The sequence below is a fragment of the Fundulus heteroclitus genome, chromosome 9 (assembly GCF_011125445.2).
Source record: "Fundulus heteroclitus isolate FHET01 chromosome 9, MU-UCD_Fhet_4.1, whole genome shotgun sequence".
Lineage (NCBI taxonomy): Eukaryota > Metazoa > Chordata > Actinopteri > Cyprinodontiformes > Fundulidae > Fundulus > Fundulus heteroclitus.
The window spans coordinates 28040246-28293657 of record NC_046369.1 but is presented as its reverse complement, the minus strand read 5'-3'; the positions used below and the strand labels follow the sequence as shown (position 1 = coordinate 28293657).

Sequence of the window (253412 nt, the reverse complement as noted above, 5' to 3'; positions counted from 1 at the left end):
CTCAGTGTTTTTCTTTTTGTTAGCAAGAACTACAATTTTTAGGTAAAAAGAATTCAGAACAATTCATATTTTATTATAGCATATATAGAGTCATATTCAATAAATTAGATTATTGTCAAAAAGTCTTCATTTCAGTAACCCAATTAACTAAAGTAAACATTATATAGATTAGTTAGGTGTTTTAAAGCCCTTATTTCTGTTCACAACAATGTTTTTTTATTACATATAATGAAAACATTTAAGATTGGAACATTACATCAAACCAATAAAAATACATTTAATTTAGAAATGTGGGCTTTAAAGAAAAGAATGTTTATTTCTGGCTTGAAGGTTGTTATTTAACAGGTAATTTTAATCTGACAAATGAGCCTCATTGGAACCCATATTCTACTTGATTGAATATTACTATAGTTTGCTTATACTTACAATTAAACATTTCTTTTTTTTTTCTCTTTAAGGAAAGCAAAGTTACCAGGACAGAGTACAAAAACATCTATCTGATCATATTTGATGTAAAACACTGCAACAGGTTAGTTGAATGCTGGCGAGAGCAGTTTGTGAATCTGGTTTTTAAAGGCAGCCTATAAGTTTCCCTGCACAGCGAGAATTTGTCAAAACAAAAAAAAAAAAGAATTTTTGGCTGTAAAGTGGGAACTGGAAAACAAAGAGCGGTAAAAACACAATTCAGAGGTCTGTCCCTTGCTGAGCAAGCAAAAGGATGTTTAGAAAATGTGATCTTACAGTGCCTCACAAAAGGATTCCTTAGAAAAATATACTAAACAAAGCTGTTCCACTTTTTTTTTCTCTAAAATCCAGGCCTCAGAGGCCTGTGAGAGGACAAACGCCATGAAGAAACCAAGAAGACAGGTCAGAGGAAACCGTCCATTTTACCCATGCTGGGAACTCAGCTAACACACGATGCTCTGGGCAGATGAGAGACCAAAGCTGAACTAGTCTGCCAACATGTAAAATGTGTGTCAGAAACAGAGTGGTGACAGCATCATGGTGTGAGAAAATGTTCCTTTAACAGGTACAAACAATGTTGGCCAGCGATGATGTTGACGTAGGTAATATAATCTGAAAGCTTGAACTGCTTTGCCAATATGGGATAACGCACACTGCTGCCGATCCCTTTGGTTCTGAGAAAGCCAACCATGAAGACGTGCAGCTGTAACTGCAGTGACAGGGGGCTCTGCAGTAAGGTGGCTGAATATAACACACTCCGCACTTTTCAGATTTATCTGAGAATCATTATGGTGAACTGAAGAAAGAAACAGGTGTTTAGCTTTGTTATCATTTGTGTTATTGGTTTCCTATGAGACTGAAGTTTCTCCTGTTTCAGCTGTTGTCACTACAGTTTGGTTCATAATGGAAACCTCTTTAATCTCTCTCTTCACTGAGTGATGCTGGGGGACTGTGGCCTCAGCCAGGTAGTTCAATTTGCCCTCTCTCTGGAGTGAAATTCTCAGCAAATATCTACAATGTCTTGCAAACATACCCCCCACCCCCCACCCCAACTTTTGACCTTTTGTTATATTTTAACCTGTGTTTAAATTTTTTTTTACATCTTATTTTATGAGATGCATCTGCACAAAATAGTCTATGTAAAAGACTATTATTAAGAAAGACTTATGTTAAAGATGATGTGTTTTATATAAATGATACGTATATATATACATTCAAACCCTGTGCTATGAAGCCCCTAAAAGATTGTGGTGCAACCATTACCTTCAAAAGTCCTTTAATTAGTTAAATGAAGTCAACCTGTATGCAACCTAAGAGTCACATGACCTTTTATTAAAAACATAATTTTAAAAGGCCTCAGACGCTGCAGCACTATTTAACAAGAGGTGTCACACCATGAAGACTTAAGATTAAACATTTCTTTTTTCCTCTTTAAGAAAGCAAAGTTATCAGAATAGACTACAAAACATGTATCTGATCATATTTGATGTAAAATACTGCAATAGGTTAGTTAAATGCTGGCTCGAGCAGTTTTGTGAATCTGGTTTTTAAAGGCAGCCTATAAGTTTCCTTGCACAGCGAAAATTGTAAAAAAAAAAAGCGAGATTTTTGGCTGTAAAGTGGGAACTGGAAAACAAAGAGCGGTAAAAACACAATTTAGAGGTCTCTCCCTTGCTGAGCAAGCAAAAGGATGTTTAGAAACCTAAGAGTCACATGACCTTTTATTAAAAACATAATTTAAAAGGCCTCGACGCTGCAGCACTATTTAACAAGAGGTGTCACACCATGAAGACTCAGGAGGTCTCCAAACAAGTCAGGGACAAAGTTGTTGAGAAGTACAAGTCAGAGTGGGGTGGTAAACATATCTAAATCTTAGATGCACCACCAAATCCATCATCTTCAAATAGAAAGGACATGGTACCATAGCAAACCTGCCAAACAAGCGCCTCCCCCAGAACTCCCAGACCTGGCATTAAGCAGAGAGGCAGCACAGAGACAGAAAAGGCAACTATGAAGGAGCTGCAGAGCTCTACAGCAGAGACTGGAGGATCTGTCCATAGAAACATAATAAGCGGTACACTCCATAGACTTGGGCTTTATGAAAGACTAGCCAGAAAAAGCTATTAATTAGTACTAAAAATAAGAAGGCACATATTGGGTTTGCAAAAAGACAGATGGGCTGGCTCCGTAAATGTAGGAGGAAGGTGATCTGGTCAGATGAGACTAAATTTTGCTTTCTGGCCACCAAGGAGAACACTGTCTTGTGAAAATCCCAACACGTCCCATCACCTTAAGAACACCATCCCCACAGTGAAACATGGTGGTGGCAGCATCATGCTGTGGGGGATGTTTTTTAGCAGCAGCGGCTGGGAAACTGGTCCGGGTCGAGGGAAAGATGATGGTAATAAATACGGGATATTCAGGAGCAGAACCGGGGACAGACTGTCTGTGATGTGAGATCGGGACGAAGGTTCACTTTCCAGCAGGACAATGACCTGAAGCAGACTGCTAAAGCAACACCGGAGAGGTTTAAATGGAGCTTTAAAATGTGTTGGAAAGTCCTAGTCAAAGTCCGGACCTCAATCCAATTGAGAATCTGTGGTAAGACTTGAAGATCGTTGTTCACAAATGAAAACTATCCAACCTGAAGGAGGAGCAGTTTAGACTTGAGGAATGGGCAGAAATCCCAGAGGCAAGACGTGCCGAGCTCAAAGCCACTTGCAGCTGGAATCGCTGTAAAACGTGGCTCTTAAAAGTAACTCTAGAGCCACATTTATGTTATACACATCTGAAGTTTTGTAATATTTTTCCCTTATCTTGTTTGCTTCACAGTAAAAAAAGAATCCATCTTCAAGGGTGTATCCATCTCCTCTAAACGAAACAGTGTAATCTCTCAAACAATCCATTTCAATTCCAATACCTTTTTGTAGGCGTTAAATGGATGGGTCAAAATAAGTTTCAATTTCTAAGATTTTCTTAAGGTAACTCTCTCCTAATTCCCAAAAATACAAAATGTTGAAATCTGCACTGTGCATCACTGTATCATACAACTCCAATAAAAGTTGGATGTTTGTGTTTTTAAAGGGAGAAATAAGGAAAGGTTAAATAGGATTGAATACATGCATTTTAAGTTTTAGATTGTAATTTTTTCCACAAGATGAGCCACTTTCTCACATACTAGAAATTTTGCTCACACGTTAAGCCCCAGTTTAACTAAACTAACTTTGAGCTTTCCTATAAATACCATTTACTAATAACATATCACGATGTGCCAAGTCGCACAAATATTCTAGGAATTTGGGGAAAACAAGCCCAAACACGGTTTCTAGGCCGTAGAAATGTTTTCTCCTTGTGTGATTTTTTTGTTTTCTACCTCCTAGCAAGATCCGACCATCAACAACAGATCAACTCATGTTTCTCCAGCTAAGCTGCTTATGCGGAGGACTGGATCAGGAGATGGCACTGATTTGGCAGCAAAACTTTTGAGATTAGCAGTTTGTTTTCCATCAGGATTAGTGAGGCTGTTGACCAAAACAGGAGGAGCCCCGTCCTTCGCCGCTGTCTGCCAAGGCCAAAGGACGGGATGTAAACAAGCGTCAAAACCATCAGAAGAACCACAATAAAGTCGGGTAATGATCACAGGCCACGCCTTCTCCATTAATGCTCGCTAAGAATTTATTATGACATTTTAGCAAACAGTTCTTGGCTGATTTGAAGGTACCAGGATTGGAGAGAGATCCTGTAGCGTATCAGAAAACAGAGCAATATTAAAAACAAAAAGAACAGCAACTCAGCCTATGAAATATAAACAATCCTGCCTCTTAAAAGAAAAAAAGATGGCAAAAGACATTTCCATGTTGATGAACGTACATAAGAAAAACATTATTTACAATCTTTCTCCTGGATGGCATTTCGGAGAGGTAAATGCATCGATAGACTCTGGATGATTTCCACCTCTCCATGGTGACGCCGCAGCCAAACCGGGGGCAGTTTTGCATAATTTTTACTCGCCATGAACAGACATTCAACACTAAAAATCAACCCACAAATGCGTTCAGTTCATGTTGCTCAACAGAGTCGTTGGTGTTTATGATGAGTGGGGAAATCCCAGCGATGATCCGGCACGATGGAAGAGGTACAGTCTGAGGGTGGATCTTAAATGGGTTTTTCTTTCTTTCCCAAAAAGCATCTCTGATAAATGCGATCAAATATCTGCCTGGAGCAGTGGGGCAAACTACCAGAAGGTAGCAGAATAATAAAATGATCAGATCCAACCATCTGGCCCTTAGAGAATCCTTCTCATTCAAAGAGGTGTAAAAAAAAAAAAAAGGTTGATTTCTTTGTTTCATCTGCCTAATTACTGTCCATTGGGAGTTTATGTCCAAGCTTTCCTCCCTGAAAGAGTCTACACAAAGTGTGTCTGGAGAAATGAATCCATGTAAAATGCAAACACAGATGGCATAAGATAAGAGCAAACTGCAAAGTCTGATCTCGGCATGGTTTTTGGTGATAAAGACAGACTTTAAATTTCAAGCTCCGCCATCTGGCAGCAGGGTTGAGATTTTCCCTTTTTCTTTGGAATTTCGGTTCCCTGGGAACTAATATAATTTCGACACGTTGGTTCCCACGGAACCAAAATTGCAAAATGTCAACATATTCACATGAAATAGGGTGTAAAATACCAACAGTGGTACTGAAGTTGCCCGTGTAACAAACTTTTATTTTCAAGGCATTCATTGTGTTTATGAGGCTTTGACCCCCAAACACAGGGGATTGTTTATTATATGGCCAAAAAGACTGATACAGTAAAAAAAAATGTTTTAATTATTATTGAATTAAACACAAAATATTGTATTAAAATTTTAGGTCTACATCGCCCGCCATCAGTTCGGTCTGATCGTCACCAAAAGCGATCAAGAAATGAATGGAGCAGGGCATGTGTAATGAGGCATTCCTCTAAATGGAGTGGGAAGGGCCGTTTTCTCTGGGTGCCTCCCTCAGTCTATACTAATACATGTTAGGTAAACTTAATTATTAACCAATCAATGCATGCTTATTTCCCTTTCCATGGTCCCATGGTGGACTGGCCAGCCGCCCGGAGCGTACCCCGCCTCTCACCACATGCCCTCTAGGCACCCCCCCAGTGACCCTGCAAGGATTATCTGGGCTTAGAAAAATGGATGGAATGAGGTCAAAAAACAAAAACGTGTCATGACACATTAGTCTTTCTACGTTTTTCTGTCACCTTCTACATCCCACTGTGCTGAAAAAAAAAGAAGAAAAAAAAAGAACTTACTCCCACTTACTGCGGTGGTAAAAAAAAAAATAATGACACAAAATATGAAGATAGCTGGAAGAAAACGCAGAATTCCTACAAACACACTCAGAACAAGAATGTTGAGAATGTGTGAATGTCAACCAAGAGAAAAACAAAACTGGGAAAACCTTTTAAAAAGCAGTTTGGTATTCTGTTTAAGTGCTGCTGACGATACAAAAACCTCAATGAGGGCGCTGTTAAAAGCCTGCTTTCGTTGGAAAACAGTAAATCCAACCAGTCTACAGTGATTATAAAAATAACCCCCCAAAAGAAAGAAGTAAAATGACTTATTGTGCGTATGCATGCGTAAGTGTGCATGGTAGTCTCGTTGTGCACAGTAAAAACCTTCATTTCCACAGTGTTCCTATTGCACATCTCATGGTACACAGTCATCCCTAAAAAAAAAAAAAAAAAAAAAAAAAAAAAAAAAAAAAAAAAAAAACACAAACTGCTGCAGCGCAAAATCTGAGTTGCAGGTTAAACTCAAGCTGTAAGTAGAAACCAAAGAGCCAAAGGTTTTTCCGGCCGTCCGTCGCAGCGAGACCAGAAAAGACGGTGAAAGCGGTTCCACCTCAAGCTTAAGTTGTGTTTTTGTGGCGGTAACCCGCCAGAACGTATAAAACCTCAGGGGCGTGAATACCTCTGCAAGACAGAGCGTGTTAAAACCATCCACTGCAAAGTCATCCACTGAAACTATAGGGGACAACCAGTAGAAATCACAGCCCTGGTAACTTTTCCCCCCCCCCCCCCCCCCCCACCGCCTCATTATTCATCACGATGAGTCAGAAAACATGTTTCTGAACAAAACACACACTTTTTTGTTGTTGTTGCATATACTTGATCAAAACACCCAGCGATGACAAACAGGACTCGGTTAAAACGTGCACATTACTATGACCTGCAGAGCACATTTGGGAGATGCAAAGTAAAAAAGTAAATAAAAATTAGGCAAAAGGGAAGAAAGCAAATAATAATAATAATAAAAAAAGAGCCCATAAGTGCTTCTCATGAAGTCCAACCAGCAAACACGATGCAAGCTCCCACACGTCTCCATCTGCTCTCATACTATACTCTCGCTGGCAGACTTCTTGACTTTGCTGGAGAGCAAGGAATGCTGGGAAGAGTTAGACTCCTTCGCTTCGGGCACGAGAAGGCGGACTTTCTGATTGGTCCGTCGCCACTCGGAGTAGAGCTGACAGTGGTAGCGGAACGACACCTGCGAACGGAAAACACAGGTGAGAGACGGTCGGCGCGGCGACGGGGCCGAGCCAAACAGCTGCGCCCGCGCTCCTGTTTACCAGAGTCCAGAGGACGTAGATGGTGAAGAGGGCGATGGTGAGCGCTATGAGGCCCACGGCCTGCAGCCAGCTCCCCATGTGGAGGTGGTCCTGAGCCCCCTTCAGGCACAGCCAGCCGGAGATGGCGGCGAGGGGCGTGATGAAGAGGAAGCACACCATGTCGCAGAACAGCGTCCTCTTCTCATTACGAGGGCCGGGGTCCTGCAGCCACTGTGGGGAACAGGAGAGGAAGGCCAGCGAGACATTAACAGAAGAAGCGAGCAGATAGTTAAAAATCGCAGACGGTTAAGCATACAGAGCCCCGCAAAAGTATTCACACCCCTTGGAACTGCTCTCGTCGTGCGACATGTCGCCAACGGCAACGCACTTCATCAGGATCCGTGATCGACCAGCGCATATTTGTAAAGAGGAAGAAAGTTTTATACGTTTCTGTCCTGGTGTACAACGTATAAAATACAATATGAAAAAAGTTGTGTCCATTCTGGTCACCCCGCACTGCAAAAATACAACTAAAAATAAGAATTTTTTTCTTGAAATTAGTGTTTTTTCATTGATTTGAGCAGGTAAGACTATTTGCCAATGCAATAAGTCTTTTGCACTTGAAATAAGCTGATGGAGATGAATCGTTCCCATTTTAAGTGCAGTATAATCTAATTATTTTATTTTGGGGTAAAAATACTCATTCCATTGGCAAATAATCTTATTTACCTGCTCAAATCAAGGGCAAATACATTCATTTCAAGAAAATTTGACTTATTTTTAGTTCTCTTTTTGAAGTGCGGCACCTCCGAATAACGTCTACAGCAGGCAGCCAACACAGAAAGCTTCGATCGTGCCGCGGAGAGCAGCGCTCAGTCCGTTACCTGAAGATACCAAGAGGACGGCCCAGCTGGAAGCCTACCGATACAAGGCGGCCCAGCTTTACTGACAGGCCAGGCAGAGAGAGCGTCGATCGGAGAAGCAGCCAGGAGGTCCGTGGCAGCTCTGGGGGAGCTGCAGAGGCCCGCAGCTTGGCTACCAAACTGTGCTGACAGAACACGCGTGTGTCACACACGTCACAGAGGACCTGTTCGCAGTTGGTTCACGGTTTAGATCCGAACACATTCAGGGGGTTAAGAGCGGTCCAGTCAAAGCCCACAGCTAAATCCAACTGACAGTAAAATAATTGATGTTTAATCACAGTGACAGTCTTGGACCAACCGGACTAAACCTGCGCCACCGTGCTGAATAGCAATGTGGACATTTCTGGCAGTGAGAGTCAATCCTTAAAGGTGGTTCTCCAAAGTTCACGCTAAACCTTTCTCACTTATATATGAGCTGGAGGATGAAAAGAAAAAAAAAAAAGAGCAGAAAAATAGTTCCAGCAGCAGTAAAACCTTTGCAGGGCTCTGTAGCAGAGAATCAAGATGCTGAGAAGGAGACGGCGGATGCAGACGAGGCTCAGCGCATCGACCTTTGTTACCTCTGTGACGGGCCTGGGTCGCCTCTCGATGCTGAAGTCGGTGTGGCAGAGCTCGCAGGAGTTGGTGTTGGACGAGGACAGCCACCTCTCCAGGCAGCTCTTGTGCACCGTGCCCAGCGTGCCGTTGCAGTCACACGGCGACAGGAGGCCCTCGCCGCTGGCGCCCTCGTGGCAAATACGGCAGATGGGGCCATCGCTGGTGCAACGTCAAAACATTCAGTCAACAAAAAGGATTGCTCCTGAACCCGCGGGGAGCAGTTGCGCCGCGCTGCGGAGGACCAACACTGACGTTTGTGAGCGTCCTACCTTTGCGCGCTCACGGGTTTGAGCACGGAGGACAGCAGCCGCCCGTCCAGGGCCGTGACCTGGGCCACGTAGAGCGCCTGGCACGCGTCGCCGCCCGCTTCCTCCACAAACTTCCAGGGACCCGCCGTGCCGGCACAGTCGCACAGGGAGCCGGGCAGGTGGCAGCAGCCGCCTGTCGTCATGGTCGCCGCGCCGCGCCCGCCTCGTCCGGAGGACCGGCGCCGTAGGTGACCCGGGGTGGCGGACACGACCGGGGGCGAGCTCCTCCTGCTTTCCCACCAGAGGACGACGTCTCTACGGAGAAGCAGACAGTGCTGGGAATGAAGTCGCTCCAAAGATAAAACGCTGGATAAAGACGAGGAGCTAAACTCCCCCAGAAGACTAAAGAGCAACACGGGAGTGACTCTGGAGTGATTACGTCTGAAATGAACCAGAGAAAAATCCTTTAACTCTTTCAAATGTAGCTAGGGGTCGAGCCCTGTTTGTACTCATTGGGCTGTTAACTGTGTTTTAAAAACTGTTGTGTAATTTTTCATCCGAATTTTATTTAGTAAAATGTGCATTTATTTATTTATTTATTTACACACATTCCTACATCTGCAGAGTCAGCTGTATGACAACGGCTCATCTGTGTAGCTCCTCCTTACACTTCTGTTCTTTAAGCTTTTAGAAATCCCCTCGATTCTCCTCTCATTCTCTGATTTATTTTCGCATCATAAAACGTGCTCTTATGCTCTGCAGCTTTCTCTCTGCGCAAACGAAGGGACTTTCATTCAGAGTGTGTCATAGCCGTGGCCTTTTATTTTTTTTTGGTAGTTGCTTGTTAGCTGTTAAAGCGGAAACCTGAACGTCATCAGCCTGGCGAGCTGCGTCTGCAAACCAAATATTTCTATTTGTTTTGATCGCTTTTGAAAAGACACAAAATTCATTATTGAGCAACACATCCAGCACGAGTCCCCCCCCAGAGACATGTGGCACACCAACAATAAAGAAAGGCTTCGGTTTTTACAGCTATTGTTTAACATTTTCAGTCCTTTGCCTCTACCCTTCAGAGGATTGCACCGCATCACACTCCCCGCCTCAAACCTTACTTAGGTTCAACACAGTTATGGAGTCGGCTCCTTTTCAGAAAGACTCGAATCGGCCAGCAAAACACCTGATTTCCCGGGTGACTGGATGAGGGATGATGTTCTGATCAGAAAGCGCGTGAAAACAAATACTAAACTAACTGGCTTTTCACTCCGGGTTTTAGTCATATAATAAAACCCAAATAATGGATGAAGGCTCTGCCTAACACGCTGACCATCATAAAAAAAAAAAAAGCTGCTCATGTTATTCTGGCACCAAAACAAATACGACGTGCTTGAATGAAAAGCAACTGGTGCAAAATAAATTATATATATATATATATATATATATATATATATATATATATATATATATATATATATATATATATATATATATATATATATATATATATATATATATATATATATATATATATATATATGAAACGGGGTCACTCAACGTCCTGAGTCGGTCTGTTGGGAATTATGAATCCATTTCCTGCCACGTCAGCAGAAACGAATTTCTAGTTAAAAAATATGGACTGTATCATCTATGGGAAAGCTGCTCATTTGGACATGGACATGGACAAGTCCCCCCCCCCCCCCTAAGCAGTTATTAATCCCTCCTAAAGGCCGGAGTAATGTCAGTGCCGGTGAATGAGATGCCTGGCCCTCTGATAACCAGCTGTTTGCCTCCAGATAACCACCAGTGCATAGTTTTGGCCCCCGTTAGCCTCACAGCGAGACAACTGAAGAGGTCTTTATATTAATGTGGGTTACAGATTAATTTATCTGACAGAATAAATGTGTATTTACTGGGCCTGTGTGTGTGTGGGTACGTTCAGGAAACGACACGGCCTGGGTGCCTCCATGTGACCCACTCATTGCCCTGTGCAGGTAAGAGTCAGTTAATTAACGCAACACGTAACGTCAGCAGAGACTATAGAGAAAGGACTCCTGGCTCAATGGGTTAAACAAAAAAATGAGTTACGCTTCAGGGCCTAATTTGTAAACTTACTTCCTGATCTGCTGAAAAGATGACAATCTGACACTTTGTTGTTCACGCAGGCTGAAAACATGGGGCCACGATTAGGAGTGTGTCCCAATCCTTGACCCAGATAAACAAAGAGCCCCCCCCCCCCCCCCCCAGACACAACAGCTAAACCCCATCAGCTGATTTTTGTTTCTACATGAGGGTCAGCTAGACATGGATGCTTTTATTCTCCAGGGAAACGCGTGAGTTTACAGACAGTCGTGTTGTAAATGGGTAAAAACAACCCAGCGGTGATGGTGGACGGCAGTGATCGGGGGCATATGCCGTGTCTGCTCTGTCCAGCTGCTGCTGCAGCTGCAGACAGATGTGGAGCTGTGACGCGGACTATTGTCTGGATCAGCGGCGGCGCTGCGACCAGCAGACTGGACACGGTCCAGCCAGCCCAGCTCATCCTGACCGCTGCTTTGTTTTTGCACCACTCGTTTTTATTTACGCTCTCCGGTTAAAAAAAAACGAAGAAGAAGTAGAAGAAAAACAGCCACCATGTTCCAGACAGAGCCTCGCAGCGTTAGCTAGCTGTCAGAGCGGCTACAGCAGGAGGAAGGCGGACCACTCACCTCCTCCCGTCCTCCGTGGGGGTTCGTGGCGGCTTGTCTGTCAGCCTCGCTTTGTCGCCTCACTTCATGTTCACAGCGGGAGGAGAGGAGCGACAACACGGTCCACACCACGGAGCTGGAGCCGCTGTCTGCGCTGCTAGCCGACTAGCAGCTTCCTCTCTTTCTCTCTCTCTTCTCCGCCGTCCTGTCAGCTGATGCAGCGGCGCAGGCCAGGCTTCCGCTTTCCGCGAGCTTTAAATCCACCATGAGTTCTCAGCGTCTGCGGTCAGGAGCCAGCGTGCGCGCGCCCAGCCTGCTGGTAAATGACAGCAGCGTGGCAGAGGGGGGGGGGGGGGGGGGGGGCCTCCAGCTGTCACGAACATTAGCCTCGCCTTATAAACACCCAGAGCCGCCAGGACAAAGCCAGCGCCTTTTACGACAACACGCGTAGTAAGGAACTGGGAATTCTGGTTAATATTACAGATTGACGTAAATAAAGCAAAATAAATAAATACTGGGATCCCCCCCCCCTCTCCTACCCACACACGCCCAGTCAAGTAGCAGAGTTGTAAAGTGGAGGGAAACCACTTCCTGGTTTTATTAAGTCTGAAAATGTGTCCCAGTCTCCTCCAGATACCAGATTAAACCGAGTCAGAGTTGACAGGAAAACACCAGTGTTCATTGCCATTGATTGGATTTTAGGTCTGGACTTTGACTAGGCCACCCATAAATAGGCTTTTGATCTAAACAGGTCCATGTTTAGGCTTTTTCTAAGGAAGAAAAACATGTCGCACAGTGGGTGAATGGCGTCCGGAGTGACGTTAAGTTTGGCACCACACACAGGATTTTAGACACAAAAAAAAAAAGTTCCCTTTAGGTCTCGTCTGACCAGAGTGCCTCCTACATGTTGGGAACCACAAACAGCACTTCCTAGTTTTTATTTTTGTTGCCACTCCTTGAATAAAGGCTCATTTTTTGTGTGGTGCAGAACCAAGCGTGGCTCCTCCAAGTCTCCAACCGGACTTGTTGATCCCTGCACATGCCAGCCTGCCAGTCTAAGTGGGCCGGTGCATCTTGGTGAGTTTATAGATCAGCCCGTTCTATGTCTTAGGATGTTGGTTTGAAAAGTAAGATGTTCCTTTCTGATGTACCCTCAAGCAAACCTCTGAGTCCTTGGCAGAACAGCTGTGAAGAAATTGCCCACAACACTCTGTAAGAACTGCTTACCATTCAGTCCAGTGGTTCACACACACGTCTTTATTTCAGGTTCTCATGAGCAATGGAAAAGTAGGATTGCTCAATTCACACATTAATTTAAGGAAGTGTCAACGATCTGATTAGATAAGTTGTAGACGGGCTTCTTTAAAAAAAGAAAGAAAAAAAAGCCCTTTTATCCATTCATTGAAATTAAGATTTTAATGCTTTCAGATGTTTTTTCTCAGCAAAGTGTACAAAGTTAAAAGGTTGACTAAACCCTTTCATGACTGAAATGTCCTCAGATCAAACAGATTTTAAATCCAGTCCAGTTTGACATTTAACACATTCGACTAGACAGCACAAGCTGAACCAAAACAAAAAGAAATCTCCAAGACAAAAGCAGCAGTCATGGTCTTTTTTCTTTTCTTTTTTTTGAAATGATGATGGAACGTGTTTCGCTGAAATCGTTGGACATTAGTGCAAAAACTTTGATTTGGAGACAGCCAACGTTTGATCTTAGCCAAATTAAAACAAGAATCAGAATAATCCGATTACGCGCATGATCAAGCGGACACGATAACGAAACAGCTCGTCCATGGAGCGTTACCCATTTCTATTTTTCTTTTTGCAAACAGCCTAGAAAGCGCATCATGATTGCAACAGTTTCCTTTGGTATCTTTGTGCTCTGTGGTCGGCACACGTACAGAGACACACGCACACGCACACGCACACGCAGTTAAATCACAGCATTCGTTTCACGCCTGCCCACGTTACATCAGTCAGCCACGGCCAGTCTTGCCTCTGGCTCGTGCCGATTTCATTCCAGAATGGGCAAAGGGCTGCAAGTAGCAGGCAAGAAATGTCACACCCCGACTCGTAGCAGAGCTTCTTTCTCCTCGGGGCTTGGAAGAGGAGGCGATGAGCAGCCCTGCTGATCCCTCACCGGTCCCTCAGCAGGAGCGGGTCAATGGGATCGGCATCTCGCCACACATAAAGAGACTGTAGTTTACTACAGGTTGCGCCTGCTTCAAGCGCCTTTCACCTGGCTACGCCGAGGCAGGCGAATATTTAAGATGCTTTCCTTAGAAATCAAAAGGAAGATCAAGAGGGGGAAAAAAAAAAAAAGAGCAAAAGTGACAAGTCGAGTGAAAAGTTTTGATGTCCCAGCCCTTTTGGAAACAAGAGAACGCACTGAGAGCCGCATGACAGTGAAAAGGGAATCAGAAAGAACGGAAGAGGCAGACAAAAAAACAAAAACACACATAAGGGTCACAGGCTTTGGCAGCACGGGAGTTTGTTGCCCCGCTGCCCATCCATGGTCGGGGGGACGCTGATGTCCACCACGTTGTTGCCCGGAGAGTCGTCGTGTGCTGATCTGTCTGATATTTGCCTCTGAGACACAATTCGGTAGATTTCTGGAGGGGGGAGGAGAGACACCAACAAGGAGTTGATAAAGTTCAACGGTGCGTATCAGGCTGAATGACTTGTGAATCCCTTTTCCCACCTGAGAGAATGTTCTTGAATGCTTCTTCGACGTTAGTGGAGTCCAGGGCTGACGTTTCAATGAACGACAGAGTGTTCTTCTCTGGAAATGAAAAAAAAAATGAAAAAATTGAAATGTTTAACTCTGTGGTTTAAACAGGGATGGATGGATGGATGGATGGATGGATGGACAAGAGGATACAGGTACTAAACGGAGAAGCAGATAAAGGGATGGAAAGACAGATATGCTGTTACAGATGGTTTTATGGATGAACTGGTGGAAGAAGAGATGAATAGATGGAACAATGACAGATGCGATGGACAGATAGTTGCTGGACGGAAAATGGAAGATGCTTAACGGACAGATAGACAAAAGGATGAATGGATAATGGGTGGACTATGGCTAACGAGATGCCTTTAAGTCACAGTTGACATTGACTACATAATTCTTCGAACATCATGTATTTGTTTTCTTAAAGTTCTGACCAAAGTTACAACACTTTTCCTCCAAAGTGTTACGTGTGCAGTGAGTAAATCTGTTTCTTTAAAGCAGAGTCCGGACGGCTCTGTCTGCATTACCAAGTCAAAACAAACATGGCAGATAGAGCGTCTGGCTGCTCCCCGGTGAGCTGGGCTCTGAATGGTAGTCGACCTTTATAAACGCTGCAGTGGAAGAAGGGATAAACGGAGGTCTGGATGCTCGGTAGGTTTTGTTAGAACTAATACTGAAACAATGCTGGTTAGGATTCTGTCCTCCCAGGCCAAAAACGAGGTCTGAGCTGCCTCTTTAGTCACAGCTTTTAACGCAGCCAAGCGTTCTCTGTGCTAATTGAACAACTTATGGAATAATGCAGTAGTTTGTGACCAAGTTAATAATCAGTAATAATAATATATAATTAAGAGAAATGTAGTATTTTACCATTTGTTTCTTTTCTATACAATGCTCTTTGAAGCAGAAAGGTTTTAGTGTTTTACATGTGTTCTTTTCTTTCTGTGTAAAGAACTTTGAGTTGGGTTTGAATGATGCTATATAATGTTTTTTGAATACTGTAAAATATAATTACAGCTAATATAGATAACCGAGACAAGATGGATGTAAATACTGTAAAAAAGATTTAGTAACAGAACTGATGCACAATTATTGTAAGTTAAGGGGCAGATATAAGATTGCTCTTCTCTCTGCTCCTTTTCATTCAAGATCCATCGATTTGCTAGTGTTGTGTGTATGAATTTTAAAGTTACTTTTGAATGAAATAAATAAAAATAAACTAAACTAAAACTTACCGGCGAAGGCTCGGGCCTCGTCGGTGGGCACGGCCCTGAGGTGGCGCAGGTCGCTCTTGTTGCCCACCAGCATGATGACGATGTTGTTGTCGGCGTGGTCCCTCAGCTCCTTCAGCCAGCGCTCCACGTTCTCGTACGTCAGGTGCTTGGCGATGTCGTAGACCAGGAGCGCTCCCACCGCTCCCCGGTAATACCTGGTCAGGGCGTAACGTGGGGAAAGTAAGCTGCTGGCAGTTCAGTCCTGCCGTGCTGAAAAAAAACATCTCTAACTCAGGAAGCACTCACGCTGAGGTGATGGCTCTGTAGCGCTCCTGTCCCGCCGTGTCCCAGATCTGCGCCTTTATCGTCTTTCCGTCCACCTGGATGCTGCGGGTGGCGAACTCCACCCCTATGGTGCTCTTGCTCTCCAGGTTGAACTCGTTCCGGGTGAATCGGGACAGCAGGTTACTCTTCCCCACCCCCGAGTCTCCGATAAGGACGACTGCAAACCAAGCAGACGCGTTCAACAACACAAATGCCGCGACGTCACACAAACAGCAGAGTTTGTCAAAGTGCGACGACAGCCTCGGGTTTCTAACATGGATCTGCATGGATCACAGAACAAAAAGCGTTTAAATTGTTAAATTAACACGCTGCGACCTTAGATGCACCAATCAATCGAGCAGAGGTTGGATTCGGTAAATTTTTTCTTTATTGGCTCTGATAAGCAAAACCAAATACTGAAAAATCTGATTTTATTTATACCTACTATGCTTGAAAACTAAGATCTCCCTCCATGTTTGGTCCATAAACAAATCAACTAACAGCATGCGGTGATTAAATATGGTTCCTCTTGTAATTCATTGTATGGTTGGCTTCAAAAGAACAACCTCTGTCAAAGAACCTGCAGCTTAGTTTCCTCTTTTATGCCTCATTATCAGACAAAATCAGAACCTGCGGGTCAGATTCCACAGACAACCGGAAACTGGTGCAGGCCAAGAAAATCCTGACTTGTGCAACTTGTTACTATACAAAAAATCATGTCTCATCTCCGGTTTCCTCGGTTGTGAAAATAGAAATGTATACAGTGATTTTATCTTCTTTTTTTAAGATCATGACTATGACCCGTCCATTAATTGTGGTGCTTTGTTTTAAACACATGTATGACTTATAAGTAACTCAGAAATGACAAGTTTGACCTCTTGAAAGACATAAATGGACATCTAAAAGGTACCAAAAATAAAGTATTTGCAGTTTTTGGTCTCCTGAAAACCAGAGCCGGGAGGAGGAAATCTGGCCAATTAACTGTTGCACCTCTTATTGGGAAAAATAGCTGGGAAAACTTTTTAAGTGAATTTTCTCTACAGGACTTTTCTTAATTTTGTGTTTTAAATATGGTAAATGGACTGAACTTATATGGCGCCTGTTCCAGTCATACTGACCACTTAAAGCACTGTACACTAGAGCCCAATTCACCCAATCGCTTTCACTAATGCACACACATTTATACACCGATACGCAGCTTGGTACGAAACTTGGGGTTAAGTGGCTTGCCCAGGGGCACATCAACATGTGACAAGAAGAAGCTGGAATCGAACCCACATCCTTCAGATTGCAAGACGACTACTCAAACCATCAAGTCACAGTCGCCCAGCCACAGTTATAACAAGATATCTACGCTGTATAAAAGGCTTTTTTCTCCTAACTATCTGACATTAAATGAGACCAAAGTTGTTGTTTTATCAGGTCAGCTGTGGTTACCGATTTTCACATATTTCCATCTATTTTTGTGGAGTTTAACAGGCCCTCTTAGAGCAAAATACACATATAACTTCACAGTTATATAGTATTCTCAGATTCACAAGCTTCACCATTTTTCTTCAAACTGTAATGACTGTCATTATACTCAAAAACGTATTTTAGTTTCATCAGACTACAAGAAATATCATCAGAAATTAGTTTTTGTCCTTGAGAGCATTCATACATTGTTTCTGGACTAATGGCCTCTTCTTCGCTGAATGGCAATTCGGGCCACAATGAACTTGTTTTACAAACAGTTTAAAGTCATAGAAAAAACTAATCTGAGAGTGTATATACTGCTGGGTTTAAAGAAAGTAACAACTATCTCATTTTTCTCATATATAGCAATTAATATATATATATATTTAAACCAAACCGGCCTAAAATGGAAAACATGTAATATGATTAAATGTCAGTGTCATAAAATGTAATGTTTTTTATACGGTGTGTGTATATATCTAGCTTCAACTGTACATATAATAAAAATTCAACATGCAGCAACGTTTTAATACGGACTTAGGTTTGGCTACTAAGGCTTATTAAAGATGTAGGCGTAGACCAGGTATTTAAATGACTGTTTTAAGAGAGAGGAGCAGCTAGAAGCAGCTAGCATGTTAGCAAACAGCTTTTCATGTAACCAAATCAGGACCAAACACCGGACTTCCTTATCCGAGATTATAGACTAGAGCTAAACACCGCAAAGATAACGCGATTTCCATCAGAAAACGCTATAAACAGAATAATTCCGTTGTTTTTTTCCACTTCTGTCACTTTCTGTCTAAAAGCTAAGTTTAGCATCTCTGCAGCTGACTTCCTCAGTCTGCTACAATAACGGAATCCCAACAAACACGGTATTTCCGCTGTCATTCACCCACTTTCCGGTGACTTATTACCTTTAAACAAATAGTCGTATTCATCATCGCGTGTTCCCATGTTCGGCGAATATTTTTCAGCTTTGTATTTTCCAACTAATAACAACGCTTTCCGACTACCGGGGTAGCTAGCAAGCTGGCGCCGCCCTCAAGACAAGCTAAAAGCACGTGAGTTTGGAATCCTTCGACTTGACCAATAGGAAAGCCGATCTTGTTGACTGACGAATCTTTCAGCCAATCAAAGAAGTGAGTTGGAGATGACAATCAAACGACGCGCAACAGGGGGGAAGGCGACGAGATATTCCTGCCTTTGTTCTCAGAATAACCTGAACGTACCTAAAGAGTCCGTTGAGTAAAAAAAAAAAAAAATTCAAGATTTAAGAAAACACCAGTATTAATATTTAGACAGTTTTCTTTAATATACAATTTAATTTTTTGTTTTGCATGAATAAAACACTAGTAACCCAGTCCTCTTATTATAAATCAAACCTTTGGACTTTTATTTTATATTTAATAATAGTATTGCAGTGTGTGGAAATATATTCATACTGTTTAAACTTCTTCCCATTTTGTGATGTTTTACCACAAGCTAGAAGCTGTGAGGGTCGAGCTGCGGCGAGTCAAAGCTGGGCGAGCTGATGGCGTCCCAGGATGAGTCCCCCGGGCAAGTGCAGACCAGCTAGCAGAACCTCAGCCTGGACTCCACCACCTGCCTCTGGATCCTGGACTTTCCCGACTCACCACCCCCAAGTTGTTCGAATGGGAAGCTACACGTCGTCCACCACCACCTTGAACACTGGCGTGCCCCCTGGGGTGTGTACTGAGGCCCCTGTTGTTCACCCTATTCACTCATGACTGTCAGCCAGCCCACATGATTAAATATCTAGTTGGTGTGTCTCCTGTAAGATGAGACAGCCTACAGGTGGCAGGTGGGTATCTTGAAAACCTAGAACTCCACCACCATCAATATCATCCTGAACAGCAGAATAAAACAAGTAGCTTGTGGTGGATTTCAGGAAGTCAAGAAGATCGTCTCTCGTACCGATTACCATGGAGAAGCAGTGGAGAAGGTCCGACCTTCCAGGCGTCAGCCACATCTTTTAGGTTTAGATGTACAAGCAGGGCCAGGAGAATCATCCAAGGCACAAGAAATCTTTGACCCATCACCTCTTCAAGATCATGTCTTTTACTCTTAATACATTTTATTACACTTTACCCTTCATTTGTTACAGTTCATAGCTTTCTCTACAGGTCACCTTTCTCTCCTACAACTTGTTTATGACTGTCCATACCACATAGATGCAGACTCTTCAATAACTTTAAAACTGCTTTATTATTAGTTTATTGTTGTTTAACCTATGACTTCTTTTACTAACTTTGTAATTATTTTGTCTTGTTTTTTACAACTGTGTGTAGTGACAATAAACTGCTTATCTTTATTTTTGTTTTATACCTCAGGGTATGTTATAACACTTTTATGTGACAGAGCAACATAATGTAGGACATACATTTATTAATATAAGGACATTGCTACATGTTTTTTTTTTTTTTTTCGGCAAATAAGCCTGAGAGCATGGTGGGGATCGTTAGCTTCCGTTTAATGTGACACACCAAAATAAAACTCAGTACCACTAAAACCGCTTTCAGCCCATCTGTGTGTAATTTAATCTAATCATATATAAAGCTGTCCTGTTGCAGTGGAAGAATCAGCCTGGACCCAATTTAACTTTCTGCTCGACATTAAAACCAAAACGTGCAAAGCAATACTATCTCTGCACGTCCTCTGAACACCCTGACCCAATCCCCGCTCTTAAATTTGGTCACAGGTTCATGCAGGGACGGTTTTCTTCAGCAGCTGCAGGGGACTCCAGTCAGTGTTGATGGGAAGATAGATGGAGCTACATACAGGTCTAACCATGAAGAAAACCTGTCTGAGGCTGCAAAAGACTTGAAACCTTTGACAAATGTTCACTTTCCAGACCATAAAAAAATACAGCGACAGCTGCAAGCCAATGGTTTGGATCAAATCATATCCATGTTTTAGAACCGGCCCAGTCGTGGTCCAGACACAAGTCAATTTTAGCATCTGTGGCAAGACTAGAAAACCATGGTAACAGACAAACACCACCTAATCTGACTGATTTGAGGCTATTTTCTAAAAAAAGATGATTTCTATTTCTAGATGTACAAAGCTGGTAGAGGCCCACCACAACTTGCAAGGTTTATTTTTAGCAGAAAGGTTGTTCCAAAGGGCTGCACAGTGGCCCAGTGGTGCAGCAAGAAGGTCCTGGGTTCAAGTCCTAGCCTTGTCCTGGGTCTTTCTGCATGGAGTTTGCATGTTCTCCCTGTGCATGCGTGGGTTCTCTCCGGGTACTCCGGCTTCCTCCCACAGTCCAAAAACATGACTGTTAGGTTAATTGGTCTCTCCTAATTGTCCTTAGATGTAAGTGTGTGTGTGAATGGTTGTTTGTCCTGTTTGTCTCTGTGTTGCCCTGCGATAGACTGGCGACCTGTCCAGGGTGTACCCCGCCTCTCACCCAGTGAACGCTGGAGATCGGCACCAGCAACCCCTCGCAACCCCACAAGGGATAGCCATGTGTTAGAAAATGGGTGGATGGATGGATGTAGTAAGGGTATTGACTCTTGGGATATTTTTTGGCTCAATATAAATGCACATAATACTTTGTAGAAATGTATTTAAAGTTCTTCTCTAGTGCATAAAATCCCAGTAAACGAAGTTCAGGTAATGTAAAAAAGTATTTTTTTTTTATTTGTAAATAGTGCCACTAATTCTCACACAATTATTTAAAATGTTGCACTGCTGTATAAATGTTCTCTGATTAAAAGTTGTACTCAAATTCGGATATTCTGTTTTTTTAACTGAAATTACATTTTTTTATATGTATTTTTAGGCTTTTTCACACAATCACGAGTGCCAATGATTGTTAAAGGGACCTCAATCATTTGTCTGTCAGAGTAATATCATGTATCCACTACTGAACACGTTTACCTTTGTGGTTACCTTCTGGCTTTCTGCACCCTTTACATATATATTTGCATCCCTCTTTAACACTTCTGCTAACAGCCATTTAGCCTTTGGCGCTGACAAAACTCCACTAGTAAGCAATCATAGCTGTAAACAAACTACCTGACGTGGCTCAAGGCAGATTACTTCACCCAGGAATGAATGCACAACATTGTGTCCAAGGACAACAATTCATAGAACTGCTTTATTTCGTTGTCATTCTGATCGAGTCCAAACACACGCGCACACACGGCCATCTATTTATTCCAGTAAATAAATAGATGAATGTACACAGATATACACAAAATACACATTTTCTGATATGCATATTCATTTGTGAAATCATGCTATGTCTCTGGAACGGACTCTCCCTATTGGACGAGGGCACGCTGCAATTTGAAAACACCAACACAACACAGCTGAACGGTTGGAAGAATCCCTATTCGATTTGCATGTCGGGTAAAAAAAACCCACGAGTCTTGCAGTTTCCGAAATCACACAGAGGAACCGCTGTGGGTTTTACACACCATAAATATACAGCAGCTGCATCTTGACAGACACACTGAAGAATGGGGGTTTAGATCATGTAGATTGCAGTCATGCAATCACTTCTTACCCAGCAGCAAAAAAAGAAAACCAAACAAAAAAAAATAAGATTCTCCGATTCAAATGGAAAATATATTTGTATATCTTTATATATGTATTTATAGATTTATGTACATATGCTAAAGGAAACAGCAATGAGGAAAAAAATAAATACAAGAATACAGGTGAAAAAAAAATATGTATATAAACAGTAGACTTACGTGTAAAACTTCCCAATAAGGCGAGAAAAACAACAACACCCAAAAATCAAACAATAGACTGTACAAAAACATTGCTGCTATGGTCTTCATGTGACAAACAACAGCAAACTGGTAATACCTGGCCACTGCACGTCGTGAGAACAAGCCGATTATCTATTTTACATCGCAGACATCCCTTACCCCTCGCAGGCGGGCGTGGAGACGCGCCGGCCGACTGCCGGGAGTCGCTCTGAAGCTTCTACAAAGGTTTTAGTTTGAAACCCAAAGACGTGAGCCACACACACACACGACCTTAGACACTAACTCTAACATTTATTATGACGAACACACACACACACACACACACGCACGCACTCACAAAATAAAGGTCAGCATGTGTGAGAGACAAAAAGAAAAGAACATCTCCAGGTGCATCTAAGTAAATCGGAACATCATCAATCATTCATTTCAGTAATTCGATTCAAACTGTGAACGTCCTGTAGTAAACAGGTTCTTTCCACACGGTGTGGTGCTTTTCAGGGGGTCGTTTCTGGTATTTTTGGCGCATTTTGACTCACAGCTAATGAAAACTCAAAGTGCACCTTTTAAGAAAGCTAGAAAATTGCCAAAGACCAGAACATAAAGCATTTGTTTGCCAACTGAACAGCTTCTTCTTCATGTACAGTACAGTATAGGCACGCAATACTCGGTCGGGGCTCCTTTTGCTTGAATTAGAGTAGAAAACAGTGGAAAGATCATTTACCGTCCAGCTACGGTGGGGGAAATTCAGGTGTAGCAGCGGCAAAGAGCCGCTTTACAACACAAGAAAAAAACAACCTCCTGTACAGTTTTTAAAAGTAGCACACACAAGAAATGAAAGAACAGCACAACTGAGTGGGGGGATTTTGAGAAATGTGCAAAACATGTATTTATATTTACTGGAAAAAGACTGTTGTTGTTGGGAGCAGCGATGGTTGTAAGGGATTTTCATAGAAGCTGAATTTTAGGTTTTTCATTATCTGTAAGCCATGAACATCTAACTTCACAGAAATAAGTGCTTGACACACATCCCTCTATATGTAAAAATGTACAAAAATGTAACTTTTTTGATGACGTTCGAATCTACTGAGATGCACCGGCGTGACCTCTGCATAATGCGGTGCGCGTTTTATTTGGCCTCTATAACTGGTTGATCACTCAGGTCCTCGTATTATAAGTGCAAACAACGTTCAGCTCATTTACAAACTGCGTCAACACGGCGATGCGGTGTGTCCATTCAAATGCACAGATACCGGCTACAACATCGACTGCAAATACTAAAACTGATAGTCTACAACAAGAAACGTCGGAACCGTTCACTCGGTGGATTTCTGGTGTAAGGAGTGGATTGCCGAGAGGAAAAGCGCTGCTGATTTATACCCTCTTATTCACCGTTGAAACTCTGAATCTCTGTGCATCTGTCCAAAAAGTTGGGCCCCTCACTGGAAGACGCTGCGATGGAGTAAAAAAAAAAAATCAAAAATCTGTAGCCTCCATGTTGTGATTGATGTCTGTCTGAGCGCACGGCACAATGAGAAACGCAGTAACGCTGCACTTAGATGACTAAAACCAAACGTCTTTGGGTGCATTAAGAAAGATTTTCATAGTGGGGGGAAAAAAAAAACCCATTGTGGGCGAATCCTACAGTGAAACACACTGAATGTTGCCAAGAAAAATATGGAAAAGCTAGACGTTATAAATTAAGCATAAATTATAGCCATCATGTAAATTGAACAAGATGTACGTTTTCACTAAAGCTCCTGTTTGCTGTCTTCCTTTATGAACTAAAGCTGCATATTTTTTCTCTAGGATTATGTGGATGACAGATGGGTGCCGGTGTGTTGCTGATGCCTTTTAATGCAGAGCCCTGCAGGTTTTCTCACTGAATTCTGTTTCCGGTTTGTTTCACTTTTTTTTACGCCACTGGAGCACTCGGATACGCTGTGGTTCACGTAACAGTCCCCCCCCCCTCCCCCAGAAACATCCACGCATTAACTTTGCGTCACGTGACCATTCACTCACGCAGTTCGCCGTTGGGAGACGGCCGTACCTGTGTTTGATCTAACGAGGACTGTTTTACAGTGCCTTGCAAAAGTCTGTACACTGAGATGAAGTTACGTGCATATTCTATAGACACCTGATTGAACTGTTTTACTTTCCCTCAATTTACTTTCCACTACAATTTATGCACCACCTTCTGTGGGTCTGTCACATATGCTCATATGTTTTCAACGTTTCAAGACAAACTGTGAATAAACTATGAGGAGAAAGAGTACTCTTGCAAGGCATTGGTTGTGTGCACAGATTAATATGGGCAACGAGGTCAAACTGTGCTCTTACACTGACATCTACCCTGCACACTAATGGTGAAACATGTTTATTATAATTATTATTATTCCTTTATTTAACCAGGAAAACATGTTTCTACTCATTGTTCAGTTCCCATCCCTGAAACAAGCTCTAACCCGGTCACATCAGAATCTGCAGCAGCATGGTTGGGTGGGTAACAGGCATAGGCTTTTCATTATTAAGAAAGAAACAACAGTATGAACATCCTTTCTACTAAGTTGTGGTCCTGATCTTTCTGTGAGCCAATTCACTCTTATTTCATATCACAGATTTGATGCCCTGCTTAAACCAAAATTATCCTAAGTGACCTTCTCCTGGTGAGTGTTATTTATTGGACTCACACGATCACTTTTCCTTACAGAGGGGCCAAAGCTTATCCAACCTGCGGTGGCTCTGTGGGTCCTCCAAAGTGGCTCTTATTAACTTTGGCCAAGATGTAATGAATTAACTGAGCCAAGTTTTAAATTATAAAGGTAAAAAAAAACAACAACAAGGATCCTTTAAGCAGGTTTCCTGTGTGTATCGATGCGACAGATGCAAGGAAATAGACACAGAATGGCAGTAATAGCACAAGGAATGCTTTTTTTAGAAATTGGTTTTGCCAATTTTTTTTTAATCATTTGGTCTCAAGCTGCTTTTCTTCCTCATCTTTTTCATTATTATCAAATATTGCATTCAAGAAAATTAATTGTTTCCATCTTTTTAAAAACATTTCATAACAAGCAAAACAGGAGATAAAATCCTGGTTGCTTGATCATAAAACAAATGTAACATTGCAGGTGTAAAACCTGATTGGCAGCCTTTTTAGCCAAAGGGTCAGGTAGGTTTTCCAGCATGAAGCAAATGTAATCTAGGACTGGCTCTTTAGATTGAAGAGGTTGCCAAACCTTGCAACAGACTATCAGCAGATTACAGAAAATGTACCTTTAATCATCGGTTCTGAAACGTCGCCTGGCGGGAGCAAATGAACCCCTGGTCCGTACTAAATGTCCCCAGGCAGACGGCTTCAAAACTACAGAGGTTCAAAGCGGTGAAATGAGCCGAGACCCCCTGACATAAAATCGATGTGACGTCGCGCTGAATCTGTTAAAGACCCAACGATATCGACTCGAATGCGAAACCGGTGCAGAGGGGACAAAATGAGCCACTTTTGACAGGAAATGATTGACTCTGTGACTCAAACGACCGAGATAATCAGAGACCCTAACGAATGAAGGCGTTGAGCATAAGGTGTAGCTCTCACATTTATCACCCACTTGTTCACACTTCCCTTTACAAAAACTGTAACTGACCTATAGCTACATATATTGTTGCCCTAACGCTTCCGCACTGCAAAAACAGAATTAGAAATAAGTAAAACGTTCTTAAAATGAGTGTATTTGTCCTTGATTTGAGCAGGTAAATAAGACTATTTGCTAATGGAATAAGATTTTGCACTTAAAATAGGAACAATTCATCTCCATCATCTTATTTCAAGTGCAGGATGTCTAATTATCTTATTTTAGGGGTCAAAGTACTCATTCCATTTGGCAGATAATCCATTTTACCTACTCAAATCAAGCATAAATACACTAACTTTAAGAACATTTTACTTATTTTTAGATCCATTTTTGCAGCGGCGAATGAACCCGTGAAAGCCAGAGAAGGAGGGAGCAAGCTGACGCTCAAGACATGAAAACAAGGTAGGTTCCCAAAACGCTGTTTTGCGAAGGTTTTCACATCGGAGAGCTTTTGTCTGACGGGCGATCAGTAAGGATACACTCTGATGAAGTGATGAATACAAACTGAAATGAAAGGGGCAGTCCTTTTACACCCCCAGCTCCGCAGATTCAGTGAGAAAACCAGCTTTCAGTCTGCTAAGAGGGCAGTCTTGGTGTCGCGTGTATGTCAGACATATACTACTACAGCCGTTCACAGACTATCTCACACATATACATAGATAAACTCTTAAATTGATATAATAAATTTCATCTGTCGAGGGTGAAAGGCAGGGATGGTTGGATATCAGTGAAGACATCACTGTCAGGTTTTTTTTTTTTTTTTTTTCTCTCTCTCCGCTCCTTAGGTGTTCGTTTCACTTATTCCTCTCAGTATGTTTACAACCCTGCTGCACGCAGAGATCGTGCTTCTCCTGTTGCGGCCTGGACTCCTGACCGATGAGTCCGCTCTTCTGAGATGTTCACTCCTCGCTCTCTTTCTCTCCGCCGGGGAAACCGTGTTTTACTGCAGGAGACAGAAAAAGACATTTGGCGTACTTAAATGAGTGCAGACATTAAAACACAGGAGCATAATCAGGTCGGGGGGGGGGGGGGATGAGGAAAGAAGGCAAACAGTGCGTTTAGAAAACCTCAAAGGAAGCGGGAAGACGGGGTAGGTGAGCACAGGGGCGGAGTTTTAACAAGGCGTGCAGTTTGTGGTTCTTGCTGGAAAAGTCGGTTTTAGAAACCTTCCTGTGTCAACCCTCTGACGCAAACGTATCCTTCAGCTTTTTGGAGCAGCTCACAATGTAAAGGATAAATTCTCAATACTCATAGGCTCATAACTCGGTGATTATTTAGGTTATTCATCCATCTCAGTGAGAAATCAGCTGGCGGCCAGATTGAGTCTGAATGGTTTCGGATCAATGATTAGCTGGTCAGAAACTCAAAGATTCGCACGTTTTATGTTCCCAGAGCTGGGTGCTAAGAGGTGGCTCTGACAGCAACACTCTTCAGTGTGGAAGTTGTTACTGATGGAAGAAGACTCAACAGTAGGTAAATTATGCTTATTGTAATTAAATTGCATGCCCAGAATTATTTATATTACTTTCAGTAATAAATAAAAAAATATATTTGTTAGCATTTTAGCATTTAAATCCTTCTTATATTTGCTGAGCAGTTGTTTTTTTTTGCACCTTTCCACTAATGGTTTATCTTAGATGACGAGCACCATGGTTTTGAGGTTGGAAGACCTCCTTGCCGTCACCAAACCTTTAGCCTCTGCCATCAGATTCAAGCTGAGAATCTGTCTAGGCATCTTTATATAATATGATAGTCAGAGGAAACATGCTGGAACAAAAACTTAAACCTGAAAAGCAAGAAGGCCACCTAACCTCAAAGACCTGGAGCTCACTGCAAAAAAAAACCCATGATTGGCCTAAAATAGCAACAGAAACAGAAATAAAATGAACTTTAATCATAAATTTGCCAGGAGAATTAATCATTTTGAGCCTAGCTGTATATTTTATTCTAATCTTTGATTAAAATATTGACTTTGTCTACCGTAAATATATAATGAATGTAATAATGTAATAACATCAATACGTTTGCGTCAAACAGTTACATTTCTAATGTGTACATTTCTGAATATGATCTCTTTCAGGCTTTGTAGAGAGCAAGACCTCTGAGGAGAACAGGAAGGCTGAACTCATTACAGCTATACGTGTTAGCAGTCTGTTACAGAACAGGCTGGATTTGTTGGGATAAGGATCAACATTTTTAAGGAAATACGATCATTTTACAGTACAGCTTACCGAGCACTGCTAATAGTTGAAAACGTTAACACAGTTATCATTTGGTCCTTATTATAAAACATTAAAGTGGGTTTTAGTAAAACCGTGTCGTAGAGCGACTCCTCCCTCCCACGTGGTGTGACGTCGCCTCTGCGCTCACAGAAGGAGGGCTTGAAAAAATGTTTTTCAATACTGTTTTTGTATCTTATTGTAAGTTTTTTTTAAATAAAAATCAGCTAGCATTGGGATCAGCAGATCAAACCTGTTAAAAAAAAACAACAACAAACAAAAAGTTCGGGATTCAGCCACAAAACTCTGATCGGTGCATCTTCATTAACAGAGACTATTGTTACTGTTGGTTACTGTGAATGTATTTTAAGCTAACAAACAGAAAGGAAAACTTAATGTTATCTTCATAAAAGGTGCTGGAAACGCCTCTTATGCGACATGTTTAGGAAAAGAAGGTGATAAACAATGTTAGGAGACACGCATGATGGCTGACCACGGACTAAATGATCAGGCAGGCAAACTGTGACCACTTCCACCCATTTATTAATGCAAAATGAAAGCTGCAAAGTAGCGACTACATACATCAAGGCTACCCGTGAAATATTAATGGACTTAGGGACCTGTTACAACTCTTTATGACTCATCCTATCCATCACTTCAGTGCCAGGTGAGCAATCGCCTCACTTCCGATCTCAGGGAATTCCCTGTGCTTTGATAATTTTTTTTTTTTGAAGTCTGATGCTTCTCACTTACTGTCTCTCTTTCCCAATCCCCATCTGGCAGGGCCTTAGACTCTGAGCCATAGTGTAGCGGAGAGTACACCCAGGTCCTGTCCTCTGGAGGCTGTTTTTACACGCCCACCACAGCAGAGGGGGCCAGAGGGACAGAGGAAAAGGCCACAGGCACAGAGACAAGCAGCGGGGGCAGGCAGGAGAGAAAGACACCGGAGATCACAGGAGAAAAGACAAGACAGGAAATGAAAAAATTAGGGATGCATAAAGGAGGAAATGTCTGAGACAAATCAGAGTGTGAATCTGACATGCTGAAAGAGCTTCAGAGGACGCGCTAATCCTAAAAAAAAAACATGTTGATGTCAATTAGAGCTTGTCGGAGAGCAGGAGAGAGAGAGAAAGAGAGGGAGAGAGAGATGCAGTAAATGTGTGAATATTAACGAAGCGTGTTTAAAACACATGTCTTTGTGACATTTGCCCTATTGGTGGCACACCAGGTTTAGGATGAGCTTCTGCATCGTGCAAGCAGGCGGTATGAGGAGAGAGGAGGAGATGGGAGGAGCCAGGATGCCAGGACAGTCAGACACAGAAAGCATCCTCAGACAGAGCAAAGCACATAAACCGGTTTGTTCCGCGCCTTCCAAAAGTATTCACACCCAGTGACCCTGTCACGTCCAGAGGCGTTGCATCCACACGTTTTCCGGGATTTTTTGCTTGGATTTTACCGATAACGAAGCAACACGATGTTGTGCGTGATGGTGAGGAGGACCGAAAGTGATAACACAGTTTTCAACATTTTCTCTTAACAGTCTGAAAGGTGCGGCATGCAGACGTAGGACCACCTTTCACGTCAGTGTTTTTGAGAATATGCCTCCTCTAGCCGTGTACATCTAGAAATCTGCTTGTCTACTTTCATTTTCTCAAACGTGCTCAAGCTCAGTCGGATTAGATAGAAATGATCAGTGAGGATCTGTTTTGCCACAGATTTTTTTTAACTGTGACTGGACCGTTGATCTAAATCCTCTCCTGGAGGGGAGTGTGCCTCCATCCCAGTTTCACATGTTTTGCTGTCTAACCGGTTGATTTGCAGGATTGCCCAGTTTTTAGCTCGATCCATCTGTCCGTCATCTCTGACCAGCTTTTCTGTGCCCGGTGCAGAACACTATCCCCACGGCATGACGCTGCCACCACCACGTACCACGATGCGGAGGATCTGTTCAGCCTGGTGGGCAGTTTTAGTCTCCCGCCACGTATAACTTTTCGGATTAGACCAGAAAGTTGCATTGATGTCTCCTCTACAGGGTTCCCACACCTTGGTGAACATCAAATTCAAGGACCTTTCAAGGACTTTCCAGGACCAATTTCCTCAAATTCAAGGACCACACGTGGCGGCATTTACCTACTGTGACCGCTGAATAGGTTATCATATTTTAATACAATGCAAATTCAATAAAAGACTAAACGGCACAGAAGTTGTTGGGTCAGAAGCAATGCAAGAAAGTGGATAATTTATTATTATTAATTTATAGCCTATATTGATATTGATCATATTCATAGCCTACATTGATATCCACAGTACATGGCTATGCCATGTTACATTACATATAAGATGTACATTAGCCTACCGTTTCATGGAATTTTATGGAAAAAAGTGCAGCATTGAGATGTTCAGAATTATATCAATTTGTTTCACTTACTTTCATCTTTGATTAAGCTAGTTTTTGACTTTGACTCTGAAAAGTTGCTAAATATAGCGCCAAGGTCGCTGAGTTGGCAACACTGTGTGAATGTAACCTATTGGACGCACGTAGGCCTAAACCGTAGCCTACCAACTAACGAGGAAGAGCGAACGTACTTTTGCAAAATAAAAGTCTGCGGAATCAACATAATTTTAAAAGATCGTGTGGTAGTAAAATAATGACACGAGACGTCATCCGTGTAAACTTTCAACCCCAAAAAAAATTCAAGGACTTTCAAGGACAAGGTGTTTTTTTGGCTGTTTTCAAGAACTTTCAAGGGCCTTGAATTTATTTTTACAGATTCACAAACTTTCAAGGATTTCAAGGACCCGTGGGAACCCTGCCTCTAGCCAGGACTGCCTCAAAAGGCAGAAAGAAACCCTTTCTTTCCACTATCACAGAAACTCTCGGGTTCTCAATTTCACTGTGAGAAAATCTTAAAAGGTCAAAGGTGCGTCAATGCTTTAGCAAAGAGCTGCACATGTGCCGTTTCCAGCATGGAAGGTTACACTGAGTTAGATCTTGTTGTCAGGGGGTCTGTAATAAAAGGCTGCAGAGAGGAGGTCAGCTGCTACACTGTAAGGCTGTACTTGAAGGAGTCAAATCCACGCACGAATCCTAGCGGACTGGAAACTGAGATGCAAAGAAGGAGGAGCTGTCAACGAGGGGGGAAAACAAAGACATTCAAAAGATGAGACTAGAAAAGCCTGTCTTCTGTTTACCCACCTCCTACACTTCACCGTGAGGGGAGATGCTATTGTTTTCCTGTCAACACAATTACAAAACCCCCAGCAGTGTTAAAAAAAAGAAAAAGAAATGACAGGCAAGGGCTCCAGATGATCTTGTTTCCTCTCAACACGTTGTGCATGTTTTGTATGGAGTACACAAGAAAGCACGTAGGGTCAGTCCGAGCTCAGATCTGTGCAGCGACGCTGATCTGAGCTCACACACCGGCCAACGCCACTGGCATTTCCTCCCCTGTCTGCAGGGAGAGACCACCCAGGCCCTCCCCGTCTGGAGACCGAGAAACATGGCGCACAGATAAAACAAACAGCATGGCGGGATGGGGGGGGGGGGGCAAAAAGAATAATAATAAAAAATCAGGTGAAACAGAAAATGATGCCTACTGAGGTGAAAATGGAGGATAGATGTGATGCTGTGTGTGGTCCCCGCAGGGATCCACGGGATGAGTCAGTGGTGGGGGAGAGGTTCACAACTTCAGCATCTTTTTATATCTGCTACATCATCACCATCTCACTCCTTTTAGTGTGACTCACGAGGAAGACCGCATGACTGAGACAGTGAAGGGAAAGATGGAGCGAGGTGCTTATTAAGAACAGAAAAAAAAATAATCTGGGGTTAAATGGACGCAAGATAAGAGTGGACAGAAACAATAATGGATCTGGTGATGGCAAGGGAAAAAAAAAAAAGAAACCTCTAACACTTTTTGTCCTAGCTAACACTTTTTGGTCACTTTCTGTCTCACCCACGAATTGTAGCCAAATGTTCTTTTTACCTGTACGACCTAAAGAATCCACGTTTGCACCCTGCTATAGCAGATGTTTAACCAGTCGACTGTGCATTTGGAGGTGGAGTTGTTTTTGGCCTTAGTCTTTTAGAAAGGTGAGCTCCAACACCTCTTGGGACATTTTGCAGAAATCTGAAGGTATTGCAGGGGGGCACAACAACATCTTTGCCTTTTTTTGTCCAGAAAACACAGGATTAATTAATCATTCTAAATGTGACAACAGCACCCCCTGCTGTTTGGCCTGTACCTGCAATCAGTTGTATGATAAATACGATTAATAAACTCCTAAAAAAGTACAAAACTTAATATAACTAAAGTTTATTGTTAATATCAATGGCTTGTATTATTTTTTTGCCACAAGAGGTTCATAGCTAGTTGACTGCAGGTACGAGTCGGGCTAAAAGACATTTATATTGTTATTATATAGTTCAAAAAGTGTGACAACGTTGAAACATTCTAGTTGTTAGAAACCACTTTTTGGATTATAAATTAACTCATAAATATGTTATACATTTTAAAAGCAAAATACTGCTCTCCACCCTGAATACAGAACCCCCGTGATGAAGCATAGTGGTGGCGACGTCATGCTCTGGGGATGTTTTCCTTCAACAGGGACTGGAAAGCTGGTCAGAGTTGACGGGAAGATGTACAGGGCAATCCCAGAATAAAACTGATGTTTTCCTTGCAGCAGAATGACAACAAACCTGCAGCCAGAGCTACATTAGATTGGTTTGTGTTAGAATGGCCAGAAGTCCAGAACTAACATTGAGTGATAATAATGCATATCACAAAACAAAAAAAACAAAAAAAATATTGCCTCTACATGCGCACATTCTGACACATTCTGACACATTCTGACTTGGGCTGAACATATATGCACACCCCAGATTTCAGATTTCAATGTGTAAATTTGCTCATTTAGCAACAATGTATCCTATTTCTTTCACTGCACAGTTAAAAATCACTGTTATCTATCACAAAAACCTCAGAAATTAAGCATTTAAGTTTGGGGTTGAAAGATGACAAAATGTGGAAAAGGTCATCATTGCTGATGAATCATTTTTCGAAGCACTGCAAACTAAAACATCAAAATATCTAACTCTGTAGTTAATGTGCTGCGTCAATTGATCACAATTTAAATACTGGCCAGGACTCAGCTCAGATTACAGAGAGCTGACGAACTGATGCCCTTCACGCAGTTAACGTGGCGGCCGAACTGTGTGTAAACAGGGAAAAAGACGGTTCTTTGTAATAAATCGGCTATTCCTCCTGAAAGGAGACCAGCTGGACACACGGGGTTCTAGTATCCACTGTGTTTTCACAACACCGCTGTTGTGATAATGAATGCGATACGCTGAGAAAACAGACAAACTAGTCTCTTTATGTGCTTAAAATAAACCAAATGCGTTTTTAACATAGAAAAAAAAAACCTCAAACATCCAAAAAGGCAGTTTACAAAGCAAGAAGTTGGATTAGCGTGGGACATCTGAGAAGAAAAGGCATTTTCATGATGGCGGGAGCTGGTGCCCAGAGTGAGCGCTAAGGTTGAGAGGATTATTTCCAAAACTGAGTGAAGTGATGCATCAAGGTTAAATGTATAGCACCGTACATGGGACAGGCTTTCCTATGAAACTGCGGCTTCTCCTCGTCGCTCCCCAGAGGCCCTTCTTGAGAGCCGTCTGCTGGCAGCATGCTTCTGTGTGCTTACACTTCGCTGTGGGTGTCACTTTGCCTGGTGCAGAAAACAAACTCCTCACCGCCGTGTGCAGAGGGAGCTTCTCATCTCTCCTCCTTCTGAACGCGCGAGCCGGGCCTCAGCCAGAGCCCGTCACACGACAGCGCTGCTCAATAACCCAGGAGCTCACTGACTAACCTGTTGGTCATTAAGGCTTTCTCATCACACATCAGGGGGTGTTTGATTCCTGACAGGGGACACCCTGAGAGGGGCGCGTCCAGGTGGGAACGCTTCGCCCTGTGGTTTGATTTATACTCAGCCTAGTGAGTCTCACAAATATTGTTCAGTTACAAGAACGGACTTCAATATGTCTTCTTATAATTCCCAAACACTTATTTGGGAGTAATCAGACTGAAGGGGGGCAGATTTGTTGCTGAGGAGAAGCGTTTTTTACGGTGATGTGAGGCTGTGTTTTGTTTTTCCTGCCACACATATGGCTTCACCTGTCGGTCAAAAACGTAAAACCCTTTCATTTTGTGTCTCACCTGTGCGCCTACATCCACATTTCTGCTTCCCACACGCTTTGTGGTAAAATGCAAGAGGAGACTCTTTTAGCTTTCTTATGACGACTCAACAGACTCTCCCACCTGAGCTGTGGATCTCTGCAGCTCCTCCAGTGTTAAGCTGGACCTCCTGGCTGCTTCCTGGACTCATGCTCTGCTTGAACAGCCTGTCCGTTTAGGCATATGGCCATTTGTGCGCATCAATCCTTTCACACACAGATGATGTAATAATATAGTAATAATAATAATAATAGTAACCAGGAGGTGTTCACCCCTTGGATATTGTTTAATAGCTACTTTAAATTTCTTCTCAAATATTCTCCCTGACCTTTCTGCTGCGTTCCTTGGTCTTCATGATGCTGTTTGTTCTCTGATGCACAGGCGGACTCTAGAAACTAATGAAGTGATTTTTAAGAGAAAACTGGTTCCCCTGGATTTTATTTATGGGCATCACAGTAAAAAGGGCTGAATATGCACTACACTATTTATTTCTAAAGACTATTTTGAAAACTTAGTATCCAATGAAATCCCAACAAACTAAAGGCAATATTTTAAACCGTAACACGGCAACATTCAGAGGCTGTGAATACTTTTGCAAAGGCCCTGCAGCTGAGCTTTTGGGTGCGCTACGGCCTGCCGGTACAACACCGTCAGCCCGTCGCTTTGGAAGGAGCAATCATGACGGCTGAACGCGTCCAGGAAGCCGTGATCTGCTGAATGCGCTGCTGCAGCCTTGTTGAAAATCACTTTAGGGAGGGACAGGAAAGTAGAGGTTCACATCACGATCTAAGACGGCGCTAGGATGATGGTACCGTACAGCTTGTTCAAAGACAATCTGGGAAAAATGCTTTGCGGCTTAGAGGAGGATGAAGAAACTGATCCCACACTCAAATCTGAAGCTAATAAACGAAGAAGCTACTAAAACTGGACCCTTGGTGGGTTTTCTAATACTTCTTTTAGCATAGAAAATAAATCAGGGCAATTAAAAAAACAAGCTTCTTTTTTTAAAAAGCCCCAAAAACACAGCAGCCAGGAGCTCCGCACACTTTTATTCCCATACCAGCCTGAGCTTTCACCGCTCCTCTCAGTGCCTCTGCAGGATGGATCAGCAGTAGAAATACGTCACACACGCGATAACAGGCTAGCTGATTAAATAACGGAAATCAAAGCAGTCAAAGCCGATGTTTTGCGGGCGACTGCGTTCCACTTACGAAGTAGATATCGGATGCTGGCACGTCGTCGTCGTCGTCGACCGAAGCCTGGCTGGTGCAGCCTGAGCCGGACATCTGGCTGGCCCCGTCGGGCTCCACCACCACCACCACCTCGGGTCTGGGGGGGGCCTCCTCGGCCGGCCCCGGGGAAGAGGGAGCAGCGGCCGGGGCGGAGGAGGACGAGGAGGAGGCCGCCTCAGGGGCTGCCGCGGAGCTTGGGGGTGCCGCGGCCTCTTCTGTGTCGGCCGCTGCCTGAGGCTCACTGGGGAACGCAAGACGTGGTTAGAAGATCTGAACAAACACAGCGACTCAATGAGAATGTCAAATCTCATCAAAAACTTTGTTTACCTAATTAATTCAATTTAAAAACTTTCATATTATATAGATAGATATAAAAGTGCTGCGTTCAAGCATGAAATCAGAAAGTTAAGTGGAAGGAAAAAGTGTGGTAGAAAAAGGACAGCAGAGAGCACTGAGCTGAAGCCCATTTCAGGACGTTCACGAGACATGGACTGCGGCTGGAGTCGCTTGGATTCTACCTCAAGCTACAAAATCCAAGTAGCGTGAGGGTCCAGTACAAACATTTCACAGTCAGGGATGATTCTCTGCTGGTGTTGGTCCGCTGTGTTCTATCAAGTCCAAAGCTGTCAACCAGGACCTATCAGAGCACTTAATGCTTCCCTCTGCTGGCAAGCGTTGAGGAGATGCTGATCTCATGTTCCAACAGGGACCTGCCCACGCTGACTAATGAATCATTAATGTCTGCTTTAAAGACCTTGGTTTTACTGTGCTCAGTTGGCCAGCAGACTGGCCTGACCTAAATCCCCTCAGAGAATCTATTGATCAATGCCGAGGGAAGGACGATTCAGATACACACCAGCGGCAACAACGCAGACGAGACGCAGGCCGGCGATGGAGCGACCTGGACCGCCTGGACACCTCAGCAGAGCCACAAGCTGTTCGCCTACACGCCATACGCTGCACTGAGGCAGTAATTCATCCAAAAATGAGCCCCGAACCGAGCACTGAGTGCATATACTGTATGTGGACATACTTTTTGTAGGATGACATTTCTGTGATAAAATTCCTTCTTTTATTAGTCTAATTTTACACTGCAAAAACGGAACTAGAAATAAGTAAAATGTTCTTAAAATTTGTCTATTTGTCCTTGATTTGAGCAGGTAAATAAGATGATTTGCCAATGGAATAAGAATTTTGCACTTAAAATAGGAACAATTCATCTCAATCATCTTATTTCAAGTGAAGGAAATCTAATTATCTTAGTTTAGGGATCAAAATACTCATTCCATTGGCAGATAATCTTATTTACCTGCTCAAATCAAGGATAAATACACTAACTTTTTTTTACTTATATTTAAATTTAGTTTTTGCAGTGTAATATTGTAACTTACTGAGAAACTGCATTTTGGGCTTCCTTAGCTATATGGCATGATGACTAAAATTAACAGAATGCATACCTGAAATATATCCTTTTGTGTAAGCAGTTTTATTTTTTTAATCAAACTACTTTCTAAAGCTGTTCTGATTTTCTTAAAACGTTTGTATTTTTGCACTATGTCTGACAGTTAAGATTTGCCAGTATTAGGACTTATAAAATTGACCATTTAGGGCGCTTCAGATTTTTTTTTTATGCCACTTCAGAAGCGATTTGATCCAGGCTGACCCTTTTCTCCTTCCCTCCGCACCTTATTCCACGTCTCTGTGTCTGCAACCCACAGACAGACAGCAGTTGCTGACATCAAGGGCCACCATTTGCTTTGCAGGCCTTGAGACACGTCTCTTTCAAAAGATCAGCAGAACGGCGCCGAGTCGTTAAGAGGGAAGCCGCCGCTGACTAAAATTCAGCAGCTGCGTGTGTGGGCGTTTGCACCGTAGACGTGTGAGCTAATAGAACCGCCAGCTGGCTGGCAGCGTGCTGCCTGCCACCATCCTCCATTCTTCCCAGCCAGATCATCAACTATTAGGGAGGATTTAGGAGGTTCCACACTGGTTGCTCGGTCCTGTGTTTCCGTTTAGCTTCGTCAAGGAAAAAAACGCCGGCGGCTGGCCAGAAAAGCAAAATAAATATATAAAAAAAACAAAGACTAGGAATCTCAAAGAGAGAGATGATTGGCTGAATCAGTGGCTGAGACAGGATGATGGTTGCCACGCAGAGAGAAGACTCCCTAAACCCTGTTTTATCCCACTTTATTTTGCTGTTTTCTCTTCTCCTCTTTTCTTGGATTCTTCCTCTTTCAGTCAGTCACCCCGTTCCGTTCGCTTCACCTCATCTGGCATCCATCCATCTCCTCTCCTCTCCGTCTTCCTCACCAGCCCCCATCCAGACCTCCAGGCCATGTGTCTAGCCGCTGCTTTCTCGGCGTCAAACCTGATTATTCAGCTGGTTTCACTTGAGAACAACACTTTTACCTTTCCTGACCTAACTGAAATAAATCTGAAACCTGTACAAATAGCTGACTCTGCTTTCATTTTTCCTTTTAATCTTATTAACTTCTTCCGTGTGAGTGTTTTTTTTTTATTGCACTGCAAAAAGAGAGCTAAAATTAAGTAAAATTTTCTTGAAATGAATCTATTTACCCTTGATTTGAGCAGGTAAATAAGATTATTTTCCAATGGAATGAGTATTTTTACCCCTAAAATAAGATAATTAGATATACTGCACTTGAAATAAGATGATGGAGATGAATTGTTCCTATTTTAAGTACTAAAATCTTAATCCATTGGCAAATAGTCTTATTTACCTGCTCAAATCAAGGGCAAATACATACATTTCAAGAAGGTTTTACTTGTTTTTAGTTCTATTTTTTGCAGTGTGCAAGAGTGTGCACCAATCAACCAATCAGCACTAGACGGGAATCAGTTAATTTTCCATTGATCGGTTCTGATCGGTGATCAGCGGGTCAAATACTGAGAAACCAGGTTCCTCTTTTTCCCATTTACTGAATGCATCAATACCAAGAGCTCCCGCTGCTTTGACCAGTCGACAAACACACAAATCAACAAGATTAAATTTTAGAAATGTAGTAAAATAACTCACATAAAAGGTTAGGGACACATCCCTTGATGCATAAATGACCTTGTCAGTCCTTTATTTTCTGCTCTATCAAAGAACGTGCAGCACATTTATCATCATGCGCATGTTACAGCACTTAGCATTAAAAAAATTAAAAAGTCAAAATTGGAAGTGGTAGGTCAGACCTCAGAGAGATCTGGAAATCCAGGAAAAGCCTTATCGGTGCATTGCGACTAAAATCCCAAATTAAAATTGACACAATTAAAAAAAACACATTAAGGATGCAAAGTTTCAGGTCATCTCGGCTACATGGAAGCAGCTTGCCTCAGGCCTCCTGGCCCACTGCCCTGTTTCTACAGCCCGCTGGAAATAGGGCACATACCCCCCCCATAAACCCCCCTCGACTAGATATCAGGGCCTCCTTTAGTCAATGTCTGACCCAAATAAAACAAACGCACGCCGACACAAATCTACACGCATGTGTGCTCTTCCCTCATAACCAAAGTGCGGCGGGAGCCCCACGCGGCACCTGCAGCAGGCGTCTGCTCAGAACAATGGGCCGCTCACTCCAATAAACAAACGGGCTAAGCAGCTTAGCGATGGCGCTCGTGTGTTTGTGAGACAGGTGTGTTAATCCAGCAGCTTGTGTACGGTACTGGGTCACGCTGAGTCATGAAGGGACAGGAGCTGTGCTCATGACGTCTCTATAGAGTTACTATCGGGTATCAGGGTCACACATTAAAGGGTCTGCTTTTTTTTTATTCATCATCATTTACCAATTTCCAGAGCCGTGAGTGAATTTTCCTTTTATTTAGGTGTAGGTTCTGCGATAGACTGGCGACCTGTCCAGGGTGTACCCCGCCTCTCGCCCAGTGAACGCTGGAGATAGGCACCAAATGAAGCTGAAGCGCAAGTTCAATTGAAGAAACTCATCGCCTGCCTCCATTCAGAGTCCGATCCGCCTCTGATGTGAGCCAATCAGCTACGAACCGCACCTCCATGAAGCCAATCAGCATCCCTCGCTCATCTTAAAAGCAACTTCAAATCCACGTCTCAGCCTGCTAACCAGCAAGCGCAAACGGATTGCATGTCGGATTTCGAATCAGATGTCCGATTCAACCCACCCCCAACCCCTTCTCCACCATCGTAGCTGAGTTCATCTAGCTTCCAAGACGTTCCTCCATCCTCAACCCATCAGAGTGTTTTCTCCCTTCAGTCTTCAGCACTCCCTATCACCCCGTTATCGGTCCGGCAGAAGACCACCATGTTGAGCCCGGTTCTGCCTGAGGTTTCTTCCCAAAGGGGAGTTTTTCCTCTCCACAGTCGCTTCATGCTTGCTCATCATGGACAGTTCATGCAAACCTGTGTTTATCAAGTTGGACATTTATCGATCATCATATGGACTGAACAAACTTCTTCTATCTCCACTCCACCACCAGTTTCAGACCTGGGGGGAACATCCCTGTTCTCATACATCTACTTATGCATATTAAAGTATAATTCAGCATTAATGTTCCTGCCGAGGTCTGAGCGCCAAAGACTTAAAATATTGTGTCAATAAAATCCTTCTAATTGCCATTTCTTTCTCTGTGAGTTTTTCAGATTGAACACCCCTCGCGACCCCATGAGGGATAAACGTGACGGAAAATGAACGGATGGATGGATGGCTGTAGGTTTACATGCAGCATCAGCAGAAGAGACAGGCCACAGGGGGTGCATACGTAAACATTTTACTTTAAGTGTATTTTCCAAAGATGAACTAAATCGGTGAAGATGGTTAATGGCTCTTAAAAGAATTTCCAGCCTGAACGTCTTTTATTGCATCGCAAAGGTTACGTTGACCGAACTGCTTGACCAAAAAGGGGGAAGCGTGTTTCTGCACCGATATCACCGCCTTTAACTCAGCACGTCATCAGATGGGACTACTCTCCACTAACCAAGGACGACGAGGCTTCCTGACCGACAGCCATTCGGTTTTGCATCTATCTGGGTCTTGTGTCTGTCTCAACTTCCTCTGCGTGCTCATCTGTGACATCAGAAGGTTGAGATTTCAAACAAAGGCCCCTCATACCCGGCCATGGTGAAGGACCTGTGCCGCTGTGGGCTTGTTTCTGTGGGAACCTTGTTGGAGGTCAGTAGAAATCTGAAAGTCTGCTGGCTTCTGCTAACCACACTGAAAATGGGTTGTCCCTGAATCTTTCAAAGGGACAATGATCCTTGACTTTGCCGGAGTTCAACAGGGACAGAATCAAGTTATTTTCCACTAGGAATGGTCAAAGATCTCTTTTGGTCAAAGGAAGGATTGTTCCGAGACGTAAATGTTTGTAATTGAATCAATTTACTCAAAATAAAGGATTTTTTTGTCTCTAAAATTACCAGTGTAGGTTTTAACCAAAGGGTTTTTGTCTTTTTGCCCAAAGAAGCGTTTTAATATTTGTTTTTACCCAGGAGTGCCAATGAGTGAGCAGGGAGCTGTGACTAAAAATGGCAACAGGTGGCGCTATTCTTTACTGACCAAGGACAAGATGGCAATGTTCACACTGGGTTGTAATCCCAGAGTGGAGGGCAAAACAATCTGTTTTTGTTTACTTTTCTGTAAATGGGTGTTGGATTAAAACATGATTAAAACGATTAAGGAAAAAGAACTAAGGATTAAGGAATTACGGTGATCCTATTTGCCTGAAAGCCGCCCTGTTCCGCCACGAATCCAGTTGATAACTCACTGAAGGTAATGCAATATGTCCCAGGTGCTGGATTCATTTGACTCTTTCTGATATTTAACGCATCATCCATCATCTACCAGGTAAACTGGCCTCTTTCGTCGCTGGCGTACCTGGTCTCAGGCGAGGACTGCGGGACAGAGATGGTTGGCTCGCTGTCGTGTCTCTTCAGCTCCACCTCCACGGTGATGGTCTGCTGTTCCTCCTCGCGCACACGCAGCTCCTCCTGGGTCCTGGCACACGTGGAGGGAAAACGCAGGAAATGAAACGCCAAAAACAAACAGAAATACACACGCACAGCCACATCTTAGCGACGGGAAGAAAGAGCTCCCTCGTAAACACGCAGGCGTCGCATTTCCTCTGCCTTCCACCCACCACACCCGGACGCGTTTCAACGCTGTGAAAAAAACACGGCGCTACAGAGTAGAAGCTCACCTTCCGTCGTGGCTGAGAGACTGGGTGTGCCTCCTGAGGACAGAGAAAACACTATAAGTACAAGATGTAAATGAAAAGCACTTTACCAAGCTGATTTGTTCCCTGTTTGCTTTTTATGATCAAACCTAAATGCTTCGGTCCATCAAATAAAGATAACCTGAGCAAATACGAAAGACAGTTTTCAAATTATGACAAATTAAGAAGGAAAAAAAAGCTATCCAAAACAACGCGGCCCTATGCGGTAAGGTAATTGCCTCCTAAATCTAACGACTGGTAGTTCCAGCCTATTTAGCGCTGTCTTCTTTCGGGGTTTTTAGCACAAAAAGACCCGTTTCAGGTCAGGCCGCCACATCAGATTGAAGCCTGGACTCCCCGCCGGTGTCGGCTTGGTGTCACCGATTCGTACCTGTAGCGCGGATGCTCTGCCGTGTCAGACGGAGATCTTTCTGGGATGGACAAAGACGTGGTGGACGAGAGTGTCGTGGCAATGGACGCCGTGGTGGCCTCCTCAAACGACGGGGGAGTACACGGAAGGAGATCCTGGCGACCTGGCAGGAAGAGGACAGAGCGGACTATTTCTCTTTTCGATCCTTTGGTGTACCGCGTTTTACGAAACGTCTGTTCGCCCAAAATCACAACTAGAAAACTGTGTTTTTGCTGGTGACACCGAAGTGGCAGAAGTTATCGAAAAGGGAGAAAAACTCACACCTGACAAGGCATTCATCAAAACGTAAAGTTCCACGTCTACAGGAACCTCGTCAGGATCCATTTTCTAAGTCAGTAAGTAACGCTGTAGTCAGTAAGAGACTGCATCATTTGGAGATTTCTTCACTTTACATCCTTTTAATTCCACAAAAATTACCCATTTTTAGAGGACACAATTACAGCGTTTCACTAAATAAAAGGGGATCTTAAAACTTTCCTTTTTGACAAAGCTTATAGTTAGAGTGGCTCATGTTACCCTGAGCTACCTCTATAGTTATGCTGCTATAGGCTTAGGCTGCTGGAGGACATCAGGGCCTATTTCTCTCACTCTGCAGAGTTCTCCTACTGCTCTCCAGTTTTGCATTGCTTGTCGTCATTCCAGCTTTTAACTTTTTGCTCTCTCTTTTTTTCTTCATAGAAGGTACACCTGGTCTGGCGTTCTGTTAACTGTGACATCATCCAAGGAAGACTGATCACCCGCTACTACCATCTAATGTAGAACAGATTACTGGATCAATGTGTGCTTCTGTGCTTTTTTGTCTCTCTTGTTGTGTCTCTGTTCTGTCTTCTGTAACCCCAGTCGGTCGAGGCAGATGACCGTTCATACTGTCGCTTCATGCTTGCTTAGTATGAGGGATTGCTGCAAAGCCATGAACAATGCAGACGACTCTTCCTGTGGCTCTACGGTTCCCCAGGAGTGAATGCTGCTTGTGAAGACTTGATGCAATCAATTGGTTCCCTTATATAGGACATTTTTGACCAATCTGTATAATCTTATTAAATTTGACTTTGTAAAGTGCCTCGAGATGACATGTTTCATGAATTGGCGCTATATAAATAAAGTTGAATTAAATTGAATCTTTTATTTCTGTTGCCTCAGTCTGCCTTGTCTAAGTTGTGCGACGCAGGCAGATCTTTGTTCTATGGTTATATTGCTTTACTAACCTCTCCATCTGTTTAAAGGGCTCCACAGTCAAGAGGCGTTATGGATTTATAAAAGCGCCATTATTTTCAACAAAGGTTTTGAAAAGATATTTCATTAACACGATTATTGGCAAAATATCCGGCATATCTATCTGGAATGGGCGATGGGCTTTGGGCTGTAACCTCCTACGACATTCCTGACCTGTTTTATTTAGCAACGCCATCACAGAAGCAGTTTTTTGCACTTTCTCTTCCTGCACCAAACTTTCCACCTGCTTTCAGCAGAAGTTTTTTTCTTTTTCTTTCAAATCAGCCTGCTTGACGTTAACAACCCTGGTCTTTGAGAATGCGACTCTTTTTTGTTCCCACTTTAACACAAATGAGGAGGGACCAGCCTTAAAGTGCATGTGTGCTCCATACGGACAGGGAGAGGATGTTCAGTAGAGTTATTTTAGGAGCCCATCTGCCTTTGGGTGTAGTTTTACAAATAAAAAGGACATGCTAACCAAGATTCACACACTTTTAGCTCTCCAAAAAACAACGAGCGCAATGTTCACCTTCGTCCTCCAGCGTCGGGAAGCTGTGGGCTCCTCTCAGGTCGTAGATGTTCTCGTCCCTCTCAGAGGCCAGCTGGCTGGCGGACCACGCTGCGCCCGGTCCGGCGCATTTGGGCACCGACAACGACACGCGGCCCTTCTTGGACGGGGAGGACTTCAGCGCTGTGAGGTGCGACGCACACAGACACGGCGTCAGGAAGCATCAACCCGTAGGTGTGTGCGACATAACATCAGCACTGAGGTCTACGTTGGATTAAGACGGCGTGAAAAACCAGCCCAGATCTTTACGCTAATATGCACGACAATTCAAACGTCAACCCAAGGTTCTCAAAAAGACAAATAAAAGGTGAGTTCACACACATCACAGAAAGTCATCCTCGCTATAATGTGAGATGAAATCTGACAGCAAAAGCAACACCAAGCAGCAGAGGGACCAGAGGGACAGCACCTCTCAAGGCTTCTAGCATCTGCCTCAGACGTTCATATTTAGGCTGAAAAACAGACGGCTCTGTCTGACATCTGGGTCTTTTTGTGGCTCTTCCCACACGGCTCCATGTGACTATTTAAGGAAGTGTCTGGGTGTTAAAAAGAAACTCACATGAGCTCTTCTTGAATACCGTGCTGCTCATGAACTTGAAGAACCTGTCGGCATAGAAACCTGGTCGGTGGACCGATACGGTGTCCTGGGGGGGGAGACAGACAGACAGAGATAGACTTATAAGACAAACGGTGAAGTGAGCAGGATTAAACTGTCCGTTTGTCCTTTTCGTGTCCCGTCTCAGTAACTCTGGGTAAAGCTGCTCTCCCGGGCTTCACGTACAAGTGTCTCCCACAGACACTCAGAGACACCGCCGGGCGAGGCAACAGACACCCCGCCTCATTATTTATGTATCAGACCAGTGGGATAACGCCGCCAACAGACGGACAGATGACACTTAGTGTTTGGTTCGGAGCGACAGAGCACAGAAGGAGGCTGAGGGAGGGAGGGAGGGGAGGGAGGGGAGAGAGCATCAACGTTACTGGGTTTCTGCTTCAGCGTCGTCTTTACACACTTTGAGCTCCATCTTTTCGCACATTTGTCGGCTGCGTGTAACATGAAGAAAGCGTGGCGTGTTCATCATAGCCAGTGACGCAGAGCACGCCGCCCGCACTCCTACACGCATCTCGTGAATGAGCGTGGTTCGGAGCGGGAGAGAGCAGCGAGGGAGGAGAGAGTGGGAGCAAGACCGATGAGTCCGAGTCTATCTTGAGCGCGGACTTGGGATGATGAAGAGCCTAATCCCCCAGGGCTGATTCTCCCCTGATGGGAGGGAAGGAAGCGCTGCAGGGAGCGGGCCGTGTTCGCGCGTGTGTGTGTGTGTGTGTGTGTGTGCGCCCGAGGCCTTCGTTGTCGGTGAAAGAGTCTTGAACTCACCCCGTCGTGAACCAAAGCCTTCCACGTGTGCTCCAGTTTCTTTATTAGCCTGGAGACACAAAGAGGAGCAGAGTTGAAACCATGTTAAGCAGGGCTCCTATGAGACGCGCACAAGCAAACTCTCAATATACAAATGAACGCTGCAAATGTGTGGTCTGAGGGGAAAGCCAGCGCGCAGCAGCAACAGCAGGATTTATGATCTCATATCCATCATCGGTTCATTCTCGAGGAGGATCACCTGTAGGATTGTAAGATGTCGATGATCCCGATGTAGAGAAGAAGTCTTTCCCCTTTGCCGTTAACCGCTGGAATGCCACCCATCCTGGAATGAGACAGGAAGTAAAAGTGAAAGGAAGCATCTGTGATGAAATGCAGGAAAGCAGATCTTGGACGGTTAATGTACGGCGGACAGGTTTGAGAAAGGAGCAAGAGGATTTATTTGTTGATAGTTAAGTAGTTTAATCTACAAAGTTTGATTTGATCTAATCCAACAGTTTTGGTTTGAGATAAATTCCTGCTAATAAGTGTTATTCCTAAACTCGGATTAGGGATATAAATCTAAATGCAGCAGAATATGCATCACACTTTTAACAAAAAAAATCCCCAATCCCACTTCCACGCAGGACATCACTGCTCCAGCTCCACTTTATCTTTTCCAGTAATAACACGAAATAAGACCAGTAGAAGATTTTATTTTTTCTATCAGATTTAAAAGTTTTGTTTCTCGAGATTTTATGATACTTAAATGTATGGTCTTCGTAAAATCGTTTAACATGACTGAGCTCTGATATACACAGAATTAGATATATAAATCTGTTTTGCAACAATTTCTGCAAAGGTTCCTGTTTTTCCCCCCAGATATACAGCATTGTCAACATTTATTGATAATCCAAGCAAAATCTTAAAATTATTACATTTTTATTGGTGTAGCAGCCTAGTAACAGCGTGTGGCGGCAACATACAGTGATCCACATCTGTGCTTGTTTTCCACAGCTGGAGTTGTTTTAACGTTTGAAATGAGTGTTGATATGAACACATGTAAGAGAGAGGCTATTTCCTACTATTCATCCCTCGATTTATGGAGATTAATATGCATATGCATCACATATGTATAACCCAAAGACACATAAAGTCATGGATTACTAACTAAACATTTGTTTACTTTGTAGAAAAAGCTATAGGTGAAATAAATGCAGTGCTCGAGATTTTATTCAAAACAATAAATTTTTCTAATATAGATTTTAGAAGTTTTTGTTCTGGTGTGAGATTAGGTAAACTGAAACTACAAATATATATGTATTAAATATGATCATATCTGGTTGAAAATGTTTGGTTGAATTTATTGGAAAAAACAGTTGACAGAGCATAATAATAATAAATGTTCTTATTTCAGCTGATTGTCCTTTTTTTATGAGAATGGAAAGCTAAGACTCTCTTTTGAAAATAGAAGCGCCCCCCTTCATCGCCCTGCCGGTGGCCCCCTGTCTCCCGTGTTAAACTCACGTGTCGTCAGTGTCGATGGACCCTCCGCAGGCGGCTCCCCCCTGGATGGACTCCATGGCGGTGGAGTAGAGGGCCTTCTGCTGGGCCACGGGCCTCTTCTCGTCGTCGTCGCCCTGAGACCCCTCCATCTGCCTCTCCCTCTCCGCTTGGTCCATGTTGTGGACCCCGAGCAGCAGGCTGTAGTCCATAATCTTGAAGCTTTCCAGGACCTGAACCCAGAACAAATACAGACACCTTTAAGTCCGCATGAAAGAATAATGACACAGGCGTTCCTGGTTAAGCTGGGTGAACAACAGCACAGAATACTATTGAAGAATCAAACCAATCAGTCGATTCGAAAATCCACAAACTGGGGGAAAAAATACCATGCAGAAATAATTGTTTTGGAGCCACAATTATTGCCACAACAATCTGTTTAAAATAAATGTAATAAATGCCTTTTCTATTTCCTCTGTTATCCCTATTTATAAATATACCAAAACACAGATGCCCATATGTTTCAGAGTCAGACCCTTAAGCTGGTGATGATCCATATTTACCTTATCTTCCCACCATTCACAGTGGTAAGGGAGGTAAACGATTACTAAAACTCACGTTTAGAGAAATGCAGCAAACGGGTCACCAGGTTTCATAATAACATGTGTGCAAATTAGTTGTTAGGCATCCATGCCAGGTAGAGCATCTTCTGTCCTGCTGTCACAAACCCATACATGGTGGGGGGATTTTATACTGAAATTCACTGGAACTTTATCCTGTTTAGCGCCCAACATTTCCTGTTTGGCTCACGAACCGCTGCGGTCAAACTTCCTTCTAGAGGAATTTTTACAGCACACATTGATTTTTAATCATTTGAGTTCCCTGCAGCGCCGCAACCATATCTGCACCGTATTCGGTGTGAGCCTGGTGACTTTGTTTCACACAAATATTTCCTCACATGGGATTAGTTCCCATTGCGTTCGATGAATCCCAATCCAAGGATAGATTTTCTTCAATAAAATTCAGAATGAGTTTGTGTTACAGTAATAAAAGATTGGTTTGTGTTCTCACACTATTACCAGGGCTGCTAACACACATGCCCTGCATCTGAATATGAAAACCAAGCTTGCACATGCACTCTTCTCCAAACACAGAGCCAATAAATGTAGACCTGAGGTTGTGATTTACAAGATAAGGGCAGGGCTGCTGCCCAGGCGAACACTTTGTAAAAGTCTTGCTCTAATTTATAAAGCGGGATCCGGGCAATGCCAAAAGCTGTCTTAAGAAAAAAGTATTTTCGTCTGTCTTACCATTGATAAAGGAACTTACCTTTTCTACAGAACACTTCCTGTCCTGTATTTTAGACTCAATCATCACTAAAGGTCTAAACATTTCCAGTCAATGTAACTGATGTTGCCCTATCTGATCACTTTTCTGTTACCTTTGAAAGCATAATTACCAGTGACTCATTTAGCCAAAGGGACATCATAAGAAAATGCACCTTTAAGGACAATGCAACGGAAACTTTTATCCAAGCTTACTCTGATACTTCAACCTGATGCTGTAATTCAGTAGATGAGCTAGTAGATAACTTTCACTCTAAAGTCTCAGATATCATTGACTGCATTGCTCCAGTTAAAGTGAAAGTTGTTTCCGGGAAGAAAAAATCTCCTTGGAGAAATGCTTCAGCAGTTAGAGGTGAAAAAAGGGAGTGTCGAAAAGCTGAACGCAGGTGGAGAAAGAATAGACTCCAGGTTCACTATGACATCTATAAAGAGAGACTTTACAGATATAACTCACAACTGAAAAATGCAAGAGAATCTTTCTTCTCTGAGATCATCAAGAAAAACATTAATATCGTGCCTTATTTACTACAGTCGACAGGTTAACAAACCCTCAAATGTCTGTTACTTCTGAACTTCATTCCAACAGGACCAGCAATGAATTTGCTAAATTAAATCCTAAAAATTAGAGGATCAGTTTGTACTTCCATATCAAACTCAGTACCAAAGTTGTCTCCAACTGGAACTTATCCTGACCAAATGTCCCAATTCAGCCAAACTCCAAAAGCTTAGAGCAGATCATTCAGCAGCTAAGTTCCTCTTCATGCTGTCTTGATATTTTACCCACAGCTTTCTTTAAGAAAGTTTTGCCTGTCATAGCGGCTGATTTGACTCAGATAATAAACACGTCCCTTCTGTCAGGTGTTTTCCCCCAGTCCCTAAAAACAGCAATTATCAAACCACTGCTAAAAAATAATAATTTAGACAAACTACTACTCCAGAACTACAGGCCCATCTCAAACCTCCCCTTTATCAGTAAGATCATTGAAAAAGTTGTATTTCAACAATTAAACACCTTCTTAACTACGACCAGCCGCTTTGACGTTTTCCAGTCTGGTTTCCTCACCACAGTACAGAGACCGCCCTTATCAAGGTGTTTAATGATATCCATATAAATACAGACTGTGGAAGAACCACCGTGCTGGTACTATTGGACCTCAGTGCAGCATTTGATACTGTCGATCACTACATCCTGTTAGAACGCCTGGAAAACTGGGTCGGCCTTTCTGGTACAGCTCTCCACTGGTTTAAATCCTACTTAAAGGACAGGGACTTTTTTGTATCAGTAGGTAACTTTACATCAGAGATTACAAAAGTCACATGCGGGGTTCCCCAAGGGTCCATCCTGGGTTCCCTCCTCTTCAATATCTACATGCTCCCCCTAGCTCAGACACTGTTGCCAACTCCTCAGTCCTAAAAGTCACTAGAAGTTGCTATATGACGTCATCAAGTAATTAGCATTTTTGTTAATGTACTTGTGATTCAGGCTGTAGGAAAGATAAGCTCTTGGCAAGACAAAAATGTGATTAAAAACACTGTAAATATGTTTGGAACAACAAATGAACTTTGTGCAAAATTTTGTACATTGCCTGAATCCACACTGCATAAAACAAATTTTACTAAAAAGACAGATATGAGAGGCACACAGTGAGCGAGGTGAATAAGGGATTTAAGCTGTCCGTGAATCAAATACAGGTAATTATTTTAGTGGAACAGTTTCAGAGGGGAAAAAAAACTAGATTAAAAAGTATATTTACGTTATATTTACATCCCGCTTTGTAATCCAAAGCGGAATCACCGGCAGCTTTGTGCGCACTATACATTTTCAGAAAACGGAGCGAAGTGGATCTCTCTCCCCTCTACTCTCTGCTCTACTGCAAGCGTGGGGCATTCAGGAAGAGGCAGCTGCAGTGTGTGTGTGTGTGTGTGTGTGTGTGTGACAGACAGGGCTCACTCAAGACAGTAACTGCAGATTGAATTGGTGCTTTCATGTGAAGTCGCTAGTTGTCAATGACAGAAAAAAGTCACTAGATTTGTCGCTAGTCGCTTTTTTGAACAAAAAAAAAGTCGCTAAATATTGTGACAAAGTGGCTAAGTTGGCAGGATCTGGAAAAACTAATCCATGCGTTTATCTTTAGTAGAATAGATTACTGCAACGGTGTTTTCACAGGTCTGCCTAAAAAGTGGATCAGACAGCTGCAGCTGATCCAGAACGCTGCTGCCCGCGTCCTCACTAAGACTAAGAAAGTAGAGCACATAACCCCCAGTTCTAAAGTCCTTACACTGGCTCCCTGTAGCTCAGAGAATAGACTTTAAAATACTTCTGTTAGTCTATAAATCCCTAAATGGCTTAGCACTTAAATACATCACAGACTTGTTATCAGTGTATCAACCATCCAGACCACTCAGGTCTTCTGGCTCCAGCCTACTCTGCAGAACTAGAACTAAACAAGGAGAAGCAGCATTTAGTTCCTATGCTCCACTTATCTGGAACAAACTTCCAGAAAACTGTAAAAGTGCTGAAAACCTGAGTTCCTTTAAATCAAGATTAAAAACACATTTGTTTAGGATTGCCTTCAACTGTTCTAGTTTAACTGTTTTACTGAAACATCATTCGTTCCACTTTGTAGTCCAACTGTTTTTAAAATCATTAATATTTGCATTTAGTTTCCATTCTCCCGTGTTTTCTTTTGTTTCAGATTTTCTACATTTTATTCCAACTTGCTTTTATTCTGTTTTTATCTCCCTATGTTTTAATCATGTAAAGCATTTTGTGTTGTCCTTGTACTGAAATGTGCTATACAAATAAATTTGCCTTGTACTGTTGCTGTACTGTAGTGTGTTTTGGTGTGGCTCTCTGGAAACACAACAACGATGTTTCTCACCAGACAGTCTCTCTGTAGAGTTTTAACCATGGCGCTGTAGGTGTCCTGGTCCAGCATCAGTCCATCCGGCATGTCCTGCATGAAGTCCAGGTCTTTGAACGTGGGTTTGGCCTTCTCCCTCTCCTTCTTGGACGCTCGCCTCTTGTAGGTGGAGCCCTTCAGGTCGAACTTGAGGTGCATGCGAACCACGCGGGGCAGCACGTTGTTCATCACCACCACGCGGATGTTCTTCCCGCCCGACTGGACGCAGTAGAGGCCGAAAAACTTGGGCAGCAGCGTACGAGGGTTCTGATTCAAGTTCTGGAGGAGAGGAGATCGGATGGGGAGGAGAGAGAGAAAGAAAGGTTTACACGTCGTTTTAGAGGACCAGCGATGAAGAGGTGTTTGTTACCAGAAGGACGGGTGAAAAAATGAAGTGTATTACGAACAAAAGTATTTATGCCATCTATTTAGTGTGAGAAAAAGAGAGTTTATGTCTTTTTTTAAATAAAATATATGTATATACCTGGTTTCAACTCTTTATTGCCAAAAAACACCAAAGTACTGCTGGTAATATACAGTTGTTGAAAATTAAATGAGCGTAAAAGTCATCATAAAAAGATCCCCCCGAACACTTTAGTTTTAGTTGAGCTTCTTTTTAAAGAGGCAAAATGTGTCCCTGCCTGCACTGCAGCATCCTTTGGCAACAATGTAGGAAGAAGACAGCTCTCTTTGCTTTTTTAGAATGACTTTCAGTTCAACTCACCAGGTTCAGCTTGTTGAGTTTGCTCACTTACGGATCTCTGATTTTATGCTTGTGAGTTCTTACGCATTTTTTATGGCAATATTTTAATATTTTTCCAATAAAAATTTGGCCAGAGTCCTCATGTCTGTCAGCATGTGAATAAAAAGATAAGTGGAAAAGTTCAATAGAGCGTCTGTGGCAAAAATAACAGAGTGGAAGGAAGGAAGGAAGGAAGGAAGGAAGGAAGGAAGGAAGGAATGGAAGGAAGGAAGGACTCAAGGAAGGAAGGAAGGAAGGACTCAAGGAAGGAAGGAAGGAAGGACTCAAGGAAGGACTCAAGGAAGGAAGGAAGGAAGGAAGGAAGAAATCAAGGAGAGAATAAACCTAAATCCAACTTTACCCTCTGCTGGACTTTTCCAGACTAGAAACAAACTGGGTTTATGGCGTGACTTGAAACAAAATCACTAACAGGAACAGATACAATAAAAGAAGAACTGTAACAGAACATCAGTTAGGATGGGACAGTGTTTGCAGATCAGCTTTGGGTTGACCAAATATTTAAAACTTAATCAGTAACTTTAGATTTATTCTCCCCTCCTTTCCCACGCGTCAGCCTTTTTTTTTTCTCCACCGCAGAGCTGCCGTCTCCTGTCTCCAATCTGTGCTGAATATTTCAGTAGTCCATCCACACAAATGAGGCTAGTTGGACTGGGCGCTCTGAGAAAAAAAAAAAAAAAACCTGCTTTGACCTTGGGAGCTAGGCCAGATCTGTCCCATTAGAGAAATGAGAGCTGGGAAAGAAAGCGAGAGCGCTGGTCCATAAAGGGGTGATGATGCACGGCATCAAGGAGCGCAGAAGGAGACAGAAAAGAGGAGCAGAGAATAGAAAGATGATGAGAGGGTTCGGTTAAATCCCGAATGACCTTCATCTCGTGGTAGGAACCCGGTCGAAGAGGCGTCACAATGAAGGAGGGGCGAGAACACGCAGGGAGAGAAGAGCGCCCTCCGCCCTCAGCAGCACACGACCCTTCTGTCAATGTTAGGAGGGCAGAGTGGTGACAAGCCATCGGCAGAGACACGTGAGGCAGAGGAGAGGGAGAAGAGGGGCGGAGAACAGAGAGAAGCACAAGAAACAGCGTGAAAAAGGCAGAGAGACACACGGACAGCTATGGCAGGAGAGAGCGGTACGACTCCTAACCAGGAGGCAGGATGGGGGGGAGGCGTGTAAAATGAACCCAGAGAAGTGGCAGCGGGGAGTCGGTTACATCACTGTCATCAGCAGGCCGGCCAGAGCCAAGCTCCTCAGCCAGTCAGCTGTGGAAGAAGCCTCCAGCTCCACCAATGACTGCGTTCCACATTAAGTCCCCCCCTTTTTTTTTTTTTTACGAGAACAGCAGTTTGCAGTTTCAGCTGAGATGTTTTTTTTTTTCCTCCCCCCCCTGAAAGTCTGTAGCGTGTGTAAAACACTTGTTCTGAGTCCGCCTGCTCTCGCCTCCGGCTGCCCTCCTTCCATGTGAGGGAAGTCATTAAGCCACCTCCTTACAGCCTATTAGAGCCGTGAAAGTGCTCCAGAGCATGACCAACATCATGGAAAAGGTCCCAGTGAACGTGCTGAGCCTCCAACGTCTCTGACTGGTTGAATCTCAGTGTGGTTTCTTCCAAAAAGGGAAAAAAAAAAAAAAAAAAAAAAAAAAACGTCTGATGGAAACCATTATCAATGTGGGGGGGGAAATAATCTATATATTGATTGATTTCTACTCCTTCAATTACAGTTAGGACCAAAATATTGATGCCTTTGGCAGAGTTGGATTTATTTTTAATTCTGCCAAAAAGAACTGCGGTAAAGGACCTTTGGTTGGAATCCAACCTGGACAAAGGCCTCCGTATTTGGCTCATGCTCACTGCCCCTGCGCCATCGGAGCACACCCCCGGCATGAACTTTTTTAATAAAATCTAAATAAAAAACGGATCACAGATCTTCAAAGGTTGTTTATCATGCTGTTCTAAAGGTAGAAAGTTATTTTTAATGAGTTGTCAGGGAAATTTCCCTGAATTTTCACCAGCTGTACTGTGCACGAGGTAATCCAGCGCTGCCCTTCCCCCACTTGTTGCTGCACACCACTGGCTGAAGGCAGCCTCACCTTCCCTGTGATGAAAGCTACTGTTTTAAAATTATGGTTGGCAATCTGCAAGTAGAGGGGCCTGTTAAGCTGGACATACACTGCACGACGAAACCACAGGGTTTAAAAGTTCACCGCTCACAATATCTGTTCTTTCACTGTGCGTTAATGTAAATGTCTGATGCAACATGACTGCTCACAATGTCATGTCTAAAAACTAAAAACCACACGTCGGACTCAGCCCTGTAGAGAGATGGCGCTACTCGGATTCGTCTACCCGGAAGCCAAATGTCAGCAGCAGATGAAGAAAAAGGCGGAAGTGTCGATGCTCACTGTTAAATATGAAGCTTACTAGAACGAAACGCGCTGCCTTGGCAATTCTACGAGTTGCTCCTCCGTAGTTTAATTCCATGTCACACGTACCGCCGTCATGCTTCTCTCCGCTCCTATGTTTTCGTTTGAGAAGACGAAGAAGAATCTACTTGTTTGCGCGTGTGCAATGCGGGAGGTTGGGGCAAATTGGCTCGTAACACCAAGCCCTGCTTCAGCGATGGTGGCGCAGAGGTTAGGGAGTTCGTCCTGCAATTGGCGGGTTGCCGGTTCAATCCCTCGCTTTGAATGTCTCCATCGTTGTGTCCTTGGGCAAGACACTTCACCCCCATTGCCTGCTGGCGGTGGTCAGAGGGCCCGGTGGCGCCGGTGCATGGCAGCCTCACCTCTGTCAGTCTGCCCCAGGGCAGCTGTAGCTACTTACATAGCTCACCACCGTCAGGGTGTGAATGGGTGAATGACTGAACTGTAGTGTAAAGCGCTTTGGAGGTCGTCAAGACTACTTAAAGCGCTATACAAGTACAAGCCATTTACCATTTCAACAGCAGGATATGCTCACGATTGCTGACGAGGGCCGACTGAATTTCAAACATGTTTGATTTTCATCCGACCGTCGGATTCCTGATCGGGAGGAGGTCGTGAGAGGCGAATCGCCCCTCGTTACCCCCCCGTATACGACACGACGCAGGACGCACGATCAAGCTGAAACTCGGCCCGATCCAAAAAATTCTCGCACGACTGAAGAATCGCCCCGAAAAGGGCAAAAACTCGTACAGTGTACGCCCGGATTTAGGCATTCAGCGGCACGCTGGTGACACAAGCAGGTTAGCCCCATGCTTCCAGGGTTACCCTGGGAAGATCAGTAAGACAAAAAGCTTTCCTGTTCTGTGCAATGACCAACTTTTCCTGAAAACTAGTACTAAACCTAGTGGGTGTTTATTCCAAATTTTTGCCCAAGCCTAAAAACAAAAAGGGGGAAAACTTTTAATGTGCAGGACGGTCCTGGCAAGCGTGCGAGCCAGCCTCCCTTCTTCCTCTCACCCACCTGGCTCTGTTTTGCTAGAAGACTCCAGGCGTTGTGGCTACGCATTCATCGTTTTTTCTCTGTGGCCGTTCCTTTCTTTTTCTTCAAACACCAAAATGTCAGTAAAGAAGGTGGAGGGGTGCTCTCTCACATAGGTGCGAGCAGTAAAGGAAGATTTGCAATATCCAATACGTACATACTGTGACAGCAGCTGCAGGTTAATAAGTTGCACAGCTCTACCAGAAACTGCTGAATCCTGCAGCGCTCAGTCAAACCGTAGCCCCACAAAACATCTGATGTGAGAGCCGGGGTGCTAAAACGCCACACAGGGGTAAAATTATTCCAACATCGGTCTTTGCCCGAGGCTGTCAGCGCATGAATAAACACCAGGCTGAGAGTGCATGAAGCTGACAAGCTTATAGCATTGCATGGACATACATGGAATGGAGCCGTTTGATTCAAAACGAGCCTGCAGACTGCAGAAGGGTTGGGCCACTCTTGGTTAACAAAAAAAAAGAAATAAAAAAAAGAAGGTATTGCCCTGTTAGGCTCAAGTGAAGAACAGAACATCCAGCTAGTGCAAAACACCAGGCGGTCTCTTATGAAACCGCCTGGCTGTGGGCCGCTGGCGCAGATAAGAGCTGTTAATGTCTGTTTCGCATGAAAAGGACGCCCCGCTTATCGCAGGGATTTCCTCAGATCTAAACTGCAGCATCAGGAGAGGTCAGCAGTTAAGATGAAAGCACCACTGCTGCATGTGTGCATCTTTAATGTAACACCGACTGGGAAACATTTGCCTTATTAACTGTGTAACGACGGGCCTTAGCATTACATTTGCACAGATCAGCAGAACCAGATCTACTAGATGATACCGATAAAACGTGCTTCATCCATAAAGAAAGAACAGCCATCAGCTCAACACGTTTCTTCTTACAGCAGAGATTCTGAGATTTACCGTCTCGTCAGCTTTTTTTCAGAGCCGTTCCCCGACACACGTCTGGACTTTGCTTACCATGTAGTATCCAGGCAGCAGCTTCTGTAAGAACTCGGCCTCCTTGTGCATCACGGTTTTGATGATGAACTCATCGTCCTTCGTCAGGTAGAAGACTGAGCCACTCGCTCCGGGGTTGGACAGCTCGATCAGGGGCTCGTTACAGAGGGAGTACTGCAGGGAGACGCAGAGACGGAAACAAGCCACATTTTAAAGATGTAGCTGTTCATATTCAAGAAATTAGCATTCATAAAAGATAATTCTGAACTTTTTTGACTCAAATTTCTATTTATACGTCAATGATAAATAAATAAGTTATTTCTACAGAGATCAGGCTTATATCTGGGACTACAGACTGCAAGGAACGTATGTGGATGGATGTATGTATGTATGTATGGATGGATGGATGGATGGATGGATGGATGGATGGATGGATGGATGGATTTAAGGGGCCAGATTTTATTCGAATCTGTTAAAACCCGAGCATTGAAAGTCTGAAAGTCTTTTCAAGCTTACTTCTGAAACACAACTGTCTAGACCCAGTGTTAGTCGCTCAATCTAAAAAAAAAAAAAATCTAATAAATCAACTTATTACATAAGCTTTCCTTCTTTAAATAAAAATAGTTTAATTTTCACACATATTTTTATAAAAATGTACCTTTAAAATCTGAAGGAAATTCTACACAAAAGCAGCTACAAGCCGAACTGGAGTCCCTTTTTCTTTCTACTTAGAAGAATAACTTCAGACTCAAGAAAGTAGTATGCAGACGTGAATCGACACGTGATGCTGCATGTTTACCCAACGCTTTGCTCCTGGAATAACACGTTAAATAGCGAGCTTTTTATGTCCTCCTGTTTTGTGATTTTTAAGTGTTTGAAGTGTCGTTGTTACAGAGTTTTAAAATCCTTTAATTCAGTATGTTATTTTTGTTTTAGGTGTTGGCCTCCATCTGATGGGTGCAGACTTCATGGCAAACCCTGTTTTAATTTAAAAGTAATATTGTACCTCTTAGTATTCAAATGATCCAGGCACGTTTTCTCTTTAGAGTTGCATTTGAATGTTAATGTTTTAGCTTGTAGTCCAACTTGTCTTATATCTTAACCTACTGCTACTATTCCACTGCAATGTGCTTTTGTCCGTAATGTTTTTCCCTTTGTCTCTTTAATATCTGTCTTTTCTCTGTAATGTTTTTTTTTTGTTCGCATGCAGCACTTTGAATGGTCTTTGTACCAAAAAGCGCTTCATAAATAAACTTGCCTTGCCTTACATGCTGCATTGTTTGCAGCTAGAGCGGGGTTTGCAGTTTTTGAAAGAATATAAACTTATCTCTACAGCTATTAGTCCAGATAAAAAAAAAAAGTCAATCAAGAACCACACTGAAACTTTTGCTGAAAATAAGAAACCATGTTGCAATCAAGCCTGAGTCCAGTCTGTAGGATTTGTGCTGTTAGGCTGTAATGAACGATGAATGAACACTAACAGAAAGCATCAGCTGTCTGTCAACAGATCCGCTCAGGGCATCGACTGCAAAAAGGTCAAAGTTGTCAAAGTTGTCAAACCAAGAGTGAATGAAAGACAGAGGAAGCCAAACATTTTTATTTGTAAGGATTGAACAATAGTAGACTGGCGATCTGTCCAGGGTGTACCCCGCCTCTCACCTATTGACAGCTGGAGGTAGGCACCAGCAGCCCTCACGACCCCATGAGGGATAGATGTGTTAGAAAATGGATGGATGGACGGATGGATGGATGGATGGATGGATGGATGGATGGATGGATGGATGGATGGATGGATGGATTGAACAATCATTCAATAAGGACTCAGGTAGCGAACCTGAAAACACTTTGCTAAGTGATGATGTGGGAGCGGGCCTTCCAGACAATGTTAATTTGGGCAGCATAAACATGCAGTTTGTCTAGTATGTCATACGTCAAGAAAGCGGAGCCAAAAAGCTTTTAATGCAGAATCTATTTCCCTGAGCGCTAATTGATAAAAGCAACTGGCCATTTTAGACATGGCTTTCGTTACCATAGCTTTAAACTGAAAGTGTTCAGACTGTGTCGCCTTTATTCTCATAAACTAATGTAAAACACGTCCACTCATTATGCAGAAAATTAAGAAAATTAAGTCTGCCTCTGGCTGGGCCACACACATCCATTCACACCCACACACAATGGCATTTCAGAAGCTAGTTAGACAGGCTGTTTTGTTTTGTTTGCTCCAGTTAATTAATTCTCTAATAACAAATCTACTTTAATGTTTCTATCGTGCATTGAAATAGCATCATGCCTTAGCTTTGCATCATCTACTCCGGGGTATATTTCTTTAACTCTTTTTTTTTAACATACATTTTTCAGGACGGGAACAACACTGGGCACATTTGACCTCATACTGTCGATGGACGGACTTGATTCAACTCAGTGTGACAGCCTCAGAGCGAGAAGCTCGTCCGTGGACCTGTCAGAGACAGTAATAATGTGCAGGCGATCATCTGGTTCTGGTGCACTCAGGATAATGTGTGGGCCAAAGGGTTGTCAGTTTCTTAATAGGAACGTCTGCCGCAACAGCTCGCTATGGATAACTTCTCAAAAAGGCAGACTAATTGGATGTGCTGAGCTGGAGAAATACTCTCATAATGTCAGCTTTAGAACAGATTCAGTCCTACTGAAAACTCCTGTTTTAATGATGAACCGTATTCATTTCGCTTAAGGGGTCTAACATTAGGGTAAGCGGCCACATTGTTTAATGACAGGAAAAATATGAGAAAATCCAGGAAATTAAATAGGAAACCACCAGACTGCTACGCTGCCTTCTGCCAGAAGCTGAGAAAAAGATGGACTGCTGTCCAGATTACAGATTACACGCTACATATCCCTTTACTTATTTTATTAGGTTCTCATCTCTTTTCTATTCTTTATTATTTAAGAATTTTTCACACCAAGCCCTTGATGATCTTAAAGGGAAGCTGTCTTGTTTTATTTCTTAGTTATAAAATTAAGAATTAAAATAAAAAAAAATTAAATAAAAACATGCACACAACAGCTACAACAACAGTACTGGAACCAGTGAGAGCAGATCTTACCAGGTAGTCATCCGGCCTGATGCCGAACAGTTCTCTGAAGTAGCGGAAGGCCACAGGAGCGTACGTCTTAAAGCGGAAGTCTGGGAAATGATGGGCTGGGGTGAGGTTGCTCCCTTCGCTGGAGAGCAAAAAAAAAAAACACCAGAGCAAACAATGTAGTTTTAAATAACACAGATGTTTCTTACAGAGTAGGGAAAATGGTGTAGGCAATGTCTTTGGTTTAGATTTATAAATCTTTCTACATTATGGCAACAACAAAAGCCGCTGCTGCGTAGGTATCTGCCGGAGTGACTCTCAAAACGATGATTGTGATCATATGGAGGGAGTTTTTTCAGTTGATTTTCCAAAACCCCAAAGGATTGCTGAGAAATGTGGGCGCTGGATTCGAGCTTATAACCAAGAGGACTTTCCTGTGGAATCTGACCAAACACACCTATGTGCTCTCCACATTTGGTGAGGAGCCAATGTTTGAATGTGCCGACCTGATACGGCTGCAGCGTCTGCGCAGGTAGGCTACCTTTATTTGGCTTTTTCTCGACGGCTTTAAAACTTCATACAATCCATGAGGGCTGTTCATGTGAGCTTCAGTGTTGCATTTAGTCCTCCTAATATAAGTGACTTTGGGCTTGTTTTTCTCTAAAGTCACTGGTAACTTTTGTGAGTCTGCAGTTGGGGTTTCTTGGGTTTGTTTTGGAACGTGAAGTTGCTTTTTTGGGCTTCTCACAGAACGCCTTTTTCTGCTTATAGCGCCGTACAACAAGAGCTATTAGCCGGGCTAATATCACGAGTTTCTTCATCGCGTTTTAACCGTTGTGAGAGAGAGGACAGCCTCTCCTACCTTTCTACTAATACTGCTTTCTTTCCGCGCATTTAGAGCCCTCTAATATTCAACCAACGTTTCAGCTGTTCTTCGCTGGGTTTCTCGATTGAAGCCGGTTGAAATGAAGCTCCTGGGCTCCAAAAGGATTGGTATTGCCAATCTAGTTTTTACTCCGTTGTTCAACCTTCCCAGGCTGTCTCCGAGCACATGTGACATCATTTGATGAATGCCCACATTATTGTCAACAAAAATAAGCAACTACAAAAAACAACCTTAGAATGACATCAGGCACCCATAATGAATGCCTAGTTGAAGTTCTGTTTCTTCAGAGCTTCCTTGTGTTTAGCTGTAGGACCTGTTTTATATTCAGAACCTGTTTTCTCTTGTGCACTTCCCTATCTTCCCCCCAACACCTGCTCCTCAGTCGCTTTGTCGGAGTAGGTCTAGTCTCTCTTGTGTCTGAGCAGGCTCTGTTTAGTCATGGTTTTCTTTCAGCCTGATGTCTCAATATATTTGCTTATATTTTATTCGTTTCCCTTATCCTCTCTCAGCTGCCCGTGAGTTCATGCTTTAAAGCTGTTTCGTATTCAGCGTATCACTCCCACCTGTTCCGCATTTAAGCCCTCACCTTCCCCGTATATAAACCTTTTGCTCTCGTCAGTCTCGTAGTCTCCATGTACCTTACCCGTGTGTCCCTGATGGTTTATGTTTTCCGTCGGTGTTACCCGTTTTCGTTTTCATTAAAACACTGGGTGAAAGCTCCTGCCTGACTCACGGTCCGACACCACGTCAAATTAGAACGCTTTGAAAGAGCTCTTCTACTGCGTGACTTTGCAGGTGTGAAGTATTGACCTGGGGAAAAAGATGCTTTCCACCACGTAGAAATCCTGCATCAGGACATCTCTCTCTGGCTTGGAGCTCAAGTTGCCGACTGTGTAACCGATTCCCAACTGGATGGCACCTTTCAAGGCTGATGATGTGGTCTGTAATTGGGAAGAGGAAAAATCGTGGATTAATAACTCAAAAGCAACAGCAAACAGGCTTCAATTAGGAGCGTTGCCTCCGATTTAAGCATGTTTGTGGTTGTCATGACCCGGATAACTAATCTGCACAGGCAACTCAAAAGCAAATAATTTCTTTCCCTATAATAATAATACAGTAATTTCCCAACATTTTACAGCACCTTCTTGTAAGTAGTTTCTCCGGATGCATCCACCCCTCTGTGGCCAATCTTCTTTCCTTGACCTGGCTGGCTTGAAGATGAGGGCATCTGAGAAAATGGACAGAGACAGATTTGCACCTGTTAAAACACCGACGAACAGGGTGCCGTTATTGTTTCAAGTGTGTGTGTACAACACACACACACACACATACACACACACACACTTGAGGCTGTGTGCAGAATGAATTTGGATGATGGGAGCCAAGAGAACCACGGCTTACAGAAGAGCGTAGCTGTCATTACCCAAAATGGCTATAACTATAGTACAGTATTAAACCTTTTACACATCTTCACTACTGCACCCAAGTTACAGCGAGCGAGATTCCAAGTCAAGACCAGGGTTTTTACGGCACAAGTTCAACTCTCCTGTCTTTAGAGCGTGGGTTGCAGCCAGTCGTCGAGTCTTTACAGCAAAGGTTCACATCAAGTCTGAAGTCTATAGAGCATGAGTCCAGGTCAGATGTCAAATCTCTAGTATATAGAAAGTGGGTCAGTCAAGTCTGAAATCTTTAAGTTTAATTTAAAGTCAAATCTTCGGTGTTTAATGAACGAGTCCAATTCAAGTCTGAACTCTTTGAGCACAAGTCCAATTAAAGACCAGAGTCTTTAGATTGTGAGTTTGAGTCCTGTCTGAATTCTTTGTTTGTGCATTTAAAGAGAAACCCCGAGTCAAAATCTCAGACTCAATCCCCGTCTCTGGCTTAGAGATCCTGAAAGAATGAATCGTGAAAATGTGTTACGAATTTAATCAATCAGACTCAAACTGCATGCAGCATATGTACTTCATTCAGAGGCAAAACTGGATGTATTACACACCATTAAGGTAATAATACGTCTGGAAGTGCTCTGGGAAATTTCTATTGAGCTTTACACTGCAAAAAGAGAACTAAAAATAAGTAAATTATTCTTGAAATTGGTGTATTTGTCCTTGATTTGAGACAGTAATTAAGATTATCTGCCAATGGAATGAGTATTGTTACCCCTAAAATAAGATAATTAGATATACTGCACTTGAAATAAGATGATGGAGATGAATTGTTCCTATTTTAGGAGCAAAAAATCTATTCCATTGTCAAATAATCTTATCTACCAGGTAGAAAAATACTCTAATTTCAAGAAAATTGTACTTATTTATAGTTCTATTTTTGCAGTGTAGGGTAGAGTTGGTGTTTCAGAAGAACGAAGAGTCCAGTAAGACAAATTGCGATGTTCTTTAAACGTTTTGCTTTAATCGACGGCACAGTGTGGCTCATGCCAGAAGAAAGGGGCTTTATCGAGAGGAACCAGATGTTGAGAGACATGCCATACAGCAAACAACGGCAACGAAAAGTAAACACTTGACACGTCTGGTAATTAGCTGTATGATAAATATGGAACAAAAAAAAGGCCAAAATAATATAGGTGACAGTAAAAGACTTTAGCTCACCTCTGTGATGAAGGCTTTCTTGGCAGCTGCATCTGCGGGAGAGAAAAGGGACAGAGATGGCCGTGTTAGCTCCTCTGTGATAAGGCGACCCATCGCTGTGCCCCATAAGTGCTCCCTGGGACAAAGCTGGATCCCGCAGGCCGCAAGACGGCGCCGGACATCATGTAATAACAGTGTCAAACACACGCCGGGCCCGCAACAGCCACTATGGCAAACAGAGACATCAGCTGCAAGGACACGCAGTCCTATAAGCCTCGTGCATTATGCGTTACTTCATGCGTTTGTTTTCGCTGTGCTGACGCCATATTGCACATCATGCTGACTGATCTAAAACATCTCTCACTTTCTCTATGACACTCGACAATTATGGGGCCAACTAGTCGTTTGGAAGGAAAAACCTCAGACGCCTTTCATTCCCCCACCTTAATCCTCCTGGTTTAAAGTCACAAATGATGTCATGCACGTTGCAGTTGTGCAGTCTTTAACATCTGCTATTTTATGATCATGTTCACTTTAATAACAGGACGTACGCTGCAGGGAGAGGCAATCGGAGGACTGTTTTTGTCAGGAAGCCCTGAAATAGCTCCGTAATTATGGACACAAAACACTCAGCATAATAATGGAGGAAAGGGTGAGGGAGACGGGGAAGAGAAAACACAGAATGAGTAAATGAAGGAGAGGAGAGAGAGAGAAGGAGAGGGGATGAGAGTGGGCTTCAGACAACGACAGAATTAATCAGCCTGGTCTGTTTTCATTTTAACCCCTTAGATGACAAGTTAAAGCATGCTTTTCCAGCAATGTGAGACTCTAGGCCAAGGGTGTCCACAGTGCGGCCCGGGGGCCATTTGCGACCCCAGCACTGGTGGTTAATGCAGATGGAGATTTTTTTAATTTATTGTGGAAAATTGTTACAGACAAGTTACAAATTTTGCAACTGAATAAAGTATTTGTCTTTGTAGAGCCACACTTTTTACATTCTTGTTAATTTCACAGTAAACAGGACCGTGTTTATGCAATTACATTTACTCAAATGGAGACTTTGTGCACCAAAATCTGCTTTTTGATTATTTATTTTAAAAATGGCCAAACGGAGCAGGTTTTTCAAAGAGAGATCGACCCGAATCTTGTTCTTATTCCTATTGTAAAAATAAATAAATAAAAATAATTGCCAAATTGGACGACTATCGTTTAATAAGGCAACTGCGCTAAATCCTTTTTAAGTTTTGGATCAATGATTTACACATCCCTGTCTTACAGGAAATCTGACTCCCGTAATTAGTTTAATTTGAATATTGCATGCTCATATTTTGTGGACTGGTTATTAAAAAAAAAGATTTTTTTTTTGGCTATTTTAGGTTTTTTTTATTCCACATTTTTGGGTTACCCAGGACTATTTTTAACATGACAAGCTGTGCCCCACTAATGAAAAGTTTGGACACCCTACATTAGATGAGGCTGAAGCAATGTTGTGTTTTTGCACAAATAAAGACTGGTTCAAAGGTTTCAGTCAGTTTTCATGTTCAGCTGTCTCTCCATAAGACGGCATTAAGGAAAGTTATCAAAAGCCACAGAGTCAGAAGTGTACCCTGAACAAAAGCAATCTGTCAGAAAAGACTTTCTGGGTTGTTCGTGTCTTATGACTTGCCACAAATACTGGAATTGAGGCACAACATGGTATTTAAAAAGTGCTGCTTTTAAAACCACCTCCATCTTTAACTGGAGTTTTAACAACAATGCGCTCACTCACGCACACTAGCATGTCATCCCTGCTCCTGAAGTAAAACAAATAAACAGCCGCTCACAGAATGAACGTTGGAAAGGAAACATTTTGCCGTTTTTAAAGAGCAACCCGGACCGGGAGAAATCCGCGTCAGTCGGTAAAAGGATCAGGAATCGGACCAACATCTCTAACTGGTTCAAGCCTGAGTATTCCTAAGCACATTTTACGACCAGCTCGATAAAATCTAACCGTGCTCTTGAATCTGAACACTTCTTCAAACTCTACACTGTGTCCCGTGACTTTGAATACCTCGAAAACTAACCAACAGAGGTCTAACATTATAAACAGCTTGATTCTGTGTGCAGAGGAACTGATGGGCAGCCTCTTCCTTGTCTGCGGGTCTGTCCGCGGGCCGCTCGTGGATGTCCATGTGACAAAGCCAAGGCGACGCCACTTTGCCGCTGCTCAGCTGTCCTCGCTCTCTGCCTCTTGCTCCTATACATATTTGCACAGAGCAGACCGAAGTAGCTCCAGGCCAACTAGAGCAGTGCAAGGATACATGTAAAAGAAAAGATCGGGAGACGGGAAAAACTGTCAATGAAGGAATGCTTGCAATGCAGATAATTAAAGGCACGCCTCTGCTGCTTTTTACCACTAATTTGTGCCTGTGTGTACATGCATGAGACTATTTTGTGTGATGTGCATAGTGTTAGTGATCTAACTTTTTCCTCCCAGCCCCCTTCTATGGTAAAAAAAAATGTTCACACCTCCTTTTAAAAACCTACAGCCATGTCAACGTCTAGATTGATGTGTGTGTGACTGGCTCAGCGCAGACTGACATGTTTGAGACCGGCTTTCTGTCTCAAAATGATCTTCCTGTTTGATTCACAGAACGCTATCGGCACACCGGTTAAACCACAACAACAGGTTATCTTACACTTTACGAACGTTCAAGCTGCGCTTCTAGCAATCAGACGGAAAACATATTGATAAAATATAATTTACAACGAAACCATCCCGTAATCATTCTAAAGGTATTTTCACACCAAACTCGATCAAAGTTGATTTTTCTCGTTGGTCGCTTTACATTCCGCCGGACAGTCTGTCTTTCAAACAATTTGCGCGGACAACGCAGCAAATTGGGTCCTCCAGAGACGCACCCGGTCCGACGGGTACCACCACATGGAGCTGAGTCTGGGTGATGGTCGCCTCCAGCGGTACTTCTGCCTGTCCAGGACCCAGCAAGAGGAGCTGCTGCAAAGCGTCGGGGCACAGATCACTTTCCAGGACCTGAACTACAGCCGTCTTTGGTCGGTAAATCCATCGCCGCTCATTAGGAATACAGCCTATTTGTACTTTCTAACATATAAAAACCATTTTTGAGCTTAAATAAATGGATCGGGAGGAACACGAAACCAACTGACAGAAAAGTTCATATTGTTGAACTCAAGTGAAATTTTGCTTTCCTCTATTCGCCCGTCCACATGGTTTCGCTTCACTCTAGACGCGCAGTTCTCTACCTTCGCTCCGAACGCCTCGTTTGCTTTGCCGGCCATTAATTTGCTCCGGATTGCGCCTTTACACGGGGATAACATTTAAATCACTCGCTCCATTCGCCTTGTACGCGTTCGGCGTGACCGTACCCAACACCTAAATTTGTTGTTTGGTTTCTTTCATGTATTTTCCTGGTCAGTGTTATTGAGCTGAAAAATAACTTGCCATTTTACTGATTTCCTTGTTTTTGTGTCAATCTGAATGTTTTAAACAATCAAAGAAATTGTAATTTCAGACAAAAATGACCCCAATTATTATTAATAAAGGGTGGGGGAGAGATGGGGAAGGCATCCAGACTATAACTGGCAATGAAGAATTGTGGCTCACTCCTTTTTCCAGAAGTTTTAATGTTGAGCTGTTGTCTAGCAGGAACCTTTCTGCTCACAGCACCACAGATTTAATATACCTGTGTTTCATGGAGTGCTGAGATTTATTACAAACTCAAAATTTTCTACTAATCATATTTTACTGTATTCCCAGTTTGGTTGGTCTCCTCTTTCTATTTGACGTTGGATTCACTGGCATCTTTTTATTCATGAGGTATTACTACGACTACATCCTCCTCATTTGATTTTGCTTATTTATCAGGAGCCTACAGGGTTGTATCGCCTGCGCTCACAGGACTTATTTTTATTAACTGTGCCTACTGTATGCGTTTCATTCATTCCACTGGCCTGGATTCTTCGTCAGGATGAACTTCATCTGAAAGAGCCGGTCTCTTTTTATTCCTTCAAGGGTCTTATAAATGATTTAGCAGAAAATAAATCGATATGCCATTGTTTAAATTGATTTTAGGAGACCTGGTTTTATTGAGCAATGCTATTGATATTGTACTGTTTTTTATTGTAACTATATGTTTAACTGTCTCATTGTCAGGACAGTCTTAGAAAAGAGATCTTTGACCTCAAGGAGTCTTACCCTGGTTAAATAAAGGTTGATGATGATGATGATGATGACGATGATGATGATGACGCAGGAAATGTACTATTTCAGATTACTGTAATTTAAACTGGGCATATTTTGGGTAATAGGACTTGTATTTAAACCATTAAATTGGTGTTAATACAACATTAGGCAACTTAATTATAAATACAACAAACCAAGTGTGAGTGCAAAAATAAAAACCATGATACCCTGACGCTATCGGGGGAAGTAATAACTAGTGTAACAGCACCACGAAACATTAGCTTAATACATTACAGCAAGTCAGTGAAATGCTGATATGGAATATGTTTTATGGGCAGGAGTAAAAATATTTTATTATCATCCCATCATTTCCCCTTGAACAGGGTTCCTTTGAGATTCGGTGAGAGGAGGCCTTTGATGGAGCGCGAGAGGGAAAATGGATCCTACTACTACACCATTATGCGGCTGGAGGCTCTAAAGTTCTTCAGGGAGCGGAACAACAAAAAGGACCTTTTAAATGAATTGCTGCTTGTACAGTGTGTTGCCTAGCTGACCCGCGATGTGCTGGTTTTACGACTCATTCCCGCAGCCCCGGAGAGAGTGGCCCATTACCAGCTGGTAATGGCGACGCACGGCAAAGCGAGACACGGGAGACACGGCTGTATCATTTTCACATATAACCCCTGTCTGGGTAGCGTGAAAATAATCAAACGTCGGGCCTGTTTGCAGTAGACGGATGGCAGAACTTGCCGACACGAACAGGGCTTTCTGTGAAGCTGTCTGAGGAACCACGGAAAGGAGGTGGGATATTTGCTTTAGCTCATTCATTAAACTGGTCATGCAAGCATTACGTAAGTGAAACCTGTGTTCGGTCCCAACCACCGAAAGCACTAAAGCCATCAACACTGGCAAAAAGAAAGACCCTTGCAAAATCTAAAACTATTCCAAATAGTTACATCTGTGCTGCTGAGACAACGAACAATCTGTGATCCCTTTACCTCTATTACCTGTGAACCACAAAACAACATGGGTAAAACAGACTGAAGACAGGCACACACATGTAAAACCAATTCCTGTCTAAACCTGCTTTGCGATGTGCAATACCGCGCAGACCTCCACAGGCATGCCGGCTGCGCAAGCATAACAAGGAACACACCTGTCGTTCTTTACATCTGGCCCTGATCTCCTCAGTTTATGTGATCCATTATCTTGCATCAGTCCCAATCACTGTGACATCAGGCTGTCATGATAACCTGTAAAACTGTGCGCGTCGACAATTCACCCCCGCCTCACGCACGCTTTTCACTCACCAGCGCAGTATTCCTCCCTCTTGTTACCATGGTGCCCCGAATCGAGGTCAACCGGCGTTTTTATAACTAACGCACGTGTGGCCGGATTCAACAGACAGATGCCGTCTACCGTGTCCTCACACGATGCCGCATAGGGCATTAGCACGGCCGCAGAGCGATATGTGCCACAGCTTACCCCGTATACACGTGTGTGCAAAGAGTGACCCGTTGGCTCGCTGCTCGAAATAAACCCAGAAGTGAGAAGAAAAAAAAAAAAAAAGATGGATTAAAACCCGCGACATATTAGATAAACAGACTGCACACGGCAGACAGTTGTGATGCAACAAGAACCAGCAGAAACCAGTGGGTCAAAACAGGAAATTGCCAAAACGCGCTTTGTAGCCGATCCACGTCGAAGTGCAATGTTTATTTTTTATGTATCATTTGCATGTTTGTCTAGGACTAAACTACATGACCGCAAAAGCCATCATCAAATCATGTGATGTTTAAAGGAAAATGTTTGATTTGTATCCGTTAAATTCAAAATATATCTGGATTTTTCTGACAATTTTGTCTTGGAACAGGATGCTAATGGTGAAAATCCACATGGCATTTTCATGGAGTACGTCTGAAACATAATTATCAATATCTTTAACCAATAAGATAAGATAAGATAGGCTTTATTGATCTCACATTGGAGAAATTCACATGTCACATCGGCTCAGTAATCATAGGAAGAAGGTGTCATGTAGGACATGATGCATCATATATATGTGATGATCTTGGCATTGGCACTGATCTGTCCCACCGGTACACCTGCTCATCTCCACCGTGTCTGCAATTAGTCCTCATTGGTTTCATCTGTTTTCACCTCCTTATAATCCCTGTGCAGATCAGATGCCAGTGCCAGATTGTCTCAAGCAAATCGTATGAGCATTCCAGCGTTCTCGTCCCTGTCTGCCTGTTTCCTGACCCCTGTGTTTCTTCTGAGCCTACCCGTGAACGAACTTGGACTGGACCCGGACTCTCCCTGTTGGACCTCCCTTCTGTACCGCCGCCGGATAATTGCCCTCTGTGTACTGGACCTGGACTCCCCCGGATTACGCCTCTGGAAAGCCCCTGTCGGATCCCTGCCTGTTCGCCCGCTACCCTCCACTCCCGGATCAGTTCGCTTGGGTTTCTGCCGGCTCTCCGGACCCAGCTACCCCAACTTCAGGGGTTAACCACACTAAGCGCGAGCTACTGCGCGTGGAGAGGGCGAGTCCACTTCCTGCTAGTAAATAAAAACATTGAAAACGCCACTGACCTGTGTCGGCTGAAATCAGAGTCCTGCTCCCGCACATTACAGGACAATCTGGCCAGAAAGATGGACTCTTCGCCAGATACAGAGTGGCGAACGGGGGTGGAAAAGTCCATTTCGCAGCTTGAGGCTGGTGTCGCCGAGATCCTAGGTCATCTCCGCAGCCAAGAGGCTCCCGCACTTCCGCAAACATCCGCCTCCGTCACCACGTCACGTGTGATGACGTCGACGTTGCCTGAGCCGCGTCTAACTCCCCCCGAGCCTTTTGGGGGCAACCCAGATCAGTGCAGAGCGTTTTTAACTCAATGTGAAATCCACTTTGAGTTACAACCATCTTCCTATCCCACGGATCGCTCTAAAGTTGCTTTTGTTATCTCCCTGCTGACCGGCAAAGCTAAATTATGGGGGGCTTCTGAGTGGCAGAATGATTCACTGATTTGCCATTCTTATTATGATTTTTCACGCGAATTGGTCAGAGTCTTCAGCCCCGTCCTGCCATGCCGGGAATCCTCTAGGGGTCTTTTATCCCTCAAGCAGGGAGACAGGTCCGTTTCTGACTATATTATTGACTTCCACCTGCTATCTGCCGATAGTCTATGGAATGAGCCCGCTCTTATGGATGTGTTCATTAATGGTTTGAACGAAAAGATAAAAGATGAACTTGCTACCCGGGACTACCCCAGGACTCTCAAGGAGTTGGAAGATCTTACCACACGAGTCGACCTCAGACTAATGGAACGGCGAAGGGATCGTCGTCCGGCGCCTTCATCCCGCCTCTGGACTCCTTCGTCCGCCTCTGCTGCACCGTTGACCCCGCATGCTTCAGCGGATCCTGAACCCATGCAACTGGGGAAGACAGTCCTCACTAAGGAGGAGCGCCAGCGCAGACAGCTGCGCGGTCTCTGTCTCTATTGTGGTGGTGAGGGGCACCACGTCCGTTCGTGCCCAGTAAAAGGTCAGGCTCAATAGGGGGGGGGAGATCCCTATTGAGCCGCACAAAACTCTCTGTCTCCCCAGATCTCCTGTTCCCGTCAACACTCACTGTTTCTGCAAAATCTCATAACCTCTCTGTCTTCATTGATTCTGGGGCGGACACAGAGTTTATGGACGAAGGACTGGCGAGGACTCTGAACATCAAACTCCACCCGGGACCATCTCCTCACAGCGTCCTTGCCCTGGACGGGCATCCACTGAACCACTCCCACCTCGTCACGGAGCCAATCGAACTGCTAATTGGAGGTAATCACAGGGAGAGGCTTACATTTATGATAATTGACTCTCCACAGGTTCCCATTGTCCTGGGCGCCACATGGCTTAGGAGACACAACCCCCTAATAGATTGGCAAAAGAAAGAGATTATGGGGTGGGCTCCCGCCTGTTCAGGTTGTTGCCTACTGTCGGCTCAACCTTTTGTGAGATTGGATTGTAGGTCTGAGGAGACCTACCCTGACCTATCTAGGGTTCCTCCTGAGTACCATGACCTGAAGGAGGTTTTTAATAAGGCCAAAGCTACGAGCCTGCCTCCGCACCGCCCATATGATTGTTGTATCGACCTACTACCCGGTACAACTCCCCCTAGGGGTCGCCTGTATTCCTTGTCTGCGCCAGAGTCAGATGCTATGCAGAAATACGTCAACGAGGCCCTAAGAGCCGGCATTATCCGCCCTTCCTCCTCTCCTGCGGGCGCAGGTTTCTTCTTTGTTGGGAAGAAGGATGGCTCCCTCCGCCCCTGTATTGATTACAGGGGACTTAATGACATTTCAGTTAAAAATCGGTACCCCATTCCCCTCATGAACACGGCTTTCGACCAGATCCAGGGGGCCAAAGTGTTTACTAAACTAGATTTACGAAATGCCTATCATCTCGTCCGGATTAGGGAGGGGGACGAATGGAAGACCGCCTTCAACACCCCCACAGGCCACTACGAGTATCTAGTCATGCCGTTTGGGCTCACCAATGCCCCAGCCGTCTTTCAGAATCTCGTTAATGAGGTACTGAGGGACATGATTGGGCGGTTTGTGTTCGTATACCTGGATGACATACTCATTTACTCCGATAATATAACTGTTCACAGACATGTCCGCTCTGTCTTACTTCGCCTTCTACAGAACCAGTTATATGTGAAGGCGGAGAAATGTGAGTTCCATGTCACCTCCACCTCTTTCCTTGGGTTTTTTTTGTCTCCCGGCCAGATGTCAATGGACCCAGCCAAGGTCAGGTCGGTCATTGACTGGCCTCTCCCGACCGATCGGAAGCAGTTACAGAGGTTTCTGGGCTTTGCAAATTTCTATAGACGATTCATCCGGAACTACAGTCAAGTGGCAGCTCCCCTTCACACTTTGACTTCTTGTAAGCAGAGGTTTACCTGGAACGATCTGGCTGACAAAGCATTCAGACGGCTGAAGAACTTATTCACCTCAGCCCCGATTCTCATCACCCCCGACCCCAAGAAACAGTTCGTTTTAGAGGTGGATGCCTCTGATTCTGGCGTCGGGGCCATACTCAGCCAGAGAGCCGAAGACGGTCGTGTTCACCCATGTGCTTACTTCTCAAAAAAATTATCCAGTGCGGAACGCAACTATGACGTAGGTAACCGGGAACTCCTAGCAATCAAGCTGGCTCTGGAGGAGTGGAGACACTGGCTAGAAGGCTCTAAGGTTCCTTTCCTGGTGTGGACTGACCACCGTAACCTAGAGTACCTGAAGACGGCAAAGAGACTCAACCCCCGACAAGCCAGGTGGGCTTTATTTTTTAGCCGGTTTAACTTCTCCCTTTCTTACAGGCCGGGCTCCAAGAACGCAAAGCCGGACGCCCTGTCCCGAATGTACGAGGTGGAGAAGGAGGGTCCCGTCGAGACGCCAGAATTCATTTTGCCAGACACAGTAAGATGTGCAGTCACCAAGCTCAACCTTGAGAATGAGGTCAGGCGTTCTCTAGACGGGGTACAGGTCCCTCAAGCCTGTCCCAAGAACAGGCTCTTTGTTCCTGAACCCTTAAGGGGCAGGGTTCTTAACTTCTGCCACAGTTCCCGCCTATACTGCCACCCAGGAATCACAAAGTCTCTCTGTATTATCCGCTCCCAGTTTTGGTGGCCCACCCTGACTAAGGATGTAAGGGAGTTTGTCTCCGCCTGTCCCAGCTGCAGCCAGGCCAAAGTTTCCCGTCAGGCCCCGTCCGGTTTACTCCGGCCTCTGCCTGTACCCCCCCGGCCCTGGTCCAGCGTGTCCATGGACTTTGTTACTGGCCTGCCTGTCTCGGGAGGTAAAACAGTCATCCTTACCATTGTGGATCGGTTTTCAAAGATGGTCCACCTGGTTCCCCTTCCCAAACTCCCATCAGCCAAGGAAATGGGTGCCATCCTGGCTCAGGAGGTGTTCCGGTTACACGGTTTACCTACTGACATCGTTTCCGACAGGGGGCCTCAGTTTGTCGCTCGCTATTGGCGGGAGTTCTGTTCCATGCTGGGGATCTCTGTTAGTCTGTCCTCTGGGTTCCATCCTCAGACTGATGGCCAAACAGAGCGTCTTAACCAAGAGGTGGAAGCCAAACTTCGCCTCATCTGTGAGTCTGACCCCTCCAAGTGGGCCCAGAACCTACCCTGGGTGGAGCATGCCATTAACTCCACACCCTCCAGCTCCACTGGGCTCTCCCCTTTTTATGTTGTGCATGGGTTCCAGCCGCCAGTGTTTTCCATCGAGGAGAGGGAGTCCAGGGTCCCATCCGCCCGTCTGTCTGCACTAAGGTGTCAGCGGGTCTGGAGAAGGGCAAGGAGAGCCATCCTTAAATCGTCCCAGGTCCAAGCCCGGGCTGCTAATCGCCGACGAATTCCGGCTCCGCAGTACCAACCAGGAGATAAAGTCTGGCTATCCACAAAGGACCTTCCCCTGAAAGTTGAGAGTAAGAAACTGGCGCCACGGTTCATTGGCCCGTTTTCCGTCTCCAAGGTGGTTAATCCGGTGGCAGTCCGCCTCCGCCTGCCTCCGACGATGAAGGTCCACCCTACATTCCACGTCTCTCGGGTCAAACCCGTCAGGCTCTCAAGGTTTTTCCCCTCCTCCAGAACCCCACCTCCTCCTCGTTTGGTTGATGGAGCTCCGGCCTTTACAGTAAGGCGGATACTCAAGTCCAGGAGGTGGGGTAGGGGCATGCAGTACCTGGTTGATTGGGAGGGTTATGGACCTGAGGAGCGGCAGTGGGTTCCCGCCCGCTTCATCTTAGACAAGTCCCTTATCAGGGATTTCCACAAAGCACGCTCTGAACATCCTAAGGCGTCTGGTATCCGCCCTTAAGGGGGGGGCTCTGTGATGATCTTGGCATTGGCACTGATCTGTCCCACCGGTACACCTGCTCATCTCCACCGTGTCTGCAATTAGTCCTCATTGGTTTCATCTGTTTTCACCTCCTTATAATCCCTGTGCAGATCAGATGCCAGTGCCAGATTGTCTCAAGCAAATCGTATGAGCATTCCAGCGTTCTCGTCCCTGTCTGCCTGTTTCCTGACCCCTGTGTTTCTTCTGAGCCTACCCGTGAACGAACTTGGACTGGACCCGGACTCTCCCTGTTGGACCTCCCTTCTGTACCGCCGCCGGATAATTGCCCTCTGTGTACTGGACCTGGACTCCCCCGGATTACGCCTCTGGAAAGCCCCTGTCGGATCCCTGCCTGTTCGCCCGCTACCCTCCACTCCCGGATCAGTTCGCTTGGGTTTCTGCCGGCTCTCCGGACCCAGCTACCCCAACTTCAGGGGTTAACCACACTAAGCGCGAGCTACTGCGCGTGGAGAGGGCGAGTCCACTTCCTGCTAGTAAATAAAAACATTGAAAACGCCACTGACCTGTGTCGGCTGAAATCAGAGTCCTGCTCCCGCACATTACAATATATGCATCTTGTCCTACTTGACACCTTGACACCAATACAGCCATTTTTGAGCAGGGTGCAAATGTAAAGTAGTGGAGAGTACTGGGAGAACTTAGATCAAAAATTATACTTTTGGTATTAGGCGGTCAAATTACCCCCAAATAAATTCCCACAGAAAGTTTCCAGGTTGGAACATTTTCAAAATTCCCGACCTAAACTTCTGTCAGTCTTCCACCTCTTTGTAATCCTAGCTCTGACCGGTCATCTAATCTCTTTAAAGAAATCCGTGTAGTTATGAGGAGCCGATAATTCTTCTTCTTGGGTGGTGCCAAACACAAATCACTGTGGGATGTATTAATCTGCTGCGATTTGTGACGGCGTCCCTAAATCCAGGAAGACAAGACGGGACTTTATGTGGGGTTGTTTATGGCAGTCAAGATGAAAGATTGTTTTTATTCCCTTTGGGAGAAATTAGTTCTGGACAGACAAATCCCAAAAATAAAACATTAAAATAACCAATTAATAGCAAAGAAAGAAAAGTCAAATAACATATTAATTCATAAAAATAAAAAAATCATAAAATGTTCACGACATCAGCATGTGATCATCTTCACGTTTCTACTGACCCACAACTCAAAGCTATTCATCCACAGGCCCTCAGAGGCCTCCCACCTCCCCGCTCATCTGTCCTTCTTAAATCATTAATGAGGGTTATACACACAGGAATGAATACATTTTTATATCCCTGCACTGTCTTCCCCATTTTAACAACATTTACTCAGGGTTTAAAGCGTGTGTGGTGTCCAACATCGTGTCATCTGCTTACTGGAGAGTTACCTGCGGGAAAGGTGTCCATGATTTTATCAGCAGAATTGTCGGTCCAGCCTCAATTGTTTTCTCTTTTTGTATCTTGGTGTTTTACTCTGAATGGTGTAACTACCAAAGAATGTGTTAAATTTGAATTTGGTAATAATTGAAGATTGTTAATTTTGTGACATCTGAAAAAGATGACTTGATTATATGTGATATTATTTATTATATTTCAACAATCTCAATTTTACACAGTAAAAACAGGGCAGTGTTTATTTTCTTAAGCAGCGTGATATTTATCCTTCCGGTTTCTTGTTTCTTGACTGACGATGCAGGTATTCTTTGGCATCGCTTCTGTTTCTAACAGGCGGTTTTGTGTACCGCAGACCCGATCAATACTGGGACTGCCCGAGTATGAGCTGAGCTGAGGCAGACTCTGTGGTGATTGCATGTTATCTTAGCAGAATCACTAAAAGTGATGGCACTCTAGCTATCAACTGAGGCTTCCTTTTCCGACCATAACAAAGCAACTATTCATTATTGTGTAAATGGGTCCCTGACATGATTGATTAAAACTCAGGGGTTAAAGAGTCTTCTAACTTTAAAAGCAGCAAAGTAAAACAGGCAGTGAACAAAATTGTTGTGCTACTTTATCCATACCAGGAGGATGTTTTTAAGGGACTCGTTTGTTCTCTACTGTGTCCAGGATGCTAAAGAGATTCAGACAGACACGGCTGCCTGCAGGAGCTCCCTTTGTCAGATTATGTTAATGTATCTTTCACCTCAAACCGAGGTCACTCTGCTCTCACAGTGGATGCCATTCAGATAAGCAGAAGGCAAATTGATCCTAAATCAACATCACCAGGCTGTTACACCCATGACCCTTGGGCCTCAGCAGCCAGCAGGGTGAGTAGTTTTAGGTGACCACTACAGTCAGGAGAGGTGCTTCCCATCGTCTGTCTCCGGCCTCGAATGAGTACGAGAAAATCTCCAGAAGAACTAGAAATCTTTGATATATGCCTACTGAGGTCATAAGTCCGATTTGTTAACCATTTGATGTGTTGTTCTCATGATTGTGATGTTTGTGTTTTACACATTAAATCTAAATGACTTAAATATTACGAGTTTATGAAAAGCAATACCTATTTTTACACAATTGAGAGAGGAGGTTTTTAAGAAAATGAAGATGCCATTTATATAATACCTATAAGTTACCCTAAAAGTCTGGTTTAAAAATGCAAGTTTGCTTTGAAAGGGGACATATTTTGCTTTTTAATGCCTTGCTTTTCACATTTAAATCATTCAGCTGTGGCCTATTTAATGTGGAACTGCAATGATTTGGTCTAAAATCTTTGTTACTGTTGACCCACAGCTCCTGTTTAACCCCCGTTCTGAGGTTCGTATGAGAGCAACTTGTTTTGACGCTGTCTCTTTAAATGCTACGGAGGCGGTTCACGCCCCGATCACCTGCAGGACAAAGAGCGTCTCACTCCATCACGATTGGCCATTTTTGTAGTATGCTTGGGGACGGAGTAATGAATTGCATGGGTTAATACACCCAACCTCCAAACATTTTCACTTTCAGCTTTGGCATCCTTCAGCTTGGACTACAAAATAAAAAATTTAAATGGAGGATTTGCGGAATTGGTTTACAGGACGTCCATGACCTTGTTTAGCAGCTCCGCATCAAATACTGTGACAGAATAGTTCAAAAGAAATACTAAAAAATAGAGAAAACTTAGGGGCTTATGATCCAAACAGAATATAAACATATCTACGCAGCACCTAAGCAGACTAAGTTACAATTTTCGGCACTCCTACAGACTCCAAGTACACAACAAAATGTATTTAAAAGCTAAAAAAAAGCGGAAATGGCATGATATGTCCTCTTTAAGTAATCATTTAGCCAAAGCTACATTTTCTCTTAATTCAGTTTCTTGGATGGATCGTTAGTAATTTCCTAATGCCCAGATTTAAAAGCTCATTGCAATTACAGCACACCAGCAGAATAATATCCTTGCGGCTTACAGTTGTTGCTTCTGTGAGAAACTTGATGAAAATCTCAAGATGAACCCTGTTCCAAAGCAAGACTTAAGCCTCTACAATATGCAGTGAAGCTGACCCACCCACCAGACAGCCCTTTCTTGATGGAGACCCTAAGGTAGTAGAGCCCACACTTCTTGGCCAAACTCTCTAAGTTGAACGCACTCAGGGGCCACAGTCTCAGACATTTGCCTTAGTAATAGCAAGGTGTACAGCTTTCTAACTTTTTAGGTCAAATTTTTACTATTTTATTATTTTGTCTGGAATATGCTTTTAGTCTATTTTCAACACCACAAACCAGAACTTTGTTTGAACATCCTTGCTGCATTAAATCAAGTTCAATGAACGGGTGTGCCAGGTCTGGTTCTGAGGAAAAAGTAACTGGTTGTTTGCTGCCCTACTCACTATGACACTAAAATGATAACATGGATGCTAACAGAAAAACATTTTGTGTTTTACTCAGAATTTTCCATGTTCTCATTGAAAATCTCAATATAGCATCTCTCAAAAATAGTAAAACTACAAATATCAATTTTATCAAAAATTTCACCAAATTGAAATGTAATTTTAGGAGTGGAAAGTCAAATAATCTTCAAACTGAATTTGAAAAGTTGAAAATGTTTGGTCTAAGAACTTAACAACTCAAACACCGAAGTGTAAAGATTGGGAAGCATTGCTTTATGCTACATATTCTCAATATGTGCTTGATTTAATGTACAAACTAGTCCAAGCAGAAAGTGAGAACATGTTGGTCCACTATTAGCAGTGCATACTCTATATTATGTATAAAACAATTATAGAATAGCCAAAGCAGGATGTTGGGAAGCAATGCTTTAAACTATGCCAAGCCATTCATTAGAGCCAATAGCACTAGGGACAGAGGCAGAATTAATAAAAAGCTTCCTAGCTATAATTGGTTTAGAAACTGGTCTCTTAGAGAGGCTCAGACAATGGTTATGATGAGTAATGCAAAGCAAACACTGCAGAATGTAGAAAACAGTGACATAGGATACTTTGAAAGGCCTACAAGAAGTGCTAAGTCTATTTTTAACACAAGCATGACCAAGTTATGATACAGAGTAGTACATTTTATTTCTTTGGTTTCATAATACATCCTCTCGTTGTTATGAATATACCACTTTGGCTAAGCCTTTTCCCCTCCTTGGCAATGCTTAGGTTAATGGTGAGTAATTTAGCTTGAGGGATTGTTATAAAATATAAGACAGACATTCCTGTTTCTCATGGGAAAATGCTACACAGAGCAATGTGGGACAATCTATGGTGACACCACATGAGTTTTGTTTTGTTTAATGTTTCTACTTTGCTTTATTTTGACCAGCTTACCAGTGTGTTATCAGCCAGTTCAGTTCACATCCATGTCACCAGCCAGTTCAGTTCAGTTCTCAGTCACCAGCCGGTTGTCAGCCAATCCACCTCGAAGCCACTAGCCACTACCCAGTTTGTTTTGTCACTAGTCTACAACTAGTCAGATCTGTTCACCTTTCAGCCACCAGCCATTATCCAATCAGTTTTGGTTTACTTTCAGTCACCATCCTTAATTTGATTAGTCTCACCTGTAATTCGTTTTCAACTCCAGTCACCAGTGCACTCCTCTATTTATACTGTTCTGTGCCAGAGGCACAGAACAGTATAAATAGAGAACAGTATCATTACGAGCCTTTCGGTGAGTCATGTCCAGCGTTCTTGTTTTCTGATTGTCCTGTTGATACCGACCCGATTTGCCTCAGGATATCTAAGCCAGCTTGACCCCTTGTATAAACTGTTTTTCCTGCATGTGTGGCCTGACTTGATTCTGTTCCTGGACTATCTGAGCTCGCCTGACCCCTATCTGTTTATTAAGTCTGCCCGTTATTGAACTGCGATCTGTTTCCCGACTCTGCTCCTGGATTCTGCTTTGGTCGTTCCTGCCTGACCACAAGCTCTGTCTTGCCCTCATTACATACCAGTCTGTCATCCCGGTTCCGCCCTCAACCTGTCCTGAAATAAACCTTCTTCAATCATACCTTCATTGTCTGGTTGAATACTGGGTCCTCTGTCCCCGTTCATGACATATGGACTTTAATTTTTATTTTTTTATCTGCTGCTGTCTTTCCTCTATTTAACTTGAATATTGCATTTTACCCGAATCTACCGTATTATCAATAATTGCACTTTATTTTTTTGCTTTTCTGATAAGTTCATTTTTTTATTGCTTTCAAACCTAACTTTAAACTAGCTTGTTATTCATAATAATCTAGAGTGTAACTGTCTATGTGTTGTTGTTTAATTTTTCACGGTTATGCCCAAAGTTTTCCATTGTGAGATAATAGAGGGAACCACATGGTTTGGTTTGGTGGATCAAAACAAATCCAGGATTTTCTGGATTTCTATTTTATTTTAGGAAAAACAAATTTGAGACAAAAGGTAAAAACAAAACCATTCGAATTTGGTCACTATCACTTGATGCTATCTCCAGACCAAATTATATTGTAGACTCCTAAACTGTCTTGATGAATGGGATAAGATGGTGCAAGTCTGTTGTGGACAGTGGGATCTTCTCAGCCATCGTCTGTTGGGCGTAGCAGCATCAGAGCGACTGACTTAAAGAGGCTCAACAAGCTAATAAACAAGGCAGGTTCTGTTCTGGTGATTATTCTAGGACCTTGGGAGATGACTTTGCAAAGAAGGATTTGTCATAAAATTAAAAATGTTATGGACAACTCTGAGCATCCATTAGACTGTTGTAGAATAACAGAGTGTCTTCAGTCAGAGGCTTCTCCAGACCCGCTGTGAGACAGACCGCTACAGGAGATCCTTCCTGCATGCAACCATCAGTATACAACATCTGGTTGAAGAAACCCTTGTGAGTTACACCAACATTTAATTTCCCTTTGGAATTATTAAAGTATTTTTGAATTGAATTCAATTGAACTGAAATGTCAGGGCAGCCTATCTGTTATTTTTTTCCGGGTTGTGGGTTAAATTCTGTTCTTTCTTCCTCTACGGGGACAACCACATTCCAGTCTTCACCGCATTACTCGCACTAAAATGGTTGCACATTCCACGCTTCTCTGCCGCTGACAAATTGAGCCCAAGAATGATTAAAAATAAATAAAACCACACAGCTGCTACTATTCTGCACGGCTGACTACTCCTCAACAACTAATTTCACATTCAAATTGAGTGAAAGGCATCTAAAATGACGACGTTGGTTGTTACTGACAGCAGCTAATGACTCCAGACCAAATATCAGTGAGGGAACCGGGATGCCTACATATTCATTTCACGGCGTGGAACAAACTAATGGAACAGGTGGGAATGAAAATGGCATTTTTTTCTTCTTCAGAAAGGCTTGAAAGCTCACTGGACTTTGAAATGGAAATTTAAGTTGAAGGAGACCAGAGAGAGAGCTGTGTTTATTGAAGAGGACCCTGGCCCATCGCACAGAGCTGATTGTATCAGAGGGCGAACGGTGCCTTGCAAGTTTTCACTCACATTTAAAACTTCTCCCATTTTGTCTCGTCACGGCCACGTATTTCAATGCATGACAGTCGGATCGTGTGCAGTAGACCAACACGAAGCAGCGCATCGTTATCAAGTGGGGGGAAACGTTGTCTCCACAGCAAATAAAAATGTGAAAAGTGTGGAATGCATTCATATTCAACCCTGGAAGGTCAATGTTTGGAACCATGTTTTGCGAGGTTGAAGTTTCATACCAAACCAGATAAACCCCTGCAAGAGACAAACCTCCATATAGAGCGTCTTTGCACAGCAATTTTCAGAAGTTGTTACAAAAGCAGGCCTTACTTTACAGATCTGTGGGGGTTAAAACAATCTATCCTTTTTCCTCCACTTCACAATTACGCTCTACTTTGTGTTGGATAATTGAAATACAGTGAAGTTTGTGGTCGCACTTCAACAAAATGTAAAAAGGGCTCAAGGTGAGGTGCAAGGTGCTAAAAAAACAATATTTTTTTTTGACACGCAGCTTTACAGATGTGTGGCTGTGTGGCTGTAGGCATGTGATTGCCCCCCAGAGAAAGTCAGACAAATTAAAATACAGCATGTACTGGTCTGTTTATGAAGCAGTCATTAGAATAATTTCCCTGCATCCAGACAACTGACTCACAAACATCCCCTCCACGCTTCAAGAGTCCGGTTCTCTGAGCAAGGCCAAAAACATTCTCCAACAACACACACACACACACACACACACACACAGGTTACACAATTTTACCATGTTGTCCATTACTGAGGTCGCGGGTCAGAACTGAGCTTGATCCTCTAAATACGGCTGTCGGCCAAGAGAAAAGAGGGCCTTATTTGGACGTACGAGATGAGAGACGAGGAGTAAGGGAACCGATAATAGAAATGAAGAGAGGCTTGATGAGCCGCAGCCCTTCAGTGCTGAGAGCGGCACCTTGTCCAGTCGGCATGACTCAGTAAGGTAATCGGCTCCAACTACTGAAGGAACACGTTGCACAACAATGCAGGTTAATACTAGTACCGTTTGTACCGCACAGACAGGACAAGGACCACGGCGACGGCTAAACGCAAAGCGCTTCTGTTTACACATCTCCTATTAACACATCTCCTATTAACACGTTTCTATTAGATAAGCCCACAGAGGAGACACCGTTGAGCAAATTATTAACAGCTTCACATACTTTGAGAGCGTTCCCTTTCCAGCCCTCGTCTAAAGAGTGAACTACACTGCAATAACGGAACTTAAAATAAGTAAAATGTTCTTAAAATGAATGCATTTGTCCTTGATTTGAGCAGGTAAATAAGGTAATTTGCCAATGGAATAAGATTTTTGCACTTAAAATAGGAACAACTCATCTCCATCATCTTATTTCAAGTGCAGGATGTCTAATTATCTTATATTAGGGGTCAAAAATACTCATTCCATTGGCAAATAATCTTATTTACCTGCTCAAATCAAGTACAAATACACTAACTTTAACAACATTTTACTTATTTTTAGATCTGTTTTTTGGCAGTGTAACTCTGTCTGACCGGCCGCAAATTCACATCTATGAAAGTTAACCCCTTAATGAGAGCAGAGGGGAGATGATCTACAGTCTGAGGTATTCTCTTTGGTAAAAGTAAGTTTAGATCTGTAAAAGATGCTAAAGGTTACAGAGAGTTTGGGGACGATCCTGCGATGATGGAATGAGAGGAGAGAAATGCAGGCAATGTGGTTGATGACATGGCGATTGGATGTTTTCCTGTTATTGTGCAGCCCTCCATTGGTTGCTGAGCAAGATGCCCTCCATGAATTTAGCACTCCACCGCTTGAAAGAAAGCTGCCTCTATCTGCCTCCGTGCAGAGCGGGGCGGCGCAAAGTGTGGCTTAAGAGGGAAAATCCTTTCTGCAGTTGCTGGGGGTCAAGATGAATGCTCACAGATAAACCAAGAGCGGCAGCCTCAGACCTCTGCAAAATACTAAATAACCAGGCCATTAACTCAGTCCACTGCTGCTGATTTAGTGCAAAGCTCTGGAACTCTGACCGCAAACGGAGCTGACTGCGAGGAAAGCAATAATCATATACGGTGAGGCGATCCAGCAGCAGGGCATGGGACATAATTGTGAACTACAGAACAAATTTCTGCCTTAAAAAATTTTTATTTCATTCTTTTAAGACAGCGTTTGCACAACTGATATTTTCGCAGGTTGGCGTTTTAGGCAATAAAAAAACTAAATTAGGCTCTTACTGGCTGATACAGATGTGTTATTTTCTTTAAAGTCTGCCCATCCTAATTCTGACAAGTTCAATTTCATTTTTCTCTACAAACCACAACAAACTGTCCTTCTCCGTTCATCCATCAAATGGAAAAAAAAGGTCCCGGAAATTTTTTTTAAAAAACTAAACTCAACACAACATGCAGCAAATAACGTAGTCAAAAAGAGCAGGAGTTTTCAATTTCGACGCATTTAATGAACAGGGTGAATATTTTGTTGCTTGACCTACCGATCACTGGCACTAGGATTTATGTATGACATGCAGTATGCACTTTGAACTGTTTAGTGATAATTAGGTATAGATCAGCGCTGGATCAGGAAATAACGCCCATGCCCTAAAATAGATTCCTTCAAACCGAGGAATCCAGAGTTTTAGCCACAGTCATATTAAAACGCTCAAGAAGATAATTAAAATAGATTATTTTCTTTGCCAACTTTAAATTTAACAAAGCATGTTGAAAACACTTCGCTTTACAAAAAAAAAAACCCTGATGTTTGCAACAAGAAAGTTTCAGGGCAATCCGATAATCAAATCCACTGACCATATTCTTCTTGCCTTTTTTGCATTACGTTCTAATGTACTAGGCCTGTGCTGACAGCAGAGCTATCCTTTATGCCTTTGTAGTTCATGAATGCAATCCAGCGAGGTAGGGACAAAGTGTTTCATTTGAAAGGGTGAGAACAAGCCCAGCACATCATTCACTGGGAGAGATATGTCACTTCTGCATGGCCAGTGACAGTAAGAGCAACTATGTGTTGCATTTCTAATTGCCCTCTTTTTTTTCTGAATCCACAGCACCGTCGCGTGAAATGCGAGAAGAGCAAACTTGCCAACTAGGCCCACGCTGTTTAATGAATGAAGGTCTTCTGTCACTACTCAGATCATATTAAACATACATGAACCCCGCAGCATCTTCCTTTCTGCGAGCCATCCACACGGCATGCAGACCTGCCATCCAAACAACAGGCGGATCTATTCTGAGGTTCCCGTCAACGTCCGAAGGGTCGGCCTGTGCAGCTGATTAGAGATGCGTTTTAGCTTTCTGGGGTTTCTAGTATTGGTTCAGGCCAGTTGCCGAGAACACACAGAAATCTAGGTTAGACCAAGAGCGGAAAGTCTAAAGCGATTCAATAAAACGGCTAAACTTGAAATTCACAAAGCTGGAGCGACTGACTTCAACAGGCTTAAAAAATCCTTCAGGATAAAAAAAGAAAATACAGACAGTAATTTACAAAAGCTGGGTGGGAATATTTTAGAGTCAGGGAACCTAGAAATCTTGAAAGTATGAAACATAAATTACAATCAATTGTTTTTGAAAGCAGGTGAGTATTTCTAAAACACACTTTTCATACAAAATTAAAAATCTTCGCAGCTTGACCTCTACAACAGATTGCTTTTTGTTTTAAACAGGGAAAAGAACAGCTTTTTTTTTTGACAAAAATAACTTTTTTACTGGGAATATGTTAAATGGGTGTGCGGTGACATATTAGCACTAAGGAATTAAGGTAATGATTAATAAGTCAACCGAAAGTTGATTGATCGTATCGATCAATCAATTGATAATTGATAAGTGGCTATTTTCTTAAAAACCTGCAGGTTCTCCTGTATCAAGAAGGTATTTCCATAACATGAAGGGCTGGATTGTTTTTTACTACAATATGCTGAGTTTAAAAAGAAGCGCCCTCGTCACATTTTATTGCGCTAGCTGCATTAAATGCTGACTGAATAAACAAAAATTGCGGTTTCCTCAAACATGATTAAACTTAGACATATTTAGGAATATACAACAGAACAGGAACCTATTATGTTACTGAACAGAAACAAACAAGATGAACAGAATAAAATATGTGAAACACTTATAATCCTCACCATCAGCCGTACTTTTGGCATCATGTCTTTTTCTATCATGTTCCAATTATTTTATTGGGTAACGGCCTCCGCTTTTCTGTTATCACATCCTTGCCTTCCGAGAACATCAGTAAGTTTTGGTTGAGAAGTTGACGCTGCTCTGCCATGCAGCACGGCTGAATGGGGCTATTTAGTTCATTGTTCAGTGTTTATGTTTAAAAACAGAACAGCATAAAGTGCATTTAGCAGCCTTGTTGTCATTAAACAGTGTAAAATAATCCCAAACCGGACTCCATTTGGACCATTTGGCTCAAATTTGATCAACCCGGCAAAAGCTAATACAGCCCAACATGTTCAAAAGCCCACTTGGTCATAAACCTGCACAAACTGGCAACACTCTAACATGTCGCTTTTAAGGCTTCTCCATTGGTAACAACATTGGTTACGTGTGGACGTAATCATTTTGTGGCCTTAGACAAACTTTTGTGTAGGGGCCCTCCTCCATGTCTACCCTATGTGTGAAAGGTTATGTAGGGATGCCACAACTTTCATACTGCAGTAGTGTGAACCAGACAGTAGCGCGACATTTTGCTGTAGACCCTCCCCTGCCTGCCTCTACAGCTAAAGAATAGGAGAGCTGAGCCTACAGCGTTCAAAAAAACTTTTGCATATTGGTCTGGAGAGACTTGTCAATCAACGAGCATTTGCACCAGCATGCGCAATACAAAATGGGTGATGCGCCTAAGTCATCAAACAGCTACACTGGAGGAGTGGCTTTCAGCTCCTTCAAGGGGGGGATCTAAAGTGGTTTTAAAATATCCCTCTATCTCCCCGTGTTGAAGAAAAGATATGGACTAAGCCTTTAATATTTTGATTTAGAAAAATATTCCTAGAACTACATTTTGTCCCAGTCATATACTCTTTGCTGCAAAGTACGGTGAATCAAACAAAATTTGTTTACAATCATTTTACTTGGTTTGATTTTTTAAAAGTAGTTAAGGTGAAGGTAGAAGAGACAAAAAACCTTCTGATATAATGACAGCTTTTGGGATATTTAAAAAAAAAAAAAACAATCTGAATTTCTGACAAAAGTTGTTATTAGATTTAGAGAAACACAGAAACTGTAATAAAGTGTAGTTTCCTAAATCTTAGTCAAATGACAGGTCCAATCTGCTGCAGAAAGGAAGATTGACCTTCCCTCCGCTCCACTTACAACCTGCACAGGTCCAGGGCCAGAAAAGTGCAGCTAACATAGCCGTTGACCCAACACAGCCTGATCACAGCAGGCTATTCAGACTTTTTACCTTCAGGTCGGCACTGCAGAGCACTTCTGGCTAAAACGAGCCGACACAGAGCCAGTTTCTAACCCCGGGCTGTGTCTCTGATAAACACCTTACATCCAGGGTAGCCAGCTATTCTGCAGGATACAATAAGCATATTTGCACTGACTCAGCAGGTTTTTATTTACCCTTTGTATGTATATATGTACGGATACATATATATACTTAAATGTTATACATGTATGACAACAAACAAACAAACAAACAAAACTCATACATAGATTGTAGCTTGTTGTTCTGGTTGTCTATTTTTTCACAATGCAAACTTTGGGATCCGGAGTCAAATTCCTTGTTTGTTTTTACCCACAAACTTGGCAAACAAAGATGATTCTGATTTGATTCAAACTGATTCTCTAAATCTGTTCCTTCCTACATGAAGCTGCTCTGTTTCACTGCAACTGTCCAGCCCTTCATTCCAGTTGTGAAGAAACTTTTTTCATTTTTCGTGGTTGCAAAAAAAAATCTCCTGTCTTGTTTTTTCTTGTTGATGATGCACTGCGTCACATTTTTTATTTTGCTTGTAAATCGTAATTGCTTTATTTCAGACATTCATAAACAATATAGGGACACTGTTAGAGGGGTTGGCAGCCAACAGCAACTACGCGGTTGCTTACTGTGGTTCCAAGCACAGCTCTCAGGTCCCTTCTATTTTTTTTATTAAGAGCTATTACAATAGAAACAGTAATCTTTATATAAAAAAAGTGCACAAAGACACATGGCAAAGAAAAATATTAGCAAAAAACAACAACAAAATAATCAAAAGACAAAACTAAACTAAAAAAAAGAAAAATATAAAGTGTAAATACATGTATAAATGTGAGTTACAGAGTTAAATTGTATTCATTACAGATATTTTTTGGTTTTTAATCACCTTTTTGTTATTTGAATCTCAGATTGAATCAAAATGTAGTTCAATATCCATTACAAAGAGGTAAAAAAACGGTTTCCTATGCATTACTTTGCTTTTATGGATATGAAACTTAGCAAGAAACAAGATCTGGTTGATAATAATATGGAAGAGGACTCGATCATGTTGAAATCTGTGATACCAAGGAAATCTGGTTGGATATTTGATGGATATGCTATGTTATTCCAAAACAATTCTGTGAGCACGTACATTTAAACAAAAAAGATGAATAGATCAGATGTCAAGAGTCATCTCTCCTCACCCTTTTCTAGCAAGTCGGCCGGAAGACGACACGTCAGAAGGCTGTCGGTCTCTGATTGGCTAATTGGTGGCGTGACTGTTTGCCTAACTAACGTGACTCCAAAACAAGAACCACAACCGCCATATTTAAAAACAGAACACACATTAGCGACGGAAGCCACCGGTTAAACAAAGATGGAGGCCCCCACGCCAGTACCGTGGTCCGACGAAGAGGTCCACGCTTTCCTCCGCTTTTTGGCGGTTGACTAAACTCGATCTACGGAAAGCAGAAGGCGTCCGATGGGAGGGAGGGCGGCCGCGACTCGGGCTCCGTCAGTTCTTTTGACTGGAAAATGACCCGTTGTATTTCCTCTTTTTCATTCTTGTTTTATTCCACTTTAGTCTTTTTTTGGTTGGCTGGAAGTACGGATCAGTTGATAACCAAAATAATCATTATCTGAAGCCCTAATTATTATAACACACATTAGGAGCATTAACACTCATCCTGCTATCTTCTCTACTGGTCTGCCACGTTCGGAGCACTGAATTGAGTTTTTACATTTAAAATGTTCAATAGACATGTTGTGTTGGTAGTTAAAAAAGCTTGTTTATTCAGGTATTCGTCACTTTTTTCGATGAATCAATTAGTTGGAAAAAAGTAATTGCCGAATTAATTAAAAGCACACAAAAAATTGATAGCTCCATCCCGACCTAGCCTCCTGATTTCTTAGATCGCTAAGCTCCTGCTTCCAAACAAAAGTCTTCTGACTTCTTTCTCCAAATAAACCTTTGCCTTATAAACGCTCATTCTTGCTGAAAACGTTGCTATCACTACTTTCCTCTTGGGGCGGCAATTTCAGGGTTGTGTCATCACTTGTTAGCGAAGTCGGCTGTGTTCTCGGCTGTCGTGTGCTCGCTTTTATACAAGTTTTTCCATACTTAAAATAAATAAAATCAGACATGTAAATGAGACTAACTACCGTGAGTCACAACCCCACACATAAAGGAAAGGTTGCACTAATGATGTCATGATACAAAGATAAACAGACCTAAAAGGCATAAGCATGATCGAGTGAGGCTGGGAGCAGGAAACATGGTTAGTAGTTACTGCAAAAATTAGTTTCCATTTTCTGTTGGCAATTCGGATAAAGCCTCCGCGGTCCTGTCTGAATCCACCGGTGCTTCTTATGAAATAATAATAGCCTGCACAGCGCGCAAGTACCTATCCTAATTGAAAACAGCGGGACTTTGCTTTCCTTTTTCCTCGGGGGAAAGCTGTGCCAGCGTGACACTGCAGCCCTCTACGAGTGAAACTGAGCCAAGGGGGCTTTCTCTGCCGCAAATTCCCCATGGCGGACATTAACACAGCCTTTCCTCTTCCTCTTTTAATCTTCATTTCACACTGGATCAATATCTATCATATAATTAGAAAAAAATAAGTCAAGTCTAGCCAAGGCTGCTCCGCCTCTCCTTGGTTCCCTGTCTGCAGCGAACATCCCCCCGCTCGCAGAAAATAAGTCGACAGAGCACATGAAACGTAAAGGAGCTGCGTCATCGTCTACGTCAAATATTCTGACGTCACACACCGCAGGGTCTTCATGCATGCTCCTCGTAAAAAAAACGCCACCTGGATGCAGAGCGATCCTGGCGCGTGTAGTCGTGGAGAGGACAAGGAGCACGCGTGGAGGCCTTGCCCGAAGGAGACGGGTTGTTCAATACCACAGGGGGGGGGCTTTGTGCTTCTGTCAGCAGTTCTGACTGGAGCATGGCTAAGGAGATGCTACGGAGGAAAGCATGCAGGCTGGTGGGGGCGGGAGACGGACAGTGAGGAGAAGGAGGCAGAGTTTAGGGAAACGCTCACTGAGGAGGAGGTGGAAGAGCCGCAGTGAGTAAAACCAGAGGATAAGTCTGAAGGTGGGAGGAGGTGAACGGGGCGAGATCAGAGGCGTTCACGCTGTCAGGCTAGCGGTAAACTAAACGTACAGATCACAACCACCTGAGGAGCACGAGCTTCTAAAGAGGACGAAATACTCAGACAGCTATTTAACAGCCTGCTGTGACTCTCACACACCGTTGCTTTCACACATCCAGAGCGAAAGCCCATAATTACGCTTCAGCAGGAGCCGACGTTAACCAAAGGCTGAAGCTCCTTTACGTGTTACGTGAACATTAATGTCGTTGATAATTCACTAAAAAGCAGGTAAGACCTTTGCTAAGTCGTTTCGATTGATCACAACACCTGGTTCAGGAAAACAACATCATGGAGATGCACCGAAGAAAATCCTGGAGCCCATCACTGATCTCTCTGCTTACCATCTGAGGTTACCAATCGATCACAGCGTAGCTAATATTACTAAAACTAGAGCCGTACACAGAACATATATCTTTACTTCAAGTCCTAACATTTCCAAAAGGCTGGCAAGGTTTCCCATGCCAACATATTTCACAACAGACAGGCTTTGCTGTACTCCATGCCGCCTTACTGTTATCTGTTCAAAGTCTTGCTCTCACAGCTTGACTGAACTATATACACATCTGCAATGTATCAACAACGTGGGACTTTAATGGGTCCTGATTGGTCGGTCACTGGTCTGGGGACGTCAAGCTGATAATTATTTCCAAATAAGAGTCAGTGCTTTTCTGCCATTTTCACTTACAAAGCCATAAAAACCATTTTGTTCCCAACGTCACGCCGTGACATGACCGACGTATCCTGATGAGCTCAGCTGTAAAATCCAGAGCAATGCACACGCGTGCAGTAGAAACCTGTAAGTAAGTGCAGCCTAATACAGTAGTATAATTTGCTGTCCCATCGTGTGTTTTCTTTTTACGCAGTCTTTTGCATTTAAACAATACAACGTTAATAGCCTTTTTGGGGATTACTACAAGGACGAAGGATATTAGTAACGTATCATGCACCAGAATCATTTAAAAATGACTCTAGAGCATTAACAAGTTGACGAGGTCTGAAAAGTTGAAGACAAACCAGACAAGGTTTAGTTGTCAGATATTCCAGTTGAGTTTTAGAGTTTAATGTTGACTTTGTACTCACTTTTACTTCTAGGTTTTAGAAAAAACATCTCAATTACATTACTAATGTGTAAGTAACTACACTTTGGTTATAGAAAATCCAGTCCAGGTACAAAGGATCAATTTACTAGAACAGCATTGAAATGTGATGCAACACTGTTGAATCTTGAGACATTAAAAAAGAAAAGGCATGCAAACATGTTAGCTCCTTAAACTCTTCCACGTGCAAACATCCTCAGAAACAACAAGAAGTGAGTTTATTTAAGAATTAAGATTCAGATGTGTGTTTAGAAACAAAAGGATGTGCCACAGAAAGCTCTGTCTGGGACAATCTATTTATCGCTGCTAAGAAAACCAAATACTAGAGTGTCTAAGTGAAGTGAGTAAAGTGGGGCATAATCAAAACACTGCTCAAGAAATTAAAGGGCTACTTTTTATATGCATATCAAGTCGGATAATCATCTGTAATATTATACTAGTCGGTTCCGTGGTAAAGGGTGTGTTGATCAGTGTCGGCTGTTCTGCTGTTAAAGTGGGTATATCATGCAAAATCCACTGTTTTAGCCCTTAAATCAAGATGACGGAGAGCAGCAGCTACCTTAATTGCAACATTGACTCATGAACAGTGAGCATAGTGACGCTGGTGGTAACACCACAGACTGGTCTTTTGGAGAGGAGGATTTCTCATCCCCCCTCATCACTGGAAGCTGAGGGAGTCGTTGTGGAGCCCAGCGAGCCAGAGCCGCTGGCTCAAGAAGCTGACTCAGCAATGCCTGACGCCGGTGCTGCCGAGGCAGTGGAACAGAGGATGGGTCCAGTTATACTTTATCATATTTATTTCTCGCTGTGTAATCCAGAGTGGGATCTATACTATAAGACAACCACGTTTCAATGGAAGGTACATCCTTTTGTTCCTAACACATTCTTCGTTCTACATGAGGACGGACATCCAGCAGGATTTTTCTCCAACAGATCTGAAGTGTTTTGAAAGTGTTCCTTTTTATGAACAGTGTATTTATGTATGTAGACCACGTAACACTGATAAAATGTGTTTAATTTTACCACACTTTAAAGTTCCTTAGTTTTTAAGTATGTTCATGCCGATGCTCTTTATTAAGTATTGGACTGGGACTTAGCGTTGGTAAACGACTATTGTTTATTAACGCAAACTGATACTAGGAAAAATAAATCTTGTTCAGGACATCAATACTTGTTAGATCTGTTTTAGCTCACTTAGGGTCACGGATCCGTCACAGTGCCAACGGGACAAACAAGCACGCACACAAGCCCTTATGTCTACAGCAGCTAATGAAGCTGACGTATGTTTAGGACTTCATAACGAAGCAGAAGAACATGGAGAGATGTACAGGGGGGGATTAGCAATCTCCACACACACAAACGCCCAAGCCATGAGTTGAACCAACAACCCCCTTCCTATAAGGCAACACTGTAAACCCACCGGATTGACTGTGCAGCCCAGGCGCAATAACTACATATTGGCATTAAAACCAGGAACATCACAAGGAATGTGCTTGGGTATGAATTACTCATGTTCCTCCTCATACTGATACACAGGCAGCAACAGCAGAGCAGAGGTTGAAGACATAACCCCAGGCTAAAAGTTGTTTTCACCCAACTACAGCTCCACTGTTAGAGTAAGAGATGAGAATTATGTGACGGAGCCAGCTAAAAGTCAAAACTAAAAAACCCTTAATGCAGTCATCCGCAATATGTTCTCTAAAGTATTTAAGCAGAGGACTTCCAATCCTTGGAATATTTAAATACTGAACCTCTGTGAGCCACAGAGGGTCCATTAGAGTCAGGATGAAATGTGGAGTTAATTCACACTGCGTAGGCGCAGAAAGGGTTTCTCTTTAAATGTCCATACAGTTAGGATTACAGTGGGTATTGACAAATGGTGATGCTGCAAATGCATGCAAATATATATATATATATATATATATATATATATATATATATATATATATATATATATATATATATATATATATATATATCCATCCATCCATCCATTTTCCGAACCGCTTTATCCCTCATGGGGTCGCGGGGGTTGCTGGTGCCTATCTCCAGCGTTTATATATATATATATATATATATATATATATATATATATATATATATATATATATATATATATATATATATATATATATATCAGGCCCTTCAATTATAAAAGGTACATCCTGTTCAATTAAAGGGGACATATCATGGTAATCCAATCAGTTTTCTCCATTCGCTGTTTTTTTTTAACAACTACGTCACAGGATTTGCTGCGGACCTGCTAAAAAACAAAGTCATGGACTTCTGGCTTACCAATTTTGCGAATCCGCCTTTTTTCACAATTTTGTAGTACAAGCTCAAAGATGCAAGTGGATAAGTGAAAATGTTTGGTTCTTGGGTGCATTAACCCTCACAATTCATTACACCGTCCCCCAGCATACCACAAAAATGGCCGACAGGGTGGAGTGGAAGGCTCTGGGACCTATCCTGAGGCGGGGTGTGAAGTTCGTCATTTGCTTTTAAAGGGCCAGCAGCAAAATTAGTTGCTCTCAGAGTCACCTCAGAACAGGGGCAAAAGAAGGGCTGTGGAGCTATAATAATGAGAAATTTTGACCAAAACATTGCAGTTCTATATTATATGGACCACAACTGAATGATGTAAATGTGAAAAGGAAGGATTTAAAAATATCATATAATATGTCTCCTTTAAATCACAGTTCCCCCAATGAGGAGTCTACTAACCCTCAGAAATGACAACAAGCTTTTTGCATAATCCTGTTTGGATTGATCTCGCCATGAAAAATTAAAAGGATAATAAATAGTTTTTAGGTTTTTAGGCGTACTAGTTTGTGAGTCGGGTCTATTTCAGGAGTCTAATCTTAGCCTGCTTTGTCAACTGTCAAAACTGTTTCTGACTTATGTTTTTGTGATCATCGTTCTGCTAGAACACAAAAATGTACCTCGGAGTTGATTAACTGGAAGGTAGCCCGGCACAATATTATTTATTCCACTTTGTGAAATCCATCAGCACCACAGACCCTCAGTATGATGCTACCACCACCATGCTTGCCAGCTGGGACAGTGTTTCAAAGCCTCTATTTGACTCTTCTATCGAGACTAGAATAACCCTTCCTCCATCAATTATATCGTTATCCAGTGTTATCGACTTCAAATTTCACCACTTTTAGGTGTGTATTTTGTCACAAGGGCGTCTTTCTTACATTTCTCTTACAACATGGGCGCTTTCTCGGCCCATGTTAATGTAAAACTGACTTTAGCCACATCCAGTTAATGACTTTTGGTAGTTCTTGAACATTATGGGACACTTTCTTCACTCTGAGGGGAACAGTTTTGGTTCAGATAGTTGATACGACGAAACAACCGGGTCCCCGTTCAGAACAGCGACCTCAGACACCCATCAAACCCATACATATATCATCGCAACGTACAGCTTTCTGTCAAATGTGATCTTGGAACAAGATGACAGCATCTTTCAGCTTTCGTTCATTAATAAAGTGAAGGTAAACAGACGTCGTCCTAACTGACTCGTCACGAGGACCCTAACCCTTTCTGATCTCTAACAAACCTGCAGCAGCATTTTAGCAATAAGAGCAAGCTGATAAACATGAGGTGTCTGGGTTTTTTAAGCATAAACCCTGAAATATGACCAATGTTTAATACTGTCAGTGTCAAAGGAGAAGATTACAGAAGGAACCTAAGTGCTGCGCAGCAAGAATATTATGCAGATGATGTAGTAGCACACAGTAAAACCAAGGTTGGAAGAATTCCCTTTTCTATTCTTCTCCAGTGGGCTGGTGCAATTAATCCCTTTCTAACTACCTGAAAAGCCTTTTGTGATATTCTTGTATCTCTCACTGGCCATTATTATAAGTAAACCCTTTCTAAAATTAAATATTTTACAGTGTATGGGAGCATGTTCGGTCATGCAAGGTGTCAATCTGCGTTAGCAGATAGGCCTTTTTTCTTTTTATTGTCCAAAGTTGAATTTACTGGCTACTGTAAACAGAAAAGGCAAAACAACACAATAAACTCAATATATTTTACATTGTATAAACTGCTGCATTATTTCTTGCTGTTGGGGCCCTGGATATTCACTCTTTGTCTGACTTTTCTGGGTCGGACTGTTCAGTGTAGCTGGCGGGATATAAGAAACATCAAAATCATCCATTTTCGGCATGGTGGCGCTGTTGCCTCATTGGAACAAGCAAGGTCCTGGCCATTCAATGTGAGGTTTGCATGGTCTCCATGCTTCTACATGGGTTCTTCCCAGGTACTCTGGCCTCCTGCCACCATGCAAAAACATACAGGTTAAACCCTTTAAGCTATACTACAAAGTCAGCAACATCCACCCCCATCGTTTTCAGGCCCCCATCCCAACAAAATGGGTCAGAAATGTAACTTTCTGAATATTAAACAGAAACTTTTAAAATGTATAAACTATATGATATGAATTAATTTCTAACATAACAATGGTTTCTCACAAATATAACGACTCACGTTTTAGCTATATAGCATTAACATCAGCCCGACTATTACCTGCAGTCAACTTTTAATTAGCAACGAACCTCATATGGCAAAAATAACATCAAGCCATTAATATTAGACAAACTTCAGTTACAATTCGGGATGCGCGATATATCGGCATTAACATCGGTATCGGTCAATGTTATTGTTTAACACATCGGTATCAGTCCGATACGTAAATTCCGATATTACACAACTGATGTGTATTTCCATCTAGTTGCCCTTTGTGCCAGTGTTTCAGGACGGGGTGGGGATGGTGTTGTTTTTTTTTTTTTTTGGCCATGCAACAGTGACAGTAATGCATTGCAGCCAGGATTGTGGGGTTTTGAAATGAAGCAGAGATGTAACGTCAGCATTGCGGTCATTTTTCACCAATTAAAAACAAGACATACGAAAAGCAGCATGCAAATCTAGACTATAACCCACGTTCAAAAATTCAGTTAGCATAGCTTTTAGTTGGTACAAAATTGTGCAAAATGTTATAATCCCAGAAACGTATATCTATCTATCTATCTATCTATCTATCTATCTATCTATCTATATATATATATATATATAGGTTATATATATATATATATATATATATAATAGATATATATATATGTATATATATATATATATATATATATATAAATATATATATATATGTATATATATATATATATATATATATATATATATATATATATATATATATATATATATATATATATATATATATATATATATATATATATATATATATATATAGGTTATCGGACTTAACAACAATATTAATATCAGCGCGTCCCTAGTTACAATAAGTTTTGTACTTTTTTAGCTCATTATTAGTATTCATCATACTACTGACTGCAGGAGCAGACCAAACAGCAGGGGGTGCTGTTGTCACATTTAGAATGCACCTTCAGGCCTCCTCCCTAGGGGGAGCGCCCCACAGTTTTAGAAGCACAGGCTTTAATCCATCTTTTGGGTTGAAAACCTAACCCAGTATCCACGGCTCCCATCTATAACCCAGTCAAACCTGGGCTGGATTGGTTCGCATCTCACGGAGGACTGGGCTAGCAAAATAACACAAGTTTGGCTTATTTTTAATCCAGTTTGTTTTAACATAAACAACATATATATTTATGCAACATCAAGATGGGAATTGTCCAAATAATAATTCTTTTTTTTTAACATTATGTTTATTGAAGCGTCCAAATAATTCTAATGTTAGCGGCCTCTTTATGCATCTAAGGACCGCTAGATAGAAACCTGCTGTCCCCGTAGAGGTGTCTGTCTGTCTCCATCTGTCCCCCAGCTTTACTACACTTCTCAGCTGATCCACATGTAATAATGACGCCCCTCTGCATGTCTACTCTCGCCTGTGATTTGTTGTCTCTCGCCGTTCAAGGACTGCGGATCCTCCCGCGGAGACAAATCGCTCCCCCTCTGCCAAGAACTGCGTGTCCATAACTTCACCTGCTCCCCTCATCCATTACCCAGCCACTAGCTTAGCCCGCCGACTCCCGAGGCTAGCGGAGATGAGTCGGGACTTTCTGCTCCCAGCAGCGCAAAGAATGAACGTGACGAATAAAAACAACGAGGAAAATCGACGAACATTTAAGGAGGAACGGGGTTCAGAAAAAAATACGTGCTAAAATACCCATGTCTCCGGCATCCATCCCGTAGCCGACTCCCAAAACCGTCTCTCCATCATCGGATGCTGCGGCTCCGGATAGCGGGCTCCCTTCCCCGGCCTCCGACACCCCGACCGCTCCCTCGGCTGCTGCTTCCATTCAGCCTCCCCGGAGGAAAGAAAACACGCACGTCCTCCCCAAAGAGAGAGCCACACGGCGGCAGGTGAAGTCCCAGATGGCAGGCGGAGGGGACGCGTTTGCTGGACGTGTCACAAGGAGTAACGTGAGACGGTTCCCGGAGACGACGGTGCCCTCATCCGTGCGGTGTTCCCTCACGACAGCAGCGCGGAGTCGGCTCGCGTTGGCTGCGCCGCCCGCCTGCCTGCCTCCTGCTGCCCGGTCGGTGCTGACGAGGGGAGCTCTGGCTCCATCTGCAGGCGTCCAGGGAGGAACTGCAGCCGGGACCTCATCGAAGGGTTGCGTTGTTGTACATTTTCAGCGTTTTATTTCTTGGGAACCCATGAATTAAATTACCCCTTCCATCTTATTATTATTTTTTTTTTTACCTTTATTCGTTCTTGAATACCTTAAAAAATACCGTAGAAAAATAGCACAACAGATTAAGTAAAATAAACATAAAGGTTGTTCTTATACTGCTTTTATATGCGATTTTGCAAGCTTTTGAATTATGCTGTAACTGTCAACAGCATTTGTCCTTATATTTTTGCTTAAAAATAGCAACCTCGTTTTTCCTGACACAGAGTATTATCAAAATAATAATACAGAAATAAGTTACAAACAGTCAACTTTATCTTCCAAAACACTTCACACAAGGCTGGTAAATCATGCTAATGCAGGTCAGTGGTGAATAGATCCATTTGTCCGCTTATATAATATTCTTTTCTCGCATCAGATTTAGAATTTAAACACATTTTCAACCAATATTTATTTTTTATCTGTTGTTATTAGTGTTGGTGTTCGTATTTTGCACAGTGCAAACTTTTTTCAAAGTGTAAAACTGTGTATATAATTATTTGTTTGTAGATATAAGATTGTTGACGATGCCTGAGAAGAATTTTGCAATCTTGGTAAATGTCCTGACGTCCAACCAAGTCTCTTAAGAAACTCTTAACAGTTTTATCAAATATTGCCAAACAGTTTTAGACTCTTCCCTCTCTACGTCCGTCTACTCCCCTCAAATGAAGGGGAAAAACAGTGTCCACATTGCATATTAAAAATAATAACTAACAAAACGTATTTACAGAAAGCCAGAGCCGGGACCGGCTGTAAAAAGGTTAAATCCTTGCTTGTGGTCCCACAGTAAAATCCAAATAACAAGACACCTGACTTGGAGTAAACTTGTGTTTAAAAAAAACTATTATTGTATTTTTTTTGACCTGTTGTGGTTTCTCATTAGCCTGTTCACAGAGAAAATACTGTCCAACAACGATTGTTCTAACATTAGTTCACATCCGTTTTAGGTAGAAAAAACACGACACTGAAGCTCTGATTCTTAGCGTCCAGCCCCACTGTTAATTCAGTGAAATCACTTTTACAGAAGCTGCAAACTAAATACTAACTTCAGTCTGTATTGAGAGCATAACCTGGCTGCCAGCTAGAAGAGTTAGGAGTTCACTCTCAGGCCTTTTCCAAGCTGTAATTATAAGATACACTAAACAAAAATCCTAAAACTGAGTTCATTTAAATATTTCTTAATCCAATTACGCTGGATCAGCTGGTTGTGGGACATCTATGGCTAGGTCCAATGAGGTTCACCAATCATTTCGTTAACAGTTGTGGGAGATCTATCACATACTGACAAACAGGGAGGACCTGGTTGTTGTTTATATTTTTATTTTCCATTAATACAGAGCCTGAGTAAACAGTGCCAGTCAGGTCTGCTAATTTCTTTTTCATTTAGTGAGTCTCTTCTTTTTTAGTTCTTCAACACGCCCCCACTAGCAGCTGGCACCCTGAGCAACTGCCTATATAGCCTATGCCCAGAGCCAGCTATGATTACTATCATTCAGTAGTAAATATTTGATAAATAATGTCGACTTCACACAAGTTAACTTAACATATTTCATACGCAGAATTTGCAATAAACCAAGCACTACTAAAAATGTTAGCGATGATCTTAACTGTGGGTCGGGCCTTCAGTAAAATTCTGCTTTGGGCCCCTTACAATCTTGGGCCAGCAATGCAAAAAGTGCCACCAATGAAAAATCTCAGTCAAAAACTGCCAGAGCCAAAATTATATTTGGATCAAAAACTCAGTAAGTTTTATTTTAGTTTTTTTAAAAGCAACACTTTATGTAGGTTAATGATGACTGTTTACAGGGAACCTATCCTCCTTCTCTCCAGACAACCAGGTTAATATCAGCTTCGGGATCCTTCCAGAAGGTTTGCACGCCGTTTTCATCGGGTCTGTCCTGTCCGCCATGCGGGTTTTGGAACAGACCGTCACTGGTCTGGGATGGACCTTAACCATATGAACCGGTTGTTGGAAGAGGTAGAGAGGAAAGGAAGAATGGGGAGATACGGCAGAGTAAGTGGATCATTTAATAGTTGAGGAATGATCGGGGAGAATTAAAGGTATTTGGGAAGATCCTTTTCCACCACCTGAAAACAAAGAAAGAGTGATAAGTAATCTGCAAATTTCCAGTTTACATGAACAATCACACAGAAATCAGTCAAATCAATGAGTTGATTTAAAAGGAGGCTAAGGGTTTTGTGTGGTATTCATACAGAGCAATAAATAGTTGAATAATGTCTAATTAATAATTAGAGGAACATATGAGAGCATATCACAGCTCAGATCAATTCAGTAACCGAGGGTTCAGTACGTACACTGGGATCATCCAGAGGTCCGTATCTTTTCACCACCTGTCCCTCTCTGTTGATCAAAAACTAGGTACAAAAGAAAAAAACATTAAATTAACTGAACATTAACTTTATGAACAACATCGCTAAGTAAAGGTAATAGTTCTTTATATTTAGATTTTTTAAAAAGGGTTCAAACAATCTGAACATATGGAGGTACCTTAGTGAAATTCCACTTGATGCTGCTGCAGGAGTGAGAAAAAAGGCATGTCAGAAAAACAAACTTCTCATTTCGTCTTCATTTGACTGACCTTACTAAATTGTACATTAAATGTATTATCCAGAGAATTTTCCATTGCAACATTTCTAACCTCAATCCATCAGTACAAAAGCTGATTTTAGGAAACAAGGCAACTGTGATTAGGCAGTCCAAAGTCTAGGTGAAGCATTTTGATCAACATACTTCCCAAATGTGCCCCTCCCATTGGGCTGCTCCTTCAGCCACTTCCACAGCGGGTGAGCGTTCTCGCCGTTCACCTCGATCTTACTGAACATGTCAAACTGAGCATCATAGGACTGGGCGAACTGCTTGATCTGAGTCTCATTGCCCGGCTCCTGCAGGTAAAAACAAGAAAGAGAGAGGACACGACAGGGACCGGTCAATTTTTAATTACAGAGGCACAGGAGAAAGGTTTTACAGCAAGACAAGACAAAGGTAGATGTCCTGCGCCACAATGACGACATTTATCTGGTGACTCTATTAAACCTACGAATCCTCTAGAGACCATGAAGTACGGTAGTGGTAGCATCATGCTGAGGGTCTTTTTCCACAGCAGGTGATACTGGAGCATGCGTAGCATGACGTAAACAGAATACAAGGCAGAGCATGACTGCCAAATACTTCAACTTCAACAAGCAAACCAATTTAAATTGATTCAAATATTTACAATCTGATTTTCATATCCCAAATTATGCCAGACGTTTGTTTATGGCCACAAAAAGCTTTTGGTGTCTCTGCAACTCGCTAGGGGAAATATTTCACCAGGTAGTAGTTGGAATAAATTAGAATACGCATTTCTAAGAATCTTGTTTGTTAGATTAAAAATACCTGTGGAAAAAAACAACGTTCAAGCCGGTTATTAAACATACGTTTCATAAAAACCCCATTTCTGCATTACAAATTGTAGCTATTTTGATGCAATATTTGAATCTTAAATGCTGTGCTTTTATAAGCAGAAGGTGAAAAATAATAACATCAGTTTGTGTTAATCTATATAATGTTTTTCCCTTAGAGCACTGAATTACTGATATAAATGAACTTTTCAATAATATTCAAATGTACTGACTATATATATATATATATATATATATATATATATATATATATATATATATATATATATATATATATATATATTCTGCCACAGAAAGTCCAGTCCTGCAGCACAGATAAAATGTCCTCGTCTTGGAGGCGTAAATCAAAGACTTTCTTTCAGTTTTTTTCTAACACTGGGGACTGAGAATCTGCACAGGCTTTTAAAGCCATTTTTCTCTATTTACGTCCCTTTACTACCTTTTATGAAGCTAGCAGGTTCTGGATAATCCCGCTGACGCACAGGCAGAGATCCAAAACAAACACGTACACAAGCACTTTGATGATAACATGCCAGGACCCAATGTTCCCAATGAGAAAACAAAACATTCACGTCTAAAGGTACACATGTTGTGTAGATTCTGAAACCTTTTAACCATAAGATCCACTCATTTCAGCATGAATAACCTCTTTCAGATCACAGTCGATCTCTGAGCGTCGACAAAATGCAGTTTAACTGAATGTTAACGTACCTGATTCCCAAACTGGTTGGAAGGGAAGGCGAGGATGCGTAAACCTCTCTCAGTGTACTTGGCGTGCATCTTAGCAAACTGAGCGTAGTTTACGGGGGTTTTGCCTCATTTAGAGGCAACGTTGGTGATGATGAGAACATCTCCCCTGAAGGGACACAAAAGCACAGTCCGGAAAAAGGCCTCCCCCCAGAAGTGCTGTGCTGCTCACAGTTCAGGAGACAGGCTCACAATCAGACGTACCTGTACTTCTCGAGGGACACCAAATTCCCATCGATGTCTGTTGCGTTGAATTCATAAACGGATGTAGCTCGCTGCCAATCCTCTGTCGGCTGGGACTGTTAAAGAACAAGAGAGGCAGAAATGTTAGAAGAGCCGTTTTGTCACTTACACTTTTATCTGCTTAGTAGAATTACATAAAGACGCGCATGTTCCACACAGAAATAAAACAAATATATTCCCACTAATAGGACTAAAAATACTGAAAATGTAGCACAGTTCTATCTAAAAAAAAAATTAAACAGGATCCAAATCCAGCATTGTAGCCCTAATGTGATTACCATCGCCTGCAGCAGGACAGAGAGCAGCACTGTGCTCCCTATCAGGCGCATCATGACTGCCTCTCAGTGTGTCTCTCTGAAGACAGAGAGAACAATCGGCTCGCTAAACGTCCTCGTCTCTGACTGAAGCTCACAGCCTCACAAGCCGTATGAATTTACCAAGGGGGCGGGCGGAGATTCACAGAAAGGCCGTGGCACCCTGGTCCTGAGCAAACAAATCCAGATCAGAAGGGCACGTGTCCGGCGGTCCAGAGTTCAACGCTTTTTGCTAATCTCTGGTAAAACTGGGCTGTGTGAGGCCCCGGGCAAAGAGCGGCGGTCGGTCTCACCGAACGCACGGACTCATTGTGTAACGCGATTTAATTAAAAAATCTCACCGGAAGCTGGAAACAGTTTGGAGCTAGCTTGAGCTACAATCTCAGTGCCAGAGCTGTAGGACAAACAAAAAGTATTCTTATAACAAGAGAGTCCGTGCTGCAAGACGTGTTAAAACAGTGTAGTGGTGTGGGACATTACATAATAAAAAAGGAAAATGATGCCTATTTAGCGACGTCTCCATACAATTGACAAAATAATTCCTTAGCCTTTATACTGTAGGACTAATTTAGTAGAAGTACTAATACAAACTAATACAAAATATTACCGTATGTACAGCTGCAGATGTTATAGAGAAGGGCTTAGTGTGAAAGCAAACCTAAAATAAGCGCGCTTGAGTTTGAACCTTTCCACGTTTTGTCACATTACAGCCAACTTTAGCAAGTTTCTCTAAAGTTTCGCTAAAGAAAAGCCTCCCTGCAGCTTGATTATTATGCTTCACCAAAGGGTGCAGTGTAGTCTCCTTCTAAATGTGGCACGTTGGCCAGAAATCTAATCTTGGTCTCCACTGACCACCTTCTCCCACACGCCTGTCCCCCTACTTGACTCATCATGGCAAACTGGTCTTCTTATGGATTTCTTCAGATTTGAGGCAGTTGTTTCGTTTGACTCTCCCACCTAAGTTCAGGCTCTCTGCAGCTCCTCCAGAGCCTCTTGGCCCATTCGTTGGCTAAAACTCTTCCTGCTTGGCCTGTCGGTTTAGGTGGACAGGTTTGTAGTTCATACTTCCTATTTTCTGATGAGCAGGTGATTATAAAACATTAGATGTTCAAAGGTTAGGACACTGATTTCTGAAGGCAGTTTGTTGCTCTGGATTTTAATCGTACTTTCAAAACCATTACTTCTAGTTCACAATTATTTAAGATTCCATATTCTATCAAAATAATCCTAATAAAATGCAGCAAAGTTTGTTGTTGGAATGGGGGGGGGGGGGGGGGGGGGAAATAATCAAGGGGTATGATTAAGTTATAGGACATGGAGAAAGGACATGCTGCTGTGTTTAAAGATGATAGGGTTATCAGCTGATGGCAGCACACAGAGGCCAGGAGCCAGCTCAGGATGTTAGTGACAGCCAGGGAAACTGTCTGCCACTAACATCCTGGATTATTTGTCCAAACCAAAGTGCGGCGCCTGCAGACGTGTTCGGGGGTCGCTCAGAGGGAGGGACGGTACAGGGCATAAACTGTGCAAAGGGGCGAAGCCAGCCAGGGGTGTTGATCAAAGCCATGACATAACACAAAGCAACACCGAGAACGCGCAGCACAGTTGTTACAGCTGTACGTGACAGCCTGCTTCCCGGAGAAATCTCAGGAGCGCAAATAAACAACACGCACCAAGTATCACAATTTTTTTTACGTTACCGTTGTGGATAAAACAAAGTACAGAATCAGCGCCAGCAGCGTCCCGCTGCTCGCTACAGTCCCTGCGGCCAAAATAGCATAAAGCGGCCTCATTTCGGGCAGTTTGTGCGCTCCTGGTCCATCCTGGCTGCACGTGACGCCGCCCCGCAGAGCGTTATGTCATGAAACGGCTGCAAGTGGGCGGAGCCAACACACAAGCTATATATCTATTTAAAAGCATGTAATACCGTTTTTACACAAGACAATTTTTCACACTAATGTGTTAATTATAATTGATAGTATAATACTCTGTTATTTTTCGGCCATTTTATTTACTTGCAGCTCTTTTTCTCTCTCTCAGCGATACTACCTGGATCTTAAATGAAGCTGCCGTTTGTTGAGTTTAAACTTCAGCGTCGTGTTTAGCCAGAAAAACAACAACAGGTGGAGAAAAAAAAAGAGAAAACAAAACAAGATGCTGTTTCCGGTGGCGTTCCAACACGAGCTTGCCACTCGTAACATGGCAGACGCACTGACGCGCCACCGCTGTTGGTACCAGTGGTTGGTACGCCGTGGTGCGTCACGTCATCAGCCGGCGTCGGGAAACGAAAGCGTGCGTCGCGCTGTCGAAGAGAAGAAGCTACATTTTCTATCCATTTAAAAAGAAACCTCTAAGCTTCGTTTACAGTTGGGTCCCGGTGGGTTGTCTAGGGCGACATGGACGACGAGGAGGAGACTTACAGGCTGTGGAAGATCCGTAAAACCATCATGCAGGTGCGTTACATTTGAACGCCGTCTTCCTTAGCACGTTAGCTCGGCAAGCTGCTCGTTTCAATGAAGAGTTGCTGGGAACGCAGCGGTGTAACGCAGTTTGACACGTTTTCCCGCTGACGTTTAGCATTTTCACTGTAGTGCAATGGCAGCTTAGTTAAACTAAAGCTGCTAAATCAAAGCTTTACGACAGTTTTGCTATTTTCTGGTACAGTAGGTAAAGTGACTGGACTCCACCAACTTATTTGAGACGTAAAATGAAACACACAGTGAAGTACATTGTTGTTATTATTTACAGTTTGGTATTTACAGACACGACCAGCCCGTTAATAATACAAAATGTATTCCCGATTGTTCCCCCGCAGCTCTGCCACGACAGAGGCTATTTGGTGACCCAGGACGAGTTGGATCAGACCCTGGACGAGTTCAAGAGTCAGTTCGGAGACAAACCCAGCGAGGGCCGTCCCAGACGTACAGACCTGACGGTGTTGGTGGCACACAATGACGATCCCACCGACCAGATGTTTGTTTTCTTTCCCGGTAAGAGTCTCTTTAAAGTCTGTGGTTTACAGGCAAGGATTCAGAATTGTTGTCGTTGTTCAAGTGGTCTTGAGCAACATGTCTCCTAACACTATTCCAGAGGTTTACATTAAATAATCTGTATATTTTTCTTACTTTTTAGTCTACTTTGTGCATATGATCGTGTTTAATACCGCCACCTGCCAAAGAGGTGACATTTACTCATATATTTACACGATCCAATATTATTTCTACGTTAGAGAACTGGTTGTATGCAGAGGGCTGCAATGCAAATAAATAAATATATATATATATATATATATATATATATATATATATATATATATATATATATATATATATATATATATATATAGTAGCATCCCATATTGCAAAGCACTGTTAGGAATGCAATCTTTGTTGTTTTGTATATTACTGCCATCAGGAATGAATGCTTTGTGTTCCAAAAATATATTTAGCCTTTTGAATTTTATAAATGGTAAACAAATATATATTTTTAATCATATTCTGTAAATCATCAAATACCTCTTTGCTTTTGGTATTTAAACACATTAATCCACAGCATGTAGGTCTTTTTTTTTTTTTTTTTTGGTTTAACAATTCAAGTTCTCTACACGTGGGAGGTGTTCCTCAGAAAATACTTGGCTTCAACAATGCCCTACAACAAGTGAACAATAACGTCTTATGAGGAAAAATATAAAGGAGTTTAGCAGTCTTTGAAAAAGATAAAGAAATTCTAGATTGTTTAGAAAGAAATAGGCAACATTTTGGCACAGCTGTAGGTGTCATGACTTTATTTGGGGGTTCAGATATGTTTGATCTGATGGAGGAAAAAGGTCCACAGTCTTGTTCTCTTGTCCTCCCTACCAGAGGAACCCAAGGTGGGGATAAAGACCATCAAGATGTACTGCCAGAGGATGCAGGAGGAGAACATCACAAGAGCCATCATCGTCGTTCAGATGGGCATGACGCCCTCAGCCAAGCAGGTGAACACCTTTAACGCCGTGCAGGAGGAGACGGTGTGGGGAAAGTGACCCTTTTCTAAACCTGCCCATTGAAATTCGTTCCAGTCTCTAGTGGACATGGCGCCCAAGTACATACTGGAGCAGTTTCTGCAACAGGAGCTACTAATTAACATCACCGAGCATGAGGTAAACAACCGTCAGTTATTGTAACTTGTTTTTACCACAACTAAAATAAAGTGTGATTTCCGTTCTGCTTCTCCACTTTCAGCTTGTTCCTGAGCACATCGTCATGACAAAAGAGGAAGTCACTGAGCTTCTGGCAAGATAGTATCCTCGTCAACACTCTGTGCGTTCGTGTTTTTAAACTGTGTTCTGGTGGTTGTGCTTTTGTTGTCCTTAAAATGTTTACTTTAGCAAATTAAAGGAGAGCCAGTTACCAAGGATACAGGCCGGAGACCCCGTGGCTCGCTACTTTGGCTTGAAGAGAGGACAGGTAAGACGGGCGTAATGCATTAATGGGTGCATGCATTTAACCTGAAAGCAATGCTTAAATAAACACGCTTCATCTCCATAAGGAAAATCCGTAGTTCTGACAAACAAATTTTATTTTTACATATTAAAGTCCAAAGCAAAACAGGCACATAAAAAATCCCCTCAGTGTCAATGTTCAACCATGAATGAGCCCTTTGTCCAAACTGTTGAGTCATGGTTTATTCAAGCACTTTATCATTGCCTAATTTGAATAGATATCCCAATATGCAAAACTATCCCTACTGTTTATTTTTTCTTTCAAACTTCTATAAAATGTAAAGGCCATTTGTCTTAAACTTTGCAGGTGGTGAAAATCATCAGACCCAGTGAGACGGCTGGAAGGTACATCACATACAGGCTGGTCCAGTGATGGACAGGTACGTTAGTTTTAAAGCGTAAACAGAAGAAAATGTCTGATCTGGGTTATTTAAGTTGGCAGGTCAACAGTTGCATAATCTGAAAATAGATTTCTCCGTTTTGTTTTCTAGATCTTCAGAATCAACCTTCAGATCCGTGGAAGTCCAGTTTTCACTCATGTGGAATATCTTTGTTTTTAACTTCTTTAGATTTCATTGTTTGTATTTACCTTTTTTTTGTAAAATAAAGTCAAAATTTAAGTTGTTTTCTTGATTAACTTTGCAAACTAATTATGAAAAGCAGCCCAGATCTTCAATTTAAAGCAGTGTAAAGAATGTAAGAGCCTACCTTCTTTTTCCTTTTAAAAGGCATGCTGCTGCTGGCAGGTTAGCGTTTGTATTAACGCTGGGTTTGTCTTTACCTCGCCTCTCGCATACTAGCACTTCCCCTTCACGCCCTCAATGAAACCATAGAAACGTTCTTTGGAACCGTAAAGAAACAAATACTATACAGGAAATGTTTTAAAATAAAATCAGTTTTTATTAAAATAAGTCAGACATTAATATCAGTAAAAGATGGATAACGTTTTTAGGAAACTGCTAAAGGTTTTAAATTTCACAGCACTTTAAAAAAGGAAACTGCTTGCAACATGTGAACTCTGCACACTTTGACCTGACTCATTATCCGCTCCCGTCGAGCTTGGAAAAGAACTAAAACTACAAAAACCATGAAAAAGGTACACGTGTAATCAAACGTCTTGAAGTGACAAAGGTAATTCATCAAAGAGCTGTAAGCGTGCAGCAGGACCAGGAGTAGATTAAAAGCTCAATTTGCTCTCCTTACATCATCGGCCGACTTTAATGTTTAAAATCAGATTTTGGTTATTTGCATTCCACAGACGTTTCATTCAGACAAACTCGGGCCCTGCGCCGCGGCTCCTCGTCAGGGGTAGATTCTTTGTGCACAGGCGGCCCAGCGGGACCTCAGACAGGCTCCCGCTGGAGGAGCCGGGCTGGTTGTTGTTGTTGTTGGACTGGTTGACGTTGAGCTCAGCCAGGGAGGCCGTCACTTCCTGCTCTGCCGCCGCCGCTTCATCTGGAGGCCCGCTGTCCGGTAGAGCGGGGGGCTCTCCGGCCTCGGGGTTGTCCTGCTCCTGCTCTGCCTCCTGCTCCAGGTCGGTGTGGGTGGCAGAGTGACCGGAGAGGTCCAGGCTGTCCCTGTAACTCAGCTGGTCATCCTCTATGCTCACCTCGCTCTCCTGCTTCACCAGCCTGCTGGATCTGCGGCTGCTCTCATCCGAGTCGGAGTCAGGGAGCTGCTCGCTGGAGCCCAGCGATCCCAAAGAACTCCCTGAACATCAAGATTCAACATGTATAATCTTAACATCCTGCTTGTTCAGAGGGCTTTCTTTTTAGACACCAACAAATTTTTCAAACAGAATTCAGCCTCGGTGAAGACGTACCGCATCCCTCCTCCTGCTTGCTCTGGTTGTCTTTACTTGCGTCCTCTTCTCCGTCTCCAGGGCTTCCTGTCTTTTCATCGGCAGCGCTTTCCTGATTGGTAAGAGTTTGGAGAACATGTTTAAGCAATTTTGATATATAATCAGGAACATCAAACCAAATGAGATCACAGTAAAATGTATCTAAAAAGTTGAAAAAATACTGTATTTCATCCAACGACACATTGAAAATCAATGTGTGTGGGGTGGTTAGGGTTGGCCTCCTTAATGACAAGGCAACAAATCCATTGATCATTCCTTCAATGTAGTCACTCTTTTACATTTCATCAGGTTATAACAGTAAATCGACACGGTGTCACAGATAACTGAAGTGGATGGGAAATATTGCAAAGTTTTAAAAGTGTTAATCTGAAAAGGGTAGAGCACAAGTATTTGTAGCACCACCATTTGGTGCAATGACTCCTGCAAGTCCCTGGAGGCAGGTCTCTGACAGCTGTGCAACAACAGCTCAGCCTCAGATTGGCTGGAGAAGGTGTGTGAACACGCCTTTTATCGTCCCTATATTCTTAACTAGTTTTAGATCTGGACTTTGGGTCACTAACATGAATTTGGTTTGATGTACACTGCAAAAACGGATCTAAAAATAAGTAAAATGTTCTTAATATTTGTGTTTTTGTCCTAGATCTGAGCAGGTAAATAATATCTGCCAGTAGAATGAGCATTTTGACCCCTAAAATAAGATAATTAGACATTCTGCACTTGAAATAAGATGGAGATGAGTTGTTCCTGTTTTAAGTGCAAAACTCTTATTCCATTGGCAGATCATCTTATTTAACTGCTTGAATCAAGGACAGATACACTAATTTTAAGAAATTACTTATTTTTAGTTCCGTTTTTGCAGTGTAAACCCTTCAGTTACATCTGGCTGAGTCTTTAAGATCGTCTGGCTGCCAGGTGAACCTCCCCACCCAGTTTGAACTCTTTCAGTCTAAACCAGGTTTTCTTTCAGGATTCCCTCCATCTTCCCGTTAGCTCTGGCTAGCAACACTCTTTCAGTCTAAACCAGGTTTTCTGGTTTAGACTGAAACATCCATCCATCCATCCATCCATCTTCCCGTTAGCTCCGGCTAGCAACACGATGCAGCTCTGCCGTGTTTCACATCGTGGGGGATGTGTTGCTGGCTTTTGGCCACAAACATTTTGCATGTAGGCAAAAAAGTTTGAATTTACGCTTACCTGACACAAACCACTCTTTCACGTTTGCTGTGGTTGTGGTAAAAAAAACAACAATTTGGTTTCTTTGGGCACTTGTCTTCTTTGGACATTCTTGTCACCATTTATCTGTAAATAACCGATCTGTGAAGTGCATAACTAGTAGTTATCCTTTCAGATTCGCAACCATGAGCTTTGTAGATGCTTCTCTGTTCAAAGCTTTTGCTCGGCCTTTGAGTTTAGGTGGACGGTCGTGTCTCGGTACATTTGCCGTTATGAGACCCATTTAAATGTGATGGACTGGACGGTATTCTTTGGAAAGCTTTGCATGTCTCAAACTTCCTCCCTGCTGTGTTTGTTGGTCTCTATGACGCAGTTTGTCCACTGATGTCCTCTAACGAAGCTCTGTGGGCCTCACGCCATCTGGTTTCATACTGTGGTTAACTTATATACGGGTTATTGGGTTAGATCAGAGTAGACGGGGCTGATAACAAATGCCCCTTGCTCTTCAGATTTCTATTTTTTACGATTAGGAAGAGTGTTGGTGTGGTACATAAACACTAACAACATACACAGAAGTTTGTGATCACAGGGTGACGAGAAAAACATTCCAGTTTGATGAATCCTTTTGCAAAGTACTGGAACATTTCCCTGCACATCAGTCTTCCTCTTTCTGACCCGACTACAAAAAAAACCCAAACCACCCGCAGCACCTACCTGCTGCACAGAGCCAGACATGGGGCGGGCATTTTTGCTGGTTCCTGTTTTGGACTGGAATATGGACGAATAGAAGACGACGAGGGCCTCCACAATGCGGGCCTGGTGCGGGTAATCGACCAGAGAGGACAGGGATATCGTGGCCCCGGTGGGACGGGGACGCATCAGGGACGGCCCGAACACAATACCCAGGTTACTGGGACTCATCTTGTTGTCCTCCTCCAGCTCTGCAATCCTGGACGTAGGACAGAAGAACAGTAAGCGGGAGCGCCTTATGACTGCGGCCTCTTGTTGCGCAGCGAGCCGGCTGACCTTCGCAGGTGGCGGATGATGTACCGCAGCGTGGCAAAGTTAGGCTTGGGCAGCTCCTTCACAAGCTCCTTCAGACTGTCCACTAAGACGAGGATTTCTGGGTCCGTCTCCGTCCCCAGGTCCACCAGCTCGGGCCCCCTGACCACAGCTGGGTTGGTGCCACTTGACTCGGCCTCCTCTCCCTCGGCCGTGTCTCCCTCGCTCTGCAGACTTTCCTTGGCCAGACCCATCAGCGTGTTGTACAGACGGAAAGGCATGATGGGCTCCGGCAGCTGGAGGGAAGAGATGCACAGAATTCAGATAACAGAGAAACAGGCAGGGCTGAAATTAAAGCCAATCCAAAATGACTGCATTGAAATCTAAAGAGCAGTTGGTCCCCGTCAGCTTTGTTTATTTATACAACACCAGAATACACCTACAGCCAAGTCTGGAGGTACACTTAGAGTTTCACAACTTTATATATCAGAACTCATTACTGATCACCAAATGACCCCTAACCGAAGCACTGAGACCTACAGGTCAGATCTGCTTGTGAAAAGGTTCCTTTCTGGAGGCCTTGCTTGGACATTCAGCAGCGCCCCCTGGTGTCCTAACATGGAACTGGACCAACAGAGAATTGCACATTTTCCTACTACACTTTGAATGTCTTGTTACTGAAAAGTGCTTTATAAATAAACTTACCTTACAATATTTACAGTTGCCAAGAAACCAAGCAACTTTTCTAGATTTGGAAAAATTCTCAGCTTTTGTCCTTTCTCTGCAGATGTTCCCTCTGACCTGGGAGTATTTGGATAACTTAGATCTACATGTGGTTTAACCTTTGTGTGGCTCCATTCACTACGTTTAAAAAACACTGATTCATAAAGTTGGTATTCTAAGAGGAAAAAAATGCTCACATTTTTGTGCACACGGTCCATTTAGGAATAATAACTCATATTTGTGATTAAAAGCACATGTCATCCAGTATGATTGCACGTAAATAATTTATAACAGCCATTATCTTTACTGCACTTGTTTATATACACTACAAACTTTTATATTCTAATGCTAACTAGTAACTAGTTGGCTTTAACATCGTAGACACAGATGCATGACATCAAAACATGGATTGTCATTTATCAATAAAACCTGGCCGGTGAAGTTGGTGGTGGAAAAAGGAAAAGTAAGGCAAGCCCTTCTGGTATCCTGTTGCTAAGCCCTTATGGATTTAGCAGCAGGATACAATTCCCAAAACCGACACTCTTATTAGTCATCATCAGATTTAGAAAACTTTCTTCATCTCCAAAGGGAATTAAAGAAAGAGAGCAGCTTAATTTGTATAAAACAGATAAAAAAGGTCATGAGTGAGATGCTCATAAAGGATCCACCTTAAAACCTGCAGGAGGCTAAATGTCACATTTTAGAGGACAAAATGGGGACATAGTCCAGGTCTTACTTACATTGTTACTTCTTGGTCAATGTTAATACATATACAGAGTGAATTAGTCAAAAATAGCTCTGTATTATCCAGTTTTAAACAAGACGGACGTCTAGGCCATGATTGGGAAAAATTAAAATGTTTCTAAACGTTAATCCTATTCACATATGTGATATAGAAATGAAAAATGAAGACTATAAGAAATTGGGCAGCTCAAATATTGAACAACATGGGTGGTATGGATTTCAATGCTTTGATATTTTAAACGAACTATGAGCGAGCAGAAGAAATAACTCAGCGATGACGCTTGCTCCCCCTGGTGTCTTCCCATCACCCTGCGGAGGCTGCTGAGCGTACCTGTCGCAGGTAAAGCTTGAGGACGTTGCTGATGTCATGCGGGGAACACTGAGACAGCTCCACCAGCTCCTTGCCGTTCTCAAAGGCCTGACAGAGTTTCTCCACGCGCGTCTTCACCCCGTTCACCCTGTAGATACCCTGGACAGAGGAGGAGGAGGCGGCGGGTCACACCCGAAACTTTAACACCGACTACGTCAGGCGTCCCAAAGAGCACGGGAATCACGAGCTTCCACACCTTCATCTTGAGCGCGCGTCTCTCTATCTCGGAGATGCATTTGGTGATGATGAAGGGGATGCCGTCGCTGGCGCAGCTTGCCACCTGGGTGAAGTCCCTGCCGAAGAGCTGCAGGCGGCCCTGCAGCTTCTTATGGCCACACTGGATGGCGAGGGTCTCTAGGCAGCGCTTGTGGCACGACAGGAAACACTGAGAGGACAGGAAAATGATGATTTTGCACGATGCCACCCAATGATTGTTACCTCCTCAAAGGCATCGAAGAACAAAACCGATGGCTTTGTACTTTTTAAAGTACAACATATTTTCAATAAGGACAAGGATGGTCATACAGCACCCTCCGTCAGTACTGCCAGCCTCATTAATGAAGTGTAAAAAGCCTTAAAAACAAACATATTGCTCTACATTGCTGCCACACCACTTTAAAAATAGACAAATAAGATCATAAATTAGAGTCCATGGTTTAATTTTTCAAAGTGGATTAAAGTGTCTCAGAATCTTTAATCAGTAATTCACAATTTTGTTACCCCAAAATATAAATTTGATACCACACAAAGGCAAATAAGGTGGGTTAAAATAACAAAAATCTGAGACAATGGCATGGCAGAAAAGTTAAACTATAGTATGATTTCACTTCTGATTTGTGATGAAAGACATGAGATAGAAACTTCTGCCTGAAGCAGAGAAACAATCCCACCAGGAGGACCGATCCATCTGGAGATAAATACAAACCAGACTTACATAATTCATTTAATTTAATAGCCATTTATTTATTTAATGCTTTTTGCTTGTTGCGTTTTTGGGGTATTTGCTCTATAACGGAGTGAAAACTATTTTCCTTTGTTGCTTTGTTCCTCTCCAAGACCTTTTTTTTTTGTCCTTTTGGAAGGAAGAAAGTTAAATGTTTGGTTGTTATTCCATAAAAAAAATATTTAATCTAATGAATTCATGTTATGGGGTGTCATTAGATCAGCTTGGCATTAAAAGACGTAGCTTTCTACGCATCAGATTTGAAACCTTGGTCATCTTCCTGTGGTTGTTGATCTGCCTCAGTGGAACTAGGTTGAAGTGACAGAAAAACCTAAGAGAGACCAAAGTCTATTTAAAAAAAAAGGTTTACCAACCTGTGACTAACAGCTGGGTCATGTTGGCATGATGTCCCGACACCTAGACCTTATGAAAACCCACCCGTTTGTCTACTTTGAGCTTTTCTCGCTCCAAAGAGGCCAGAATCCTGACGGGCTGCCTGCCGTTCACTAAGGTGTGCCGTGGGAGGAAGTGACGCGACGCTGAAGCCACTGATGTGGGACGTTTCTGCTCCCAGAGTTTCTACTCCCACTCAAGTTTTGTGTTACTGTAGTAGAATATTGATTCATTTTAAGGCTGTACATGTCTTTACAAGCGGGTGAAATTGCAATCTGCTCATATGAAAATGCATTAATGCTATTTTGCTTTAAACTAAAGACCGGAGTGATTTTTCACTCTTCCTCCTGGGTCCACTCTGCCAGATGGTCATGATCTGAAGGTTTTTTTTTTATCTTCCTTAATCAGTCTAAGATATAAACCCCACCGCAGAAAAAAACGTTTAAAATTTTTAATTTTGGCCTAGATTTTAGCATCTCAATTACTCTGTCAGGAATTCCGTAAGTCCTAACCTACGAAAGGCCGAATCATATGAGCACAGATTATAAATACTGTTGCATGTAAAGCTACTGACCCAGTTCAGAAGGCCAAAACTGTTTTTGCAAAGCCACCAAATGATGGCGGCTCAACAAAGCAACAGCAACAGTGAAGCCCAGCCTCTGAGGTTCATTTTGGCCCACTTCCTGCATTTACAAACTTTAATAAAGCATCATTTGGTTTGCACCACTGCAACCAGAGCCATGAGAGTCTTGCACCTTTAATGTAATTTAGCTGAAAACTAAAATCTGTAGAATCATCTTGTTGACATTCATCCTAATGGTTTTACACCAGCTTTAACTTTTATTTTTAGCCACACCGTAATCTCCATCTAGTTTGAGAAGACAACACAAACAGGTTGGCCTGCTGGATAAATGAGCAACTCCCCTGAAGATGGAAATGCAACAGAGATTTGCATCACAGATCAGCGTGAGGCGGTGATGAAGAGACTCACTTCCTCGCACTCGGCCCCCTGGAAATACACGTAGCTGTCACATTCGCGGCACTTGGCCGGAGTCCGAAGCTTCCTGAGTTTGTGGGTCTGGGCCGCCTTGGACAGGCCGATGTTCCGGAAAGGTCTGGTGGAGACCACCACGTCTGGATCCATGCCGTTTATATCTGCACACAGCGATCACACACACACACACGTTAGGAGAAGCCGACCATAGACGGGAGAGTCGAAAAGGGATCTGCTGTTAAAGATTAAAAAAAATAAGAAAAACGTACTCTGAGTTTCAAACGACGTAACGTTTCCATCCTTCTCATCCGTTTCCTCGTCGGACGACATCGTTCCAGTGGACGACGTTCGAGCCATTTTAGAAATGTCACCTAAAGTTGAAATGATCAAAATAGGAGATGTTTTCCTTCATTTCATGCACATGTATTAACCTTTATCCTCTGTAAAAGCAGGTGACCATTTATACAGCAAACATTATAACGATTGGAGCATGTGATTTTGTTCTGGCTCGGCTGTTAGAAGCTTAGAAACAAACTTCGGACTCACTTGTGCTGGCCGTTGGAGACTCCAGCCCCGTGTCTCCCACGCTCTCGTTGCTCACCGTCGAGCCCCACGATTTGTGGCCTTGTCCTGGGAAAAGCAAAAGGGATGACGCAATGAGACGAGCAGCAAACATCCAAACAGCAGCTTAGCGCTGAGAGCCTTAAGGCAACGACCACGGCTCTTATAAAGGCATCTCTTACTTTTACGCTGAGCGTCCGTCTCTCCGGCAGCCGGCTCCACGCTGACGGACGGACCCTCGGCGTGACTCGGATGCGGGTCGGTGTTGAAACTGTCGTTCCTCGGTCTGTGGCCATGGCTGAAATCATTCGATATTAGTTTCTATTAGCGTTTAACGTTGAGGTCAGTTAAATAAATATGAAGTTACAGTGTTCTCTAGTGGTTTTTCATATTTTGTCTCAATGAAACCAAAAACTAACATATTTTATAAACATTTTATATGAAAGACAAAGAAAATAAATAAATCTAATCCAGCACAGCCAGTTTCCCTTTGAGGTCAACCAGTGGTGGTTCTAGATCAAATTTAGCAGGGGGGGGGCAGGGTGGGGCCAGTGATTTTTCACAGGGGCACAGAACAAAAGATTGGGGGGGGGGGGGGAAAACTTAACAGGTCAACATTTCATCGTTTAATATATTATGTAAGCCAAAGAGCCAATTGTGGCTCTGTAACTACAGGTTGCAGACCCCTGATCTTTTCTCAATACAACGGGAGCTTAACGTGAAACAGCTTAATTTTTAATTTTTATTTAATTTAAATTTTTTTTTAATTTATTCTGTTATTTTATTATTGGGTAAAAATATAAACAAACAAAAAAAAAATACAACTGATCTAAATGTCCAGTCAGTCAAGGTATCTTTGTCAGCATTTATCATCCTAAGAAATTTAATATCATGTTTTTAGTACAGAGGCCATTACATAACAGGGGCCAGGAACAGTTCTACAGGGGCACAGGCCCCTGTTGGCCCCTGTCTAGAACCGCCCCTGAGGTCACCTAATTTGATCAAACAATAAAACATGGTGGTGGCAGCGTCATGCTGCGGGGATGTTACCTTCAGCAGGAACAGAGCGGCTGGCCGCTGATCAACGTTTTCATACGGTGTAAAGCAAACTACCACCTATTGTTTCTGGCAAACCTGGGATTTATTTTTAAAGTTGTACCTCGAGGACGAGCTGGTGGGCGAGTACGTCTCAAACGAGTAGTGGACGACGGGCTGCTCGGGGAGCTGCAGGTCCCGCACGTGGGCCGCGTACTGCTGGCCGGGGTCGTACAGCTTGCTGCTCTCGCACAGAGTCTGGTAGTGGACGGGCAGCGCCACGGTCTGCATGTGCATGAGCTGGTAGTAGGAGATGGTGGCCTGCAGGATTAAGGTTCGGAGGTTAAAAAGGCAGAGACAGAGGCGGGAAAATGGAGACTGGACCGGGTGTGTTGGGTTCTGACCGAGCGCAGCGTCTGGTCGCTCTGCTTGATGACGTCCTGCAGCTGCCGCAGCACCGTCACCTTCGTGTGCTCCAGCTCCAGCTGCTGGGTGGTGGCGTCGGCGATGCACGTTCTGTAGGTGGCCTCCGCTTCCACTGCCTGCGCAAACGTGCCAAACCACATTCAGATGGTGATGCTTTGGAGCATCTTCTACGTCTGTCAGACTACCCAACTTAAATAAAACAGGCATCTGTCGCAGTCTTTTCCTTTTTCTAAAAAAGGGAGGGATTTCAAATTTAAAGACCTTGTTGCGAGCCTCTTCCTCCACGCGCTTCTTCTTCTCCACAGACTTTGCCGTAGAGCCTCCTCCCTCCTCCTCGGCTCTGCAGGCTGCCGTCTTGGCCTTCTCGTACTCCTCGCAGCGGACCATGTAGACCTGCTTGGCCTTTCGCAGGTTTGCCTCACACTCCAGCTGATAAAGCAAAGAGCATTTGAATCGTAACCTCTGCCGCACGTCCAAGTCACTTATGCAAACATTTCAAAGCGAAAAAAAAGGCCCCACCAGTTTTCTCTTGGCTCGAATCCAGAGCTCCTTGATGTCCTTCCGCTTCTTCTCGTGCTCCTGTTTGCGCTGCAGCAGAGGCTGAGCGGGGGAAGACGGGGAGGTTAGGGGCTTGGATGTTAGAGCGGTCGGATGCAGGAGCCGCGTCGGCGCTGCGCTCACCTGAATGAAGGTCTGATTGTGCAGAGTGGTGGTGGCCTGCTGCGACCCTATGCTCTGCTCCTGGTCCTGCTCCAGAGCCAGGGAGTAGATGGAGAAGAGCGGCATGTGGGGCTAAACGGAGCAATGTTAAGGTTTAAACGACGCAGTGAGAGCTTTTCATTGACAGTTTTTAAATGTTTGGAAATGGAAAGAGTAAGCATAGGGTTTACGTGTGTTATGCTGTGTTTGCAGGAGTGGTATAATCTCTGAAGGCCTTTGGAGAACTCCGCCTCTGCAACACAGAGCAGCAGAACCTCTTAGTCTGGCAGCTCCCCTTAGTGGTTGTTCAGAGGCATAGCGATTGAACGGCACACTTCACACAAGCAATAAAGAACGTCACATTTATTCAGACACCGTGACGGCCACAGTGGGAAAGCTAATGATTATATCGGGAAGGATAAAGAACATAAATAAGAGCTGAGATCAAATCTCCACTCGTTGTTCCCGCTTCTGTGCAGATGAATCTAGCTCTGCAGCACAGCTTGCTACTTTAGGAAGTTAGAAAAAGTATCTGTTTAAAATTCCCTAAATTACACCTTTTTTAAATGATCTGCTTATCGATTCTCGCTCTACGGCATTTATTTTTGCCATGTCTGGTCAGAAATGTTCAAAACTGGTGTCGCTGAGGATTTTGCTTTATTATGTAATTAGGGCTGGGCAATAATAATAATCTGATTGAATTTAACCTTGGAAAGGGCCTTGAGATGACATGTGTCATGAATTGGCGCTATACAAAAAAAAATTAATTATGGCTTAAAAGCAAAATCTGCGATTGTTTTTTTTTCTTTAATGAATCTGATTGATCAAATTTCTTCCCTTTTGTTTCACAAAAACAAAATTGCTGAAATAATTTTTAAAAACATAGTTTTATGCCCTCAATCTCATCCGGAAGTTGACTTGAATTCAAAGTGCAACTTATACGAGCTTTAAAACATGCTTATAAAACAAGATGGCAGGCTCTGCCATAGTAAATAATGAAGGACTAATATAGTGCAAAGTTTCATGGAAGCCCGAGAAAAACAAACAAAAACAAAAAAATCTACTTTCTAAAATTAAATCTTCAGGAATTGCAATTTCGAATTAATCGATAAAATCAATTTATCGCCCAGCCCTATGTGTATTTAAAAGTTATTTTTTCCAGCAATGTGTCACTAAAAAGCAAAAGTGCATATGCTAATAGTCATGTCAAAGTTTTCCCACAAACACGTGGTAACTGAGCTTAAAGAGCTACATAACAGTCTTAATTAGCATCAATGCATTTATCAAGATTATTATCAGACAGCCCAGCAGAAAGGTGGCCTACTGTAAATAAAAAATAAAAACCTTAAAATGTGGCATGTATTTGTTTTCACCCGCTCTGAGTCAGAATCTTGTAGAAACAGAATCCGAGCTGCGAACGCTTGGAGGAAAGGGTTTACCGGATTTCCACATCTACAGATGGACTTTTTTTTTTCTAATGTTTTACGATCAGATTAAATGGAGAGCATGTGTGAACATCAACAAGTCCTACAACAGATATGTTATGGTGGGCAAAAAAAAAAAACCTTTAATTTTGCAGTTATCTGACCAGAATACCCTCTTTCAGATTCATGCTGCTTGTTTCCAACCACTCCTTTCTTCTTGCCTCTTTTCTAAGACATATGAGCAGATGGCAATTTTTCCCGCTTGTAAAGACATGTACAGATTTGTGAAGTGCATAATTAACAGCTGCCCAGTCATATATCGACCTCTCTGCTTGTTGATGCTGAACAGTCATGTTTTTTTTTTAGGTTAGCAGATCTATCCATCTTCAGACGATGCATTGAACAAAGCTGCGAGATGTTATTTTCTAACTTAACCCTGGTTTAAAATTCTCCACAACCGTCTCTCTGACCTTCTGCTTTCCCCCCTGGTCTTCATGGCGCTGTTTGTTCACTAATGTTCACAAAGCAAAGCTCTGAGGCCTTCACAGAGCAGCTAGATTCATACTGAGACTCATTTGCACACAGAGGGTGTCTGAATACTACTAAGGTACTACTGAAGGTACCTGGTTGAACTGATGCTTATTTCAGGGCATTTTCTGGGTTTTGTTTGTCAAGATTTGTTCCCCAAACCTTTTCCTTTCACTTTCACAATTGTGTGTATCACATAAAAATCCCCCCTCAACGAAAGAAAAGAGTTAAACTTTGTGGCTGTAATGTGCAAAAAGTTCCCCATAAAATACTACAGTAAGGGTTACACTGTATTTTCTAGATAACTTGAAAAAAAGAACCTCAGCGACTGTAGGGATTTTTATTTTCTGTTCTTTAAATTTCTACTTTAGGGTATTTGACCTGTGGTAGCCCCACGCTGAGGCATTTCCACTCACCCAGCGAGGTTCTCTTTTCCACATAATTCATCAGGTCCTTCATGTACTTGGAAATGGTCTTAGCATAGAGCAAAGCCGAGTCCACCCCTCCCTCGCTGCGCTGGAGAATCACGTCCACTTCCTCAACTCTGCCTGCAGAATGACACAAACACACTCATCAGCACACACACACACTAAAGTTTTGTTTTCCAACCCGTGGCTGGATTTGGACCTCACGCTGAAAAGTTTGATTCATGTTTGCATCAAAGCTTCTTTAAGAGCACATCATCCTTTCCGCTTCAAAATCTAGATTTCATATTAAACTTCAGGGGTTTTGTCAACACCAGACAGCCTGGATTTTTACGAGATTAAGTTTTTAGATTTACAAAAATGTGATCCATTTCTGAAAACAAAGTAGTAGCCCTTTTTACTGTTCAACTACACTAGAACATGCAAAAACAACTAGACAGACTGGTCAAACTTGACCCAGGGCACCGTGAATGCACAATGTATCAGAATGAATTCAACTGATTTCAAGTGATATTGAATCGATTGCTGGTGCATTTTCTACACTGCATGCTATAATACCTAAGGTATTACAGCATGCACTATAATATAGCACTATAATACCTAGTATTTGCTGTTTTTAAATTATCAACCTCTCCATTTAGAATCAGAAGAAAAATAAAAACACAAACAAAGTATTTATTATGCAGAAATTCAGGCAGTGAGGGGACAGCAACCTTGCCTGCAAGATAAATTATCGCGGTATCATGTGCAGAATGGAGAGAGCTGCACATGATCAGTCTGGCTGGCCAGGTTAAGCTACACCAGATGTTAAATTGGAGCAGGTCTATTAAATTTACTTAAACACAGTGAAGACTTTAGGTGGAACAGGATCCAAATCTACCTTTTGGTTGCTTTTACGCAACAATAAACATCGCCTACCGTTGTCCTGCAGGTCGCTCCTGAAGTGCCCGGCTTCTAATCCCTGGCCTGCGGCGGCGTACAGGTTCTCCATCGACTGAAAACACAAAAACAATTCACTACTGACGAAAACAAACACGGGGCTTGGTTTTTTTCCATCTGAACCCATTAGGAAGTGAAACGTTTCTGCCACTGAAACGCTTTAGAAGACGGCAGCATTCGCGTAAATTTGAGGCGACGCGTGGGACGGAGCGGATTCAAACTCACCCTGCTTTTCTCTGTGGGCAGCAGGGAGAGCAGCGTGCTGCTGTCCACCTCTCCCATCAGCAGCTCGGACACACTGAGGAGAGAGTCAGAGCATCATCGACACGGTGGAACATGCAAGGCCTGTTTCTCTCTGTTCATTTTAATTACAAATAAAGACCCAAAAAATTAGGTTGTAACGATGCAGAAGTGTTGCGTTATGGCCCGACTTGCCAGTTGCCCAGTCAGACTATCTCCACAACGAGATCAGGCCACAAAATGTCGTTTCAAAAGAAACAAAGATAGCCAGACCTTAGAGGATTAAGAATCCAAGTCCATTCAAAAGTTTAGGGGGAAATGCTAAAGGTCTGGGCTGCAGCTCGAGTCAGGACTTCAAGGGCCATCACACACACACACACACACACACACACACACACACACACACACACACACACACACACACACACACACACACACACACACACACACACACACACGTGTCCCAGACATGGATTACAACTGTTGTATTCTTTGCTTTAAGGCAGCGGCCCTCAAACGGAAGTCGCCGGACCCCCGTGGGTCCACGAACCACGGGTTGGGTGTCTGCTGAGGATGCGTCGGGTTGAGCTAAGTAACACAATGGACAAATATTTAACTCCATCCACTTCATCAAGTGAGGTAAAAGTCAAATCAGCTAAAATTAGGAAGTATGACAACAGTTCCATCGAGTTTGGCTTCATCGAGAATGAGGATCTAATCCCCACTAAATCTCTAATATTAGGTGTATTTATATGTATTTTTAAAAACACACATAATTCCTAATGTATTTAACAGTACAAAAGGCAGTTTGAAAATACCATCAGTGTGAGGAATCTAAAGGGGACCTTGGAAATTTTTTTGCCGTTGCTGAGGGCATTAAGGCACTCCTGAACCAGAGACGGAAACGCCCCACCTGAGCTGAGAGGTAAAAGATCTGTTGCTCAGTGGTTTAAAGTCCTCTTTCCAGATGAAAGTAAAGTTTGCATTTCATTTTGAAAATGAAATTCGCAAATTTCATTCACTCTTGGAAGAGTGAATCCAAGAGGTTCAGACGATGACTTTTTACGAGCCATGCCATCTGCTGGTGTCGGTCCACCGGGTTTTATCCAGTTTCAATGCAGTGCAGCCGTCTACCGGGACACTTTAGAGCCCTTTCCTCTGCAAAATTAATCTCTACGGAGATGCTGATTTGATTTTCCAGCAGGACGTGGCACCTGCCCACACTGCTAAAATGACCAAAATTAGCTTCAATGACCCGGCAACATTGTGGTGGATTAGTCAAAGTGCACATTGTAGCTGTGATGTAGAAACTGCCGCTCTGACATTCAGCTGGCTTTGTGAAGGAGGAAAAAAAAAAAAAAGAGAAGAGGTCTGAGTCTCATGTGAAACCTTTGCAGGTACCTCAGAGACAGGAAGTGACAAAGATAAAAGTTATGAACCAAGTCACCTCTATCAGGTTCAATCGGTTTTCTGTGAAATCAATAGGCCAGGTTTCCTTCGAAACCGGGTTGTTCAGCAACACGTTAGGCGAACAATAAGAGGTGGACAATCCCTGTTGGTGCTTTATTTTTCTGCTTGTCTCGTTGTTGTGACAGAAAAAAGTCAGTCGGAGGAAGAGCGGAGGAGGGAACGAGGAAACAGACTCGTCAGGCAGATTTCAACTGTCTGCCAGCTCACTTCCTCCTAAAACTGACGGTTGTCTCAGCCCTGAAAGGCCACAGACTCTTCTCCCTGGTTTACGTCTGAGAAAAACAAAAAAGTAACAAACTAGTCCTAATTATTTAAAAGAATCGACCCCTTTGATCTGGTTCCCTCCTGCGCATTTCAAATCCGGCGAAACATTTTCACACAGTCTCATTGCTTCGGGCTGCGCAATCTGTGCCGTTAGCGCTCAGGTAGTCAACAGAAGTTTCAAGTTTTGGTTTTGTGACGGTAGATGAGAAAAAAAAAAAAAAAAACACTTCCTGTTTTCAGCTTGGCTCATGCAAATGTGTCACCATCAACGCACTTCTCTCCGCTTCCCAACACTAGACTCTCAGCTCACTACTGCACACACAACCCCCCCCCCCCCACCTCTCCTTCATTGGACTCGTCTGCGTGTCAAATACGGGCCGCGCCGTTTGGACACCGTTATGGAGCAAGGCTGCCTCCTCCAAATGCACCAATCACCAGCTTCACTTGCAGCTGCTAAACACCAGCTTTGCTGTGAAAAAGGTACACGGTGTACTTACTTGCTGCTGAAGGCAACCGCAATGGTCTCAATGGCCTTCTCAAAGTCTTTCTTGTCCGTCTCGTTGGACGCCTCATAGTGGAAACCTGAAAACAACATCCAGATGTTCAGGTTGCAGCAGTTTTTCCCCCCCACCCTCTGGCTGCTCCTGCTCTCCTCACCTTCCTGGAGGTAACCCACCTTTGACCTTGGAGATGAGCTTCCCAGCAGCAGTGAGGATCTCCACCGTGTTCAGCAGGGGGTACGTGTTGATGACCTGCCGCAGGTTTCGCAGCACCTCTCCCAGACACTCGTGGGCCACGGGCCTCTGGCTCTCCTTACCTGTGCGATGGAGGAGCTGGGTAAGACAAGCCAATAAAAGGCAGCCAAAAAAAAAAAAAAAAAAAAAAAAAACAACAAGGCTGAAACAAAAGGAAGCGAGAGAGACAGAGAGAGCGAGAGAATGCCACAGATTGTGATTGTTTCCGCCAGCAAACAATCAGCATCTCTGCTGGAGCAACTCTCAGACTCATTTAGATTTCTCTTGAAGGCTTTCGTCATCATTTAAGCTCAACAAACGCGTCCCCCGGTCTTCTGCTCGTTGCCGGTGATTCGACAGCAGAGCCGATCTGGACGTCCGTCGTGAGACTGTGGAGCATCCTAGGCTCCGTCCTGTAAAGAGCCATCTTAAAACGGCAGGAATCCACGGGAAAACCATTTCTTTTTAATCTCCCTGTCTGAACAAGGTTTGCCTCCACAACAGGCTGGAAGCTATCCCACAATGCAACAGCAAGCATCTAATTGCATCTGCGCAGGCTGAACTTCTGCTGGCTGTGAGATAGTTCAACTTTACCCACCTAGAGAAATGAACCGATACTGGCAAGTGCATCGGTGCAAAATGGTTGGCGTGTGTGTGGGAAATGTAGGAAATGAAAGTAAGATGGGATGAAATGGCTGCGTTTGGGGTAAGTAAATTGGGACACAGATTGTTGAAGAAACAAACTGACCTGGAGCTTCCCTAAAATTCGACACCAGCCACATGATCAACAGCAAACACGATGTGGGGGAACTGGTTGGCATTAATGACGCAGCGGAAAAGGGTTTTTCTCTTTAGCCAGCCTCACTCATACTGAAACTTGTTAACGTGCGGATATCCGATTTTCTGAAAGGCTTGTTAAGGATATTTAAAATGTATGTACTTCAGACCAGATGGCCTGCGAACGTCTGACATTAGATCTCATTGATGTATGAGTAACCACCACACGATTTGGTCCTGCTTCCAGCAAATAAAGAAATAAATGCAGACGTTGGCTCAATGTTCAGACTGAACAAACGGGTGCATCCAAGACTGATCAGGAGGCGAATAATTGTTGGATTTGGCTATTCTTGTTTGGTCTTGCAGCCAAACTATCAAGGTGTTTACAGAAGGCCCTTATGGTGCCATGCAAGCATTCATACCTGCGTGTTTTTTTCTCACATTTCTTCACGTTACAATCATGAACTGTACTGATAGGACAAGTAAAAATCTGAAAAGTGCGGCATGTTTTTTTTATTTTTATTTTTTTATTAGCATCGCTCACTCTGATAACCTAAAATACAATTCAGTGCTACCTTTGGAACCAACTTACTTAGCAAACAGAGGCTAACCCCGTGTCTTTTAATCTCATCCTAAATCCAGCGGTTCCGTGAAGGCCTCAGAGGTTTGTTGGAGGACATCAGAGAACAAACTGCATGATAAAAACCAAGGAACACGGCAGACAGGCCAGGGACAAAGTTGTGGAGGAATTAGATTATAAAACAAACTCCTCAGATGTGAAGCTCTCAAAGGGCTCTGTTCAGTCCACCATCTGAAAGCAGAAAGCTTTCAGATGGTGGAAGAAACCACCAGGGCATGACCCCATGGTGACTTTGGAGGAGGTGCGGAAATTCACAGCTCTGCCGGGAGACTCTGTCCACAGGACAACTAGGCGCTGTTATCACAGAGCAGTAAGAAGAAAGCCCTGCGACGCTTTCCGTGTAGGGCAGCCAGCACAGAGGGAGACGGCGCTCTGGTCACATGAGGCTAGATTATAATTTGGCCCACAGGTAAAAACGCTACGTGTGACACTGCACCAAAGCTTGTGCTTGTAATGAGACAACGTCTGAGCAGATACGGGGGAATCGATACTTTAACGCGTGAAAACGTCTCTTTAGCTTAGCCTCAACACCAGGCAAGCCAAGGCCGTATATATTTAGCCGAGCGACGGCAAACTCTTTATTCCCCTTTTTAGGCTAAAAAGCAAACAAATACTTTTGTCACAAGGTGTTACAAAAGATACAGTCCAGTCAGGTGCGGTGGGCTGAAAAGCGTCAGTCATGTGAACATGCAAAGTCAGCTTTCTGGGTTGTGGGGAAGCCGCTACGGCCTGCGTCCTCGTGTCCTCCACACATTTCTGTCAGGGTTTTTTTTCCCATCCCTCTCCTGTGTTGCAACGTCACAGTCCCCTATCCACCGCCAAAGGCAGGCTGCAGCCGGAGGAGGCAAGAGGACAGCCGAACCGTCATCCTCCCACATTGAGTCGGATGAACTGAGTGAAGGGTTCTGGAGGGAGAAGCGAGAGAGCCAGAAGAAAGCAGTGTTGCTGCAGTGCCAGAGAGGATGTGGTCCTTTTCTCAAAGATCTGCTGAACGATTAGCTTTTCAGCCCTGATGCGCCGGTGAATCTGCTCTCTGTGGTTCCCGGAGGAAGGTCACCTTGTTCGCAAGTGTGAACCAAAGTAAAAAAAAAAAAAAAAAAGAATAAAAAAAATGAGGTGGCATCACAATGAGTAAAATAAAAGGTTCTCATTAGGAGCAGCTTTACGACAGACACCATGATTGTTACGTAGGTCAACCTATCAGAAGGGGGAAGTGTTGGACGAGGCCTTTCTGTCACAGAGCAATCCATCATGGCTTCCTGTTTAGATCGCTCAAACGGGCGGAGAGAGTGACAAGACAAAGCCAGATAACAGGCGGCAGATAGAATAATTCAGGATCTGCCCTAAATAGATGCTTCGCCTTGTGGAAACCGGTCCGTTGTTGCGCTCTTCGCCACGATGGGGGCACAGTCTTGTTTTGGGTTGCATCATGCCGGAGGGGCACAGGGTGCACGAGCGTGGCTGCAGTAAACAAGAAGCTGGCTTCCTGCAGGAGACAAGAGTGCGGTCGACTCTGTGGGCGCAACGGAAACGCACTCGTCAGCTCGGAGAGAGAGGAAGCTGTGCTCGAAAGGCTCCACCCCCCCTCGCTGCCGTCGAACACGTAAAGCACATGCGTTCGGGGGCTGATGTAAGACTCATGAAAGCCCTCCGATGAACCCCACGCCTTGTGAGAGATGTAGAAATAACCCCAAAACAGCGTTGTTCTGCCTGAAAACTAACCCAGCGCAGGAATAAGCGACATAACTGGATTCACAAGCACACAAAGACGTGGTTTCTCTCCCGTGACATAGAAACAGGCAGGCGGACTGAAGTACAGGAGGTGGAGCTACAAAGCTCTAGGCTGGAAGTCGTTTTAAAAAAAAGAAGAGGTCTAAATGTTTGGACCACTCTCGTTGCTTTGGGGGGGTCTGCTTCTTACCCTCAGACAACACGACATCCTTGAGCTTCTCCACGGCCTCGGCGAAGCGCGCTACGTCCCTCAGCAGGGCTGGGATGTCCTCCACCTCGATCACGGTGCTCTCCGGGAGCTCGGACTGAGGGGACGGACTGGAGGCCCCTTTGCCCTGACCTTTAGTGTGGACCCACGATGGAAGCGGGAACCCTGAGGAAACACGGGAACGCCACACGGTCAATGTTGACAGAAACATTTGACCTCTGAACGGCCCGTTCAGGCTCATTAGAACTGGTAACCATCAAGCTCTCAGGACACAGATCCCCCTCAAAATTATGGTATTTTTAAACATAATATTATAATCCAGTATAAACAGACAAAACTAATTTAAAGGGGCAACTAGATGGAAGACAGAACCGCCTGTGCTTTAAATGGCGATATTTTTCTGAAACTGGGAAACCTTCACTCTGACCCGAAGTCTAGAATAATCTCCACAACGTCTAAAACGAGCCGTCGGGTAAAGAGCGGCTCTAGATTACTGTTGTGCTTGGAGAAATGTGTTTTTTCCCAGTTAAGACGTGTTCAGACCTCATCTCTGTGCTGCGTTTTAAGTGCCACGTTTGCACGGATCAGTTCTGTCCCCTTCTCTGTTGCTGACACCTGAGGGGGGGCGAGCCTTCAGCGTTCAGGCAGATGTGTTCACGTTAATCAAGCATCGCCGTGAACCGACGGCGGTTTTCAAAGCAGACCTGCAGCGCTGGCGTGTCGGCTCAGAGCCGTCGGCCTCTTCAGGGTCGGCACGGGGGACGGACAGCCCACTCCCTGCATGGCGGCCAGCTTGGCGTGCTGGGGGCTCGGGGTGCACGGGTTGGACAGGGAGGAGTCCTGCAGGCCCGCCGAGTTGGGGGTGAGGGTCGAAGAGGTGGTGGAAGAAGAGGGCGAGCAGGACAGGGTGGCGTCGGCCGCATCTTTCCGAGGCTGCTCCTGGAGAATGGACAGCTGCGGAGCGAGGGAGATGGACAGCAGATTAATAAAAAGGAGCAAGAGATCCACCCCTCAACACAGATTTCAGGTTTTCTTTTAAAGTCTGATCTACTAATTCCAGTTTTCTGAGGACTGTAACAGATAAGAGGAGAAAAATATGTTCGAAGATATTCCAAAAAGGGTATTTTAAATCAAACACAAAGGGATCACCATTCCCACTTAGGTATTCTTGATGTGGGATGCAAAAAAAAAAATGCCATTTGTTTTATAACAAATGGCATCAAAAACTCGAGTAGGACCACTTAAGATTTTAATTTAGATTTTTATTTATTTATCTTTTAATCTGACCAACATGGTTCTTCCAACTAGGAATAATAACATCATCAATGTTTTGGAGCGGCCCACTCAGAATCTGATCTGAATCTGTGAAGGAAGCTAAAGAGCACGGTGGATGGCAACCAATCAACTCACCTCAAGGTTAAAACGTCTAAATACCGGTGGCCATGTGTAAAAAGCTGCTCAGTAAGTATAGGAAGGGTTTAATTGCTGCGAGGCCAAAAGCTGTTTAACAAATTATCCACTAGAGTATAAATCATTTTTAATAAAACATTCTAAAAAAAATGTAAATGACAGCATTTTCTTTTAAATATTACCCTATGAATATTGTCTTCTTACCTTCTAGGAGATCCTGGTCTCACAAACTTCTTAATTGAGTGGAAATCATTTTAAGTTTAAATGTGGCAGGTGCATGGATACTTTTGGGCTGCATCTGTCCACGTGTATATTGGTTTAATCTGTTTTTTATATTTCTGCACATCAACTGGACCCCTGTGTCTTGTAACATGCCTCAAGACATCCAGAAACGAACCAAACCGAAGCAAAGCGTGCGATCCTGACCTTCGTCGGATTTTTGTGAAACTCAAATACAATACGCAACCAGAGGCTGATGCATTTATCAACTGCAACCACAATTCTGTATTTTGACTCCTTTAATGAACAGGAGGGGAAACACTCAGCCGTTTCTGAGTTTGCCTTGCAGATCAAAGACTAGAGGCGGGTGGAAAACTGGCCAATTCTGATCTCCGTCTAACGGATCGGTCCGTCCCTACAGAGAAGGATGAGTTGTGAAGGCCTCTGCGGCCTCCTCCTCCTCCTCCTCCTCCTCCATCACCACCACCACCAGCAGCAGCACTGCTGTTGGTAAACACACATAGGAAGCCTTTCACAAGATCCTGCGCTGCGTTGTGCAACACTTCCTGACTCCAAGCTGCGTCGGGTGTGGCAATTTGACACATGGTGTCAAATATCATGATGGTTGGAGTAGCAGCGGAGGAAATTACCCAAAAGTTGAGAAAAGGCAAACAAAGACGCACTAAAGGATTTCATTACTGAACAGATTTCAGGTCTTATCCGAAGCATCTTTAGCAGACATAAGGAACTGGAAATGTGTGGCGTGTCCGGACAGCGTTGGACACAAGTAGTCTCACACCTACCTGTTTAAGCCATATGTTCTGCCTGTTGGGAAGTATGTCCAGCCTGTCCTTGCCCTTGGACTCAGCTTTCTTAACTCTCTGAGTGGTGGAGTAAGGGTTGTAGCTATTCTTATTGGTGCGTTTCAGCATTCTCCCTTGATCCAACTACAGAATAAGTCCACTTCTCAATGCAGTTTCTCACAGCAGAATGAGTGCTTCAGTCGCCAAAAAAAAAGTAAAAAAAAAAAAAAAAAATAGCCACAAGAGATGAACTTCCTATGCAATACTTAACCAGATATGAGCCAATGTGCCATCAGGTGCCCATGAGCGCATCTACCCTCATGACATTGCATTTTGATGAAGTTTCATGCACGCAGACAACCGTTTCTCACCCTGATGACACCAGGCAGCAGAGCAGGAAGACTGATAAAAAGACCACATCCACACTGACATTCAGGCACACGCACATGGAATCGTCCCCCGGTTTGAAGATCTGTCCCTTCCAGATGAAGGTTCCCTGACTCTACACACACACACACACACACACACACACACACACACACACACACACACACACACAAGAGGCAGAAACCAGAAGTGATGCGCTACTCACAGATGGGGCGCCGCTCTGTGGCCCGGGGCTTCCTGCTCGACTCTTCTTCGAGATGGACGGCGTCTTGATGAGTTCCCGTTTCTTCCTGAACATCTTCAGCGTGCCCTTCCCGTCCATCCCGACTTCTTTGAGTTTGACGCACAGACCCCCCACCCACCCCCCGACTCGCCACTTGTTCCGTCTGCCGCTGGCGTTCAGCGGGAACTCGGTGCCATCCGGGCCAACTCTGAGCCACGATAACTGTCTGTGCGTCTTCCTCCTCCCCCTCCTGCTGCTGCTGCTACTGCTGTCGCTCATCGAGCCGCGCAGGCTCACTGACGCAAACAGACGCACGGCTCGGCTCGCCGCAAAAATCTGCGCGCTCCTGGCATCCGCTCTCTGCGCACGCGTTGGCGTCGGGACGCAGGAGGCGAGTCGCACCTGCCTCCACAAACTTTCAACGGGACCGGCTCAACGTGGGACACAGATCTGGTTCGTGGGTTTGACCCGACATGGAACCGAGCAGCCAGACGCCTCTTCGCTCCAGCTTGGCATCAATCAGTCCATGCCGGCACAGGTGTGTCCAACATGTGACCTTAGCTGCGTCACCAGCGAGGAGACGTTAAAAACGGCTGTTATCAATGCAAACAAAGCTCGTTGCTCCAAATGCGAAGGATGCAAATTCACGGAAGCCCCTGCAGAGCCGGTCTGGTTACAAAAAACCCCACACCTGTCTTTCTAAAAAGACTCTTTAACAAAAGTTAGAAAAGCCAAACATGGACTTTGCTGTACAAATAATTTCATTTTGGCGTCAATTTCAAATATTTTATAGTAATTGCTTCTCCATATTTCCTTCCCAGGTTTGTTTTTCCTTGTTTTTGTTTTAGGAATTAAGGAGATTAAGTGCCCCCCCATGGTTGGTGCCCCTGGGCACTGGCCCACTGGCCCTTATGGATAATCCGGCCCTTAGTGCACTAAAATACTCACATCTCATGTGATTAAATTAAATTATACATGCAAAGCCTTTGTATTACCATTTATTCCCATTTATCCTGTGACCTTAGCTATAACCCTGTATTTTTTTTTAGTATTTAAGCAGATTTCTATGTATACTATGTAAATGCATTGTCCCTTTTAAATAAATAAATACAAATATAATTTTTTGTTCTTGAAAATAACTTTATTAGAGCAAAATCCCCTGCTCATAGATATTTATCCATATCATTGTCATATGTATTTTTTTTTTTTTTTTTTTTTTTACAGCAAGCCATCAGTCAAAGACAGAAAAAATCCTAATTTAGGGGTATCCAAAGTCTGGGCGAAGGGCCATTTGTGACCTCCAAAATAATTTAGTATGCCCCCCTGACTGTAGGCTAATTCTTGATGCTGAAAATAGCGCCTGACAATTGACCGAAAAATTTCAGCAAGGGGAAAATGTGAGATTTTATTTTTCAGATTTAACACGAATTACAGATCGATGCTTTACATTAAAAAAAAAATCAGACTACTTGATTCCTTTCTTTAAAATGCTCCATATGTAGTTTATTTTTGAGCATGTAAAAGTAAATAAATAAAATCAATGAAATTTGTGTTTGCAGTTTTATTTAAAAGTTTTTTTTTTTGTGGTCCCCCAAAAGTAATTCCCCCCTTTACAAAGTTGGGCCACGTGGCAAAAAGTTTGGACACCACTGCCCTGAACGGTCGCTTGTCACAGCAGGTACGAAACGCCTCCCTTCAGGGTACGAAGCGGTGGGCACCAATTTCCCGCTGCAGTCAGCCATTATTAACTGGGAAAATCTGGTACAAAACGACCAGCAGACACCAAATGGCGAAGAAGTGAAATGAAAAACAGTCTAAATGTTTATTTTGGAAGCACTTTTGATAAAAAAGTGGGTTTTAACAAGAAATAATAAATGTAATGTTGATAAAGAGCTGCAACTAATATTACTACTAATAAAAAAGGTTCATCTTCTGCCAAACAGACAGAATTTTTTTTTTTTGTTTAAAAAGTTTCTAAATGTATTTGTATACACGTTTAACCACTCGATGCTCTTCCTGTAGTAAACTACTTTAATTTGCATGAAACAGTCACAGTTTTATTAGCTTTTCTTTGCTCCCACACACTTCCTCTTCTATTGTTCTGCTTCAGTGGGCCGAGGATCAATACTCACGACAGATGACTTCTGTTTGGGATATAATGCTGCGACTGCGGCTTTAACATGGGAGAGGAAACATTAACAGAATAAGCCACAGTTACAGTCCTGGCCATCGGCATGAACATCCTATTTAATTTTAGGGATTTAATGAAGGATTGAACAGTTCATTTTGTGGAAGGGAACTGTTGAGGCAACGGTAAGCCTCAGTCCTCCACACATCCTTCCTTTTAGCCAGTTACCTCAGTCTTGTCTAACCATAACAGTTTCCACCAAAAGGCATTTTGGTTATCCGGGTGGGAATCTGCAAATTTGAGTCGAGCTTAAAGGTCTCAGTATCAGAGCAGGATTTTTTTTTGCTTCCCTGGCTGACTGTGTGGCTCTGTAAAACTTCACTGTGATGTGGGACACTGGTGTTCCCACATCTATCAGTTTATAATGTGCTTTGGCCTTGGTGGTTCCTGGGTCATTTATGAGCTTTTCAACTAATTCTCCTTCCTCCAAAAAGGGAGGGTTTGGGTCAGATAGTTAGAATCTGAACAGGATTGATTGTGAAAGCAGGAGAATGTGTGTTAAGCTCACATTCAAGCTGGTTTTGAAATAGATAAAGCAGGCTGACAAAAGGTTAACAATATCCCGGATTTACTTTTTTTTTTGTTGTTGCCTGTGTGCCTAAAATCTGGATTTGTGCTTGGAGAGCAACCAGTTTAAATAAACCCTACTAGTCCTGACGAGAGGAGTGGTCAAATATCCAGCCAGTTATTTAATGCTGATGTCCATAAAAAGCATGTGGGTTGGGTTACACAAGTTTAAAACTAACTAATCACAGAAAATCCACCAAAAGTTATGTTTGGAAAAAAATTATCTGTGCAGTTCTTTGTATTTTTCCATCCAAAAAAAAAAAAAAAAAAAAAAAGCTTTCCACTGCCTCATTAAATGCTCAAAATGATTAAGACATTGATTTTTTTTTTGAGTCCGCTGCTAACCTCAAAAATAAAACATGTTTAAGTAATTAAAAAGAAATTCTCCAAAATAAGAAGGGATGAAACTTGAGAATACTTCTGCTGTCGACTTACTGATCCTCTTCCTCCTGTGGACAAGCTCCATGTATGCAAAGCATCCAGGCCTCTTTTCTAGGTTTTGCACGGCATCGTTTGAGGAAATATGTACTTTTCAGGGCTTTTCTTCACTTGATCCTCGTCACTGCAGAACAAGGCTCATAAAATTTGTCCAAAGCTAAAAAGTGATCTTAGCACATCGTCATCATTGATCGTGGTTGTTGTTGTTTATGATGTTTAAATGACTTGATAAACTCATTCTGAAATTAGAAAAAAACTGTTTATTGTAGAAAAAGTTTAAAAACTAGTTTCATGATTGGTCGTATGTGCTTGAAAATGGTTCATGTAATGTTTCTAAGACAGCTAAAACTTGGATATTACAGCAGCAATAACAAGCTCGGTCGTTTGAAGTATTTTCTTTTAAAGCATAATAAATATAAAAAAGGAAACAAAAAACAGGCACTTTGATCTAAAACGTTTTCAGAGCAACATTTTTTTTTTGTGGTGGTAAATCTTGAATTGACTGCGTTACATTGAACAACATCGCCCTCGTTAGATAAACTTTAAAAATCTAGGAAATCAGCTACGGCTTAAAGGAGTGAAACAGTCAGTGTCTGTGTTGGACGAGCCGTCAGCAGCTTTAATCCTCGGCTCATCTAGAGTTCAGTTGCAGGACCCCATTCAATGTCGTCAGCCTCTTCCTCCTCGTCAAACTCGTCGTCGTCGGAGCTGTCGCTGCCTCGGATCTGCGTGCGTCTCATCTGCACCGCTTGTTGGTGATGGGCCAACCTGAAGAGGTGAAGAGCAGCGGGGAGATGAGTCAGCGGCCAGAATCGCTCGCGCTTTACTGAGCGAATCCCACAGAGACGTGGTCGGGACTTACACAATGTACGCTGGGCCTTTCTTTTCCTCAGCCTGGGCTTGTGGTTCTGCTGTACGCGTCTGCAACAGGGAGCGATGAAGGAATGTGAAACAAGAAGATATCCTAACACTTTATAATAAAAGCTGATTTGGTTTACTTTATTGTCTATAGCACAAATATGTATTTTTGTTGTGTTGTTATCCTGCAGATTAAGGTCCATACAGCAAAACGCACAGGGGGAATATAGTCGAAGAACATCAGACAAAATAAGCTTTAGCATTTTCTTTGTCTTCAGTGGTACTTTGATTTTCTAAATGGTAAGTGGATGGACACAAAAATACCTTTTAATTTCTGAAGGGACAAGATACAAAAAATTCAGAGGAAACATCTAAAATGTTCTTTTAAAGTGCTCAAATATCCAGCCAGTATCATCCTAGAGGCTTATTGATGGCAGCAACAAGCATGCAGTCAAAGTCTAGTTTAGTAAGGGAGGGATCCAAATATTAGTCTGCAGAATGAATACTTGGGATTCTCATTTTTAACATTAATCAAAGCTGTATGTTGTCTAATTATTGAACCTTAAAAAAAAAAAAAAAAAAAAAAAAAAAAGGTTCAAGTAAATCCATAAAGGCCCAAACTGAATGGGGGATCCATGCTCACAGAGAGCATGTCAAAATCTGACAAGCAATGGAACATAATAACGCCATAAGGGGCTAAATTAAAAAAAGCAAAACATCCGATTCTCACATTTGGACATTGTCTAAAGTCTTTACTTATATTGAGCAAAGAATTTGTGAAATCACAAGGTTTCACAATGTTTGGACAAACCTGCTGTAATCGCTCTTCAATAGCGGCCAGAGGGGCCGGTTGTAAGCTCTCTGGCTGTTCCTCAGCATATGATGGTTCGTCCACTGAGCGTCGACCTGAGGGTTCGGGGGCTATGAAATCTGGCGGTCCATCCGAGGGAGTGTTGGGTTCATCTGCCTCGAAGTCAGAGTCTGAAAAACTGCGATGATGCTGCTCTTCCTCCCCAGCAGGACTCCGGGGGGAGCTATAGTCCTGCCATTGTGACATGGGCTCAGGCACATGCATCAACGGTGGGATTTCTCTGTCCGAATACCCGTCTTCACTGCGCTCCGGTTCAGCTAACGGGCTCTCGTGCCCGTAGGCCGGTTCGGATGATCGGGCTAAAGCAGCTCCTGGTCCCCTGGAGCTTTGTGGGAACCTGACAGCATCCTGACCAGGATAGGCCTCCTCCAGGTCCTCGTTGTCGGTGTAGGCCTCTCCGTCCGTGATGCCCTCTGCATCAGTGTCCTCCAGGTCGCTGGCAGCACTCAGGTAGTCCATCTGGGTCGGGTCCAGAGCATCCAAGTCCGGTTCCCCTCCACTCTCCAGCTGGACAGAAGAGAAAATAAGTGGAGAGGGTTCAGACAAATCAAGCTAAATAGTAAGGTTTCTAAACCTGACTGCAAGAAGACGCTGCACCACAGCGCCCCCTAACAAACAAGAAATGAGCAACTTGGAGGAAAATTATGGACCTAATTTTGAATTTCAATGCAGGTTATGACATTTAAAATTACATTACATGTACTTGATAATTTTATTGCAAGACCTGTTTCTTATAGACAGGCACCATCTCTGAAAGGTAAAGTCATAGGCAGCAATCTACCTCCTTCAAAACAAACATGCCAAAGAGACGTTGGATCAAACAGTAGGCAAAGCGCAGCAGGGCAAATATCGATTAAGTAGAACTGCAATGTGGATTTTCTTTTTTGTGGGACTGAGTCTAAGGGGATAAGAATACTATTCGGTCCAAGAATATAGATAAAACAACGGTCTCACATCATGTACAAAAAGTGACGTGATGGTCTAATTGTTCAAATGTCTCCATAACCTTTTGCCTATCTTCTTCTTCATCATTTAATGTTACTTTTAACATTTGAAAGTGTGATGTCGTGTCTCTTTTGCGGATTGCTGACTGAACTGATTGGTGGAGGCCAGTTTTGTTCAGTCATCTTGTTAATTTCAAACAGAACAGACGAATAAACCAGATGAAAACTGAATATAGTTGCAACACACTGGCCAGAATCTTTTTCACTTGCAAAAATAAAGGTCTTTAACATATTTATTTCATTCAATAATTTGCCTCTGAACATTTTTTGGGGGTTGCTTGATTCCTCCCACTGGGACTTTTTCAGTGTAAGCAAGAAGCTTGACGTGTGAGACGTCAGTAAAGTGAAACATCAAAAGGGTACAAGAGTGAGAGTGAAACAAGGCCTCAGGGTCTAGCGCTCATACTATTACAACTTAAACCTATAGTTGCTAATCCTGGTCAGAAACACTTTTTGTTATTCTGGGTGAAATGGTCATTCCAACCTGACAGTAGTCAATTTAATATTTATTCAGAAAAAGGAGGTTAAAAATTAGATCTCTGTGAAAGCTGCAGGGCTGTAAAATATCTGACCAATACGGTCATTCGGTCTGAATGGAAAGAACCAATCAGAAGCTTTGATGTCTCATCCTGTCCACGCCCCCTTCTGTCCCTCGAGTACTGGCAGTATCATCTTATCTATTGGTTGTCCCACATGCCATCATTCTGACGTGCTCACGTAACGCCAGTGTGCATGTTAAAAACATAAATACGTGCATATTCCTTGTTAGTTTACGCTTGCTGGCTGCGCACTTCTAGTGTTTGTGTGTCCTGTTAGCTTCAGTGTTAGCCGTTCATTGTAGCTCCGCTGCTCTCACCGTAAACTTTGAACTTGGCTGAGAGTCACAAGAAGCGAACCGCGTACAAGTTTATGAGAAGAAGAGGAAGGCCTCAGTAGAAAGAAATTCGACCAGAATGGATTTGGGAAAAAAAAAATTTACTCGATAAAGGTAAAAATGGTCTTGCGCATGCGCAGTTATTCAAAACAGGGGAAAAAAACAAATCACAGACTACCTTTAAAGACGACAGTAAAATGTATTTTTCGAGCAGTTTTGATGAGCGATGATTATTTACTACAAAGGCTTTAAGTCTGAAAATGTTAATCCTTACTTTAGTTCAAATTAAAAAAACTAAACAAAACAAGAAAAAAAAAAAAAAAAAATTACATCATGGTGTTATCCATGGACCTAATTTGTCTGATTTGCTCCCTGCAGTTAGACAAGATTACTTAAGCCTTTGTTAATAGTGGTCCTTTTTACCTTTTTACCCAACAAACTTTGACTTGACTAATGGAAATGCTTCTGCTTTGGAAACAAGATTCTCCATCTTAATGCTAGCTGTTGGTCAGATATGCCATTAAAAAGGATCCGGAAAATTGAAACTGCAGCATTTAAAAACAAATTAAGCCTCGATATTGGCAACCAGTCCATGTTTGGTTCCAATTCTTGGTTTGAAACTAATTTTCTATTGCAGTTGAAACATTCCAGTTTTCTAGTGTAAGTAGGAGAGGAAGAGCAACGCGTCATACCGTGACTTCAGACACCCAGACGGGTTTGGACTGCTGGTGCCGGATGCTCTCCTTCAGATTGTCATACCATTTGTGGGTGCCAGGCTGCAAGTCTATCCGAGCTGAAGGGAAAAGTCGGGAGAAATACTGTGAACACTCCTCAGTCAAAAGCGAGCGGGACAACACCTTGAAAATCCCTACTAATACATTTGTTATTCAACAGAGAACAAAATGTTAACCCCTTTATTCTCTGCAGTAAGTCTGACATGAGAAATACCCGAGAACAGGTGGTTGGCGTGTTTCCTCATCTTGACGGCCTGGGAGTAAAGGCGTCTGGAGCTCTTGCTGGAGTCGGGGTTGTACCTCTGCCTCATGGCCTTGACATCTTTGCGGCTATGAGGGTCTAAGAACAACACCATTGGGTGGTACTGGATGTAGTTCAGCCGCTCCACTGCAGTGGGAGTGATGTCCAGCAGAGGGTGCTTGTCCTGAGAGAAGAAAAAAACAAAATCATTCAAAAGATAACAGTGATAGTAAACAGAAAGTCTCTTCTGTTAAGAAGAAATAAAACATTTAAACTTCTCACCCTCTCTGCTATTCTCCTCACAGTGTCCAGTTTAATAACTGTGGAGCCATTATCTCCTCCTCCGCTCCGAGGAACCATCTCTGTGGGAATAAAATTCAACAAAACCATCAGTCAGAAACAGGCCCCAATGTATGCAACACTTAATAAATATAATAATAATAATAATAAATAAAATAAAATAAAATAATAATAATAATAATAATAATAATAATAATAAATAATAATAATAATTATTATTATTGAGACAAAAAGCAGGAACAGGTTAGAAATAATCCAATAATTAGCAGAGACTAACCTGCCACCTCATATTCATCAGGCATCTCGTTGGCCAGCTTCCCCATGGCAATATCGTTCAGAGGTCCCAGGATAACAATTGGCCGTTTGAAATTAGCTGGAAAAAAAACAATTTAGCTGTTTTAAAGCTGAACCGGATGTGAATCTCTGAACCATGCGTATCCATCTGTGTGTGTGAGAATGAGTCCATGCCCACCTTCCCTGAGCAGGACCCGCTCGTAGGCCGGGAATTTGCCCTGAATCGTCAGCTGCAGCAGGTCCTCTCGGGTCCGTCTGATGTTCTTCTCGTTCTTCTTGTTTCCCCGCAGCCCTCGCATTTTCCAGAACTCTGCTCTCGGCCCAGTGCCCTGCCTTTCTCCAGTAGACCGCTGTGATCGCTCGACGGTGGCCTCTCTCTCTGCCCTGCAGGAGGTGATTGTTGGAAGAAAAGTTAAATTAGGGTATTTGTTCAAATCAGTCTTTACATTTTGCCACATTGCATCCACAAATTTCTATTTATTTTAGTGGGGGTTTATGTGATGGACCAATGGCAAATGTGGAATTTTTAAAAATTTCTATGTAACAAAAGACGTTGATCTAAAATGGCTTTACTCTAATGAACCCAAACCAAATGACTTTAGGAGTCACTATCCCAAGCTTTGAACACCTCACATCACTGTTCTATCGATCATCTAATAATATTAAGTCTGGTACAACTGCTAACCTATCGGGACATGGCCGTGCCCTTTTACTGAGAGGCACTCAGCCAAACACTCCCCATGTCTGGGCTTTGTAAAAGCGCAGCAAGAACAAAGCAGTAAACTGTGCAAAGGGACGCTGCGAACATGTGGAAGAAACTCTGAACTTTTTGGCAGGGTCATGTTATGCGGATGCTCTTTATGGCTACTAAGGAGGCCATGCTATCATGTGATTTAGATGTGGTGGAGCACAGACAGCTAAGGACCAGGGTTCTCTCTAAACCAGACTTCTGGTTTAGATCAAAACACGTTCAGGTGTCAAAGTCCAGACCTGAATCCAACTCAGAATCTGTGGCAAAAGTTGAAAATTGTGGCTGAATGCAGTCGCCCTCCAGACTTATAATATATATCACAATCATCTCCTCACTTTTCCAGGTTGGGGATGGTGCCTTTATCCAGCTCATGCAGGTCATTCCCCATTCGAACAGCAAGCCAGTCGCCTATCTTCCCTTTGTACATTGTATCCACGACCCTGAAGACTTCTCCTCTGGTGAAGCTTAGACCTCTGGGATTGTCTGCCTCGTGGTCAAAGTGTGTGCGGATGTAGAAGTTGTCTCCCAGGTTGGACTTGGTGATCTTCTGATAAACTGAAGACAGGCAAAGTTAGGACTGACACAGACTAAAAGTAATTTAGACCACCATCGGTCCTGCTCCACACTTACGGTCCATCTTTTTCTGAGTGGCAATTTCCACCGGCTCCCCTGCTGGCAGCCTGAGGAGGAAGTTGGCGGCGTCCTCTCGTGTGAAATGGCCAAAATCGGTACCGTTTACCTAAACAAACCAGGTCCAACAGCTTGATTCAGTTTTAAAAGGCAGATTAAATACTCTAGAAACAAAATGTACACATTTCAAACAAGGTTACCTTAAGAATCTGGTCTCCCTCCTTCATTCCTTGATCGTACGCTGGGCTGTTTGGCTGAACTCCTCCTACAAAGATCCCAACATCATTGCCTCCCACCAGCCTCAGGCCCAAACTGCGGCCTTTCACAAATTTCACTGTGTTTACGTCGGAGCTATACCTAAGGAAAACAAAAAAATGCAATACCAAACAAATCAGATCACTGGAATTTTTTTTATTGAGTTTATAGGCAGATATTTTTTCTATATAATGCTCACCCAGGATTAGCTGATGGGTAGGAGTCTGGAGGCAGGAAATAGAGAGGCTCTTCTGCAGGTTTGGCTGCAAGAGAAATTCAACTCTTAGGTTACCTTCCATAAATGGGTGATTTCATGCATAAAATATAGATAGTAAAAAATAAATAAAAGCTATTTAAAAGTCAACTCTCATAATTACGGAGACCTAATATATATATATATATTTATTAAACTTTTTTTTCTCCAGAGCCTTACAGTAGAGCTGAGGGTTATTCTTCACTGAAATCCCAGAGCGGACGGTGCTGGCTCCATTAGCACCACGAGGAACACTGCAGAGTAAAAAAAACATGCCATTATTCTCCCATCTCCCTTCTGGATCTCATCTACGACCTCCAAACCAATATTTCATACAATCTAATCTTTATTTGATCTGATGGCGGAAGAAGCTGCAGGACAGAGGAAACAAAACGACTCGAATGATAGAGCCTCAGAGATAATGGATTAGATTTGATTAATAAAAAAAGATACTACATAAAATAAATTCAGCATATTACTGAGATTTGAAGTAATTTTAATTAACTTATGCGCTTGCTTTTTTAACCACTTTTTGTCCAAGAGGCCGATTTTGTTGCTAAATAATCCAACTTTGGTGACATTATCCGTTTAATTTCTACCATTAAAACATTAGGTGGTGCTTTATAAATTTCTGCCTTACATTTATGAGAGTGTAACTTAAAGGATCCTTGAATCCATTCCATTCTTGAATGTTACAGACATCTAAATAAAACTTACATTCATTTCCAATTTCCAATCATTTCATGGTAAAATTCTGAACAGTTAAAAACCAGAAATGGATTCAACCTCAATATGTTTAAAGCCACCTTTCACTTCACAAGTTTATCTACATAAATGTTATATTATTTTATTTTCTATAAAAAAAAACTGTTGAAAATGCATCAAACACATTAACACCAGTCAATGAAATCAAAAAGCATAGATTCCTGAATAGCCTGTTTGAACTTATTCAAACTCTATCTCCTACTAATCTAAATAAAAGTAAGAACTTGAGTCCCCAAACAGATTACATGTATGATGTTTTTAAATCCAGCGTGTGCGTGGCGACAGAACAAAAGAATCGGGCATTCGCTTTATTTGTTCAGGTGTTCCCGTCGTACCTGCGGTGGCTCTCCTCTCGCTCAGAGCTGCCGGACCTCCTGAGATGTGAAAGCTCGTCTGACTCTGAGGACTCTGGGAGAACAACAAACAAGCTTCGGTCAGGACCTGCTACAGTCAGTCTGCTGTGGGGGCTTCGTGTGGAAACGACAATAAGAGTGCAACACAGAAAGGAGTGAACCCACCAGGGGGTGGCCTGATGGGGGACTTGACTCGACGTGAAGGCTCCATCTTTGAAGCGACTGAAGTTGCTTTCTTGGACAGGACTCTGAGGAAAAGAAAACACAAAAGTCTGTCAAAAGAAATCTAACTTATTTGTCATCATACTGTCCATAACGGTATAAAATAAAATAAAAACTAATAGTGTTTATGTACTAAAAATATATGTTCATCATCTCAGAAAGTTTGCAGGAAACACAAGTAGTTGGCTTCAACCAATAAATACCACAAAGGCATAATCCCCTTTTCTGCTGGCCTGTGCAAAGACAACTTTACGTCATCAGTACGAAGATAACTACCCCTTCTGGCTTTGATCAAGTTGAAAGATAAATTTATCAACAGTAGAATGATACCTGAGAAGTATTTATTTTATTTGCCAGAGGGAACTAGTTAAAAACAACAACATTTGTCGGGACCATGGAGTAACATAATTCTGACGTACTTTGGATTCCCAGCACTCAAAACCTGACGTTGAGCAATCCGAACAGGAAGTCATGTCATGTGCACCAGTGTGTACAGAGAGTATTGAGTATCAAAAACAAAAAGAGAGATGACAGATGGTTGACAGTTTGTGTAAACTAAATTAACCAAACACGTACTCGCTTGTTATCCTACAGGCACAGCTAATTTAGGCTGAACATTAGTATTAGTAGTTTTAATTGTCATTTTTAGACCTATTTAGGGTGTGCATTCATTTGGGACCAGTTTATTTCAAATAGTTTAACCCAAAACATTGAACGGTTCTGAAAATCGGACAGACCTAATGATTAAGAAAAAATGTCCCTGAGGGAACATTTATCTTTCTGGAGACCTAAACTAGACATTTTTCACTAGTCCAGACATTTTTAAGCCATTTCTAATAGAAATTCTCGCTTGAATAACAACAAAAAGGATTTTATTTTGGAGAAGTGGGCTGAATATTACCTTGAGGGATTTGCCATTCATCACAACAGCAAATAAATAATCAAAATACATTGAAGTGTGTCGCTGTAATGGAACAAAGTATAAACAAAAGTACAAGAGGTACGGTTACCTCTGAAAGGCTCTGTAAACCTCTGTAAAGTCTGGTAGAGACAGGTTCTTCCTGACCGTACACCTGCTCAGGTTCACTGTCAGCGGCTAACAGAGGCTATATTTAGTCGCTCAGAGGAACCCTGACGTTAAAGGCTCTTGTCTGTACAGAGGTCCCAACCCATGAAGCTTTGCGCTTCTTTGTACGGGGCCTAGCTGCCGCGTGGACACAAAGCTTGAGAGACCACAAACGTTTTAGAGCAGGGGTGTCAAACTCATTTTGGTTTAGGGGCCGCATACAGTTTAATCTGATCTTGGGAGGGCCACATGAGTTAACTCATTGCAAGATTAAATAGAACTAATAAAAGTGGACCTGTTGTTGATTTTTATATTAAAAGAATTTCACTTTTACACTATATATTATGAATAACCTCAGCGTTTTTAAGAAAAATATGTGCAATTTCAACAATACTTTTACTCAGTTAAACATTTACTTAAGTGCATTATGCATAACTGATCACAGTGATTGTACAAGGTTGAAAAACATTTTTTCACATTTTTTGGAACTTAAAAACACTGTCCTGAATGCTAAAATACACCAAACAGATAAAAATTAAGAAATTATTTAAAATCAATTTTCCAGATCTGAAGCTCTACCATCTGCTGATTAAAACACAGCACCCCTCGTGGACAATATAGGAACTGCAGATTTTCAAATAAACAAAGTACATGTTTTTTTCAATAATTGTTTTATCATTCTTTTCCTTTTATCTCCTCTTTCACCTTTTCTTTTTTTCTTCTTGTTCTTCCTTTCCTCTCCTACTTTCCTATTGTAGTGTCCATATCATTTGAGATATTCCCCGCATGAATCATAATAAAACTATTAATATTCATAAATCAAGCTGAGCACTATGGCAAAAGCAGTACTGCTCCACTTGTGAAAGTCAAATCTGATTAGCTCTTTTTGGCATTAAGACAACAATTATTATTGCCACATTGCCAGACAGGACACTGGAAAAAAGAAAAGAAAAAAAAATATATATATATTTTTTTTGAATAATGATAATGCATTTAGCCACCAGGCCGGACTAAATTGTTCGGCGGGCCAGAACCGGCCCGCGGGCCGTATGCTTGACACCCCTGTTGTAGAGAGTAGATGAAAACCACATTAGACCGTTAGGATGTCTCTCACCTGCGTCTGCTCTTGGCTGCGTTCGAGTCTCTGCTATCCGAGGAGTCGTTGCGGGGGACGGCTGCATAACTGGCTTCTGATTCGGCGTCCGAGTCAGCTGCGGAGGTCAATAAAAACCATCACTGCCTCATAGTTCTCTGGAAGAGTCTGGTCTCAAATCTTTTAGCTAAAAGTGACGCGGCCCGTAAAAAGAACGAAAGCCAAACGGGTTTTTGCTGCAGACCTTTCTTCGGCAGGTCGCTGGTTTCGCTCCATCGTGGCGGCTCCACCTGAGGCTGTAGAGAAACCTCCGGCAGGACTCTGGAAGAGAGAAGAGGGAGGTGGGAGTGAGGGAGGAGGAAGACAACAAATCTCAGTTATGTTTGACGAGGGGGGGACCCGTGGCTATAATCATGATAATCTGAGACTTGAATGGTAAATATTCACCTTATTACCTCTGAGGGGAGCTCTCTGTGTGACGGTCAACTGCATTGTGACCACTCAAAATCATCCGTTTTAATCAGTGTAAAGCTTCTTGACCAGTAAACCTGTCTAACCTTTTTTATTTTTTTTATTTTAGTCATGCTCTGAAACACATGCAGATTTTCAGGAACTGATGCATGATGGGTTTATCGGTGTCTGATTGGCGCGGCGCCGCTTCATTCATAAGTGTTCTCTGATCAATACAGCCACATACATGTTCTGCAAAAAGCCACTTTTATTTTATTAGTTAACAAATATGTAAACACACGTGTTACAAGTCAAAACAATAAAATTAAAAATCAAGCAAAGTAAAGCTGGTGCAGAGGGAGTAAATTAATAAAAAGCAAAAATAAAAAAATAAAAAAAATCACAGAAACAGAGAGGGCTACTTTAAGTTTTTAAAAATCAAACGAAAGCATATGATTTGTGATTAGCTAAGTGAGAGAGCCGTGAAGTCTGGCCAGTGTCCGCTGCCGAGTTTCAGGAATGGGGTGGTTTTTGGAGGACCTTCATCTGTACCTGTATCTGCTGAGGGAGTCCTGGTTGTACGAGGGGCCGTGCCTCTGGGGAGGCGCCGAGGTGCTGTCCGATTCAGAATCAGAATCTGGAAACATTAAAAGCCATCATTGCTGTGTAGCCTAAAAGCTGCAGCGCCAATGCCTTGCAAAAGTATTCACACCCCTTAAAGCTTCCCACATTTGGTCTTGTTGCAATCACAAGCTTTGGTGTGCTTCATTTGGATTTCATGAGCTTGATCAACATAAAGTAGTCCATAAGGGTGAAATGGAAGGAAAATTATTTGTGGTTTCAAAACTGAGCTTTTTGGCCTACATGCAAAACACTGAGTGGCGGAAAGCTAATGGGAGTCACTCTAAATGCAACGTCCCTGCTGTGGAAAGTACCGACTGAGAGGGATTAAACACAGAGTTTCTTCTGTAAAATAAGCTTTAAAAACATTCATCCTTTTCTTCCCGTTTCACAATTATACGTTACTTTGGTTTGGTCCATCACCTAAAATGCCAGTAAAAAACATGAAACCTTTGTAACGTGACACGGTACAAAGGTGGGAATACATTTTCAAGGCACTATAAATATTATTGCTTCCTGTATTTATTTTTATTGTTTTTGTGATTTGCTATTCCATTTGCAATGTTTTATATTTCAAGGCAGAGTTTTAACTTTGTACTGACAACTAGGGAGCTAACCCTTTAAAGCTGATGTGTACTTTTTTAAAAAAAAAAACAACACAACCCTCCCAGAGCTGTAAAGCTGCTCTCCAGAGCCTCCTCAGCAGTCTGTTTACACATCATTACCAGCTAACACTTAAAACTGAAGAGAATTTTGTCAGGGAGGTGTCGAGGGTACGGGATGTCAGAAGGAAGCAGGATTATATGTGTGTGTACGGACCTGGGGGTGGGATCCTCAAAGGGGAGTTCACCCGTCTATAAGGCTCCTGTCGAACAGGGATGGGGGAAGATCTCAGACTGGCATGGGGAAGATCAGAGAGAGATCTGCAGAGAGACAGGTATAGCGGTCAGCAATAATTCAGCAGCAAACGTTGTTGAAAAGAAATGTCAATTATCTCATGTTTACATCAGAGTTGGTTGTCTAAAGGTTTTAGCTACATAAAGGATGCGCACCAGGACTTTAAAGAGCTCTAGGAGTTAATTAAAGGTAGTCCATACTTGTATCTGGTGGTGTCTGGCAGGGGGCTCTCTCTGCGTGGAGGTGGGGACGCGCTGCGGTCGGAGTCGGACTCCGACACTGGCTTGCGTGGTCGTGAGGAGGAGGTCCAGTTGTGTACAGGAGAGGATCGTGGGTTTGGGAGGGTGGACATTCCCGAAAGAGGTCTGCATAAAGACACAAACCATCATTAATCCAAAATTAGTTGGTACATTCCAAAGGGAAATTAAATGTTGTTCTAACTCATGTTAAAGGAGTTTCTCCAGCAGGTATTTACGTTATGCATCTTAATCATTTTATTATATTGGGATCAACAAAACAACTAGAATACAATGTTTCAGAGAAACCGATCAAGCTAATGCAGATAAATTAAAGAGAAAAATAGAAACTTGAAACTCTAAAAAAAACTACAAATATATTTTACAATGACTTAACGACATTGGTTAAGAAGCATCTTCTTAAAACATTTTATATCTAAATGAATAACAACTGACTTGTATTTGCTGGAGTCCTTCATTTCTGGACTGACTCTCCTGATGGGAGGAGGCGGAGAAGTGCTGTGATCCGATTCTGACTCCGATGGAGCTGAGGAGACATGGTTTCACAATTAGCTACATAATAATAATAATAATAATAATAATAATAATAATAATAATAATAATACAATTATTTTGTCTTACTGCCTACAGATGATTTGTTTTGTAAGTGGTGCTTTTAATGCTACACAAAGCTCCCAAGCTCTGTGTTACCTTTAGCCTAACTCGTCTTTTTTTAAGCAGGGAACACCAGATGATAACTAAATGCGTATTTCTGAAAAGAAAAGGGATTTCCTGCAGAATGTACCTCTGCGAGGGGCGTAGCTTCTGGGAGGAGGCCGGGTCAGAGTGGAGCGTACAGGTGATGGATCCCTGGACTTGGCTCGTGGAGGTGGCTCAGCTCTGGTTCTGGGTTAAAAGTGTTTACAATGATTAAAAAACAAGAAGCAATGAATACATTTTTTAATTTCTTTTTTTTTTTTTAAATGGTGTGGGTCTGTACCTGCGTGTCCGTTTCTCTCGGGTGTGCTGGCGTGCTGTTCGGCGAGGGGCGATGTCCTCCTCAATGTCTGAAATATCTGTTTTGGTCACAGAAAATAGTTTTGGTTAAAGAACCGGGACGACACGCCTCCAGAGATGCTGGTCTAAACCGCAGCCCTTTAAGATTCATCCTCCCACATCTCCGTGTGACAATGTGAGAATCCTACCTTCCAGCTCCGAGCTGTCGCCTCTGCGACGCTCGTCCTCGCTGTTGGCGGGGCTGTCGTCCACCTCAGGGATGGTGACCAGGAACTTGCGGTCGTCCCTGAGAACCGTCATGGTCAGCTTGCCCCGGCTCTTCTCCACCAGGTGCTTCGTCTCCAGAAGGGAAAGATTCTCTGTCGTCATGCCGTTGATCTATTTCAACATGGATGATCACAAAAAACGTGATTACGTTAATTTTCTCGTAATAAACACAATGTTTTCCTCATTTTGCAAACAGTCTGCAATAAATAAGAACTTGGTAGAACATCCAGAAATCTTCACCTTTAGAATTAGGTCTCCCTCCTGCAGCGTGCCTTCCTTTGCAGCCAGGCCGCTCTCGGTCATGTGCTTTATAAAGATCTGACTTCCCAGCTTCAGGCCATACTCTGCACAACAGAACAGGACTTAGCACTTTTAAGTTAAAAGAAACACCCCATTTGCCTTTCAAACTAGCACCAAGGAAACTCTTACCATCTGTGATCTTCTTTTTAATCAGCGTGGTTTTGATGGGTTTCTCTGGCGCTTGGTTCGGTGGCAGCCTCTTGTATCCGGACATCTGTGCCAGCGGCTCGCCGTAGCCGTTACGCTGAGGTGAGGAGCTGCGACCGCGGGGGTCGTAGCGTCCCGCGTCCCGATTGTCGCTGCCGTCAGAGAAGCGGCGCGTTCGTCTGGGAGGATCTGGATCCAGCAGGTTCGACTGTGATGCTGCCCTCGTTGGCCTGGTGGTGGCTGGGATCTGGATTTTCCGAGGCCGTTTTACCGTCTGTAGGACAAAAAAACAGAAGGCCAGTGAGATGAGGACTCAAATCCATACCATCTTACAGATATTTTCTAACATTGGAACCACAAACTTTGGTGTTATTTATTGGAATTTTATGTTATTAACCAACATGAAGTGTATAATATTTTTTTTAGAAATCCTTTTAAAAATAAACATCTAATGTGACGTGCATGTAATTAGCCCCCTTTGGGGCTAATTCGGATATCCCTAAAATTCAGTATATAGGGAAGGTGGGTCTTTGGTTCTCCACAACCACTATCGAGCTATTTCCTTCTGGATAATTTTCACCTAAACTAGTGCACTCTCACAAACTCCCACAGGTGCTGGGTCCCAGGTATTAAATGTTCACTTATATACAGAAAGGCTATAATTTATTTATTTATTTATGTTCTTTCACTTTCTTTTTTCAGGTATCACTTTACATATGTCAGCTTAAATAATAATACATATATGATTTAGCAATGGCATCTAGGTGTTACTCGATTGTATCTGTTGCTTTATGTCTGTTGGTTGTGCTGTTCTTTATGCATCTCTCTTTCCAGGTGATGGAGCAGACAGAGGACGTTTTATCACTCTCTCCCTTTTATCTCTTCTTTCTTTCACCTCTTCTCTTTTCTTACTTGTTCTTCCTTTACTCTCCCATTGTAGTGTCCATATAATTTGAATCTCTCCCTGCAGGAATCACAATAAAGCTATTTACAAGCATAAATCAAGTGGAGCATTATGGCGAAAGCTGTTTGCTCCACTTGTAAAAGCAAAATCTGTTGAGCTCTATTTGGCATTAAGATATCAATTCTTATTGCCACATTGCTAGACAGCACACTGGGATAAAAAAAAAAAATTCAGTATAACCAGTTTCCGACAGAAGTCATAACTTTTTAACAGAATTAAAATCTAAACAGCTATTTCCATATTCTGCCCCATGTCCAATTCTTGAAGACGTTTTCTTCAATAATTGCATGTTTTTTGTTGCATGCATTCATCCCGTAAGCCTGACCAGCTTCCTTGCTCATGCAGAGGATGCTGCCACCACCAGGTTTTTACAGTGACTCTCAGAGTGATGTGCAGCATTAGTTTCTGCCACTATCCCTTTGCATGTAGGTGATATAGTTGACTTTGGTCTCATCTGACTAGAGTGCCTTCTTCCTTAGGTTTGCTGACCGCTGCATGGCTCGTGGCAACCAGGACGTCTCTCTGCTTTCATCTACCGCACATCTACTAAAGTTGAGCACATTACTTGTAGTTCATTATAGAGATCCAACTTGAGCTGTGGATCTCTGCAGCTCCCCCAGAGTTACCCAGGGCCTTTTGATTGCTTCTCTAATTATTGCACTTATCGCCAAGCTCAACAGTCCAAGTAGGCAACCAGGTTTTGGTGTGCAGTTGTGCAATACTCTTTGCATTTTCCTCTGGTGGGCCAGAACAGTGCAGTGTGAGATTTTTGGATCATGGGGCATCGCTTTACGACATAACACGGTTTAAACTTCTCCACCACGTTCTCCCTGATGCATTTGCTGTGTCCTCTAGTCTTCATGATGCTGCTTGTTCACTAATGTTCTTTGACAAACATCTGAGGCCTTCACAGAACCGTGTCCTTCTTAGTGAAATTTAATTGCTCACAGCCAGTCAGTTCATTAGCTAGGGGACTTCAAGTAAGCAGTGAACTGTGTTAGTTCACTGCTTACTAACAATTAAAATTGGGTGTGTAAGAGTAAAAGAGGCTAAAAAAAAACAACAAAAAACAAACACATTTTCCCCCCTGAAAAGTCCAGTTACCTCTGATTTAAACCCATTTATGAAACCCGTTGCCATGACCTGATAACTGAGGATTTGCACAGGCGAAGCCACATTTGATTTAATTTAGTAAAAAAATATTAAATCATTTTCCTACAACTTCACATTCACACAGTGCTGATCAGTCACATAAAATCCCAATAAGACACACACTGAGGTGTGGTTGTAATTTCACAAAAAGAGATACTGGGTGAAGGGTGTGAATACTTTTGCGGGGCGCTTGGGCTTGTCCAATACTCACTATGTTTGCCGTCTTTCCACATGACTTGAGGACCTGAATGGTGTAGTTGGAGTGAACGTTTTCCATAGACGTTCCATTGACCATGACAATCTGGTCTTTGTTGCTACAGAAGAAGCATAAGCAACCATATATAAGTCTATTTCACCATGTTTTATGCAAGACGTTTAGTCATATCAAAAGAAAAAAAAAAAAGAAAAAAAAAAAACACGTACAAGAGCCGTCCCATTGCCGGCCCAATTGGCAGAACATCCGACACCACCACAGCTGTGTCTCCGGTGTCCGGGTGAGGCTTGTCTTTCCCTCCGGACAGAGCAAAACCAAAGCCCACCTTTGGGTCCTGCCATGACGAGAGAGAGAGATAAAGAAAGAGGGCTGAGATAAGGAGAAAATGACACACAGCACATTAAGGGCAGAGAAGGAATGCAGCAAAATGAGTGGGTAGAAAATGCAGCCAAAGTGGGAGATGGAACATAGATAGAGGGAGACGGAGCACATTCCAGCGGCAGGATGGGGACGAGCCAGTCGGTGCTGTGGGGCGCAGCAGGGTGTGTCTCTGAATTCCTGCTCTGAAACAAGATGTCTGAATCACGGTCCACCTTAGACCCCGACATTCCCTGACAATGGCCTTGAGGAACACCCAAGCAACCCGTTTCCACTAAAGCAGACAGGAATCAAGCAGTACTAAAGCCTGGTAGCAAAACGTTGTTCATGCTCGTTAATATCCCCCCCTCCTTTCATCAAAAGTCCTCACAGATACGTCATCGGGTTCTCATAAAGAGGCACTTACTTTGTTTAGTGTTATCGTGTGCTGCTCCCATATCGTTAACTCATCCATGCCCGGTTTCTGAAACGACAAAAAAAAAAACACAACAACGCACACAAATTACATTAGTAACTTTTGGACTTTGCAAAACATGATCTAAAATCGTGCAAATAGACATCATGATTACTTAATGCGGTCATGTAGCGCTGGATTTTAACGGAGGACAGTTGAACCTGATCCAAAGAGAAAGGCTGTTTGTTTCGACTCAACCTGATACGAGCGTGCTCACACCTGTTTCAATCCTGCCTGACCGGTTAGGGGGTGGAGCTACCTGGTATGTGGATCTATGCACTCACATCGGTGACAAGAGGACAACAGAGGACAGGCGAGACGTTTTAACTCAGAAAAGCACATGCAAGAAAGAAGAAAGGAATACAGATAAAAATACTGTCCTGATCTCTGAGTCTAATGTTTCTTTGCTCAGTTATCAGCGTCACTAATGTGCGATGTGTGATGTCAACAGATTACATTTTTAATCTGACCAAAAGACCACCCCACCCCATAACACACACGGAAACTAGAGAAACACGTAGAAAGAACAACAGTTTGGCATTTATTGCTGGATAAAGATTGCTGAAACTTCTGCACTTTGTGACGAGCTATTTACAGTTTCGGTGTGACGCAGTTATGCAGCCCATTTCTGTGCTCGCCTATGTAAACAGTTACTGTAAAATAACTCAGCCACGGAGGACACAGAGGCAGGGTGTTTTCTAAGCTTTCTGTTGGCATAACTAGGCAAAAAACATAAAAAAATATTAATTTTAATCACAATAATCACAATATTAAGAAGAGATGCGATAATATTGGTGAATACTGCAATACTGGTATGCCTTGCGAGAACTAAGCAAATATTTGAACAGGGCTCTTGTTGTCTTGCTTTGGGTTTCCTAGCCAACATTGGCCCCAGATAATCAGCAGCTTGTCCAGATTCTGGGAAAAAAAGTCATTATGTCAATCTAAACAACGAGGTTTTATTAAAAAGATGCGTCAGGTCAGCATCTGTTTTTTTAGCATTATAACTATTTAGTTATAGTTTCTCAATGACCTGACTAGCGTACCACCTCTTTACCATCTAATCTGAACCATTCTAGGCTGCATTAAAAACTCAGTGTAACCAAAAATTAGGGCTGGGTATCATCTAGGATGAGCCGATTCGATACGATTCTCGATACACAGCTCACGATACGATACGATTCTCGATACACAGCTCACGATACGATACGATTCTCGATACATAGCTCAGCTTGCTTTGATTCCAATATCGATATTTATTACTTTGAATTAATGCTCAGTGATTCAATCACCAAAATCAGCCAAATATTATGTTTATGTTCTATTTATTGATCACAGACATATTAACAGGAAAATAAAGTGCATTTGCTTCAATGCATTTAACGTGTCACAGAAACCAAAAATGTGCCCAAACGTCTGATTTTAGGGACAAAGGAGCTTCTAAAATCCTGTCGGCCGTTCCACAAATTCGTCTCACTTGTTCTCCTTCGCTGTGAACTGTAATGGTTGCGCTGTAATAACGCCCCCTAGAGGTTGGGATGTATATCGATATTGAAAGCCAGAATATCGATATTAAATCGTTTTTAAAAATATCGATATTAATCTTTATATCGATTTTTATGCACAGCCCTACCAAAAATGTTACAACCATTAGAGAGCCTCAATGAATAATAAAATTATTCACAAACACTTATTGCAGCCAAAGTGGTTCTACGCAATATGCACATTACATAGAGTGATAATAATAAGTTTGCAATGTATTGTGTTATACTGCGAAATGCAGAAACACCCAGTTGGCAGTTATCAGGTCAATTTAGCCCCAACAAGAGAGAAGGGTGAAAAACTGGCCTCTTTTTTTATGTATTTACATCAACAGTTCTTTAAATTTAAATCTTTTTTTTTTTTTTTTTTTTTTTTTTACATGTCCGTCATAAAGCTTTTTGTTGGAAAGCATCAGCATAAAATGGTGACGACTTGCCGGACAAAATGAGGCGGAAATGCCTTGCATGATTAGCATTTTTCCACAAACAGGCCAAACGAAGCGCGAGCTGAGCGTGATCTAAATTTACTAGCAAATAAACAGAGGACGATTCTTGTTACAGAAGAACAGGTAAAGCAAGAAACTCGCTATAGAGTCAAAAACTGGTTCAAACGCTCAGAAAAAAATGCAGGCCATACTACAAGAGCTACACACTGACATTTCCTTTGATTCATCTCCCTTCTGGGGACTCATTCACAACTTTAAACGACCTAACTCTGCACAGGTAGCACCAAAACGACCAACATCTTCCTCTAAAGCCCGTTCATGAGAAAGAAGCAGAGATGCTGCGATCAGGATTTACTGAGTGATGCCACCTGTTCTTTGATGTCGGATATGATCTTACTTTATAAAGGAACAAAACACGTCCACACTCATTTCTGTAACCTTTGTGTTATTTCAGCAAATAACTGTAACATGTTTTTTTTTTTTTAATAGGGATGCTTGTTTTAGACACAACAGAAAATGAAGGAGTTATAAGATTATCACTATTTGTATGCATCAAAGCAAATGTCTTTTTCCTGAATTTATTTATTTTTTTTCTAAACTCAGAACACACTGCATCAAAACATGTCATTTGTTGATGTTTTTACAGAGTGGAAAACTTAGTAGTTTCTGCTTTGATGCAAATCATGAATAAGAAAACAAAAAAAACAAAGTATTTGACCTTTTCATCTCTGGTCTTTTTGACCATTTGCTGTTTCACTTGTAAGTCGCTATAAAGAGTTCTTCTTCTCTCCAATTAGTTTTTATGTGTTAAAATCATTTTAATTTACTTATTAGGGGGTAAAACCACAACTAAAGCCACAAAGAAGACAGAATATTTTTGAGCTATATATTTTAGTGATCTAATATGTGGGCTACCCCACTGTTTTTGGCCCATTTCTTTTTCTGCTATATATTCACCTCTAGTAACAGATCCCTAAAACATGATGTATTATGCCGATGACATTCAGCTGCACTGCTCCTTCAAGAATAATGACTTATTCAAACAAACTACCTGAATTACTTAAGTGCTTAAAGGAAATTAAAGCCGGTTAAAAAAATCTCCCTTAAACTAAACTCTGAGCAGCTGAGTGTCCGATTGTTGCAGCAGAGAGCAGGGTTCCTCTGATCAGGAGGACACAGATTTTTTAATTGTCATCCAATTTCTTTTGACCAAACGCTACTTTAAACTCAGATTAAACTAGTTTTCTGACACTGAATTCACCTTTTGAGAAACATTTCCAAAACTAAGAAGGTTGGTGTCAACATAGGTACTGGAAATAATTATTCATACTTTTATTTCTTTTTGCCTAATGTATAGCTCTTTAGATATCTGGCAGCAAAAAACACCCTTGATTCTTTTGAGCTGATCCGAAACTCTACAGCAATACTCTTAGAAGGAGCTCACATATCACTTGAAATGGTTAACATGTTCATATTAAATCCTGACTTTAGCCGTCAGAGCTCTGCATGGTCAAGCTCCTTCCTACAAGCAGTTTACCACATTTTTATGGCCTCACTCCTTGACGCGAGTGTCACGGGTTCGAGTCCCTTCATTCCCTTCTTTTTTCACCCATTTCCTGTCAAATAAAGGCCTCTAGAGCCACACAAATAAAACCAAACAAAAGGAAGAATCTACTTGTAGTCCAGAAAACCAAACATAACGCTTGAGGAGATCACCCTTTAAAACGTCCACTATGGAAGGAGTCTTCTTTGTTTTTACTTCATCTTGAGAGGCTGAAGTCTTTGAAAATGCGACTGAAACAAGAAACTTACTCAAATGTACTTATGTGATTCTGAAATACAACTTCAGAAGCCCTGTTACTTGTAAAGTGGGTGCTTTATAAATAAAATGTACTTGCATAGGATTCTTAAAATACTTTGAAAAGATGAGGATCAACAGAGGTCGACCTTTGGACAGGTGGCCGACTGTTTGACTTGGTTAATCATAAACTTGGAAAAAAATCACCAAACTAAAACGCTCTGCTACTTGATTTTCTGCCCAGCTACCATTTTAAAATAACTTGACCCTGTTACACGACGTTTGGGTTTTTGTAGTTTCATTGCAGTTTCTTAGCTGCATTCTCCTCTCAACAAAACAAGTTCAAGACTAAAAGCTCGCTCAGAGGTCAAAATGAATCCTCCGAATGCCTCAGCCCATCCCAAAGGAAGCAAGAGTGCCCTGAAAAATGAACCAGGAATGACCCGCAGTAAAAATCAAAGAAGGATGAAAGCGCAAACACAAACAAGAGCATAAATCTCCTACTGAGAGGACTGGAAAGGAGGCCAACTCGACTGCTGAGCAGACCTACATTTACAGCAGAAGTACCAAAGTACCACTGCTTTAAGTAGAAAATCACTACTTCTTCAATGATTTTAATATATTTTCTCCCGCATGTCAATGTACCAGAGATTTTTCTAGAATATGCGTTAAACTACAGGAACAAACCCAGTTTTGTTCACCTAAAATCAAACTTTTTTTTTTCTCCTTGTGTCCAGTTGGAATAAAAAGAGCAGAAGCACAGATCTATCCACAAATGTCACAGAGCGACAATCACCCCAACACAGAATATCCTCAGCGATGTAACACATATATAAAAAAGTAGTTTAACATTTCAGCCGACTAGTTATTAGATCATACCTTATATTCCTCATTCCCTTTTTAATCCTGATATTTAGAAACATTGCTAATCTTGCATCATATGGCGAGAACAAGTGTTTATCTCCCTTTCCACTTACCATGTGATCCTTAAACCTCACTTCCATTTTCCACCGGGGTTTCTAATCTGAACAAAACACCTGCAGCCCCAAGCTCTCAAGAAGCAGCTTGCTCTTCATACTCCATGCGCTGCCGAACACGCGACGCAAACACCCGGACCTACGGGCGTCCGGCAGCAGGTTCCTGCCCTCGGGGTTTTCACTTCTGCACGGACGGAGTCTGCAGTCCGGCAGAAACCTGATCCTCCCGCTGAAATTATCTGTAACGTGACCAGCTCTGGTGGTTCTCCCTCTCCCAGCAAGCGAAGAGAGAAACGTTTCAGAGACCTCACCTGGAGAGCGGCTCCTCCCCCTCGAGCCTTTGCCCGCTCTCCTGGTCTCCATGGAGCTCTCAGATGGTAGCGGATTTAAGGTGGAGCTGCGCTGCCTTCGACCTTCTCTCAGGCTCACATCGACACAAACACAACCTTAAACGGGACCACTACTGTAATCAGACATGCTGGTCCATCAGGGCATCAGCGCTAGCAGTGAGAAGGACTTTAAACAGCTGATTGTGAAGTTAAACATTAAAGGCATTAAAACTTGAACTGGTCTCCAGTGTCAAGGCGCCGCTTTTAAGAAAATAATGTTTTCAAAACTGCAAACCATTACCGTCATATTGCCAGGATAGTTTAAAGTCCTTTCAACGTGATAGCAGAGAAACTTTGAAGTGATCGGGGTTTTCTCTGGCTGTATGAAGCATAGAGTAAAGCTGGGATCCCCCTCCCCCACCTATTGCTCTGCACTATCACTCAGCAGGCTGGAAGATTATCAGACCTGCATACAATAAAAAATAAAGTTGCTTATTTGCAAATCTTTCAATGCCCATATTTTTGTGTCATTAGATGGAGTAATATTTTGTTATGTTATAGGATCTAACTTTTTCCAGTAGCAAAAATACTGATTTCTTTTTTTTTTTTTTTATAAAATTTGTTTGTTGTAAACATTTTCCTTATTAGTCACTAATCTGTAAACAGCTTGTAAAACTTAAAATTTAGCCCATAACTGAATAATTATTGAGATGATTTATATACGTTTTACTCGGGTCACATTCTAATATTCGGCCTTGAACATTTAAACTGATATTTAGTCGCAACAGCGTCCTGGCTTTTAGTTGCAAAACAGGGCAGCATTGCTGCAGGTGCTGCTGGCTTCAAATGCAAATGTGGAGAGCAATACCTTCCATATATTTGAATTCGGAAAGCTTGGAAAAACACACAGCAGTCCTATTATTCACTTTTTAAAGTTCAGGTTTTTCCCCCCCAAGTTCATGTCTGTATTCTAACATTTTGCTGAAGCAATTTGTCTAAACTGTGATAACATGACCTTTTGGATTTTAACTGACACTAAAGTTGAGTTTTATTAGCTGAAATGTCACCCCGTAATGTTTGCGGTATAAGCACTTGTTCAGTTTAGCAGACAGGAAGAAGTGTCATTGAGCTTTAAGGCAACATTGCTAACAACTGATTACATTTAGGGTGACCCATTCACTTACAGGCACCACCAGCAGAGGCGGCGGCTCCGGGGGTACAGAGCCAAAGTTTTTTAGCAGCTTGAGCCGCTGTGTCAGTTTCATGATGAAAGCAGCTCTGCAGTCCTCTCCTCTTTTTCAGTGTCTCCACTTGTGTGTCAGTCAGACAAGGACCCGGTCACTTACACCAAGACACCAGAAACGTGTAGTAGTCAACAAAATAGTTAGAAACTAGATAAAAGCTCTCGTCCACTCTTTCCAACAAATAATCCAGATGTGTCCGTCAATCCAGAACGGCACCGAGGATTTCCTTAGAGCGCAGGCTCTATAAAGCCAAACGGGTCCACTCGCTCCCAGTGCTGGTGCTGCAATGTCTCCTGGTCAACTTTTCCTCAAGGCTGCGGCGGCTGCAGGTCCCGAGCTGCTGGCCGAGTTTCAGTCTGCTAGGGGCCATGGTTACGACGGAGGAATGAGAGCACTGCCCTGTTAATAATTGACGGGCTGTTTGCTCCAGCGTAGATCGTCTGGCCTGGAGTTAGGTGTCCCGGCTTCCTACAGTGGCTCTGCTGTGTCTCGGGACCAGGAAGGGGCACCGTGGCAACAGCGAGCCTCGATGTTATCTCTGTTTGGTGGTTAACGTTTATCCACGCCCCGGAGCGTGGGAGTGCCGCCCGCCGCAGTCCTGTTTTCTGGTAATCAGTGCCCGGCCTCTTTTAAGGCTACAGTGACCTGTCCCTAACCTACCTGCACCGGAGGGGGCAGGTGCAGAAAACAAGTCACCGCTTCTGTATTCAGAAAGGCTACACTTACAATAACACAGTTTGCCTGGGTGTGACAACTGGCCCTCTGGGCGAAAAACAGCACTGATTGCAGGTGAATTATTAATCTGACGGGAGGAAAATAAGAGGAAGACCTGCAGCTAGCTCTCTAACATAAAGCAGGAGTTCCCCCTTGTAATCAGAAAGGTAATTGCTTATTCTTTGTTTGCCAAGCAGCAGAATCACTCGGGGGGATTGTTGGCCACTCCTGCTGGAGGTCCGACATGCAAACTACCTGCTCACTAATAGGGAGCGCCTTCTCTCCCTGGATGCTATCTAAGAGCTCAACTTAAAACAATGAACAACAGTTTGTTTTAGACCCCCCCCCCACCATACAAACAACTTTTAAAACATTTGAAGGTAAGTAGGCAGGGAGGCTCGGGTGTTGTGGGAGGCACTGAGCTGTGAAGGACCAGTGGTTAGCGGGCAGCGAGGAGCAGCGAGGCTTCTCTGTGTAAATATCCACCTTCCACCACAAACACTCCAGAGGTTTACAGAGCGGCTGTAATCACACAGACCAGGACTTTTCAGCTTCTACCTTAAGCGTTTTTACCCACGGAACGCTGTCAGCAGAGCAAACACTCGTTTTACAGCTACCTGGACTGCTTTGCAGGCGCCCCCGCAGGGTTGTAAGGCAATTCTCCGCCTTAAATTAGAGACGCGGAAATCAATCAGACATTTTTCAGTCTGTAAACCACTCAACTAAAAGTGAATCATGTGATGCAAAATCATTGTTAGGGATATATGCATTGACGGATAAAAGGGGTTCATTTTAATCTAAAAAATTATTTAAGTTGGAATACAGAATATTATTGCTACTTTCAAAGCATCTTCTGCAAAATGTAAAAAAAAAATATACTGTTCTTTATGTAATAGACCTCAGGGGAGAAACAGGATAGGTCAAAATCAAACAAAAAAAAAAACAGAAATCTGTATTTAAAAGCCTGATAAGTGCATCTTTACTTAAGATGCAGATAAGAGCTGCCCAATAAAACAGCACATTCTTGACTAAACAGAGAAATTGCCCCTTGCTTTACTTTACCTACAAAGCCAATTTCTATGAAATTCTCACTGCACTAGGACACACTAGGTATAAAACACAACCAGGTGTTCAAAAACTGTTCAAGAGTAGGGAGGGATTGTACAAATTAAGGGGGGGGGGGGGGGGGGGGAATTCAGTTTAAAACATGCAAATTCAGAACTAGTAGAAAACTAGTGTGTCAGTATGCAGAGTTAAACTGTAGAACAACGGTGAAGTAAAGCAAGGTCCAAGCATAAAACTGGACAAATTATCATAGTAATGTGGTAATTACTGGATATAATGTGTGTTCTTATTAGTGCTAGTTTGATGTTTTTATTACACTTCTAAGCAATAATGATTGAAATATTGACAAGTATTCTATGTATCACAAGTGTGTATATGTTAATGTATAAAATAAGGATTAATGAATGAAATTACCTATATCTCTCTCATTCATACATACATACATACATACATACATTATTCATTAATTCTTTTTTGTTTCACTTCTACCCTTCCCTTGAATAGGTAAACACTAAGGTTTTTGACATAGTGTGGCATGTTGTAAATGTTCTATAAATAATCCAAGTAAAAAAAAAAAAAATAGAAAGAAATGAAACATTCCTCTCCAGCTATCTAATTCACCTCTTTAATCCTTACAGGATGGCAGGGAAGCCACTACTAACCTAAAAGAACCAGTAGGTGAGGGACTGGCTAAACCCTGGACAGGTCCCCAGTCCATCAAAGGATCAACAACCACACGAAACAACACACACAACAAAGCGACACCAATTAACCCGACATGCATGTTCTGCGCTGTGGGAGGAAGCTAGAACAGGTGGGGAAAACCTATGTATGTATGGAGAGTGTGCCACTCCAGAACGCCATACAAAAACATTTGAATACTGCATCTATAAAACAACAAACACTAATTTACTGATAATTTGCTTACATCAATGTTTTGGGTCAACGCTGACTTTTCCCCCATAGCAGCTGCTGTTTCTGTTACCTTCATCTAAGGCGGGGGATCCCAAACCTTTGAGCCTTCAACCCCCAAAATAACAGTGCCGGAGATTGGCGACCCCATTTTTTTGGCGAATGGGGAAGAAAAATGTGTGGAAATTATGAGAATAAAGTTGTAAAAGTACAAGAATAAAGTAACCTTTTAGTAAGAACTCTTCCAAAAAGGTGCTGCCTTCCCCCTGCGTTAAAACGACAAACGTGGAGCATCTCGTAAAGTTATACTTTGAATCGTCTAGTTACTGAAAAGTGCTTTATAAATGAACTTGCCTTGATATTGGTTTCACAAATAAGCAAATGTTAAATCTTTTTTAGCACGTCAACATCAAGTCATCTGGTCGACCCCAAAGCGGTGTCTCCCGACCCCCCGTGGGAGTCCCGACCCCCAATTTGGGAACCCCTGATCTAAGGAAGAACCCAGACTTGACAGCTACAGTGGACCCTATAGGAGGAAAGACAAGAATGGACACAATGCAGCAACATTCTCACCTATATACCTCGTTTGTGGCTTTTAGATTTCCTGTATTTTGTTTAAATGGTCATCAAGTATACGTTCATATTTTTAAATGATCTGTAGCACTTGACAGACAGCAGCCAGAGCTCAATATCTTGGGCTAATGAATCATATTTTTAATGTAATTTTCCTCTTTGTCTCCATTAATTACCAAAACTACAACGTTGACGTATTTCCCTTTTTATCAATTTTAAGTGGTAATCAGGAGGTGATTCTTTTGTCAGCTTTAAATCAAAAAACTTCTCAGTCAAGTGGTTTGATGTAAAACCCTCTTGAGTCCCGGTGAACTTTCTAGAATGAGTCAGTTCATCTGATCCAGATCCAGATCAGATCCAGATCTGATTCCTGGTTGGCTACAGAAGAGGCAGAGCAGGACGGAATGAAGCCGAAACTATTGTGAAACTCCGTGGCAGGCAGGTAGAAACTTGTAAGTGTAGCAGAACCAGTAAGGCGAGTGGAAGTGGGGACAGAGGGGAAGGGAGGTGGGCCTGCAGCTGTCACGGTTCAAATCCACGAACAGCAAAAAAACCCTGCAGCCGGCCTTCACAGAACACACAGAAACCAGCCAGAACACGGAGCAAATGGACCCAATTCAACATAAATACGAAGCGACACCGGCACCCAAGTAAATGCGAGCAAACTGTCAAAAAAACAACAACCTCTTTTCAACCTTTTATAATAATGTAGCCCAGTCTGGACTTAAAAGAGCCGAAAATGTCCAGAGAGACCTGTTTGACTGACTCCAACGAGTTGAAAATAAAAGAAAGGAACCATTTTAGTTCCAGTTCAATAAAACACCTGTTTCTCCTGTTCTTCCTAAACGCTTTCATTTGTTGTTGTTGTTGTTGTGTGTGAATGTATGTGTTTAAAGCTGGTAAAACACCAAAGAAACTAACAAACCTGTTGGCCTCCGCTGGCTTTCTCTCCGTGTGAAAAAGTTGTAAAAGTTCTCGTGTCAAGTCCTCTCAGCGGTGTCGTTTTGTCCCTTTGGCTGTTTGGTTCCTTTCTAAAGTTTCACTGTAATCTTCGCGAGCTCAGGTGAGCGAGGGGGGCGTGGTCAGGACCTGCGCTCAGTTTCACGACGTCATGACGTGTTTCACTCAACGTCAAAAGGAAGGGGTTTACAATAAAACACCACGTACGTCTCAGGCATTTGAAATGGACGACACCTGAGTCCAAATCACTTTAATTAAACTTTTTTATAAAAAAAATGTATGTGCTTTAAAAAGCAAGATAACAGATTATCTCATGTTTAAACTGCTGCTAAATCTATTTCTCCTCTAGGCTAATGTTTTACCATGGTAACTGGCAATAATAATAATAATAGTAATAATAATAATAATATTAATAATCTCATGACACAAGTGTGTGTAATATTATACTTCAGTATTTTTTAAAAACACAAACAAAATCCTGTATGAGTGGAAAACCTACATTGTCTTATAAAAATAACTCATACTCATACTCATTTATTCATGCTGCCACTATTTTACTGGGATTGTGCGTTATGTAAAAATGACCGCACCTGTCAAATAGAATGAATGTAACCCTTCTTGTTTAAAGCAGATAAACATCTGAAACTTTTCTGAATAAATCCTTTTGGTCATCGTCCTACTGGGAGATCTTCCAGAATTATTCTGTCAAAGACATTCACACAGCATCATGCCGCCGCCACTTTGCTTGTACCATATATATAATTTTCTTTTATTCTCATCTGACTGGAGCATCTTCTACATGTTTGCTGTTTCTCCTTCTTGCCTTCAGGTAAACTTCTTGCAGGATCTTTTAATCTTTCTTTCCACATTAGCTTCTTTTTTTTTCTCTCCACTTTTGTGGAGTGTGGGGTTAGTTATCCTATTCACAGATTTTTCCGCCTGTGCTGTAGATTTCATCCTCTGCTAGGATGGACAGGTCTTAGTCAGTTTGCGTTTCCATTTACAGACAGTGGACCGAACAGTCTGCTGAGATTTCCAAAGCTTGTTCTCTGAGACCACCACAGAATATTATAGAGCAGAGGTCACCAACATGGTGCACCGAGTTGCCCCCGAGGACCACAGGCCTGTTCTAAAAAAAAAAAGCACAATCCACCAGAGAGCTGCATCTAAAACTTTATTGTATTCCGTTACTCTTCTTGTTTATTCACACTTGCATTTATACAGACTTAAAAATAAAAATATATCTAAAACAAAGCATGAAAAATGTGTTTATTTTACATAAAGTTTAGGTGAACTCAGACTCTTCTAGTTCAAAAGGTCAGCACTGGTAGCCCTTCGTATGACACAACAGCAATGAAGTAGCCCTCAGTTTCAAAAAGGTTGCATGACCCCTGGTATAGAGTACATTTCAAGATCTTGGTTTCGACCTGGAGAGCTCTGCTGCATGGACAGACAGCAGTCTATGTTTCCCCCACACCCCCATTAGGGCTCTGAGGTCCAGTGATCAAGACCTGCTGATTGTCCCTCACACAAAAGGGGGACACAGCTTTCTCTTCTGTGGATCCAAGACTCTGGAACTCCCTTCCTCGGACTCTGAGATGAGCAGTGGTTTCTTTTTAAAGGCCAGCTTAAAACATATCTTTTTAAATCTGCTTGTCTTGTTTGTTTTTTTATATTCTATTGTAAAGCACTTTGTGATTTTTTTTTTTATCTCGACTGCCATATATATAAAGCTTTACTTACTAGAACAGCTGTATCCATGTTAATGCAGCAACCCAGAAATGGACTTTAAAAGTCAGCTCTACTGCAGTTGCTCCATTCATCCAAGAGAGGGAGCTCCGGGGACGTTTTTGACTGCTTAGTGCAGATTGTCATTATAATAGCGCTTCATGGCTAAATAAAGTGGTTTGTTCCCACACAAAATCCACAATACATCTTATGGGGTGCAACCCTGACGAACAAATAAGACTCCGCTTCAGCAATCTTCAAGTTTTTATTTGTTTACAAAGTTAAGATTGCAATTTCATATAGTCCTTCCTTTAATGAGTAGAAAACCTTTTCTTAAAGAATTAGTCGAAAGGCACAAATTTTACAATATATACATTTAGATCTAAATTATAAATATATAGAAAACAAAAGCAAAACCCAGAATAAAAGTGCTGAACACAGTTTTTGTCTTATTTTTTTTTTTACAGAAAAAATAGGCTTTGTTTAAAAATACATACAATCAGTAGCATGTTTTTTGTCTCATTTTTTTTTGTTGTTGTTGTTAGCAATAAATTATTTCAGAGTGATAACATTTATATATTATGCAAATGGTGAAGGAACGAGAAATATGATTACAGTATACAGAGAGCAATTGTAAAGAACAAGAACAAGTTTGCACTGCTCGATCATAGCCAACACAAACAGTAACTGGATTATGCCATTCTTAGTGCAAAATGATACACGATTAAAGGCCTAACTAAGCAAACAAAATAAAACTGCCATATATATATATATATATATATATATATATATATATATATATATATATATATATATATATATATATATATATATATATATTCCTCAAACATGTAAAGCTTTAATTTTTGTGACAAACAAAAACAAAAAATAAAGAGACGAAGAAATAAACACATGGAAAGCTTTTGCAGACTGACGTCTTGGAATGTGCCTGAAGAGAAATAGAAGAAATAGAAATAATAACTTCGGTGAGTTTTAACCATCTGGGAGAAGGGGGAGAGGCTAGGATCTGCTATTTGCATGTTAAAGAATAACCCAGGCGTGAACGAAATAAAAAAAAAGAAAAGAAAAATTGCATAAAAGCTAAACTGACCACAGAAAAGTACAATTTCTTGAAAGAAGGAGGCTTTGATCGTTGCCCTAAGATGGCATAAACATTTAAAATCACTGACATTTTCACAAGGACAAATAACAAACTCATCACATTAAGTCTCCAACATAAATACAGCAAGAGTCACAGCACAGAGTTAAGAAAAAAAAAACAAAACAAACAAACAAACCCAGAAGCATTAGTTAGATCACTGTTACAAGGGGAAACTATATAATCCTGTGAACGCCCTGACACGGTGGGTTTCTTCCTGAGATTGATAAAAGGTCTCCCATGTTGGAGCCAGTATCTTTAGGGGTGTCTGTCTGTGGATCGCTTTGGTATTTCTGGGACGAAGGGCGGAGCGAGCCGAGCGGAGAGGAGAGCGGGAGCTGAAATAAAACCCAGAGGCTGTACAGCAGTACAGAACAGTGCAATCTTATTTGGTGGCAGGTTATAATAAAAGTTTGTTTTTATAGCAATCTTCAACACAAGAAACATCCCTGACCAAAATATACCACTGACTATAATATAACATATCTAAAATCTAGAAATCCCTTAAATATAAATAACAATAGGATTTAGAATAGCAATGACTAAAACAACAAGAGCCCGTCACGTTCATCGGGTCAAAGTGTATTTTACAAACGTACATGAAAAGAGGATTCATACCATGCAAGTTCAACCGCGAAGCTTTGCCTGCTGAGCGTAAACCTGTTGGCGTGGGGTTTTTTTTTGTTGCTTTTTTTTTTTGTTTCAAAACTATTGTATTGGTTATTGCTTTTTGATAAGTTGAACTTCTGGCAATTTGTCACAAACCAGCTACAGTGCATCGTTTTCACACACACGGAGAAGAACCAGATCTCAGGAGGGTTAAAAGAAACGGTGAAAGCTGTCGTTTATAGACGCTATTAAAAAAAGGACAGAACTTTCTCAAATGGCTGCCGAACCTCTCTGCATTGGTTCCTACGTTAATGACAAGAGATGAATTAGACGAAAAAAACAAAAACAGGACTTTCTGTGTTTTCCATGGATGTAAAGGACTCGGGAAACTAGGCACGAGCTGGTTCCGGTCATCAGGGTTTATCGAGGTTTCGCAACAATATCCGGCTCAGCCTCCAAAACTAAGGTTTTATTGTCAGGGAAAGCGGTTTCTAAACGGAGCAACATGGTGCTGCTCCTCCCCCACCTGTTGCTGCTTCCATCCTAGTTGAAAGAAGGCTGGTTTTATTCGCTAATTCCTAAATAATAACACATCTATGGGATAAATATATATACTGTAATATATATTACTATGGGGCTGCAGTGGGTAGCGCTGCTGACTCGAGTCTGACCCTGGGTATTCCTACATGGAGTTTGCATGTTCTCCTTGTGCATGCATGGGTTCTCTCTGGGTACTCCAGCTTCCTCCCACAGTCCAAAAACATGACTGTTAGATTAATTGGCCTCTCTAAATTCTCCTTAGGTGTGAATGGTTGTTTGTCCTGTATGTCTCTGTGTTGCCCTGCGACAGACTGGCTACCTGTCCAGGTGTACCCCACCTCTCGCCCAGTGAACACTGGAGATAGGCACCAGCAACCCCTCTCAACCCCAACAAGGGACAAGCAGGACGGAAAATGGATGGATGGATAGACTACTAATAATAATACTACTGTAAAGTAGGGGGTAATTGTTTATTTTCTGTTTTAAATCAGCACTGTGTAACTTTTAGCCACTAGCGTAAACCTGTAACTTCCAAGATTAGCTCCAAGTGCTGCATATTGACCTGAAAAACCATTAAATATATCTGAAATTAACCTGACAATGGGTCAAAACTTACAAGGCGCTGCTTCAAATAAAAGCATTTTTTTTTTTTTTACGTAAGAATCCCAAACCAGCTCATGCCTAGTAGTAGAAACAAATTCAGAAGCGCTACAGACGCAAACACACACCAAGAAGACTCAGGGCATTCCCAATTTGAAACAGAATCTGCACCAGACGCGCTATGATCAGCCTCAGGAGGAAATAACAAAAAGCAACGGGTCAGGAAGGACAGAGACGAAAGGAAAAGAGCGGTAGAGACGTGAAAAATGAGGAGGAGGACATGCTGAGGACGCACAACGCGAAGCAAAACAGAAGAAGAGGTGCACCCAAAGACAGACAGTCCCGGTGAGAACGTGCTTCTCGGAGCGTAGTGTCATCCGTTTCACCCGATAACTCCCAAAACTCCCTGCTTCCAGCTGGCTGGGTCTCTACGTCCCGCCCACCGTGTGAATGCGTCCCACTCTCTGCATCCTAAAAAACCCCTTTCCTGGACCCGTTCCTCATCTTCCACCCAAAAGAGCAGCAAAGCAGACGGTCTGACACCAGCATACGCCGACTGAGAGGAGGGCGTCTTCCCGCACCCCGACACCAGCATCCTGTGACACAAACACCAGCAGACTCACCCACTCACTCACCCACTCACTCGTTCATGGGGTCAAAGTTAAATACAAATACACGTGTACTAGATTAAAAAATAAAACCGCCGCTCAGGAGTACAAATCTATACATTAGGCTACATGGATTATTAAAGACTGCATTTATAGATTTTTCTCTGAAGGCACTGTTTGCGACAGCAGACTGATCTTCCTCCCCTTCGTTTCCTCGCACTAGTGTTCATAGAAGCAGGGAGAGAACCTGGAGGGAGCGTGTGGAGGAAAATAAATGAAAACTGAGGCATTTCATGGCTAATCAGCTAAAAGATTTCACCCCCCCCCATTCCCTCGCTCTCTCATGTCAACCAGCTTAACAATTATCTTTTGTTTCACTCAAACCATGCTCAGCATACCTTAAAAAAACAAACAAACATAAAAGAACTTTCTAAGTCACTGAAAGTAACAGAAAAAAGCAAAGGTCATAAATAGTGAGAGGCATTTTAGAGCTTCCAGCAACTTCGCCCATCACACCTCGTACAACTCAGCAGCGGGATTCGTTTCTCCTTAAAGATTTCACCGCCTCAGCGAATGAGATTTGCGTTTTTTTGTTTTTGTTTCTGACAGCTCCCGGTTTCACTAAAAGGTGGTCATTTTTTTTACCCACTTCCTTTTTTTTTTTTGTGTGTGGGAATAAAAAAAAACAACAACAACAAAACAACAACTTTTAAAAGAGCTGCCTTTTTTTTTACTGTGAAGGGCACGCTTTGGTGCAGAAATCTGATCTCAACTGAGTCTGCCATCACCTCGGGGAGGAGGAGGGAGTCCAGCACAGGACAGGCAGTGACGTGACTATAGGCCCTGAGGGGGTGGGGGGGGGGGTTGGAGAGGAGAGGAGGGGACGAGTCTGAGGGTGCGATTCTGGACAGCAGCAAACAAGATGCGATCTGCTTTAAAAAGACACAACCGAACACCAAAAAAAAAAAAAAAAGAAAAAAACGGGACAAAATCCAGACAGTTTGTAACTATTCGAGCTCCTAGTCCTGCTGGCGGTACTGAATGACGGACTTGCGGTCCGCCCCAGCCTGCAGCATGCTGTTCAGAGCCTCGCGAACGTCCAGAGCGCCCGAGCTGCAGTGGCCGTTGGGTAGGGAGTTCGAGGGGGGGAGGTGGTAGGGGCCCGGGAAGCAAGAGGACGTGCTGGAGAAGAGGGAGGACGAGGAGGACGAGGAGGACGGCGGGTTGGAGAAGTGAGACGACGACGAGGAGGAGGAGGATGTGGAGGACGTACAGGAGGAGGTGGAAGACGACGGGTTGGCTTTCTGCGCGGACATGGGTGGGGACAGGGGCAAGCCGAAGAGATCTAGTAAGTCCTGGTTATTAACCAGCATGTTGGGGTTCTGCAGCTGCTGCAGGTCGAACGGGGGCGGCGGCGCCGTCTCCGTCGTCTGCTGCAGAGCCTGCAGGATGTGCTGCAGGTCCATCTGGGACGGCGGCGCCTGCACGCTCTCCGGCGAGTGCTGGAGGGCCTGCAGCAGGTGCGGCAGGTCGTTCTGAGGGGGCTGTGTCTGTGCGGCGCCCGACGTGCCTGCCGCCGCGGGGTTCAAGAGGGCTTCCAGATTAAAATCTTCCACGAACGCCGCCGGGTTGGCGGTCGTGCTGTCCGGGGACGAGGAGGGCGGGCTCACGGTCAGGTCCAGGATTTCATCCAGGGGGTTCTTGGAAGACAAGCTGGGAGCCGGCGTGAACTGGTGGAGGGGGAGCGACGGGTTCTTTTGTTGTTGGAAAGAGTTAAAAAACGGAGGGAATCTGTGGCTGACGGTGCCGGGCTGGCACACCTGGCCGTTGCTGCTGGACGAGGAGGAAGTGTTTGGCCAGCCGTTGTGGGTCCTTTGCTGGATGAGGTTCTGTAAGGGAAACATCGACATGCCGTGGGGGGGCTGCTGTTGCATCTCCTGTAACTGGGGGAAGCCCCCATGCTGAGTCCTCTGCAGGGCGCTGGGCGGCAGAGTCTGAGCGAGCGACTGGTTCGGCATGGGTTTGGAATTGAACAGGTTCTCCAGGAGATGCTTGTTTTCCTGCTCCATCTTCCGCATCTGCTCCTGCCGCTCCTTCTCTTTCCGCCTCTTCTTCACCTCGTTGTCCATCTGCAGCAGCTCGTCACGCACGCGGGCCACACAGTTCTCTGGGATCTTGATGCCTGTGTACAGCGACCATGGAGACGAGACACAAATCAGTCAATGCTTAAAAAAAACAACACAACTCTATTCAGGCAGACCGTTAATCGAAGCGTGGGATAACTTTACAAAATGATGAATTTACCGTTTTACCGCAACAACAAACTATATCGCATTGGGATTCTTTGCTGTAGACCAACAGAGCTTTTAAGCAGAAGGAAAACGACACATGGTTTTTAGCATTTAAACAAATAAAAATCTGAAACATATGGATTTGTGTTGAGCAGCCTATGAAGAGACCTGAAGCTTTTACCCGTTCCACTGCACAAAAACTTGGCTGTCCACCTACACTGACAGGCCTAGTAAGCACAGAAGCAGTCGAGAGTAACTCTAGAGGAGCTGCAGAAATCCACCGCTCAGGTGGGAGAACAATTTGCAACTACAACGCTTTGTTTTAAACAAATCTACTCTAACAAAAACAAAGCCACAAGCCATGTAGGGGACAACCTGAACGCACCATGCCAACACTATAACACGGCGGAGGCAGCACCATGCTGTTGGGACTTTCTTTTTTTTTTTTTTTTGCTGGAATAAAATCTGTTATCCAATGCTAAAGATACAACCAGAACAATGAAACTGTTTACATCAAAACATAATAATGTCAGAACGGCCTAGTCAAAGTCCACAGATCGTATCTGATTGAAATTCTGTTCACAGACGCTCTCCGTCTGATGTGACTGAGCTTAAACTAACAACAATGGGCAAAATAATTGGTGAAAATTATATCAATCCTGTTTCCTATTAACTTTCCAATTTACTCTTATGCAATACTTCATGTTTCTTTTTTATATAAGATGCCAAGAGTTTCAAATGGTTTGGAAATACAACCTCTGGAAATAGGCAAGAAAAATCTGTTTTTATATTTTCATGTAATTCTGGTGAAAACCACTCACAGGTATCTCTGAATCTCCTCTAAGCATCTTCACAGAGCCGTCTTATCCCTATTCTTCAGTTCCTCCGTGTTCCTATGCTAAGTTTATGCTTTACAAGCTAAGCTAAACTAAAGCTGGAGCCCTCGGCGCGGCGACAGGGAGAACCTCGGTTTGTACTGACCGACTTGCTTGTTGTGCTGCTTAGTTTTGAGGCGGACGATCTGCAGGATGCTGGAGCTGGTGATGTCCGATACCACGTCGGAGACCCGCTTCCACACGCGTAACAAAGCTCCACACAGCATGTGATACTGACGGAGGCGCATGCCCTGCAGACACTCCTGGCCCTCTTCGATTTTCTTACACTTCCCATTCCTGGAGGAAGCAGAGAGGAAACAGATAAGTGACATGCTCTTTTTTTATTACTCTACAACAGGCTGATTAAGGATATTTTTTTAACACTTCTTTATGATTCAAGTATTTTACAAAGCATTGGGAAGCGACGTGTAACAGTTAAGCCACCAGACTGAACGCTGAGGAGCCCGAGAGGAAGCATGAGCCGATAATCCTCGGGGATGGTGGGGATGTTTTTACTCACCAGTTGGCGTGGCTGCAGTTCTTGAAGGAAAAGGTGAACTGGTTCTCCCAGCACTCCTGGGCCTCCAGGTAAGAAACCTGAAACACCACACAGTCAGTACAGCTCAGCATGTCTGCAGACGGTAGACTGGAAAGCAGTCCACTAGGGGGCAGCAGACTCCATGCTGTGAACATCCACCTTCTTAACAGCATTTTCCAGAGACATTACTTTTTAAACACTTGTTAATAATGTCAGGAAGAACGCAACATTCATTCAAATTAAAGCAGAGAAACTATGATATAAAACAGAGACATTAGAAGGAAGTGGAGCTGTTTGCTTTAGCGTGTTAACTAACAGCAGTAGGCAGGCCCTTGTATTTGCCTAACCGGTTCGTCCGGTTCTTACCTTCTTGTAACGCTGCAGCAGGTTGCTGAGGCTCTCAGGCTGCGTCTGCTTGCCGATGTTGGGCTTGTAGATGTTGAAGTTTCTGCCTCGTCCCTGCTCGGCCAGCAGCACACACGGACTGTTACCTCGCAGCTGCACAGAGGACACGCGGTTTCAGTATTTAAGGCATTTAAAGCACACAGGGAGTCCATTCAGAGGCTTTGGGGAGTCTGGGCTGAGGAAGATGAACGGACCTTGTAAGAAATGTAGAATCCCTCATCAGGACCGGTGAGCTTCAGCGACCTGTTGTACGCCTCGTCCCAGGGCATTCCTCTGTCCACGCTGATCTGCAGGGGAAAGACATGAGAGTCAAGCGTCTGCTGTGACACTGAAAGACAGAAAATTATAAACACATGGCAAAAAAAAAACCCCAACTTTCTTAGGTTTATAAAAAAAAATCTTACAGTGATCTGAGAAATATCTACACACGACGCAGGGAGGTAGTTTCACTCAGAGAAAACGATCCTGCTGTCATTTTCTGTCAAAGCTACGCTGTTACCAGAGACTTTTCAGACCTCTACTCCGCCGATTTCTTCCTTTTTTAAAAACTCAACTTCTCGCCCTTTTTTCTGCTTTATTGCCGACTTCACCGTGAAGGACCCGTGATCGCCTTTAACACTTCTGCAGTCGGTCTCGCAGACGCCGCTGTCTGTGAGACCGCTGTCCGCTGGACGGGGCCGGCATCAAAATATGCAAAATGAACTTTCTTCTGAAGCCACATCAGTCGTTACACCTTAATCCCATTTAAAACATGCGGCTTGAGGTGAAGAGAAGAGAAAATAAGAGGGGGCCAGGACAACCCAGAAGGGCTTGTGGACAAAGGTTGCTGTCTCTGTGAGCTCCGTCCTGGTGAATTATGGGAAAAAACTGAGTCTATTAGCAAAATGAGGCGCCACTATGTGTGCAGAGTGTTAAAAATAATATTATTGCCCACTGGAAATACATAAAATCCCTCTTTGATGAGCAACCTTCCAGCTCCAACAACCCAGAGTCTGATTTAAAAAAGCCGTCCTGGATTATCAGACAGCCCCGTCTTTGCAGGACTCTTGTATAAACACAGGCGACTATAACCCCAGGAACCCCCCCTCTCTCAGCTTGTTAACACAGTCTCTGTCCACAGGTTTTAGTTTGACTGCCAACTCTTAAAAGTCAAGTGTAGGTTAGCCTGCAGCTGGCAGTTAAAAGCAAAAGATACTAGTAATTATCCTGCTGCCACCTGCAACTAGTATGTACGATGGGCTCCACAGCCCCTGGACTAAGCTTGCGTAATCACAGTCTTCCTGCCGGCGATAAAAACTCTACTACTCCTGTTACTGCTCCAGGTACCCGAGGGAGGTCACGAGGAACAGATTTGTTTCTTTCACACCAAAGTCTGATTTAATGCAACATTCGCCTGAAAGCCTCTGAATCCTCTCTGTTGTATTTTTATGTATAAACGACCGAGGGGCTTATAAGAGCGCTATGACTTTAACTGGATTTAGGGGGAAAAGACAAAATAAAATCTCAGCGGAGGACAAAAATACGGCGTATTGTGAAAACACGCTCTGTGTGATGCGTCAGTCTGCAGTCACGGTACATTTACATGTCCTTACGGTGGAAAGCTCTTCATGGGACCAGATATTACAGGCTACCTCATGTTATTGGGCCGAGATGACGTTTTAACTACGCAAAAAAAAAAGAGTCCCACGGCTGAAGGCAGCTGACGTACACCGTGAGGTTGTGCGGCGCCTACCTTGTAAAGAACGACCTGTCCGTCCTGAGGATTTCCGACTGTCAGGAAAGTCTCCTGCTTCTCCTCATAAATCTCGTCGTTGCCGGGGGCCAGATCTGGGAGAGTCACAAGAGAAAATAGAGGATGACTGTGAATCATCCTCAAACAGAAAACAAGCTCCGCGCCCACCAGACGCCGATTGTACGGGAACAAAAGAGCCGTAATCTTTGGCTTTCTGGGGCTATGCTCTGTTTAGCCCTGCACATTCGGTTTGTTTGAGCTCCACCTGAGACGCCGTACCTAGGATTCCCATGTCGTATTTGCCCTCCTTCTTGTCTTTCTCAATCAGGAAGTCGAAGTTATCCGTGAAGTACTGGAAGAGGTAGTTCTGCTTGTGGACCTCCAGGCCCAGGATGCGGTTCAGGAACTTGGTGATGCTGCAGTCTGGGATAAAGCAACACAGTGTTGGGATTAAACCTGAACCCCTATTCAAACTAAACGAACTAAAGTGTTTCTTCCTTACCTTTCTCAGTACTGATGCCGAAGCGAGGCTCCTTACAGATGATGCCCACATCCATCATTCCAACTTTCATGTCTAAAATGAAGTGCAGGAAAATGCTTTACTTGTCAAGACAACTGGGGACTATAAGCTGGAGGAAAACGTTCCCTCGTCACAGTCTTTACCTCTGAAGAACACTGAATCGCCGCCGGGGTATCCTTTGGGAGGGGGCACCTTGTTTTCTATGTGGCCGTTGATTGATTTGGTGATTTTATCCAGGGCCTTGGTACCATACTGCCAAAAGAAAATGTTCATGATCTAATGAGCGTACAGCAAAAAGAATGCGAATTTGAATATTTAAGGTGGAATATTACTTTCAAGGTCTCCTGGAAACACCCACCTTGTTCTCAAAGTTGTACTTGCTCAGGTCCCTCGATTCAGTGGCTCTTCTGTCGCCGTGGGTCAAAGCCCCCTGCAGAGGAATAACAATTCAATGTCAAAGGCTTTGATGCTCCGCCTAGTTTACCACCTCTTATACCATCTTTTACCACATAAACTGTACTATTATTACTACATTAAAATGACCTCTTAACCCTAAATTTAAACGTAATCCCTGTCTCTAAAATATTTGCTAACTTTTCTGTACATTATTCACTGAGCTACACTGAGGCATGAGGTGCTGGCGTCACGGACCATGACGGATTTAATAAACTCGCAATTTCAAAATGGCTAAAGTTTTCAGTCGTATCGTTCCAATGGTTACAAATCCATTTAAAATGAAATACCAGAGAGCTGCCCCTTCCCTACCCGTTGCTGCACACTGCCAGTCAGCAGGCTGAAAGACGGCTACTGCAGCACGTATGGGGACATTTAGGTGCTTGAAAATGTTTCAGGGTGTCACAACATGCACAGCCATGGTGCAGAAATAAAAGAGAGCCAACTATCACTCGGTTACGCTGTGGTTAAACTAGATTGTTAAGCTACAAGGCTGGCTACCTTAATAGATGCCCGGCTAATTAGCCTGCTAATAGTGTTATGTTATGAACAGCAAAACAGCAAAAAAGATTTAAAAAAGAAAAGGCGTGAAATCAGCATTTGAAAGTTACTAATGAAATAAGCAAGAAATTTAGACATTTTTAATATCGTCATTATTTTACGTCTATTAATCAAAACTTAATTAACAATATTGTAGCCAGCACTTGTCTAAATGGAAAAATCCCTAGTAGGGTTGCACAATACATTGTTATGATATATTATATAATATATTATCATTGCGAGGTCAATGTACGCAATAATAATATCGCAAAGGACTGTTTGAAATATGATATTTGTTGGATAATCCATCCAAACTGTATCGAGTTAAACTTTATTCATTTGTACATTCAGCCTCTTGTTTAGAGTCTCAGGCCCACAGTGGACACAGAGGACAATAACTAAAATATTAACAGTGTTGGAATCACAGAGGAGAAGGAGACGAGGTAATGTTTACAATAATATCACCATTTTTCCGTCCCTTTGTAATATAAGGCCCAAATCAACGTGTTGCATTATTCTAGCAGCGGTATGAATAGCTGTTGCTTTTCTTATTTTGTTAAAAAGGCTTTGTTATTATATTACACTTTTGTGTTCATGTTTTTTTAAACTATGTGAGAACGTCAAACCAGTCCACACCTGGTAACATGACATTTTAAACACTAATCAGTTTGGCTAAAACTGTGTAAATTGATGTCTCAGCAGAGGTTAGACTATTTAAACATAGTCATGTTTAAAGTAAAAGGACCAAATTCTGCGTGTGGGAAGGACATTTCAGGCAATGCCAAGAATCAGCCGCCAGCTAGAAAAAAAAAAGGACTGATGGGAAAACAGAGGGACCTCTTGGCCAAAACTGATTTCACAGCAATTTTCGAGTCCACTGGTTGCAAGGCTGTCAGGTTGGGCTGACTGGGCTTTGTCCCGTTTTAGCGTGCAGCTCAGCAGATCAGACGTGAACTCTTCTTGATACATATTTACCACACGCTCAGCTAACAAAAAGGCAGAAACGACTTCCTGGAACCACCATGCCCTCTCCTCCTCCCTGGCCGTTTCCCCAAAAACAACCGTCATGCTGTGTCACTATGGAAATAGATGAGTGCCAGTGCAGAAAAGCAGCGATAATGATGGAAAATAACGGCAGTCTTAAACCACCGAGACGGCGTCTTTTGCTTTGCTTGCTTGGCTTTCCGTTTTGGGGAAAGACCCAGAATGTGTTGAGGTTTGATGAAGAAACAAAGGATTCTTCAGCGCATATCCCAAAGGAAGAGGAAGGACAGAGGGTGAAGTGGCATTGACAAGCCAAAGGCTCTACAGCAAATAAACACAAAGAAAAACTCTCCTTTGTCTACAGTGAACCCGTTTTTATCACAGATTTAAATGAACAGGACGCTTCTGCTCTTGGAGACAAGCCCATCTTGTAAAAGGGAAAAACAAGAACCATCACAAACACATGGAGCTGGGTTGGACAGATGCGCTGATTAGAATCTAGTGATTTGGCCAATTTTAGTCGATTCTGATTGCACTTTATTATTTAAGAAGACATAAGAACAGCATAGAAATACGGCTTTCCAGATCTTAAGGCATGAGTGGTCATAAAATATTGATATTAGAAACAGGGACAAATTTTACTGGTATTTCAAGACGACAAAACCACTATGCAGTTGTGATTTAGCCCGGTTAGCATTTCTAAATGAGCAGTGACCATGTGTATAAAGCTGGCGGCATTTTAAAACATGTTCCGTTCAGTGGGACAATAAAACGCTAAAACAGAACAATGTGCTCTAATATGTTCATTTTACCCGCTTTAAATCTTACTCTCTCTCTTCAAGCATGAATAAACAGCAGTGGTATTTTCCTCTAAATAACCTCTTAAGATTTCTTTGCTTCCTCTAACCACCTCAGTGATACTAAATATAGCTTAACTTTGACTCTTCTTCCTGCAGCAACAACTAGAGTCAGGGTTCCCACACCTTGGTGAACATCAACATCATATTTTAATACAATGCAAATTCAATAAAAGACTAAACGGCATAGAAGTTGTTGGGTCAGAAGCAATGCAAGAAAGTGGACTTAATTTATAGCCTAATATTGATCATATTCATAGCCTACATTTATATCCACAGTACATGGCTATGCCATACTACATTACATATAAGATGTACATTAGCCTACCGTTTCATGGAATTTTATGGAAAAAAGTGCAGCATTGAGATGTTCAGAGTTATATCAATGTGTTTCACTTACTTTCATCTTTGATTAAGCTAGTTTTTGACTTTGACTCGGAAAATTCGCTAAATATAGCGACAAAGTCGCTGAGTTGGCAACACTGCGTGAATGTAACCTATTGGACGCACGTAGGCCTAAACCATAGCCTACCAACTAACGAAGAAGAGCGAACGTACTTTTGCAAATTAAAAATCTGTGGAATCAACATAATTTTAAAAGGTCGTGTGGTAGTAAAATAATCACACATGAGTCGTCATCCGTCTGAACTTTCAACCCCACAAAAAATTCAAGGACTTTCGAGGACAAGGTGTTTTTTTGGCTGTTTTCAAGAACTTTCAAGGGCTTTGAATTTATTTTTTCAGATTCACAAACTTTCAAGGATTTCAAGGACCCGTGGGAACCCTGTAGAGTGCTTTGGCTAGTACTAGATATGGTGCTTTCACTGATCAGAAAAAAAAGACTGGACGTTTTGAGTGTCCAACCAGCCGTTCACCAGCGAGAGCTGATCGAGCTGAAATGTTTTTCACGGCGCTGCCAACCAGCACTGCACGTACCAGGCTCTCCAGTCTTTTGGCCACGATAGATGCGAAGCGTCTCTCCCCGGCCAACTCTGAGATGAGGAAGATGTACTCTGGTGCCGTGACCTGATTGGAGCGATGGGTGCGACCTGGAAAAAAGACGGGAGAGTTCAGAGCGCGCTTACGACCGCTAAAGATGATGACTGCGGTCGGTCATTTAATCGTTCCTTTTATTAGCGCGGCGCAGATCAGAGTCGTTTGTTTCCGGGTGGAAACATTAATTTCACGTGAGGCGTCTGAATAAAATGCAAGTCACTGTCACAAGGTGGTTGATTTTAAGATAAGCTCGTCTAATCGCTGCTTTCAGTTCCATTTTGACAGGAAGACACAAATATGTAAAAAAGATATTGAAACAAAAAAGGGGAAAAATCAAGAAATCATACATAAGGATGGGATATTGTTTAGGACATGTTCTAAAATCTAACAATGGTCAAAAACAACCTTCAAAGTGTAAGAGATGACCATTGAGCTTGAACAGGAGCGTAGCTGCTAACAAAAAACAGCAGAAAATATTTTTTTTTCTTTAACCTTCTGCAACATCCAGAGAAATGTTTCATGATGAAATAATGCTGGAATTATTCGGCTGGAAAAATCAAGCTAATGAATAAAGCTCTTAAAAACAGGAGGAACGATATAGACAAGAGGAGGAAGAGAGAGTTGCTCTTCATCTTCGGTATAAAAGCAAAAGAACAAATTGTGGAACGACTAAACAACCATAGCCTCTGTATTTACAGGAACATTTAGGTGACAAAATTATCCCACTTTCTTTTAAACTACAGATAGAAAAAGACCAACTTACTAAATAAAAACCTTTCAGCTCAATGTAAAAATAGACTTCGGCTGACACGACACAGAGACAAATATAAAAAAAAGCCACATTTTCACACCTATAATATCTGCTAATAATTCATAAAGAAACACATATAGAGAAAAGGACAGACGCCTATAAATACGTTAAAGTACAGAAGCTTCCAAAAGTCAGAGAGGTTTTCTACAACGTTGCCCAGCTTTGTGTAAAAACGGGCTTTTAGAAGAAGGAAACATTTCCCTGACTTACCGAACTGCTGGATGGCCCTGTCTGCGCTCCAAGGCAGCTCCAGGGTCATGTGGACCCTTCGCCTCTGGTTTTTCACTCGCTTGTCCGCCTGCAGGGAAATCCCTGAGCTGGCTGCCTCTGAGATGATCGCCACCAACTGCAACGAACAAGTCAGGCTATTAATGCAGGTCACGCAGAAGGACGTCTCTACAGTGACAGGCTGCTATTTCAACACAGGCAGACGGTACAGCCGCGTCGCATTGCCGTTGCTGACCTTTTCTCCCGTCATAAAGCGGTCCTTTTCCTTGATGTTGATCTGGTCGATTGTGGAGCCTTGCTCGGCCCGCGACTCGTAGCGAACGGTGCCATCCGGACGCCGCACGACGCGACCTTTACGTCCGGTCATCTGCGAAAAAAAAACGTCAGGAGATCCACAGTTTGAATGGAAACGCTCTCTATGAAAAACAGGCTGGGGAGAGGAGCCTAGCGTCATACCTCCGAAACTTTATCCGGTCCTCCAAACTTATCTATGAGCACGTCCAACGTGTTGAGAGGTAGTTCTTTTCCCAGTTCAGCAATTTTATTGAGCAGGCTTTGCTTCATCTCCTCTATCCTGGCTGGGAACGCAAAAAAAAGAAGAGCACAGTGACAGTGAGTCCTAAAATTCAGACTGTATGCGAGGATACGGTGGAGAGATATGGAGAGGGGGGGGAGGCTCTACCTGACTGGCAGCTAGTGTGGTTGACAAAGATGACGTCGTCGTTGTCTTGCAGGGAGTCTGGCGAGGAGTTGGAGTCCGTGTCCATCCCCTCAGAGTCGCTGCTGCTGTCATCGGAGATGTTGATCACGCCGCCGCTGTCCACCGTGTGCTTGGGCATCTTTGGCTGGCGGCCTCGAGGCTTCCCTGGATGCAAGAGTTGCTGTCATGTTACACAACTCACAAAATTGTGTTCAGCTCAAAAGAATATTTAATGTGAAATTACGTCATTTGTCCTGCGTCACATTTCTGGACCCCCCCCCCAAAGTTTTTAGAACATAATTGACATTTAAGTATAAAAAAACAGTTTGGATAGTAACTGGGTCTTCAATAGGGCTGCAGCTGTGGGATACTTTAGTAACCGGGTTTCTATGGGACCATGCGCATATCTCAGCTCACCATCAATAATTCTATTTAAAGTCTCGACAGAGTGCTAAACACTAGGATGTCTTCCAACCTCAAACACTCATCCAAATAATAAATGGATAAAAAACACACAAAAGGCTTGCCGACAATTATAAGAAGCGTTTGATTGCTGCATTGGCAATAAAGATAAATCATTTTCAACATGTCATTTATTCATTAAAGAATGAATAAAGCACCAAATAAGAGCTTAAGTGTGCTAGAGGCCAGTTTCCTTTTTGTTGTTTTTTTGGCATCAAGGCTAAAACTTTTAAACTTGTATGGCCTTGCAAATAGGGACTGGAATATTTTTACACTAAATTCAGGTGGTATCTTTATTCTGTTGGAAAAAAAAAAAAAACCTAAATTAAACAATGCTTCGTTTGGGATTTAGATTTCTAAGAATCACGGGTCAGGTTCAACCAGTCTATAAAGTCTAAATTACAAACTAATGGCTGAACGTTAGTATCAAGTATTGATGTGACACATTAAAAGCAAATGGGATCAGTGCAACATGTACTGCATTTCTGTGGAAACTCCAAAAACGTTTCCATCCTCAGTTCAGTTTCTCCTTTCTTACATGTCCACACATGGCAAAAACAATAAAAGCCAATTCCTCACTTTTCCTCGGTCCGTAGGAACCCTGTCAGATGTGGTTTTTGTGAGTCAAGTCGACCCATTGTGCTTTGTACCTTTTTTTCTCTTATTCCCCGGTGCCTTCTCTCTCCTTTGTTTCTCTGAAGGAAAGTGCTTTGTTACGAGAGACTGGAATACTCCCCTAGAGCAGAGCAGAGAAAAAAAGAAAAAAAGAAAGAGAAACTTAATGTCAAAGCGGGACAGTTTTACCACACTGTGCACTCCTGATTTGGCCTTCTTCACGCCGCCGGGTGCTGACAGGGGGCTGAAGATGCTGCTGGGTGATCTAATAAGATCAGGCTTTCAGACATGTCTGCTGCAAGAGGCTTCGGGTCAGCCAAGTTCAGATCACTCACAACTTCCTTTTTTTTTTCTCTCCTTTTCATGAATGACTCATTCGTTGAATAAATAGTTGTAGCAAACAAAGAGGTAACCCGTCTGAATTAGCACACACCGAGCCGTGTGACGTGAGCCCTCGTAGTGTGTGGGAAACGACCCCAAAAACACAGAATCACTATTTGGTGGTCTGACGTAAAAAAAAACAAAAACAAAAAGGTGAAGGAATAAACCCAGACGACAAACAGTGAAAACTCTTCAAAACTGGGTCAGAAATGTCAGAGAGGTAGCTAAAAGGAAAGTCTGAGACGTTGCTATTCTTATGCTGATGTGGTTTTGACTATCAGAAATGAAACCTAATTGCCAGAACAAAAGCCTTTTTCTTCCCCCCCCCCCCCTTCACTCACTCTGCTGCAGAAACAAATCTGTCCAGATGCCCGTCGTTTTCGTCCAGGACCTCCCTGGTGCGCGATTCTCCAGTAGACTGCAGCCCGATGACTATGCACTGTGATGGAGCAAACGTGGATGGAGTCTTTAGACAATGGGACAGGGAAATAAAGTCTGGCAACACAAATACTTTTCAAAGACGTTCTTCCATTTTTATCCAGATCAGAAAAAAAAAAACGAGTAATCAAATTCATTCCTTTTTCTATTCTGTTTGAAAACAATAGCTTTATTGTACTTTGTGTGACAAAAAAATAAAAGGAATAATCAAACCATGGCTGAACATATTAAGCATTTAACAAACATTCCTCTCTCTGTCAACTTCTCTTGCTAGAGTCTGTGTCTCGTAACATTAAGACTAACAGAAGTGGTGTTTGAGGCGCTGCGCTGACCTTTCCAGCCTCCAGCTCCTTCTGGGCCAGCTCCACCAGGCAGCGCACCTTGGCAGCGATGCAAAGGTATTTGAAGAAGCGCTGGTGAGATGACCAGAACTGTCCCCACAGGGACTTCCTGCTGACCAGGCCCAGCTCGTCCGCCGCCTGCATGAACATTTTCAACGCCTCCGCCCACTGCGCACAGATTTAGCATGTCAGCAGAAAGCTCATGATCGTCACAAAAACAGATTAGGACGAGAATAGACAAATGTGACAGGCACGGCGGTCTGATCGCCTCACCAGCTTGGCGGCTTTGTTGTAGACCTCTTTGAAGTCGCTGTCCAGGCCGATCTCCTCGATGCGGAAAGAGACGCCAGAGAAGCTTAGCTGTCTGGCGATGTACATCCCGCTCACTTTCATGTCCATGGCCACGATCTCCATAGCCCCGACCCCTCTGTATGGAAAGAGAAATTATCTACATGACTAACTAATGGGCGTTTCACTATTAAAACTTAAACATTCAAATGATTCAAAGGTTCAACTGAATCAATCAGACTCCGCATACCGCTTCTCAATGGCATGCAGGAAGTCATCGAAGGTCCTGAAGGGCGTGCCGTCGCCCCAGATTCCCAGGCGGCTCATATAAATCATGTTCTTTGGCTCAGAGGCACCTAGGGGACATTAAAAAGACGAGTATAATTTTAAAGCCGGTCCTATTTCCTGCTTGGCACCAGCGGACGTTTACCCGTCAGCCTCACCTGTGGCACTGGCGTACACCACTCTGGCCTGCGGCAGCTTGTTCTGCAGGTCGAGGACCGCCTTGCCCATCTTTGTCGATGTGGCGTTCTTGGCTTTGTGGCATTCATCAAAAATAATCTACAGCGGCGAGAGGTCAAGGGTAAAAAACGCAACGAAACGGACTATCCTTGAGGATCAAACGGAAGCAGGAAAAGACAGCGAGAGCTACAGGGACGGCCAAATGAAAGGATACAACTCCATCGAAGTCGTGCTTGCACCAGTCCAGGATCTGTTTGATTCTGGTCCGGTGCTGCCCTCCTGCCTGGCTCTCTCCAATGAGTGCAGAGTACGTTGCAAACAGGACTCCTTCTGAGGTAGCTGTGTCTCCATACTTTATCTACAAAAACATTTAAAATGATTCAGAATGTTAGAAAAAAAAAGAAACATTTAAAATGATTCAGAATGTTAGAAAAAAAAAGAAAAAAGGAAAAATTGAAATTCTACTTGATGTCCCCATTGGAACAACAACAACAAATCCCATTTCCACCGTAACTCTTAGCACTAATTCCCTCTCTTGACTCACTTTGTTTAAGGCATGCACCGGGATATTTGGTGCATCTATGTCTTTGAGATCTCTCTCTGCGTCATATTTCAGGTCATTGGATATGCTGAACCTGAGGGAAGGAGCAGGAAATAAAAAATGATTTCAGACCACCGTTTCACAGGCTACAACATGCTAAGGCTAATGTAGCGCACAGCATACGCCATTTCACATTTGGACGAGTAAAACATAGAAACTTTGCCCGAGCTTGTTTTTTTCTGCCATATACAGTAAAATACAATTTTATGGTTAATAGCATGGCAAAATGGTAACAAAGTACAGCAAGGCAGTGTATTATCCTTCTTACCACAGTGCTTTCTTTCGTCCCTTAAGGTAGTTCTCCAGAATGATTCCTGCCACGGTGCGTCCCTTTCCAACGCCTGCCCCGTCTCCAATCAGGAAGCCCGCTCTCTGGTTGTTCTGGAGAATCACTTCGTGTTGCTGCTCGAGAGCAAAGAAGGAGCAGAAACATCAGCAGACGTGCAGATATAACACTGCAGATGAAAGTGAATGGTAAGGAACCGTTTATAGATGAGTTTCTGCTGATATTCTCACCTGACAGGCGTAGATGATAGCCTCTAACTGTAGTGCAGACAGCAGGCCACTGTTGATAGTTGGCTCCGGGATAGACAGGGTGTATGTGATGTCGGGAGGAGGGACGCTGGACAGTGTGTTGGTTTCCACAACTATGTCAGGATGTGAAATTCCTATCGTGGCTGGAAAAACAAACAAAACAAAAGAATTAGAAACGTGTAAAAAAAAAAGCACGAGGAAAGCATCCCGATTTCCAGGCTAGCGGCGTACATTTTGAGGGCTTGTACTCTGCGTATGTGTCCACATGGCCGAGCTCCTCTGTTTCCTCCTCCTCAGCCTCCTCTTCCTCCTCTGGTGGTGGCGGCTGCGTTCCCTGAGGCTGGAAACACCACAAAAAAAAGACACGGCGATGTGAATCAGATTATTACGTTCTGGACTCTGAAGTTATACTGGTTTGATTATTAAAACAAAAACACGAATCAGAGAAAGAGTGAAGAATAAACATGGAACTGTTTAGAAAATGTCCCCGGATAAGTAATGACACTATAAAAATGTTCCTGTTTTTCCAGACACACACAAGCAAACTTTAATCTGCGTGTTAGTGAGAACTGATAATGAATTGGCTCATTTGGTTAGAACATGGCTGGAGACGGGTGCTACCTGGAGTCCTAAAGGAGTGCTGATTATAGCAGCAATATCGCCCAAACTGGTCAAGCCTTGAAACCTGCTGGTGCCATTCTGCTGTCAACAAAACATAAAATGAAGAAACACTCAAAAACCCAAATAAAGACCACAAGCGCTAAATGCAGTAAACAAACAAACAAAAAATGAACAAGACAAAAACAAAAGAACATAAAAAAAAATATAAGAACACCAATCTGAGAAATTGCTGTGTTTGTTTGTCGTTATATGCGTCTGGGTACTTCAGGGATCTTTCTCAGCGCCACTCGGCAAAATGCAATTTGTACGCCGGGCGGTGAAAAGCCGCCGCCGACAAGCGGCAGATAAAGCCGCGCGTGTCTGGGAAGCATAATGGGTGAAACGAGGGCTGAATGAAAAGGAAAATATAAAAGCTTTCAGCGAGTCGGTGAACTCAATGAAGTCTGATCATATCAAAAAATATCACCGCACCCATCTAACGCAACTGGCTTCTAACAGGCAGCAATGCAGGGAGAACAGAGGAGGCGCTTTTTAAGATCTCTGACTTGCTGGAAAGTTCTGAATGGTAACTTTTCCTTTTATCAGTAAAATGACTGAACAATAGGAGCAATTTATAACTAATATTTTAGTCTTAGACGTGCAGCAAAACAACAGAGTAACTCTTGCATTAAAGCCCTCTTAATGTTGGTATAATAGTAAATGTGAAGAAAAACATGATTTGATCATAAAATGTAAAACTGCCAAATATACTCGCTTTTCTGTTTCTTTCTTATTTTATTAGCTGGGCAACTTTAAATCTGTTACTAGAGGCAGGACAATCCCAATCTTTTTTCTTTTTTTTTTTAACACATATTTAGCTGAAGTATGCTGGTATCTGTGCATGCAAACATTAACAAGTACTTTTCTGGATAAAATGTCTTAACTTTATGCTGTAAACAAGGAAGGACAAATTCATTTCCTTAACCAGATATGATTTCAGCTCCAGGGTGTAATATCAAACCAAACATTTGACGTTACATCACTTCCATCAGTTTCACCTTTTTTTTTTTCTTCTTTTTGCTAGACGATCTAAAATCTGAGTCAAAACGGTGTTAATGCATCTACTATCCATTACATAACATTCAGAGGGATCAGCGTGAGGCTGAGTGAGCACAGAAGTAGTGTTTACAAGCTGAGCAGGAGGATGGGATCATTGTTTGGTCTCTTTCATAGCATCCTTCCCCGTCCACTCATCAATCAGCTCATTTAAATAAATCTCTCACATTCAGCATGTAGAAGCGGTTGCAGTAACAGGAGCTTCCTGGTGATCATTAATGCCCCGGGGGCTTGCTACTGACCTCTAAGTGGCTCTGTGCTTGTGTGGTGTTGCTAGTGTTAACGTCCCAGAGCGTGGGCATCGCATCGCTGGGATTGGGGCCGATGTAGGGCTGGGAGTCGGCATACTCTGACAGCGAGTCCGCCGGGGAGGAGAACAGAGAGTTGGAGAGGTCATCGATGCAGGACAGGTCCTGAAGACGAGAGAAAGACAGCAGGCATTTATCACATCCTCCACGGCGATGGGCAGCGCGACAACGTTTTAACGAGGCTGCACAAAACAAAGTCACATGCAAAAATGAGCGAGCGAGTTGAGGACCAGAGGAATTTTTAGGCTGATTGGCAAAGACTGATGATGGAAACATCTTTATTCCTTTGCAGAGCAGTTAATGCATCATACTGAGAGCTGCCAGGCTGCACATAGTTCATCTGGAGTTCATCTGAGCGCTGAGCTTGTTGTGGGTGAAGAAAATATCAGAGACGGCCGTTTTTAGCAATAAAGAGGCCATAAATGGTAAACAGACTAAACTTATAAGGCGCTTTTCCAGTCATGCTGACCACTCAGAGCTTTACACTATAACCACATTCACCTAATCATGCGCCCGCTCACACACCCATACGCAGATCAGTAGGCTATTTCAGGTTAAGTGCTTTGCCCAGGGGCACATCAACATGTGACATGTGGGGGTAGATGGAATCGGACCCACAACCTTCCGATTTCAAGACGACTACTCCGCCCGTTGAGCCACAGTCGCCCCCACATAGCTGCGATAGGAGGCACAGAAATGTCAGAAGCAGCTGAAACGGAAACTGAGTTGCGTTGAACTTTTCGAGACACGTCTGCAGTTTGTTTAGGCTGAGAGAAAGCGAGAGAGAGCAACACTTCAATCAGATAACAGAAAGGCTGTATGTGGTACAGTAAAGCTACTCAGTTTTATCCTTATCGGCTTTAAATCTCGCTTGTCTTAAGACTGTAGCGGATCTGGAAATATTAGCAAGCTTTTGGGAAGCTCGGAGTTAAGGTCAAACTCTACATGTTTGTATTTTCGCTGCAGTAAACATGCAAATGGCTAATATAAGGTGTTAAATACAGCTTTAAATGGCAACATTTTATCACTTCATCCCTGAATAATTTTAGTAAACCTCATTTTAACAGCTATTCCTCTCTGGTCTGACTTACCCTCTCCTCCTGATGTGAATAATTAACGACCGCTCACAGAACGAAGGCTGGAAAATAAACTATAACGGTTCTCCTAGATCTTGTGACAACATAGCTCTTTAAGTGAGACTGTGACCCAACGTGGCATCAATCTTTACAAAAGCAGAAGATGGGAATTTGGAAACAAAACTGATTGGTTCACCTCTAAACACAAGCATCTGGATGCAGATGTGTGAGAATGAGCTTATGAGGCAGGGAAGTGGGAGCTTGGCACAATGATGAGCTTTCTGTCATTTCAGCTCCGGGTGTCTCTCAGTTCACCCTCCACTTCCATCCTTTCCAAAGCCATTAGCGTGCCGTACTCTTTAACCAGCCTCTCGCAGACACACCATGACCCCCAGAGACATGTAAACATAGATTTGTGTGTGTGTGTGGGCGGGTAAAGGTTGGCCGCGCTGTTTTTGGAAAAATGATCGTCACGATTTAGGCAGTGAGAGCGCCGGGTCCGTGAGAGAAAGCCGGTCTGAGTACCCTTCCACTGCAGAGGAAATTCCCACACCCGCCGCTCCATAAACTCACACATGCAGGCATCATAAGGCTTGTAAATAATAGCCCAACACACACTGCGCGATATCATTGTAATTATTGTGCCAGAGGGAGCAATGCGCCACTTCCTGCAAAGCTCATGCGATCTCGTGAAAGAGAGCAGATGTAAACGGAGACTCTGGTGAAACAAGTTATTTTAACGTCAGCTAAACTTTGTTAGAGAGCGAGAGGAAAAAACAAACCGGCGAGGAGATGAGGGTGACGTATAGTCTTTAGCGCTAAATTGGCGAGCGAGGATTTGGCTCCTCGCTAAGAATATTTGTCAGCAAACAGCTCGCCAATGTTTGTCTAAAGGGCCGTAACCTTCGCTGAGGCTTGACAAATGCTCAGCTGCTTGTGGATTATAAAACCATTACGATTTCGACTCCGTTCGCTCTGCCACGCATGACGTTGCTAAAGGGAGCCCCACCTATAAATAAGCATAGCTGCTTTCTCTTCTAAAAATAAACCTAAGCGACGAATTCTCTTTCCCGGTTAGCGGTGATGCTACTGAAAACACCAGAGAGACAGAGTAGAGGCGCCGTCATGCTGCGGGGAAGCTTCTCCTCCAGCCAAAGCCCAGACCAGAGAAGACTAAGCCCACCCTTCAGAGAAAAACGGTGAAATAGCTGTTCCATATTGGATTGTGGGTTGCACAAACAAAATTTGATCTGTTTGACCCACAATTAAGGCAATTAGTGGCATGCAAAGGGATTCGCATTGCTTACATATTTCACCATTTTGTCCCATAGAACCCACAAACTTCACTATATCTTGTTAGGAGTGTAGGTGAGACCAAAATAAAGACAGCTGAAGATTTAGTTTATGGGCCTCCGACTGAACAGAAACAAAAAAAAAAAAAAAAAAATACTATCATCTGTCCAGAGCATCACTACTTTCCACTACTTTCCTCTTGCCCTGCGACATAAAATCCCAACAAAACCCATTTAAGTTTCTCTTTTTACTTTCAGTGACAGAGCGCAACTTCCTGCATTCTCCCTGCTAAAATAACCTAAAACGGCCTTTGAAGGAAGGGTGACGCAGCTCTGAGCATGAAAAAAAGCCAAAATGACTAGAAACGGTCAGCTGCCACGCTGACTCACTGTTAACAATATGCTGTTAACCCGAGGCTGCTGAGAAGCTGCTGGGACGACTGTCGCAGTTCCCGGAGAGACATTACTCAGATCATCTGAACTTGTTTCACAACCATGAGAGGATGAGACCTCGAGCCCCCGGAGCCGACGTGACGACATCATGCAGGAATGGGACACGGGGAGGATGATATGCAAAAAAAAAAAGAAAGCTCCACACCGTGTGCTGCTTACGTCTTAGAGATGTTTAGGAACCGCTGTGTTTTCTGGTAACTCTGTGACCGGTGCTGCTTCAACAATCATTTTACCGTGTTTCTGCGTCCTTGTTCCTTTTGTACGGGTGCATGCGCTCGCTTCCTGAGGGCAGGATGGGGCACGAAAGCTGCAGGAAGACCACGCGGCTGATCTAAACGAGATACAGCCAAGCGGGACGACCCGCTTTTGTGTAGCGACAAAGGCGTATTCCTCCGCCGCTGTCACGTCCTACCTATCCCTTGTCCCTTTTCTTTCAAATAATCTCAGACTGTCATCACATCTCATCCCTCTCTTTGTAGGCATTCACTTCCGGCTTGCACTTAAGAATTGGGATGAATGAGGACACAAGGCACGCCTTCGCCGTGGAAAACGAGAACAAAAGCAGACGTCTTAATAGAAAACCTTCAAACGGAGACTTAATACGGGGATATTTCAAAAAAAAGTATGAAGTCAAAACAAACAAAGGTAAAAACTAAAGCAGGTATTTGACAGTGTCTCCTAAGGAAGCCTCCATTATGTGACTGTTTGGCAATGAAGTCATTAGACGTTCCCAGTCCGTCGTTGTGTGTTCAGCGGCGTTATTAACTGGACCGAGCCGACCCCCGAGGAGCCGGAGGACCGCAGCGGTTTTAACTGAGGCACGGTCTGAGCTGGGCGCCATGCTAATCGCGCTGTGCAGCCGGTGCGTAACAGAGGCGGCAGTGTTTGCCCCGCTGCAGGCCCGTACCCGGGGCCACTTGGTTTGCTGCTGCTGTGAGCGGGCCCTGCCGAGCAGAGATAAGGCCTGAGCTCCAACCGGCCCAATGCTAATCTGTCTGCTTCCTCAGCACACAGCTTGCAGCCATCTAACCGCTAATCCTGCCTCTCTGAGACACTCTCTGTCGTGCTAACACCCCCCCCCCCCCCTCCTCCTTTCTTTCTTTCCTGCTGTGCATAAAATTCATGACCTGCAAATACATGCAAATGTTTCTCTCACTGTAGCTTTCTGGGAATTCATTCTAGGTTGAAAGCTTTGTGAAAAGGTTCGGTTGTGTGCGCGTTAAAAGCCCGTAGACGCGTGTTTCCCTGCCATTTGCTCGCTCCGTCCTTTTGGCCTTTTACTTCTTCCTCTTTTATTTCAGTTTCTCCCCTATTGTAACTTCTCAAGCCACCGGTCTCAACTAACAGCCCCAGAGCTTGATGCACAAATCCCTACAGCAGACACAATGTGTCCATAAAGACAGCATTGTCCAAACACCACCCCCCCCCTTTTTGTCTACCGGATGATGATTAATGCATGCACACAGAGACAAGAACAGGTTTCTCCTGCTTGCAAGATATTTGCAGAGCTGCAGTGGCTTTTTTTTTTTTTTTTTTTTTTTCTGGTTGGCTGTGCCAGAAGGTGTTGTTTATCAGCTCTAACAATCGGACCTGCAGCATAAATACTAAACCTTAGAGCCATTTGCTGTGTAGTTATTGTGAAGGTGCTGGATTTGCTGTGTGGGGAGAGCACACACACTCATCCAGACTTTTATGTTATTCATAAATATGACTATAGAGCCTAAAGTTATTGTTGCTGATCGTATTATTTTAAGCAGCATCGGAGTAAAGTGGGAAGGTAACATATTTTCAAAGAAATATATATTTTTTTACATAAGTAAATTAGCATCAAGTTTCAACAAAGCCAAACTTGTAATCATTAGTCAGAAGAAAATTCAAGTTAGTTGGAAGACTGATTTGGCCGAAACCCATAATTCTGGTCCTGATAAGGGAACAGGGGCTGCATGGTGGCACAGCTAGTAGCACTGCTGCTGCCTTGCTGCAAGGGAGTCATGGGTTCGAATCCTGGCCGGTGCCTTTTTGCATTGAGTTTGCATCTTCTCCCCATGCATCTATTTCTTTATGCTGCCCTGTGGGTGATCTGTTTGACGATGTACAAAACAGACAGGCAACCTGCTTCCAAGCTGCTCTCAGGATGAAATGAAACAAATATGCACGTGGAGAAAAATGTAGGTTTAAATCAACTAAAGGTCAATATAAATATCTTTAAATGTTTTTTTTTTTTCCCATTTGATTTAAAAAAAAATGTGACAATAAAACCGCTGATAAAAAAGTAAAAGTGGGGCTTGATTGTCACCGTTTAAATTATTATTTTTTATTCTATTTAATACATTATATCAATGTTTGTGTGTTTTTGTTTGTTTTGCTAAGAGTGTGGATGCTGCAATTGATCTTAAATTGTTAAAGTCTACAATTAATGCACAGCATTCACTGTTGAATTTAACTTCTGACTGTTTAGATTTAACCTACCTTGACATGACAGATAAAAATAGATTTATGATATCAAGTGTCACCCAGCACTCTTTCTATTTTAGTTAATAACGGTAAAGTGAGACAAATATAAAAGAGATGACCAAACACCAAACTTGAAGCAGTCTCAAAGGATACAGGGTCGCTGGTTATGGCTATGACAGACTCAGCTGCTATTGCATATGGTATCTGGCATCTCTTACTATATACCTTCATTCCAATTAATCTATTTATTATCAGTCATCGGTCGTTTTTTGAAGCTTAAACACAGACAAAATGTTTTTTTTTTACTTGTTTGTTAAATGCACCAAAACTCAGAACTCCTACCACTTTGGGTCTATAAACACATCACCAGCACATCCTTGTTTTGGGTAAAATAAAACATTTGTCGATGTAGTTCCGACACATTTCCACTGGATTCAACTTTTTTTCTATTATGTTTTATATTCCTTAGAACATAAAACCAGAATCAGTCATAATCGGGATCAGCAGGTCGGATCCCAAAGAAACCCGTAAATCTGTAACATCCAGAAAAACCCAGATTGGCCAATCTCTACTGCTACTTAATAAAAGCCACAATTCTCTTGAATTACAGAAAAGTACATTTCAGACAGGGAACCAACTTTTCTCACTCCTGAGCCACGTCCTGCTAGACCCAGTAACCTGCCTCACTGCCCGGCCAAAGACTGATGCTTTAGGCCCGGCCTGGCCCGGCCCGGCCCAGGGCTTTCCCCTCCTACACACAGCCAGCTTGGCTGCTATGCCAAGGCCAGGAAACAAGTCACCCTGGCCGCCCCCTCTCCCCTGCATACCAGACTGACACACAAACAAACTGATACCTTAAATGACCCTAGCATCACCGACTGTACTTCTATGTCCTCCCTGCACATTTCTATCCACTCTGATAATTAAGGTGCTGTCCAACTTGTTTCCCATCTGTCTGTCATTTGTTTGCCTTCTGCTCCTTTGGATTTTCTTTGTTTATGTTCCAGATTTAGATTTCCCCATGGAGGCTCTGTCACATCAACACTATCTATCAGACTTAAAACTTCTGTCGGAGCTGGGTGTCAATCATCACTGTGAGGCATTATTTAAAGGAAAACACACATGCATATCGAAAGGCAGAAACAGAGGCAGGGGATGCGAGGTACACTCTGGCCATGAGATTGATATCTGGAAATGCAACGGTGAAGTAGCAGCAGCTTGCGATGTGGGCGGCTCGAGGCTTTGAAAGTGAGCCGTGTAGGTGCCCTGATATCTCATCCGTCACTTTCTGTGGTTTCTCTGCGTTTGTTTGTGAGGGGCGGTGGAACGCAGAGCTGTGAAACGTCCCACACTGCCCCCTGTGGCCAGCCGAGTGAAACAGCTCCTGTCTGAGGCTCTGCCCCCCGGGGGCCGGCTTCTGACCTCCTCCATTCAGCCCACAGGGCCCCGACTGGTGGAGCGTGTGTCTGCGGGTCTCTTTACCAAGAGAGCTTGGAGTTAGGAGCAGGCAGACTATTGCCGGTCGGTTTTTCTGTCAGGGTTATGCTACGGTCAGCTGTCCACATCTCTGGTCGGCTGAGACTTTAGGCCAGGACTAAGCCTTACAGCTGAGTCTTGATTTTCCCACAGACTAACAAAGCTTCAAAGTATTCATACACTTTGAATTTGTCCATATTTAAACAGTATCACCTCAACCAAGCGGTGGGTGAGACAAACTTTAAATTTGATCATGATGTGGTAATATTGTGACAAGTGATGATAAAAGACTATTCACAGCTTCTTGCACTCTTTTTCAGGAAGCTGTGTGGCTGTGACTGCATGTCACCTTTAGCCCAGTAAGCACAAGTACTGTCCTTAAAAAAAACGTTTAAAAAAGCGACATATATTAAAACTAAATTCAAAACACGTTTCATCTGGACTCTAGTTACACAAAGAAGCGTGATTTTTATTACCAAACTGCACAGAGGAACTGCATTTAATAATATTTTTTAATTAATTGATGGGCTCAAGAAACCAACAGTGGAGAAAATAGCAAAAATAACAATCCAGACAATAATGGCCGTTATAAGGGGTTTTTCAGACACCGCTAGCTGGAATTTATCGTCGTCAAGATAAATCCTAATTCTTCTCACGATAAGAAATTTTTCACAATAACGATAAAACAATACGATAAGGGCCCAGCCCAACCTCAAACGTCAATGTTTGTTATTAGCATTTTATGACCTGTAATGCATAGTTGTGTCGGATGGTGATCTTTGGTGAATTTCAGCTTCTCGTATATTCAAGTCTGGATTTTGACAGGGCGGCGCTAACACATCCACATGTTTCAATCTGGCGATGCTCTGTATTTAACTCCATTCAGTTCTCGTGATCTCTGACCAGCTGCTGGTGAAAGACGTCCCCTGCAGCATGATGCTGTCACCGCCATGTGTCTTCACAGGAATGGTGTGTTCGGGGCCTTTAAGTTTTGAACCACGTCACAGGCTCAGCAGTTGAATGTTAGTTTCATCTGACTGTAGCATTTCCTGCAGACATTTGATGTGTCCTTTACATATTTTATTTATAAGGGGACTTCTAATGGCGTTCTCTGAGAAATGGTTTTCTTCTCAGACTTGTGGAGTACACAGGAAAGAGATGTGCTGTCGACAGGTTCTACCACCTGAGTCATGAATCTCTGCAGCTCCTAAAGAGTTACCGTAGCATTCTTGCTTTTCTTTTAATCCTTCACCAGCCTGGAAGTTTATTCATTACTGGATAAAGGACTTAACAGCGCTCCATAACTGTCCAAAGCTTAGGACATTGTTTTAGAACCTCTAAACCTCTCCATATATTTATCTCAGACCTGCCTGGTATGTTCCTTGATTCTCATAATTCAGTTTGTTCATTAATGTTCTCTAAAGAACATCTGGAGCCTTCACAGAACATCTGGACTTATTCTAAAATGTAATTACACAAAAGTTGCACTTTATTTACTAATTACATTACTTGTAAAGCAACTGGTTGCACTAGATTGTATTTCAGGGTATCAGACTAAAGGGGATGAAAACAGGCAGTTCACACTTTTCAGATTTTTTAATTTGTAAAATAATTTCAATCGTTTCCTTCAACTTCACAATGATTAGTGTTTTTTTTATAGCATTAAATAAAACAAGTTTGCAGACATATCTTGACCAAATGTGTCAAAGTTGAAGGGGTTTGAATATTTTTTTAAGCTGAGACTGACTGTCAAGCAGCTGCTGACAGCTGAAGTAAGGAGATGATTTGCTGTGGCGTGTGGCAGACTTCACCCCGAAAGTTTCCTGGACAGTGTGAATCATCTTTGGTGTGACATAAATCAGGTTTTCCTTTGATGAGCCGAAAGAGTCCCTTTGTCTGGCAGCTCCTCTTAATACACAGAGAAGGCTTTAGGTTTGCTTTGGCCCAAAAACATCCATTTGAAGAAAATATGTTCAAATGCTTAAATGTCTTCCCCTGCCAGCATAAAGCCACAATTTCTGATCTGAGATCAAAAGAAAAACAGTTTGAAAATTCGTACTGTTATCACGATTTACCAGAGAACCCGTCTATATTTTCTTTGACTCCAGCTAAACATGTTATTTCCAGTGGAAATACGGGAATAATGAGTGATTAATAGGTTTTATTATGTAAACTTTTATTATGTAAAAGTCTACCAGGTTAAATTGATTGTGTCCTTTCTTGACCCTCGATGAGTCCAGCCCAGCCTGTCCCAGGCCTGCTGCCCGTGGCCAATCAAAGTAAAATACCTCCTGAAGCAGGGCTTCATGCCGTGCCAAGTCTTTACACAGCAAGCCAGGGACTGCTTGCTGCTGACGTTCCTGCTTGAAACTTTCCACTGTTTTCATATGTTCTGGAAAATAAAAGGATGCCATGTCAAGTGTCCCAGCGAGCAGCAGGCTGACGAATCAAGTTCAAAGACCAGAGCTACAAGTTTTGTAAACAGCGGCGCCGAAAGCCTTTACGGCAGGCCATTTTAACATTTAATTATCTCAGCGATTAAGGCAATTATCCAAAAATAAATCACCAGTTGTAAATTGGCACAATATTAAGAAAATTAAATAGATTTGAATCAACACATAAGTTTAATATTACATCCATAAAATGAAAAGGTAGAGTAAATATCTGTAATATAATTTTAGACATCCGAAAAACACATTTTAACCAGTACATTTGTCTGGTAAATACTGACTGGTGAAAAAGCCCTTTCAAACCAGAGCAATTAGATTTAAAACCAGCAACAATATAGATACAATGTAATGAGATTATAGGTTGCTGAAATGAGACTTTCTCAGAGTAATGATTCTGTTGCTGATATGCTCAGTAATCATTCTAGATAGGAGGAATGTATTTTCAGATATATGCAGCAGCGATCTTAAAACATGGATAGGAAAAGTGAGGTCCTGTCTTCTTTTAAGAAGAAGAGATGTTTAAGCATTCTGAAATGGGACTTTTAATACAAACAATGTAATTTTCTGAAAGGTTAGCTTTTAAGAGTAAGAAGTGATTATTGGATATCTGGCTATAAAATGTTCAAAAGTTCACAAAAAAACCTTTTGGCATCGGCAGTACAAGCTGGAGCTGTGGGTATATAAGTAAAAGTGTAATATATTACCGGATACTGGATATCTTTAATTTCATTTTCTACCAGAAACTATTTTAACAAGAATAAAAAATATAATTGTTTATCTAAAATATTAATTAGATCCAGTAGAGATTTCAGATTAGATTTTAGGGCTTTACCAAAAACTTGCCGGGTGCGATCGGCAGAAACGAGGATCGCAGATTTCTATAACGCGGCGGCTTCAACCAGCGGAAAAAAAAAAAAAATCTGCCACGATAATTCAAGTTCTTCCACCGACAAAGCAAACAGGGCAGCGTGAGGAGCGGCGCTGCAAAATAAAAAGGTCGGAGGCAGGAAAAAAAAAAAAAAAAACAATAAAAATCATCTGTTGCGCAGTAGGTTTGGCCAACAGGAAGTCAGTCACAGAAAGGAACAAATAAAGCAGAGAGGATTAACAAGGCCACGTCTCCATAATGTTCAGTGTGGATTTACTTAGCTGTACTGAATTAAAACCATACAGATATGAGTGTCTCTAAAGCAGCTGCTCTCTGTGTCCCCACGGACGGTTCACTGCGCACCTTTATATGTCCATTCCCAACACAACGACTGAGACGACGACTGAGAAATGTTGCCACTGACCGTACACCGAAACCACAACGCCATGTCGGACTTTCTCCGCTTTGGAAAACATGAAAGTCAGAGCAGATGAAAATAACTAAGGTAGGTAAATATTTATCTGCTTCTGTGTCTCACGGGAGAAACTCTGTGCGCCCCAAAAGCTGAGAGAAGTGGATGTGAGAGGAGTGCACAGGCGACACAGGGGTGACCTCTGCCATTTGTGACATTTACAGACAAACCTGAGAACGCCTCACACTGATGCTGCTTAGGTCTGAGATTAAGCTGAGCAAACTTCGCTTTTTATATAAAGTTGAAGAAAAATGGTTTTACATCCATATTTATTAGATATTCCTGGTGAAGGTAATTTAACAGACCTCGTCTTACAGCCGCGGCGTAGTCTTAAAAATCTGATCTTTGAGGATGTGTATTCAACGGGAGAAAAACATTATAGCAAAAACAAAATTACATTTGTCATAATTCATTTCATGGAGTAAGAGTAAGTGAAGCATCATTTAATGCTTACTTTACGTTCCTCCCCTTTTCTCTGTGCCGCTTTGCTTTTTAAATGCAAAAGACAACAGAACCGGCAACTCAGGAAATGGCTACACGAAAACAGCCGCGTGTCTAAAGTCGCCCGCATCTGCAGCCGGAGCGATAACGGGAACCTGAAACAAGGCAGGAACGACAAGCCCAGGTTATCTCGCCACCGCGCACGGAGAAAAGCAACACAAGGGACGGAAAACGTCACAGCGAGAAAACAACATTACAACCACAATTCAGGCCTTTTTTCTTAAAAAGTGGCTTCCTCATATGACATGTGTGTTTTATTTCAAGAAGCTGCTTTAAGCGTAAAGAAGTGAAGGTTCTTGAGTCCGAGAGAAAGAACATCTGGGAAATAGACGTGAAATGAAGCAAAAACAAGTTTACTTTGAAAATGACCTCAAATAGCCTTAAAAGCGTGACACCTGGCCTGTACAGTCATGTCTTCACACACCTGTGGTCAAAGGGGCCACTTTCTCACCAGGACCGTAACCCACTTGGTTCTGGGCCAAGAATCAAGTGAAAATGTTACGGGCTGTTTGACTGCTGGCTTTGAGTCAAACTTTAAAGGTTTTATCCCCGGCAGGCCTGAGAGACATAAGGTTAAAAACAAGAACGGCTTTTAAAAGCCTCTGCAGACAGGAGCTGAATTAGTTTTAGACGCTGGGGGTTCATATAAAGATACGACAGATATGACAGGTCAAGCTGACGTGTGGGACATCTCCCTGAGGCGCCAAAGGTAAGGCACGGTGGTGCTGAAGAGGGAGCTCAAGCTTTTGAAACCAACACACACCTCAGCGCCAACTTTAAAGTACAAGATCGTACGCTTGAAACAAAGAAGGAGAGAAAATGCAAACAAAAATCGTCCCTATTTTCCGACAAAAAAAAAATCCTTTTAACTGTGCTGTTTTCCCCCACATCGTGCCAGGTATAGAGACATCGTATAAAAGCTTGTATGGGACTTTTATTCTGACACGGACCCGCTTCCTCAGCAGCCGTCTGGTTTGGTTTGATGTCGAGCGACACAAACAAATATGCCGGCTTGCAGACTTTTTGTTGCCCCGCGCATTAATTATTCAGAAAGTCGCCTCGCTTTCTTCGAGCCCGACACGACGTGCAGGTTACCCAGAAATCAAAGCTGCGCCTTTAGGTTGAGCCCGCTGAGCTCAGTGCTCGTGAGAACAAAGCCGGCGGTCCGGCAACAGAGATCGACTCTCCGCAGAATCAAAAAATACTGCTTACTTCGCAGCCGTCCTCCTGACTTCTCTCAGAGCAGACCCCGCCCCCGCCCCCCCCCCCCCCCCCCAACCTCAACCCAGTGGTTCTCACTCATCCTCTCCATCATTGTTTGTTCACTTCCCGTAAGCTGCACGCATGGTCATGCTTGAGGTTTGGTGTAATACCAGGAAACCGACAGCATGTGCCCACCTAGGAGAGCTACCCGAGCTTTTTAAACACAGCAACGGAGACGTTTTCACAGCATGGCAACAAGAACTGCAAAGCAAGAGATGGCTTTGGTTTCTTCCAACGTCGCAGAGTACAGTGACCTTAGTGATCCGGTGTTTTGTTTATTTTTCTCCCCCTTCGGTCACTTTTAACATTTGTAAATGTGATGAAGAAGAAATCAAGTTTAATAGCAAATAAGCTAATCGTGAACCCTAAACGCACATAAAACAACGCCGCCAGGTATAGGAGGACAAAAACGCACATTATATTTGTGAATATTTGTGGTACATGTTGCATATAATGAGGACTTTTCTTTTTTTTTAACCTTACTAATTAGAATAACATTAATGTTTAATCCTTAGACTTACTTTTCTTCTAAATATGTTAATATTTGAACACTATTACTTTACAGTTATATCATTGCAGTGCATTGGATTTATTCAGATTAAAAAAAACAACATTTTTTTATGCTGTGCTTTATTCTTAAATCAGTTCAGGTGTTTAAATGCAGAAAAACAAGTTTAAAAACAAGCCACGTGTAAGTCGTCAGAGCGCGTTATATGGAGGAAATCAGTCAATAAACTTCATCGAGAATTCAGTGGAAACAGACTCAGCAATTCCTGCCGCCGTCAAGTCATATTGCACAGATAAGAAATGCCCTCTAACCAGAGCGTCGGCTAATGAATTATTATTAGAAAAGAGAAGAAAAAAAAAGAGAACAGGTGGCTTTATTTAAAACTCCTAACAGCAACAGACACTTTTTAAGGTTGACCAGAAAATCTAGTGGAGCGCTATCTAGCCTGACGAGGTATCAGGTAGGAGCGCTTACTGGAAGGAAGCGAGGAACAAAGCAGATAATTATTTGTCACAGTTCCTGGTTGGGAAAGAGGAATCTCCATGGAGCAATGGAGGATTACCTGGCACAGCAACACAAATCCCAGCTAATCCAGTCACTTCCAGGCTTTTCCCTTTCATCAACACTGATATTTTCTGATAACAAACTGTGTTCTTCTTTTCTGATAACTCCTTTAACAAACTGTGTTCTTCAAACCAAGGGTAAATAAGGTCACTGCGTTCTTTTAAACAGACAGCAAGCCCACATGAAAGCTTAATGTCAGTTTACAGGGAAAACGAGCCGTAGCGTCAGACATCTGCGAGTCTGGAACTGGGCCTGTTCCGTTTAAAAATCAATTATTATTCAAACGATTTTGGCACATTTTGCTTCCCCTACAACTTCTGCAATGTAAAAAAAAAAACTGGAATACTGAGAAGTTTCTTTAACATGTGGACGCGATCTCACACATGTGGGTTTTTCCTAACCTGTACACTGATGTTAACAATGAAAAACAGCCAAGGAGAAAGCGTATTAGTTGCTGCAGCTTTCTGTTGGGGTGATGCTACAATATTTGATGATTTAATTACATGCAGGGATATTGGTGGGTTTGACTGCAGAGTTTTTAGGTGGAAAAGAAATGAGGCTACATGGTAAAAACATAAAATAAAGAGCATTTGGAGACATTTATTTTGCTTTTCAGTGTCGATAATGAAACGATTACTTCTCCACATTATAGTTTGTCACCTGTTAACGAACGGCTTCGTTAATACCTGATAATTTCAAGATATCCGCGGACATATTACAAAGACTGAGAGGAAATCCTCCTTCAGCACCCCCCGAGCATAAGCAAGTGTGTTCGAGGAAGTCAAAATTACAAATGCTCGCATGCACAGACAACGAGCTGCTTAAGTTTCTTCACAACACGTCAAAAACAAATTCACACGAGCAGCTTTCAATCAGCAACAGCCTGATGACAGACGGCGAATAAAAACAGAAGCGAACAGGACCCGTACCTTGGGAAGCGGGCGTCCCAGCTGAGCGTATAATTTAGTCCAGAGCTGCATGAGCGACATGGGTCCGACCGCTGCAGTACGGGGAGCGTGAAAATAGACACAACATAAGCTCCTGCTTCACCTCAGCTCCCTCGGTCCGTCAGCCACTTCCATGAGGAAGCCCAAAGAGCCGGTGACCACCTCACTGCTGCCGGGCTACCACCCCATAGCGGACCCGCACCGGCCCTTGGACTGCTGCTCCCTGGCTTAGCGCAGGCATCTGCCTCCAAACCCCCCCCCACACACACACACACACAGGTACGCTCGCACAAGCCAGACACGCTCAGACGTCCTCAGAGGCAGGTCTAAAACATGCTTCCTGCTTCACCGGCAGGTATTCGCAGAGAGGGCTCACTGGTAGTGATTGTGGACTAGTTCCTCTGGGTGCCGAAAGGTGGTTGGAGAGAAAGCGAGCGAGTGAGAGAGTGAGTGAGTGAGTGAGTGAGTGAGCAGGGGAGGGGAGAGAAGGGAGGGAGGAGGGGAGGAGCTTTCAGGAAATGATGCTTTTGTTGGTAAGTGACTAGAGTTACTGGCAGTCAGGCCCATTTTACTGTACATGGTGTAACTCAACCGCATTTGTAGTGTAAACAGTGTTGCGCTGTGGACCTGGCCGCTCCTCACACAGCGCCGCTTACAGCTATGTTTAATGGGCCTGGGCCGCCACTTAATGATTATTATATTTAGAGACTGACTCCCCACTCGACTTTGCCTCTGCTTTGTGTTTTTTTGTTTCGTCTGCACATATACAACGCCGTGTCTGCAAGAACTCGCAACTCATTCGAATTTTCGACCTCCATCTGTAACTGGGGGGTGTCCGGGAAGCCGGGGTCGAGAAGGCGAGCCACATTCAAACTCGGGATTCAGTTGGAAAACAAGTCTGTCAAAAGCATGCCGCCATTGATAAAACTCTTATAAATTAAGAGCGCTTGAAATGTGGAAGTGAGAATATTCAAGACGGCTTAAAATTGTGAATGAAACAAGTCAAGCGTGAGCCGCAAGTTTCCTCTGCAGAAGAGTTTTGCAGGCATCAGCCAGAACACGATTATAGACGGATCCTTCATCATAAAAGGTCATTCCCACTTACTGGAACTGAGGGCGTGATTGTAAAAGATATACAAGTGCACAAAAGCTTATTCTGGGAATTATTTTTTTGCAAATAGGGCAATTTAAATAAATCCAAGATGACATATCAGCTTCTCCTGGTGGGGAAAGCAATACAACTGTTTATGAAGCTCATAAATAGGAATTTAAAATAATGTAATTTATCTCTTTCGTGCGTGCAGGGGATGATCCATTTGTGCAGTCAGCTTCCAGGAACAAATGATATCAAGCTGGGATGGCGAGGTCCTGTAATGTCCATCTCTCTCTCTCTCTCGGACAGAAGAGGAGTCAGACTTTGTAGCGGCGGAGTGGCGCCTGTCCGTGGTGTCATCGTTCTGTGAGTGGGAATCCTCTCAGTAGTTTGTGTGTGTGCGTGTGCGTGTTTGCTGGAGCCCTGGGGGCCATCAGGGCTCACTGAATCGCTACTGATGAGATTCTCCACAATCAAACACCCCAAAACGCCCACCTGATTGCATTATGTATAAAATAACAGGATAGAAGATTTGCTCCAGGTTAAAAAAAAAAGAAAAAGAAAAAGCAAGAGCAAAACTCCTTTTCTACCAGATCGACTCATCGTGGACACACCTCCTGCAACATTCGCTTCATTTTTAGGTGTTTGTGAATCTGCCTTGAGCTTTAAAGCTTTGAAAATCAGTGTTTCCTTTTTACTTCTGGTGCCTTGTGCTACCTGAATTTGTGGTGTAGCTGCAACAACCATGAGCACTTTGCTGTATGTCAATGTGGGGCCAAAATGTTCACAACAAAGAAAGGAATATTTTAAATATAAAACAAAACAAATATAAAACAGTGCAATGTATATACAAATCAGTGGAGATTTTAAGACTGCAACACAGGAGGAAACTGGAATCGGTCCAGATAAGAAACACACGAAAGGCTGCAAATCAGAGCTGGAGTGGTGTAGCTTGAAGCTAAAGTGAGTCACATGTAACTCAAAAAAAAAGACAACACGCTTATCAGCTTTCAAATTAACCTTTAACTTCCTTCTTCAAAGTAGGCCACTAAAAACACTTTCTGTTTGAGTAACGTACAAGAAGGCAGCCGACAATTACACACTCGTCTAACTCCTGAGAGGTCCGCCTCAGGAAAACTGTAAAGGATGTATTCTCTAAGCTTAAAAAACCCCAAACATGAGATAACGTCCAGCTGTCTAAATAATATAAATATTTCCGATTCTAGCTTTCAGGTGTGACCCGTCTGTTCAAATCTGCTTTCAAGGTGCTAAAACCAATACGAACTGACTGGAGAAAGCAGTTTTTTTTCTTAATTCAACAATTAATTGTAAGAAAAACTGACCAGAAGAAATTGAGCTGATAAAGTTTGTAGTTTGTTTAAGGTTTGTAGTTAAGCTTATCTGGTACCAAAGCATATGTTCCCAGCTTTGTCCTGCATTTTATTAACTGAATAGAAAATGCATAAAAGAACACGTTGTTTAGCCTCTGTTAACAGACGACAATGGAGGGAGTTTTCAGTCTTAATGTAGCCGCTGAAAAAAAATCGGATATTTGTGGTAGCTGACCTGCAGGGTCATCAGCATGATGGGATCATGAGAAAACGGATGTCAAACCGAATATGACTGACTGCTTCATCAGAAAGGATTTCATAAAGGTTTGCAGAGCGGCGGCCCTTTCTGAGGCAGGACGCTCTTCTGCTCCGCTGCTTACTGGAATCATCTCCCGTTTTAAATCAATGTGAGGGCGCAGGGGAAGCTATCGCCCCAAAGTAAGACACTGATCCTCCTCAAACACGTACGTGGGAGTTACTGCTCTGCTCAAGGACGGATGCTGTTTTAAATACGACGTACCCTGCAGATCTGCAAAAAGCTGTAAAAGCACATTTGATGCAAATTAACTCCTCCTAGACCAGCACAGGACACAAAGACGAACAACAAAGAAGACCCTAAAAAGGCTTCTGAGTAACATGCATACATACAGTGTGCAACGCACTGCGTATAAAAAAAAAAACCATAAGATGTGTCAAAGCCTGTTCTTACAACATGTTCTCCACTGTTTGAGGTTAGCCAAAATGCTGAGTAAATAGCTTTTTTTCTCAGTTGTCTTCCAGTAAATCTTGCAGAAATGTAAACATTTTTTATCGCACTTGAGGCAGGCATGCAAATGTCACTGTGAAGAGAAATGTTGTTCTTCTTAAACCACACAGGCATGTGATTTGGTTTACGGTTCATTCTTTCAGGTTTTTCAGTTTTTCTTCTTCAATTCCACCAACGAATATGTCGACTTAACTTAGGCTACGTTTACACTGCAGGTCTTAATGCTCAATTCCGATTTTTTTTTGTGAAATCGGATTTTTTTGCGTGTCCGTTCACATTTCCAAATATATGCGACTTGTATGTGATCTCCTGTGTGAACTGAATGCGTTCAACCTAAGTGTCCCGCATGCGCAGTAGAGGACGCGATGACGTCACACCTAGCAAGCGTCCTCAGTGTTTGTAAACATGGATTATAATGCTGGCGCGCATTTTGCGGTCATTAATTTATTTTCTAACCGGAGCTTTCCGTCCACTGACAGCTCTTCTCATTGTAGTCCGCTATGGGTGTCGTCTTTCTTCCCGCTTCTGCATAGCAGGACGCAGAATAGTGACGTTTGTCGAGTATCGTGAGGTACAGGTCAGATTAATGCGACCCGGCCGTACAGACACAGGTCGCATTTGAAAAGATCCAATCTGTGTTGTTCAGAATGTCATAAAAAGATCCGATCCAGGTCGCATATGGGCAAAAAAAAAATCGGAATTGGGTCACTTCAGGCTGCAGTGTGAACGTAGCCTTAATTCTGCCAATAATGATTTCTCTGTATAAATATTGTCCACTGTTTATAATCCTTCCAATGTATTTTGGTGATGCTCCGGTTTTCAAGGTTTGTGCACATACTACAAGTTTCCAGGAGGTTGTGGAGTTTGAAACTGGAATCCATCTGATGATTAACTAATAAAATGTTTAAATTGTACTGCCTAGATTTGTGGAATCTGTAAAATAAAAATACCAACTTTGTGCCCATATTTAAGGATGAACTGTCAGAGGATGAAAGCTCTAGGATTGAAGTTGAAAAATTAGCTAAAATGATCAGAAAATAGGTCAGCGTGCAGTCAGTTGGAACCACTCCAAGCACTCAGCATGCTGAGGTAAGTAAATCTTCATCGGTGCAGACAGTGTCTGCATAGCGTAGCATGACAGTAAGTGTTGTACTGTAGTTATTCCACCATTCCTGTCACATTCGGGTACCAGTTTCATCATTTTCCTCTTAGTAGTGAACATGTGCGGTATACATGGCGTCCCAGAGTTGCAGTGTTCATACTGTAGGAATTTGTTTGACATTGGCAAAAACTCTGTGGCAGCCTGGCTTAGCTGGTAATGAACCAGCACGCTACAGTACGAGAGCCGCAGGAAGGCGGCGCTGGAAGCAGTATCTAATAGAGTGAGTAAGATTAAATATTTATTTTGTCCATTTCTGTACGTCAACAAAATATATACAAAGGAAATTAAATTCAGTACCTTATTAGTTAGAGCTTGGAGACATTATAGGATGTAAATGCGTTTATGTTGCACACCCCTATCACAACAGCCGTTACCATGAGGACAACTGCTAATGCTGCAGAAATAATGAAATAATGCAGAGATACTGAGTCTGTTACCTCATTGTTGATGTAGCGATGCACATAAGGAGCAGGAGTACAAGCGTTTCAACATGCGTGCTTACTTAACTCACCAACACCCACACATTCACAGGAAGACATCGACAGTCTGCAGAAACAGCCTCAGTCTGCCAATGCGAAAAGTCTTGTAACAAGATGTAAACCGAACTGAAAGCCATGCAAGTAACGCTTAAGAATAACCCGGTGATGTAACTGAATATGTGGACAATAAAGACAAAGATAAGGTAGTTGTTTTTTTTTTTGCAAGCTGTTTGAACTTAGACAAGCCGTCTGTCTGCTACACTTCTAACAGAATAAGTTCTTAAGGGCACATTTAGATCCACGTTGATTGATGGACTTCTGTTCATAATTTGGTCATAACTAATTACATAGCAGTAATTTGTAAGTTACATGCAAATACTGCAGCCTCTATTACATTTTTACAAGTTAAACTCGGGCGTGTGTTCAATTTTTGATTATGTTTAGTTCAATCTCATCATATTTGACACTATTAAAAACAGAGGCTTACAATTTTTTTCTTTGTACATACATTAAAGCGGTCCCTTTCATTTGGTTTGACCATGCTAAAGGTGGCAGTTTTTATATTCATTCATCCTTTAAAGAGCACATTATTGCTTACATGTTGTGCTGTGTTACAAGATAAATGCAAAAGGTTACTGTCAAAAACAGAATGAAATAAAATAACATCTTTTGTAGGACAATTAGTCACTTAGATAAATTGACTAATTGAAGAGTTAGTTGGCAGATTAATAAGATGTAGTTTTTAGGGATGGGCCAAGGAATACTACTAATATGAAGGCTCCAAGGCTACGTTCACACACAGCAGTAGCAGCTAGCGCTCCATAAAAGACCGCCGTTAATAGCTGCACTGCCTTCTTCTTAACTTACTTCGTCTTGCTATGATGTGGTTTAAATATTGTCGTCTCCCAACAGCTTTCTAATAATAACAAGGAGAGATGCCAGCCAGTATCCGCATTTATTTATTTTTTCGATTTTTTTTTTTTAACAAATTTCAACACTTTTTGAAACCATTATATTTGCCATTACTTCTGCAAACAGTGCCCTGCTCTGTGACGTCTCATTCTGTTATCGGCGCACGCGGATCGCTTTGCGGTCATGAACCGTTCAGACAGAAGCCTGATGGCGGTCGCATTTAATAGAAGTATGAATGGCACACCTTAAAAATAAAATCTGAGTTCAGCAGAAAAATCGGAACTGAGCATCAAGCATTAAGCAGGGTATCACAATGATTTCCTTTTATTCAAGCAGTTCTTTTAGCATAAAACGTTGCTGCTTGTTAGATAATTAATTGTGCTATTTAGCTCAGGCGCGGATCGCTAGTGGTTTATTACAAGCTACCTTTAAAAAATGCTAATCTCAACATATTACCTTGTGGAGCTGCTGTCGACAGGAAATTCTTTGTTTTGTCTTGAAGGCGACTTTTAGATTTTGAAATATGTTCATTGTCCTGGCTATTCTTTTCTTTTTGTACTCAAATCATAAAACTTTTGTCTTTTCTTTTTTAGTGGGTAACAAAAGTTTAAAAAGGCATGATAGCGTAAGAAGGATTCCTATAGTTTCTATCTGTGATAAGTTATAATGAAATGTGAGGATTTAAAAGCTAAATGGGTCTAATATCTGTTCATGCTATTATTGATAATTAGCTTTACAAACAAAATGAGCACCAACACAGATACTGTCAACAGAAACTTTCAGACAGACGTCAAACATATAATTACCTGAAATGATGGCAGAACTCGCCACCATGCCGTTAAGTGCTACAAAATTGTTCCAAGAGATTACAAATTGGCTTTACCTGCTTTGTGGCAGTGTCCTTACATGCCAATTCAGCTCTAATTATCTAGTGACATATTGTGACACTTTAAGGGGTATAAAATCTCTGGGGAGGAGGCGTATTCATTCTAAAATATAAATCTCGGCTTGTTTTCTCAAGACAGCAGAGCTGTAAAGACACACATCCTGTCCACGCGCTGCAGCGCCGTGGTTCCTTTACAATATGCAGATATTCAAACAGAGTTCTGCAGCATGCATAAACAAACCCTCACACTGTGGGAAGCCATGCAAACCAAAAGAGATTTCCCTAACGACCCCAACGCAGTAAATAAGACGGGGAGATAAAAGTCAACGCAAAAGTCACTTGAGAAACTAAATAAGCCCACAAACAAATCAACCCGGCCACGCGGCTCTGAACGTTTACTTTACGGTTCGGCTTCGCCGGCCCAACAGATACTGGATGTGATGCCGCCAGACAGCTGAGAAATGGGGCAGGACTGACACGAAGGGCAGGATGAAATGGAAGAAAAGGGGCTGAGAGAGAGGAGGGGGATTATTAGTCATGATGACCCCATGACTTACATTTTCTCTCCATGACTCACACGACGCTACGCGTCCAAAAGCAGCAAGAACAGCTGAGAAAGCACAACACAGGCACAAAACCTCTCTGTTTCCCTCACAGAGACGCAGACGGGCAAAAGGAAAGCTCCTGAAAGCGCAAACCACGATGGCAATGGCTTTAAATAAAGCGCAGAACCGTTTTACAAATACACTCGAACGACAAAATCCAATACGGATCGCAATGAATCACGAGGGTTCGCAATGACTCGCTCAGGCGAACCTTTCAGCCAGATACGACTCTGCAGGCACACGGAATCCCCACATTAACCATCGCCTCCACGTCAGCTCTCCTCCATCCATGTGACGAGGGCGACACCTTGCTTTTCTCTTTTCAATACTTTCACATGTTGCTTTTGTTCCACAAATAACTTAGAGCTTTGTTCCGGGCAAGCGTCACGCCCATTCACACACCTGGGAGCTAAAATGATGTGAAACTCCTACGCCTGGGTTCTGGAGATGCGTCCACAAACCGCTAACAAAAAACAAAACCGCAAAACTTGTTTCAGTGGATCCACCTGGAAATTTGTTTTTGTTTATTTGATTCATTTAATAAATAAAAAATCATGGGTTATCGCTGTAGATGTCCCTGCTTCTGCCACACCAGGTTGCCCATTAATGAACCAGGACCAAATTCAGATGCCGTATAAGCCATGTTTGCATATTAGCGCTCATTCAAATGTGCATAAGTGGTTTTATCTAGAAAATGTAGCAGCAAACATGCAACGTTGTCAGCATGAGTCCCTGAGATGCAACATGAGCGGTGAAATCTACTGTTCTGTTTTAAACCTAATTTAAAATACTTGGATAGGTGCACAAATGTGACAGCTATAGGGGTAACCTACCCAGGTTTTTTTTTAAGGAATTAGCAAACATGGCAAAAAGAGGAGATCTGAGATTTTTGTATCTGCCTAATAGGTGAAGATCCACGACTGAAAGGGAAATAAAACAAATAAAATACAATTATTTTAATTGATATAGCACCCATTCACAACAAATGTAATCTAAAGGCCTTTTACAAGGTAAACCGGTCCACTTCATATGCAATTGTATTATACCACAATGGCCCAAATGAACTTTGATCCAGTAAAATTGATTCAAACAGTCCAATCATGCAGTGCATTTTGATCCTGATTATATTACAGTACAATCAAATCCATTTGATCATAAAACGGCAATTGGAGGTAAAAGGTTATGTAGCTAAAGAATTGGGTTGGCGACTTTGCAGCGGCCCCTTACACCCTGAGCATGTGGTGACCGTGAACTTATTGCACGGAGAAATTGCCTCTTGAACGATTGCTTTGGGTTTAGAGCGCGGCTTTAAAGGCTGTTTTAGGTCTTAATAGTTTGGCGCGTGGCTAAAGTCGGGTGCTGCAGCAGTAAGGGGATGCAGAAGTTAGAGCTGCCGCCTCACAGCAGAGGGAACTCCCGGATCACCTCCCTGGGTTTCCTATGGCTGCCTCCTACGGTATAAAACAAAGCATGCTGGGAAAACGGGTCACTTCAGATCGGCTTTGGGTTTTAGACGTTTCTCTGCTCTTGGCTTCTGTTTATTGGCTAAAGTTTTAAAACAGTTGTGAATTTTTACAAGGATTATTGGGAATTAGGAAAACAGAGCATGCATCACCTAAAGATAACGGTTTACTGATGTCGTGTTTCGATAGAAAAGGTAATGCGCTTTCCCAACATTCATCAGGAGTCTAAATGCAGTTTACTGAGAGGCTGGAGTAAGTGTGTGAAAAGGTCCCGGTCTGTGGCTCCAGTCCCGCCGCTGTTTTTACTTCATTCATCATGCTCTCTGCATTGTCTGCGGGGACAGGAGTCGTGCTCTGGAATTTGTTTAGCTGAGACAGCTTTGGTCAAACACGACTCCTGGTGTTCAACTAAAGCGAAGAAACCAGCTATCCCAACACAGTAAAGTCACAGCAGCTATATGGAAATGACTTTACACGTCTCTCTATGTCGTTCAGGAGGTGCCCATGTGGCTGGTGTTTTCTCACCAGCTGTTTGGACCACAGTGTAACCTGTTACTACAAGCTGTGGGTCAGCGGTTTCAAAGAGGACTATTACATTTACTGACTGCAAACTCAGCTTTTTGGAAACATTTCCAATTGCAGAAGTCAAAGACGGTCGCAGAGCGGAAACTAAAGGAGCACCGCCCATCACCTTCATCAAGGTAATGCTGCTTTCAAAAGCCGGTAAACTGGGAGGGGCCTGTCTGTTCAGCTGCTGACTACAGGCTCTACTGGAACACGGTTAGCAACCCTAACCCTGTTGAACTCAAAGCAGCAAAAGCCAAAATATTATTGTCATGATCGCAATAATGGACATGTAATATGATTTATGCAGCTGCAGGAATGTTTCTTGTGATTTTGAACACGAAAGTGATTAGATCCTACCTTATTACCAGGAAACTGCAGTACTTACTGGCCCAAACCTCTATCTGACTAACGCTTGAGATAAGAAACTCACTGGTCTGTGTCACTGCAGGAGCTGCTGTGTCACTCTGACTAAGTTAACTTGAAAGGCGAGACGGAACGCAGAGCGTTACTTAGTAGTGAAATATGGACGTGACCGGTGAGGTGCGAGGCGGCTGGGGAGCACGCACCGGCCTTTTCCTCGTCATATATGAAAGCAAAAGAAAGCATTTGGTTGAAATGATGTGATCGTTGTTCGCATAATGCACTGAAAGACTTGCGGGAAATGCATCTCACGTGTTTGCAGATGATGACAGAATGCAACGCTTATTTGCAACCAACCTGGGGGAAGTCTCCAGTCCCATTCTTGGAGAGGCCGAGGCTGCTAAAGTCCATGTCAGGGAATCCCGGGTACATGCTCATGTGCATATCAGGAATGTTGGTGGTAGTGCTGCTATTCAAGTGGTATTGCCTGGAAAGATAAAAAAAACACACATTCAGTGGGTTTAAAGTAGGGCTGGACGATATCGATAACTATCAGAAAATTCAAAACATATATTTAAAGTGCAGCCCTGGCCATTTTATACTGTTGCTGACCTATTTTTAAATAAAGAAGACTGGATTCAAACAAAACCCTCAACATTTTACCAAACTTGCAAGTCTAAATGAAAAAAATAAAAAAAGAACATGTGCTCTCTGAACTCTATGAAGCTTGGTGATGGAGCGTTCCTGGGTCTGTTTGTGATTGGTTAGGAGGATGTAATGACTGTAGTATCAACCTACATGATAGGCAGGAATTCAAAAGGAAGGAAAACTGTTCTTCTATCGAACTTTTTACTAACCCTTTTTTTCCTATTGAGCCACACTTCTATCGATCAACATATATCGTTACTGACTTATCATCCAGCCCAAGTCTAAAGTACATCTTCTGCAAGCAGAACAGTCTTTGCTGTTGTTTTACTTATCAAATCAAGTGATATTGTCTTAATCTAACCATGACACTATATACTCTGTAAGGGAGGGAAATGTAAAGCTAAAAGGTAAACAGCTGCCGGCAACTGTTCTAGGCAGGAAGCACGTAAAAGGACCACCTTATAGGTATATAGCCATGTTATATGCGTAAAAAGAGACCAAAAACCATTTGATCATAATAAAAAAAGGTTATATACAGCAAGCATCCATCCTGATTATTTTTCGACGGTCCTTTTTGAGGCTAAATATAGCCCCACAACGAGCACGATGAACAGATATTAACTAATGTGGCGCCATCTACCGGCAGTGTCGTACAACTATCATGATGCAAAAGTTTTCTTAATTAATAAATCACTTGTAAATAACGCCTGACCCTCTACAACGCCTCGCAGTAAAGCGGCAGTTCGTCTTGATCGAAGACCTACCGTTATTAATTAAATAGACCAATCTACAGCAACTTTCAGAGCCTCGTATCAGAACATTTACTCACATCTGAGCAATCGTCAGGTTTAGCATCCGTTTCAGTGAACACCAACGTTCATCATGTATTTCCAGCGACATTCCAGTCTATTCCCTCTTGGAATCATATTTTTTTAGTGTTTTTTTTCACTGGATCTTGGACCATTACACTTTGTTTCACTAGGAGATGCTAATAGCTATTTCACTGGATTGCAAAAATTGCAATCCAGTGAAACTGGGCCTTTCTTGTTTTGTCCCCTGCTGCACGAGAAGTGCCGGTGTCATACTTAAGCTGTTATTAAAAATAAACAGGAAAGGCTTTATTCACTAACAAACTGAGCAAAAACACAAAAAACATAAAACACCAAAATAACCACTTTGTGCTCAACCAGACTGAGCTACTGACGTAGAAATAAAAAATAAAAAGGCAAATAAAGTGGCTGTGCACCTTTAAAGGAATCTTATCCACACAGTTTAGTGTCATAGGGAACGTGAAACTTAAGATCTAATAAGAGCAAACATTTTCAGTTTCATTTATGTACAATTCTTTCAAAGTTAAATGTCGACAGATTGAAGTCCTTTAATAAAAGTAAGTCTGCTTACTATATTATTTCAATTCAATTCAATTCAATTTTATTTATATAGCACCAAATCATGAAACATGTCATCTCAAGGCACTTTACAAAGTCAAGTTCAATCATATTATACAGATTGGGTCAGATTATATTATATTTATCATATTATTTACGGTTAAAACAATTATAAATGATGTGTCTAGAGCGGAGAGCAACAGCAAATTCAACCGACGACGAGGCGGACGCCGGCAACTCTGGCAAAAAGAAAGCCAGACGGACAGGTTAGAGCTGATAAGGACTAAAGCCAGCCGTCGACAGCAGCCTAAGCAGAACAGAGACAGCTCCTACCTGCTACGAAGACGCAGTTTTCCTGAACACCACACATCTTCTGGAGCCTCCAGAGAGCTCCAGCTACGAATGACCAGACCCGGTACTCCCAAACGGATGTTTTCAGTTTCCTACTGAGTCGATAAGTCACAAGGTGGAGAAACCCACAGAGCAACAGGGCTGCGTGAGCACTCAAAGCAAAAGCAAAACTAAAGTCTTGTAAAGGTGAAACCGTCCCATGCCTCTGTTATCCAATCAGCTGCCAGGGCTCAAACTAAGTCCTAAAGCCTCTGGTCAGAGATCAGTGCTACTTTTTTGACTTCACAACACAACGACCAACAATGACAGGATGTCCTTAAGCTGCTATGTGGACATTTATTTTGACTTCTGATTTCGGATTTGGTGTAAAAATGTTTTATTCACACTTGTCTGGGCCTAAGCTTAAGTTTAAGCTTGTATCCTAAAATCACCAGGCCCAGTCGCATTACATCGCACTGCGCTACCTTAATTGATAATATTTTTACAAATGTGCTGGAAAATAATTTAACTAGTGGAATATTAATGAATGACATAACCGATCACTTACCAGTGTTCATAGTCTACGACTGTAAGTGCAAAACAGACAATCAAAAAATAGAGACGCATTACAAACGGGTTACGTCTGAAGAGACACTAAGAGCTCTAGAAGCCGAGTTGTTGGCCTATGATTGGAGATTAATATATAAAATGAATGATGTGAATTCAGCATATGATGAATTTTTAAAAATATTTAAAATATTATATAACAAGCACTGCCCAATCAAACAATATAACAGGAAAAGCAATCAAAAAAATGAACAGTGGATCACAAAAGGAATACAAAAGGCATGTAAAAAGAAAAACAAACTTTATAGAGAATTTCTAAAACATAGAACGTCTGAATCAGAAAACAAATATAAGAAATATAAAAATAAGTTAACTAATATTATAAAAACATGTAAAAAGGACTATTATTATAAATTACTGGATAGGAATAAAAACAACATTAAGGAAACATGGAATATTTTAAATAGAGTCATTAGAAAAGTTAACAATAACAAATATCCAGACTATTTTATAGATAATGAACAGAATATAACTGATTTGAAAAGTGTCGTCAATAAATTTAATAGATTTTTTGTTAATATAGGACCTCAATTAGCAGAAAAAATACCGACTACAAAAACTGCAACTCAGCAATATCTAATTGAGAATAATCCCAGCTCCTTATATCTCAACCCTGTACTAGAAGAAGAAATCATAAACATTGTGAATAACTGTACAAATAAGACTTCCACTGACTGTGATGATCTGGACATGAAAACTATTAAAATAGTAATTAAAGGAATCTCTAAACCACTAACTTATATTTGCAATTTATCATTTCAAACAGGATCATTTCCCAACAAAATGAAAATAGCGAAGGTCAAACCAATGTATAAAACTGGCAACAAACACCTCTTCACTAACTACAGGCCTGTTTCTCTTCTCCCACAATTTTCTAAAATCCTGGAAAAACTCTTTAAGAAAAGACTGGAACAATTCATAGAAAAACATTCGCTACTTATCAGCAGTCAATATGGATTCAGAGCAAACCGGTCAACATCGCTGGCCGTAACTGACTTAATAGAAGAAATAACCAACGCAATAGATAGTAAGAAACTGGCAGTAGGGATATTTATAGATTTAAAGAAAGCTTTTGATACAATAAATCATGAAATCCTACTTAAAAAATTAGAACGCTATGGAATTAGGGGAGTAGTTTCTGACTGGATGAGGAGTTATTTAAAGAGCCGGAAACAATTTGTGAAATTGGGAGATGTGGAATCTGATTGGCAGGAGACTGTCTGTGGAGTACCACAAGGATCAGTATTGGGACCAATTTTATTTAATCTTTATATAAATGATATCAGTAAAGTGTCCAATGCATTAAAATTTATCTTATTCGCTGATGACACAAATATTCTAGCCTCAGGAGATAATTTAGAGCATCTTCTCTCAACAGTCACTTCAGAGATTAGTAAGTTAAAGATATGGTTTGACCATAACAAATTATCCCTAAATTTGGACAAGACGAAATTCATGGTCTTTGGGAACTGTTATAAAAATATTGAAATTCAAGTTCAAATAGAGGACGTAACTCTAGAAAGGGTTTTTGCTAATAAGTTCCTCGGTTTAATAATAGATGACAAAATCAGTTGGAAACCTCATATTCAACACTTACAGAGTAAACTCAGTAGAAGTATATCCATATTGGCCAGAGCTAGACATGTATTGAATGCTAAATCACTTCATACTCTATATAACTCTCTGATTTTACCATATTTATCATATTGCTGTGAAGTGTGGGGAGTTAATTACAAGAGCTCTTTACATCCGGTAACCGTCCTACAGAAACGAGCCATTAGAATCATCCATAATGTCGGTTATTATGAGCATACAAACCCGCTCTTCATAATATCCAGAATTCTCAAATTTGACGACCTTGTAGAATTTAAAATGGCTCAATTTATGTTCAAGGTATCAAAGAAGTTGTTACCTGAGCACATACAGAGCACGTTTTCTGAAAGAGAAGGGGGGTATAACTTAAGGGGTCACTCAATCTTCAAGATCCGCAATTTTAGAACAACAAGGAAAAGCTTCTGTATTTCAATTAAAGGTGTAAAGTTATGGAATAAGTTACATGAAGATTTAAAACAAAGCAATAGTTTAACACAATTCAAAAGAAGGTACAAAGAGGTAATTTTCAATAGATATACACATGGGGACAGAAAGCAATAAGGTGTGTATTGAAGATAATAACTTGATGTAAGGGTTTAGAAAGATAAACCAGCATAAAATGGGAAAATGTATAGGTAAATATTAGTAACTGTTACTTCAAACTGCCACTTTGATTTTGATTTTTTTTTTTTTTTTTTTTAATGACAGTAGGACTCTAAAATCTCAAGTGTTTAGGGGTAGGAGTTTATAAGTTCTCACTTCTTCCTATCCCGTTTTGAGCATGATATGTTAACTGAAACAAAAATCTGTATTTTCTCTTCTTTCTTATGCACTTCTTGTTACTGTGCACTATTTTATTTTTATATTTGTATCATGTTCGAATAAATAAATAAATAAATAAATAAATAAGCAGTGTATTAGGCACCACCCTTTAAAATTAAAGCAATTAAATTAACCCCAATGTTGTGCAAGTTACACAAACTACAAATCCTTAGCAAACACAAGAAAACATGCGCTAATCACCGGTGAATGCTCAAACCAAGGAGGGGAAAGGGCAAAAAAACGCTATGATTGGTTAAAAAAAAACACACACACACAAAGTCATCCAGACTGGAAATCCCCTTTGCGGGTCCCCCCCCCCCACCCCTAGTAGTGCAAGCAATGACAACACTGCTATAACAGCAGAAGTCTTGGCAGCCAGGTAAAAGCAGCTTTCATCAGCAAAGTTGCTCAGGGCCTTACAGCCACAGGAATGGCTGACCTCTCTGTGTAAACAAGCAGTCTCCCCCCCAGAGCTCCTATTTTATGCCGTCAATTTCCATCATTTCACCACAACATCCAATTTGACTCAAAGTAGTCAGCGACTTAAACATTTGCCGGCCCAGCACTATCTCACAACCTGGTGCAGGCAAGCACACCGGTGTGAAAACAATTATTCAGTGAGAAGTTCACTCCCTTTTGCTTTTCGCTGGGATAGCTGCCATGTGGTGATCTGATTGGACCAATTTCTTGGAACACAAGCTGGAAAAAAACAAAGCCGAAAGGGTTTACATTATAAATAATTTGGAATAGTGCGCAAAAGTGAAACTCTTAAAAAAAAAAATAACATAACATCAAATTAAAGGGTAATTCCACGGAATGCGCAGCTTGGGACGGTGACAGCAGGAATGCCTTCGTTGTGAGCAGACATCATCCCAATGACTATGAACAGTTAAACACCACTTCCACAGAAATGATGATTATCAAGGTGTAGCTCATGCATGACACACTGCAGCAGGCGCACGCACGCCCGCCCACACCAACACAGACGCGCGCACACAGAAACTTGCTGAGTTCCTTGGAAGAACACTTCCTTATAGCTAACGCAAATATGAAAAGGAAGCGCTCGTCCTGGGGACGGTGGCTGTGCACGGCGTTCTGTCAGCAGGAACTAATAAAGTTAAATGAGGCCCGGCGAGCAGCTCAAACCGAGTGGGGGAGTTGTAGCCAAGTATCAACCTGTCCCATTATCTCCCTGCGTCAAACCGGGTCGGGAGGAGATGGGGGCTTAGGAATGTGGAGAAGGCTGCGATTGGTGGGGAGAACAGACCAAACATACTACAACTACTACAACACTTGGTATCACATAAATCTTTGACTTTATTTGAAAGAGCAAAACGAGAACCAGTATATAGAGGTAATTTAGAAATACGTTCAATAATCAAATGTGCAGAGCAGCAAATTGCAGGCATTGGGTCAGTAGGGGATTTTTCCACTTATAACCTTGGATAATTTATGAAAAGAAAATTGAGAAAAACAGACACGTAAAAGAGGATCTGTCTTTCATCTAAAACTAACAACCAACTATTATCCTTACTGCTGTAAGAGAAATGTAACCAAATGATTACTTAAGTTCTTTTTTTCTCACAAATTAAATAAGAAAAAATTGCAATCCAGTAAAATTAGATTTAATTTGTGAAAAATCGGGATTTTATTTTGCCTATGCACTCATTGGGCTTTAATGAACAGAACAGCATGCAATACTGGAAATATGTGTAGGAAAATATGCTGTCAAAATATTGTGAAGAGGAAACCTTTTTTTTTTACCATAATACCAGGCCTTTTAATTCATTCATTTATTTTTATTAAAAAGTTAGTTTGAAGTTACCCAACTGAAGTGAAGCCTGTACTTAGCCCATTGTGTAATCCCACTAGCAGCAAATATTTAGTTATATTTGCATTGTTTAAAACGGCAGGGCCGCCCTCTTGTTTCACAGCTTGTGTTTAGTTGCACTTTAAATTCAGGCCGACTTCCAGATTAAATGCTAGACATAAAAGCAAGTTTTTAAAATGATTTCATTAATTTCTTTTTATGATACGAAAAGAGGGGGTGGGGGGGTTGATTAATTGGATTTGGTATAATAAAATATGAGATTTTATTTTTAAGCCATACTGCCGGGGCCTAATTGACACTAAAGTCTAATTGATGATGTTCACAGATCACACACACAAAAAAAAAAAAAAACCTAATTGGGATTGGCCTTTTTGCAGCTTGACCTCTTTTTCCCCTGTTGGTTCCACAGGATTTTCAATAAATACTGAGTATGCACTACCAAAAGTACAGCTGCCTTACTTTTAGGTACTGAAACAGCAAAACAACATACAAACGTGTGTTCAGTCTTCGTTGTCAATAAGGTAATGTTTCAATTCATTTTTAAGTGGTACAGGAGCAAACGATTCGGGAGAATCAGGATTATGATATTACCATTTGTCCAGTTATGGTCTAAAACAGGGGTGTCAAACATACGGCCCGCGGGCCGGATCCGGCCCGCCGAACAATTTAGTCCGGCCCTGTGGCTAAATGCATTATCATTATAAAAAAATAAATAAATAAATATATATATTTTTTTTTTTCCAGTGTCCTGTCTGGCAATGTGGCAATAAGATGCCACAAAGAGCTCATCAGATTTGTCTTTCACAAGTGGACAAGATAAAAGGAAGAGAATGATAAAACAATTATTGAAAAAAACATGTACTTCGTTTAATTGAAAATATGCAGTTCCTATATTGTCCACGAGGGGCGCTGTGTTTTAATTAGCAGATTAAGCTTCAGGTGTGGAAAAATTCAAATCATTTCTTAATTTTTATCTGTTTGATGTATTTTGTCATGTTGGACAGTGTTTTTAAGTTCCAAAAAATGTGAATAAATGTTTTTCAACATTGTATAATCACTGTGATCAGTTCTTATGCATAATGCAAAAGTAAATGTTTAACTGAGTAAAAGTATTGTTGAAATTGCACATATTTTTCTTAAAAACGCTGAGGTTATTCATAATATATTGTGTAAAAGTGAAATTAACTTAATATAAAACTCAACAACAAGTCCATTTATTAGTTCTATTTAATCTTGCAATGAGTTAACTCATGTGGCCCTCTTGAGATCAGATTAAGCTGTATGCGGCCCCTCAACCAAAATGAGTTTGATACCCCTGGTCTAAAAGATTTGAGTTAGCTGCCTTTCAATGTATTTAACACACTGCTCCATTGTGTGGTATCATGGGAAAGTCAAATGAGATCAGCCAAGATCTGAGGAAGCGACTTGGATCTCAACAAAGATGATTCATCATTCTTTTCAAGTTCCAGATATGAATGTGCCAATCAGGCCCAGAAAAAAAGCAACAGACCATGTGAAGATCCTGGCTCTAGCTGGAAGAGAAGCCTCATTATTCACAGGAAAATTAGACCTGTACCCTCTGAAAGGCCGCTCGGAGAGGAAGAAGCCATGTCTCAGAAAGCAACATAGGGGTGCTTCATTTGCTCAGAGGTGTTAAAAATCAATAATAAAAATGAATTCTGTTCATTATTCAGCAATTTAGCAAATCTTTGAAATCCCAGCTGACCTAAAACAGGAAACATTTAGTCTGATTTAATTTCAGAAAAACATGTTCGGTGTCTTTATAAACAGTGCATGTATAGATCTGGTCTCAACTGTATATTTGAGTTAATTTGACAAGTAAAGACAGGTAACTAAAAGCCGTGCTCAGCCTAGAATTACAACTGTAGACGTTTCATTTCATACATGTTCTAATATGTAAACTGTTGAAAATGCACCAGTCTTGGAAAAAAAATTGTTTTTGATCACATACAGTAAGCACTGAGGTTTCTGTGGTTTGTAAGAGTCTGGTGCCAGTTCCACAAAACACAGCAGCAGGTCGGCTGCAGCTTGATGTTCCACAGCATTTAGACACTTAATAGCACTAAAGCAATTATCGCAGTAAAGAAGTGTGCTTATTTCTGCCTGATTACCAGTTTGAATAGTGTCGAATAAACGCTGACACACAAATGAGTATTTTGAGGAGGTTGAGGCATTTGTCTTTATGTTCTTATGATCACTCAGAGGAACAGTATGTGCCGTGCAAATATGAGTGGGCACTGTAGGTAAACAATTGGAGAAAACACTTCCCGTATACGTTTTCTTCTCACTAGTGTCATGTGATCATTTCACTCCTCTGCACGTTCTCAACGACAATCTGAGCAAACAAGGCCGTGCTGTTAAATGTAATCAATAACACAATAACAGAGCCTAGTTAACTAAGCAACATGGGCATCAAGAGGACGCAAGCGGTCATGGCAATAAGGAAAACCAGAAGTTAAAACAATAACAGGTAGTCATGCAAAAACTGTTGCTTTAAGTTCTCTGTCCTGCTTCTTAAAAACCTGGCCTCAGTGTTCCAGGAAATTTCCGAGAGCAAACAAACAAACAAACAAACAAACAAAAAAAACTCTGCAAACACAACACTACAGAGATTAATGTCAATTTCAGTTCTCAAAAAGTCCATTGCACTTTTAATTTAGCTAAAGGTCTAAAACACCCTTTTCTAAGGATTTCTAATCAATCACACCATATTGCCCTTAACCACAGAGTCTTGATCTGTTGTGTCTTCTTTGTATATAGTAAGATAGAAAGTGAGATACGGTCCGGCGTAATGAGCTTGACATCATAAAGCTCCACTTTGAGTGAACTTGAAAACCACACGCTGCGCCTTCACGTCACCAGATGTTTTAACTTTCAAAGAAACACGGCGCGGATCGCAGTGGCAAAACGAAACTCTGCCATGTGAAGAAACAACTCTCCGCTTTAAGTTAGAAAGGACTTAAGTTTGCAGAGAATTGAGGACCTAAGTCATTTCAGAAGTTAGAAGTCCGTAAGAACGTCCTGTGATACGCAAACACAGAGTGTTTCTGGTTTAGGTCGACTTTTTGGACGTTTTGAGTGTTCCTGGTTTTTTCCACCTTGCTTGTACTGATTACGGTGCTGATCTCTTGTTTTTCTTTTCTTTTCTTTTTTTTTTCTACAGTATTGGTGTTCTGAGATCAAATCAGCAGCTACACTCCCATTGTTTACACCGGAGATCAGCTTAGATGGTAGCTACGCTGTGCCGTCCCCTAATGGAACGACCCGATATTTGTCGGGTACCTCAGTACCTGAGGCGGTATTGGCCGTCGCAACTGAGGGAGACGGTACAGACCCGTCATCCAACTCGTCATCGTGGGAAACGTCACATGAGATCCATTCCCAACCCGGCATCAACTGAGCGATCGAGAGAACAGCTTGGTCATCCTGACTGAGACGTTGCTAACCCCGCAAACTTCCGACAAACTTCCGACAAACATCCATGGTTTTCATTTACTTCAGGCTGACGGAACCAAAGAGAGCGGTGAGGAGAGAGGAGGGGGCCTGGCTGTGGTGTAGCTCTGGCCACGCAGCTATCAAACAGTACGGACTTTAAGCTGCTAGCTAGTAGCATGTTCCCCCCATCTGTCAATGCTGGAGCAGCCCGCCACGTCCACTCACTGTCACCAGAAGACTCCAAACACAGCATCCCCCGTCTCTTTTTCTAATCTCTGGGGATCATACGTCCTTGTCCTCCACTCCCCCCCCACCTTCAGCCAGTATGTTACCTGCCCTGCCACACTGGGTCATTTCTGCAGGCGCAGACTCACCACACAGACAACAGTGATTGAGATAGTGGACTCCTCTACATCCCTGGGTGTTCACATGAACCGAGGATGCTTTGGAGTGCAGCAGGGAGTCCTGGATGCCTTTTTTTGACTATGAGGTGGGTATCAGCCCGTTTTCTATGATGCAGTTTGTTGGAGCAGCAGCTTATCTACAGCTGACAGGAAGCAGTTAGTTAAGCTCATTAGGAAGGCCAGTGGTGTCCTAGGATGTCCCCTTTACCCAGTGCAGAAGGTGGGAGACAGAAGGACTCTGGCAAAAATAACAGCGCTGTTGGATAATGTCTGCCACCCCATGCATGGAGCTGTTGCAGAGCTCCTTCAGCGAGAGACTGCTGCATCCTTGTTGCATAAAGAAGCGCTTCCACAGATCCTTCCTCCCAGCTGCCTTTAGATTTCAGAACCATCCCTGCTGTTAACTGCATAGTGTTTTATACATGCACTGCAAAAACAGGACTAAAAATAACTAAAGTGTTCTTGAAACAAGTGCATTTATCCTTAATTTGAGCAGGTAAATAAGAATATCTGCCAATGGAATAAAAATGTTGCACTTAAAATAGGAACAACTCATCTCATCATCTTATTTTAAGTCCAGGATGTCTAATTATCTTGTTTTAGGGGTCCAAATACTCATTCTATTGGCAGATAATCTTATTTACCTGCTCAAATCAAGGACAAACGTACTAATTTCAAGAAATGTTTACTTATTTTTAGTTCTGTTTTTGCAGTGCGAAAATACTGTTTTTTTGTGCATAAATGTATTTATTAAATCACCCTCCTCAGCTGCACATTTGTTTGATTTATGTATACTATTTTCAATAACAGTGCAGTATTTGCTTTGTCGTAAATCCTCCTATTTTTATTCTTTAGATAGATAGATACTTAGATTTTGTTCTAAGTTTTGTCTCAAAAGAAGAAAATATTATCAATTACAATAATCAAACCTTGGACAAGAAATTATAACCAGTCTCTGGAAGAAATTACAAATTCAATAGGAATTGAACATTGCTGCCTCTAATAAGTCTTTTTAGCGCAAAGAAAGTTCAATCTCCTACACAGCGCTGTTTCACATAAAGCATTCTGAAAATATATTCTATAATATTAACAGTGCATTCTGGGTTGATGGTGGACTTATATTCGGTTTCTGCACCGCTTTCTCGCTGGTTAACAAGAAACACAAAGCTGCAACAACTAACCGACTGTTAAACAGTCCACAATTAAAAGGACATATTGTATTTAGTGGCTAGATCAAACAAGCAGCTGTAGCTTGCAGGAAATCTAACACTCCCCCAACCCAAATGTGGGCTGACGTCAAGCCGCCCACAGCAGGAAATGAAAGAGGTCTGATAGATTAGACCATCCGGCGTGCTGCTAGTAGACTTTGTGGGGACTGCATTGGGTGACGCCAGGTGGGAGCAATTGTGAAATTATGTGAATATAAAGTGTGTGTGTATGTGTATATGTACATACGGTATATATATAAATCTATCTATCTATCTATCTATCTATCTATCTATCTATCTATCTATCTATCTATCTATCTATCTATCTATCTATCTATCTATCTATCTATATATATATATACAATGAGCGGCTAACATCAAAGCTCACCTAACGCCAGTGTTCGTACCAGTGAGGTACGAACACTGGCGTTAGGTGAGCTTGTCACAATAATTGGTATGTGGGACAACCAGTAGATATGATGACCCCCCCCCCCAACCCCAAACTTGAAGTTGAAAGAAGATGGTCCAATATACCTTTAAATTGCAATTTTTTTGCTGTTAAAATAGAATCTGGTTCTAGTGAGAGAACTGTGAAACAAGGCTATATATGTATGTGTTAACTTACTGGTTTCCAGATTGCATAGGGCAGTATCCAGGCTGCTGAGAGATGGGTCCCCAGGTACCAGAGGAGCCAAATATTGAACTCTGAAACACGGAGAGTAAAAGGTACAGATAAAATAACAGCCATTGTTGGTTTTAACCTCCAAATAAAAGCTGACAAAAAAAACAAAACATTTCCTAATTGACCAGCACATCATTTCAGAACACAGGAGCATTTTTACAGTGAAAAACTGTGATCAAGAAGTTATAGTAAACCTCCTTTTCATTGCGTGACGCCTCTGTGTGACTCATCATGTCCCAACATGGTAAATTCAACAAACTTTAACAGACGTAATCATCCCTGGTGTGGATTCGATTTAGTGGGAGGACGCTTTGAGAAATTCTCAGTAAGCACTTATCAAATAAACCAGACATGGTGGGAACTTTTTTTTTTAAATAAACCTAACACTTTAAAAGATTATTTCTTTGTTCAAGGGAACTTTAAATGAAATTTGACATTGAGTTCAAAATATTCCTACGGATTATACAGAGACCACAAGTCCACTATTTATCACCATTAAGTTATGAAAAATCATGGAGCAAATACCTTAAAGGCTTGGCATGTCAAACCCAATTATGTGATGAATATATTGGCTAAGCCTCGGTATAGGGAAGGAAAACCTCTTGGCCTCTTCTATTCTGAATTTCAAATACCTCCACCAGAAGACTACTTCCTTTTTCTTTAGTTTTACCACGTCACATGGACCGGTTTTAAGATGTTTTACCCGCATTGTTTAAGGTTTTATGTCAAAGGTGTAACGCGGGGACCCAGCTCTGTTTCTTTTGACAAATATAAATCAAAGCAAAAAGAGATCACACGAGGGCTTCCTTCTCTGACCTCTTTCATTCAGTATGTGCATGCTCCCCCTAGCCCGGTTTATAGAGCATTACAATATCGCTTGCTATAATTATGCCGGTGACACGCGACTTTACATTACATCTGCGTCACCAATTGACCACAACTCCTCAGTTACTGAGAAAGTGCACATAATATCAATGAGTGGATGGTTGAGCACTTCCTCCAGCTTAAGATAGACAAGACAAAAGCCAATGTTTTCACTTCCTATAGAGATCAATAGTCAAATAAGACTCAGTGGAGCTAAAAACACACAGAGCATGCAAAAAAAAAAAACCCCAACAACAACCTAAAGATGTACATATTTACTCAGGCCTAATGTTTGATAGCTCCATGAAATCCATGACTATATCAATGAGTTTAGGTGGTCGTGGCTGCACTACTATCCTAAAAACATTGAAAGAAATAATGCATTTGTGTCAAAACAGTACTCGTGCATGCTTTTCCTCTGAGTACATTCAGTTAAGATAATGATGTTTTTACATCTGACAAAAAATAAAATAAAAAACTCAATAAATTAAACCCCATGGTCCTACATGCCAGGGCAGAAAGCAGTGCTGTTTGTTCCAGCTGTTAAATACAGGAAGAAATGTGCATTTATTTAATTAAAATGTCTTTTTTCTTGTGATTGGTTTATTATTGCATGTAATGTTTAGATTTAATGTTAATTTAGATTTTTAATGTAATGTTTCTCTGTTAATTTTCAGGGCTGTATTTTCAAGTTGACCCGTGTATGAAAACATACTTGGATATGAAACATACAAGACAAAAGGAGCTGGACGATAATTCAATAATGATATATATCGATCGATAGACGTATATCAATGAAAAAAAAAAGTTCAATAAAAAGTTCAATAGAACAACAGTTTTCCTTCCTCTTGCATTCTAGCCATGTAGGTTAACATTACAGTCATTACATCCTCCCAACCAATCACAAACACAGACTCAGGAACCAAGCTGGAGAGTTCAGAAAGCATGTTATTTATTATTTTATTTGTTTTTTAAAACTTGTAGTTTCGGTAAAAAAGTTGGTTGAATAAAGGGTTGAGTTTGAATTCAGTGTTTGTGTGTCTGTATCTAAAAAAGGTTGCTAAGCAACAGCACAAAATGGTCAGGGCTGCATTTAAAATATATGTTTTTAATTTGTTGATAATTATCGATATCGCTCGATGTGATTTCTATTTTATTGATATGCTTTTTTATATTTCGTCCAGCCCTAGCCAAAACCTTTGTTTTTCTTACAATAATTCAGACCAAACTTTCCTTGCTTTAGGTCAGGCAGGATTACCAAAATTATTTCTATTAGCAAAACGCCTGAGTATAATAGGAGAGGTTTTTTTTCTCATTTCTTAAAATCTAGAGGTTTACATTAATCTCCTTGGTATTTGGTAACAATGCCATTTAAACTGCATCAAACAATTTTTCTTGGCCCAAACTTTTTACGCATTCTTCCACAAGCGTCTGACAACAGTTTGTTTGAACTTTGTCCTACACAACAGGTGTAGCTGAGTCAGGTTCATTGGTTCAGGACTTCAGGGTTTTGTGATGGCCGCTCAAAAACACCGACCTTGTTTTCTTTAAGCCACTTTGCGTCTAACATGACGGTTTGTTTATGTGTGTTGTGGATTTAAATGTGTTTATGCCTTAGTTTTACAGTTCCGATGTCTTGAGACGTTGCTCCAATATTTGCACGTAAGGTCCTCTCCTCGTGATGCCGTCCGTTTTGAGACACCAGTATTTCACAGCTGGGACGGCGTTCTCAGGATTAACAAGCTTCCCCTGTTTTCCTGCAAATTAGTGATGCTAGTTATGGCCCCAACCACTTCAACTTTTGTTTCACTGGACCCAAGGTCTCTTAAAATTAAGGTCTTTGTTCCTGAGACCCTTGGCAAAGTGTAGTTTGCTCTTATATGTTCCTTTTGAGGTATTGCCGCCTTCGTCGCCGTGTGGCCTTGGAGATATTTGAACAGATGAAAATGGCGTCTCCAGACATCAAGACATCGTACTCAACAGTGAGCCAAATTGAGAGGTTTTGTCCTAAAATTCATCCACAGCTGTGCCTAAAACCAAGCTCGGATGTTGCACATTAACCTACATGCAAATACATGGCCCGACGTGTTTGAAAGCTCAGCAGTCTTGGTGCGCTGAATGTAAACTTCAGAAGCTGCGAACGCCGGCACTACGGTCTACACAGCTGCAGCGCGAGCACATGACTTGCCTCCATGTTTGAGGGGCCCACTGAGAACATGCTGCTGTTCAGCTGAGGGCCTTCTGGATGCAGGTAGTTCTCCCCGTCCATGGCCAGCACTGAGGTAAGGGTGGACATCAGACCAGAGCTTCACACATGACTACCAGCAGGCTTAGACTATGCACCCCTCTACTGCCACCCAGGCGCTGGCTGCGTACGAGTCGGCACTTCAACGAGGACAAGCGCTCTCCATGACCTGGGGGAGAGGAGAAGAGAAGGAGAATGAGATGTTAACAAAAGTAAAAAGTCAAAAACATCTTTTGTGCAACTTACAAAGCAGCAGAGGTAAAAGTAAAAGTGTTGAAAGCTAATTTCACTTCTTTGAACGGCGTTCCTGACGGCGCTCACAGCACAAGGGTTTTCTCCCTCTAACCTGGAAAGCACATCGTGCTCGCAGACGTCGACACACACATTTACAGAACTTTGTCTGGCCGCGTATTTTCTTTTTACGAGAGCAAATACATCAATCTGAATGGTTTTTACTCCCGCGTGGTTAGAACATAAAATAAAGTAAAAAACTTTCGCCATGTGCAGATAACAGGACCTTTATTTTAAGCCTAATTCATGAACTAAACTCAGATTTCATTCTTAAACCAAAGTTCTAGGCGTTGCATTAGTGAATCGAATAAACCCAGAACAGGATATGCGGGGCCGTGTTCTACAGGCAGGAACGGTGTGAACGCTTAGGATCCCTTGTGTCTGGAGGCACTATATGATCTCTGCTTTACAATCCAAAGTGTGTACGTGTCAACTATGAAGACAGGTCGGACAGGCTGGCCCAGACTGATTACAGCTCATGAAGATTTCCTGCAACACTACCAAACTTCCAACTTCAACCCTCTCTACCCCTCATCTTCACTCGCTCCACTAGGTCCCCTACTGCTTCAAACGCTCCACCACTCATCCCGCTTCCCAAGAAACGGACCACCATGGGGCTGGATGACGACAGACCTGTCACCAGGACGTCTGGGATCGTGAAATCCTGTGAGCGACTGGTGGTGGAGCATCTGATGGGCATCACAGGCCCCCTGCAGTTTATTTACCGAGCAAAACGGGCCGGCTCTACGCTTCATCCACGCGCCTCCTCCGCCACTCAGGGACGTACACCAGGATCCTGTTTATGGACTTCAGCACCATCACGCCAGACGTCCTCCATGAGAAGCTGACCCAGCTCACAGTACCGGCCTCCACCTGTCAGTGGCTCATCAGCTTTCTCACTGACTGTTACCCACAGCGCCTCTAGACGCAATCTGTCCCGTCTTCGTCCATCACTGCGTGGCTTACCTCATCCACAAAGCAGGACAGGTCCCAGCTGCAATGACCAATTAAGTACGAGGAGAAGACCCATCCTGACCGACATTCCCTCCATCTTGTCCAGGTCTAGGGTCGGGAGACCCCACACCTCCTGGACGCCAACAGGTCGGCGCTGCAACAAGCAGCCGCCACAAGCAGCCGCCACAGAGACCGTCTCTTCCCCCACGGTGTCTGTCTGATAAAAACAATGGGCCACTCGCAGCCTGAGAAGTCAGCTACACTGCTGTGAAACAAAACAAGCACAACGTCCCCTTTTTCCTGCTTTGCATATTGCAAAAAAAGCAAACAAAAAACATACTGTTTACATGTCTGCACCTAACGTCCGTACGTTGTGAGCGCCGGAACCGAAGTCGACTTCCTTTGATGGCGAACGCAGTCATGGCTAAATGAAGACGATTCTGATCCTCCCTGCCACATATGGAGAACGCTTCATTTACATTTATCCAAAGCCTCCCCGCTGTTTTACTGCATTCATTTTGCCGAAAGCAAAAACAATATGGCTTTGGTTGACGGAGGGGGGGTAGTAAATATGACAGTGAGCGTTGTTTAAGCAGGCGGAAAGAGGACCAAACTGCTGACGACCCGGGCCCTTCTTGATTGGCTTGTGGCTCTGAGGGTTGTTTTTGGCGGTGGTCTGGGTTAACCTAAGGCCAAGTACCATTTCTCATCTCTGTGTCTTCGGCTCATTGACAAAGATCTCTTTTCTAAAGCGCGTTGAGAGGCGCTCTCCGTAACGTTCAACACAAACAGCGGGCTGGCAGCTTGTGCTTCTGTTATCTTAGTTGTGGGATTTATGAAATGAACTGAAACCGGGAGGATTGCGCTCGTTTTGGATTTCGAAATATGTCTCCCTCAGACACGGACGAGTTTCTCTTCTCTGTTATAAAAAGGCATTGTGTAAAATGCTGATGCAACAAAAAAAAGCTGCTGTTGCGACTGGCATAATAAATGCGGGACAAATACTAGTCTTTCAGTCATTTTCACAACACCAGCAACACTTTTCCCCTCACTATTTCACACCACCCTGACTTCGGCCCGTCCCCCGGATCGCCCCCCCCGGCCCTGAACACATGCCAGCCATGTTCACTTTGGACAATGAGGTAATAAATACTAATAGAGTTCATGTGGCTCTGACTACGAGCTGCTTTGTGTCCAAGTGGGGGTGCATGGAATAGACCTGGCCCAACATATTCCCCACTCGCATTGCCAAGAGACACAAGGGGAAGCCATTTTCCCTGCAGGCTGCCAGCGTGAAACAAATGGGCTGATTTCATAGACAAAGGATCTGAAAAAGCGACTGAGAGATTTCAGACACAAATTGGAAAAAAAATAAGAGATCAGGTGAGAAGTGGGTTTGAGAAAGCTCCAGTTAGTATATTAAAAAAAAGAAAAGTTATTACGGTCAGGGTACGATGCCGTTTCCATCGTTTGCCCGAGCAGACGAGCAGAAGGTGGAACCGCGTCTTGTTAAACGCGGTCATTTATTAGAAGCGCAAATTCTTTCCAATACTTCCATCCCCCGCCGTCAACAGGCAGGCCACCCTCCGCGTAGACGCTGGCGACTGTCTCTTCGCTGACAGAAAACCGTGTCGTCTTGTTGTCCCCGGTTCCCAACACCCACCCACCCCCCCTGATAACCGAGACAGCTTCTCTGGATAATCGATACTGATTACAGCCAGAGTGCTCCCAGATAACCCCCTTCCTGGTACGGGTTTCATTACCGGAAAAAGGGCAAACCCCCCTACGACTCCCGGCTCCTGGTGATGAGGCAGGCTGTTACTGGGACGGAAACAGCTTGTTCTGCTGAATGTGTGTCGACACTCCAGCACAAGGGAAACAAGGATTCTCCAGAGGAGATGCTTTTAAATTGTGTATATAAAAAAAAAAAAAAAGAGCTGCGTGTATCTCAATCTCCATAAAGTCACTAGAACGCCTCTGTAAATGGCCACAACCAGTCTGAACTGTTTTAAACGAAGCGTTCTGAATTGTAATCTCTTCACACCGTCAATGCTTACCTTTTTTTTGTCCTTCCCTCTCTCATGTGTTTCAACCTCTCTCTCTCTCCCTGGGTGGTCTTATTCGGCTATGTGGTGAAACCAGATTAGCCTAGAACATGTGCGTGGTAGGCAAAATTTCCCAACTCTGAGGCAAACATACACACCTTCAGCAGGATGAAAACTGGCACGAAGACATTATTACAAATTTCAAAAAAACTTCCAGTGACACAACCGCATACACACAGCTTTAGTTTAGGCTTTGTGAGTCAAGAAAGGGTAAGCAACCCCCCCCCCCCCTCCTTCATCCCCAAACCACAAAAGTGTGTGTGTGTCAAGTAGGTAAAAGTCAGAGTGTGGCAAGAAATGACTTCCTGATGTGTGCTGGCGGCCCTTCCTATCCTGACAAAGCACATGGAGGTCACTCTGGGAAGTGTGACTTCCTTAAGCCGCTAAGTCACAATTAATGCTCACGAGGATAACAATCACCCTGCCCGGCGCGTGTGTGCCATCCAAAGAGCATTTGCAGAGTCACATGTGGAGTCTGGCTGTAAAATTGTATTAAGAACATGGCTGTTTGGCCCCGATTTGCATTTCAGGGGTTCTGCTGGATTTACTGAGAGGATTTTATTAAGATGTGGGGGCGAGCAGCTGCAAAGCTAATATATGACAAAGGAAAAAAAAAAAAAAATCAAGAATTTTTACATCAATAATAGGTAAACGTGTAGTTTCTCTCGTTTTTTTAATGCCTACCTGAAAAATACTTGATAAATATTCTAATGCGCAGATAAAAGGGCCCACAATGTGCATTTTGAAGCAAACCAATCTGTACGGCAATGGAACAGAAACGCTCTTACTTTGATATGTAAACGTGTTTAAAACAACTTTGACAATTGAAGACGTCACAATAAACAGGATTCAGACTGGGGTACGCATCGTTGGCTGGTGGGGAACCATACAACCCCGTCCCCACACACACACACACACACCTAATAAAACAGAGATATCCCTGATTTTCATTACAGAAATCTGGTCACCTTACACAAATGCCTGATAACATAAACCTAACCTAAACCTAATTTTCCTATTCCTTAAAGGTAGCGGCAGTGAGGTTTCCCCAAGTCCCTTTTTGAATAACTGCGCATCCACAGTACCATCTTACCTTGCTCTTCCACTCTTCAGGGGGACCGCATGAAACATAAACAAAACATCTCCCAAATCCACTGTGGTCTTTTTTTTTCTACTGAGGCCTTCCTCTTCTTCTCATAAACATGAACGCAGTTCGCTTCTTGTGACTCTCAGCCATGTTCAAAGTATACAGTGAGAGCAGTGAAGCTACAATGAACAGCTAACACCGAAGCTAACTGCTGAGCTAACTGCAAAGCTAACTGTAAAGCTAACTGCTGAGCTAACAGCAAAGCTAACTCATGAGCCAACTGCAAAGCTAACTGCAAAGCTAACTGCTGAGCTAACAGCAAAGCTAACTCATGAGCCAACTGCAAAGCTAACTGCTGAGCTAACAGCAAAGCTAACTGCTGAGCTAACTGCAAAGCTAACTGTAAAGCTAACTGTTGAGCTAACCACTGAACTAACTGCAAAGCTAACTGTAAAGCTAACTGCTTAGCTAACTGCAAAGCTAACGGCTTAGCTAACTGCTGAGCTAACTGGATACATAAAGACTAGAAAAGTGAATGCGCAGACAGCAAGAGGAAACTAACAAGGAAGCAGCTGCACACTGGCGTTACGTGAGCACATCAGAATGATTGGCATGTGGGACAACCAATAGATGAGGTGATACTCTTTAAGGGGCAGAGGAGGGTGAGAGCAGAACCACAACTCTGACCAATCACTGCCTTTCGGTGCGAAGAGCAGCGATTGGCCAGAGTTTTTACAGGCCTGCAGTTCTCACAGAGATCAAAAATTGTAATCTCCTTTTTCTAAATAAATAACGTATTTACTGTTTTCAGGAATGAAGGACCATTTCACCCAGTATAAGTGTTTCTGAACAGGATTACCAACTATAGCTTTAACTGATTACTTGAAAACAAAAACAGCTGAAGCCACAAAATGTCCTCAGGTGCCCCCCTTCTCGACTTCAAGGGGGGTTGGCGGAGTTAAGACAAACATGTGTGGTGTCAGCTCGCAAAAATGAGGGGTTATTTTCAAAATAAAATACCCCTCAAACTGCAGTTAAAAGTAAAACCCTGATAGATGGGTAATTCAGGACAGGCACTCCTGCTCTAGACCTCTGCAAAAATATTCTGCAGATCGACAATCAGACTTTGTGAAAGGTGTCCATCTGACTGCATCTTGCGTAACACACTATCTTCATATCAACACTCTGCGTGGTGGCAGTGGTTTGGTTGTTTGAGGCTGTTTTGCTGCTTCAAGACTAGGGCAGCGATTGTTTGAACCATGAATTCTTCTCTGTACAGGAAATCCTCAAGGAGACAGCGTGGCCATCAGTTTGTGACCTTAAGCTCAAGCGCACTTGGGTTACGCAGCAGGACAATGATCCAAAGCCCATCGGCAAGTCCACCTCTTAGTTCCCTTGGATAAAAAAATCTTTTTTAGTGGCCTTAAGTCCAACCGAGGAGCAGTGGGATGAGGTTTAAATGACTGTTCTTTGTCTAAAACCTTAGATTACGAGTGAATTAAAAGTTCTGTAAAAAGAGACGTTGGCGATTCTCACAAATACATGAAAGCAGTTCTTGCTGAGGTGGAAATTACGTTTCCACAAAAATCCGGGTTAGAAAACAGTTGTTTATATATACTCCAGTTATCTTTCTCTGATATCACTGCTTTTTTTTACTAAGACAAACTCAAACTGTGAGCGAAACAAAAAAGCTAACACCTACTGAGCAGCTGCAGCGATCACATTTTACCACTCCCAGATAATAGTGGTTACTGGTTTATTAGTACGCTACAAACAGAGGTGGATCAGAGGAAAAATATTAGCTGATTAATTTCAACTCCGCCCATTGCGTGTTGGGACCTTTTAGTAAATGGCTACTGTAATAAATACATGTAGATCACAGCAAAGAGGATTACCTAAAAGGGGCTATTGACTTGGATGTAGCCTCGGATTGGGGCGATCACCAAAGCCTGTACTTCAATGACTTCCGTTCCTGCATTTAAACTAAAGACCATGGTCACACTAACCCATTTGTAAGCTGCCCTTTTTCATCATTGTTTATAGGAAGATACTCCTGTCATATGCACTTATATCAAGGAGAACATATGGCGTACTGAGGGGTTGAGAATCTAGGTCATGAACACTTAGAGCTGGTACACTGTGTCTGATTAAATCAAATGGCCCAAAGAGGTGCAGAAGAGAAATATCTTGAAAATCAGCCGTTCTTCTTCACTGCGAATATATTTCAGCCTGGCCTTTGCATCTCTAAGCACTGCATACGAGAATTTACCTTTGGTTTTATTTATAAGGGGGGGGGGGGGGGGGAGACGGAGGAACAGTGAGATTTAATGACGGCGTTCTAAACAACATATTGAGACACAAAGCCAGGAGGCGGTAAAATATCTTCCCACTGCCTCGTTCGCACGGCACCAACGCTATGACAGAAAGAAGCCAGGTGAGTGAAAGAGACAGATTCAGTGTTCCTCTTCTCTTTCTCTCGTCTCTTTCTCCTTTTGATTCCTTTTTAAGAAACATTGAGCGTCTGCTGGTCGCCATGCGCCTCTGTGACGTTGCACTGCAAAAACGGCTCTAAAAATAAGTAAAATGTTCTTAAAGTTAGTGTATTTGTCCTTGATTTGAACAGGTAAAAAAAAGATTATTTGCCAATGGAATGAGTATTTCGACCCCCAAAATAAGATAATTAGACATCCTGCACTTAAAATAAGGCGATGAAGATGAGTTGTTCCTATTTTAAGTGCAAAAATCTTATTCCATTGGCAAATAATCTTATTTACCTGCTCAAATCAAGGACAAATACACTAATTTTAAGAACATTTTACTTATTTTAAGTTCCGTTTTTGCAGTGTGATGCATTCGTCCTGCGGTCAGGTTGCTCTCCCGGCCGTCATTTTTGTTTCATTTCTGCTACATTTCTAAGGCGAGGCTCAGAGGTCCACGGGGGTCACAAGGCCGTGTGGACGAGCTTCGTAATCCAACCATGAAAAAGGAGCGCAGCCACACATTCGGCGCGCTTGCCTCTGCTGCGTTGGTGTCAGCATACATACTTTTCTCGCGTGACATACAAGCCCTCCGGCATGCTCTGTCCTGCTGTAGCCTGCATCTGTCTTTTCCTCTAACCCACAGACCCACCGCCATCGTCCGGTCCACTGAGCAGCACTGAATCATCGCCGGGCCCGAGTTCATCTGCGTCACGAGTGGACAGGTTGGAAATGATGACGGGCCGGCTGCTTAAAGGCCGGGGCGGCGGAAGGGGGTTAGATGGTTATGATGGCCGTGGCCGGCTGGGTTCATCAGCCGCCATTATGAAATATTCATAAAAGGAACGAGTCGCTTCCCGGCGAAAACACGGGGTTCAATCGTTCAACGCGGCGTGTATTACTAATTAGCGCGTGAAAAAAAAAAGTTGAAACCCGCAGCTGGGCGGACACTCGTTGGCGGGACGTAAAAAAAAAAGAGGGACGTGGACGTACGCCATCTTTCAGGCCCTGCAGCCTCACACTCCCGGCTGGGAGTAACTCAGCGGAGCGCAGCGATCAGATGACCGTGAGGGAGTCTGGTGTCTTATCGAAAGCTGGGAGATGGGAAATAAAATTGGTTCTAAGAGGCTGTTGTGATTGCCTTTTCGCCGTTCAGACGTTTATCGGCAGTCCCTTCGGACTGGAGTGCACGGCCCAAACAAAAACTCTTTGTGTTTTAATGTGCGGCGTGTTATGGGGATTTAACTGGACGGGCCGACCCGGAGCAGCTCACCATGCAGTAGCATTTCCTCCACCTCCCCTACATAAAGCCGAGGACACGGAGTTTCCTCCAGAGGTCACCTAGCAAGGGCCCCAGCTGAGTGCCATTTAATCTACAAACCACACGTCGGAGAGACAACCGCTCTGTTAGGGCCGGGCTTGTCCACGAGTACTTTGTCAGACGAGAGTGGGGCTGAACGATTTTGGAAAATAATCTAATTGCGATTTTTTTTCTTAATATTGCGATTTAATGCGATTTTTTTTCCCCAGTTTAATTTATCATGTCTTTTTAAACATATACAAACAACAAATCAATTTGTTTCCTCGCTGTGCAGATTAGTTGCTAAAACACCCACAGCATCTAAACTCAGAGCAGAAATGATTGCGTTCTGCCTACGATATATTTAAACCAAAATTGCAATTTTGACTTTTCTCTGCATTAACCACAAGCAACAAAAATTGCCTCTAAATAAAGACGATTGTAAACAAGGACTATTTAAAACAAGAACTTTTAATGTTTCTATTAATCAGAATATTATTCAAGAGAACAGCTTTTAGTTGATTTGGACATCAATCCTTGTTGAACATAAAGTGCAACCAACAAGCTAGTTTATGTATTAAACTGATTGACCTGTACTTAATGCTATGTATGATTATATAAACTCTAAAACAAGTAATACAAGTAGATTATCTCACTGCTGCAACTCTCTTCACCTCCATGTGGAGGCAAACCCACTTTAAACATTTTACCAACACCTAAAGGACGTGTCTAATTCCCTAATTGTTACATAGCCAAAAATTGCAGAATCTGCGATTTGGAAATTGCGTTTTTTTAAATCGCGATTATATTGAAAATGCGATTAGTTGTTCAGCCCTAGACGAGAGCCAAACGTTTTGGCCAACATGCAGAATGCTATGTGTGTTAGCACTGCACACACCGCCTCAGCAGTCAGGCATGGTGGTGGCAACATCGTGCAGCAACCCCCAAGGACAGCAACCCCAAACGTACGGCCAGAGGTCCGACGACTAAGCGCCAAAAAAAAAAAAAAAAAATGCATCTTTCCCTTCACTCATAAATATGGTAGAATAGAGACGATTGTATATTAGACAAAACGTTGGTTCTGACAATCAGGAAAGAGGCTGAGGAGCACAAAGAGCAGAGGAGGAAAGAGATATTAGACGCTCTGCAGCAGCTCGACGGCACTGATTTCAGAGATAATACCCCTACTTCAAGTTCCACCACAATCACCCCGACCAGAAGTAGATCAAAGGCTGAGCAGATCAAAGAATAACCAATCCACTTAGCTGCCTCTTTTGCTCCAGTTTCCTCTGTCATCTTATTTTCTCAGAAGTAACGCGCAAAAAAAAAAAAAAAACAGATGCCAGCTTCGTGCGGCTCTCTGCTTTGCTGCTCGGCTTTAGAACGACAGCTGGATGTGCAGCTATCGTTTACGTACCAAAAGGTTTGTCCCAGACGTAAAAACTACGGGATGCAGAGAATGACAACAACAGAGCGCGTGACCATTGCAGCTCCTTTTGTGTTCGGTTTTTATTGCACTTCCATTAACTTTGGCTTCTACTCTAGAAAATATTGAGTTTAAGTCGTAATAATGCAGAATATTGTGTTGATATTAAACCTTGAGCCCGATGCGCCCTTTTGAACATTCCCCCAATGAAAAGGGCGCTTCACGTCCCAATAGCTGACATAAGCACACAGAATATGTGTCTTTCTTGTGGCAGGGCTTGCTTTCGGATACTTCCCACCCTCTGGCGACATCCACTCATACCGGCCCTTTTCGGTTCTCACACGGACCGTCTCCTGCTCCGTTTGTGTCACACGCCCACGCCTTCATCTCGCTTTTTTTTTCATCGCACGCCACATGTTGTCTCGCTGATATCGCGTGCCCCGTCTTCTACTTGCCTGTGACGGCTTGTTGTCATTTTTTTTTCTTCCGACCTCTCTCTTTTTTTTTTTTTTTTTAAATCTCTTCCGTTGCTCAGAGGACACAGCAACGAGAAGCAAAACGGTGAGGACTGTTGAATGTGTTTGCTCTCCAACAAAAGGACCGAGTGAAATGAAGGAAAAAACGCCCTTCTGTTTGCCCTGAACACCCAGACAGCGCTCTGCTCTGCTCCACTCTCCCTGACCTCCCTTCCCTGGCAGGCGTGAGAACATCGGGCCACGTGCGCCGCGGCGGGGAACCCGTCTCAGTCCATCCGTGGCACCGTGCTCGGCTAAGTTCAGCTCAGTTCAGAGCTCCTCCTCGGCTGGCGGATTAAGCCAGACCGCGTTCGCCCCTTTTGAATAGAAACGCCGTCAACGGGTGACCACGTAATTGTGCTCTTTACCATTTTAGGAGTAAGAACAGATTGAAATTACAGGACATGTTTCATGTCACGCAACTATTGGCAGTAGCGCCAGTCGTCCTAGTCATTCTACTTTCAGCACTTTTAACACCAAAGAAAAAGAAAAGGAAGATCCTGCGCTATCCAGCTTAAAAAAAACCAAACAAACTTCAGTCCAAGTGGGAAATGCATTGAGCACTGAACCCCAGGGACAAAGGTGGGCTGAGATAAATAAACGGGCTGCCAACTTCACAAACACACATTAGAGGAGAAAAAGGAGGCTGCGATGTGGCGCACAGGTGAAATGAGAATGAACAGGCCGAGCCTGATGCTACTTCTTCCACATCTACGAAGGATTATTCTGGTGTGCTCTGAAGTTCCCTATATTATGAAGGAGATAAATAGTGACTCACACCGATGACCAAATCGCAGAGCTTTGGACCAAGCAGGTTTATGACAAACTCAGACACGTGTATACGGTGATGTCAAAGGACAGCTGGCTAAATGTACTATATTTATAAAATCCTTTGGACATTTTAACTGGTTTAAAGGCCCTGGCAGCATTAAAAACAAGTGAAAAAAAAACAAGATTTTACTTTAAAACAGCTAATAATAACAACAACAATAATTAGTATTATTATTGTTATTTGTTATTATTAGAAAAAAATCTACCTCGGGCAAGAGATCATTTTCTAATTTGGCATATTTATAAGTTCTATTATTGTAAAAAAAAAAAGTCTTTGCTATTACACATGGACTGGTTACTAATATCAAGCTGCAGTCTTGCAGGGCTGCTGTCCTGCAGCCTTTAGATGCTCTGCAGGGCTTGACTGCCTGTTAGTCAGGTAGTTTAGCCGTCTGATTCAGGTCTGTAGGGCAGGGGACACATGTAAAAAGCTGCAGGACACCGGCCCATTTGAGTTTGAAACCACTTGAGTTTTTAGGGTTTTATTGAGAGGAGAGGCCAAAGGGACCAGCATAAAGTAGCCTGTCCTTCTGTGTTTAACCCTCTCTGTCTGTCTCTACTAGACAAGACCAACGAAGAAGCGAAGAAGCTACTGCTGCCACCGTGTGCACGCTGTTTTCTATCCCGGAGAAAGCCGGACTTCCTGTTAAAGGGGGGTCTTTCCTCCCCACTGTTGCCACATGCATGCTAACGAGAGGAAGAACTGCCACAAAGTCAGCGACTCGATGGAATTGGACCGGTCGCATTTAGACAAACGGGTTTTTGCAGAGTGGCATTATAAATTTAAATTGTCTGGATCGTATTGTAGCTACTGACCTGCTGCGTCTGTAGCTACTGAACTGTAATCTAGAGTAGCTGAGTTTGAATCTGTCTCTAAGATCGGCTCTATTTAATCCTTTCTTTCTGTAAGTAAACTACATTTCTTGCTTTTTTTTAAAGCGCTTTGAGGTAACATTTATTGAGCAAAGGCGCTTTATACATAAAACTGTTTATAATCTTTGTTCAGAAACAGTACAACAGTGGTATTTTTAATCCAGGTTATCATAATGTGGGAACCTCACACCAACACACGCCTAATTGGCTGGTGCCTTCACATTTCCTGAAGAACATCGAGAGAATATCCAAACAGGTTTTATTTACGATTAAAATATGACATCGTATTGAAAACGCTGTCTAATCTGGTGCCGTGACCATGTGAACTAAACTATTTTGGAACCAGAACACTTTACCATCTACTTACACGGTTCCTTTTTTATCGAGCACTGTTGTTGTTTTTTTAAACGCTGGCCGTATTAGGCATGAGGTCAAGTGACCGCTCTTGTAGAAATGCTGATCAGTATGTGTCAGTGTTCAAGTAAGTTCCCATCCTTTCCAGTTGATCACGTGGACGTGGTCGCACAGCTAAGCCGATACAGGAAACGGTGACAAACTGTTTTCCTTCATCTATCCAGACCAACACTAACAATTCCCCCAGATCTCATTCCTGAAAGAGAGTCACATATTTATATCTCCTGTTTGCCTTTCCTGTTAATGACTGTGACCCATTTGCTCCCAAAAGAGGAAAAGATAGCAGCATGATCAAGCATTTCGCAACATTTCATGAGAATTGGAGAGACTTCCATACACCATCCAGGTCTTCAAGTTAAAATTAAGTCTTTAAAGTCTCACTTCTATTCAAGTGTAGCAGTAAATACTACCACAACTATATATTTTCAAAATTGTTCAGTTGCTCCACGCATTTCCTCGGACCAAACATCCATGTTGTACTTAAAACATAAGGCACGAACCGTTACTCGAGGTCGGCGAAAGTCCCGGGAATCTGGGACTAAATCCCCTTCCTCCACCTCAGATTTCTCAGCCTCACTCTAATCAACTCGCGGGCTATAAATAAGATTTATTACTGGCATCAGCAGAAGACGGGAGACAAAAGAGCCGACACGGGGCGAGGGAGAACGAGGGCTGAGCCACAAACTGCAAAAAGGGCACGAACTGTTTTGCTGGCAAATACGTAGGCTAACCCCAAAATCAGAATCGACTTTATTCGCCAGGTTTGTGGGAATTTCCACTTCAGATTCCAACGCTTATATCGTAAGAAAAAACAAAAACAACAACCAGACAAACGAGCAAAAAAGCAAACTACAATCTATAGCGACAAACATTTTACGGGGAAACACATCAATACATAACGTGAACGTAAAGACGAACGTAAAGTATTTCTTGGTGATAGACGTATCAAATTAGTCGAAAAAAGATTGAATATTGTTCGATCTATATATTAGTGAGACGCTTTCAAAAGACACGTTTGAAATAACTATTCCTGCTCGGCTAAACTCCCCCGTATTCACTGTTTATCGTTCCGATAAACTCCTGAAGGCAACAAGCAGCATCTTGTGTTGTGTGACCGTCAACGTCCCCCGCGGGGCAAATAGCAGCCCACCGTTTCAGTTCAGTGGAGCCCGCTGGAGAGGAGGAGGAGGAGGAGGAGCGCGGGCCGGAGGAAGCCGTCGCACTTTTAAGAGCCGCTCCAGATGCACCTTCATCAAGGCTGCGTGGCGGAGCTCTGGCCCGGAGGAGGAGGAGGAAAAGGATGCTGGGAGTTCCTCTCCAGTTGCTCACACGGCTCCAGCAGCTTCACACATGAACGCGAGAATTTCTAAATGTTGCTTGTCGGCGAGCAACTTGCAGTTGTCTGTAACTGCATGTAAAATACATGAAAGTGAAGACATCCAGCAGATCTCCCAGCTGCAGATTTAGCTATAAAGCATATAATAAGCTAAAGAGGTACACTCGTGAAAGCAAAAGAAAAACAATCGAAAAAAAAAGAAAAAAAAAAAGGCTGTTCTTGTTACCGTCTGGGGCTGGGCAGACAGATTTCCCAGCAAATAAGAGAAAAGCCACTGACTTTTAAGAAACGTGCGTAAAACTGAGAGAGGAACCTAGCGTGTTATTCGTTTCGCAGCGAGGGGGAATGACATAATTAGAAAAATAGCCGGCCGCCATGGCAACCTGCTGTGTCAAGGCTTGCAAGAGGCTCGGCTAGCCTTTGCTGCAGGCAGCAGACACAGCAGAAAGCAGCCAGGGAAGATTGGGCCAGAGAAGAAAAGGTACTGATGGGGGGGGGGGGGGCAGCTTTGGGAGAGCCATTTCTATTTCCTACCAGTAAACCATTCACCTCTCCCAACCTCCCCTCACATCTTGATACGCTCTTGACACGTTCAGGCAATGTTTCGGCGGGTTAATGCTTGCTAATAAATAAATAAATACTTGTTAATACTTTTTAATAAAGCAAATGACATTTGCTTTATTAAAACTAGAAAAGCCACATTAACTTTTAAAGGCAAAAAAATATATTATTTTAGTAATAAATAGGTTATATATACTGTCTATGGGTATATATATATATATATATATATATATATATATATATATATATATATATATATATATATATATATATATATATATACAGATGAGACAAAACAAATATTGAGTAAACAAACATTACATTCTGTGTTATTGTTGTGTTATGCAAGTAAATGCCCCCGTCGTGCTGAATGTTGGGCTTCTTACTAGATTGCAGATTTAGCAGCTGTAGTTTTACAACATTGTTAGTTTAACGGCTCCAGGTCAGTTTACCTCTTCACTTCTTTCTCTTCCGCCCCGTTTTGTCATGTTGTCCCTTCCAACTTCCACCAGAAACAAACCTGATGTGTTTTTTGTTTAGTTCCCTGGGCAGCTGGGTTGCTTTGAGGAACTTTAAATTGTTGGCATCAGATGTCCCCGCGTGTTGTCGGTACTAAACATCTTGCGACAGACAGCTCTATTACAAACCCCTCAAAAAAGTTGAGAGACAAATAGAAGGGAGGGAAAAAAAAGCACCAATGTACGAAACAGTGGAACAGGTAGAATGACTAGCACTCTTAACCTTGTAAGAGTTATGGGTAGCACCGTATTAGTGTCCAGGCACTAATACTAATATTTCACAACTGGAAATATTTCCAAACAACCAAATTTGTTTTCCTTTTATGGGTTTGAATGGATAGGATTTCTTTTTTCAGACAGCTGGCCTGCAGTGGCCCACAAGTTGGGGAAGGGAGGGAGGGTTTCAATAAGAAGGACTTTATTTCCTAAACTTCAAACATTACCAGTTTTAAACAGTACCTCTTTAGAGCCTTAGTACTCCTATGTGGTCCCTGTCTGGTTGTACGAGGTTGTTGTAAATGATTCAAACTATGTATGTCCTTTATAGTCTATCTTAACCCCCCTGATGCCATACAAGTTCAAATCACAAATCGATAAAAGGGGGCGAATTACGCGCAGCTTGGCACTGTAACTTAATTCATTAGGTTTCTTGTGGGGAAGAATAGTCCCAGCTTTCAGCCAGAAGCTCTCAGAACAGCTCAAAAGACTTTTTGACAAGTTTCCACCTCAAAGCTGTACACTGTTTATTCTCAAAAGGCAACGCTAATCCTTTCTTAAATGCTGCTTTAAAAAAAAAAGGACGTTTTGTGCTTTGGGCACAGACGCGCTGCCGGGTTCCCCGCACAAAGCTGTACAGAACCGAGATAAAATGTCCCAGCAGAACACTCAAGAAAGGTCCTCTGGAGAGAACAGAGCACAAAGGCGAGCAGGCAGCCCCAGCTCTGCGTACAGTGTTACACAGCTACTACTGTTAGCTACAGCGACCCGTTAACAAGCTGTTCTAAAGCGACCAAACACGCCTTTAAAACAGCCTCCGATTAAATAAATAGTTTCCCCGGACAGCGGCCGAGGACGACAAAGCAGAACACTGCCCCGTGTCCGTCCGCAGCTTTACGCTATACTTTTTTTTAAGATAAATAATAGAGGTAGCTAGGTTAGCATCGCCCCGTAGCCGTTTTTTTTTCTCCAGACTTGGGGTATGTTTGTTTTGTACACGCCACGGGGCCGCTCCGGGAATTGCGTTAGGATTCGTGGCCGTTTAGACATTTTTTGGAGACTGTAATGTTGCAACATAGACGTAGCTTTCACGTAGAAGTGCTATAAAACAGCTTAGCAGTTTAAACACAACACGGAGTTGTGTTTTTGACAGCGTCCACGATACGTGCTGGTGTCTGTTGTTAAAACCAAACAATGACGTGGCGTGAGATTATTGTTGTTAGTGTGTTCTAGCGTTACGCATGCCTACGAGAGGCTGATTTGTATAATGGCTGTTTAACTTCGGCTAAGAGGTAAACCTTAACCAAAGTAGACCCACAACCCACCACGTAATAATGCTGAACTAAAACAAACTGCTGAGACGCCGGCGTGTCCCGACGTTGAAATCGCGCGCACCTAGGAGAGGCTGACTAGAATGCATCTCGTTATAACGCCGATGTGTCGCTGCTCTTTGAACAATATCCTCGACTAAGACTTACCGTGAGCGGGCTATTTGCAGTCAGTCTTAACCACCAAGACACCTGGCCCGATTTTGAACGAGCTCTCGTGTCAAAGTAGCTCGAACCGGGGTATTTATCCAAGTTAGTCTTCGTAGTTGTTTCCCGTACTTCCTGATTGAGACGGTGCCATTTTGAATAGCGAAGAAATGTTTCCGCCGCTGTCGTCACGCGCAGAGCCTTTTGTTGATCGGGCGCAGACAAGAGTCAGGCCAGAAATAGTTCAGAGCAGCGATGTTTGACCCTACCTAGGGAACCTCTGCACCTTAGGAGGGCTATATAAAACACGGTTGATGACAGAATAACTCCAATATTCAATAGTGACGTTATAATCCCATAGTAATAAACTCAGGATGATGTTCATGATTAATAAACACGTCTGGCAGCACAACCAGATACTGATGAATAGCTAAATAATAGTGATAATAAAATAATTTAAACTTTTAAACAGAGATAAATTAGTGAAGAGTCTTGAATGAATCCTGAAACGTGTTAATGTGGACAGTGGCCAGCAGATTTTGAAAGTTAGTGCAGGTGGGGACCAGTGGTTCCCAACCTGAAAGAACCATTTTTAGACCGGCAAGTCATTAAACAGCAGGATAAAGACAGACAAACACAAACTGCATCAAGGCCAGTGTATGGTTTTAAAGGGTTTGTAAACTAAAAAATATATGGGAACTACATCAGGTATAAATTCCAAACTACACATAAAAAAATCAGCACAGAAGTTATATGAATAAGAAACACACACACACACACACATATATATATATATATATATATATATATATATATATATATATATATATATATATATATATATATATATATATATATATATATATATATATATAATGTAACGACAAAAACAATGACAAGTATTAGTCATATTCTATATTTGACCACACCAATTGGTGTGGTCAAAGCCCCAACTTTGGGATCCATTGATGAGGACTATAGGGGTTTCTTAGTGGTGTTGAATTTAAAAAAAGTTATTGGTTTGCATTTGACTGACACAGTACTCCTTGTGCCGGCTTTTATAGTATTGACTACTGAGATAAATTAGTCAGAACCCTGACTGGCATGTGTTCTGTAACTGTGACAAAAAAAAGAAAGAAAAAAAAAAAGAGTTTTTTGGAATAAGTTTTTTTTCCTCTCAGTGCAATGCAATCAACAGGCAAGTCAAGCAATCCGTCTCTTTTGATAAATAACCTTTCATACAAAGCAAGAGCAACATATTTGTATGTTACATGTCACATAAAAAAAGAAATACATAATATCTAAATCAAAACAACTGGTGTAAAAGTCTATTAGTAACAGGCAATTAAAACATGAATAAATTAAAAGTGCAACAAAACTACAGATACAATGAACTTAAAATTTGGTCAGAATTAGGATTACATCATTTTAATAACAAAATAAATACAAGTAAAGATAAAAAAACAAAGAAATAAAAATCTACTAAAAGCCAAAAAAAGGGAACTTTAAATATATATTTCCTTTTAAACTGATGGAGTCTCCAGTTGCAATGCAGTTGCATTTTAAAGCAGGGAGTCATTACAGGAAAGTTTGGGGTCGGTGTATATGTAAAGAAGTGATTAATCCACCTATTGTTTCATGGTTCATCTTCATTTGCATCTTATTGTTTTATTGCCTTCCAGCTATTTTAACAAATCCACGGCCTCAACTTCCCTGCAGAAGTAATTATGTCTAAAAGCACGTTGCGAGTCTGATGTTAAACGCCCTAAAGGTTCTTATCTTCTCCCTGCAGCTCATTGTCTGATTTTGGCATTCATCAGTCCATTTTACAATATTGAACAACAGAGCTGGAAGAGCTCCAGAGGTTTTCCCGTAAACACACCCTGCCACCTCTTTCCTGGTACAGCAGTCTCCCCTTTTCCCAACAAAGGAGTGTGATTGAAAGCAGAGGGTGGCGTGGCTGTGAAAGACACTACCAGGATTGTTCCTGTGCTCTCTGATGTTTGATCATTTATCTTGTTTGTCAGCCGTCAACAGGGCGGCGTTTGATCAAACAGAAAGTAAAAGCAGAATAAACGCTTTTTAGCAGTGGTCCGGTACGTAGCCTTCAGATGGAACATACACCTGGATTAAACATCAAATTTCTAAAGGTACTCCTGCTATCAAACGTAAAACATACTTTTTATGTCATAAATGCGTCTGACAGAAGAGTATTATTATTATTTTGGATAGAACAGTAGCTAAGATAGTGTTTTTTAAAAAGGCTTTTGGCGCCCTCTGCTGGAGAGTTTCTGCACATGCACTTCTCAAGCTGTACCAGCTTGGTACTCCACATTACTCCAGACTTTTTGAATTGAGAAAGCTTCCTGGAGAGGAAGCGAAACGTCTTCAACTACGGAAAACAAGTCCAGTTGCTTTGTTTTTTTACTTTTTTTAAAAATGATCATGACCTGGATGACTGAGAATCTTCACCAGCATTATATGCACTTCTCACTGATTCCTGTCAGAAAGCTCCACTGCCTTCACACAAAGGTCAAAACACAAGAGGGACACGAAGGCAAACAGGACTGTCCCATCTTTTTGTTATTCAGCTCTTGGTTATTGTGTTACTTGCTCTAAGTCGCCTGAGCAGAAAGGCCACACATTTCCCAAAGGCAGTTCCCTTTTACACACGAAAAAGTCTGAACGTGGCTTCCAGGAAGGGTTGTAAAAACAAAGTATGCAATTTAAGCCCCTCTCCGCCTCAGGACCTGATGGAGGCAGCATTGGTTGGATGCACTTTCTGACCCGCTGCAGTGTAGACCTGACCTCTCCCACTTGAATGCACCGATGAGGGATAACATTATGACATGGTGAACGCTAGTGGGTGGGATACATTAAGCAGCAAGGGAACATTTTGTCCTCAAATATGATGAGTTTGAATAAATAAATTAAAATGAATTAAAATAAATATCTATACATCTAGATAGCTGGTTGTGTGGGGGCCCCATACCAACCTGTTAAATCTGATTATGATATTTTTAATAACTGTACGTTACTTTTTTTTTCTTACGTTGTAAATTTGCCCTCATTGTATCGTCTTATGAGATAAGATAAGATAAGCTTTATTGATCTCACAATGGAGAAATTCACTTGTCCCATCGGCTCAATAGTCAAAAGTCAGGTAAGTAGTGCCAAAGTAGGTAAGTAGAATCAGTTAGATACAGTTATACAGCTATATACACTTCTATTTATAAATAGGTTTTTGCACATATGTTATTATACACTTTATACAGGATTATTGCACAGGTTATAGCACCTTGTATAAATAGGTTATTATTATTTTTTTGTTTTACAATTTTTTTTTTGTTTTTGTGGATCGGAATGCTGCAATTTGCTGCTGGGACACCTGAATATCCCCCGCTGTGGGACAATCAAGGATATTTCTGTTTCATTATATTTTACCTGGGCAATGTCTGTACCAAACGAGATGCCGTTTGTGGAGAAGAAAAGCTGACAGAGGGCGTGTGACGCTTTGGGAAGGTTTCTGCCAGGAAACTTTGGGTCCAGCCATGTGTGTTGATGTTATTTTCACACGTAGCACCAACCTAAGCATTGCTGCAGACCCAGAACACCCTGTCGTGTAAATGGCCTCTTTCAACAGGAAAAGCAAAAATGCTTTTCCCCCACACACCTTGTGTGTTTTCTTCTTTGCTCTACATCGCTGCTCTTCATCCTCTTGATTGTCCTTTGGAGAAAAATCAAGTTGTTTTTTTCTGATTCCTGATTGTAATTCTGAAAATGGTTCAAGATTGGTTGGAGGAGCACCATTACGAGATGCTCCAGATGATCCACATCTTTATCCAATTAAGCCTAGATGTTAGGGACAAACAAGTCTGATCCACTGAGACCCAATTGCACATCCTTCAGAACTTAAAGGAGCCTGTTCAAAGATCTCTTTATAATTTCTGTCACATTTTAGTTTTTTTATTTGCCTAAAATTTGCCACTTTAAAACGTCTTTGGTTTTATGTCTGTTTCTGATGTATTTGGTGTTTTTATCTCTATTTCTGGGTGTTTTTCTTCTTGCGGGGGACAGAGATAAAAACAGATGGAGCCTGATACGACAGAGATTTTATTTCTGCTGGAGCACTCGTCTGAACACAATGAATAGCTCACTTATGGAATAACGAGAGCAAAGCTGCAAAGAAGAAACACAACCTTTACTACATGAGGAAACACTGTAGAAGAGGAAGTCTGTAAATGCTTTTGGGAGCATTTACAGATTCTGTGCACTGATTCTTTTTTTTTTTTTTCCTTTCTTTATGAAACGCTGCACTAATTGCACCAAAGCACAGGAATGAGTGTAACTCAAAATCCTCTAATACGACTTAGGAAAATCTCTGACAAAACCCAGCTTGCATAAGTTTGACTCAACAGCCTCTTTGTTGCCCACTTTAGTCTTTCTCCAGCAAACTGTGTGTGTGCCTCAGCCAGCTGCAGCTCCATTACTCCACCAAAAAGGTAGCCAGAAGGTAAGAGCCTGGTCTGCTCCTATTATAAGTCTTTTTTTTTTAAATAATAATAAATAACTTAAACATTTATTTTGGCATATAATTCCTCAACACACAACACCATTTTAATATATTTTAGTTTCTAGAAACAGGTCAATGGTGTGATATTGTTTTATTTTTCATCTTCTCTAAAAGATACAAAGTATAATCAACTTTTCAACTTTGTTCAACTTTGCTTCGTACTCTGCAGGGAGGGGGCCGATAACCGCTTGAAGAAATGGAGACTTTAGTGTTTATATTTTCGTTTTCTGCCCTCGGTGTTCTTTATGCAATGAACACAACCCCTGAGTTTCAAGAGTAAGTAATAATATCTAATGACTTATTTTTCGTTGCTTTCACACACACACACAGGTGGTTTCTCCAGGCCCAGTCATTCAATGTCTCACAAAGGGGAAAGTTTAAAGGTGTTCTGAAAAGCGTTTCCGTACAGATTTGTTAACACTTGTATTTGTTAATGTTCTAAACATTTGTTCATGCGCGGTTAAAACAGATTAATTCAGAGAGCAGCGTAGGCTGTTGTAATCCTTCCTTTGTCATGTGATAATGTGACCGCCAGTAGAGGACTCTGCAAGCTTACAAATTGCCTTTTATCCGCTGCAACCCAGCGTTGGATCCTGGAATGTGTTAATTACTACTTTCATCAGAATATCTTTTTCTTTTTTTTTTTTAAATGCCCCTTTTAAAGTAAAAATAAACCAGGGCGTTCTGGGGGTTTGTGGAAATAAACAGCGAGCCAAAAAGGTGGTAGCTGAACCCGTGGAGACACTGTGATACAATCTTGAACATGATTGCTTCTTTCAAATACAAGGAATGATTTTCCAATTTAGCATGCCATGTTTACCAGGAATTTCTATTGGATACAAGTAGCATAGCATTTTTAGCTTTTCATGCTTGCACACCGCTACTCTTAGCTTTATACAAACAAAGACCCTGGTAGAGTCCATATAAACCTTCTGCACATTTTTTTTACAATGCACCTCTTGTCTCCAAAGACTCTTATACTCCTCTTGGGTGAATATTTCAGCCGGTCCTCTTTTTTTTTTCTCTCTCTCTCTCTCTCTCTCTCTGTTTTTTTTTAGTTCGAGTGCGTGTACAAGGCCTACTGACAGTCAATTCAGCCTCCGCAGAAGAGTTTGATGAATTGCTCTTGACGAACAATATGCCTTGCGCTCTTACCCTTTGCAAACAAACAGTATTGTGTGCATAAATCTTCTCGTACAGTTGAGCCGGGGAGGCTTTGCCTTTCCGCGCTCGCACCATTTGTTTTCCTTCTGCGAGCAGAGACATGGAGTTTTTTTTTTTTTTTTTTCCCCCGCGGTTGTTGTGCTCCTTGCCTGGAGATATCCCGGCCACATTAATCTTTTTTTCCAGTGGCACCGCTGACCAGTAAACACCCAAACTACGCTGCCTTACCTCAGTGTTTTCTCACATTGATGCTTGTGATGGATTAAAGTCGCCGAAGCGAGTTTCGCTACCGCCAAACTAAGCTTGCGACGAGACGACATGGGCCCAGGTTGATGATGCCACTAATTAACATGATCTAGATTTAAAAGAAAGGGAAGGGCATATGTTGTCTGAGCTTAAATATTTATGTGTGCCACAGTAGAAGCGTATTATTAAAAGCTCCTGAGCTGCTGCTTGTGCAGTAAGCGCTGCATTTTATTTGCAATATGGATCCTTTCCATGCCTCTCTCTCTTTTTGATAGTCGCAAAGCGTGTCGATTAACATTTCCCTCAGTTTGAATTGTAAAAACATACATTATTGTTACCATGGGGAAGAAGCAAGACAGAAAAATTGTGTAATGGAGGGACAAAACCAAAGAACTAGTCGGCTCCCTTGAATCTAACCTTGCATTTTGCACAGTCTGGCTTCTTGTTAGCCTTCGGTTACTAATTTAGCCCTGTGAAGAAAGACTAGCGCATCTTTCCAGGAAGAAACCACGTGGCGAAAAGAACGAGGCAGAAAAATAATTGTTTACAGAATCAAACCCTCGTGCATGCGTGGAAAACATCCTCTTTTCAGTCACATGTTTGTTTCCGCAGGCCTTACGCGATCCTGGAGATCGGTGTCGCTGTGCTGGTAATTGTGTTTCTCTTCTACTACCTCATCACTCGTGGCAACCCACCTAAAGACTTCTTATTCTTTGGTAATCAACACAACTCTGCGCATTTCACAACCCGTTTTTCATCCATACACGCTCTCTGACTTATCTGGCTTTGGAGGCTTTAAATACCTTCTATGCTTCGGCGCTGAGCTGAACCCAGTAACTCACATAAAAAGGATTTCCAGAACCTTCCCCCACTGCTCACGAATATCAGCGTGAAAAACAAGAATTTTACTCAATATGATCTTGCCTGATATGCCCAAAAGCTGCTTATGCTGATCAGGCTCAGAGCAAAACCTAATCAGACTTTTCAGTGGCTTGACTGGTTTGCAGACTGAGTGCCTTTAGCCATTATGTTAAGATTTCGACCCCATATGACCAAATGCCAAGTGGGTAGCTATTTCTAAATACGTACATAATAGGCTTCGCAGTCATGAGACATATGAATATATTGAAATGTGATTTAAAGTGATACACCAGTTAAAAGTAGTGAATCGATGCAAAATGAAAGGTAAAGGGCACATTGTTTTAAGTTTTTCTATTGCAAAGTAAAATTCTGCCTCTTTTCCTCTGATTCTTCTAAAATCATCCGATATCCTTCAGAAGTTGCCTAATCAGTGAACAGTGTCTACCTGCGTATAATGTGATCTTTGTATAAGCCCAGCTCCTTTGTGAGGGCCTCAGAGGTTTGTTACAGAACGTTACTGCCGCAGAGCAGCACCATGACCAAGGAGACAGCTGTGAAAAAAAGTTTAAAGTAGCGTTAGGATGTAAAAAAAAAAAAAAAAATGCCAGGCTTTAAACATCTCACAGAGCGCTGCTCAGTCCGTCATGAGTCCAGCACGGTAAAAGCTACCAAGACATGGTTATCCCGATAAAACGGCAAGAAGAAAACTGTGGCTTAAAGAAGGCCATAAAAAGTCCAGTTTTCAGTTTGGTGCAAGCCGCTGGGACACAGCAAACGTGTGTAAGACACTCTGGTCAGATGAGAACAAAACTGAACTGAGCGCGATCTGTGGCTGAAAAAACGAGCTCTGCACATCGCCACAGACGTACCCATGGCCGTGGTGAAAGATGGTGGCGACAGCAGAAGGCTGCAGCGAAGCTTTTCTTCACCATGGTCAGGGCAGTCCTGGGAGAAAACCTGTGAGAGGCTGCTAAAATGCCAGAGAAGAATACAGCTGAACGTACAACCAGAGAAGGGTTCACATCAAAGCATGTCCATGTGTTGAAGTGGTCCAGTCAAAGTCTAGACCTAAATCCAATTGAAAATCAGCGGCAAGACTTTTCAAGTTGCTATTCACAGATGCTCCCCATCCAGGCTGCGTGAGGTCAGTCGTGTTCTAGAGAAAAGTGGGGACAGATTTCAGCATCTAGATGTGCAAAGCTAGAGGGGATATGGCCCAAAAGACCTGCAGCCAGAATAGTTGTAAAAGGTGGATCTTCAAATGATTGAATTGATTAAATTGAATCGTAACATACAAGGGGTATGAATACTTTTCCAAAGCACTTTAACAGAAAGGCTTTACCCTAAATTCTGGGTTTTTCATACCTTGGCATGTTTTAGCTGCTGGTCAGACTGAGAGTGGGTTAAAGACCCCTTTAGTTTATACCACAGGATGTTTTGACGATCATATGCAAAAGAACAAGAAGAAAAAGGGTAGGACAGTTTTTGCTCATTCAAGTAAAAAAATCTCATGATGATCCTTGTAATTTTAAGGATTAAAGGAGGACAACAGAGAAAAATCGAATAAAGGTCTGCATATGAGTAAATATATTGAGGCATACATAATATAATATAATATAATATAATATAATATAATATAATATAATATAATATAATATAATATAATATAATATAATATAATATAATATAATATAATATATATGCCTATATGCTTATATCATATTATACATAAGCATATATTTGATATACCTATATGCTTCTATTCTATTCTATTCTATCATATTATATCTATTAATATAAATATATTAAGGCTACTGATAGAAATTATTAATTTTAATTGTCATTTCTATGCATAACTGCTGTTAATTAACTGCAAATACGTGTCATTGCTATAATTTGTACTGCTGCTCCTAAATCTTACGCAGATAAGATTATGCTTCCTCTAACATCCCAACATTCAGTTAATGTTAGGATAGTCCTCATACCAGCTATTTTTGCATGTGTTTTTAAATCAAATAATTTATATCCATGGTATATTTAACCAATGAAGCTTATTTTAATGTTACAGCAGGTAGAGGTGGGATATTTTCAGATAAAAACATGGACCATTATTTTTCATTTCAACACAGGATGTTTCACTTGCTTTTCCGTGAAAAAAACATTCATAAATAGCTCCACATGCCTCATGTCTTTGTACATTTTTCTCACTCTCTGCTCCTGCAGGGATGCAGAATAGAGTGGCTGCATTAGTCATGTATAATTAAAACCAACGGGACCGGCACACCATGCTGTTTAGTTCTGATACTTAAAGCACATAGTCCATCCCATATTATTATTATCTGTCAACAGCTCAGCCTGCAGGCGTCTTTAATGTGTCGTAACAGCCCAACGTGGCGGCCCAGAGCTGCTTGTTATAGTGCTCGCAGAACATGACCCATTCTTTTTATTCTTTCTGAGGTGCCTCATATCGCCAGCAAATTTTGCTCAAAGGGCATGTTGATTCAAAACGGCATTTGAAATCATTACCTTTTCAGATGCAGTCCCGATGAACACGGGTTCATGTTGCCTCCTCTATTAAATTCTGCCTGCTGGACAAGGCCTTTCAGCTCTGTTGGATGTTAAACCTGAGGGTAGGCTCCTCACTGTGATTAAAGTATGCCCCCAGCCTACCATTCCACTCAAGACTTAATTTACCTCCCCACGCTGTCCTATAAATCAATGGCTGGCTGGTTGAAAGCAAACATTTCAATGCTCCAAAATAGCCCGGAGAAAGGCTGGGAGAAAGGTAGATAGTCTGAATGGTTTTGCTAATTCACAGTGGTGCACGTCAATAACTTTTTCTGTTTCAAATCAGGCGTTTAGACAAGAAACCGAAGCACAGATAAGGCGGCTGTCACACGGGTACAGCAGGAGCTGTACCCGTGTGACAGCTGCAAACTGAAATCCCCAAAAAAATAAATCATTTCAAAGAATCATTTTCAGACTTCGCTTTGGCTTTTCAACAGAAATAGATAACCACAGACACATATCGAAAAAACGCATCCTTAACTAACACAGATTTTCTGGTACAGTTTTTGCAGAGTTTTGTTTTACATGTGTCATCGACCTGACAAGTGCCCTGGAATATGACGGCATTATATCCGGCTTTATGGACTTCTACCAGAAGACAGTAAGTCGTGTTTGATTTTTGTCAACATTCACAGATACATAGGTGAATTTAGTCATTTAAAACAACACCCATCCAAAACCAGGGAGCAAAGATTCTTGTTAGGGATGTACTTTAAGGATTTTCAAGTTGCACGGTAATCATTTTTGTCCTGTGTTTCAGGGAGAGCCTTACCTGGGGACTGCGTATGCCGTCATGATGTGTTACTGGGATGGAATAGCACACTTTATCCTGTACCTGATGATGATCAGCAGGATAACAGACAGGTGGGTTGCTGTGAACCTGGCTCTGCTCAAATCTGACCCAGTTATCTTGCCTGGCCTCACAAAAAAAAAAAAAAAAAAAAAAACTTCCTGAAGTATTCATGCCACATAAGTTGGTTCATGTGTTGTCTGGTTACAACCAAAAACCTTTTTTTTTCTTATTTCATTTTAATTTTAGTTTTATGTGATGGACCAACACAAAGTAATGTAGATTTGTAAAGTAAGAGGAAGATAATGCATGTTTTTAAAAAAATCATTTTAATAGAAATAAAAATCTGAAAAGTGTGGAATCAATGAACCCCCCGCCCCCCCCACCCCACCCCCCGAGTCAATTCTGTACCCACCACCTTATACTGCAATTATGCCATCGTTTGGGGAATGGTTCTACTAACCGTTTACATGTAAAAAACATTTTTGCTCAACCTTCTCCTTCAGTCTGATAGAATGGAAAGCATCTGTGAACATTGATCTTTAAATTTTTCCACAGCTATGACTGTATGTTTCAGAGTTGTTGTTCTGCAGGAAGGGTAGCCTCCACTCCAGTCTTGCAGTCTTTTGCATGTCTCGTCAGCTAAAACGTCGTAACAAACTAATTTGTTATTCTGCTTTTGCTCCACTTTGGTCTCCTGAATTCAACTTGCAATGCATGATTTTGTTTAAGGGAATCGGATTAAAGGGGATTGAATACAAATGCCGGCCACACTTCAGATTTCTGTTTGTAAAAAGTTCAAAAACAATGCCTTCTTTTCCTTCCGCTCAACAATAATGCGCTACTTTGTGCTGCTCCAACCTGAAAAATCCCGATAAAATTCCCTGACGTTTGTGTTTGTGGTGTGATTGAAAAAAGGAAAAAGGGGTAGTCGTACTTTTATTAAACATATCAACAGCACGTGGTGAGTTTTATTGATCTTGTCTCAAATTCTTGTAAAATAAAGTTTTTTTTTTTCTTCAAGTGTGAGTTCAACAGTTCAGAGTGCGCTACATGCTCTGGGGGAGATGCTTTCAGACAGCCTGAAACTGTTAGATGAGGCTTTGCATTACATGCAGGGCATTTGTGTACACTGCAAAAACAGAACTAAAAATAAGTAAAATGTTCTTAAAATTTGTCAATTTTTCCTTGATTTGAGCAGATAAATAAGACTGTGACACGTGACACGTGAATTATTCCACTGTGAGATCAAAAAAGTCTACCTTATCTTATCTAATCTTATCTTATCTTATCATCTGCCAGTAGAATAAGATTTTTGCACTTAAAATAGGAACAATTCATCTCCATCATCTTATTTCAAGTGCAGTATATCAAATGATCTTATTTCAGGGGTCAAAATGCTCATTCCATTGGCAGATAATCTTATTTACCTGCTCAAATCTAGGACAAAAACCCACATTTTTAAGAACATTTTACTTATTTTTAGATCCGTTTTTGCAGTGTAGAACATTATTCAGTTACGTGAAGCAGCGCCTTTAAGGTTTCGATCGTTACATTTAATTTCATCAAAGATTGAATTGTAAATCTTGCATCTTGATTTCTTCCACAGGAGAGCCTACCGCACCCTGGGCCTGTTCTGGGCCGGCTCCTTGTGCGCTAACATGAGCGTGTTTATTACCGGGATAGTGGCAGGTGAGCCTAATCTTCCGTCCTGTCTTCAACCCGTCCCGTGATGGCGAGCGTTAATCAAGCAAACATCTGCCCCGCCATGTACCATCAGCGTCACAGTTCAGGCTGCAAACAAAGCACACGCTCGCCCGCCTTCACATCCCACAGAACAAAAGTGCAAAACCGACTGGAAGCATCTGTTGTTGGCATTTGAAACCACACACACACGAATGTCACGAGATCAAACTCCTCTGCTGGCAATGTGCTCCTCTCTCTGATGTGTAATCTAAGGCAAACTGTGCAGTATGTTTTATTAGGAAGTTCAGTAGCCAGGCTACATGGATATGTTGTGCAGCTATTGTGTGAAATGTTCAGTACAAGCTGATGGAGGTGTGTCTCTGGCAGGTAAATACGGGTCAGAGATCCGTCCGGCCTTCTGGCTCAACTTCCTCTTTCTCTTGATGCCCGTGCTGGGCGCCGTCACCCTGTTCACTCGGCCCAAGGACAGACCGCTCATCGGCGGATACAACGTGAGTCTCATGCTTTGATTGGACCTTGTATATGACTCTGAAGTGCGATATAGACGCAATGTTTATGATGGGATTCATGCCCGCTCAGTGACGAGTGGCTGCACTCTATACACAGCGGCCGCTTGCTGGGAAAAATTCAAAATGCACTGAGTTGCACCTGAAAATGTTAGCGTCACTGGAGCCTGTGAGCTTATGGTGTGGATTCTAATTCAAAGGAGATTTTCAAATATCAACGTCTAATTTTTTTTGTGGATTTTTGAAAAATAAATGTCAATGTTCCTAACTGCAGGAAATGCAAAATACTAGCCTGTTTTTTTAATCATTTAACAAAAGATTTACTGCCGCGCCACAATGTGATGTGAGATTAAAGATTGATTGAAGGAAGGGGTTCGTGGAGATGGCTGAATGGGAAGAGAGGATTGCATCTTATGAGGAGACTTGCCTGAAGGCTTGGAAGGATGAGACTCAGCATTGGAGGTACAGGAA

General features: G+C 42.5%; 9 protein-coding genes across 20 annotated transcripts; 2 read left to right on the top strand and 7 right to left on the bottom strand.

The window, feature by feature from the left end:
• Window positions 1–6536: 6536 nt before the first annotated feature.
• On the bottom strand, window positions 6537–9070 carry march2 (membrane-associated ring finger (C3HC4) 2). The gene is made up of 4 exons (XM_036141383.1): window positions 8849–9070; window positions 8543–8738; window positions 7081–7290; window positions 6537–6998 (listed from the first exon to the last, which is right to left on the bottom strand). The coding sequence occupies exons 1-4, from the start codon at window positions 9028–9030 to the stop codon at window positions 6843–6845; spliced, it is 744 nt and encodes a 247-aa protein (XP_035997276.1). The 5' UTR covers window positions 9031–9070; the 3' UTR covers window positions 6537–6842.
• Window positions 9071–12901: 3831 nt separating this feature from the next.
• On the bottom strand, window positions 12902–18280 carry LOC105932471 (ras-related protein Rab-11B). Its single transcript, XM_012871661.3, has 5 exons — window positions 18144–18280; window positions 15757–15952; window positions 15472–15665; window positions 14210–14290; window positions 12902–14120 (listed from the first exon to the last, which is right to left on the bottom strand). Exons 1-5 carry the CDS (start codon window positions 18181–18183, stop codon window positions 13975–13977), a joined length of 657 nt encoding a protein of 218 aa, XP_012727115.2. The 5' UTR covers window positions 18184–18280; the 3' UTR covers window positions 12902–13974.
• An 8091-nt stretch (window positions 18281–26371) lies between these two features.
• On the bottom strand, window positions 26372–96630 carry pip5k1ca (phosphatidylinositol-4-phosphate 5-kinase, type I, gamma a). 2 transcript variants are annotated; one of them, XM_036141382.1, is made up of 18 exons: window positions 96305–96630; window positions 62503–62534; window positions 61038–61124; window positions 60707–60837; window positions 59035–59152; window positions 55973–56125; window positions 50763–51062; window positions 46559–46767; window positions 45294–45377; window positions 45056–45104; window positions 44240–44324; window positions 43642–43803; window positions 41862–42003; window positions 41456–41488; window positions 41134–41253; window positions 35267–35528; window positions 28573–28662; window positions 26372–26543 (listed from the first exon to the last, which is right to left on the bottom strand). In XM_036141382.1, exons 1-18 carry the CDS (start codon window positions 96435–96437, stop codon window positions 26541–26543), a joined length of 2193 nt encoding a protein of 730 aa, XP_035997275.1. In that variant the 5' UTR covers window positions 96438–96630; the 3' UTR covers window positions 26372–26540. The 2 variants fall into 2 exon arrangements, with proteins under 2 accessions (XP_035997275.1, XP_012727131.3); XM_012871677.3 differs by lacking the exon at window positions 28573–28662.
• Window positions 96631–98532: 1902 nt separating this feature from the next.
• On the bottom strand, window positions 98533–103394 carry gpx4a (glutathione peroxidase 4a). Of its 2 annotated transcripts, none has more exons than XM_021321033.2 (7): window positions 103240–103394; window positions 101187–101281; window positions 100947–101091; window positions 99565–99716; window positions 99322–99346; window positions 99129–99188; window positions 98533–98900 (listed from the first exon to the last, which is right to left on the bottom strand). In XM_021321033.2, exons 1-7 carry the CDS (start codon window positions 103330–103332, stop codon window positions 98868–98870), a joined length of 603 nt encoding a protein of 200 aa, XP_021176708.2. In that variant the 5' UTR covers window positions 103333–103394; the 3' UTR covers window positions 98533–98867. The 2 variants fall into 2 exon arrangements, with proteins under 2 accessions (XP_021176708.2, XP_012727103.2); XM_012871649.3 differs by lacking the exon at window positions 103240–103394 and adding an exon at window positions 101504–101650.
• Window positions 103395–103830: 436 nt separating this feature from the next.
• Window positions 103831–106642, top strand: polr2eb (RNA polymerase II, I and III subunit E, b). 2 transcript variants are annotated; one of them, XM_012871648.3, is made up of 8 exons: window positions 103831–103992; window positions 104355–104529; window positions 105400–105515; window positions 105600–105680; window positions 105763–105821; window positions 105909–105987; window positions 106330–106402; window positions 106514–106642. In XM_012871648.3, exons 1-7 carry the CDS (start codon window positions 103936–103938, stop codon window positions 106393–106395), a joined length of 633 nt encoding a protein of 210 aa, XP_012727102.1. In that variant the 5' UTR covers window positions 103831–103935; the 3' UTR covers window positions 106396–106402; window positions 106514–106642. The 2 variants fall into 2 exon arrangements, with proteins under 2 accessions (XP_012727102.1, XP_035997274.1); XM_036141381.1 differs by having other exon boundaries at window positions 106501–106642.
• Window positions 106643–107289: 647 nt separating this feature from the next.
• Window positions 107290–129913, bottom strand: arhgap45b (Rho GTPase activating protein 45b). The gene is made up of 24 exons (XM_036141380.1): window positions 129351–129913; window positions 127031–127280; window positions 126309–126491; window positions 122913–123053; window positions 122734–122818; window positions 120488–120560; window positions 120242–120317; window positions 119315–119446; window positions 117138–117199; window positions 116929–117039; window positions 116767–116847; window positions 116509–116676; window positions 116226–116363; window positions 115946–116142; window positions 114969–115084; window positions 114772–114855; window positions 114495–114596; window positions 114223–114386; window positions 112092–112280; window positions 111857–111994; window positions 110083–110354; window positions 109771–110005; window positions 107845–107935; window positions 107290–107732 (listed from the first exon to the last, which is right to left on the bottom strand). Exons 1-24 carry the CDS (start codon window positions 129645–129647, stop codon window positions 107290–107292), a joined length of 3828 nt encoding a protein of 1275 aa, XP_035997273.1. The 5' UTR covers window positions 129648–129913.
• A 2888-nt stretch (window positions 129914–132801) lies between these two features.
• Window positions 132802–160892, bottom strand: tjp3 (tight junction protein 3). Of its 4 annotated transcripts, none has more exons than XM_021321040.2 (30): window positions 160747–160892; window positions 150175–150231; window positions 149600–149724; window positions 149388–149490; window positions 147043–147334; window positions 146854–146957; window positions 146535–146724; window positions 146330–146405; window positions 146135–146235; window positions 145786–145876; window positions 145294–145458; window positions 145016–145119; window positions 144128–144212; window positions 143370–143446; window positions 143147–143243; window positions 140910–140992; window positions 140727–140799; window positions 139807–139880; window positions 139573–139636; window positions 139319–139475; window positions 139119–139227; window positions 138824–139043; window positions 137916–138121; window positions 137721–137816; window positions 137426–137505; window positions 137117–137327; window positions 136861–136961; window positions 134231–134797; window positions 133424–133482; window positions 132802–133329 (listed from the first exon to the last, which is right to left on the bottom strand). In XM_021321040.2, exons 2-30 carry the CDS (start codon window positions 150220–150222, stop codon window positions 133197–133199), a joined length of 3891 nt encoding a protein of 1296 aa, XP_021176715.2. In that variant the 5' UTR covers window positions 150223–150231; window positions 160747–160892; the 3' UTR covers window positions 132802–133196. The 4 variants fall into 4 exon arrangements, with proteins under 4 accessions (XP_021176715.2, XP_012727085.2, XP_021176714.2 ...); XM_012871631.3 differs by lacking the exon at window positions 160747–160892 and adding an exon at window positions 156498–157025; XM_021321039.2 differs by lacking the exon at window positions 160747–160892 and adding an exon at window positions 154985–155290.
• Window positions 160893–166429: 5537 nt separating this feature from the next.
• On the bottom strand, window positions 166430–240693 carry si:ch73-63e15.2 (strawberry notch homolog 2). 6 transcript variants are annotated; one of them, XM_012871644.3, is made up of 32 exons: window positions 240530–240693; window positions 224091–224316; window positions 220982–221061; window positions 208407–208536; window positions 184036–184206; window positions 182699–182776; window positions 182309–182417; window positions 182060–182220; window positions 181812–181945; window positions 181487–181577; window positions 181157–181300; window positions 180924–181041; window positions 180731–180836; window positions 180466–180619; window positions 180184–180360; window positions 179755–179852; window positions 179068–179153; window positions 177938–178120; window positions 177712–177833; window positions 177491–177622; window positions 177238–177373; window positions 176157–176269; window positions 172745–172816; window positions 172530–172638; window positions 172369–172440; window positions 172146–172289; window positions 171867–171961; window positions 170329–170421; window positions 170096–170227; window positions 169712–169788; window positions 169298–169488; window positions 166430–168207 (listed from the first exon to the last, which is right to left on the bottom strand). In XM_012871644.3, the coding sequence occupies exons 2-32, from the start codon at window positions 224196–224198 to the stop codon at window positions 167045–167047; spliced, it is 4779 nt and encodes a 1592-aa protein (XP_012727098.2). In that variant the 5' UTR covers window positions 224199–224316; window positions 240530–240693; the 3' UTR covers window positions 166430–167044. The 6 variants fall into 6 exon arrangements, with proteins under 6 accessions (XP_012727098.2, XP_012727099.2, XP_035997272.1 ...); XM_012871642.3 differs by having other exon boundaries at window positions 167045–168207; window positions 182699–182779; XM_012871645.3 differs by lacking the exon at window positions 182699–182776.
• Window positions 240694–244931: 4238 nt separating this feature from the next.
• tm6sf2 (transmembrane 6 superfamily member 2) lies at window positions 244932–252926 on the top strand (the record flags this gene model as incomplete). The annotated part of the gene is given in 7 exon segments (XM_036141378.1): window positions 244932–245039; window positions 245269–245375; window positions 247122–247225; window positions 250442–250539; window positions 250699–250802; window positions 252338–252420; window positions 252802–252926. Coding segments are annotated over 6 exon segments (594 nt in total), but the record flags the coding sequence as incomplete, so codon positions are not given.
• Window positions 252927–253412: the final 486 nt, after the last annotated feature.

Bases quoted from the DNA above. Each gene is read 5' to 3' on its own strand.
- march2 (XM_036141383.1), bottom strand. From the start codon at position 9,030: ATGACGACAGGCGGCTGCTGCCACCTGCCCGGCTCCCTGTGCGACTGT. The intron at 8,739-8,848 runs GTAGGACGCTCA...ACGTTGCACCAG, and splicing joins AAACCCGTGAGCGCGCAAAG to CGATGGCCCCATCTGCCGTA. The intron at 6,999-7,080 runs GTAAACAGGAGC...TTCCGTTCGCAG, and splicing joins TCTACGTCCTCTGGACTCTG to GTGTCGTTCCGCTACCACTG.
- LOC105932471 (XM_012871661.3), bottom strand. From the start codon at position 18,183: ATGGGAACACGCGATGATGAATACGACTATTTGTTTAAAG. The intron at 15,666-15,756 runs GTGAGTGCTTCC...CGCCCTGACCAG, and splicing joins TACAGAGCCATCACCTCAGC to GTATTACCGGGGAGCGGTGG. The intron at 14,121-14,209 runs GTGGGAAAAGGG...TCCCCCCTCCAG, and splicing joins ATTCAAGAACATTCTCTCAG to AAATCTACCGAATTGTGTCT.
- pip5k1ca (XM_036141382.1), bottom strand. From the start codon at position 96,437: ATGGAAGCAGCAGCCGAGGGAGCGGTCGGGGTGTCGGAGGCCGGGGAA. The intron at 46,768-50,762 runs GTGAGAAACATC...TTCTGGGTTCAG, and splicing joins CTCTACAGAGAGACTGTCTG to GTCCTGGAAAGCTTCAAGAT. The intron at 35,529-41,133 runs GTACGCCAGCGA...TGCGTTCCCCAG, and splicing joins CAGTCCTCGCCTGAGACCAG to TGAGCCTCAGGCAGCGGCCG.
- polr2eb (XM_012871648.3), top strand. From the start codon at position 103,936: ATGGACGACGAGGAGGAGACTTACAGGCTGTGGAAGATCCGTAAAACC. The intron at 104,530-105,399 runs GTAAGAGTCTCT...CCTCCCTACCAG, and splicing joins GATGTTTGTTTTCTTTCCCG to AGGAACCCAAGGTGGGGATA. The intron at 105,988-106,329 runs GTAAGACGGGCG...TAAACTTTGCAG, and splicing joins TTGGCTTGAAGAGAGGACAG to GTGGTGAAAATCATCAGACC.
- arhgap45b (XM_036141380.1), bottom strand. From the start codon at position 129,647: ATGAGCGACAGCAGTAGCAGCAGCAGCAGGAGGGGGAGGAGGAAGACG. The intron at 119,447-120,241 runs GTAGGCGATGTT...GTCATTCTGCAG, and splicing joins GAGCGACCTGCAGGACAACG to GCAGAGTTGAGGAAGTGGAC. The intron at 114,597-114,771 runs GTGAGTCCGAAG...TTTCAACTTTAG, and splicing joins GTCTCCAACGGCCAGCACAA to GTGACATTTCTAAAATGGCT.
- tjp3 (XM_012871631.3), bottom strand. From the start codon at position 156,578: ATGAAACTGACACAGCGGCTCAAGCTGCTAAAAAACTTTGGCTCTGTA. The intron at 139,476-139,572 runs GTGAGCATTATA...TGTTTTCCTTAG, and splicing joins TACCCATCAGCTAATCCTGG to GTATAGCTCCGACGTAAACA. The intron at 134,798-136,860 runs GTATGACGCGTT...TCTTCTGTCCAG, and splicing joins TCTGGGTGTCTGAAGTCACG to CTGGAGAGTGGAGGGGAACC.
- si:ch73-63e15.2 (XM_012871642.3), bottom strand. From the start codon at position 224,198: ATGTCCACCCTTACCTCAGTGCTGGCCATGGACGGGGAGAACTACCTG. The intron at 179,154-179,754 runs GTGAGTGAAGGG...GCTCTGCTCTAG, and splicing joins AGATTTGTTTCTGCAGCAGA to GGGAGTATTCCAGTCTCTCG. The intron at 170,228-170,328 runs GTCCGTTCATCT...TCCTCTGTGCAG, and splicing joins GATTCTACATTTCTTACAAG to CTGCGAGGTAACAGTCCGTG.